This window comes from Sebastes umbrosus, chromosome 9, assembly GCF_015220745.1.
Source record: "Sebastes umbrosus isolate fSebUmb1 chromosome 9, fSebUmb1.pri, whole genome shotgun sequence".
NCBI lineage: Eukaryota > Metazoa > Chordata > Actinopteri > Perciformes > Sebastidae > Sebastes > Sebastes umbrosus.
Genome location: NC_051277.1, coordinates 24,409,758 through 24,642,498, shown reverse-complemented (window position 1 = coordinate 24,642,498; position 232,741 = coordinate 24,409,758). Strand labels below are relative to the sequence as shown.

General features: G+C 40.8%; 2 long non-coding RNA genes across 2 annotated transcripts; both read left to right on the top strand.

The window, feature by feature from the left end:
- The first annotated feature begins 1,882 nt into the window (after positions 1 to 1,882).
- On the top strand, positions 1,883 to 134,969 carry LOC119493794. The gene is made up of 2 exons (XR_005208021.1): positions 1,883 to 2,495; positions 134,397 to 134,969. It is a non-coding gene; the product is annotated as an uncharacterized LOC119493794 (long non-coding RNA).
- Positions 134,970 to 168,831: 33,862 nt separating this feature from the next.
- Positions 168,832 to 198,929, top strand: LOC119494592. The gene is made up of 3 exons (XR_005208248.1): positions 168,832 to 168,958; positions 185,588 to 185,591; positions 198,918 to 198,929. It is a non-coding gene; the product is annotated as an uncharacterized LOC119494592 (long non-coding RNA).
- The last annotated feature ends 33,812 nt before the right edge of the window (positions 198,930 to 232,741 follow it).

Genomic DNA, 232,741 nt, shown 5'->3' with positions numbered 1-232,741 from the left:
CTTCCATATTTTTTTTTTTTAAATGTCTCTTTTTATATCAGAGTTTAACACAAGTCTTACAAGATGCATATTAGTATGCATGCCTAAGTATAAAGAGAATGTATGCATTTATGTGAAATAATATGGCCATGTATTATGCATCTCAAGCACGCATGTAGAAATACACACAGGATGCCACATGTGTTCGGAGCTAAAAGTTCCAATGGGATTCTTCACAACCACTTGTTTGAAAATGAAAATGGTTGTGTTTCTCTCCGAATGCCCCCCGTTGGTTTCATGGAGAAGAAGAGAAACGTTTGAGCGGACCCCCTCCTGTTTTACTTACGGCCCCTTTCACTCCACGCACTCTTTTCTAGCATTTCCAGGGAAATCACAGGCCGCCGCAGACAGCTGCCTGACTCTCACTCATGTATGGTATGTGTGAGTGTCTTTGTGCTCTGGTATGTGTGACAAGGGTGTACAATTTTGTGACAATGTTTGACGCTGTCTCCAGTGTGAGTGTGTGTTTATGAGGGAGAGTGTGTGTATGTGTGTCTTGTCAGCATGGAACAAACACAGCTCTATGAAGCTCAGCTCAACTAAGACTCTCAACAAACCTGCTTAACACCACTTTGAAGTTCTGCCTGTCGCTTCGCTGTACTACTACTGTTGGGAAATATACTGTAAGTTACAGCAGCATCAAGTAAGCAGGAAGCAACGGCTTTATGGATGCAATATAATAAAGCACGGTGTCTTTATTGCAGCGGTGGACAGCGATGCGCAATCAGGATAGACGGTGCCTCATCAAAGCTAGAAAGAAATGTTGAGATTATATGATAGTTTAAAAATGTATTGATCATTTCTTTATATACATAATTCATAATGTAATGAATCTAGGGCTGACAATTGATTATAATATTGAATTGTTATTAATCGCATAATGGTCCATAGTGCACGATTAATCGCAAATGAATCACACATTTTTTTATTTGTTCAAAATGTACTGAAAGGGAGATATGTCAAGTTAATACCCTTATCAACATGGGAGAGGGCAAATATGCTTGCTTTATGCAAATGCATGTATATATTTATTATTGGAAATTAATTAACAATACAAACAATCAAAAATATTTAGCCTCCTCCTGACAAAGTCTTACTTATGTTTTATAATTTAAAATGATGCCTATATCATCTTTCTAGATTTTTAAGAGGTTAAAAACAAATGTAAAGTTGCGTTAATGCGTTAAAGAAATGAATGGCGTTAAAACGAATTTCTGTTAACGCATCATTATCGCGTTAACTTTGACAGAATTAAATATATTTAATATTTAACTTTACATTTTCATTAATCATAATTTGTCTCAGGATTACACATACTTCACTAAAACTCCAATTGCTCTTAAAAATACCATTCCTGAATGCAGGAATTTCAAGGCCATGTGCGCTGCATGGCGCTGAGGCAGATGCCGGGCCTGCATGGATGTATAAAGAAAGCACTTGTATTTGTTAAGTCCTGTCAATGTAATGTCTATATTGTTGGGTGTCTGTATGAGTTGATTTGGTGGCAACTGATTTTCCCCTTTATGGATTAATAAAGCTTTTTAATCAAATCATCAAATTGCTCATTGGCCAATGTTTATGTAGATTTGCACATGCTTAGAGGGTTCTCACAATGTGCTCATGTTTTGTCTTCATCCTGTTGTTTTTTAACTGTCTATAGAATCTGTTTGTATTTCTGTTATTTTTTTATTTTCTTTTAATACTTTATTTCAAAAGCATGTACAGATTTTTCATTACAATTCTGCAAAAAATGTATACAAATAATATAAAAGTAAATTATAAATGATACAACAAATAAAATGGAAGGAAAGGAAAAGACAAAGTAACATTTTTTTTTATTTTTGTTCTGAACACGTGTTTAATAAAGAAAGTAAAAAAAAACAAAAAACAAAAAAAAGCCTCATGTCACATGACATCCACTCCCTCGCTCTGCAGCGGGGCGCCACGCGCTAGCACCTGGCAAAGCTAATTGATGTGACGTGTTACCTTGCAAGCAAGAGCTAGCATTTAGCTCTCCATGCTCTCATGGAAGTGATGTTGAGCTGTTGCATGTATTGGCAGAAAAAGCTCCTCAGCTGTGATTTGGTGGATTATACTGTTCACAAACAGTCCAGGGAATGACGTCTGTAGAGCTGCTGACTTGTTTGACTGACAGCGACCTGCAGGAGTCTGTACTTAAGGCCGCAAAACCTTTTTAAAAAGTTGGTCTTCACTAAAGTTCCCACCGCATCCGTGGAGAGGACCTTTTCAGTTAAAGACCTACAGCCAACAGAATGGACCAGGCTTTCCTCCTTGGTTCATACTTCTACTGAAAAGGAAAGACTTATGAAACTTTGGAATACACCTACAAGGAAGACTTCTATACAACTTGACACCTTCGTCCAGGGGGATAGACGCATGGATCTTCATCTACTGACAAAGGAAGTGCCTCCTTAACCTCAATAGAAGCTTCCAATGTAAGTATGTAATATAATAATAATAATAGTAATATAATTTCTTTATTTTTTTGCTCTTTAAAACTAATTCAAAGGCTTTTATTGTCTTTTATTGGCTTTGTGTATGATGTCTGATGTTTTGCTGCTGGTGCGCCGTCACCAAACTCTGATTGTGTGGTTGGTCATCTGTGCGCTTTTGCGCATTTAGGAGTGAATCAGCTGTTCTCTACTGGTGCCAGGATCTTTCTCTTTTTTTTCTTAACCTTGGTGCGCCATCACCAGATGTTCATTGTGTGTGGTTATTGGTGCGCTTGTTTTTTTCTTCTTTTTGGAGTGACTAAGCTGTTTTCTACGGGTGACAAGATTTCTCCCTTTTTTCGTTATCCTGTTCCGCTGTCGCCAGACGAGACGCTCATTGTGTGTGGTTATTGGTGCGCTTTTACGCATTTTGTAGGAGTGAATAAACTGTTGGTGGCTCACACCAGTATCTCTCTCTCTCTCTCTCTCTCTCTCTCTCTCTCTCTCTCTTTTCCTTGCACAGTTGACAGAAACGGTCCTCTTTGGAGCTATTTGGCTCTTTTGAGATATTTTACATGCGTAATGTACATATCCATATGCCATATCTACATTGATAGGTCGCTGCATACCCAGGCAAAGATTTAACTGCACGTTACTGGTGGTGGAAGAAGCACTCAGAGCCTTTTCCTTATGTAGAAATACCATAGTCAAAAAATACTCAATTCCAAGTAAAAGTCCTGAATCAAAATGTTACTCAAGTAAAAGTACATAGGTATTATCAGCAAAATGTAGAGAAAATATCAAAAGTAAAATTACTCATTGTGCAGAATTGCTCCTTTCACAGTGTTGAGTTATTCTAAAATATTATATTATTCTGTTTTTGTCATTAATGTAAGAGCATTTTAATGTTTGTCAGTGCAGAGCCAATTATAGATACTTTGTATACTACTGGGTAGATTAGTAATGTAGTACTGCATCAAATCATAGAATGTAAAAAGTAACTACTAACCATAAGTGTTTTAATATACTATAATAAGTGGAATAGAAGTATAAAGTAACGCAGAATGGAAATAAGATTGTACTTAGGTATAGTACTTGACTAAATGTAATTAGTTACATTCCACCTAGGGGTGTCAATCAGAAGTTTCATCACGATATGGTGTTATATAATTTTTTTTGGACAACGATATGATATTTGCTGATACCACCAAGTCTGCCATGATAAGATTGTGATACGATTCATTTCAGGGGCCTGTGATTGATATGACATGATATCATATTTCATATATATTTACAAATCAGTTACATTTATATTAACTCACGGAAAGCAATTCAATTTTTAATTGACAATTTTATATCTGGGCTCTTCCAGACATTTTAATGAAAAATGAAATTTAAAGAATTTAAATGAGAAGATCTATTTAAAATAATAATAATAATAATATAAATAGACCTCCTGTTGTTCACTATAAAGTGCCACATTTCTCATGTTTAAGTGCAAATGTTTTTTTTATCAGGTAAGAATTTCAAAATAAAGGCGTATCTTAAAGATGACGATATGTATCTATGTTTGCACTATGCATCGAAATATTGGATCGTTGATCATTGCATCAATATATCCATCCAGATTGATTTATCGTTACACCTCTAATTCCACCACTGCTTTATTGTGTAAATAGGTGAGAATGAAAACGGGTTGTAAGATGCTGTAAAAGAGCATTTTTCAGCACACATTGTGCATTTAAAGTAGATAACTACAAAATAAACACTAAATTTGTACTGTGACACCAATTAGCAGTGCTGTAAAAACTATTTTGTTTATGATCACAATAATTTATTATGGTAGCCTCTGTCTCTTTGAATCATCTAGCTAATTTCCACCTGTGTATCAATAGCAAACCTGCTCACCCAGTGTGACTGTGCCATGCAGCTAAGAGTCTTTCTCAATACATCTATTAAACATCCTGCTGCATTGTCCACCTCCTGACATGTGATCCAGTCAGCAGACATTTAAATCGGTACTTCAGAAGTCTTACTTTGGTGTCATTTTTTTGTAATTCTAACTAACTTCTATGATTAGAAAAGTAAAATATTCAAATTACTTTACTGGATACCTTTTGCTGCGACGAGGTGTCAAGACCACAAATCATACAGTTTAAAGAGGCTCATTAGCAACTTCACAGATCTCAAGGTGTTGCAGCATCACGATCATCCAAGAAATCAGCCAATAAGCTGCCAAACAAGCATTGACGGCTGCATTCAAACAACTGTCAGTCAAACTGCCATTAATGGACGTTCACTGTTCTAAACCTTTACCGCTCTGGGCTTTGGCAAAAACAATGGCCACCTGGATTCATTTTGCACAAAAGTGGCTGCAGTAACTGGGAAAATCATCTTCTGAATAAATGGCCTGCAGCTGCCACCATTTTCCCTTTACAAACATAACCTGTAGTAAACCAAAGAAAAAATAGTGTAAAAAAACATTGATGGCACACTCATTTTTCTTTCTAACTAAGATACTGGGATGAACTATGAGTTCCTCTTTCACAAACAACACAACTTTCTCCATGTTTTTCAGACAGCTTCTACAGTGAGGCAATGACTGTTGTTTACAACTGGCTTCATACAGTACTGGGCTAAATCTCATCAAATCCAAATCTCTTGACAACTCTTGTTAGTGCTAAAGCTAACTTTTAAAACACTTATATGCCTCTCTTGGCAAGTAGTAAGAAAGCCATAACTCTAAAGTGGATGCAGACTGATCCTCCAACATTAGACCAATGGCGGGGTATTGTAAATGAAATACATTGTATGGGAAGACTCACATTTATTTTAAGGCTTAAATTGGAAAAAAGTATTGAGTACTGGGGAAAAATGGATTGTGTATTTACACCGTTGATTGAAGTGTGACATTGTATATTAAGATGTATTTACAAAAATGTACTGTGATCTGACATTGCAACACTCATGATGACCTTGTGTTCTTTGTTCTCAAATAAAAAAAGAGTTAAAAAAAACAAACACTTATATGCCTCTATTATGGCCCTTCTTTTATAAGATAAGTTGATTCACTTTTTAGTTATGCTTTTGGTATTTTTTCAGCTTGACACAGCTTTATTATGTCTTTAACTTTATAGCAACAACATAACATATAATGACACCAGCATCTTATTACAGCTGAAGAAGCCTAAACGCAGCTTAACACACAAACTAAACACATCGCTGAAACACAGATAACAAATAATTAAAGATTATTAAACTGCATGAGACATCACCAGCAAATATAAAGTTTCTTAATAAGCTCACTGGAATGACTGGAAACTACTTGTCTACTACTTGGTCTGTGGTGGGAGGGATTATACATCTTGTCCCACCCAAAATGTAGCCACAACAGTGAGCTGGTTAATGGTAACCGGTCTGGTTACACCCAAGTAGCGTGACTCTGTGTTGTGTTCTGGCATCGTTGTAATGAAGAGGCAGGAAGCAGTACTGGGTTTCTGGTTCTTCACAATCTCTGTGATGATACAAATGCACAACAAAGTCATCCGCTGAGCGTGTGTGTGTGTGTGTGAAAGAACTGACTCCCCTCACGTCAGTTAAAAAAAAAAGCCTTTTTAACCACAACACAATTCCACATCTTACAACACACTAAAGTTCGATTGCACAGGTTATACATTATATAAATACTAAATATAACCAGTTATATTTAAACATCTGAAAACCCATATTTCATTGCTTTAAGCAATATAAAAATAGAAAGTCACAATAAGAAACACAGTATCAATTAATATGAACATCTCAAGGCGGGAGATTCAGACCCAAAAAGGGAAAACATAGTGAAAGGGGATGCGTTGGTGAAATTCATATAGTATATTTATATTCCCCTCTTACATCTACAGCAAGGTGAGTATGTTTTCCCAATCCCAAGCAGTTGCTAGGCAGAAGAGAATCACCTGACCAATCACCTTTGTGTATGTGTGTGTCGTGTGTATTTCTTGCTGCGCTGCGAGGCAAAGGAGCAAAAAAAAAAAAAAGAAATAGCACGAACATTTCAACTGTTTTTGTCTCTGTGGCTCGCTATTACTACAAAATGGTAACCTGATATTCAAACTCATTTAATTCTATTCAACATTATTTATTCTGACTTTCTTCTTAAGTACCTCTCCTAACATTTCACCTCTCATCCAATACTACTTTGCTCCATGTGCGACACACAAGACACCTCTGACTGGGCTGCCAGGAGTAATATCTTCTAGCTTTTCCATCATCTCCTTTGTCCGTAATGTGCAGAGGGATAGGTTTCCTGCTCCCCGATCAGGTCACAGCTCCAGGGATGATGCTGGCAGCCTCTACATTGCCGAGTGACGGGCTGCATTTGAGTGTCAGTTTTCCCATTCACGCACCCGTTGCAAACATACCTGGGGGGAATGATGACAACCTCTCTACTGAAGTTCACCTGATGCATGGCAAAGGTAGAACTGCAGACTTCACTACCACTGAAATCCTGTCTCAACTATAGAAGGAGCAGGCACAAAACATATGGCTCCATGACTCAGCACAACAGCATGCAGAACAGCATCATGTCATCCTTATTGTCTGAGAGGTGAGAGGCTCCAAACAGCCACTGCTACACACTCTGCCTCGCTGCCCTCACTGCAGCTGAGCTCCACAGGGGGAGAAAAACACTAGAAGTAGTCCAGCTATTGCTGGCGTCTCTTAGTGGACCGGACTTGGCAGTAAGGAAAGTCCAGCAGGTCATGTCATGAATGCTGGCAGGAAGATGGTCAGCAATGAGACACGGGAGGCAACTGAGCCTGGAAAGGAAGGGTAGAGTCAGAGGAAAACATCTATAGTGAAGCTGCTTTTTAAGTGTAAGCCCTTATTGGATTGGTGCAATCAAGATGCACAAAAGATGCACAAATAGTGTGATAATTGTCCCTTCCTAAGTCCCGTTCCTTTTCGCTCTGTACTCAAATAACAGTTGAGCAAGCTCGAAACCCGGCAGAACCTCGGCCAACTTTCCCCTTTGCTATTGTGTCATACCGGGGTTATACTTAGATATGCTACATCTGTTCCAAGGTAACATTGCTATGTAAGTCACGTTACATTTTTGTCACAATGTTCACAGTCACAACTTTGAGAGCCATTGTTGTTGTTGCTAACTGCTGGGCTAACACCAAGCCCTCAGGAAGTGCGCTGGGCTTTGAAACTAATTTTCGTAGTGGCCAAACGGCGATACTACAACTCCTGTGTCCGTCACGTGATGCCATTGGTCCCAAAAATACTTTTTCCCACAGACTTACATTGGGAAAGAGACTTCTGTAACTCGGCCGATCATTTTTTTAGGTAAATCAACGTCCCAGTATGAACACTTGAATAGCCCTTATTGAAATCATTAGGTCCTAAATGTTGTAAAATGCACTAATAGCCGAATCCAGATTTATTTCCCTTCCTTCGTTCATGTGAATGAGACCCGGACCGAGGGCTTGGAGGCGGAATTAAAGGAAACGCTTCTGTGCCTGCTCTATTGGCCCAATGAATGCGGAAGATCTGGATACTTAATCACTCGGCAGTCGAGCCGTTTTGGCTTCATGTGCGACTGAGCAACTCTCATAGGAATGAATGGACGCCCGCCTCCAACGCTGTATCCAGTTCTCTTTATACATCCATGGGCTAACACCCTTAATCTGCAGGTGACGAGCAAGACACGGGAACTAGCGTTAATTAACTGACAGCCTAAACTGTACACACTGCACAGCTATAACGTTTACTGTTAACCTCATACTCATCATCCGTCAGACACTCGCTCTCTCTCTCTCTCCGGCATACTCTCTTACGTTACTGGTCACCTGGCTGACGGAAACCTGTCTCGTCACCCCAAAAAAACACAAGAACTTCCTAGTCTCTCTCTCTTCTCTCTCTCTTTTGACCGCACACACCGACACTCACTAACGTTAAGCACACAACCTACACACTGAGTTATTCCTTGAAGGATTTTACTACTTGTATAACACATTGTAGTTTAAAAAACATCTCAAAAATACATAATTCCCGATGATTAGGTGCGGCGGGGAGTTAACTTAGGCCTAGCGGGACGCCAGGCTCGCAATATACAGGCAGAAACTCTGATGGAGCACTTTTGGACAATTTCTCCTCAAAGGCATTCCAGGTGTTGCACTTAGTTTTACACATAAATAGTGGAAGTAGTTGTGTGAACAGTGGAAAAGGCAGCTTGAGAGAGTAGGTAAAAATCCTATATACTTTTTTTACCTGGCTGATTGTTACAAGAAGTGGGTGTGCTGTAAAAATTTGTCGGTTTTGAAAGTGACAGAAAGGATCAATGGGAGGAAATGGGTTTCCGACTCTGTTTGACCATTTGACAAGCACTTTGTTTGAAGCATACTGAGGGCTTAAAGCCTTGGAAATATAAAAACATGTAGGCATTCTTTTCCTCCTTACTCCTTGTCGGTTGTCTCAGGCCTTTACATTCTTACAAACACAAGTATTCATCTTTATTTTCACCTCTTGCTTCAGTTATTCAAAGATCGAACCTGTAGGTGTCTTGTTTTATTGTTTACATTTGTATGACACCAAGGTTTCATCTGCTTTAGACCTCGCATGCTGCTGCCGATGCAGTCGTAGTTTGTGTAAGAGAAGGAGAGTCAGATAAAAGAGAGAGAAATAGAGACAGAAAGAGAAAGTATGTGTAAGACAAAGAGGATGGAGATGGAGAGACGGAGGGAGAGAGGGAGGAGAGGTGTAATGGCAAAGCTGTCTCTCTCAGCTCTGGGGCCGGGTCATGTCAGTCTGATCTCATTATCCAGCACTTAGTCCTAGAACAAACAGCCAGTGGCCTCCTTCCTTCCCTCCATCGCTCCATCTCCCTCTCCCTCCATCCCCTCCTAACGACTAGCACCGCTCATGTCCTAACAACTCGCTTGGCTCACTTACTGTCTAATGACTGCCACTCCTTATAGCCTGTGCTTCAAATCCCATTTATCTCCACTATTGGAGGCTCACATTCAGACCATTCTGTTTCTAATGCCCTGGGAGAGCACAGAGGGGAGAGAGAGAGAGGGAGAGAGAGAGGGTGAGGGTGAGGGCGAGGGCGAGGGTGGGACGGTTGGGTGAATAAGTGGGAGGGTTGGAGAAAGAAAGGTATCAGGAAGGGAGAGACAGAACTTCCTTCTCACATAAGTCACGGTGGTAATGCAGCTTTTAGGTGTTTCCATCAATCTCGACCTCAAAATAGTCAGGTGCTCGTTTCCTGCCTTTCCTTTCTCACTTCATTTTATGTCTGGGCCTCAAGTGGCAGGATATGTTTTGAGGATGATGATCTCCTCCCCTCCTTAAGTTTGATGTCATCCGCTCCCTTCCTTCCCTCTGTCCCCCCTTTCCTCTCTGTCTTTGTCCTGAGTGTTAATGTGTTAGATGGAGGTCTTTCACCCGGCAAGCACCATTACAGTAATTTCCTCTGTAATATGAATGACAGCGATCCATTATTTATCTCAGACTTGCTCATTACTCCCCAGCCCATTGCATATACCCTCCCAGACAAGGCTCTCACAGCCACTCCAGACATTACTTTATTAAGAGGGCGAGGCTGCAGCCGGCTGTCATGAACAATGCTGTAATAATGCAGGTGTGGCGCATGCAACGGTTAGGTTCATCGTCAAGAGAAGATGGAGCAGGATGTTGTCTAAAAGTAAAAATTACCATATTATCTGCCGGCAAGGAAAGGTCAGGATACAGCAGGTCAACTATATAGAGAATGTCTTAACAGTTTCTGTAGCAGGGAGCCGGGGAGTGCAACTTATACTGAGTATTTGCTATTCAGCAGACACGGAAGGCATGTGTCTTGACAACATGACAACTTAGCTTTAAGTGTCAATTTTTAACATGAAGTGCGACCTTCGGCACAACACCTTGGATGCACACAACACCAATTCCTCTCTTCAGTGCTTTATGTAGGATAAAATACTGAACACTCACAAATGTACTCATATCAAGGCTTCCAGTGACTCCCCTAATGTATATTCAGGCTAAAGTCGCAATGAAATGTGTAAGGGAATATAAACTATCATGATACTGTGCATTTTTTTTCCACAGCATCTAAGCTTAAAAACTCTTGGTAGGTTTTTCCCATGGCAGCAGTTGACTGAGTTTTTTAGAGCCAGCTTTGTTAGCTGTTAGCCGTTGCTCCAGTTAAGTTACTGCTCAGTTTGTATTCCTCTCGGAAAATGGAAGCTAGCTAGTTAGGCTAACTATCTTCCACTTGGAAAGTTTGAAAGTACAAGGTAGTCAGCCTAACTAACATTGGCTCTGTTTCTGTTGAGACTTAACGGCGTCTAAAATCTGAAAGGACGCAGTAAACTCTGCTAAACTCCGTTAACGTTAGCTATAGCAGCCGGTGTGCAGCAAAGTCCTGTGGAGCTAACGGCTAATGTTAACCCTTAAGTTTACGTGATGCGTTCGAGCTCTATTCAGTAAGAAATAGTAATAATATCATGTGTTCAAATCAGTGGGCAACCTCTGGGTCTGAGAAGTGAAGCCAATGCTGAAATGCCTTAAACTTGCATTCTTTCTAATAGCCAGCAGGGGGCGACTCCTCTGGTTGCAAAAAGAAGTCTGTTTTTATAGAAGTCTATGAGAAAATGAGCCTACTTCTCACTTGATTTATTACCTCAGTAAACATTGTAAACATGAGTTTATGGTCTCAATCGCTAGTTTCAAGTCTTCTTCAATATAGCATGATGTTCATTTAGTAAAGTATGGTCCAATTCAGAGTAAAATAGACCTTAAAGCAGGGTATGATTTAGGGCGTGGCTACCTTATGATTGACCGATTGCTACCGTTGATGTATATATCGATAATATAGTCGATGTATCGCGGCTTGTCCCACGCGCGGTGTATAAAATGACTATATTGCGAACATCGATTACAAATTGTCATGTAATGTTTTTAAGCCACCCCGCCGGCATGAGACTCGCTTTGGTATTTCCTTCTCTCCCTCTCTCCTACGGCCTACGGCTCCCTCTCACAGACACACACACATACGTCACAGGTTCCGCGTCCATCTAGACCACTCTCCTGGGTGAGTGTGTGTGTGTGTGTGTGAGACGTATTCGGCCGGGGTGTTTTTGTATTTGGAGGGAAGCAGAGGAGAGAGAAAACCCGGAGCCCGGAGAAAGCGGAAGACGAGAATATGACCAAAGCAACCAGAACCAGCCCAGAAACAAATGACTCTGGCTTCCTCGCTTTCCAAAGCAATCCCATGTGACAAAAAAAGTGCAAAATGGAAAGAAATCTGCTGTACACAACTACATTGCAACGCCGGTTAGCGTAGTTGAAAAGCCCGGATTTAAAAGATTCATTAAGACACGCAATTTTTTTGCAGAGAAAGCTCTACCGGAGTTATACATTTCAGTGAGAGAAAAGTTGTTCAACCAGCTAACAGAGGTGACCCACTTTTCCACAACTACCGATCTGAACGTCCAGCTAACATAACCAAAGCTGTGAGTCTGAATAAGTGGACAAGACTGCAGTGCTTTGGCCATAGGCTACACCTCGCGATTGGTGAGTCTTTCCACACTAGTGGGAAAATAATATTTTTTATTATCAGCAATGTTATAACAGCTTACTGGTAAACATAACAATAAGTTACTTTACACTTATTACATGCCATTAAAAACTGTGTGTGTGTGTGTTATGTATTTATCAAAATATATAAAGCATGTATTACCAGAAAACTATTTGGTTAAAGTGAATACTGTTGGATACTGTTTTGTTAAAATTAACTTGTGATTTCCCCCTTTTTGCATGCAAGATTAAAATTGTTTCAATAGAAACCACTAATGAATATAAACAAGAAGGTTTTGATGCAGACATATTCTGCAGGGACTACAAGAATCATCATATTGGTGTGATTGTATGCATCAAAGGGTTAAATTGAGCATTTATGAAGTGCTTAGAAGATATTTGAAAATATCGCGATAAATATCGTGTATCGGGATATTGCCTGAAAATATTGCGATATTATTTTTAGGCCCATCCCTACTTATAGGAGATTCACTGTAAATAAGGACCAGTCTTATTTTGATAGGAAATCTAAAATCTCTGAATATATAAATGATCTCTACCTCAAAATTGATCAATATAGTCGTGATTATGATTTTGAAGCCCTACTCCATACCGCATCACTGTCGCACCGTGATTCGAATAATGGCACGGAGTAGCCTATAGTGTATGGAGTTCGTAAGGACTGCTCAAATTATAGATGGAGCTGATAGTAATGGCTAACAACACCAGCTAAGAGCACAAATATAGAGGTTAGCCAAGCCTAAGTACAAAAAGACAAGTAAGAATGAAATGTTATGGTAATTACAGCTTTGACCAAATAAGTACTCAGGTCAAAACACACAACAAAGATATGATTCCTTATCAAAAATGTATTTTAATTTCAATTTGACTTGAATAGATCTACATCTTTAGATCTCTATCTCCATAGTAGCTGCCGTATAAATAGGGATTTGCCTTGCTGTATCTATGTCAAACAACGTTGCTGTCTTCTAAGATAGTTTTCCCCTCCGTAAACATGAAGGCCAACATCATCTATAGAAACCAGTTGCATTAAGTGAACATCTATATGGCGTGTTAATGTAAACAGACAACCGAATCTATTGAGGGAATGCAAATTGAAAAATGAGCACGAGAAGAAGGTTAAAGAAGCATCTGTGTTATTATTAATGCAGTCACATCTGATGAAACCATTTCCCCCCCCCTCTCTTCAGAACATAGATAAATGAACTGCAAATCAGGCTAGTGTAGAGACAGTGTCATTAATCTCAGGCTTTACCTAAGGTTTATGGAACGGTGCTTAATAAAGCCTCACACATACAGAATGTTCTTTGCTATAACTGGTAATGATTATAGGATATTAATGTCTGCTGAAACTAATGAATCTGCAGCACGCACATGACCTCTTTTGGCACTGAGCTGCATTGCAATGATAACTCAACACGAAGGCGGACTATTTCTCTATTTCTCTATCTCCTTTCACTTATTCTCACCCTGATATCATGCACACATTCCTCCCCGTATCGCTCCCTCTGTGTCTCCCCGTTCTCACAGGGCTACATTCACACCTCCTCCTCCTCCTCCTCCTCCTCCTCTATCGCGAACCTCCCCTTTTTTTCCCCCGCAGCCTGTGACATCAAGTGCAGCCGGAGACGTGAGGGATCCAGCGAGTAAGGCTCCGACTCCGCTGTCAGACAGGCCTCAGTCACAGTCTCTACCCCTGTCTGGCGCTGAGGTATACACATATGGCAAATTAATCCCTACGCCCTGTCTGCCGCACACAGCGCTCATGTCAAAAGCAGTACGCCGCGCCGAGACTGGGGTGACAGTTTTTCGAAAGACAGACGCACCGTGGGAAGCCATTACACTAGGAAACAACGAGAGGAAGCGGTGGAGAGCGGCGGGCCTAATGAAAGTACAGATTTGGAGGAAAAAGGAGAAAGAAGGAGGATTAAACAGGCAGGCTAATGAAGGGTAAACGAAGGGACACAAATAAAGCGGCTAATGAGACAGATGCATCAACCTGCTATGACCTTTTCCTCTTTATCTAATCATGCATGCCTTATTATGGTCTTTTTATTCACTGTTTACCATTAATAATAGTTGTTGCTGTCTCTTAGGCCCCCATGCAACACTCGCACAGATTACAGCTTCAAATCAAAACCATTTGTTTTACTAACTCCCATTTGTTTCGCTTACTCTATTATCTATTGATTGCATTCATCCCCGCTCTGACATTCATACAGCGCAATAACAAGGATAAGAAATAGATGATATAAAGGTTTTTTTTTAAGCTGGTGGGAGAGAGAAATGTGCTGAAGGTGAGCCTGGTGACTCATTCAGGTCATATAAATATAAAAAAAAGGTTTGGAAGCAGCTGACCTGCAGGTTAACTCAGGTACAGCATCAAATCTCAGCAGCTCAGTAGTCAATACTGGCCAGGGAGCGGAACTACGTGCCAGTATTTCTTGCTGTTGTCATGCTGGTGAGATCAGGGAAAGCAAATGCCCTTTTTCATTTGCCAGGTGGCAGAGAACGCTTTCTTTTTCCACACAGCTGACGGATGCCCCGGCTACAAGTTAACCTCTTCATGTACCCCTTTGATACAGCAGTTTAAACTTACATTTCCAGCTTCTTTTTTTTTTTTTTTAGCTGCGTACGCGTGCAAACGGAAGAGTCGAATCCGCAGCTTTTTCCCCTCGCCGATTTGCTAGAGCCTTCACCAGATGTTCCACCGCAGCTGGATCTGTGCTGTCAGGTGCTTCAAATTGACCATACTCGATTTAATTGCTCGGTTACTTTGTTATCTTCATCCAAATGTAGTTTCTGAAATCATTTTACAAGCTAACTAAATCAAGCCGCCATATGCCTCGGTGTGTTTTTCGCCAGCTTGGAATGAATGGAGCTCTTAAACAACAACAACTGCTGCTCTGCCCCCCTTGAGAACCCGGGCCGAGGCTGGGAGCACGCAGCTTTTTTTTTTCTTCATTTTTTTTTTATACAGCATAATGCTTTCCCGTCAAAGATGGAGGGGGCTCGACCAAAATGACTAATGGCATTTTTTACACAAAAGCACAATTATTTGTTTTTATCTCTCAGCGGCAGGGAAGACAAAAAAAGGCACGGCAATATAGATAGAAAGAACATGTTCCCGCCATGTTTCTCTGGCAGTTCTCAAAGAAAACAAGTCCCTGGGGAACTATTTGAAAGGTCCACGCTGGAGAATGAAATTAAATGCCGGATTGTTTGATCTTTGAAGCAAGGTCTGTTCTTTCTCACGAGATGCCTCAGCACCAATCACTGCTCTGAATCCTGAACAAGTAGACACTCAGATGAACCAAAAAACTCTTTTCGGTTTCATTATCTGATTGTGTGAGGGTATTTTAGGGCTTAAAAAAAACTCTTTTATTAACATTACACCTGTCTCATTCAATCCTGTGAATATGATGTATTGCATTTGAGAGAGAAAGGTATGGTGCTTCATGAAGCCATTGCTCACTGTATTAAAAGGTTGCAGTAGGGCAAGGCTATTTGGGTGATATTTTCAAAGCAAATTTCGGCATCTCTTTTTATGCTTTCCTTAGTCTTCATTTGCTTTCTCCGTTACATCTCACCTGAGAATTACTCTTTCAAGACAGCCCTGCCAACATAGGAAATGGTCTCCGCGTATACGCCACAAAAACCGAAGAAATGGCAAATCCTATTAATGCTTCCGAATGTGCCGGAGTCAGATACAATGCTAACATATCCAAGTGTATTTATGTCACAGCACAGGAGCTGCTCTGTTTTGTTTTTTGTGTGGAAAGTGCAGATCCATGTAGGTTGAGAAAATAACAGCGCTCGGTTCAAGGGGAAGGGAGGGAAGTGGCAGGACTACAGGGATCAGAGATCAAACCAATCGCCTGCAGAGAGAGGAGAAAGACGAGAAGGAGGGAAAGGAGGAGGAAGAGGAGGAGGAGAGCTTGATGGAGAGAGTTACAGAAAAGTGCTCTCATACACAGCCTACGGGACTCTCAGGTGTGAGGGAGGAAAAAGGACGAGTGTCTATTTTCCGATCTCATTCTTGTCGAGATCCCACTCTCCATCCACGCTATTGGGGTTGTGCGTGTGAGGCGTGCGTGTGAGGCGTGTGTGTGATGGTATCTTCCAGCTTGCCTGGAGACATGGCACTGTGTTTCACAGCTAGATCAGCAGTAACAACCACTTCCACCACCAGAGCTGTCACATGCCGCCGCTAACAAAGCTACAGCTCCCACTGCTAACACAGGTCACATTTAACAAGGAGAACAGCATGGATTGCACACATACTGTGCTTAATGCTGGTTTCACATCAAAACTCTATATCTAATTTCACACAGACTGTGTGTACAGTAATCACACACACACACTTGCTTTGTACCCACACTTTTATGTATCCATTTTTTCTAATTAAAGCTATTTCAAAAGTAGTGTGACAAAATAACTGAAAGGGACAGTGTGTAGGATTTGGTGGCATTTAGTGGTGTGGTTGGAGATTGAAACCAACTGAGTACCCCTCCTTTTACTGTTTCCTTTCCAAGACTGTGTTAACGTGTAGAGTTAACAGTTTGATATCCTTTTTAATTGACTTTTTTTGCAAATTACTTCATTTATCCAGATTTAAATGCTATATAAATAAGCTTTATTTTTAAGTTATTATTATGTATATTGTTGCTTTTTAAAACTATTTAAATAGAACACAGGAGGGCAACGAGGCGCAGCGTCTTTTCAGCTGAGACACTTTGGTTGCGTCTGGTTGCCATGATACCTAATATCAGCACAAGAGTAGAGTATTTGCTCTGGATGAGGGGAAGGCTGAAGAACGTAGGGAGAGAAGACGGACCCGCTGGTCTATGTGAGTTAATTTCTCCTCCATTGTTGTTGTTATTCAGCACTTGTACCCTACATTTAGGATGTGACTGTTGGCCTTAGTGGTATTTTTCCTTTCCCTCCCCTCCTTCATTGTGATTGGACGGCTAGGTAAAAAGTGAAAGTGATGAGCAAAGCTTTTTACCCAAAGTTGAACTTTTTTCAACGCTTGGCGACCAGAAAAAAACACCATATGTACAACGCTCAGTGCAGAATTGACGCTCAGCGCCTCGTCTCGCTGCTGCTGTTTGTAGCATAATGTGAATATGCGGCGCTCACATTGCAAAGAATTCAAAAAAGATAAAATGTGAACATAGTGGTTGTGATGGTTGCTTGCCATCCTCTGCGGTTGGCTTGTCAATAGCACGTTATTGCAATATTGTAGTTATTGCGACAGCCCTACCGCCAAGTGCAAAACAGCGGTAACACCGTTTGCTTCACTCGGAGGCCATCCTTACCATAACACACCTTCTTTAGGAGCAACGGAAGTCAGATGGTTTTGCACTCTGCGGCTCACGTTACCGCAGTTTCACAAGCGTGTCGGAAAACTACGGTGGCCTTCAGGTAACGTAAACATTTTTAAGGCCCTTGTTAGAGCCAGTGTTTGGTTTGTCCGTTCTGGGCTGCTGTAGAAACATTGACGAGCAACATGGTGGACTCCGTGAAGAGGACCCGCTCCCTGTGTAGATACGAAGGGCTCATTCTAAGCTAACGAAGACACAATGATTCTTAGTTTCAGGTAATTATACACTAATGAAAACATAGTTATGAATATTATATTCGATTTCTGCTAATAGATCCCCCGAAATGTTATACACTGTTCCTTTGATATCTAGGGAAGAAAACATTGAAACGAAGAAGAAGAAGAGGTTATTGAATAAATTAAGGGATGAATTAGAATCAATAGCGATGATAGCAGAAAGATGATATAAAAAAAACCCCATTTTGTTCTTGTAAAATTTGTATTGACTTTTAATCATTAAAGTGAAATGACGATAGTTGGTCGCACTTGTTTGGTTTCCACCTCGCCACTTTAGGCTAATCCTTAAATGGCTGAAAATTAAGTGGGGAATTGAAAGCCATTATGTGGAAAGAAGTGTTTCTTAGCCAGCTCAGCGTCTCTACGCAAATCTTCACCATTGTGTAAAACAAAAAACAAAAAAACAATTAAACATGCAGCTAGTTTAGAGGCGAGGTGGGGAGTAATATTACCTTGATGAAACGACTGAACACAATGCACACTTAATAGATGCCGCGCCATTCTCCTGCTCATATATCTCTTTTCTCTTCGCCTCTCATTATTTGCAATGTAAGCAGCGGGGAAAAAAGAAAAAAGGATTTTTCATCCACCGCCACCAGAGACACAATATAATGGAAATGAAGATGAAAACAAGGAGAAGATGTAAAGGACATAGATAGATACATAGTGTATATAGATAGATAGATGGAGAGGGAGGAAGAGAAGGACGTGCCGGCACGTCCCGAGGGAGGCGCTGGCCTTAATTATGCTAGTGTGGCTCATCAGTCTCCAGGCTGGCCTATGGCCTCCACATCCTTTTTCCTCGTGGACTGGGAATTATACATCGCTGCACTGTTTGTCCATAGAATTAGTCTGACAGATTAACAGCTAAACACCCACAGATCACACCGGGAGCCCACAGGGACTCTGCTGCCTGGGGAGCCCTGCCCAGACAAAGAGAAAGATAGATGTAGAGAGAGAGAGAAAAAGTAGGAGAAGGAACGAGGAGGAATAGGGCTTTTGGTTTCTCATTCTCCGAGGCGGCAGAGAGAACTTTACCTGCCTGGTTATTTCTGTCTGAAAATCTCGAAGCCCCAAAGGCAGCAAGGAGGCTAAAGTTTTGGGAATAAAAAGAGAGAGAGCAAGAGAGAGGAAGAAATTGGGTATAATGGGGATAGATGGGGCAATGTAAAGGGTTGCATAGAAGGGATGAGAGGAGAAGCCAGCAAGTCATGCAGGGACTCGCTAATTGGAACAACAGCAGCAGTACTCTATTCCTGAGTGACTAATTCTACGCCAGGAAGTATTGTTAGTGACATCTTCCACTCAGCGTAGTGCTTGCCAGCTACAAATGTTAAGAATGGTGAAAAAAAAAAACCCAGGAGAGGAAGCATTTTATTACTTTATAATGGCTCGATAGAATGTGCACTCAACGGGAAAGGGAAATGTAGATTTTGGGAATGAAAAAGTGAAATAACGTATGAGTTTTAAGAGGCAAACCCAGTGTACAATTATTCAGACATTTGTTTTTTTATTGTTTAAAAGTGAGCATGAAAAGCACTAACTCCAAAGCATCAACGCCTGCTTGATTAGGTCTTTGAGAAAAGAAAGAAAGAAAGAAAGAAAGGGACTTTTCAGATGTGACGGCATCTAGGGTGATTTTACAGAGCGTATGGTATTTTTCTGTCAATACTTTCTGATACAACAGCACAGTGTAGGTGTATTTGACTGTAAAAGCTAAAAAAAAAAAAGAACCTCATGTCAAGTCAGCGCCTTCATGTTTTTTCCGTTGGTGAAATTAAAGAGCTTCAAAAGGGCTTTCAAAAATGCTTCAAATAAATGACAGTATTTCAATTTGGGTTGTAGAAAATAGAGAAACAGATGTATTAATGACATGCAGTGCATGTTTAAAGATGTACAAGATGCAAACATGTTGAAAAGACATCAACTGATGTTTTTGTTGATGTTCTTGGTTGTAACTCTTAAAGTAAATCAGCTGTTTTTCCTATATGATAAAGTAAATACTATTATTTATTATAATTTAGTGCAAAATGACCATGTATTCATGGATATGTGAATTAAAAATAAATAATTGAGTTCAGGGATGTACGCTAATATTTTTAAGCACTGGCCCCACTGGCCACCAAGCCCCTATATTTGGTGGCCATAGTACATTTTTGGTGGCCCAAATGTAAACATATGTGAAAACAATACAGAAAAGGCAATTTAACGCAACTTAACACAGCCTTCCTGAACTGTGACATTAACAGAATGAAAATATGTTATTATATATAATTACATTATATATAATTATAATTATAAATTGAAAACTCAAGTTCTTTGTTCTCACATTCTCTCAGTGCACACACTACAAAAGATAGTCTATCTTTTTTTCACATAAAATCACAATTCAAATGATTAGGAAATACAGTGGAAACCGCTTATAGTAATCATGTCTGTCTGGGTCAAATTGATCACTATTAGCGGATGATTATTATAACAGAATATGTGTTGTTGTGCATAATTTCTCATGCAGATTACCATCTAATTGACATTTGTATATTTTATTACCTTCGCTATTTACTGGCTCGCTTCTTCTGCCTTTTCCCTCACCGAGGGTGAGTCATTGACATTTTTACCACTACATCTGGAGCAACCTACAAGGGATTTTTGGTGGCCACAGAGTAACTCTTTGTGGCCATGGGCCATTGGGCCATGGTTGTCGAACCCTGAATTTCAAATGCAGAGATGCAGTCTTCCAAATGCAGTATCGACGAGGGCGAGGCCTAACAAGGAACAATTGTGCAAAAGCGTAATGAATAACTGTAAAAGTTGTCACCATAAATAAGCTTTGAACACCACGAAAGACACTATGCGCTAAAATATACTGTCACTTGATCAAAAGGCCCTTATGCATGTGTCAACTTTCATATCGCTCGCAGACAATATCGCTGAGAGAGAGAGAGAGAGAACACTTCCAGCATGTGGCTTCTTCTTCTTGGCTTGAAATGACTGTGTTGTGCAGCTGCGGCGCACAGACTCCAGAGTGCCCGTGGAGTAAATGAAATGCTGTTTATGTTTATTCTCATTCTATGAAACAACCACTCCAGTGAGCTGCGAGCATAAACACCAAGTTCCCTCTGATCTATTCATTGCCTTCCTGTTTTGATCACGACAGTATGACAGACAAATGCAAAGTGGTTGCAATGAGAGAGGCGGCGTTATTCTGGAGGACGGGCCTCTCTCTCTCTCCACTTAACTCCGGTGACAAAGATATGATACGGCATTATCTCTGCATACAGGAGGAAGGGCAGCTATACCTGTTCTCTTGACAAAGGCCAGCTTTTTTGTGTAGGAGGGCTGGAGGAGCTCTGATGTAATTGAGTATTAATGAAGGTGGCGAGGAGGGGGATGCCTGGTGTCTGATCTGTTAGCAGTGGCAGGGCCTCTGTGGTGCAGCCAGCTAGTGTCTCTATGTTTTAGAGGATTTGGTTATCTATTATGTATGAAGGATTAGTCTCCTCCTGCTCCTTCCACCGGCGGGATATCAGCTCCTCGATAGCCTTGACTGCCAGGCTCCACACTTGTTTGCGGATTTAGAGCCCCCACCGCTCTACACCGCCCCGCCCTCAGAGTCCTGTTTAACCTTGAAGACCGAGAGCCAGAAGTCCTGCTAACGATCAAATCCTGGTGGGAAAACACCACTCGTGGTCTCCGGTACATAACTGGTGGCTCAGGTGGCCTGGGACCACGCAGGGTAAAACGGTTAGCGCCAACCTGGAACACACACACATACACACGTACTGCACGGCATACACACACATGCTGTATATTCACAGATGCACAACGGCCACACACACCGCTTCCCTGCATAGATATATATACACAGTGGGGCCGCGGGGTTCAGCTGCTCACCGACAGCTTAGAATTGGCTTGTTTCATATGCATATAAATATTAATAAAAGATCCTCGACGGGCCACAGTCCGGCTATGCTCCTGTAATCTCTTACAATTGAAAGCCAAGGCTCATGAGATGAGAATGAGTGGAGGCAGAGAAAGAGGGAGATGGAGAGAGAGAGGGAGAGACAGGAAAAAGAGAAAGAAAGAGGGGGTATAAAAGGCCTTTGTGATTTATCATTCTGAAAATGTCTGAGATGTGGAGAAGGTCTGTAATCCATCAAGATCTCTTTTCTTATTAAATTCTTCAGGATACACTTTCCACTCCCTAAATGTGGTTCACTGTCCCTTTTGATTTGATGCATAAATAGATAAAGGACCAACAACTAAGTGAAACACCCATGCCTTGGGAGACAAAGTAAGGTTTATGAAATTACATTTGCGCTACATGTACAATACAGCACTAATGCCATGCCTCTGATGATATAGTAGGGATGAGTAAAAAGCCATATGGCCTTCTTACTTGTCTGTATCAGTACTGATAAAGTATATTTTATATATTTTTTTATCTAGTAAAATGCAGAATATGACATGGTTTATGAGCTTTAGAAAAAATATTTCCCATGCGTGCAAATCCAGGAAACTGCTGTCAATGGTGCATTTTCTCTAAAACATTATTCAAAGAGCACTTTCAAGGAGACTCGATCAGGACACAGTGCACACAATAGTTTGTACTCTTTGTTCAATTTGAAGTTACTGTATATACTAGCTGTGATCCCCAGATGATTTTGTCCTTGATCTGAGTACAATGCAGAATTACCAGCTCTATGATGCTACACCATAGACAGCTCTGTTTGATTTACAATGTGATAAAATTAGGGCTGTCAAAGTTAACACGATAATAACGTGTTAATTTGTTTGTTTATTTTTTTATTTATTTTGCACAATTTAAGACTATACAACATAACAAAAAAATAAAGTCATAATATACAGTGCAGGAAGAGGCAAAAAAAAACACTGGGCTTATCTGAAGCCTCCACCCAGAGACAAGATTAATATAAAGAAATAATATGACTACATAATAGTGATAACAAACAATTAGGACAAGATATATATATAATAACAACAATAACAATACAGTAAATATATAAAAAAAAGACAAGTGTGTGGGTTGCGTGGAATTGTATGGTTAGTGTTTGTGAGGAGGATATTGATTTAAATATCTATAAAGACTTATGGGTAATCGTATCTAAACAACATTGTGAGTGGGAAAAAATAAAAAAAACATAAAAACAGATACATGGACAACATGGGGGGAAAAGCAATTTGAGATGAATCATGATTAAATATTTGAATGGATTGACAACCCTAATAATAAAAGATTGATTCTTGTCGTCCATGTATCGATACAATATTGCCACGCAAAATATCGCAATAGTATGCTGTATCGATTTTTTTTTTCCACCACCCCTACGCTGTAATGTTACACCATAGACAGACCTGTTTGATTTACAATGTTGATGTGAATGTGATAAACCTTATTCTTATATCTCTTTTTTCAACCTGCGTTTGTTTGCTTTTGAGGGCAGCAATCATAACCTGTCTTGTGTGAAGCTGTAGCCATTGTAGTTTCTTTAAAGCCCCCTTGTAGAGGATTTGAAAATATTTGATTTTGGCGACTACTAGTAGGACTGCACAATTAATCGAATATTAATCAAGATCACAATTTTGGCTTCCCACAATTTGGCTACCCTACTCCGGGTAGGGAATGAGTCCTTACGCCAAGTGAAAGAGTTCAAGTACCTCGGGGTCTTGTTCGCGAGTGAGGGGACTATGGAACGTGAGATTGGCCGGAGAATCAGAGCAGCGGGGGAGGTATTACATTCGCTTTACCGTACCGTTGTGACGAAAAAGAGAGCTGAGCTGGAAGGCAAAGCTCTCGATCTACCAGTCAACTTTCGTTCCTACTCTCACCTACGGTCATGAGGGCTGGGTCATGACCGAAAGAACTAGATTGCGGGTACAAGCAGCCAAAATGGGTTTTCTCAGGAGGGTGGATGGCGTCTCCCTTAGAGATAAAGGTGAGAAGCTCAGTCATCCGTGGGGGACTCGGAGTAGAGTCGCTACTCCTTTGCATTGAAAGGAGCCAGCTGAGGTGGTTCGGGCATCTGGTAAGGATGCCCCTTGGGCGCCTCCCTAGGGAGGTGTTCCAGTTACGAACAGCTGGGAGGAGGCCACGGGGAAGACCCAGGACTAGGTGGAGAGATTATATCTCCATACTGGCCTGGGAACGCCTCGGGATCCCCCAGTCAGAGCTGGTTAATGTGGCGGGGAAAGGGAAGTTTGGGGTCCCCTGCTGGAGCTGTTGGCCCCGCGACCCAACTACGGATAAGCGGTTGAAGATGAGATGAGATTACAATTGAATGAACATGATCGACTGCCACTTTGACGTTTAAAATCTGTGCTCCACTTATGGAAAACTCTGCTGCATATCAAATCAAGGGCTTCCTAAAGTATCAGCCAGACACCAGGGGGCGATCGAGATGTTTTGGCTTCACTTTTGGGGAGCTTACATGCCGCTGCACGTGCACCCTACAGTTTGTGTCTAGAAGGTAACCCGAAAACTTGCAAAAACTCTTGCGAGACTCGCTGCCCGACGGTCTATCCTAACCTTAACTATTCAAAGCCAGTGCCTAAGCACCTTGGGAGAGTTTCGCAATTTGCGTGTTACCTTCTAGACACAACCCACCCTGCAGCGACAGCCTGTGAAAAACTTTCCTGAATGCTGCAGCTGTAGTCCACAACAGAGAACAGACGGGCAAAACAAAAATGCATTGAATACAGGTGAAGACTAACCTTATTTTAAGTCTCATTTTGATGCCAAGATTTGCACAATAGCATGAATGTAGCACAACATGGAAGTGAAAGCTGTGCCCTGTTTATGTGCAACAAAAATATTTTGTCCTCTAAAATCAATGAATAATCGTGATCTCAATATTGATCAAAAATAGTTGTGATTATCATTTTGGCCACGATTTTGTGCAGTGGTGGGATGGATAAAGATACTCTGGCAGACAGCAACGCACATCGCCATCAGATCTTCCCCCGTGTCCTTGTCACGCTAATGCAGCGGTTCTATTGTAGTGACAGGGACATGATCCCTCACTGGCTTCCCACCACCATCAATTCTATTAGTTGTTGAAATAATGCATTTACAGGTCATGAAGACAGATATTCTATACTTTTTCTGATGCTTTTATCATCACTACCATCGTGCTTGATATACATTGCTAGTGTAATATCCATCCCAAATCCGTCAAGAAGATCCTAGTTTAAAATGAAAAACAACACATCAATCTTGAATTGAAAGGCGCAGAAAAAAAAGCTGTTGTTTGGTGAACAGTTGCTACAATGTTTTGAATTGATAATGAGAAGCAGGTTATGTCAGGTAAGGTAACCATGGTTTTGTTCATGCAAAGGATGATTAGAATGCATTTCATGTGGTTTTCATTTTCTATTTCAAATAAGTGGCCTCAGTAGTTATTATTTATCACTACTTGTAACAACCCTATTTGTAGTAAAATTCAATTGGTTATAATTATGGAGAAAGAAAAAAAAAAACAAAAAACAGACACAAAGGCAGAATGAAAGAGACAAAGAAGGAAAGTGCATGGGCACTGGCCACCACCAGTGGCTTTCTAATGATGAAGTAGTTGCCATGGTGACAAGGCTTTATGAGACTCTACTAAAGATGAGGCCTTGCCCTGTACCAGTGTGGTGTGTTTGTGTGTCTGTGTGTGTGTGCTTGTGCCCTTAGCGCAGCCATGCTAAGCCTGCCTCGCCATGTCCTCAGGCAGGCTCGGAGGCTGTGAGTCAGACTGGAGAAGCCAGGCTGTGATAAGATGTTACCAGCAGCCTTCAGTCCAGATCTGTGCCCTTTCTCCGAGGCCCGGCTATGGCGTTCCTCCTCCCACCCCTTGGCTTCCTCACTTGCTTGATTTGACCAACCAAGCAGACCACAAGCCGTAGCCTCTGTCTCTGTGTGTTGTCCCCATTTGCCACAGTATTGAGTGGAAAATCAGGCAGGGGACCTCTGCCTAATGCTTCCCGATTGCTGTTAATTCAATAAGTGAGCGGCCTTGCCTTGATTTGCCCTTGTGGGGAAAGTAAATGGACAGAGAAATACATGAATAAAATAGTGAGTAGAGAGCAGAGAAAGAGAGACGGCAGAGGAACACAATGCCAGAGAGGGTATCCTGTCTCATTTTCTCATATCAAACTTCGAAGAGTATTAATGAGGCTGGATTTATCCTTCTATATCCTCGTCATTCCTATATCCAACTAATTAGTTAGTGAGGAGCTTGTCCACAGTATGGAAAATTGCCGTCATCTTCACCAGTGCCTACTGTTCTTGACACCAGAACCTACAGGGGGCTCAAGCTCTGGAGGCAGGGCTGGAGTTGGACAAAAATAAGCCCTGGTACTAGGGCTGTCAATCGATTGTTCGTGATTAAATGGCAAATTAATCACACATTTTGTATCTGTTCAATATGTACCTTAAGGGGAGATTTGTCATGTATTTAATACTCTTATCAACATGGGAGTGGGCAAATATGCTTGCTTTATGCAAATGTATGTATATATTTATATTGGAAATCAATTAACAACACAAAAAAATTACAAATATTGTCCAGAAACCCTCACAGGTACTGCATTTAGCATAAAAAATATGCTCAAATCATAACATGGCAAACTGCAGCCCAACAGGCAACAACAGCTGTCAGTGTGTCAGTGTGCTGACTTGACTATGACTTGCCCCAAACTGCATGTGATTATCATAAAGTGTGCATATCTGTAAAGGGGAGACTCGTGGGTACCCATAGAACCCATTTACATTCACATATCTTGAGGTCAGAGGTCAAGGGACCCCTTTGAAAATGGCCATGACAGTTTTTCCTCGCCAAAATTTAGTGCAAGTATGGAGCGTTATTTAACCTCCTTCGTATCCTTACTCTAGCTTTAAAACTGAGCCCAGTACAACCTCCGGAAGATCGACTGGGGGGACTTTCAGTGGACTTTTTAATGCTTACCGCACAATCGTCAAGTTGCTGTTTTCCGAAGTAGCCCGTTTAATGAGGTTGTCCCCTGTCTGTGCAATCAATGCAATTCTTAATGTGTTTTGTCATCAATTATTTTGCTAATATTTGTCAAACACTGAAGATGACTCTTCCCTTTCTACTTGGCAGGACACAACCTCTCAGCTGAGCGCTCACACACACACACACACACACACACACATATATATACTGTATATATATACCAAAACAATGACCTGAAAGACACTAAAAGGCTCTGTGTAGCTGAGGGAAAACTGCAGAGTTGGGTTATAGAAGGAAGGAAGCGTAGTGTCGAGTGTGAAGTTGTTTGTATGAGCGGTTCTCGAGAAAGCTGAAAGCAGCAACACCACAGGCCAAGCATTCAGCCTGTTCTGAACACATGTTTTGAACGGGCACTGCACTAGTGTATCTAAATCCATATCACTGCTACAAGTACAGTAGCTGGTGAGTCACTGTGTGTTTCTGAGCAAGTTCTTCTATATTAAAATACTGAGGGACCAGGTGCACGATTTAGTTTGGGAACTGTACATTACATACACTGCAGCAGGTGGAAACAATAGTTTTTTTTCCTCCTTAAGATGTCTGAGCTCTCTTCCCAAAACCCTATACAGAAAAACGCGTGGGCGTCTGCCCCTTGATATTTCACTGGTGTCTCCGTCTAGCTGTGTGACAAGCTTTTTTACTCAGACGGCTGCTGCTGGCGCTGTTCTGAGAGGCAGAAGATCGGCGTGTCATACAGGGGGGGTTCACAAACAAGTCGTCTCTGAAATCCTGCAGACAAGCACTCATCAATTAGCCTGGTCCTCGATGATAACGTCGCTGTTTTCACTTGCTGTTACATCACACTCCATTTCATTTACAAGAGGCGGCGCACGCTGTCTCTGTGAAAACAGTATAATGAAAGCAACAAGGATTCATCCTGTCAGTGTGTCATATTATTATAGCTATTACCATAGTAGACCTTTAAATATTAATAAAAACTTATATAAGCATGTGCGCTACTGTACATCCATGAGAACTCATTTACAGCCATCTCTCTGCATGCACTTAGTGAATTCCCTGGCCTTTAAGGAAACACGGCGGTTTGAAGAGCCCTTAAACAGAATGAAGATATGCAATTCTAACTCGCAGCCTCAGAGCCGGTTGTGAGTTTTAACCCGACGGGAAAAGGGGAGGTTCTGAGATCTACTTATACGAGACTTGAACGTTCTAAGATCAAATTCCTCCGAGCCATGCAGGGCTTGTGAAGGGAATACTGAGATGGGCTCTGAGGCATCTTCTTTCCCCTTCCACAGGACTAGGAGTGTGGGATTCCTCTTCTCCTCCACACAAACAGATCCATCTGACATGACAGACCTTAACCCCTGAGGGCCCACTTAACTCACTGCCACATTAATTGAATCTGGCCCTTGTGAAAGCACTAGAGAAACCCTACACCATGAAATCCAGTATAGAAAAAACAAGCGGATTTGGAGCAAAAGGGAACGCACGTCACGGGTTTGAGATTTGATGTGTTTTGAAGCCGATGAAGCGGAAGACTGTGATGTGTGCTGCTCAGATCATTAGGTTGAATCAGCTGAGATTCATCTGAAAACGCTGCTTTATGGGGCAATTCTCACAGCTAGCTGGTTACATCTCATTGTCTCTCCGTCTCTGCTGTCTACGTCCTCCCTCGGAGGCTGCTGCAGGTAACGGAGAGGTATTCTGAGTATATTTCTTGTTCCTTCAGGGATCTCCATGGAGATAAAGTTGACCCCCTTGGTATGTAATCATCCTCCTCCACTTCGCAGGTGAGGGAGGTAGGATCTTGGAGAACATGGCGAGAGCATGTAAGCTTTACCGATACACACAGAGATGGAATAAGACACACACAACTCTCCGCAAACACATTCCTTCCGTTCACCTCAATATAACCCCAGTGTTTACTCCCGAGAACAACATTTTCACTCTGTCTCACTCCCCGTCTGAGGATTAATTCACTGGATAGAGGCTGATAATATAGACCTACAGAAATCTGGGGCTCCTCCTTTTATAAATGTCAGATAAAGTCATCATCATCATTTTATTACACAAAGCCGATTACTCCTCCAGCCAGGCGCGTATGGGGATAAAAGTGGGGATCGGGTGGAGAGCCCTGACACAAATTGGATTTCCGCTCTCCTATATCCTTAAATATAGATTTATTATCCATTAACACACCAGTATCCTCAGCTAGTTGCAACACGGGGATTTACTCTAATGAATAGAAATCATGCAGTGTATAAAAATGTATTATTTACTTTCTGTGGCTTTATTGAATTTGGAGCAGAAAAAAATGCAAATGTGTAGAAAAGGAGCAGGAAAAGTAGTTTGTTTTTTCCACTCAGTGTAATTTTGTCACAATCTGCTGTAGTATGGAAATCCAAATGTAGCATGACATGTTTTTATTCACAACAGTAGAAGAATTGTTGTTAATGTTGACTGATTGACAGATACCATTACATTCATGTTATAAAGCAGGGCTGTACAGTACGACATATATGCACTGGTCTGTGCGATGAATTAAATTGTTCTACTTTGTAGTTGTAGGCAATCGAGCGATTAAAATGCATGTCCCCGCTTGTGTAGAGTCTAGAAAAATAGCAGTTACTGGATGTTACTTCAGTTTTATAAATACGAAAAATTGCAAGGAGAGGAAGAGGGAGCGAGACGGCGCCCGGACGCGGGCGAGAGATGTGACACGAGACCTGATTATCTTTTTATTTTATAAAAATGCAGCACAGTGACGAAACAGCCATTTCATACATCAGAAGTAATATATCGCCGACCTACTGATGTGCATTCAGCCCTTCGCTGGTTCATGTGAGCCGGCCGTCACTCGGTTTGTCACACTACAGAATCCAGTCTGCAGTGTAGTTCATACACTTCACTGAAAAATCGGATAATTGTAGAATAACATTGGGCTTCATGATCAAGGACAGTCTTTTTATCACATCTACTCTTCAGTCCATATACTCTCTCTCTCTCTCTCTCTCTTTCTCTCTCTCTTTCTTTCCCTCTCTCTCTCTCTCTAGTCCAGTCTCTGCCAAACCTCCAAAATTTAGTGTAAGCTCTAGTTGCCAGATCAATTTTATGATCAATAGCTATAACCAAATCACACATTGTATTGTACAAATTGCCTACAAGTGTTAGTGAGCACCGGCAGTAATCGCAGTTACCTTATGTACTCTATAGCTGACTAGATTGCAGCCTATACTCTCTCCAGGGGTCTATCTGACTGTCCGTTACTTTTACGATTCAGCGGCAAACTTCCTCTAAAACACCTCAATGTTGTCATGCACGATAGAGTCCACATCACAAAGAATAATGAACTAATACATGTGATAAGAAACAGATAAGAAACAAAGAAAATCCTCTTTACCACCACAAATACTTGTGTACTACACATATAGTTGGTATCCCAGTAAGGAAAGGGAAACACTGTAGTTTTAAAACTAAGTTTAAACTTTTTTTTTTTATCAATTGACATGTTTTTATAATACCTTGTTTTAGGAGATGCTGCAGTACCCTCAGTGACCCTACTTCCCGCATCCATGCTATGTGCACAGCAGGGTTTCCCCCAGTGTATTGCAAGCTGAGTGGCCGACCGGGACCTAAGCTTCGGGGAATTTTTAAAAAAAAAAGTCTTTTAAAGATGTTTTTTTTTTTAAACTACAGCTGCAGTGGGGCGGCTCGGTTGGAAATATAGATCTAATGATTGGGAAAGCTCACCAGTGACATATGTTGGTGCATGTCAAAGGATACTTGCCACTGGGCCTAACAATTTTTCTGGGAGAAAACCTGCATAAATAAGTATGATAAATAAATACATAGCTCTATATTTAAAACAATGTATGTATGGAAAATGACTTTTTTTTCCCACAGTATTCTTACTTGATATTTTTATACTCGTGTTACAATTTTGCGGCCTGTGCTACAAAACTTTCTACCTCTATAGTACCAGTGCTATGTGCAAAAAAGTGAACATACAGCCCAGTATACGTATAGTGTAATTTATTCCCTCATTTTTTTAATGCTATTATTTTTTAATACAAAACCATGTAATGCTCAAATGAGTCAGAGCTTTGCAGTATGCATGTGTTGCATGCATAAGTGCATGTTCCTGCTATACATACTGTATATGTAAGTGTGTTTTGCGTGTGTGTGCATATCACAGCGCCTTCCCGTGGGCCTATTCCCATGTCTCGGCGAGAGTGCGCCTGTATTGAGGGTCAGAGTTTGTTTCTATCCCTGGCTGGTTGCTGTTGGCAGGATTAGCAACAGGACAAGATGTTCAGTAAAAGCCCTCAGTTAGCCGCGCCAAACATTGCATAATGCTCCATTTAGCACAGCACAAATTTGAGGATTTACTCTCGGACCTCTGACCTATCTGTAGGCCCTTTTTTGGATGGATCAACCTTCGATGCGTTTTTAGCAGATGGATAATGTTTGTGGTGATTTTCCTTGGCTTAGTGGCTAAAATATGTTTTTGTTTCTGTTTGTATCACAGATAACAGGCGAATCAGTAGCTGCTTGTTCTAGCTTATACATTTACAACTGCCGCTATGTGACTTATGCAGTATGCATACTTTACCCGGCGCTGCATAGACACGCCAGGGCTGCCTCATAACAGCGTGGCGCGGTACGTATATGTACAACCTTTTGACTCCTACCTCGGAGAAAAATCTACCATTTGCCACTCGTCATTAAACATGAATCACAGATGCGAGAGGAGCGAGATGGAGAGGCAGACTCCTCGCTCTCAATCACCTGATAGTGGAAAACTAATGTCTGACTTCTCCATGTCTCTGCAGCGCTGAGCAAAGTGATAGGCAGAGGGAAAAAGTCTAGTCGAGCAATAATTCAAAAGTGTAACCTCGGGCTATCCGAGGACTGTGCAAACACAAGGGCCTATCAGGCTCAGTAGAGTCAACACCGAAGTATGTTGGAGGAAAAAGGCGATTTTCTGTATTTCCTGGCAGAGGATAGATGTGCGATTCTCACATAAAGAGGCTTTTTTGGAATGTGAAAACGTCTCATTGTGCTGTAGGAGCAGTGTGTTTTTTGAGTCAAGGATACTGGCCTTTCCATTCTCCCCAACATGATTTGCTTTTACTGTACATCGCCGCGCCTCGTCCTCTCTTCACTTACTGTACTCTCTCATCTCTTTCGCCCATCCTCGTCTTTCCTTTCCCTGTGTCTTAGAACCGCATTTGTGTTTATCACTCCTGTTTCCTGCCCTGCCAAATTCTCCTCTCTACACTTTATTCTATCCCCGGGTACCTGGCTTTCTCTCCTCTCTCTCTCTACCTCCCTCCCTCCGTGAGATGACTCTAAGTCATCTTCACATAGAACTACTCTCATCTCCTCTCTCTCTCCATTCCAACCATCTCTTTATTGACTTCTACTTGTCCTCCCATCCATCCTTTCCATCTCTCCAGGCTTTTAGAGTGAATGATACAGATAGATGCTCTCTGCAGCCTTTCTCAAAGCTCTCACACACAATCAACAGCTCCTGCACTCAGCAGTCTACCTCTCATCTCATCCCTCTCTCTGCCTCGCACACACACACACACACACACACACACACACACACACACACACACACACACACACACACACACACGCTGAAAGACTGCGCAGGTCTCTTTACACCTGGTCTTTCCTGGATCGGAGAGGTGCAGGTTGATACAATGGGGGCAGCAAAACACTTCACTTGTTTTCATGCTGGCTATAGGGGACAGAGCTTTACCACCATTCCCTTGATAGATATATCAGGCCATTCTGCACTGAAGTACAGGATGCTGCTATAGGGGGGAGAAACACATTTTCTTTTTGTTATTGTTCATGATTTCGGTAATGCTGATGAATGTTTATTATGTTATGCAGTGGTGGAAGAAGTTTTCAGATATTTTTACTAAAAGTAATAGTAGCCATTAGGGCTGACTTGAATACCACTTTTTTGGGCTCCGGAGCTTCGATTGCAATCAACAGCGAATATTCAAAACTTCGGCCCTGGAGTGCAGACACGCCTTTGTCTGCGCTCAGCATTTCCTCTCCTCATCCCTGTACAGTATGTGCGAGTGTCTCCGTGCATTCTGGCAGAGCCCAGCTCGCAATGCAGCCGGCGGCTTCCTCTCGGCCCTTTCGGCCAGAGCCCCGCATGGGTTGCGTTCTGCGACATAAGCAACGGCAATGAGGCAATCTGGCGTTGGCTCGTCTCCATGACATGACTCAGGAAGGATTCAGCCACACATTTCTCCATTCTCGGCTGAGATCGACAGCATAACGCTGCAACATGTGTCTTTAGGGTTAATTAGAGGCATTCATATGTAAGGATTCTGTTATTCTACACTATTGTTGTCTGTAATTTAATTTTTTATTGAATAAGAACCATTTTCCAAAATGTTTGGTGTGTTTATGTATGTTTATAATCTTGAGAAGATAAAAAAACTAAAAATGAATATTCAAATCTCAAAATTGAAAAGCGAATACCTAATGAATTAATGAATAACCTAATAGTCGATTAATAAGGACCAGCCCCAGTAGCCATACCACTGTTAACATACTTCATTACTATATAAGTATTATCAGCAAAGTGTACTTAATATATCAAAAGTTGTTATTATGCAGCAGGATGGCTCCTGTCAGCATTCAATCCTTATAGTAAACTGGATTATTATTACGGAGGCATTAATATACTGTATAAGCAGCTTGGTGGCTTGGTCAAGGGTCAGCGGATTTTAATTGCAAGGATTACCAACTGGGCAAAGAGGGCAACTCTCTGAAACCTTCACAGGCCCTAAAGACCCCTGGTTAACTCTGTGGCAAAACCTTTGTAGTGATTTGATTCATCACACATTCATTTGGTCATGTTTAGTCTATTAAAAAGTCCTTAAATGGTGAAAAATATCGATCTGTGTTTCCCAAATCCCCAAGATGACGTCCTCAAATGTCTTGTTTTGTCCACAACTCAAAGATATTCAGTTTACTGTCATAGAGGTGTAAAGAAACCAGAAAATATTCACATTTAAGAAACTGGAATCAGAGAAGTTTGACTTATTTTTTTCTTAAAAATGTACTCAAACCAATTAATCAAGTATCAAAATAGTTGGTTATTATTTTATATAGTTGAAAACTAATCAATTAATCGATTAATCGTTCCAGCTTTGCATGATGTCAAACTAGAACCATACTAACTAAAATACTTCTCTGTGAAATGTAGTGAATAAGAAGTATAAAATAGTATAAAATAGAACAACAACAATACTTAAGCAAATGTACTTAGTTGCTTTACACCACTGATCTTATGATTCTCACACTATGTTTGCACAACACTGCCCTTACACACACTTAAACCTCCCTGTTACCTTCATATATATATACCTTATATATACCTTTATATATACTGTACAGGTGTTTTTCAGTGTATTCACCGTAACCCATCAAATCCTCTCTATAACACTGATTCTGTGTCACGGTTATGGTCATTTGTCTAATGAGATTGTGTCTTGCACTTCAGCTGTCATTTGGCATTGTGTCATTGTGTCATGATGTAGCGTATCCCTGCTCCAGTTTCACCTGGTTTCTTAACAGCATTTACAGCGAATGATCACAGTGTGATTCTCTTTGTATTGATCGTCTTTAGGATCCTGAAGCAAGACGTGAAATGACATTATCCTGATTAAGCTAGGTCTGCCTTGGATTCATGTTTCCCAGACAGCTGAGCCTGCAGGAGGTTAAATTAACATGTCACTCTGCTAAAACAGCAGATTATTACATGTACTGTAAAATAGATATACCTCCCCTTCTCTCTCCCTCTGTCTTCCTACACACACACACACACACACACACACACACACACACACACACACACACACTTCCTGCTTTACACCGTAAGCTCCTGCGGTACACATCAGGCTGCGATGATAAACGAGCCCTCTGTCTTTTACAGTGTGATAAAGCCCCCTGTCTGGGCTTAGATAGGAAGGTTATTGTTGGAACGCCATAACCTTTTATTTCATCTGCTGTAAAAAGAAATCAATTAAGAGCTAGGTAGGATCCTGCCTTGCTTTTAGCACAACTAATCACATTTTGCTCACCCACACTTGAGTTTTTTTTTTTTTTTTTTCTCAGTGCATTTTTTTCTTCTAAATCCATCTTTTCATGTCTTTACCATTCCTTTCTGCTCTCACTCTCTCTCTCCCTTTTCTGTTTAATTTGTGACAGCAGGAGCAGTCAGTGCTCCCATTTAACCCAAGCCTGCAGCTTTAATAGCTTTAATCACTGCCTTCACCATGGCAACCTGTCCGGACAACCAGTCAAATCCCACCTGTGGTATTTTTTGTATACATAAGCCCGCCTCCAATTGCTAGAGATTCCACGGAAAAAAGCAGATTTCATTCAAATGAAAGGTACAAAGACTGATGTAAATAATGAAGGATTTGAGCGGGAGAATTGTATTGAGAACATATTTAACTGATGAAACATCTCCAAGGACAATCAGTTTCTGACAAATCCTCCACAATAATGCAAATTTCACACCACTTCACATGTCGCACCTGCAGAAGATAATCCACAGGAAAAGCCTCGGGAGGATAACTGAAGCACAAACTCCAATTAAAAGCTACAGTAGTACAGTTGTAGACAGAATCGTCGCATGAGCTGTGTCGCGCCTCCAAGGCCTCGCGCCCGGCCTGCAATCCTGCAGGTTTTTTTTTAATAGGCTATATCATTTTTTTATGACTGTTCGTGATCCAACATGCTTTTAAAATGAAATCCCTTTTGTGTCAATTCTGCATAGTCAAGCTCTCTCTCTCTCTCCCTCCCAATTCAATTTTCAATTTCAATATGCTTTATTGACATGAATGTCATTTGAACAATATTGCCAAATCGTCGTCAAATCCCGATGGGGATGGAATTATGGCCGAAAGTTACAACCATGAAAAGCAAGCAGGTCATGAAACTGAACTAAGTGATGTGTTCTGTCTGTTTATTGCACGGCGTCGTTGAATACTCAATTTTGGTTAATCACGGCGTTCTGTGGTCTGTTATTTCTCTATAGCAGACCGTTGCTATGTGAAGCAGACCGTTGCTATGGGCGCAGTTCTGATGTTGGACTCTGGTGCCCTGTTTTTGTGTCAAATTATTGATATGTTAAGTAAGTAGCCGTGTAATAAGCGGGATAATGTACAGTAATCCCCGACGCCCTGTCAGGGATTCTTTCACAACAATGACCGGCTCGCTGTACATTATCCCCCCTGTCTATCAATATCCTCTGCTCTGTTTCAGTACTACAGACAGCGCCATATCTCCACACTCACCACTGGCCTTTACACACAACAACCAGCGCTGTCCATGGTTCTGAAACAGCAGCTCAGAACTAGTCACATGTATCTCAGCCAATCATTTTGTTGTTTTTGCTATTTTCTATAAATACGTAAAGCTTAAACTGACGGGGACAAAAAACACAGCTGAGGGGGCTAAGCCCTCTTAAGACCCCTCGTTGCACTGGGCCCCAGTAAAACTAGAATGGCTCCGTGTGTGTGACCGTGATTCATGCTCATGCATGTCAATGAGCAGGGCCTAGCAACCAACCCTGCAACCCCCCTGGATTCCCAGTAGTGTATGATCAGTTGCAGTATTTCAGGACGGTGCACCAAATTGTGCATTCATCCTGTATCTACTCCATTAGTGCTGTAGCTGCCATCTTCAAAATAAGTGGTCTACTACTCTCAAAATACACTCTTTCTTCTTTCAAGCAAAATATCATATGGTTGGACCAAGAAACATAAATGCAGAAATGTTTTTTCGAAATTCCGTGTTTTTTAGAGAAACAAAGCACAACTTTTTTTGAATGAAAATAGTTTAAATTGTCATACAATTTGTGTCAAATCAATATTACCGAATATAAGGTTTACCGTTTTTAAACACACAATAAGGAGTAACCTTGACAACATGAATTTTAAAAGAATAATTCAACATTATGGGATTTATTCTCTTTTTTTTTGAGGAGAGTTAGATGAAAAGGTTAATAGAGTGGTATCTATGTAAAGCAATTTTAATTTCTCAAGCAATTGACTTACACAAAATCGTTCTCCTCTCGTGACATCCATAAACATAACATTTTGTAATATAGTGTCTAGTTAGAACACACTAGATGAGGATGTGACGAACAAACCTTGTGTGCAGAATTATTCAGAATTACTACGGTGACTCCTCGGTGTTGTTCTAATTAGCACGTACCTGTAAGACTTCTCACTTTTTTTCCTTCATTTTCTTCCCTGCACCTCTGCACCTCACGCCATCTCTGCACAATGCACTCTGTAACCTTTTCCTTTTCCTCTGTGTTTGCACAGACTTAGAGTCCATATGCTGCCCTTCGGTCTGATAAGGAAAAAAAAAAACAAGCAAGTTCTCTCTATTTTTATGTGAATAAGCAACTAAAATCTGAGAAATAATATCTCCTTCTGTGTTGTCTCCTCACCACACCCCACAATCTTTTTTCAATTCTCCGCCACGACAAAGAAACTGAGAGTACTTGTGAATGAGCCGAGCTGGCGTGGTGCCTGACCCCTTCTCTGCAGAGCACCGCATTTCTGTTTATCATTCACTCTTGTTTTGCGCCTGCAAAAAATATCTCCTATCCTCCACCTTAATTCTCCATTCTTTCCCTGTGCCTGGCCTCTGTCTCTGTCACTGGTGCGCTCGCCTATTCCCCCCCCCTTCTTCTTCCTCTCCCTACCTCGCCATCTCTGTCACTACATTCCTCTGCCCGTGTCTCCCGGAGGGCAGGAAGGAAAGAGAGGTTTTAATTAGGTGAACACATCGTAGCTCCAGGGGAAGCAGAGATGGCGCGCCAACACGCGGCCCGCTACTTAAGGCACCCTGACCCAGCCGAGGAGTGTGGCGATCGGGGCGGAGAGCCTCATCTCACCCATTCCCCGGAGGCCCTGGCACCGCGGCCTCGGCATGGTTCCCAGATCTCTCCATCTTGTTTGTGTCAGTGTTACAATACAGATTCCCATCAGCAGCAGTAATGGTTGTCTAATAGGGCACTCCAGTCCTGCCTGTGGACGGTAATGAGGACGGCTGCCAGCGCGGCACAATCGCCCTTGCTTTTCCGCTGCACGCGCGTGCGCCTGCCTGTCTTTGGCGCTTTCATCAGGGAGGGGCGCAGTCCTTCCCTTCACACAACCCTCTTCTCTTTTTTTTTTGCTCTCAATTCCTATCTTACACAAAAAACAGTCCTAGACTAATTCCATCAGTCACCCTGAGATTGTATTACATAAGCAGAGTCAAAGACTCAGTGGGAGTTTGGCCTTGGGGTAAGTCTGTTTGCTCTACCTTAGATACCCTATAGTGATAGTCAGGGGGGGAACAATTACATTCTAACCTGCAGCGCTGTAGAAGAGTACTTATATTTCCCCTTTCATCTTTCCCTTCTCTGTCTTTCTCTCGCTCTTGCTCTGTCTCTATCCGTCTTCATTAGCATCACAGTATGGCTGTATTTATCGTTCTTGGAGAGGATCAGTGGCCTGCCTAGGGGCTGGTGTGATCAAGTTAAAAACTCACAAACACACACACACACAAATCCTGTCAGGTCCTGTACGTGACACGACTCTATACATACACACAAAAGACCCTAAGGGTATTGAATCTAATGAGGACACTGGTCTAGAGCGGGGTTACCATAACAAGCTTAGCTCAGTGTGTGCGTTCAGGCTACACACGGCTCTTCCACGCCGTCCTTATCAAGTGAAAAGGGCCCTTTGAAGCAGTAAAGATACCATTAGCTGGCCTGCAATCTGCTGGTGAGGAAAAGATGGCGAAAGAAGGACGAGGTGAGCGAGATCAAGAGATGTATAAGCAGCGCTTTCATCTCTGGGTTTTTCAGGTATCTTCTACATTCTGTTCACGTCAAAGGCAGAGGCCTTTATGCACACACCAACTCGCCGGCCCAATTATGAAACCCAAACATCAAAACTGAGGGGTTTTCTTTCCTCGACAGCTGACTTAAAATGCTACAAAGCAATCTCCCGTGTCCTGATTGGAAAAGGTACGGGCTCCTGATTTGAATGGAAAGATATGTATGGCGTTCTTTTTAGTTAGCCACTTGTATCGCTTTGTTTTAGAGTGTGGAGAAACTACGGCCGCACACTTAATCGATTATTAATCACGACTTTGGCTTCCCACAATTATATGAACATGATCGACTGCGATATTGACGTGTATCTATGCATCGCTCATAGAAAACTCTGCTGTATATTAAGGATGTGCATTCCAAGCAAAAATACTATTCGTAAACCTCGCCGCAGCAGCAGCAGCAGCAGCAGCAGCAGCAGCAGCAGCAGCAGCAGCAGCAGCAGCAGCAGTTACACGTGGAGAGAGAGACACTGTGGGGGAAAACGACATGTAGGGTCGGCGCATTTTCCCATCCAACGCTATGGATTAAGAGTTTATTTCAACCATATTGTTGGAACAGTGGAAGAGGCCGGTGGAGTAGACAAACAAGACGGTTTTGGTGAGTTTTATTTTGTTTCTGTCAGGTTTGAATGACGATATGTTCCGCTGCTCGAACAGCTAATCTACCTGCTTAAACTACTTGGGGCGCGGCACCGCTTGTTCGCACACACCCAAGCTGACAGAAAAGCGTCGAACTGAATGTGTAACACACGTTTTACCGGTAGTAACATTACTACCAGCGCCTGCAGCGGTTAAAACAAGGGAAAATATATATTTTTTAAGACAGGACGAATAAACTTTTCAATTTTTTTTATAATTTACCGACTATTCGAAAAATTAAAAAATCATGACCCATCCCTACTGTATATTAGAGATGCACCGATTGATCAGCTTTCTGATTTTTTGCCGGTTACATTTACACCCCTGTGTAGCGACTACATAATAGTTTTACCTCAGCATTCAGCAGCACAGACAGTAAGGTCGCAGCCTCGCACACGCATGCGCACGCGCGCACACACACACAGGCACACAAACATCGGTGTAAAAGTCCCTCAGCTGAGTAAAGAAGACATAAACCTGCAATTTGTCCCAACTGCAAGTCTAAAATAAGCCGTGGAGGAACAACATTAAAACGTTTGGAACAACTAACTTAATCAGACACTTATTATATTGTAATTCATTCCCATGATGCTGCTCAGAGTAATCACAGTGACCTGCTCCTCTGCCGACGGCACGGAGCTAATGTAGTTAATGTAGGTTCCATTGAGTTACATTATGGTGCGTTCAAGCTCTACTGAGTAAATAAGAGCAATGGGCGATGGTAAATTATAACGCCATCCTGATGTGTGCAAATTAAATCTTGTGAAATGTAGTTTTTGACAAGAAACTTGAATAAATCCAGTTGTTTGACCGGGATGTTTTCACAGCAATGTAAAATAGATATTAGAGAGGGAATTATGACCTGGTTAACTTCCTAACACTACCTCTAATGCCAAGGCTTTTTTAATCAAATCAAACATTTAAATAAAAATTCAATAATTTATTTCCTAATCAATTCAGTTGTGTGTTTTTATGCAAATAACCACTGAGGATAACTCAGATGAAGAGGAACCTTATTTTAAGTCATATTTTGATCCAAAGATTTCATCAGCATGAATGTAGCACAACATGGAAATGAAAGCAGCGCTCTGTTTATTTAAATGTGAAAGTGCAATCAAAATATGTTGTCCCAAAATATCAATGAATAATCCTGATAAATAATCGTGATCTCAATATTAATCAAAAGAATCGTGATCATCATTTTGGCCATAATCTAGGAGAGACGCACTAATCAACAATATGGATTTCTAGCAGGATGATTTACAAATTCACCACCTCCACTCACTGACATCTAAAAAGCCAAAGCCAAAGCCCTTTAGTCACTTTACTCTACGTAAACTCTCCCCTCTGCTTCATCATTCTTTAATTGGGGCTGTTAATTGCTTCTTTAATGGCTTCTCCTGGACCCAGAACTGGCACCGTGGGAGACAAGAGGCCAAGAATGGCTTATGTCACCCCCACTTGGAAGACACAGAGCCGGACAGGGAAACGCGACCCCATTGACCTGGCAGCTGGAGGCTGAACAACATCATCAGCCTTCAGGGTCAGCTCACTCTGGCAGCGAGCAGAATGTATGCATTAAGTAAAACAAATGGTAATTTCCTCCATAGTCTGCTGAGTACTAACAGTCATTAGTGTGGAGATGAACTTAAAGATCCCTCTGGAATGTGATCATTATCGCGGAGGCAAAGTGAAATGCATGTGTTTGGGCTTACTGTATACTGTCCATCCTGACCTTTAGGTGAAAGCAAGTTGGCTGCAGGCAAAACAACTTCTCTCTTTACCCAAAGCACTCATAAAGCAGTACACTTCTGCTATTAGCATGACCACTTTTTCTCTGGAAGTGTCTTTTGGGGGCATTTGCTCAAGTTATGACTGATCTCTAAAACTGAGAAATAAAGTTTCAATGTTTGCTCATTAAATCTGCCACCTGGAATGTTTGAGCGCCTTGATCAAGTCGTTTCCTCTTACCCAGTGATTAAAATGCAGCGCACGAATCTTTGGCCAGAAATGTCAAAGTGCTTGTTGCGTTCCCACTCCATAACCACCGTGTCATATCTGACCTTTTCCCTCCATCACTGTCACCGCCACTCACCGTCTCGGTATCAAGCCGACGTTATACACCTGGAGGACCGACTGACTTAACAGCAAGACGACGTGTTGACAAACTGAGGGGAAACAACCTTTTGAATGAAGATCAAACTGCCATTCTCTGTTGTCGAAGCTGATTTATCAACGCCCTGTTAGCGGAAACTGACAAGTGCAAGACACGCTGCTACCTGGAAATTGTTGATGCTGATTTGAGATACAAACAAAAGCAAGGTCCTGATGAAAAAGTCCAGAAAAATGCTTTAAAGGGCCAGCATTACATCTCTACTACTGGGTCCATACAATCTAAAAAAAAAACAACTACTAACTAACAGCAGAGCTAGGATACGCTCAATTCGACCAAACTGCTGAAACTAGATAACACTGCTATCATATAATCTTCACGTGTGGTGTCGGCCTATATTGGGCCCTATTTTACACCCGGCGCAAAGCGGCGCACAGCGCAACTGTCATTGCTAGTCTCAGACCAACCAGACCATTTGCTCATATGCAGTCAAATGGAGTTGTTGATGGGACAGAGGATTGGGAGACGGCAGGGGCAGAAGGTCCACCGGCCAAGCACCACATACATCTGCTCGCACACTTTCACTTCACGCACGAGCAGATACGTTTCCTTATCAGAAAACGGCTCGCTTTTCCAATTTTGTTTGATTCCTGTTACGGCTAAAACACAGCTGTGATTAATTAAGAGACTAAATACAACCCCTTTTCCCCTTGAGCCTTACTTTGTGCCCAGATTATATGCCGTTTAACTAGCAAAAGTGGAGATGGACAGATCCTAGATGCACTTGCACCGTGCATTTTAGACCATGCGCTATAGATCGTTAAAATAAGGCCCATTGTGTTTACTGTGCCACTTACTGGGGGTTGTACGGTCTGTGTATGTTTTGATAGTTTATTTATTGGATTAAATCCAAAGTGGCAGAAATAAGAAAATGACTTGTATTTTCGTTTTTTCCTCCCCACCATCAGAAAGCTACTTTACCAGATGGAGAGTTCCGGGAGACAGACCTTCATTTAGTGGAGCTGTAGAAACCAGCGCAAACCCCAGTACCGGGGGTCTGATACAGGGGGACTTCCCGCCGGATCAGCAAACTTCCTGTTGCAGCCTTTATAGACCCAGCGCTCCAAAAGCACCCGCTGTGACTCCCTGCGCTGGGATTTGCACTGGCTGAATGCTAGTTGCAACAGATAACCACTAACTGAAGATCTGTCTCCCGGAGCTGCAGACTGTCCTCCTCCTTGCCAAAGTGGTGTCCTAGTGGCGGCAATGACGAAACGAAAATATGAGTTGTTTTCTTGTTTCTGCCACTTTAGATTTCATCCAATAAACAAACTATCAAACCGTACACAGACCCTGTTCAACTAGGGATTATGTTAGCGAACATATGGCGGATTTTTGCCGGTATCACGTGTAGTTGTCCTGCAGATCAAATTATCAACGGCCAAAATGTCCGTTGGGAAATCCAGAGACGCGGAGGGGCCACTGCGCTCGCTGTGAGTATGTATATGTGTGAGAGACGTGGAGGGGGGAAGAGAAGGTGGACTATTGCACACAATGTTTCGGTAAGACATTAATAACAATTTGAATGTCAACATTATGAACGACAGCCCTTCGAGCCACACAACACTATTCTGAATTTGACAAATGTGGAATTCGGACCAACCAGCCTATTATTTAATTTCTTAGACCGCTTCTTCATTTAAGTTATTTTCAAGGAATGGCAAATCTAAGCTGTTTAGCTATATATAGTTTGGCTATTTAAAAACATAAATCAAGTAGTTGAGTGGTACTACAAGACAGGACAGGCCGGGGCTAGCTGGTTAGCATGCTCATTTTCAGTAGATATCTCTGTAGACGTCTTTAACATAACGTCAACACTAGAGCCTCTTCACATTCTGTTGATAATGTTTGTTCATTTTTCTAACGTTTTAAACTAAAATTATGGCCATATCTCACACATTGCACATTTTAATGATGCTATATATCATTTAGAGAGCCCAGGCTATAAGTAGAAATCACAGCTTTTACAAGCATGTAAATGCTGCCTCCAACACCAGATGTAATCCACACACAGCTGTCTTAAGTTTGCTCTAAATACATTTTAGTGTAACACATTTTTTTTTTTTGCATGTAGAACAACTCTCACATCTGTTGAAGAAAGAAAAAGATGCAGTTTCAACAAATGAGCGGTTTAAATGGAGCGCAAAGCAGAGAATACAATCGGAGACTCCCGCTCTGCGTGCTGCATGCATCAGCTTTGATTTCATTTGATCATAGAAAGCAATCAATAGCCCATCACAATGTTCCCCTATTAATCTCAGATCCAAATCAATTCAGTTTGTATTCCCATACAAACTCAGGTAACAAGATTCTCCACACAATGGTAGGCACACACTAACTGCACAATTACCCATTCAGCACTGGGCACTCACTCACAGATATAAACGAGCTGTCAGAAAGCCACAAGAAAACTAATTGGATTGAGAAAAAAATGAACAAGCATTTTGTCGTTTGGTCAATACTAACAGCATGGATTGGGAGTTTTACATAAAATCTACTTAGACTTTGACAATAGCCAATTGACGCGGCCTTTGGGGGGTAAATACAATCTCTGTTGTTTTGTTTTCTCTCTTGGCTTGGTTTTAAGTAAACATATTTTCAAGTGCAGGCCTGGAAAAAAATAAAAGGAAAGAGGTCCCGTGGGCAGAAAGCAGATGTGATCAGTACAGTCTTAACCCATGAATTAAACACACACACACACACATACACACTCAGGATTGTTCAGGACAAAGTTAATCAACTCTCAAAGTCGAATGCTGCTGTACAAAAGGATCAAATTGTAGGAAAGTTAAAGAGAATAACAATCTGACCTCTGGAGGACAAGAGAGAGAGAGAGAGAGAGAGAGGCGGAGGATGGAGATATTGAACATCTAGCATAAACATAAACAAGCAGACAATTAGCACAATGATTCAATTTGTGTCAGCACCAGTTTTTTCCAATGTCCAATTTCTTCTTCTGGTGGCAATCATTGTTTCTATTGTCCAAAGATCCTTTGAGGTTGGATCTCAAATGGCGGCAGTTTCAGCTTCAGTCTTTATTATGTAGGCTACATCACAATGGAGCCATGCAGTCATTATTTGTCTTTTGCCAGACACACACAACAGTTAGGTCTTGACTCACAAAATGCATTTTTAAGTCAGAGTTTCAAATCTCTTAAGGATTAGTCCAGTTTAGTGTCTGCAAGGGATCAACAAGATGGCTGTAAAACTGCCTTAATATATTTTGTGGCCACTGGGGGCAGTGCAACAAGCTATGTCACTGACACATTATCACCCTATAAAGTTGTTAGGTTGAAGATTTTAGCAAACAGTTGCTTATTTATAACATCTAGCAGACATGGAACAACATTAGTGTTTATTTGTTGTGTTTGTGTCCACCTGATGAATGTAAATCCAATATTTACAATTTTTTGCTTCGGTTTGGTCTCCACCAACTCCTGAAAACAATATCTGGCTCTTTAGCGCTCCACTTGTCGAGCACTCCACAGAGCTGAGATGAACTGCAGAGTTAGGCCTGTGGGTTCGTTACTAAAGCCGTATTTCCGCCAAATACTCTCTGGACTTTTAGTCCCTGGAACTACTTTTCAAGGAACTAAAAGGTTCCTTCAGCCCACTGTTGTCTGCGTTTCCACTGTGGAGATCAGGCAAATTAGTTTGCCGACGTATGAAAAAGCAACATGACGTGGGACGAGGTTTGCTGGTGGTCACAGGGGTAAACACACTCTGCAGCCTGCGGTTCAGTGTGCCAGTCTGTTTCATCTAAAAAGAACATGCTGAAAAAAAACCCTGTTAGATTTGTCTCACTGCGATGACATTTACTGTTGCATAGTATTTACTGATGCACGTTGGATGTAATGAATGAAATGCAGAGGTGGAAAATGAAACTAAGAGCCAATCAGAAAATAACTTTTCTTCCTCTCATTCACAGCACCGCCCTCTTCCAATGTTACTGCTCGCCCTCGCAATTCCTCTCTGTCTTTTTTCTCTGTCTTTTTTTTTTTAATGAGTTGGGAGCCAGACAGCAGAGCCTAACTTTAGTTTCAATGTTATCAAACAAAGAGAAATGTTCTTCCCTCATCTTAAAATGGTCCTAAATCAATACTAGAGTACTTCCTTGTTTAATAATGAAGCGGTACACGAGTTGAAGCCGTTGAAGCAGTGGCAATGTGTGTGTGTGTGTGTGTGTGTGTGTGTGTGTGTGTGTTTTACCAATCAGCACGGTCAATTTCGCATACTCCACCCGGAATGTTCCGATTCTTTTGGAAAGTACTAACCCCGACCAGGGCTTTTTTTGAGTGGTAAAAAGTCCCCGTAAAATGTCCCCGGAATTTCATTTAGACCCTGGTCCCTGCGGTCGAAACGCAATAAGTTCCTCAAAAGGGGAAATCCAGGGGAAAGTTCCTGTGGTGGAAAAGGGGCTTATAATTGCCATCTTTCACATTACACATGCTGTAGTTATTTGATCCACTGTTAACATAAAATATAGATTAAATGCCGCTTTAAAAGAAGAGATGTCTGTTTCAAAATAAGCACTATCTTTAAGTAACTTTACATTGGAGATGAACAAAAGTTTAAAGCTGCTTAGCTTCTTTCACACTTACAAGACGGCAATGAAATATAGATAAAAGCACAGTGTCATCAGTCTCACTGCAATATGCAGCGTAAGTAAGTAGGCCAGTGAACAGTTTTAATATTTATTGCAAACTAACCTATCTTAAAATCTTTGAAAGGAGGATTTATTGCCATGAAGTCAAACAGCTTTAGAAATGGTCAAATTATTCCGAAGCACCAGTCCAAAGAAGTTTAACGAGCCCGAAGCTGGCATTGGCTCAAGACTGACGCTAACATTAGCTAAAATGCCAAACTGACTGGATGTATTCCGGGGCCTTATAGAGTTATAAAAAGTTGATGGGGTGTTTTTCACAGTCTGTAACAATCCTGGATCCAGCGCCTGACGCTGCCGGCTGCGGTTTGATTCACTCATCTGTTCCATTTGACGTCAAACCCCTTCGGCTTGACAGATGCGAGCGACGAAGGAGGTCTGTTGGAGGGTTAAATCAAAACATCTCCACTCCTGTGGAGAGGTTCTCAGTGCCTTAGCGATTGCTCAAAGCCTCCCAAAAGAAAAAGACCCTTGTTCCAAGTCATTATTAACTAGTCAGAGTTCAATCTGATGTCAGCAACAGAGGCGTTACAAGACTAAAGCCTATTCAGTGCAACTCATATTAGTCACCGTTAACCTTGGCTATACACATAACTGATATACGCACGGTATATGCAATGACTATTATATAGACATAAACACAAAAAAACAATCCACACACTCACACACATAGTAGCAGGTGCTCTCTGTTGGATGTGGATGAAGACAGATGAGCGGTGATCATTCTCATTAGAGCAGTGATGAGCTCCCGTGAAGACATACACCTGGACCAGTGCACACCTGGGGAGACAAAAAGAACGTGTATGTGTGTGTGTGTGTGTGTGTGTGTGTGTATATATGCGCCTAAGTGAGAAGAAGAGACGAAAAGATTAGAGAGGCAAAAGAGATAGAAATGAAAGAGAGCGTGCGAGAGAAAGGATTACTGGGGATCCACCCAGCGCATAGACACGTACAGCAGGAGATAAAGAAGAGTCTCTATCGAATGGCATTTATAGGAGAGGCCGTTACGCTGATGGGCCAGTCAGTCCAATTCATTTTTCTCACTATTACAAGATATATTTCTTATCAGTATCGCTACATATACTTTCATCCTACAAACCTGCAGACCGTCTCTCCGCGGGAAGGCAGACGCGCACACACGCTCGCTTTATCTCTGATGAACCTGTCTCTGAATGACTCCGGCCGCACCAATGTGTTGCGAACCCTATTTAATGTACCTCATTGAAGCCGGCGTCTGCGGTATAATGGTCACAGTGTGCGCGGAGGTTTGTTTTTCAGAGATACGCCGTAGGAGGAAAATGTGTTTAGTGACACCATCTGAGGCAATCCTGAGCCTTACATTGAAACATAACGTCAAAGCTTGGGCATGGCATAAATATATAATCTACAATAACAACACATATCTGAACTTGTAGGCCCACAATGCTTTTTCTTTTCTCTGTTGGAGGTGTCATCCAACATGCACATTGTTATAGCAGCCGTATCAGTAGATGTAGCTTGCAGGAGGCAGATTTAACATCCCGCTTCCTGCTTACATCCTATTTCCGTGTGCGAGATTGATAAGAGTGGGCGGGACAAGGTCGGATAGGGAGACCTAAATCATTTGTTGATTGACGGATGCTGTCATCCAATTCCATTAGCTTTGTTCCTACACACCTTGGCGTTTGCTAATTTAATCTAGGCTCTGATAGAATGTAATTTGGTTAAAACGGAGCCCTTATTAATATTTCCTGAATCATTTTCAGCCACTGATGGGCAGAGGAACTTTCATTACAGGGAGAAATTACAAAGGCAAGGTGGCGTGGAAATGGGGAGACGGTGGATGGGGCTGGACAGAGATGTATGGGGGCATGGATGCAATAGCTGACATCGTTAGCTTCAATCAGTAGCCTGCATGCAGGAAAAGAGACACACACACACACGCACACACACACGCACACACACACGCACACACACACTGACCTACATGTGCAAGAAGGGTTATACAGTGCAGGGGTGGAAAGCTACTAAGTACATTTACTCGAGTTCTGTACTCAGGTTCAGTTTTGATACTTGAGTATTTAATACACTTCGGCAGCTGTGGCTAAGGGGGTTGATCGGGTCGTCCTTTAATCATAAGCTTGGTGGTTCGATCCCCGGCTCCTCCTGTCCGCTTGTCGAAGTGCCCTTGAGCCCCAAGTTGCTCCCCGGGCGCTTCACAGCAGCACACCTCTCCTAATGCTTAAAATGGATTAAATACAGAGGTCACATTTCATGTATGTAGCCTATGTATGTAACGACAAAAATATAAGTTTACACTTTTTTTTTACCCTACATTTCAGAGGGAAATATTGTACTTTTACAGCTGTAATTTCTAATTACTCTTCTGATTAAGATTTTATTTAAAAACCATATTATAAGCTTATGAAATACAGGTTTTGAAGACCCATTTGTGCAATGATTATATTTAGTGTGATAAGGAAATGCCACAGCATTTGTTCTGACTGGCCTCAAGTAGGGACGCTAATTTTGAAAAATGTTCTTAACCGATAATCGGCCCTCGTTAACCAATTATTAACCGTTAACCAACAAGATTTCTGCCTTACGTGCAGCGGTGCACCAGCTGCAGTGTAGGAACACAACAGACAACTGAGTCCCCAGTTCACCCGTCCGGAAGCGTTAACTCAGCAGCCACGGTGTTACGTGTAGTGTCACGGACATGCAGCCACTTTCCCAGTAAAAGTCTCCACTGCACATTTAGTTTAGTTTAGCAGGTTGTCAGCTGTGTGTCTGCCCGGCATAACTTTAACGAGTGTCCGACAAACAGTGTGTGCATTCGTGCTACGTTAGCAGCTGTAGAAGATAGATACCAAACATTTGATAATGCTCCTTGTAGTTTCTAATATACAGCTGTTTTCTTATCATACTATATCTAGTCTTTGGGCACACTATTGTTTTTAACTAAAATATAATGGAGTATATCGCAAAAATAGTAGTCCCATGTGCCCAAACACTAGATATAGTATGATAAGAAACAATTTTCAGTCAAACAGTTTGACCGATTTTGTTCTTCTTAGTAAATGGTAAATGGACTTGCATTGATATAGCGCAGACCACTTCCGACCTCTCAAAGCGCTTTACACTACATATCAGCATTCACCCAGTCACGCAGGGGAGACTCCTGGGTACCCATAGAACCCATTTTCATTCACATATCTTGAGGTCAGAGGTCAAGGGACCCCACTAGCCATGCCAGTTTTTCCTCGCCAAAATGTAGCCTCCTTTGTGACAAGCTAGTATGACATGTCTGGTACCAATGGATTCATTAGGTTTTGTAGTTTCATATAATGCCCGTATCTTCACTCTAACAACCTAAAAAATCGCAAGTTTCATTAATGCATTAAAGAAATTGGTGGTGTTAAAACAAATTTACGTTAGCTCATTATTATTGCATTAACTTTGACAGGCCTAATTTACATGTTAACTTATAAGAGCTGGATACTTCTTCCACCTCTGACACAAACACCAATTCCCTTATATAAAGTTGCAATCTAGAGGCCGGAGGATGTCTGACAACCATCTGGCTGTCAACAAACATAATAACCACCATAACAACAGAACATAATCCAAAAGGCTTAGGCTTCCCAAGAGAGAAAAATATCACCCTCTTCGCTCTGAGAGGACTATTCTCCTCTTCTCTCCTTCTATAGGTCCGAGCTATTACTGCTCTCCCCTTCGCCTCCTCTCTTTGTCTCTCCGCTTACTGCCGACAAAAAGGCGGAAAGGCCATTTAACGCCTAACATGTCTCACATCTATAGATAGCATACATACATACGTACATAACACACCACTACTGTGTATCATGCTGCATCCGGGGCCAGCTAGCAGAAAGTCTCCTGTGTGTCATGGTGTGTGTTGTTTTTGCTTATAGCGCGGTATTCAAAGGAAACGGCAGTAAGGGGAGTAATATTCTGCAAGCTCAGTCGCACTTGTGGTGCATCCCTGCCCCTCGACAGTCTTTGTATTCATTCTTCAATCTCCTTTTCTTCCGCTCCAATACTGACTTTGACTTAAGAAGAATGAATGTGTAGCAGGTAATCACTCTGGAAAAGATTAAATTTAAGAAAGTCTCAAGTCTGGTTTGTAACTTTGTAACTTTTGCTTTAATTTTCCTGCTGTAGAACTTGTATTCACTCATGCGCCTCGCATCTGTGCCCTCCTGCCTCCTTCCTAACCTCAGGCTATATCCCAACCCTTCCTCTCCGCTCATCTCCCCGTCCCACCTTGTTCCTCTGCTCCCGACCGCCACCTCACCTCCATGCCCTTTCCACACCTCTGCTCCCTACCCACCTCCTGTTTTTCCTTCATCCCTCCCTCTGCTTCCCTCTCTTCCTCCCTGCCCCAGGCCACCCCTCTTCTCCAGTCTCATCCAGCCTTTCGGGGATAAAGAGAATACAGAGGATCAGTTCTGCTCAGTGACCTTTGGAGGTGGCCTTCAATCTAAAGGTATGGCAGGGGAGGCAGAGCTTAGAGAGATTTACTGGGGTTGCCTACGGGAGAGAGAAGAAATTTCTCCCCCCGCCAATCCTCTGGAGGCGAAGAGAGGTGAGGCGGAGAAGAAGAAGAAGAGGAGAGAAGTGAAGAGAAGAGAAATTAAGTGTCTTTTCTGAAATAGAGACAGGCTGAACGCCGGGGCAGATGAGAGTAGATAAGAGGAAAAGAATGGCGAGGAGAGAAGAGAAGAAGTGCCCGCTGGTCACAGTGGGACTGCGGTCATTTGTAGCACAACTGGAGGCTCTGACTGACCACTGAGAGGAGAGGACAGATGCATAGTACAGTATAGGATTAGAGGGATACATGTGGAGTGAGAGCATATCATGAAAGGAATGGGAAAAAAAGGTATATCCTTTTAAAAGACACGGTGCAAAGGGCGGCGCGGAAAGCTGAAACTAATACTTTTTTCTTTGTTCGTGTCTGTATGATCGTAGCTTTATACATTTTACACCCACACCCTTTCAACTACAGTAGATTTGTTCTATAGGAGTGGGAACAGACATGCTAAAAACCTACCATTGGGACAGTTGAAGGTTAAAGCTGAAGAAATCCTACTGTGTGTGTGGGTATGTGTGTGTACAAAACTGTCCCACGAGGGGTCCCCTTGCAGGTGGCTTTTAATTTTGGTCCAATTTGCATATATCCAATCAGGTAGAGTAATTGGGAGTGTGTGCGATAGCGTGGGGAGACCGCACACACACACACGCACACACACACACAGGCACGCAGAGGGCGTCAGTCTGTCCCGGGATGCAACAAAAAAATTCGCCGCAGACGAGCTGATGACACTGATAATTGTGACACTGAGTGATGGCTCTAATCAGCAAAAGTATCTTCCTAATCAATTGACCTTCCCCCACCTTCCCCCTGTCTCCGTCTCCCAGGCTTCAAAACAACTCCTTGTCCCCGCATGAAAGGTGTCCACATTGGAAATGAGCATGAATAGCCTGAATTACAATTATTGACCTTGACAGGCGGCGGGAGACAAAGCCCAGCGATAAGAACCACACGGGGAGAAACGAATTCTCAACATGAAGCCGGATGAATAGGCGATGTCTGTCAGCTGATTTCAGCTTTGTCTAAAGATGCAAAATTGCAGTCTTTGTGGATTTCGTGGTGCAACATTTTTTCAGAATATTTTTGCACAAAACTCAGCGTCATTGAAATTTGACTTTTGGTTAAAAATGTGAGGAAAAACCTTTTTTTTTTTTTATATTCTCCTAAAAGTAGCAGCGCAAAACAAAATCAGTTTCAGTGCTTCCGTTGTCCCACACTGCAACCATACTGCATACCAGCATGTCAGTTACAGTACATAGTGTTACGGTCACTTGTAGATTTTACATTTTTTAGATAAAGTGAAGATTTTTGTGCCCCTTCTCTTAAAAGTCGCAACACAAAACAAAATCCGTTTCACATCCATCGTTGTCACACACTGTTACTACATTTTTCTACATCTGCAACCATGGTGCATACCAGCATGACAGTTACATAGCGGTTGAATTTTTAAGATAAATTGAGGAATTTTGTATTCCTGTATGGGTTAAGAAAATTCTCATTCATCCATCCATCCATTATCAGTAACCGCTTATCCCATTCGGGGTCGCGGGGGGCTGGAGCCGATCCCAGCTGATGTTTGGGCGAAGCATGGTGCACCCCGGACCGGTCACCAGACTATCACAGGGCTGACACATAGCTCACATTCACACCGACCGGCAATTTAGAGTCAACAATTAACCTAACCTGCATGTCTTTGGACTGTGGGAGGAAACCGGAGTACCCGGAGAAAACCCACGCTAACACGGAGAGAACATGCAAACTCCACACAGAAGGGCCCCAAGCCGCGTTTGAACCTGCGATCCTCTTGCTGTGAGGTGACCACCATGTTGCCCCAAAAGTCTCATTCATTAAAAAAAAACTAGTGCAGTGCCCGTTCGGAGCGGGCAGATTGCCTGGCTCTCGGGAGTGGTGCTTGCAGCGTTGTCGAGAACCGCTTATTGCTCTTTGACTCCGGGGAAGTGAAGAAGAGTCTGATTGTCACGTTAGCATATCCAGCATCCAACAGCAAAAGTGAACGGTTCGCTGCAGACGACATGCTGTCATCCTTGACGCTGGGCCCTGAAGCCCCGCCCCTGCTGTTGCACAGAGTGCTGTTCGCTTGTGTTTTCAAATTTTATTGATATCACTTATCCAAATTGCACTAAATTCGACAAAGCACTCCATGGGGTCCCAAATAATACACCCATCAAGTGTGATGTCGATTGGATGAGCGGTTCTCGAGATATACGAAGGACAGACAGACAGACAGACAGACAGACAGAAATTCTTCGCTTTATAGTTAGATGAATAACCACAAAGCTGACAAAACAATTTTTTGTAAAAAATTGGCAGATACATGGTTTTCATAGGACAGCGAAAATAGTGTTATATTTACTTTAATTAATTATTCTAGATCAGATTTAATGGAACTTTAATGGTACTTAACTATTGCAGCAAGAATGAACACGTTATAAATCAATGGTGTTTTCATAAACAAAACAAAAAACAAATCAAACAACACTGATGTAAAATATGTGGCATAATTCGAACATCAATTTTTAGTTGAATTATTATATTATATTATTATTATATTGTCTTATTTGCAATCGCTCAGAAAAATAAGTCAGCAGTTTAAGGATATGTTGCTGTAAAGATTCGCAGTAAATACTGATCTTAAATTAAACAATAGATAAAAAACTATTAATATGCTATTGTTAGATGGATTTCTTTTTTTCTTTTCAAAAATACATTTTAGCATTTTAAGGACAAAAAACACACATGACATCATTATCCATTGACTAATTTTGCTGTGTAGTTGTATTAGTTTCTTTAAGAATTCGGCATCAGATTTTCTGCAGATGAGGCATTGTGGCATATTTAATACTTGTTTTAATATGCTTTCAATGTTTATTGCTTGTGTCTTTCATTTTGGCGCTTGATAATATATTCCGAAAATGTATCTAATGTACACTTTGCCTCATTTTTATATGGTGAAATGTTATTAAAAATGTACTGTCAGAAAAAAAGTAAATCTAGCAGCAGCACCTTTGGCTCCTGAAAGCACCCAGTGTGCCATGGCTCCCACTTTGGAATTGATATAAGGGACATAATATAACAATGAATTTAGAAAGAAGGGATGCATTGAGGGAAATGTAATAAAGATATTATTATGAACAAATATACAGTATATGGTTTCAATTCTAATTTAATCCTCAGCCTATTTGCACTAAAACTCAAGACTCCTTCATATGCTGCCTGTGAAAGACATAGAGGATTATACTAGCATATTCAGCGTAAGGATGCTTTGGCCAGGTAAACAAATTAACTGCTTGTTTCCAATGTGTAACTGCATAAATCAGAAAGACAAAAGACATGACCAAATTTCCAGAAACATCTAAAGTGTATCAGCAAAACTTTCCGGAATATTTACATAAACAGGAATGCTCGTTGTATTCTTTCCAGCTCTGCAGTTCAACTGCGGTTTCTTTCTCTGGAGGCATGATGAAAAATGCATATGGTTGGAATGACAGCTAATTTCGGGGAGAGTGACAGAGTGTGTGGATTGTAATACTCTGGAGAAGCCTAATCAAAAGGAGAAGGGCCGGCTTGAGAAGAGAGAAACACTGAGAAAACCCATAATTACCAACAGCCAAGCAAATGGGCCATCTAGGCACACAACCACTTAATTGGTAGTTAGGATTTTCTGTGGAAAGGCACAAAAGCACCAGAGATAATTTCTTAATGGGGGCCTATTAAGTCTGAGGATCTGGCATTTAGGGCTCACATAGAGGCAAACACAAATATACGCACCGCACACACTAAAAACCCACACTGACAGACGCACACACACTTGCACTAAGCTCACTAAGACACACTCTGGCTGTCCACTGTCCACTCACACTCACACACTCACAGACCTCTCATCGCGGAAAACAAGGTCGGTAGGTACAGTATCTCTGCGTCTTTAAAAAGCCTTCACTAGCACAGTTAACTGTTTTCAAAAGAAGCGTGTAATAGCATGCACAGTAATTTCCTGCCTTCAAGTAGCTTGATTATAAGTATTAACAGGTAGAGGGGCAGATAATGTACAAAGTGTATTCTTACGCTGCTGTCTCTACACTTTTGAACTGTGAAGTCACGTTTCTTTCCACACCGCAACCTTCCCCGCAGTCCGTGTAATTTGCATCTGCACTATTTCTCTATCTGTTCTTCAGAGTTGGAAACATTTTCAAGCAAAACTGACCATCCAACCTCAGTAAGTTTAGCCGAATATGTATTTAACACGTTACCCTGTACTGCATTCAAATTCCAATTAAAGTAAAAGTGCACAAGTATGATCACCAAAATTTAAGTAGCAAATGTACTGGTTCTGCAGTAAAGTAAAAGTGACTGATAAATGATTATGACAGCATTGGATTGTTAATACTGATGCATCAATATGCAAGTCACAACTCATTAATGAAAGAAGAAGTTCTGCTCCACAAATGATTTTGGACTTTTCTTCAATCACTGCTTTTTTGTGTAATATTGGATATTGTTAATGTCTTTATTATTGGAATATTGGACAGTATTTACGTCTTAAGTTATTGGAATATTGGAAAATGTTTACATCTTTAGTTATTGGAATATTGGACGATGTTTACGTCTTCAGTTATTGGAATATTGGACCATGTTTACGTTTTTAGTTATTGGAATAATGGTTGATGTTTACGTCTTTAGTTATTGGAAAATATTTACATCTTTAGTTTTTTGAAGAAAATCGTCTGAGAAGTTTAGAAACAAGACTCGATCAAAACCGAGTATATGGCTGGACCGTATATGGTCAGTATGTGAATTTGTGGCTAAATATTTACACAAATAGTCAGTGGTCATGTCTATAATGTTTTGTGAACAGATTTTTCCACTTATATCTTAATGTTTGATTGAAAGACAACTTATAATGAAGCAAGACATTCAGTAATAGTAAATGGTAACATTTACTAGTCAGTATATTATACATTTTATACAAGGTGAAAAGGTATTAGCATGACATACAGTATGCAAGGTTAAAAGTATTTCAGTTTTTTTATTAAACCATGTGTATCAAAAGCATCAAAAGCATTCATCATATAAGTGGTGTGTAACAATATATACGTCGCTAAAGTTTATCAGCATTGAGATTCTCCCACTGTCATCACTGATGTTGCTGCTGTATTTATTCCTAGATGGAGTGTTAATGGAGCAGCTACAATGTTAGCATAGCCTGGCAGTGATTGACTCCATTCAGAAAACAAGCATTTTAAAAGTTGTTTGTCTTCTTGCAGCAAACCTGACAAAGCATAAATTCAGAATTTTTTCTAATCAGCATCATTATGTAGTTATTCCGGCATCATTTGATCCGTTTATTGCAATTAAATCACAGCACAGTCTGTTTATTTAGGGTTCATACCGCAGTAGCGACGTGTGGCTTGCTAGATACAGTCACTGCAATGACACTGTATGTGAATAGACCTCACCGCCGGGTGACATTATTGAACCCAGACACGACAGCGTTTGGTTTTCTCACATATCTGGGACTTCCACAACATGTACAAAGCAGCAACAGTGGTTATTTGTTCCATAGTTTTGCGTTTGTAGGGCTGGCCCTCTGTGGTCCAGCCAAAAATGTAGCGTCAAAAGTACAATTTCTCTTAAGGAAAATGTACTGGAGTAGAAATGTAAACATAGCCTAAAATGGCAAGAACCTAAAAATTGTACTTGTACACATTCCACCCATGCTGGGTTAAAATGGGTCACATTGGCTGCTGGTCTCTACAGTAAGAACATGTGGCCCTGAACAGATATGGACCATTGGCAGGAAACAATCGAGTCACACGCAGTAATGCTCTTTTCTGCCCGTTTCTACTGAAAGGTATTACAGAGTATTATAGGTGGCTATAATGGAGCTTTGGTCTCAACACATGCTACTGTCCAGTGTAGCAGCTGCGCTTGGTCAGTGCAGCAGGCAGGCTCTGTAAAATTACACTTGAGGACATAATCTTGACACGGCACTGCGTTATCTCCGGCCACCATGATGTTGATTCAGCAAAAGAAACAGCCAAGACAGATGTGGGAGGAAATTAAGTGTGATGGACCTCTGCTATACATCAGTGTATGTGGAAATGTAGAGAGAGAAAAAAAAACATCCTCATCTGTCACATTATTTGTTTCTGCCCTTAATTTATTTTGGCAGAAAAGCACAGTCTAAACTGAAAGACAACATAGGACATTTTTTAGATTAGGTTTGGAAAAACAACAGATTTGGGCTCAGGATAAAAACAGGGATAAACAGTTTTTTGTTGAATGTTTGAAGACCTAAAGTGACATTTGTATGCCTCCGAGTTCACTCCTCCTTGTCTTCTCACTTGTACTCCATCAGCAATCATTTCAATTGTGACAAATTCCTGCAGATGAGGATGCCTGATCTCACCCACAGACGATATATTTCTTCAGGAGCTCTCTAAGCCAGCCTAGCTAACTTCTCTGCTATGCACCAGCACGGGGTAATCTCTTGCGAAAACATTTATCTTTGAGGAATCTTGCTTAATCATCTCCATGGTGTTGTGCAGCTCAAGCATTTGAGGAGTTAGGTGGTTTGGATTAGGCCCTCCTGCTGTGTTGGAGTCTTATCACAGCCTCCACACTATATCCAGCTACAAGTCGATGGTCTTAGCCCAAGAATCCTCTCTCGGAGCGAGCCCCGAGTTCAACTCATTGCTTTTTTTTGTCAAGTGACAATATCTGTGTGTGGCTTTGAGCAGCGGCAACACATCACTCGATACATCAATCTCATACGGTCTTAATCTCGATTGCCTCTTTTTACCTCCCCTCTTTTGAAGCAGTTTTATTCATTGACATGCCTATTGATGCACATTTAAAGGGTAATTTGTAAAGCCGCGTGAAAGTAAGCGACCTGTCCTCTATCTCCGGCACCTTATCGCTCGTCCTCATCACGGTTTATATATAGGCTGCGGCTCTCGGGGTGGAGAGAAAATGGCCGCCGCGGGGAGCGGACGTGTCGCGGAGTCTTGCGGAGAGGTTAATGATGGGCTGGCTGTCATTCCCGAGGCGGAGACAGAGATAGGTCATACACATATATACGTGTTGACCACACGCGCACGGTGCACACACGCAGAGACGGATGTCAGGGAAGTGAGTGATGCATGTTACCCTGAGTGTTTCTGACAAGCCTGAGCGGTCAGGGAAAACAAGGCCGAGCTGCATGATTACTAACTGACACATGAATATGTGCGGCTAGCTGCCTCCAGTACGCCGATGACTACTCGGTGTTAGTGTGTGACAAAACACCTACACCACCTGGCTCGGCGTATCCCCACACATTCCCCAAAGGCACTCGACCCTGTGCTTCAGGCTTCTCCGGCGTGCGTCCCAATAATTGCCCTTTCATCGCTCTTCAAAGTGTATATCAGAGGGAAGGCGCGTTTAAATATGCGCATGTATATCGCTGTGGCCTGCTGCTGCACATGTGTCGAAGGGATAATTATCCTTTCGTATGTCCTGTCCACAGCACGCTGCCCACTCAGGATCTCCTCTCTCCTGACTCCTACCCTCAAGTTTATTTTTCTTTACGTGTCCACTTTTATGTTCGCATCTACGTTTATCAATCAATCTCTCTTCCAACAGTATCTCCTCATCAATCTGTGAAATACCTGCTTCTCCTTCACCCTCCCTTCTACCCCACCACCTCTCCTCCTCCCCCTTCACTCCCACTCCTTCATCTCTGTGCTGCTGTTAGGCTGCTGTGTGTGTGTGTGTGGGTGTGTGTGTGTGTGGTTGTCCGCATGTCTGCAGAGTGGATGGAGCCCAGCTGTCGGAGCTGTCAATCACTTTGCCAGGAGATGAAATCAGGATGTTCAGAGGACACACAGCACCTATCTGGCACTCTGCAGATATGAGCGCTGCAAGCAGGGGTGTGTGTGTGTGTGTATGTGTTTGTCTATCTATCTGTGTGTGAGTGCATGAGGAGGCTATGTTGGAGGTTGGAGGTGTGTGTGGTATAGTATAGGTGAGGGGTATTGATGAGTGTGTGGGTCTATACCCAGAGTGGTAATATGATAAATAAATCAAGTCTGGGATAGAAGTTGAGCTCACCTAAACTGAATAGGACAGGTAAGATTGGACTTTTTGCTCATTTGCATTCTCCTGTTGTTTATAAATCACTTAATATTGTTTACTTGTGGTTTTGTCACATTATGACGTTGTATTTATCATATGATGTATTACCTGTAAATAAGAGGGCAGCAGTTCTTGCTTGCGTTTGATAACCTTTATTTCATTTTCACTTTTGAGCTAAAAAAGATGTAAAAAATTAGGGATGCATCGATCTGACTTTTTCAGTCCCGATAGCGATACCGATAGCGAAAAACTACTGACAGTATGTTGTGTGGATTATACAAAGTAACACATACTATTGCTAGAAAGACGTAGTACTGTTCATTGTTTTTAGATATATATATATATTTTTAATGCTGTGAGCACCACAAACTCAATTCCAGTCACCTCCAAGTAAAAACCATATGTTTTTTGTAATTTATATTTACCAGCCCAGGTTGCTCACAGTAATAATATTTTTATTCTTATAGCACCTTTAAAAACAGAGTTTACAAGGTGCTTTGACAGACAAAAAAAAAGCAAAAGCAGGATACAAGGCAATATGATAAAAGAAAGCCAAACAGTGAGGCCAAACAAAAGCAAGACAAGGTAAAACTTAAACACAGATAAAACAGTACAATAGATACAAACAATAAAAAAACACATCAGTTAAATAAACAAATGAAAAGAAAAAAGCAATAAAAAGTAGATGTATTCCTTTTCCCACATTCAGTGTGTCTTTGCGTTTCTCTGCTTCTTAATGTAAGCGTCACTTATTATTGTCCCGATCAGTACCAACATGTTTAATTTACGCATGATAATTCATAAATTGAGTGGGAAATAAAGGTTTTGTCGAAGAACATTGGATAATGCTACTCATTGATTTTAAATTAGGCCTGTCAATCGATCAAAATGTTTAATGTTTATTTTTTATCTGTTCAAAATATACCTTAAAGGGAGATTTGTCAAGTATTTAATACTCTTATCAACATGGGAGTGGGGAAATATGCTTGCTTTATGCAAATGTATGCATATATTAATTATTGGAAATCAATTAACAACACAAAACACTGACAAATAATGTCCCGAAACCCTCACATTATAACATGGCAAACTGCAGCCCAACAGGCAACAACAGCTGTCAGTGTGTCAGTGTGCTGACTTGACTATAACTTGCTCAAAACTGCATGTGATTATCATAAAGTGGGAATGTCTGTAAAGGGGAGACTCGTGGGTACCCAGAGAACCCATTTTCATTCACATATCTTGAGGTCAGAGGTCAAGGGAACCCTTTGAAAATGGCCATGCCAGTTTTTCCTAGCCAAACTTTAGCACAAGTTTGGAGCGATCTTTAGCCTCCTTTGCTCCTTTTTTATATGAAAGTTGCATTAATGAGTTAAAGAAATTAGTGGCGTTAAAACAAATTTGCATTAATGCATTATTATCACTTTAACTTTGACAGCCCTACTTTAAATACATTTTTAGTCATAAGACTCAACAAACTAAAGCTCAACTCTATCTTAATAATTGCTTGGATTAAAAGGGAGAAAATGAGCCAATATGTCTGTTCTGTAATAATCTGATTAAAGTAAATTAACTGATATGTACCGTATCATCTGAAATAATGAAGGTCTTAAAGCAAGACAGAGCCTCAAAACCCAGGACTCTTATCACGTCAGTAAATAAGGTTCTTTAGTTTTCATTTTCCCATATTTTCAAACAAAGTTATAATTAATCATATTACCTCAAGTCCATTGCCGTACATTGCCCCTGGGGCTTTTTTGTGGCCCCTTGGGTTCTGGGACCAGTTGCCTGGTTGGCAATCCAGCCTCGGTGAGATATGATAGCAGATTATTTATAAAAGCACCTCATCACCAATCAGCTCTCATTATATGTAATCAAAATGTAATTTGATCGGGCTCATAATGAGTGATTAGCGTCTTCGTCTACTGAGAGGTGCTCAGAAGTTGCACAGCGTTTTGTGAATCTCTTTAGGAACACTCTTCTGACCAAAACTGTTCCACAAAATGTCCTGCAAATCCATTTCATGCAGCAGTAGGCAGAATATGTTTTGGCATCATTGGGCAAAAAATCCATAATAACCTTTCAGCATCTTGTAATTCAAGTGTTCTGAGAGAAAACTAGACTTCTGCACCTCCTCATGGCTCTGTTTTCAGGCTTTAAAAAATCTAGCCCGTGACAGGAGACTTCGGCCAATCAGAGGTCATTTCAGAGAGAGAGCTCTGCCTAGTTTGAACGTTTGATCAGAGTTTACGAGTGATTGACAGCTGCTCAGAGACGTCAAGGCTCCAGCTTGGCTCTGATTGGTTGTTTTTCCTCCGGTCTGTGAAATCTTGCAGATGCCACGAGAGGCACACTATTTTTTCTTTACAGATTATCTGTTTCATGCACTACTGTCAGGATATAGTGACCGTTTTATAAAAATAACTTTTTTTAAAATCCTATTTGCTCCAACTTGCCTACTTCAGCTTTAATCACTTTTCTGCATTTGGGTGCACTTATAGACAAACGAGCCAACAGAAGGACGGGGCAGAAACATAACCAGTGTCTGGCTGACATTGAAGCAGTGGGAGATGTTAAAAACCACCTTGGAATTGTCCTTTAACGCCTACAGTACAGGATGCAGTTGACTCACGTTTTTGAGGTGACACGATTTATTCTAAATTCACACCTCAAAGTGATGAAAGTCACACGGCGGTGTGTCTGTGGGCTTTATATTTAGAGCAACACTGCCTCACTGAGTCATGCCGGCTGCAGTTAGTAAACTGTAGCTGCGAAGGAGTTCACAGGCATCTTTAATGTCGGATAATCGCATTGCCACTTCAGTGCCAAACATGTCAGCAATCACAATAAACTTGAAATATAATACATATTGGTATTACTTCAGAGAGAGCTTAACTCAAACCCAGATGTGACCTTAGCCTTCACTCGAAACCTATGTGTGTGCGTGCGCTTCCATTCATACAATATGCGTGTGTAATGTCAATCCGCTCTAGTCATCCTACACTTATCCTTCATCCTCTCTGCACCCAGATTTAACTGTCGCCCTCCTGTCCTCCTCCTCCTCTCACACTTTCTAAACCCCAGCACTTAGTCACCCCCCTGGATCACAGACACAATATTTTATCTTTCCAATATGCCTGGGACTTTTTTTCCCCCTCACTGTCTCCAGCTTGCTTAACATTGCCAAACGGAGCCAAATTTAACCAACTTAAAAGAACGGATGAGATCTTTTGAAGAGAAGCATGACATAAACATAGCTGAAGATGAGAGAGAGGCGGAGGGGTGTACATGCGCCCCCCCCTCTCCCTTCACTTGTCCAATCCCCGCATGTGCATAATTCTGTCTCAGAGGAAGCACCGCTGCTCTTAGATGTTGTGATTTGCATGAATTTGAAGAGGAGATGGGGTGGATTTCCAGGACACTCATGACTGAATGTGACCATAGAGGCATGCTGGATTAAAAAGGGCTGGGTCTTTGATAAGGAGATGAAGGGGAGAGCAAGGGAGAAAATGAGAAGAAAGGTGATTAGAGGCCGAGGGCTGACAGTGGCTGTAAAGATGGCACATTTCTGAAGGGTGATTTACGGCTCAGGCGTCTCGGGATGCAGAGATGTGGGGAATGATGTTGTTCAGGCAGAGTGATATGTGGAGGTATGAATCAACATGATGTATATTGTTTGATGAAAAACCAGATGAGTATACGTTTGGTGAATGTGGGTGTACAAGAAAATCAAAGTTTGCTTTATCAAATGCCATGAATATAACTGAAGGTCGCCAGCTCAGATACACAGCCACATCCCATGAACAGCACACATAATGCTGGCTATCATTTGAAAAATGTCAATACCAGCAGCTATAAGATGCCTGAGTTGAAGTATCAATACAAAAAAGACACATTTTCCAATTACAATGCATAGGTTGGGGAATTAATTTGTTTTCTATTTAAAATTTTTCATTCAACAAAATATGTCAAACCCGTCAATGCTGTGTTCAAAAAATTGCCGACATTTTGCGAAATGCGCTTATTCGCTTTCTTGTCCAGAGATAAGGAGATCGATGCCACTCTCATATCTGTCTGGGGAAGGTTACCACCATAGACAGTGTATGAGAAGTGGACGTAGTCAACGTGACGTCACCCATTGGTTTGTGGACTGTCGTTTTGAAGCCTTGAGTCCGCAATTTTGGCCGCCGCCATCTTGGTTTTTTGCAACCAGCAGTGACACAAAAGGGTGGAGCTAAGTACAACCAAATGCTGACATTTTTAGGTGACCAAAATGTTACAATTAACTTTCATGAACTGAAAACACACTGTGGAAGGGTTAAAGTTGTAAGACAAAAACACGGACAACTCCGAGACTGGACAACACCGTGGTAGCGACCTGTCAATCACAAGGTAGCCACGCCCTAAAGCATCCCCTGCTTTATGGTCTATTTGACTCTAAATGGGACCATAATTTACTAAATGAACATCATGCTGTATTGAAGAAAACTTGAAACTAGTGATTGAGAACATAAACTCATGTTTACAATGTTTACTGAGGTAATAAATCAAGTGAGAAGTAGGGTCATTTTCTCATAGACTTTTATGCACTCAGACTTCTATTTGCAAACAGAGGAGTCGCCCCCTGCTGGCTATTAGAGAGAGTGCAAGTTTAAGGCACTTCCGTCTTTAAGGCACTTTTCAGACCCAGAGGTAACTCACTGGTTACCACCAGCAGCTGGTTAGCTTAGTTAAGCACCAAAGGTAATAGAATAATCCGGCACATAACCGCCAACAAAACCGCAACTTTTTCAAACTTCGCTTTTGTGCAGATTTAACAGTCAAGATTTAACGTTCTAGTTAGCGAGCTTTGAGCTGCTGGTAGGCAGATTTTGTTTTAATCTTTTGACAGTGGCAGGCTAGCTGTTTCCCCCTGGTCCCAGTCTTTGTGCTAAGCTGACTGGCTTCTGACTGATACCGGCTTGATATTTACCAGGCAGATATGTCAGTGGTATCCATCTTCTCATCTAACTGTTAACAAGTTCCCCACAACGTTGAACTTGCCCTAAGCCAACATAACCAGTCATATTCACACACAAAAAAAAAATCATAAATGGACAAAAAAAACCCACTCTTGAACACCTTTACAAACACGCACATAAAAAGAAAATACAAAGCTCATAGACAGTCGAAGCAGCTGGAAACAGAAGGTCAGCTGAATGAAACTGCAGCCTTGATAAATCAATGTCAGATGTTCTGAATGGATTTATTTCGTTCAAAGACAGAGATTCTTGCCTTTAAGATGTGAGTGAATGAATAGCCCCCCTGACCAATGCTGAATTGAGTCATAATCACTTTGTCAGGAATAGGCACGCACTGTATGAAGGCTGCGTCCATGAACCATTATTTCTGCACAAATGCCTGTATTCCTGCTCGACTCTTTAATCAATGTTTATCACAGAGAAGAGATCAGAAATTTGACCTTGAAGGGGTGTGAGTAATGCATGTATGAACTTAGTTGGCATGGAATAAAAGAGACGTGACACATTTAGTATTAATCGGAGAATGTGTGCTTCATTCGGTCTGTTTCTTTCTTCACGTTGTAGCTCTCTGAGTCAATCCCCTTTGATTCTCTTTCCTCGCTACTTCCATCGCTAAAACTCCTTTCGTCAGCTCCCCACCGCCACCTTCCCTCGCTCGTCCCGCTCCTCCGGCCCCCTCTATTTGGTTTCAGTCTTGGTGGCCTCCCCAGAGTGTGGTGTGTCTAACCAAGCTGTCCGTGGCTGTCCGTCAGTCACACATCAACTCTCAGCCTTGGGGGAGAAACAGAGTAGGATGGAGGAAAGAGATGCTTACTGTGCGATGGACGTCTGAGTGGCGTGCACACATTTCTGCTCACATATATTGATCTATACAATGTATACATGTATATGGGTGTTTCTGCAACTATGGGCATTTTGAAGTCCCAGCAATGAAATGTTGGATTTTTGTTCAAATTTGCATCGCAATGCTTGATGAAAATATATTATTACCCTTCTTGACATTAAAAAAATACTAAATAATGATATTAAATACAATTTATGGGGCATTATGAAGCAACTGTTGTCTCAAAAACCTATTCAAATTATTTATATGATTTTTTTCATCTAAATGTGCCTGTCATGCGAGTCCTTACTGAGAAACTGAACAAATACCATAGTGAAATATAAAAATTCCAAGCCAAACAAATCTAGTTTCCATGGAAACAGAAGTTAACAAGAGAGCACATGGAAGACAGGTTGGGCCACCCACACAGGTGACCCTCAAGATCAAGAAAAACAAGGTTAAGATCACCTTTTCTGAAGTATTCATTCTTTGTCCTTACCATGCAGCTTACTAATTGTGTATTTTGAATTACATTTAAAAAAATGATTTAATATAACTGTTGAATTCATGTATTGGTGCCTTCAAATGAAACTCGTGAGCTCGCGTTTACAACATGGGATGTCGTTAACACAATATGCTTGGCGTTCAAGTATTTAAGTCGTGAGAACAGTGCTGCTAAGCAACGGCAATATTAACGTTACTTAAAAGCCACAGAGGCTAAAGATTTAGCAAGCTACGATAGCAAGTGGGTAGCATAATGCAGGAAATGCAAAGTCATAATGACAGAGGGAAATATCTACATTTTCCTCAGACATATTATAAAATTACAAAGAAAACAATATGCGATTAAAATTACAAAATATTAACTTATTATGCTCCGAAAACATTAACTTCCAAGGCGTCTGCCATTTCTGACAACGTCAACAAACACGTCACAACTCGTGAACTCTGAGCTTTCAGAAACTTTCCACTTACGAGGTTCATATGGACTTTTCTCGTGAACGCGGTTAACACGGCCTCTTTTGAAGGCACCATATATTAGAAGCTAAGAGTCCAAGCTAACATAGCAGACCTTGCTTTAGCTGCCATTTATCTGCAATATTATCAAAAATGTAATTTCTGCAACATGTCCTTATCTCAACAGCTGTAGCTGTTGTGGTGAGGACACAACATATTTGATATGTTTTATACATGAAGACTGACATCTATGGCTACTGTCTACATTTTTCAGGGTGTAGAGAAAATCATGAAATCACGTATTTTTAGAAAATGTTTTTATATCAATATTAACAATGATGCACAAAGCTTGATGAAAGTGAATTTAAATGTCTTAAAAATATTATAGAAAATTAAAAAAGCAAAATGTATAAAATTAATGTTATTGTAATGTTGCGGAAATGACATCTAGTATAAGAACGAGTGAGGAAAACCATAACAAAAAACATGTTACAGATTAAACGACGCAGATGCAGCAACACCCATATATGTATTGCAACTCTAGTCTGTGTGCGTTCGAGACTTCGAAAAGGAAACAAAAAAACCAAGCACTTCTTTTACTAATCTGTCTGTTCTTCACCAAACCACCACTTCGCCTCTCACACTCCTATTTCATTTTATTTTTCCCTGTCGGCTCCCTCTCACAATTTATTGAGTCCCTGCTCCCTGTGTCGTCACCCTCCCTGCCTCCCTGTTCAAATGACAGGCTCCCCTCTTAGCCCCTGTCACCATGGCTGCCACCTTGGCAGCAAGTGATAGCGTGAAGCTGTGTGGGAGTTCTCTGTGGCGCCGAAGATGTTTCGGGCTATTTTCTTTTCCACCGGCGAGGTTTATAGATCCGGATTACGAAAGTAAATGTCAAATTAAGTGTCTCGGAAACACCTGAACGCTCCTAAACTTGACCTCAAATGCCACAATCTGCATACTAAGTGAGGACAAAACGCAAAAGTCTGATGAAAAAATCCACTAAAGATTTAGTAAAATACATTTTCAGAGCCAGTCACAAGCTTTCTCCCTCACCTACCTTTAGGATCCACATTATCTTTTAACCCGTGGTAAGGTGAAGAGGGGGATGAAAGGGAAGCCTGGTATATCTATCATTACCCGGCCCCCTGCCCGCACAATCTCCTTTAGAAGGACCGCCCACAGTGACACACTCAAATTATTCATGGGAATTGCAGACCGCCTTGCACCTAGCAGGAATATCACTCATCCATCCTCAGATACATGGACACTTTAATTTGATAGTGTGAAATTGGAGCGCCTCTGAGGAACCTCCCCAAAATCCTATTTCCTCTTTCTTCACTGTCACTGTAATTCCAAAAAAACTTATAATTTGCTTTTTGTATGATATTCACAGGACTATGATCTCTCTCTTTCACTCCCTTTTCCCCCAAAAAACTTTTATTAAACTGTAGCTAAGTCTTTCAATAAACCTACTTTGGTGCATGTACATTGTCTCTCAATAGTATTCCACCTCATAGTAAAATCCTTTTCTACCTTTTGTTGCTAAATTACAACAATGGAAGCAGAGAGCTGGTTGGCGTCTGATATGAGATTCTTACACCCACTATACTTTACTGTAATTACACAATAAGAATAGCTCAATTAGCCGGTGTTTTTTGTTCTTTTGATAAAATACAATCAGCAACTTAAGTAGCAGTTTCGCTGCTATTGATTTATATTCTGCGGTAATTTGCAGAATTAGAGAGTGTTTTCATCTTCAAAATCTGGTGTCAGACGTCGGACAGAATGAGACAATTGTTCCAAAGCGCTCTAAATGTGAGTGGAGTAAAGCTTTCCAATAATGAGCTTATAGCTTTATGAGAATACGCATATTTTAAGAGACTGTACTTACTGTATATATACCATGAAAGGAATTCTCTGCTTCTGGGCCAGCAGGAATACGGATGTGTTTCGTGGTGTTGGAGGGGTTTCATACTGCGCTGCCTTGGGCTATGGATCTGGCTGAGTGTTTCCTGATAGATGTGCCTCTCTATTCCACTTCAGCGCAAAGACTTCAGAGTGGGATAGGCTAAGAACACATTTACTCCCAGTTGCACATACTGCCCTACTTTAGTCCGACACCACTGTAGCTCCCAGTCTTTCTTTTGACAGATGTTCGCAGGGCTGAAAAGGATATATATATTCGGAGTGGAAATGGACTACAACAGCTTTCATGTCTTCTCATGTCCGGTGCAAAAGAATCTTATCAAGTTGGAGTGGTTCACAATCTTTATAAAAACAGAATTCACCGTGGTAATTGCGAACCTTCCTTAAACCTTCTCCCAGGTTGTTTTCTCTTTCTCCCTTTTTTATATATTCTCTTCTTTGTGGGCTGTACAACAAAACAGTTATATCCACTTGAAAGTTTAATAAAAGAAGAGAAATGAATGGACTTTTACCCTTCAGGAGGTCAGTTAATCAAAATCAATAGATATACCTGCAGATCAGAAAGCCTCAACGAATGTGTGCCAGTCGAGTTTCTTGTTTTTGTCTCAAAAAATCCAGAAATGCTTCAGTGTTGGCAACAGGGTTTCCCGACTGACTGTAATTCTACTTGATCATGCAAATACAGGGAGTGGATACAATAATATGGACATGTGTACAGTCTAAAGGTGTGTTAACACAAACAAACCCAAACAGCCAATATGATATGAAAAAAAAATAGCAGCTTATGTTCACCTTAAAAATGTAGTAAATGAATCGTCTGTAATGTATTTCAAACTCTATTATAAGGTTAAATGATCATACAGTCATAATTAACAATTCTTAATTTCCAGATAAATCCAAGATTTCTTTCTAAACAAATGATTCATGTTAGAAAATAAGTGCTGAAATCATGTGAAAAGACTGTGAACTATCTAGTACTGAATTGTTGAGTTGGACCATTAAACTGTTATTATTTCATAATTAGATCTTGATAGGCCTTGTGAATGCTGACATTTAGTTTAAAGCGCTTTGAGACTAGGAAGGAGTTATATAAATACAAGTCCATTTACCATCCATTTACCATAACCCCTCCCCTAACACTATATAAAAAGTAGAGCACTTAGCATCAGTGGTTCTCCCACTCAATCCCCAGTTACAACGCTGCCGTGGCCATTCAGCACGGCGGGACAAATCCCAGTGGGCTAACACGACGCGGGACAGGTGAACCGTCAACAAAAAAAAAAATTATAGAGTTTTTCCGGCCGTCCGGTCCTGTCTGTCTCTGGCCCTCTCTGGTTGCGCATGGGAACGCGATGCTGGTGTGATCCAAGACTGGGCTCACTGGCCAATCACAACCAGGTTAGTTAGACATGTGCTCACGTCATAGTCTCCACCGTAGCCTACTCCGTCGCTGCGGTTGTGGTTTTATAATGGTGGATAAATTGTTTTGAGCGTCACTAACCCCGGCAAAATGACTCGCTTTCCTATCAGAAATTGATCAATTAGGTCCGATAACATTTGGAAAGTCTAAAAGCGTCGCGCGATTGAATCATTTTTTCCGCTTTCAAGTTAGCAAAGTCTCTGTTGCGCATGCTCTGCCCAAAGAACATACACGTTAACATTCTGCAAAAATAACTTGCAGTAGTGAGATGGCCAATATGACGTATATACTGTAACTGTACATATGTCAACCATATCAACCATCACCCGCGATTGGGCGTGGTTTCATTGTGATTGGCCGTGGTTTCATCGCCTTCAGCATTTCAGAGCAGAGAATACTGCTTATTTTTCACGATTTTGAAACTAATAATTTATATACTTGGTGATTTTTTTTTTTTAATCATTCAAATGTGGTTGGGTGGTTCATAATACATTTTTCTGTGGTGTGACAAACTCACACGCTTATTCATATTTGCTTTACCTTGACTTTAAGTCATCTGCAACTTCAGTATTTTGTTTAAAAGATGTGAAAATGTATTATATGATCAATCGGGTTAAGTGCATAAAAGTCAGTCATTTCTAATTCTTTGTTTGATTACTTGTGATTCGATTTGTAAATGAGGATTTTATCCTCAAGTTGAATCATTTTCAACTCTCACGGACGTGTCTTTGCCTAAAGACTCAATGAAATAGAAACATTTTCTAAGTTCTGTTCCTGCATTAATCGTTCAACTTTATCTTATTATATGCTGCATATATGTATTTTTACATCAAAATCCTTCTGTTTTTCTGTAAAACTTTATTAACGTCATTCTGAACTCGGGTGCTTAATAGATAAATCAATCCAATCAAATGGGATTTGGGGCGGCTAGCTAAAACCGCGATGAGCTAATCCTAGAAAACTGCAGTGAAATTTGATAAAAATCCCTCTCATAACCACATCCCACCCACATATTCTATTTTCCGGTGTAATGCGTCACATTAACAACGATAGTGATGCTCTACTTTCTGTTTCTTTATCTTCTTACCTTGCATGACTTTAATATTTGCCCTGAGCGAATATACATACTGTATACATCAAAGAAAACTTAACCATTAGAAGCTGCATAAAGTTAATATTCATTGGAGAGCCATAACCTGATCTGAAGTGCATCCTGTGCATTATATATTTGATTACATTTTTATTTTGCAGCAAATAAAATGTTAGAAATATTATCTTGTATCATATTATAATACATTATATAACATATTTTTTAATTGGACTTGCTGTCAGTGACACATAGCTGTATATCTTGAATATGACTATTTCTTCAGATGGCACTGCAAAGCCAAAACCTCACAGGAATGTGTTCTGTGTGTGTGTGTCTGTGTGTGAATTATCAGAGAGGGAACAAAAGGCTAAAGGAAACCGAGGACCTGATAAGACCGCACCAGTAAGGAATCCAAAAGAAACTTCTGCCCACAACTTGCCAGTCTCTATAGCAACAGCTGCCGAGGCTCCGTGCAGAAGTAAGCGCTCCTCTGATTTTCCAGAGGCTCTGTTGAACACTCGATTGAGATTGGTCGGACGCTGACAATGTGCTGTATTTTGTCACCAGTCATTTCAAAGATGTGTGATGCTAAGGATGGAAGGACTTTTTACTTTGACATCATGATCAAATACCAAGAATTACAGACTGATTAACTTCACTTAACTTCAATATGTTTCATAAATATGAAGGCTGTCAATCGAAATGTTTAATTGCGATTAATTGTATGATGGTCCATAGTTAATGGACAATTATTCAATACTCGTATCAACATGGGAGTGGACCAAATGTGCTTTCTTTATGCAAACGTATGTGTATATTTATTATTAGAATTCAATTAACAACACAAAACAATGACACATATTGTCCATATTGACCCTCACAGGTACTGCATTTATTGTAAAAAATATGCTCAAATCATAACATGGCAAACTCAAGCCCAACAGGCAACAACAGCTGTCAGTGCGTTAAAACAAATTTACATTAACGCGTTAACTTTACCAGCCCCACTAAGAATGGAAGGACTTTTTTTACTTTTATATCATGAGCAAATACCAAGACTTACAGATATTACAAACTGATTAACTTCACTTGATTTAAATATATTTAATATATACTGTATATAAGTCAGTTCAAGGTTTTCTTAAAATATAGAATTAATTATATTTTGATATATTGTCATCTATTTTTTTAAACCATGAATGCTTCCTGTATATTTAATTCATGTTTCTGACTCCCTCACTCACCTCCCACACAACACATCCCACAATGACGCACAACTATATAAAGCCAATGTCTGGCTATTGTTGCACTCTGACTTGCCAAAAGCTTAGCTGTCCTTTAGTCACTGCAAAAACGAATAAAACTAATGAGCATTTTATTCCGGAAGTCTATTGTTAAAATTCCAAAATGAACAGTCTCAGCCTACCTTCTCCTGTAACTGGAGGTCCTCTGTACCTCTCTTCCTAAGAATCCTTTTGACTTTGTATTCAATAAGATAAAAACAGAGACAGTAAAATAGAAGAGGCCAGAAAGAAAAAAAAAAGAAAAGAAAAAAGTCTGAGATAGCCTTTCCATTTTGAACGTTCACATCTCTCACAAAGTGCATGCACCGAGGAATATGCTTATTAAGTTGATTATAGGCTTTGGCTGGTCCGCTGAGCATTATGTGGGAGAGGAATACAAGGGTGAGGCAAATTGTTGAGCCGAGAAAGAACCGCTATTCGGAAGTTTATGCAAAAGTGTGGAGATGCAGAAATACATGCAGCAACTTACAGAACGAGAACAACAAGCGCTGCACTATGGAAGATTGCTTTATCCCTTCACTATTCCACAAATGTTAGTTATTATATGCCATTACAAATGCAACATGTCGTGACGTGACAGTACTTTGTGTCTCTGTGTTGACTCTAATGCTTCGTCGTGACAGAGAGAAGTGAAGTGAAGCATGCACAGATGGTGTCTGGAAAGCTCTGCTGTAGCTTTTGTATGTTTGTCCGCAAGAGGTTATCAAGAAAAACTTTTGCTGGCTGGTGCCCCGGCTGCGTGAAAACGAATCAAAGGCGGGCGACACACTTTCTGGGTACCCCGGGGGCAGGGACCATCCACGGCGCAGCTGGGCTTGCTGAGAGCCTCGAGGCGAGAGGGCACCCCTCTGGTGCCTCCAGGGCAGACCACACCCCGCTGCTGCCCTACAGGCCACAAGATGTCTGGCAAGGGCAGGGCACAGATGGAGGAGTGTGTGTGTCAATGCTGATTCTCGGATATGTCAAGTGCGAGTGCAAGGTGCGGAAATGTTTCAATGAGGGAGAGGACGTTGGACATGTTTGCTTCTGTTTCTCATACGCAGATTGCCCTCTAAGGACAGTTAATTAAATGAACAGTGTACTCGCTAAGATATAATTACTCTACACGTCTCTTTAGTTAATTATTAGTGTGTTAACAGGGATATTCCCTGCTGTCCAGTGTAAACCATGTATCTCTATGTTTGGTGATGCTTCTTTATAGGTAGGGGAAACTGTATTTCCCTGCTCTATACCCTCACCTGATTATCAGAATCAGGTGTTGCTCAGCCAATCTAGAGGGAATCAGGTGTAGCAGGGCTCTAGACTATGACCAAAATGGTTGCATGTGCGATCATTTTTTGTGAGTGTGCGAAATAGAATTCCATGTGGTCGCATTTATATGAGTGCATGATGATCATTATCATCAGCCGCTGTCTATTCCATCCCCGCCTCCATAGTCTCAAAAGTCAACTTGTTGAGCAATTGCCAGTGCGTAGGGAGGGTTGAGCTTGTAATGTTCGTAGCAGCAGAAAACTATAGGAAAAGGGCGAGACAATGAGAGGTTCTGACTCACTCTCCACTGATGATGAAAGTGTTGGCAGGGAGAAATCGACTGAGCCTCTGCCATTGATTAATACCAGTCTTGGAAGTAGGGGTGTAAGAAAATATCGACACACATGAGGACCTGGCCGCTATTTGATCTTTCGGCGGTTGTAGGGATTCAGCTACACTGAAGCTACTGGCATTATGTGAAACTACAAACCCCAAGGAATCCATTGGTACCAACCATGTCATACTGGCATGTTGCAAAAGAGGCCAAATAACACTCCAAAGTAAATGTTGGTGAGGAAATACCCTTGACCTCTTACCTCAATATATGTGAATGAAAATGTGTTCAATATAAGTACTACCCATGAATCTCCCATTTACAGACATGCCCACTTGCCATGCTAATTCCATGCAGTTTTGGGGAAAAAAAAACATGCAGTTTTTAGCATGCACTATATATGTGTTATTTTCACCTATTCTAAAATTGTGTTTGAATATTTCTGCATATTGGGGTCCCTAAACAGTTTTAGAATTGCATAAATTGGGTATGACTGGAAAGTTGAGACTCTTGTGGATCCAATGTGTCTAATTGTATTCATGTGTGATGATGTTAGTTCCCATAGTAGCCACTTCACATAGTGACTTTTTTTACTCGGTTATTATTATACATATGGGGGTGTCTTTATACTATGACAGTTTTCCTCAAATGATATTTGAAAGAATTGCAATGTATTGAATCGTTACCCCCGTATCATGATATGTATCGTATTGCCAGATTCTTGCCAATGCACAGCCCTACGTGGAAGAAGTACTAAGATCTTTGACTCAAGTAAAAGTATCCAACTAAAACCACAATTTATGCATTCAAAATCTTACTAAGTAAAAAAATATATATATATGTATATATATATGTATATATATATATGTAATAAATAGTATATAATCAAGCAAATGTAAAAGTACTCACTATGCAGCCAAATGGGCTCTTTAGTGTCATTATTATATATTATAATATTAGATTATTATTATTGATGTAGTAATGTGTAAGATGCATTTTAATGTTGTAGCTGGCTGCAATAGAGCTGATTCTATTCACTTTCTATACTGTTGGGTGGTTAAATTTACTGTATAACAGTGCATTGTAGCCTATTTAATATACTTATTATATAGGTAGTGAAGTATAAAGTACATTTCCCTTTGAAATGTAGTGGAGTATAAGTAATAAGGACTTTACTATATTTATTTAGTTACTTTCCACCACTGATTTATACCATGCTGTACCAAAAAAAAGGGTGTGACCTAATCAACAAGAGTAAAAGTCTACAGCCGTGCTAGTGGCATCATTTAAATGCCAAAAATATGCATCATCATCATTAATCTTACAAAAAAGGCTGTTTAGAATTCATTAACAATTGACTTTTTTGAGATATATGCTTTTTTCAGACATATAAATTTAATTAAAATTAATTAAAACAAACTATAAAATAAAGAAAAAGCAGCAAACCCTTACACATACAGTACATGGTATACAATATAGCTGTTCTTCCTGCATGGTGTGTTGTCTCTGTGAAGAATGGGATTACCGTTTCAGTCATCTCTAGAAATGAAAAAGTTCTGATTCAAATGTAACTGCAGATATTAATAAAATGCTAAAGAAATAAGTCTCCTGACTCCACGTTGGTATTTTTGGGTCAACAAGTGGTGCAGGAAAATGCAATTTAGTGTTCTATGCAGTCTACAAGAAACCCTGCCTCCAGGAGTAATGGAAGTGTTCATTATCTAATCGCTGGCATGCAACCATATTTAATGGTCTGAGTGAGAACGAAATAAAGTTTAAATGAGTTAAAAAAAAAACAATAATGGCAGTCCTCTATCTCTCCTTCCTCTACCTTTCTCTCACAATTCTGCCCGAAAAGAAAAGCTCTCTGATCGTGCAGTTCAGACTGTAAAAACGGGGGGAAAGGGAGATGAAAAGGCTAAAGAATGAGAGAGAGAGAGAAAGAGAGAAAGGGAGAGATCGCTTTGATGTTCCCAGCTACAACACATCACAAAGTCAACTCAAAGGGGTTTGTTAAAAATGCATGACATGCACACAACTAGAAAATAAGTAATGAACTTAAAGAAATAAAGATCAAGTGATTTCATACATGCCGACTTCAAAGAATGAACTTGACTCGAGGGGAGCAAAATAGAGGGAGAAAAATACATAGCAGTGATTTCTCCTCTCTGAGATTGCAGACTAATTACCCTCCCGCACCACAGAGTGGGCCGGACAACGCTGGAGCTGAACCAATGAACGCACTGAACGGAAAGCTATTTAGATAAGTTTAGGATAAGTTCAGGTCAATATGTCCTGAGTCGAGTACTGAACCTGCCATGCCGATGGGAGTGCGGTAGACACAATCTGACTTTGCATTACAGCGATGGAACACCAGTTCGAGGCAAGGAAGCACATAATTGCTACATAATTACATGCAACAGCAGCCATTAGAATATCCGATAAAAAAAAAAAAAAAAACACAATTATGAGAGGACGGTAATGAGGATTCAATCGACGGGGACGACGTTGCCAGCACCAGAGAGACCTCTGTTCTCTCCCAGTTTGACTCACATATGCTGGCCCACATTCCACCATCTGGCAGCGGACACGAGTGCTGAAATGACCAGACACTACGCAACATAATGACTTTGGCTATACTCACTTTTTTTGATTTTAATGGCACACCTTTTATCCATTTACACCAAAGCGGCGGAATGCGACTTTGTATTCAGCCCGCCTTTGTGTGAAATTTGATACCCCGAGCATTTTCTATCAAACTACACCTGATGCCGGATCAAAGCTCGGGGATAAAGGGCAGGGAAATGACAGATATGGGTAGCTTCTAATCAAATTTATGCCAGCTATTCACATGCTTAAATATAGCCAACAGCAAGGTAATATCCACTCATCAACCTGGCTATTGCGATCAGTTTGGTTTGCCGTGAAGCCTATTTTCACAAGGCCGTATTAGCGAGCCATTTTTCCTCTCCAACTCGCCGCCCATTTGTCTCTTTATTCAATATTCGCAAATGTAATCCACTGAATTCCAAATCATTTCCAGCTGAAGTCAATGAATGCAACCATAAGCCCGTGGTGGCTAAACCTCAGGAGCATATGAATAAATCAGCAAAGGGTGGGGGGGGGGGGGAAAAAAGGAGGGGAAATGCAAAGGGAGAAGTGGAACAAAACTGGATCCTTTTACCCCTCAGGTCTCCCTGCTCCCCGAAAATGTAATCGGCTTAACCCGTGGTGTTGCTGTGGGTTCTCTAGCGTGAGCCAGACTGTGCCAAACCAGATCCCACCACCAAGACCAGAGAGAAGCAAACATCAATGGCACACACCCCTCTGACTAATGAGATTTCCTCTGTTGTGTTGTGTGTGTCAAGACAGGGGCGTGGGCAATGTGTGTATATCTGTACTGTACGCCCTTGTGTGTGTGTTTGTGCATATTTGGTGAAGAGGGTGGTGGGTGGTAAACGCCTGACATTTTCTCACAGCTGGGGGCATCTTGGGCATGCTCCGGGCTAGAAAATAATGCGTACGTGCCGAGGGGAGGGGATGGAGGAGAGGGTGCCGTGAAAAAGGGGGTGCGAGTGGGAGCCGGGAGAGAGAAACGGAGAGAAAGAAAAGCCTGGGGCTCCCGACTGCGGTGGCATTGCGGAGAGGTGTTATTGGAAGGGGGTAGTCCTCTCTCGTCTCTCTCTTTTTTGCAGGGTTTTGTGTTCTCTGTAGCAAGAGCGGAGATGAATTATTAAGCTGGATCTAGAGAAAGGAAGAAGATGGGAGGTGCTAAACGGGAGCGGTGAGAATGGGCGGTGTGGGAATAAGCAATATTGAGAGAGTGAGAGGAGGAAGTACAGAGGACCAAGACGTGTAGACACAGGAGGAGCAAGGTCTCTATGGCCGTGTTGTAAAATATATCGGAGCCCCAGACATGCCTCCCCTCTCCTCCACTTGGCCCTTTTAACTTCACTTTTGGAAGCACTGACTGGCTGAGATACACCTGCAGGAGTTGGAATTACCTTTCAATTACTGCTGATAAATCTGCGTAAGGCTTTGGGGAGATTCCACTTTTAAGCCGGCTAACGAGACTAATTAACTAACGAGGCCTGGGGGGTTGTGAGGAGGGGTTCGCACCATTTTGGATACCCTCTTTTTTTTCAGACTGTATCTCTTTATCTGAAACCCATCTTTGATATCATAATCTTTTTTGTCTTTTAAGTTAAACAAAAGTCAGAAAGTACAGTCAGGGTAAAACATCCCTAGAATCTAGTGTAGGGATGTAAGTAATTAACCGTTAACCGACAATAAGAATTTTAACCAATTAACGCTATTTGTTAAACGGTTAAAAGTATTAATAATTAATTAAAAAGCTGAGCAAAACTCAGGGGAGCGGCTTGTCACTTAAAGAACAATAGCTGGCCCACCTTAAGAAAGTCTGAGCCAGTATTGTTGCTAATGCCGGGGCATTGATAATTCTTTTATATCAACTGGGATAAAAAAGTTCAGAAACTTGTGTTTGGTGGATTATTTCTCTGTTGTTACAATACTAATTGGCATTGTATTTTACATCGCTGGAAAGCTTGTTTACTTACCTTCACAATGATGTCCAACTTGTAAGGATCATGCATTTGTGGGATGAGCAGCACAGCTGATTATGTGGGTAGCGCCCAAGAAAAATTTGCCAAAATGCTCTGCCAACAGTAAACAGTGTATTCTCCTGTTGGTATTGACTCTTGTTTTGAGTTGTTTGGGGATTGGATGATTGAACGCTCTATCAGTAACAAGGAACAAACAAGACATATTGGCTATTTTACACTTTATTCATTTAATACACCATCAGGAGGCTCAGTAGCGGTGGAAGATCCATACGCAGCCACAACAGCCTGGCACCTCCTCCTCATGCTGGTCACCAACCTGGTCACACGTTGCTGTGGGATGGCGTTCCATTCCTCAACCAGGATTCATTGCAGGTCAGCCAGCGTGGTTGTGTTGGTCACTCTAACATGTACAGTATAATTATATATAGTATATAAACATAGAATTAAATTGAATAGATCGGCTCCATTGTCACCGATATCCGATCCAGCTATATGAGTCAATATCAGCCCGATATCCGATCCAGTATCGGTGCATCCCTACTATTAACTCTGAATGGATCACGTTACATTTACATTATGGGGCATGCTACTCCTCCCAAAACACACGTCGGCCTATACCTCATTATCAATCTTATTTGGAGCCAATAAACACATCTGTTTTTTTTAAAAAACATCTCCTTACATTGCCAATAGAAAGAAAAGAGTTAGAATCACGTTTTGAGTGGAGTATCCCTTTTCATTTTGTTATACCAAAAAAAAAAGAAAAAATACCGTGATATACATTTTAGGTCATGTCGCCTACCCCTATCATGAATTCTGATGAATCTCACATGTTGTTTTGTGACTCTAAGTTCGTACACGCAGTGCTTCGAGTGCCGTGCGACCGGTGTTATAAAAAGAAAGCCTCGGCGGTGAGTCTAATGCAACATATCATGAATAACTAAAGACGGTCTGCCATTTTCAACATGGGGGCTCCGGAGGAGGCCTTGTAATGGTTTAGCTGTGCTAAGCTGCAAGGTCTCACCCCTGGAGAACCGACGAGCATTACCCTGCCTGAGACAGCCTGCAGCTGGGTAATAGCACGCATATACACAACTGCAGGAGCCACTCAAATATTTACACCCTTAAATGTAGAGAGAATTCCTTGAGCACTGTCTATCACACTCTTCCTCTCTCTCTGCTAAAATAATACGCTGTACTTTGCCTCCTTCATATCCCAGTAGTAGCAGCAGTTTGCGTGCAAGTGTATCTCTATATGGGATGTATGCATGCATATATGCATGTCCATCCCTGTGTTCAATGCGTTCACACCCCTGAATGAATGGGTATCTTTGGGGATGATTGAGGGAGCATGTGGTGTAAATAAAGACTAGAATAATGATGATACTAAAACAGTGGTTTGGACTCCGTCAATGCAGGGGGGGGGGGGCCTTGCACATTCCCCCATCTCCTGCTGGGCTGACTGCAGCTTTCAAAGCAACACTGGAGATGACAGGGGAAAAAGTGCTGTGCCAATTAGGGTGCCGAGAGAGGAAGAGAAAAGGTGGCGGGTGTGGGCGGAGAGAGGGAGGGTATAAAAAAAAAGAGCGGCACGGGGTGAGAAGAGAGGGTGCAAGTGAGAGAGGAAAAATAATGGCCTTACACTGTCAGGGTGGACGCTGAGCCAAACAGAGGGAGAGGAGGAGGTAAACACCAGTGGGACAAACAAGTCAGCAGGGACAAGAGAGAGAGGGAGAGAGGAAGAGGGAAAGAGAGACGGAGTGATAGAGGGAGGGTTAAATTGGCCTCTTTCCCCTCAGGCTCGGCGGCTTCACAATGGCGCCTCACTGGGAAAGAAAGTAACGCGCCAAACAGGACCCACAGGGGACACAGGTGTGTGTGTGTGAGAGAGAGAGAGAGTAAGTGCATGTCAGAAAGAGAAAAGAAAATGACAGTCATAGATAGTCAGGCAGGTAGAAAAGAAAATGCGTATGTGTGTGAGAGAGAGCAATACTCTGTGGGATCTGTGGGGAAGCTTGTCACCACTGGTCAGACCGACAGAGCTGGGTGGATTTGGACTACAATTACACTGTGTTCCACAAACTGAAGGCACAGCGAGAGAGACGGTTTGAATCAATTAACTCCCTTTTTTGTATTATTTTTAGAATAAGATGTATTGTATTCCACACAAAAAGCATTTGTTTCGACCAAAGATCAGCAGAAATTAAACAATTTTTGCAAGCACAACATTCTAATAGCTTTAGTTGTGAAAGAATTCAAGGGATGAACTCACTGCATAACTGATTTTAAGATAAGACATAAATGGTTTTGCTTTACTGTACTATATACTATAATGTACAGCTAGCGGGTCATTGCTGTGAAATAAATCCCTTCGGGGCGATGCAAAACCCGTCGGGGTCCACCCGCATCGCCCTGTCAGGGTTTATTTCACAACAATGACCGGCTCGCTGTACATTATCCCTTACATATGTATTCATGGATTTGCACTAGAAAAAGCATTGAAGAAAAATACATGAAACAAATGTAACAGGTGGGGTCAAGAAGCTGTGGAACCACATGGTGGACCACTCCCTGCCCCCTTCCCAAAAAAACAAAGACATTGAATAAGTCATAAATCCAAAGAATAACAAGAGACATATACAAATGTATTATTATTTTCTAGTGGTGGGGGGGGAAAGAAATGACACAGCATAGTATCATGATATTTTGCGTGGCAATATCGCATTGATACACGGACATCAAATATGGATCTTTTATCATATAAACTATTAACCTCTAAACAATCTGGCAGTTATTCTGTCTTCCAGAGGTTGTAGCGGGCTGCAAAATTAGAAAACCTAAAGAATCTATTGGTACCAACCATGTTATGTTAGTTTGTCAGGAATAACGCTTAACAACGCTCCAAAGTTACGCAAAATTGTGTTGAGGAAAGGGGGCACCTTGACCTCTGACCTTAAGACATGTGAATGAAAACTCTGAGATGAACAGAGTGAAAACTGTATCTTATTAGATAAAACAGATGTTGACAAACTCCATGATTTGCAGTTGAAAAGATATATCGCAACATATCTTATCACAATACTCAGCATATCGCAAATTGTTTAAAATCGCGATAAAATCGTATCGTGATAATATTGCATCTTGGGGCCTCTGGTGAGTCTCACTCCTGTTATTTTGGTCTTAAAATTGTTTAATTTTAAAGGGGTATTCCAGCAATAGTCTTGTCTTGTCCTTAGAAACCTCCAGAAACACTGGATCCTACATTTTCAATAATGCAACCAATAGCATCACTTCCTTTAGACCCTCCCTGCCTGGTAAATGCACATCACTTTCAAACTCCATGCCATGCATTAGTAATGTGTTGTCTCCAAGCTCAAACTTTTATATAGCCCTGGTGACATCACTATGACATCACCAGGGGTTTATTTTCTCCGACTTGACACATCTCCTCCAGAGACGCATACAACATCGTACTGTCTTCACAGGCTGAATAGGAAGTAAAGTGGCCTTTGTGTATAAAATCAGTTATAAAATCGTTTCTCTTTAATCTTACTTGCTACACCTGGACCCACCTGGATTCACAGTATAACACTTGGTCAGCCAATGTTGAATTTAGATTGAAAAAGAGTCCTGGAAATTCTTATCTTTTCTTTTCCACTGGCTTTGAAGTGGCCACAGCAGTCTTCCAGGCACAGAGCTGTGGGACAGAAAACACCCCGCTGACTCTTCCTCGGCTGGCCGGTCCTTGCATCTCCCCTTAGGAGCAGCTGGTCGGCCCACCAAAACAGTCCACTACAGCGCAACATCACACTGAGTCGCCAAACCTCAGTGCCCAAGTTTGATTTTCATAACGGGGGTGACTGGATGGTGGCATTCTCTATTTTTCTTTATTTCACTACATGTGTTACTTTCTCTGCTGTAATTAAGAGTAGTTTTAGAGCCCCTGCTGTTCTTGTTTATCATGTTGTCTGTTACTAAAGAATAGTGTTCTGTTTGTGTTTATGTGATCATCAGTGTTTGTCCTTTATCTAACACTGTGTTTACTGTCCTACACTGTATAGCAATGGCTGTGTAGCAGATAGTTTTCTCGTAGTTATGAGATGCTCATCTTGTAAACAAACATAGGACTGCTGTTCGTGTCCCATGTGAAACCAAGTCAACTTTGATTTATCTTATCGTAGTTTTGTTACACAACTTCCGTAATTTGCTACGGAACAAATGTAGTTATTTTACATAAGAAATGTACTTATTTAAACCTAAACCACAATCTTTTCCTAAGCCTAACCAAGTAGTGTTGTTGTGTAAAGTAAGCCTAAAAACATAGTAAATGTAGGCTATATTGGAAGTTTAATTTGAAAAGCGACTATATGCATGTAACGAGCAGAAACTAACCAAACTGACACGCCGTCCCTGACACATCCAAACCTGACGCTAGAGGGGTCCCTAGAGCGTCATAGTTCAGGGCTCAACAATAAGGATTGTCCGCTTCCACGGGAAAAGTACAATTCCACGTTGAGCTAGTAAATATGGAGCTGATGATGGAAGTAGCTAAGGAGTGAACCATCTCGCTTCTTTCTCATCTCTGTTGAGAGTTGCACATGTGCTGTACCGATCTGACATTGGTGAGAAAATGGCAGCAGGTCGATTCGCCATCTAATATTGTAAAACTGTAAACATTCTCACCTCAAAAACTTTCAGAGGTGAATTTAGTGATGAAATAGCTACGAAAAATGTAAAAAACGAGCCGTTTTTGGCTGCTGCTGTTGTTGTAACCGTAGCCTGTAGCGGTCCAGCGCTTTGCATTATGGGATACAGTAGGTGAGGTAGACTGGTCTGATGCATACTGGAGATTTTTTCCGAATCAGTACGACATCCGGGTACTTTTGTTGATATTGGAGATTTGCAGCTGCAGAAAATGCTTTTGTTCGCATACTGCATACATGCTACATTTTGGCCAAATCAGTACGTACTACTAGTATAGTATGCGGTTTCGAATACAACCAAAGTTTATGAGCTGAAGCGCAAGCGAACCTTTCAATTGTCCTTGAAACAGGAGTTTACGTGGGTGGTGTTAGAGCAGGGGTGGGCAATTATTTTTCCTGGAGGGGCCACATGAGATACCCAGACTGATGCTCGGGGCCAAACAAATTCTGTTAATATATTATCACTAGATTAAATTATAGAAAACATACTCTGCACTTATTTTTCTGCATTTATTATATTGAAAACCACTCCACACAAAGAAAATCACATTAATTCAAAGCAAGGTTGAAAAATAAAGCCAAACAAACCTGATGGAAAAAAAAAAATCCAAACCAATACACCTCCTGACCTGTACACACATGCACACATTTTTTCCTCAAATTATGAGAAAACAACAACAACAACAACAACAACAACAACAGTGGATTGTCAATGGCCAAATAAAAAAAGAAGAAGTCGGAAAATAAACTTAAAATAATGTTTTATACACGGAACATTCAAACATGTGATACACAGATGCTTTCATGGACACAACCCATCCTATATTACTGTTTGTCATAATAACCAATGCACTTTGAGGTAACTTGTCAAAGATACAGTCTTTAAGACCAGTGGTTCTCAACCTTTTCGTGTCAAGGACCCCTACATTTATACACATTAGGTCAGGGACCTTATTCTGAAAAGACTTTGGTTGTTACTAACAACTTGTTAGATATGATTAAGACCATAATTCTATAATTGTCAACTAAAGTTGAGGAGATAACCGTGGAGGAAGTGAAACCTATGATCAGAATAGTCACTCACATGGAGGCAGTATAATGCCCAGGTCTGCGTTACAGTCTGGTCTTTGTTGTTATTTGATAACCGCTAATAAATAAAACAATTTGTATAGGTGAAAGTAAAAAATTGACTCTGGGCAAGTACATTTCTGACCCACCAGTGAGAACAATTTACATTAACGTTGACCTTGTAGTTTATTGACGAGGTAGGAGTGACAATGTGTTGGCGTGGTTGATATGTGGGACGTGAAATGTCCTGTGCGTCATTACTGGAGAGTTTACTGTATGTGTTTGACAGTAAGAGTCACAACACGATAAATATAACAATACGTATGTACAACATTAAATTTAGATCATTGCACAATTGTCTTTAGTGTTTAAGAGGCCAAATGACTAAGTAGAAGACAGTGATGGAGCTAGTTGAAATGTTACAGTGATGTCTTGTAACTGCGGCTGCTGCTGAATGCTGGTGTTCCAAACAGAAAGTCAGGAAAGGCTGGAGCAGCTATTCTGTCTGAGAGTGAGAGTGAGAAGGAAATTGGACACATTGTGCAGCTCAGATGCCCTACAAATACAGGAGTATGAATGTGCCGCTATCTGACTCGTATACTTGTACAATGTTTACCAGCATGAGAGTCCGGATGCATTACACCGTCCTTTTGAAGCTCCTCACTGTTGGGTTGAAAAGAAGCAGGTCAGGCCATTCGGGAGACACATGACTGTGAACACAATCTCCAGGCTGACAGAGGCAGTGAGCAGTTCAAGGGGATTAGGCCATTCCAAATAGGAGGAAAACAGACAAAAACACATGAAAACTACATAGTAAAACATACTGATATGGGGGGTTAAATTCTTGCACACGTGCCATATAAAAAGTGATGATTTGGCTTACTGGAACAAAATAAAGCAAAAACCTTTGAAAAAAATGGACATTTTATCTCGTAATTATGACTTCCTATCTCATAATTACTCATTATTACGAGATGTGGATCTCATAATTATGAGAATTATTTACATGACCCACTGGATTTTGTGACCCGATAGGAGTTTCAGCTACATTGCCACGGCAAATGTTTAGATGCAATCCCAAATTGTGATAGCTTGGACGCATTTCTGATGTACGATGCGTCCATGAATGCATCCCAACAAGGTTTAAGCATTCCTTTGCCCCCGCTGCTATTAAAGCAGCAGTAGGCGAGATTGGAGCAAATATGATTTAAAAAAAAAAAGTTATTTTTATAAAACGGTCACTATATCCTGACAGTAGTGCATGAGACAGGTAATCTGAAAAAAAATCATGTGCCTCTGTGTCCTCCGGTGTCTTCCGGTGCTCCTAATGGCATCTACAAGATTTCACAGGCTGGAGGAAAACAACCAATAAGAGCCGAGCTGGAGCCTTTCCGTCTCTGAACAGCTGTCAATCACTCGTGAACTCCGATCAAACGGTCAAACTAGGCAGCGCTGATCAAATATGAATCAATATTCTGTTACTGTAATGTCTATTTCTCTCCTCAAATGTTTTCAGAAACATCTTGTAGTATAATGTTTAGCTGTGAAATGAGAGTTTGTGACCTGGCTGACATGATGAGATCAGTTGAGGAAATACCAAGCTCCACCCACCAGCCGGAGCAAACTTTCTCATTTTACAGCTAAACAGTACACTGCAAGATGATTCTGAAAACATTTGAGGTGAGAAAAAAGGCATTACAGTAACAGAATATTTATTCATATTTGATCAGTGTTCCCTAGTTTGACCGTTTGATCGGAGTTTGCGGGTGATCGACAGCTGCCTCCGTTGAATGAACAGCCAATAGGAACGCTCTCTCTCTGAAATGACCTGTGATTGGCCAAAGTCTCCCGTAACAGGCTAGATTTTTTTTAAAGCCCTGAAAACAGAACCATGAGGAGGTGCAGAAGTCTAGTTTTCTCTCAGAACACTTGAATTACAATATGCTGAAAGGTTATTATGGAATTTTTGCCCAATGATGCCTGAAATATTTTGCCTACCCGCACTTTAATGTGTTAGGCAGCTGGCACTAAATCTGTGCCATGTGTGATGATGGTATTACTTATTACTGTCATATGTTTTACTGTCACATATTTAATTTATTCATATATTACAGATTTTGTTTACACTACTTGGGTATGTGAGAATGTGTGTGTGTGTGTTGTTGATGTGTCTTGGTTTGGGCATGGTAGAAAACAAGGTAATACTTATTAAAGAACCATATGGTACCTTTAAATGCAGCTTTCTCACAAACAAACATGTTTACATTCAGAGTTTCTCACCAAAACACATTGTATGTGTTTGTCTGTGTTTGTGTCCTTTAGGTCCAACAAACCAGCAAAATACATTACAGATTCTTTTTGATATGTAAATATATTTTAAAACCTGATTTGTTTACATCTGTATTTACCATATAGCTGCTATATTTTTGGGAGGCCACAAAATCATAGTATGAGTATAAACGTATCAAGTAAGTCCACTGTAGTTTGAGTCTGAAGCATACAAAAATACAGTTTAAAATGTAGTTTTCCATGACCTTTAAAGGAATATAGTCCTGAACAAATGCAGACATTGTTTTAAATATAGCCAGGTGTATTTATTTATTTATTATTATTACTATTATTATTATTATTATTAATGCATACAGCATGGGTCCAGAAAGTAGGTGTGCTGAGGGTGATTTAGCACCTCCTAAAACCAGGTATTATAAGAACTGTCAATGTATAAAACAACTTTACAACATAAACATACGTTTTAACCTAGTGTTTCCCCTTTCTTACTGGGATACAGGCTGTGTAGTACACAAGTATTTGTAATGGTAAAGAGGATTTTCTTTGTTTTTTATCTGTTTAATATCATATGTATTAGTCCATTATTAGATTCCTTGTGATGGAGACTCTATCGCGCATTGGTGAAAACATTGGTAAAAACATACAGTAAAAAAAAAGTAAAACACTAAACCCCATGTACTTCAACATACGCTCCTTTATTACCATTCTTACTACTGTAATTTCCAATTAATGAATTCAAACTTAAAATTCAAACTGCAGAGAGAGAGAGGAGGCAATGTGACCAAAGATGGAAGGGTAGAAAGGAAAACTTTCTGATTTCCTTTCCAGGGGCTTCTGCTTTGTCCCTCTTGTGCTTTTTACCACTTGAAATAACAGTGATGCTAAGGCTGTCATCATGTCCCCATTTTGGGCGCCACAATGTGAGGACCAGAGTGGGGCACGGGTACTTCAATGTTACATTTGTGCTCCAAGCGTGACATACTGTGACCTGACATAGTTGGTGCTTTGAAAATCCTGAGTGGTGTATACGGAGTAGAGGGGAACGGTTTTCTCAAACTTTTCAAAGCTGAAATACAAAGTTGGCTGTAATGACAAAAGATCAAAAATCAATGAGAAAAACATTACATTGACAACACTCTAGACTAATTTTTTTTTGCCATCTCTCAAATGTAAGTCCAGCATTTGTTGGTGTTTTATTCCTGGTTTGATGCCAGTGTCTGAGACAACAACTTGGTCTTGGCTAGGGATGTTACGAGAACCGATACTTCGGTACCAAGTCAATGCCAAAATTCTGAAAACGTGCCGATACTCGCTTTTACTGTACTCTAGGTAGCGTCAGGCCTCGAGACAAACGGCGTCTCATTGACGATAGAAAATGCATTTGGGTGCAGTAAAGTTAATATCGACAACTCCAGGGGATGCACCCTATTTTTCCCCTAAGGCTAAATTGTGATAAACAAATCTGTGTTGAAATCGGCAGGACGAGAGTAAGTTAACGTTAGCTGTTAGCAGCCGGTAAGCAACACAGTCCTGCACGGAGCTATCAGCTAACGTTAACCGGAATGCCATTGATTTATACTGTGATGCTTTTAGGCTCTATTTAGTAAAAATGAGTATTGGGCGAGGGTACATTTCAATGTTATCATGATGTGTTCTACTGTGATAAGTGTAATTTTTTTGGCAGAAACTTCAGCAATATAAAATTATATTAGAGAGGGAATTATGACCTGTTTAACTTCTTAACAACAACCTGTATGCAAATGGTAATAAAGGAACATGGGATTATTGTTTAGCTTTTACCGTGGTATTGAATTGGTATCAAGAATTGTAGAATTTCATGAATGTCTGTATCAGATTTCATCCCAATTTATCCAGGGAAGTATTTCAGTCTGGGCCAAAAGTGGTGGACCAACAAACTGACAGCTCTAGTCGTGCATCCCACTGGGCGATTTTAAAGCTTTCTTATCTGATGTTTTTCTTCATTCTTGTAACTGTTTTTGGTTCCTTGTTATTGTGTAGTAATGTTGTTTCTGTTTTGCTGTTTGTGAATGTTTCTTGTTTTCAGGTCTCTCTTGTAAAAGAGATCTTAATCTCAATGAGACTGCCTGACAAAATAAAGATTAAATACAAATAAAAAATAAAAGTGTCAGTTGCCAAAAATGCATAGAAAAACCTTACTTCAGACAGGTCAGCCCAGACTGATACTGCGTGTTTATCGCAGGATTAATGAGAAGTCTGTCAGGCTCTGAGATCAGCGTTTTACTGGTCGATATTTGGATGTCAAGCCGTGTATAGTTGCAGTGAAAGACCTGGTGGCAGCTGGCTGTTAGTCATAATTCAAGTTTGACAGAAGTGAAAAACATATGGTTTATCTATCCATTTAGAGCGAATCTCATACTGCTGTTGGGAGATCTGTTCTGCTGCCTCATCTTTTGGTGATATTTTACAGTATGTTTTCGTGTATTTTACAAAGTATATCACGTTAGGGATGTAATGGGTACCGGTTTCACAATAAACCACAGTCAAATTCCCGGCGGTTAGTATTACCGTTTCAAATTTTAGTTATTATTAAAACTGTGTTTGAAGCCCGGCTTGAAGTGTGATGTAGCAGTTCAGTGTGTGTACAGTTTAGGCTGTCCTGTTCAAGTTCCTGTGTCTTGCTTGCCACCTGCTGATTAAAGTGAAGGGGGGTTAGCTCCGTGGACTGTATATAAGAAGTGGACGTAAGTCACCGTGACGTCACTCATTTGTTTGTGGACTGCCGTTTTGAAGCCTCAAGTTTGGCTTTTTGCCCGTTGCCATCTTGTTTTTTTGCAACCAGAAGTGACACAAGAGGATGGAGCTAAGTGCAACTAAACTTAGCTGAGTGAGACATTTTTAGGTGACCAAAATGTTACAAATTACTTTCATGAATTGAAAAAAACATTGGGAAAGGGTTAAAGTTCTGAGAAAAAAACACGGACAATACCCAGACTGAACAACGCTGTGGTAGCGACTTGTCAATCACAAGGTAGCCACTTCCTAAAGCATACCTTACTTTATTGTCTATTTGACTCTAAATGGGACCATCATTTACTAAATGAACATCATGCTGTATTGAAGAAAACTTAAAACAAGCAATTGAGACCATAAACTCATGTTTACAATGTTTACTGAGGTAATAAATCAAGAGTGAAGTAGGCTCATTTTCTCATAGACTTCTATACAGCCAGACCCCTTTTTGCAACCAGAGGAGTTGCCCCCAGCTGGTTATTTAATGCAAAACAGTAGATTGACTGTGTGTGAATGAGAGAATAATAATAATAATGATAATAACGCTAATAATAATAATAACGCTAATAATAATAATATATGATATGATAATAATACTGATGTAACTGTTGAACATTTCCAGCACATTAACCACTGATAACCGTGATCATTTTGGTCACTATAATCATGATATATGACATTTTCATACCGTTTCATCTCCATCGCATCCTAAACTGTTGTGATACTTTTAAAACCCACAACCACAGAAAGTTATTGCAGGGTCTTGTTTCTTTTGGCACTGGTTGTTTTCCTCAGTTTATCTTTTGAAGAAAGAAGCCCATTATTTCAACCCTCTTTGTCACATACATAGGCAGTCCCTCTGCGCTGCTGTCTAAATCAGAATCAGTCAGTCCACAACAGTCCTCAGTGAAATCACGGCAGCGTAATTGCTCTGTTCTGGTGGTTACAAAAGTTGGCTCCCCTCGGCAAAGTCTTTATCGTCCCTATAGCTGTGTGGCAGAATGCTGGGTCTTTGTTTATTATTCAAGCTAGCGGGGCTTGCTCACACAAAAAATAGATAAACTGGTGATTTGTTGTACTCTGGACCCGCTGTGGTGAAACAACCGCTGACCCGTGTTTCACTCGCTGCCTGGGCCTCTTCTTGCAATTTCTCAAATTGTTGTGCATCTGCCCAATATGCTGCCTCCACCACCTCTTCACCAGTCTACAGCTAATTGGCTGCAGCCAATTCTTCAGCCTTCTATTCTTGTTGCTCCGACTGGAACATGCAAGGATTGATTTTAGAGCCTACTGTGTAATTTCTTCCGGGAAGCCATCTAGCAAATAGTTGGTTTTTCAGCAGGAGTTGCAGCCACTGGTGTGTACAAAAAGTATTTCTTAAAACTTCCACATATGACTGACTCTTCAATGTCAGTGTTAGTTTTTGTAGCATAGAGGTTATTACTCGTGTTGGGAGCAGCTAGCTCAAAAATTCATAACTATCTAAGATGAAGTTTGGGTTGGTTTGTCTTCGCTTTTCTGAGTAAAAGCCTATTCAAGACCAAATCAGATAAGTGACATTAATTCTTCACACCTTCTACAGCAGTGGTTCTCAACCTTTTTTTGTGTAAAAAAGACCCTGAAATTGATACGAATTGATAAGATTTTGCTTCAGGGACCTCCATCTGGTTAGATATGATTAAGATCAGAATTCTATAGTTGTCAACTACAGTTGAGAGGATACACATGAAGGAATTGAAACAATCTGAATAGTCACTCTTATGATCACATTGGGCTCACTTCTATAGTGAAATACATAATGAAAATAATCTATTCTTCATTTTTCTGGGGAGCCCCTGGAACTCCCTCAAGAACCCATGGGGGTCCCCGGTCTGTCCTAGAACTTTAAGGGTTAATACTTTACAAACACTTCAGAAATATTGGGCGATTAACGCTATATAAAACTTCTGTCATATACTGTGTAGTACTCCCAAAGATGAGGAAACTAATTTTGATGTCTGCAGCTGACACAGTTCTCCCCTTTAAAGGATAGGTTCCTATTTATTTCATCTTAATGCAACACTCACATGCCATATGTTTGTTTAAAGAGTTGTTGGTTGCTGTAATCATCCCCTCTCTTCATACTTGCCATGGAACAATCCCTTACTAGCAACTACACTGTAGGGTTGGGCAGGGTACAAAATGAACAACTGCCAAGCGCCATGCCAAATCTTCTTTTTTATTTTTTTACCAAATGCTTCTTTTTACACATAAAACACATTTAAATGTAACTTAGCTGCATTGTTAACATCACAATCAAAACAAACATGCAAATTAATTATTGATTAAGTTCTCTTAATTTTGTATTCAACATAATACCTTATTAACTCAATGACATGTATTGAAACAAATGTATATGTGACACAAAAAGGCAATTTAATAGTTTGGCTGGTAAAAAATGTGCTTGACCGGCGAGTCAAAAAGCTAATTTTGAACACTAGTGTTTGGCGATATGTTGAAATTCAACCGGCGATTGCTTATATATTTGTGCAGGTGTGTGTGTGCATGGCGCACCTCCCCCCCCCTTCCCCGGCTGCCGTAGTTTCACTGGGAGAACAACTCTAGCAGTGGAGCATCTTAAAAAACACACAATTCAACAGAAACTAAAGAAAACTACAAAAAAACATATTTTTTAGTCTTTCCAACAAATACCAACTCTGGTTTGGTTGAAATAAACTCTTATTTTCACAGTTAGATGTGGATATGATCGTTCTTCGGTGGCAGACCATTAAATTAGCTAAATAAAATGACAAACAAACGTCAACCCCCCCCCAAAAAAAAACGATAGACGATACATTGGTCTAATCGCCCAACTCTACTGCACTGTAAAAGAATCCACAGTCCTATGAAAAACATGCATTCTTAAAAAAGTTCCCTGTGGACTTTTATTTGCCACTAAATCATCCTCCTGTTGGCTTCATGCTATCCTGCTGAACAACACTTGGCAGTGGCAAAGAAATGTTGTAATGCCAACTACGGCATTGAAGAAGAATACTGCTACCAAGAAAACATGAATTTAGATAATGCATAATTTACAATATTTAAAACTTGGTTTTGCACATATTTTATAAAGGAAAAAAAACACTCAATTCATTTATGAGACCTCAAGGATACAACGCCTTTTGGTGAGACTTCAAGTTTAGCCATAGCTAATAGTAATAGACCTCTCCATTGCTTTTTTGTCTCAGCAAAAACATGTAATTTGTACTGAAAAGACAACTTCACATCAGCCTTGGCTAAACAAAGACTGTGGATTTTGTCCCTTATTTCTTACAGTGCAGCCACAGCTGAAAGGGAATGGAATTATTACAGCGACCAATAGCTCTCTCCATGTACATATAACGAATGACCATTGTAATAACTGTTCTGTATTTTCTAAAGCTAAGCACAGCAAAAATAAAAGTGTGAAGAGAAAGAAATGACTTCTTATTATATCAAACCGCGCATTGCCCCAAACCACATCTTCAGCAGAGCTTAACTATATTGAGAAATGTCAGAAAAGCCTTCTAGTATATTCATAAAAGTCAATAGCTATTTTGTTAGTTACTCCCGACGCACATTCTTAATAGCAAATCTTTCAAAACCCACAGCAGAGCATAACTAACAAAAGACGAATGCCTGGGAACAAAAAGAATTGATCGCAAAAGTCCCCTCCGTAACCATCCGAACACAAAAAAACTCTTACTCATTCCCCTCCCCTCCTTCAGTCTCACACACACACATGCATGCCGCAACACACACACACACACACACACACACACACACACACACACTTCCCATACCATCACAGTCGAGTGGTTTGGCAGAGCGACAGCAGCAGCAGCAGCAGTGGTGTGGAGCTGTCTGCTGTTCTCTGTGCACTCACCTTTCACCTCCTGCCATTTTAGCCTCAGTGATTCCATTAGTGCACCTGAATACAGATGCCGAGCTCAGTCCTCTGCTTTGTTCTCACCTGGCACACGAGGACACCGGCGCAACCAACGTAACAGGCAAAGTATAACGGGCAGGAAAAGGGGAAACACAACAACAATAAAAATCAGATACGAGGCCATATGACAGCCGGAGAGACCGGTACGCCGGTGTTGTTTGCTGCGTCTTGACATAATTCATTTTCCACCTGTTTCACCTCCTGTCACTTTGCTGTTTCTTCCCTTTGTTCACCTCTCAGTCCTATTTCCCGTCTGTGTCCATTTTCATTTTTCAGCTGCTCTTTTAGAGGCTACTACAACTACATTTGTACTCGTGATATGTGAACCGAAATATGGACAACTGAAGATGTTTATACTGAACACTGCAACAAAGAGTTCATATCTTATGAATGCATTCATAAGATATGAACAGATGAAAGGCAACTGAATTATTGCAATCATATTTTTTCCCCCTCCCCAACCTATTGACCCAATCGCCCAATTTACCACCAGTATTATTCTCAGAGGTATAATACATTAAAATCAAAGACGTCACACACACTGCTTAACCTCTCATAAGTTCAACAGCCCGCCGGCGGCTCCGGCCACTATTTTGTCTTTCAGAAGTTTTTGCGCAACTAAAAACACCCTAAGGAATCCATTGGTTCCAACCATGTCATGCTAGCTTGTCGGGAAGATCCCTAAATAACGCTACAAAGTTGAGCTAAATTTTGGCGAGGAAAAACTGGCATGGCCGTTTTCAAAGGGGTCTCTTGACATCTGACCTTAAGATATGTTGATGAAAATGGGTTCTGTGGGTACCCACGAGTCTCCCCTTTACAGACATGCCTACTTTAAGATAATCACATGCAGTTTGGCGCCAAAAACATGTAGTTTTTTTAATGCAGTATAAAACTGATATTCGCCTACACTAAAATGGTTTATTTGAATATTTCTGCATACTGGGGTCATAAATTGGGTATCACTGTAAAGCTGAGACTCTTGTGGCTCCAATGAACCTAATTTTATTCGTGTGTGATGATGTAAATCCCCATAGTAGCCATTTCATTGAGACCATTTTTTGAAATTTGACCTCACTGTATAAAATGACCTGTTGTGGTTCTCCAGGATAATCACATGCTACCCTTGGCGTGGCGCACCGCTTGAAATTGCCACCGAGCACTGCTCTCGAAGTTCAAATTATTTCAACTTTGACCTTTGACCTGTCGCTGACCTTTCAAAGTGCAAACAAGGAGAACAGCTGCAACTGTTGTCGTTGCCTTGAAACAATGAATGGTGTTCCTCGCGCTCTTTTTGGTGCAAATTTCTTATCATGTGAAGGCAGCTTTATTCTTTACAGTGGTGGCAGGATTTCAGATGTCCATCTGACATCTAAAAGAAAAAAAAGGCACTCATAACTTTAGATCTTGGCTTGTAACTGTCAGATTCAGATGTTTTCCTCGACATCAAAAGTAATCCAGGTGATTGTTGTCTGTACAGTGTGAACGGAAACTGCAAGTAGCCAAAGCCATTTCATGGTTTGACTTATTTTTCAGGGTTGCTATTTTAACCATGCCAGTGGCATAGCTCTAGGGATGGCAATGTCAGTCTGTCTGTTGGTCGGTCCACCACTTTTGTTTTGACTGAAGTATTGCTAATGGGTATTTCCATGAAACTTATTGACATTTGTGGTTCCTTGAGCATGGATCCTATTGACTTTGGTGATCCCCAGACTTTTTTATAGCGCCACCAGCAGTTTAAAGTTTTGACTTATCCTGTAAAATATGTCAGCATCTACCAGATGGATTGGCATGGAATTCGGTCCGGACAATCATGGTTCCCAGTGGATTAATACTATTGACTTTGGTGATCTCCACCATGAGGTTGTTAGGTTCTTAGGGAAATGTCTCAACAATGTTTCCTTCCTCCATTTCCTCCATCAGGATGAATTATAATCACCTTGATGATTCCTTCACTTCTCATCTATCGTCATCATCAGGTCAAATTCTAATTTATCCAACACTTTGGTTTTTAACCAAATACCTGCAAAACTGATGACATTCCTATCAACCAAAGCTGTACAGTACTTTGTGTTTTGTGCTATTTAGCAACTGTTAACTATCTAACAGTGGAACAGTTTTTATTTTATATATACTATATATATATATTTCTTTTTTACAGTAGGTTGAAGGTCGGGTTCAAGTACAACGTATGGCTTTATTATTTATACATTATTATATTTATTAATATACAGTATAATTACAATACATATCATTATTATATTTGTATATATAATATACACACAGATACCTACAAGAAGTGAAAATGTCAGTAGAAAAAAAAATTTAACACAGAAAATGAAATAGTCTAGATGATTTCTAACAAGTTCCGACTGAGTCCTGTCAACTTTTGAACACAGATACAGAGACTAATACATGTATTTTTGATTATAATTTTTGAACTTCAAATCTATGTGTGAAGTAAAAATGTCTCACACTCCTTGCCACGATGCAAAAAAGATTTAATATTTTACCAACTAACGACTATTTTACAAACTCCTCCGTGGTCAGCACCTCTCCAACTCTGGTGTGCGTTCCTCCTCCTCTCTCCTCCTGAAAGTTCAAATCTACAACATTCATGATAAACCAAACATTTTGGTATGGATATACAGAATATATTGATATTTAAAGAGAACGACAAACTCTTATTTTGAACGTAATGTATGTTTTCTTCCTCCCACTCCCCTCTCAATCTCTCTCTATTTCTGTCTGTCTGTCTCTCCCTAAAAAAAGACGATTGGTATTCCTCCTTACCTCCTCACCAACAGCAAACATCACTTTCATCAAAGGCCCTCGTCTTTGATCAGGTCTTCAAAGAAGCGTGTCATCAAAGTCTATCAGGTTAGATATGAACTGGGAGAAGAGAGAGAGAGAGAGAGTAGAGGGAGATATTGCAGCTAACGCCTCTAGGTTACAGCACAAATGCATGCAGTAACGGGTCACTAATTACTGCCGTGACTCACGCCAACGCAGGAGCTGCCGTTCGACGCCGGCGAGTAGACGCAAACGAGATCTCGCGGAGCCCTTTAACTCCATCAACATTATACATAATACAGCTGGAGAATGCCAGGGAGAAATGGAGATGACGGCAGCAATGGCAGAGAGCTGTCCTCTCTGTTGGGGCAACATCTACTCTTTAAAATCCAACATCCGTGGTGGAGTGACATCTGTAACATGTACCGACATTACATATCACAACACAGACAGACAGATATTGAAACCGAGCGTGAGGAAGAAGAGGAGGAGGAGGTTTTGGTTAGAGAATAATAAGAGGACAGAGAAGAGAAATTATCTCCACAGATAAATGCCTCTCCGACTTTGCTCGCTTTAAAAGAGACAAATTCTCATGTAATGTATCCATAGCAGCACATTGCATTACTCCTGTTCCCCAGTGCTGAAATATGAGTGCTATGTCACCTAAGGCTGCCAAGCTAACCGCTTGCTTAATATAGGGGGGAGCGACGCAGCAAAAGAATGAGAGAGGGAGCACTAAATGGCTTGATGGGGAGAGAGAGAGAGAGTGAGAGCGATAGGGGCTCCCGAGGAATACTGCCATCTGCATGTGAATGAGTCTCACCCGGGGAGATCTCTTTTGGAGAAATTAATGATCTCAGGAAAGCAGAACAGAGACCGCGTGCTCCGTGGAAAAAGGAACGAGTCTCCCGTCAACCTGGTCGCTTTTTCCTTCGCTCTTTGTACTCAGCTAGATATTAAACGTCCCTGGGCCTCCTCTGGCAATCCTATGCATATCCGCCTGTTTAAATATCATTATTTCAGGGGGACCGGGAGGCATTTGGTGAAAAGGGCCATAATCAGAGAACAAGAAAGAGGGATTATATTAAAAGGGGGGAGGAAGTGAGTTTGAGACAAGGGACAAATAAAGAAAGAAAAGAAATAAATAAAAAGAGAGTGCACGGCTGGCTGAACTCAATGGCGTTGACACGCAGCTGAGGGCTGCGTATACCTGGGTGGTAGGATGTGAGAGTGAAAAGAGCAGGAACAGGCTAATAAAGGATAATCAGCCTTACTTTGTGGAGACCTCTATTTCTTACTCCGTCCCTCATTATTTCCTTTGTAGACGTGTCAATGTATTCGAGGCAAAACTATGTCAGAACAGTGGCTCGGCGCTGAGCACCTTTCTCAAATGAGAGCTTTATACTTTTCTCACTTGGAAGTTCGAGAAACCTTTATTTTGAAAATGCCATTGCTAATGGACACACTATAATGCAGTTGGAATTAGAGCTGCAACGATTAATCTATTAGTTGTCAACTATTAAATTAATCGCCAACTGTTTTGTTAATCGATTAATCGGTTTGAGTATTTTTTTTAAATAAAAAAAGTGTAAAATGTAAAAAAAAAAAAAAAAAGTAAATGTGAATATTTTCTGGTTTCTTTACCCCTCTATGACAGTAAACTGAATATCTTTGAGTTGAGGACGTCCTCTTGGGATTTGGGAAACACTGATTGACATTGTTCATCATTTTCTGACATTTTTATAGACCAAACATTTAACCATGAAAATAATCAACAGATTAATCCACAATGAAAATAATTGTTATTTGCAGCCCTAGTTGTAATCAGGTAGGACTGAGCACTTTGGAGTGTTAATTAATGCGTGTTATCAATGACTTTAACAAATATGAAACATGTCTATCACGTGAGAATTCAAAATGCACACAGTATATTATAGGGGTGTAAGAAAATATCAAAAATATCCAGTATCGCAATATTACGTTTCGTGATGGTGTATGGATTCTCAAAAACACTATAGATTTTTAATTAAAGGTGACCTATCATGCGTTTGTGCTTTTTCCCTTTCCTTTAGCGTGGAGCCGATCCCAGCTGACATTGGGCAAAGGCGGGGTACACCCTGGACAGGTCGCCAGTCTATCACAGGGCTGACACACATAGAGGGAGACAACCATTCACGCTCACATTCACACAACCGGGATAACGGTATAAAAATATAAAAAAATCGCAATATATCTCCTTGTTTACAGTATCGCAATATATCGCGATATATTGAATCGTAACCCCTGTATCATGATACGTATCGTATCGCCAGATTCTTGCCATTACACAGCCCTAGTATATTAAAGCTCAAGTCATACAGTATCTAATGATGACTGCACATGTAAACAAATGATAAGTTATACTTGTTGAGAAACACACTTAAACACCTAAATTCCCAATTTATTTGACTTTAACTGCTTATAATTGATAAATAGGTGGATTTAAATTAAAGGGCCTCCAACTTTGACACGCTACGTGAAATACAGTAGTAGCCCGTACAGTCTCGAGCTTCTTGAAGCCTTCCCCTGACCATGTATGTTCCTCCAATAGCCCTACCATTCACTTTAGTCTTTGATTTCTTGTAAGTCCCTTTTATTACAACAGTAGTTTTGTATGGAATTGCTCCCAGCCTTGGCTAACTGGCTGAGGCAGCCTGCCTGACAGTAGCTCTTACAGTTTAGCGCTCACATTTGGCTGTTTACAAAGTCTAATAAGCGTGTCCCTGAGGCAGGCGATGCAGCTGCAGAGGAGGAGATTGCATTTTAGCTCCATTGTGAAGCTCGTGGTCCCCTCATCAGATCTGACAGGCAGTATGACAAGTCCTATCTGCCAGCTAGCTGATAAGTGCAGCTCGAGCTGCGCTTAGGTCTGCCTCAATCCAATCATCCCAGTGAATGGCGTTCACTCGCCGCAGCCGGGCAGGACTATCCTGGCTCAGTCGCTAATGCTGTAACACGCTAAGCCACGGGTGGAAAGCTAGCCATGCAGAATTGTAGTGTATTGTGTTAGATATGCTGCATCGGCTTGAGTTGTGCTGGAGTTGATTTGTGTTAGTGTTTGGTTTATCTGATCGTGTCTGCAACACAGTACATGGAGCACTGGAGGAGGGCTTGTATGTCTTGTGTGTTTGTTTTCCTGTTATACATATATTGTTTGAGAAAGGAAACGGTTGATGTGAAAACCTTACAGATTAGTCCGCTGAAAACATATTCCAGCACTTTATTTTTACTTTTTAAATGGACTCAGTCAAAGATCAGCAATTTGTTATATTAGTTATAGTATAGTATAGTTATTTTACTGTTAAACAACAGAATTATAATTAATAATGTTTACTAATTATTAGTAATGTTATAATGTATGTTATTCCAACAGTTTATTGTTGCACACAACTTTAAAGAAACTGTTTGTGAAACATCTATAAATATTACATAGATAGATATTTGTAACACTTTGTGAATGGTTAATAATTGGTTTGTAAACAGTATTTGGATGGCTATTTTAAAATTGCAACTGATGATTATAATACTTGTTAAATGGTTAATAGAAACTTTGTAAAGCAAACATTATAAACATTATGTAGATATATAATTAATACTTCATCCATCATTAATAATTGGATGCTGGCCCATCTATCTATGTAATGTTTATGCATGTTTTACAAACAATTTCTTAAAGGTTTACAAATCATTTGGTATTCACTAATACATACTTAATATAGTATATAAAATGTTATAATGTGTGCAACAATAAACTGATAATAAATAGTTTACTAATGTAATCAAATTGTAATTGTTATCGTCTCTTATCAGCTATGATACAATATACAGTCAAATGTATAAACTTTTTTTCATATTACACAAGCTAATGATTAAATGATATAAATTATAGCATTATTGATAAGTAGTAAACATTATTAATTATCATTTCATTGTTTAACAGCAAAATAACTATTAATTAGGTTAAACTAACTATCAATTTACCATTTATAAATGATGGTTATTACCAGCAATTTTATAAATGCAATACAGTTCATTTAATATCAAAAACTATCCTGTAGAGAAAATACAGAACTTTCATTAGTGATGTTTCCTCAAACACCCACTCTTTAAAGCTCAAAAGAACACTACTCTACATTTCTCGATGTCCTTGACTGAACTGCTATTATTAAACCGCCTCTGATCCAATAGAAACTTCAAAGTGAAAGCAGTTTTCCTGCACTTGTAGATCACTCTGACTCTTTCATGCTAGACACTAATCCAGTTGTAGCCCGCATACAAACATTTTCACTTTTAAATTCTGTGCATATAGCTGAAGCATGGCTGTGGAAAAACAAATGCTGTGATTTTGGTTACATTTTTTTTTTTTTTTTTAATTGACGTAATCTCCATTAAAGGCATACATTGGTTACACACAATGTGTTCAGTTAGTGTGTGTGTGTATGTTAATATGGTGCAATTCTGGCCCAGTAATCCTCAGTCAGTCATGCTGACAATACGGCTTCATAGAGAATCAAGCCAAGTCCAATTAACAAGCCCTGTTACCATCTTCTGTTGAAAGGAGCCACATACTGGGCTTTCATTTGGGACTATAACAGCAGAGATGTAATGTGCGCCGACAAATGGTGTTTTTCGACATCCCCTCTGTTTTGGAAAGACAGGGAGGTGACAGAAAAAAAAAAAGAACTGGCAAATTCTACTGTGGCATTAGTGTCCACATTTCACTCTGAATTTATTCGCCACACAACACGTGCCACACTTCTACTGAGGAGCTTTTTGGAAAATCTTCTTTCAGCAACATTTTCTTACACAAAACCTTAAAAGATAGAAAACTTTTCTCAGTACACAACTGGAAAAAAAATGTTAAATGACTGAAAAAAATGATGCCCAATTGCCAATCCAGTTTAAGGTAACAATAAGCCATTGTTGAGACATCAACAGTCAACATTTGAGGCAGTCAATGGTCATTCTTAGTTATACAAAACAGCCCAATTTAAGGTACACCTATCTGCCCTTTCTGGAGCTTTCAACTGTATGACATGGGCTGTGTCCGAAATCATTCACTCATTCACTATTACCTACTCACTATCCAGGGAGCTCTATGTAGAAGTCTATATTGAGGACTATATAGTGAACTCATTGGCAAAATGAAAAACCCTTTCGGACACTACTTGGATCTTTTTCTCTGCGCCTTTAATTACATCTTTGCTGTCGCACAAATAAAAGGTGCCAGATCAATGTCTGCTGGTCATGCAGCTTGTCGACCATCCATGATAAATACTGACTTGTATTTTTGTGTGTGATAAATACAATAAATACATATGTAAGCTGTTTTGTTGAGTTGTTCTTAACGAAATGCTCTGAGTGAATCTGAGTGAATTTAACTTTTCCCCTGGTAAGCAGTAATGCAGCATATACGTCTAGGGCTTTTATTGTGAAAGGTAAGAATTAACGGCCGTCGTGAATATGGGGGCAATAAGCGTATTTTTCTCAAATTGATAAATACAAAGTACTTTGTGGCCGTTTGTGTTGTGATGCAGCTCACATTAAATAATTATGTTTGCGCCACAACTCATGGATTTGTCTCAATAAAATCGCGCTGCTCTCTTTCCTCTCGTCCGTCTGCCCTTTTTCCTTCAGCGCAATGCATGATGGTATATAATGCTCGGTGCGTGACCATCGTTGTCCACAACCTTTCACGATGCATTGTAGGATACTTTGAGTCCACTATATAGGGTATGATAATTCTCATTGTACATTTGGACAGCACTACAAAATTGTGAACTGACTATATAGATAGATGTAGACATGCAAGCTCAGATTTCATCCATAGCACTTTAAGGACTTCTTGTACACGTTGACTTAGTTAGACATGACCTTTGAACTGAGCAAACTCCATCTGCTGATGAAGATTGTGTGCGATACGACTGAAAGCTCCGGAAAATGCTAGTAAGTGGACTTTAACTCTGCATTGTTTTGTCAAACTATTATTTTCAAAGGTCAAGAATGAATTTTTATGCTTCACATAAAGTAAATTAGTTTGATTAAAAAAAAAAATCCTGGTCAACTTAATGTACTAGCTTTTTCTGTAGCTTTCAACCCCCCAATGAAGCCCATGAGATCATGGGCTTCATTAGCAGATAGTTTGCTCAGAATTTAAATGTCTTTACTAATCTTAATAATGTAGGCTTTCTGTACTGTAGATCATGTTCCCAAATGGCATCCAGTCTGAAAATAATAACTTAGTATTTATTAATAATGTACAAATTACTTGTTCATAATTACTTGTAAGATAGGAGTCATTTGTATCAACAAATAATTAATGTAAATATGAATACATGATCGTTTGTTTTGGATCATTCATAATGCATGGATGACAGGATTGTGATAACTAATAATTTATTAGTTATTTATTTAAAAAACGTATTAATTATTATCCCATCATTGACTAACAGCTTGTGGATGACTGATTTTAGAATGGTAGCACAAAATATCTAAATGTCACCTAACCATCTGTTTGGATCCTCGTGTTCCTCATGAGACCAGTCTAAAATTAAAAAAAATTAGTCTGTAGCCAATCTATAGAAATAGCTGAATATGTTTGTTGTTTTTCTTTGTGAAAGCTTATGGTCAGTTGGAAAATTGCAATAGTGAAGGCAGTGGGCTCGTGTTCTGTGTGGTTTGGCAGCCAATCATTCATATGCCTCCTCAGAGTTTAGCAGTTTAACACCAAGCCTGTTAAAATGCCCCAGCAGCTGTCAATCTGGCTGCTATCCTGGCCTTGTTAGAACCCAGATAGCGAGAAGGGAGGATTGCAGCCTCTGATACATAACATACCCCCTGTATGCTGACAAGTAGACAGTGTGCGATGCATTGCAGTCGGAATAACACCACTCTAATGAGAGGCATGCTGCATAGCACGTGCATCACTGTGAAGGCAGATTGACAAACAAGCGAAGCAGTCAATTGGTCGAAGGGTTAAGTGCGGATAAATGAAGAAGGCCATAGAGAGATTACTTGGTATTCATGTCAGGGAGGCTGAAACACAGGAGACTCGGAGGGAAATACTCTTGGCTTTTGGTGGGAGCTCGCTGCAGGCTTTCTAATAAAGATAGCAGCCGATGGAACCCTCCCAGGTCAAAATGCCATGTGGATCAATCAAAGGCACACGGATCATGCTCCCCCTGGCAAGTCCACAGGTGGCAAAAACTAGGAAACACAGTGTAAAAGTCAGAATCGCAGAGCCAAGGACTCCCTACAAATCCCCTTTAATCCTTGCCCTGGCTAGGCTAACAGCAGTATCTGTGCTTGAAGGGCAGGGCAGACGCTTTTCTCGCAGGGGTCAAACTTCCTGCTGCCTGCCCTCAGAGCATCCACATGAAAAGGATCCTTTGCAGAGACGGGGAGGGTTTCCCACCTTCATATCCTCCTCACAGCTGGGTGGCAGAAACCTTACTGCTGTTGTCTTCATGTAACTCAACTCTTAAAGCTGGGCATATACACTGTATGAATTTAGAAATGTTGTTGTGTAATTCCTACTGTTCTCGAGTAGATCGTTTGCGATGTAAAGCCAAAGCTCACGATTTATGTGCTCACACCGTACGGTCCGATCGTCAGCCACGACCTGAGTGCTCACACTGTAGGTGTGCCCCTGTGCACCGTTCTGGCTGTTTGACAGTTGTCAATAAAGATTGAAAGCTCCGAGGCAGGTAAAGTTTAATTGCTAGCAGAGGTCTGTACGGGTCACAATGCTAACAAGGCAGAATCGTGCTGCCTTGATCATCTCTGCCATCCTGTCTGCTGAAACATCTAAAGAAAAGAGGTGCCGGCGTATATGGACTCGCAGGTGGCTGGGAAGACGTGGACAGTATGGCTTGTCCATTTTGCAGAGAGAATTGGAGGTAAGCAAGCTATGTTTTACTATATCTATTGTTAAAAAAAAAAAGTAGAAAAAAGGTTCTGACATTGGGGAATCGACTTGTGTTTTTTGCTTAAACTGTGCGAGAGCCTGTGGACGTCCGACCAAAATTGCTGACATGTCAGAAATTCATCCGACTGTCTCGATGGCCGGTTGGGAGGAGTTATTCGGCCCCTCGGTCCCCCCTGTACACTGCACATCAAACGATGCCCGACAAAGCCGAAATGCAGTTTGACTCTAAAAATGAGTTGTGCGGCTCAAAATTTGGGCTAGAAAGGGACTCAAATCGTACAGTGTATGCCCAGCTTAAGTGGACATATCACAAGAGTGTTTGCGAGTTTTACCTCCATCTATGCTAATGTCATCTTTAAAAAGATTGTTTATGCATAATCACATATCGTATAAGGGTTTAGTGACTTTACAGTGACCTCAATGTGTTTTAAGTTCTTTGTGACATCAAGAGGATACTTAAAATTATCTCTATACCACATTATATTACGGCTACTGAACAGTGTGTCTATGGTGTTTTCTCATATTGTATCAGTATAATATTCTGGAGATGGTTTGAACAGTTCAATCTGTGTGTCCCGTCCAGAGGTTGTCCAAATAAAAGGAAAGAGATTTTCAGTTGACTGTTACATGTGTTAATACTCCAATCGAAGATGAACACCATCAGCAGATTATTAAAGGGTGACTTGGGTATTTTTCAACCTGGCCTCTATTTTCCAATGTTTTTTTTTGTCTAACTGACTAATAGGGACAACACTTTCTGAAACTGGTCCAGTATTGAGGGGGAGCGCTGTAGGTGGCAGCTGCTCACAGGCTGCAATGTAATCCTATTGGGGCAAGCTGGCACCGTCTTTTACGTCCACTAGCTGTGCTTGTTTTTGCCATGACAGGCTCTGATTGTTATACATGTCTGGAAAGAGTCTTGCTCAAGGAGAAGTCTGGTTGTGAAATCTGGTGAGGTGACGTGTTGCCGGAAGAAAACGATGGAAACACAAGTGCCAGCCGGCTAGAGTTTGTTGTGTTGGAGAACAGAAAGCATTTTTCTCATCATATGCAATATTACTTCCTTTTCTTTTTAAATTGAGTGATGTTACTACTCAGCAGGCATGAGTAGTCATGGGTGAATTTTCAAGAAGAGAGTTTTATTTACCCAAAAATGAACTTGACCTCTTCTCATTAACAGAGCAAGAGGGCAGCTCAGCCCAATTTAGAACAGAAGCAAAAGAGCATGTGTAGGGGCCACCCTTATTAAAACTATCAGGACTCCGTTTTCTCCACACAAGTAAGTAATTAAATGTCTGCAACATCAGTTTGAAACGTCCAATCTAACTCTGTAAAAAATATCTAATTTAGAAGTTCTAATTGATGTGCTAACTCGCAGATAAACTGCCTTATCCTTTATATGGATGAGCTAATTTTATGTAGACCTATAAGAACAACCCCAAAATCTATATTTTGTCCGGAGAGTGACTAATCCACTTGCAAGAGGGCATATTTTGCATGTTCATCTGTGTTGCCCTAACAGAGACATGTGTTTTCTGTATCTATATTTAGATATTCACATTAGCATAACCGTTGAGATCTTTATCCCTATTAACTATATTTTTCTTCTTTGTTATATAGGGCATTTCATCTAAGCTCTTGGGGTACAAAGTGCTGCTGATTGCATTCTTTTTCAAGCACTAACAAACGAGTATAACTGAGATCTAGTGTATAGATGGATGTTTTTTTGCTTTGCCCTGTTGTACATGGTAATCTGTTTGTATTGCTTTGTTTTATTAGAACCCGTTCTAATGTGCTATTTTGACACAGGGCTTATTGGACACTTATCAAGACTGCACACGTAATTTGCATTTAATCACCGTGGAGTTGTGAGTTCATGCTCCTAAAGGGGTATTCATGCAAGCCTGAAAAACAAAATGGCCATTCATTAATAATATTCATTAATACTAGTAAGTCAGTAATGATAAAGTTGCGCATTATAATCAAGTAAGTAGGGCATTCTTTGATGAAATATTTATATTAACAACATAAGCATGCTATATTTACACTTCTTATAATGAACATATGGAACAAGCATCAAAACCACGGATACCCTAGTGAACACTCGCAATCCAATGTTTTTATGTCTGTTTTCAACAAAAGAGATACAAAAGTTAAGATTTGCTTGACTGGAATTTGAGTTAACGAATTTCTGATGATCAAAAATAAATCATTTATATTTAGCCCCTTACAATTATGCCCTTTTTTTTTTAGATGGGTAGGGGTGGGGGACAGGGGATGTTCAGGGGTAGATAAATAGTCAGCAGTATCACGGTGTGTCATCGCAGTGTCACATAGAAGTGGTGTACATCATCTGAAAGCTGGGAGCCTGAAGATTAATTTGAGATGCAGCTCAGCACTGTTTGTCAAGTTGTTCTAGTCATTATTGAGAAATAGAAAATGAATTGATAAATGAAATAATCAATTAAAATAAATTGTGAAAGTGTATAAGAGCAAGGACATTATTATAAAAAAGTATATGATGGTTATTTCCCATGCGGTTGTATGTCTCATAAGTTGTTGCAGCAACTTTTGGGTTAATACTATTTGTTACACAGATTTGATGCTAAATTTAACCATTTTTTACCACTCGAGAATTGATAAAAATGATCAATAATCCCTCCAAAATACCACATTAAGACACCAAGACCTTGAGGAACACCATATAAAAATCCATGCTGTGATTTGGGATCAAAATCTTTTGACATTTGGAGATTTCTGCAAGACTTGCATTTATCAGCGATTGAATAGCGAGCACCTCTGTTCTGGAAATTGCTCAGAAACCCCTTTATTGTCAATCTACCTAGGCCATCCATCCTCTGAATGCTCTCGGTCTTTAGATTGTGATTTTAAAGTTTCACGAGGCTGTGATTATCCTAGAGGTCACCAGAGGTCATTTTATATAATGAGGTCAAGTTTAGAAAAATTGTCTCACTACAATGAAATGGCTTCTATTGAGATTAACATCATCACACATGAAAGCAATTGGGCTCATTTGATCCACAATAGTCTTACAGCTTTACAGTCATACCCAATTTAAGTAAATCCAAGACTGTTTAGGGACCCCAGTATGCAGAAATATTCAGATATACCATTTTAGTATAGGCGAAAATAAAATAAAAACTACATGGTAGTGGTAGTTTCATATGATACCTAAAAGACAGAATAGCAGCCGGGCTGTCAGAGTTTTAAGGGGTTAATCTTGGTATGGATCACAGATATTCAAGACGTCATCTAATTGACGCTAAATGATCAAATAAAAAGGGGAAAACAAAATCCTGGGCACAATGTCATTTAAGAGCATTAGTTTTAGAGTCCAGCATGGTGTAGTGCAGTCAGTGTTTGGTAGTGAAATGTGACATTTACGTGTATGCTGCCTAGAAACGAAGGTCTCTCTCTACAGCAAAGAGAGCAGGCTAGAGGCTCGGGTCTCCACAGAGAGAGTAAGCACTGACTCTGTTCTACTTGGAGACAATTCCTATTTTTCTCTGCACCCTCCCCCCCCCTTGATACTTCATTTCAATCCTCCCTTCAACTCTATGCAGTGATTAAGTAAAAGCAATCAGATCCTCCTCAGTACTGAGACATGTCAGCCAGATCAATAAAAATGATAAACTCTTAATGAACGCCACTCTTCATCCCCTCTAATTCCGCCACTCCTGCCAGTGTCAAAGCCTCCGTGCACAATAATGCCATTTAATATTTATTTACACCCTTTGAAAATCAATAAATAGATCCCAAATAGAGCTGGAAGACACCCGTTTGCCCTTTATCACTCTTTTTAATGAAGGCTTTAGTCCCTTTGGAGATGGGAGGGGAATTTTTAAATGAAATGCACTTCAGGCATTTTGGGGTGAAAAGAGAGTGGATTGAACAAGCGTGTGTGTGTATGTGTGTGTGTGCGTGTGATTGAACACGTGCACGCAGCTTTAGCTGACACTGTTTGCGGCTACGCGGAGAAGGAGAGAAAGTCTGAATCAGGGCTTTCAGTAATCAGTGTCACATTGTCAGGGAGGCTGCCTTTGACTAATGAGAGGTGCTGACAGCCTGGCTGCATACTCCCTTGGCTCTGCTGAGTGGGACGGATCTGTTGCAGGGCCTTTGTCAGGTTCATTCTCCCTCTGCTCCTCTCCCTCTCTCCCTCTGCCTCTCTGTTTCCTTCTTTTTCTCTCTCCGAGTGTCAGGGAGAGCAATGACCAGTGGTCAGCCCCAAGGACGCCTCCTGGCATTCCACATGGTGACAAATTGACCATGGGGGACAAGGTGCCTCAAAATTGCCTCGGAGATGAAGAGGTTTTGAATGTTCCATTCCCCCCCTAGGACCGGAAACTGCAGATCTCGTCGGAATGGCGAAGACAGGAAAGAGAGGGGGAATGTCACCATGTCAGAAAAATAAGCTAAATAGGAAGGGAAAGGTAGGCAGGGCCAATATCAGAGCCGAGTGAGTCGAGGATTGATAGAAAAAGAAAAAGGCTGTATTGAACAGCGGAGGTGACATAGTCACCCATTCAGCATGTTGTGTATCAAAGGCCAAAGGATGAATTCCTCCATGACATTGTGTGTAGCTCAGCTAAAATGCAGCACAGATTACCTCTATGGGGTGTGGATTAACTAAAAATCACAAAACCACCAACTGGGTGCAACTTAAGCATTTCCTAAACACAGATATTTTCTGTGAATCACTGGTTCTACAGAGAAAATCTGTATGGAAACGGCAAAAGTCGATAAAACTTCCTCAAAAGAGTGGTGCAGGGATGACGTATTTTATATCGTAGAACAAAACGTTAAAATCTTTTCAGCTTGTGTTAATCACAGACCTTATGTCAGGCATCTAACTAAAAACCCATTCAAAAATCCCACTGACTTCCAGACGAGGGAACCATAATCGTTATTGCTAAAATGCTATCTCATTTCTGGGTCTTTGGACTCGTTCCTACACCACTCTATGCGGAAAAACGTTTTTACTTTGGGAATGCCTGTCTTCATCTCTGGACTGCATGAAATATGACATGAAAGAACAATTAAAACTTGTTCAATTCAAACAAATTCCTGAAGACCTCTCTGCATTTTGCTCTCGTAGATGGTTAGATGGCCAAGCCGACTTGTTTTGTTTCCGGTTCGCAACCTCTACTTCTTTTTCTACTCTGTTTACTGGCGGATTACAGCCATGCAGACTATAGCATCAACTTCTGACAAAACTACGCTGTAACTGAGTTTATTTGCTCCCAATCTCTGAACCGATCAGTCTGACGACGAATAAGCCTCTGGGGGTAAGGGGCTATATTTCTGGGGTTCCGGTGTAGACAGCGGATATCATGGCCAATACTTCCTTTTACATGCGCTGCTCATTGTTTACTGTCTGATTAGCAACTTGAGACGTGATACTGGAGTTGGAGTTGAGAGAGGTCGCGTACGACTGGATTATTTCACCAGTAACCAGTTTACAAGCTAATTTTAAACCAATAAAAACCCTTGTCGATGGCATTTCGGCCAATTTGTTATGCCATTTTTTGCTCTCTGCCCGGACTGTTTACCTGCATTCAACCAAAGCCTGCTCGAACGTGATTGGTCAGTGCTACTCAAACTACAAGCGGAAACCAGAATGCTTCCGATACCAAGATCTTGTCCGTTGCCTACAGATTATATTATGTGAATGCAGAATCTGTTTATAGAGATTAATTCGCTCCAAACCAGTTGATGGAGAGGTGCCTATTTTCTATTTTTTGCCTCATTTCAAAAGCTCGCTTACAATTTGCTTGACAATTGAATGGAAACACAACTATAAATGTCACCCTGTAAGCAGTGTTTTTCTTCTGCAGTCCTAGAGAGCTCAAGAGTTTAAACTCTGCGAGTGTATGATAACAGAAAGATTGAACATTGTCTTCAAAGAGATTCAATGTTGGAGGCTCAAGTCAGATCAATACTGCAGGTATTAACTGATCATTCTTGTTTACAGTCAAGTGGAACCCATCTAGGTGTTCCTGAAGCACATGGGATCGATGGAAATACAGTTAGCGTGCCTTAAACATTCCTGGACTCCCCACCTGGAGATGTCACTCATGGAGGTGATTTGTTGGAGTACCATGTCGCCCACTTTTTAGGTTATATTGCTGGCTATAAGGTCCGTAAAATGCAGTTAACCATCCACAGCACATTTGTCAAGTCTGCTCCCAGTGCTAATCTGACACACACATTTGTTTGTGTGTGTCCCTCTGTTAAAAAATTCCAAGTTTAAAACGGCCCTGACACCAATCAAAATGCCAAAAGCAAAGAGGGTAATACACACAGGTGCACTGTCAAGTGGTGTGTGTTCACATTATGGGAGATTTTCTCACTCTTAGCTGGCTGTCTCCAGTCAGGCCTACCTTGGAGCTAATCAGGCCGTCTCAGTTCCTTAGATGCCCCCCCTGGGACAGCACAGCCACCGGCACACTTAATTGGTTCATTTGTTCCGTCATGTTTTGCTGAGCAGAGACAGAACGAGAGGAAATGCTGCAGTGGAACCATTGTCTCCACGCTCGTCTCCAAGGATAAGAGAAAGTGACACATGAATGCTCCCCCAGATAGATAAATAGAAGAATGGAAGTTAGATAAAGTGTCTAATGAAAGGATGACGGCAATTCATTTTCTAGCCGCAGAGCGAAGGTCCTGTTTGATTTAATGTATGTCCATCGACTGAGATAAGTTGAACATGGAGAATTGAACAGTAGGAAAGATATACTCACTATGCTGGCGAGATTAAATCGCTCCGTCTTTGTCTCACATTGTCTTTGTCTCTCTTCACCACGCATGCAAATACAAATACACATGCAGAAGTACCTTTACCCCAGGGGGTACTTCCGCGCTGTCTGTCACTAGAAGGCACGAATATAATAACTCTACTCATCTGAAAAAATATAAATTACGATTTGATTGAAAATATATCCTCATATAGAGTCAGCTGTAACACCTGCACATTACGTGTTATGAGAGTGTGTGAAAACTAGTTAGCAAGCAAGCTGAGAAGTCTGAAACATTTATCTAAAAGTAATGGATACATGGAGGAAATAAATGTATGAAATCAAAATTCAAATAGTTGATAAAAGTAATGGATAAGTGGTTTGAAATAGCTTAAAGCAATGTATAAATGGTTAGCTAAAAATACACAATACATAATTGAAATGGTTAACTACAAGTAAACAATACACAGTTGAAATGTTCAGCTTAAAGTAAAGGATACACAATTGAAATGTTAGCTTTAAGGTAAGTATAACAATTTCAAAAGGTTCACTAAATGTAAACAATACACAATTTAAAAGGGTTATCTAAACGTAAACGAGACACAATTGAAATGGTTAGCTAAAAGTAAAGAATACACACTTGAAATGTCTGCTAAAAGTAAAGTATACACACTTGAAATGTCTGCTAAAAGTAAAGTATACACACTTGAAAGGGTTAGCTAAAAGTAAAGTATACACAATTGAAATGGTTAGCTTAAAGTAAAGTATATACACTTGAAATGTTTGCTAAAAGTAAAGGATACACACTTGAAATGATTAGCTAAAAGTAAAGGATACACACTTGAAATGATTAGCTAAAAGTAAAGGATAAATGGTTGAAAAGTGATGCCACTTCAAGTGGTAGCAGTACAAATGTAAACTAGATCAAACTGATTGAACCACTTACAGTATATGTACATTTTTGGTAATTGTTGTAACAATATCAGTTCTATATTATTAATAGTGCCAAATAACATCCAGTTTAACACTAATTCAAATGAACACATTTGGAACATGGTAGGTTGTGTTGATGGCGGGTTACTTGAGGTCATCTGACAGGGCTGTGGGGGTACGTGATACAAAACGGGACCACAGCTGTATAGTATTTATATATATTTTTTATATTTGCTTGTCCATCATGCATGCTTCTGTCCTACATTGACCTCTGCCGTTGTTTACCTGTATGCAGTGAAACACACATGTAGAAGATGCTAAAAATGTTACAGTCAAGGTGGCGACATATATGAGACCGTTACCGCAATACAACACAGTCGCATGGAGAGCTTAGCTGACACAGTGCCTCTGCATGTGCTCCCCAAGCTTATCACTTCCATCTGATGAATGGGGTAGATTGGATTGGGAGGCAGGCATGGGGAGAGAAAAGGGTAGAGGGGCGGGTGGGGGGGGACCAACCAAGGCACCACGCAGCTTAATTCTCCCATGCCTGTTCCTAAGATTATCTGCCACGATTTTCCAACATAAAATAAAGGTAGATAAATAAAACCCAGAACCATACTGAATGAATAACAATGAAAAACCATAAAGGCTTCTGGGCGTCTCCGAGTAATTTATTCACCATTTGCCGGAAGACCTGGAGCGAGAACAATTCGGTGGAATTGAAAGATGAAAAAGAAATAGAATATTATGCTGTCGTTGATGGGTATAAAATTACATCTGCCATTAACTCTAAGGATAATACTACCATGGTAATCAAATGATGCCTCATCAGTATTGATGATTATGTGTTGGACGGGGGGGAAAAATGGCACCTGCATAGTGATAGTGGCGCATGATACTTAAGAGTCTTGTTTTTGATATACAAACTGAGTTTTGCTTAAGGCTGGCCCACACTAAAAGATTTTTCAAATCTTAACAGATTTTGAAAATATGAGACCCCACACATAACGACATGCTATGATAAATGTAACAGTTTTGTTCCTATAGTGTGTGATGAGAAACGACTTGGCCAAAACAGCCACCACACACTAACAAATCCATTCATGGACAACAAGAGTCATGGAGTCATGGAGACACATTAAATAAACACACGCGTTGTTGCCACAAATTAACAAGTTGGTCGTCCATTTCTGAGGTCCATCTTACTACTATTTTATGCTTTGCGTTTTGCATTAGCTTGTGCAGTAGCCGCAGCCATAATGACAGCGATGGTTGTCCTTCCGCTTCAGTTGGCTTGGTTCTCAATTGGCTATTGTACTTTCTAACGTGGCTGTGTCATCGGCCGTCCTTGGGGTTCCCCACAGACAACAGGATATCCGATCATAAATATTGAACATGTTTAATAATTACGATTCGAGATCGGTGCGGCCAGGATGATCTTGGGATGTAAAAACACTCTTAACATACCTCACACCAAAGGAATATCTGGCAAGATAATCTTTAGAACCATCCAAAAATCAGGGCTTTTCTGATGATTGTTGGGAGGGGGAATCAGACCCACAATCGGCTTGATTCTTGTGTAATGTGTACCCGGCAGTAGATCAGATTGACAACAGATTTGCAGTACTAAAACTACTATAAGTTTTCTGTAAATGCCACCTGCTCACATCTCCACAGAAATAGTACAGTCCTTGAAGCCTGTCATATATAATGATGATAATTGAGGGTCACACACACACGCAATGTTGAAGAGTCTGTCCTGTGAGATGAGGATGCTGTTCAAAGGTTAATATCCGCTGCAATCTATAGGCTTCTTATATAAAACATTTCAAATTTGCTTCACATTCAGTTCACAGCAATACAGACAGATGAAACCCTAACTGAGATTACCTTAGGATCAACCTGTCAACCAGCTCTGCTCTGCTTGTTTCTTCATCTCTAATACTAATCAGGTTCATTTGAGGGAAACTGAAACTCAAAATAAGACACAAAAAAAAAAAAAACTGAGAGAAGAAACCACATCTCCACCTTTATCTTCTCACGCGTCTTTCCTTGTCTTATCTGCACGACACTGAATTCAAACCTGAAGTTTAGTGCTGTCAGTGAAGAGATGACACAGTCGGCGCGGCGCAGGGCTGCAGAGCATGATGATAGCTACCACACTCACACAGTGACAGATGGATCAGTACTAACCAGCAGACACCATTAAATTGAACCTTGTGGTGTTGAGTGGAGTAGCTAGTGCAACGAACAGGACACCTCCACCACTACTCATAGAGGAAAGCGCTGTCAGCTGGCTCTTTAATGACCACTTACAGCAGAGGGATGGGCAGAGTCCAGCTCGCACTCTCCCACCTCCAGCAGGAGTTATATGAAGATAGAGCCAGTCTTGGCTTGTTGCCCTTGCCGTCACAGTCTCTGAGTCCGCTTTGCAAAGTCCCACGTCTGGGCTGGAGGGATGGCGAGGGCTGGGCCTGGTGTCTGGAGGCTCGGCGGGGTCTGGAGAAGAGTTATACTCCAGAGGAGCTCTGGAGGTCTCCTGGACATCTGTTTTTTGTGAGTGGGGAAAGAGAGAGAAATTAGTAAGAAGCAAGGCAGGTTCAAATGCTTTTTTTTTTGCATATAAGCGAGTAAATGGTTGCCTTACAGTATCTCGCACACACTCACAGATCTCTCACTCGCACATCTTGTTACAAACCGCTTCGGAATACAAACTACTTCATGCAAATTAGGGGCACTGAGTGCAGAGCCACACATTCTACAGCGTCGCCACCTTTAGCATCTTGCAACCAATCTGCGTCATGCTGACAGACCATATCTTTCTCTGTGCCCTCACTAAAACCAGGAGAATGTCACAGCGCTCACATTACTCTCACAAAAGATGGATGATGCAGCAGCAACATTGCACGGGCTGCAGCTCAATGACTTTGTTAACCTTTTACACCAAACCTGGCCTGCAGCTAGTCGACACAATGCTTATCTTAGCAAGTATTGCAGAGCAGATAACTAGGGCTCTCAGAACCTATTTGTGCACATGTACCCTGAGGACTGTTCAATCTGTCAGAAACACTTTAGATGGACTGCAGCCACTGCATGAAGTGTTTTGTTTTATGTTTGCATGATGTGGGCAAAAAATGATAGTGCTTGTTGAGATTAAAATATTAATGACTTCTTATTTTATAATAAGTACTACTCTGGTTTATTTGGGACTGATGTTTTTTTTTTTTTTTCATGTATAAGCACTAGAGCTGTCAAAGTTAAAGCTATAATAAAGCATTAACGCAAATTTGTTTTAACGCCTCTAATTTCTTTAACTCATTAATGCAATCGACCTTCCGGAAGTTGTACCCGGCTCAGTTACAAAGCTAAAGTGAAGATACTTGTATCATATAAAACTAGAAACGCTAAGGAATCCATTGGTATCCAACCACTAGCTCGTCAAGAAGGAGGTTAAATAACGCTCCAAACTTATTCTAAATTTTGGCGAAGAAATACTGTCGTGGACATTTTCAAAGGGGTCCCTTGACCTCTGACCTCAAGATATGTGAATGAAAATGGGTTCTATGGGTACCCACGAGTCTCCCCTTTACAGACATACCCACTTTATAATGATCACATGCAGTTTTGGGCAAGTCAGCACACTGACAGCTGTTGTTGTCTGTTGGGCTTGAGTTTGCCATGTTATGATTTGAGCATTTTTTTAATGCTAAATGCAGTACCTGTGAGGGTTTCTGGACAATATTTGTCATTGTTTTGTGTTGTTAATTGATTTCCAATAATAAATATATTCATTAATTTGCATAAACCAGCATATTTACCCACCCCCATGTTGATATGAGTATAAAATACTTGACAAATCTCCCCTTAAGGTACATTTTGAACAGATAAAAAATGTGTGATTAATTTGCAATTAATTGCGATTAATCATGACAATCATGCGATTAATCGTGATTAAATATTTTAATCGATTGACAGCCCTAGTAAGCAAAATTGGCTTCACTCACATGCAGAGGGACTAAAGGATAACAGACAAATATTTAAGGATTTCCGATGAAAGAAGTGATCCGTGGTAGCCTAGTTAGGGATTGAGTCCATGAGGGAGTGTTGCTGCAGTGACACTGACAGATTTGTACTTTTGTGTCTTTGAGACACACACACACACACACACACAAGCACCACGTACAGTTTGACAGAGAGTCAGAGACCCTGCGGTCGGGGAAAAATAGACAGGAGGGAGATGAAACAGCAAGGTCTCGCTGGAATATAGTGTTCAATAGATCTGCGACAGCAGTTTGAGGCTTAAATCAAAACAAAAGTCCCTATATATTTCTGCTCTACAGTGACAAGTGACATTCATATTGGATGTACAGTATGGGCAATGCATGTGGGAATAGCGGAACGAGAATCGACTGTGGAAAAGCGGAGCACATGACGATGTATTACAGTCTTCCAATCACTATGTTGGTTACATCAGATCAGACAGGGAATATATACGATCTTGTAAGACTGCTGAACATGACTGATTGAAAGGAGAAGTGATACATTTTAATTTTTAAATCCTCTTCAAGTCAGCTCTCTTTGAGTTGACAACTTTAAATTATAAATAGAATGAATGTGAATTTAAGTAGAGTTGTTCTGATACTGCTACCAGCATTGGAAATGCGGCAGACACTGTCAAAAATGTGGGACTGGGTATCGGTGAATACGGCATTCTATGGACCTATCCAATACCATACTTTATTAGCCCAGAAAAACATCAACTTGTTTCAACCGGAAATGAATTCTTCCTCTTTATTTGTTCATGTTTTACAAAAGGTTTAACCTGAGCCAAGCCATACAACAAAGATAGTAGTCATATCACATCCATTCATGGTCAGTAGCAAACAGCTGTTTCATAATAATAATCGGTATCGGGAAGGAAAAAATGGTTGATACATCTCTAAATTGAAGTAGCTTGGTCTTGGGGAATTATATCACATTTCAGCATTTAGCGTGCAGAATGCGTAAGAATACCTTTCTTGCGTTTGGTGTGTCATTTGTACACCATGTAGTCTGTACTGACTGCAGTGTAAACACATTTGCGTAGACATGCTATGCTCAGAGCTAGTGACGTACAATAAAAAGTGAGAAAGACTGCTTTTGGCGGGCGGATGAATGACCAACAAATACACGACTTTTAACCAGGACACTGGTGTTCGAGAACGATGTTTTGTTTTGCAAGTAACGTTAATAACGTTTGTCACGTGTTTTTAGTGCCGTTTTCCGTACTCATGTCACGTTGGTTCCGTATGTATTTTACTCAGTTTACATACTTATTTCAAGCCCAACCATGACGTTTTTCCTAAACCTAACTAAGTAGTTTTGTTGCCTCAACCTAACTGTGGACATTACCGTTGGTTTGTTCCGTGGCGTACAAATGACACGCGAAAAGCCTAAAATGCGTCCACATGACATGCAGAATGTCCGTATAATGTTGTGCTGTTTATACACCTTCCTGTGAGACCGGATTGCATATTTAGTAGTTTAAGCCCCTATTGCTGCCTTATTTTGTTTCCTGCAGTGATAAAGACCCCCGTCTGCTTATGATAAGGAACCTGAATGCAAAGAAAAGCTAGTAAATTGGCTTATTACGCTTTGCGGAGGAGCTATCCTGTTCTTGAGTATGTGGACTTAAACCAAGTGTTATCACTGGGTACGGCAGGGGATAGTCCTGATCCATCCCCTGCCTCGAGACCCTATCTCTCGGCAAAGCCACACAGACTTGGCCTTTCGCTGGAAGCCACGTGATACAGAGCCGGCAGGACTAGCTCCTTTTTAAAAGGAAAATCTTCTATAGGCAAATTCCTTCACAAAGCTGTGTTTCCCTGAGAAAGAAAACGCTTTGCTGCTCTTTACCCATGGTGTCGCTGGCTAAATCTTACCTCCAATGACTAACAACAGGAGATAGATATGGGTTAGTTTTGAATTGGCACAGGTGAGGCAACTCAGGTCATGATGTTCATGAGTCTGCAGTATTGAAGTCATCAACAAGCCACAGCATTTTGATATAAACACAGATGCCTTTCATTCCCTACAAAGCTGTGGGACAGGATATCACACTTTTAGCAATTTTTGTAGACAGGTAAAAAAAAAAAATCAAACAGCCTCCTTTGAACAAGTCCTTGGAGTGTGAATTTCGCTTCACATCCACATAAGGTTCACTCAGGGTCTACACAAATGAGGCTGTCTCTGGGGAAGGTGATTGGCTGGAGATTGCAGTGGCAAGGGTCCCCACTGAGGGACGAATGTACAATGGGGCCCTGAGGGGCCTGCTGGAGAAGGGCGTTTAGCCTCCAAGTGGCCCCCTGTGGTAACTCTATCTCAGAGGTGGTGGGGGGCCCTCAGCTGGGGCTAAGTGGAGGTGTGTAAGTCAGTGTTCCTCCCCTCCGGCTGTACCACCTCCCCGAGCTGGGAAATAGAATTAGTGACTGATGGTTTTGGTTCTTTTCCTTGCTTCCTCTCTTTGCCGGGTGAGAGCACTTTGTGTCGCACGTTTGAGATAACCTTGAAGAGCAATGCGACAGATAAAAGTGGCACCTGGGTGGGAATTTTATCACTCAGTGGGGAGGCCTTTGCAATCTTTGCACAAGCTTACATGCTTCTCAAACATAAAGTATTTCACAATTTTCAGGGCACTTAAATCATTAGTATTGTTCTTGCTATTTTTTTTTTAAATTTAAGAGGACCTGCATAGAATAGAAACATGCAGAGTTCATTTATTTTGCTGTTTGTGTCACAAAAGCTATCCATAGTGCTGATTCTGGAGCTGTCCAGGGTACTCAGCACCAACATAATACCCAGCCTGCTGCTGGGGTCTGTAGGCCAATACTTTGCCTTTACTGACTGCTCCTGTCATTTCTATCACCTATTAATGTCACTATACCCTCAGTTTGGAGTTTATTAGGTACACCTAGCTAAAACTAATGCAGTCTAATAAATATAAATAAACAGCCCTGCTATAAATCATGAAGGTTAAGATTAAGGGAACACTTAATCAGTCATACACTGTCATACCAAATATCTGCTGTTACCATTATAGATGATAATTCGTACAGTCTTTAATGCACATTTTTTTGTAATATGTACATATCATCTGTCACTTTATGTACATATTGTAACATGTACATACCCGTCACTGTAAATATAAATCCTACTCACTGTACATACAGTATATAGACATCTCCACATTTACATACTGTACATAATCATCCAGTCCATGATTATCCATCCAGTATTTATTTGTTTGCACTATTTGTATTGATACAACTTCCGAACACTTCACTATAGACATTTTTACATTTTTCTAATTTTTGTTATTGTGTTCTTTTATTTTGTTATTTCTATTCTGTGTAAGTACATTGAGAGAGCTGCATAAAACCGGAGTCAAATTCCTTGTATGTATATACTATACACCTGATTCTGATAATGTTCAGTTTTCGTTGAAACTCTTTAGAGGGATGCAGTATGTGGTGCTGCTGGCATGTATTGCATAATGCAGGGAATTGTTTTTGTTATTCGACATACCCTCAATTATAGAAATGTGCAGCACACATTTGGCAAGAGGCAGATTCAAGAGGAAGCGTTCACCCTCACATTCACACCTAGAGGCAAAATATCGTACAGTTTCGGATTCACCCAAACAGCCGCTCTTTGAACTTTACGAGGAAACCCAAGCTCCCATTCTCTCTCTGACATTGGTCAGTATAGCCGTTTCGTAAGTCTGAATTGAGTCAAAATGCACTATTTCATTGAAATATATGGATAACAATTTTTTGTGTGACCACAACATGAAGGGACAGTTCACTGAAAATGGAGGCAGAGTCATTTAAGGATTCCCCCTACTGTTATACTGGTCACCGAAGAATCAGCAGGTGAGGATTGGTGTGACGAGCAGTTCCCCCAGAGGCTCTTGTGGACTGCTTATGCACATTTTCTTTGGGCACAGACATCCAGATGAGAAGCCAAACCTATACAGATCCACCTGTGATCACAACGCGTGTATCTCTCGACCTATGTGGCGATGCATTTGCCTCACAGTAAACAGGGTTTGACACTGTTGCTAAACTAATGTTTCATCAGGCACTGGATCCCACCGGGAGAGTGAGGGTTTCACTAATGCACTTTGACATTGCTATATAGGAACATCACGCTTCATCTCCTGCTTACAATAATATATGTGAACTCATGAACATTGCAGATTCACAATTTATTTGCATCACTGCAGTGACTATGGATACAGGGGGCAATCTACATGACATATATACCAAGTACAGTGTGAGCGTAGGAAAGGATTGCACAGCTGAGAAAAGAATGCCACAGAGTGTACTTTGTGAAACCAGTGTGACACTAATGAGATGTAGGCTTTTTTTCTTCATACTCAAAATATCCACTCATTTCATAAAAATATGCAAATGCAATATAGAGATGTCACGAGAACCAATGTTTTGATGGTGCTCGTTTTTCTACGGTACCACAGGTACAGTAGCTAAATAACGGAGATAACAGCTAAAGTAAACGGAGGTTCCATTATTATATATTACATTATGATGCGTGCAAGCTCTATTCAGTAAAAATGAGGTGAAGGTAAATTTTAACGTTATCATGATGTGTTCATATGTTATCTTGTAAAATTAAGTTTTTGGCAAGAAATTCGAATAAATACAGCTGTTTGAAGGAGATGTTTTCACAGCAATGCAAAATAGATATTAGAGAGGGAATTATGACCCGTTTAACTTCCTAACACTAGCTCTAAACAGATTATAATACATTATTCAAACTACTTATGCCTACTACTACTAAAGATTTTTTCACCAATCAAATATTTAAATAAAAATACAATCAATAATAATAAATTTGCGAAAAACAGTATACAAACGGTGCCATCAAACTTTTCCGACAAAAGAAGGTGACACTTTCAACTTAGCGAAGGACCTCAAAGACAGACAACCCGATTTATTCAAATTCAAGTTGATCGGGTTTCAATTCATGTTAATGTTGTATTAACAACATATCCAAAGTGTTTATTGTTTTGTTTTTGGCCGTAGTGTTTAGAATCGTGGAATTTCACTGGTATTGGTATCGAGAACTAAATTTCTGATATTGTGACATCCCTAATGAAATATGTATCTTCTTTCAAAGTCAAAACATTTGCGCTGCTGTAATTCTGTGTGGTCTTGCACACACAAGTCTAGAGAGAAATGAGATCATATTCTGAGCTAGCAGTTGATTAGCTGGATTGATTTCCTGTTAAGACTCTGCTCCCTAATGACCTTATGAAGTACAACACACTACAAACTAATAAACAAGCCAGTGTCGTTATTTGATTCTGTCTGTGGCGGCGTGCGTTGGCAAGAGGGCGAAGTTCTGGAAACCCTGATACATTTGATACTTCCTGTCAGACGCGTAGATAAGTCTAAAACCGAGTGGGATGAAGATAACAAGGTAAGGCAATGGACTGGCATCGCGCCACTTCATCTTTCACTCTCTGTCTTTTTCCAATCTCTCTCTGTCTTTACTGTATCATTCTCTTTCCCCCTCTTATCTCTTCATCTATCTTTTTGTCAGCATTATCACTTTTTTTTTTACAATGCGGACACATCTGTTCAGTCCTTTCACTGCCACTTTTGTGCAGTGAGCGATGTTGCCTTAAGCCCTGAAACATCAGAGGAGCCAAAAAAAAGCAGGACAATAAAAGAGAATACATTCTTAGGCGCGTTCCAGAGGTTCTTAGCCACTGCCCACAGATAGCTGTTAACATCATTGCTCATTGTTGGAAACATTTCCCCTACAAGGAGAAGTCTAACTTCGTAAAGCACATAAGTGATAAACCCCTCAAACTTCACTTTTCTCAGGCATTGACTGATTTACAGTAATTCACCTTATTGTAGTTGTGCTGAGCATTCTGAATTGGGTTACAATGGCAGTGAAGGTTATTTTCAACTTTAGGAAACAGCACTTTCACAATCAACCTCAGTTCAACAGTGTTATGAAATAAGAATGATGGGGAAGGTTTCAGGTCATTCAATTGATGTGCAAGGGACCACTTAACAGCATAATTCAGCCTTGTTGAAGAAGCGCCTCTTCTTTCTTTCCATGATGAAAAGCGATTAGGCAATACGACACCTTTGCCATTCCTTAATGCAAATCCTCCATTCAGCCCAATTAGCCTTTCTTCCAGAGTGCACACTTCTATTCAAGCTGTCAGTTGGCGGAGCATTAGCCTTCATAACCTGTGTTTGTGCTCGAGGCCCAAAAAGGATGTGACTCTCTCAGCCCTGGCTATTGACTGTCAGACAAGCATGAAGGATTTCAAAATGATGAGAAGTGCCTCTCTGCAATCTGGAACTGAAGAGAGACAAATGTGACAAAAACGAAAATGGCACAAAGTAATGCTTGGGGGTATCGAAGTTTCAAAAGTTAATGGCAGCACATTCAGTGTTATGTTATTTGTAGCTAAGTGTATGATTTTACTTATATAAAATAACATAAAAACTGTGGGATATAACCATAGACTGTATATCAGAAGTGGACGTAGTCATCGTGACGTTAACCATTGGTTTTTGGTCTGTCATTTTGAAGCCTCAAATTCAGCATTTTGGGGCCGTGTCTAGAGGGGAGCCTTCAAACTGCAAAATCTGATCTGAATTCTCCAAAAACCAGCGACTTATCCTCACCTTAACTATTCAAGGTCTATGCCTAACCTTAATCGGTCAAGGTCTATGCCTAACCTTAACCGTCCAAGGTCAATGCTTAACATTAACTATTCAAGGTCAATGCCTAACCTTAACTATTCAAGGTCAATACCTAACCTTAACAGTTTGAGGTCAATACCTAACCTTAACCGTTCAAGGTCAATGCCTAACCTTAACTATTCAAGGTCAATACCTAACCTTAACAGTTTGAGGTCAATACCTAACCTTAACCGTTCAAGGTCAATGCCTAACCTTAACAATCTCGTAAGAGTTTCCCAAGTTTTCTGGTTCCCTTCTAGTCACTACCGCATTTTGGCCGTTGCCACCTTGGTTTTTTTGCATCCAGAAGTGACCCGAGAGGGTGGAGCTAAGTACAATCAAATGCTGAATAAGACATTTTTGGCAACCAACATGATACAATTAACTTTCATGAACTGAAAACACGCTGTGATAGGATTAATGTTGTAAGACGAAAACCGGGACAACACCCATATTCTGCTTTATGGTCTATTTAACTCTAAATGGGACCATAATTTACTAAATGAACGTCATGCTGTATTGAAGAAGACTTGAAACTAGCGATTGAGACCACAAACTCATGTTTACAATGTTTACTGAGGTAATAAATCAAGTGAGAAGTAGGCTCATTTTCTCATAGACTTCTATACAATCAGACTTCTTTTAGCAACCAGAGGAGTCGCCCCCTGCTGGCTATTAGAAATAATGCAAGTTTAAGGCACTTCCTCATTGGCTTCACTTTTCAGACCCGGAGCTTGCCCAGTGGATATAACACAAGACTTATTAACTCTTTATAGTACTGTGATTAGTTTTGTCAATAGCAAGTAGTGTAAGGGGTTCTAATATTAATTGTTAATCGCATATGGTGAGGTTTGGGGAAGCTGCATCTCCTAGAAATTCCAAAATTTAGAGTACAGTTTGCAAGTTCTCAATAACCATCCTGGTAGCATAACAGTAACAGTATGATTTCAGATTCAGCATGCATTTGTTCTGTTTAGTTAGAATCAAATTGACGATTAAGCCACACAGTGTGTGCTGTAGATCCTGGATTTGAGCCGGCGTCTTCCCTTAAAGCCGGTGTTTCCATCACGAGTGCTTTTTCCTGGCTGTGACCTTGTCAGCGCCTTGTCTGTCTGTCAGCTAGCTGCACTAAAAAGGCTAAAGCAATCTGGCAGCCTCCCCCGGATAAAAGGGAGGGGGTGGCAGGAGAAACAAGGGTGGAGGAGGGATGAGGGAGATGTGACCTTTCTACTTCCAGAGAATTGTTTTTAGGGTAAACAGCCTTTCAGAAATGAGCCAAACGACAGGTTGGCACGCACTGTACCACAGACGGAGAGTGTATGCCTGATTTCATTCATCAGTATTCTCCAGACTTCTTATCCATATATCCAGTTTTTTGTTCTGAAATATTTCATGTGCGTAATATAAAATTTCATATTGAATATTGAATATGACAGTGTTGCTCCATAATATGATGAAGAATATTACAAACCAAGCCTTTACTTCAAATATAAAGTCCACATTTTCGGTACATGATGTTTCCACGCTTTCACGCCTCTTTTTTTCTCCAAAGAATAAAGCTGAAAAGCAACGCAGGTATGTGAAAAGAATGAACTTGAAAGCAAAGGCTATAAGGATGAAATCTTTTATTTATTTATTCAAGTCTTTGTAAGTAACTTGTGATTTCACTCATTTACTACCTCGCCAGAATATTGCGGTGTGTCCTCTTGAGTGAGACACAATGCATACTGATGATGTCCTGGCTCGCCAAGGTCAACGCCGCAGCACTGGCGGTGCTAATGCCACAGCTTTTGCAATGTAAAGGCAGGGTCTTTAAAGATGCACCGAGGTCTCCGTGTGCGAGTGGCGGGGGGTAATGAGAAAAAGGCTCAGGAGAGGTCACGTATATGCACGGCATCAGCAGTGATGACTTCATTGAGACACTCTAGTGGAGACAAAAACACACAATCGTCCCCCCCCTTTCTCTCTCCCTCCCGCGCCCACACACACACCAACAGGACGGGCGCTCCCTCAACCAGAAAGGAGACTGAGATTGGAAATAAAGACCATCCTCTGTGTCTGAGGACTGTGAATGGGAGCAGTAATGTTTTCAATTTGAGCCCTGAGAGCAATAATGGAGCTCATTCTACACCACCTAGATATTGTAGTACTGTTCACCTTAAAGCTTTAGGATTCTATCATCCTTCACTCTCTCAATTCTTCTACTTTTTTTCCTCCCTATGTGTGCCATTCATGAAGGGATTAATTTGTGGGATAAGAAGACGGGGGTCTTGTTGAGAAAAAAAAAAAAAGGAAGAAGAATTGAAGAGAGTAGAGAAAAAGGATAAATGGATGAAGAGATGAATATGCCTGTGTTTGACTCGGGGTGTTATTTCAAACGCTGGCCCCTTGCATTTTGAATGACACCTGCTTGAAGCTGCTTCATTCATTCACGCAGTATAAGAATTCAATTTCACAGCAGAGATTGAGTCTCGGGGTTGAGGGGGGCTAGATGTCCTGCATCTCTCAGCGTTAACATGCTAAGAAGCGCTTGGAAACGAAAGGGTAAATTCATTTGTGTCACAAAATGTAATCCAGGTTATTGTCTCAGCCTCCGAGCCTCCATGAGTATCCTTTAAAAGACTTTTAAACACTCACCGGGGAAATAATGTTGCGAGATCTAACTGCTGAGCTAAAGGCAATTGTGAAATATCCAGATCTGAAAAAAAAAAAAAACATGATTACCTTTGTTGACTTGAATATATTGATATTAGAACAGCTGGTTTACCCTTGAAAGACCGCTTTGTCAGTGCTCGGTAAAGAAGGAATTCATAAAGCGCAGAAGTGGTGCCAAAGGTGTCATATAACCTGATCTGAGAGAGAAAACTTACTGTAAGATGAAGCCTCGAATGTCATCGAATAAAAGTCCCAAGGACGTCACGGGAGAGCACTTTTTTTTTAGAACAACAAAGCTGTCACAATGTCACGGCCACAATGCCTTTTCTTTCACGGCTATACATCTGACGAAAGTGCATGCAAGAAGTACAGGGACGCGGTAGTCCGCCTGACCTTTAAGAAAAATGGATTCAAGAGGACAAAAGTGTGAAAAGAGGATGAGAGTGAGGAGAAAGGAGGAGAAGCAAGATGAAATTCTTTTTAAATGAATATACAATGGCAGCCTCCTCACTCAAAACGCTGTTAAATCCGCATGTCTGAATTTCTTGCTCCATCAATCAGAAACAAAAGCCCAAGTCTGTGTAGACAAATTTAACCGCTGATGCTTTTCAGTTTTGCCCTTTATGTCCATTTCTCACCGAACAAAGAGGCATCGGGGCATCATCAAGAATCGCGTATGTGTTTTTTTCGTGCCCATCAAATAACAAAGGACTACTTGTCTGCATCCCTTCGTGCCTATCATTATGTCGCCAACAAGTTAATCCATTTGGCTGCAAAACCCAGCATGTTTTATACTAAAAAAAACACTGTATTTTTATTGACACATTACTTATTGTCTTTATGTCACGAACACATATGAATGTCATCTTTTCAAAAGCGCAGCAGGCAACCACTTTACTCTAAGGCTTTAAACTAAAAAAGCCACGATCAAAGAGCAACACTGAGCGGTTCAGATGATGCCGGTTGATGAGGCACTGATGTCCTTGTGTCGTGTCCGATAAACATGTAGGTGCACTTCACCTCCAGTTTTAATAGTATTTTCCGATATTGGAAAGATTTCAGCATTCATTTTTAAAGGATGGCTGATCCTAAGCGACTATCCATCACTGGACTGTGACCGACATATAAGGTTCAGTTTGATTGGACTGCAAGGACACAGCACAGAGGAGCCACGGCCCCTACGTGTGAGAGATCCAGTGTGTAGGTACTGTACAGTACGGTTTATCATCAATCAGTTCAAACAGAGACACCTCTCTTTGATGAGATTATCATGAGCTAATTAGGGAGGTACTTTATTATTAGTCACTTTAGGGACTGTATAAAAATGATTAGGAGGGCGGAAAAAAGCAAAGGTTTTGTCAGTTTTCTCTAGGGGTGCACCGATACCGGATCGGATATTGGGCCTATACTGACTCAAATAGCTGGATTGGGTATCGGTGACAATGGGGCCGATCTAATAAATTCAATTCTATGTTTATATACTATACATTATATACTGGAATTTCAATTCTTTCTAACTTTACCCAAAGTAGGGATGCACCGATACAACTTTTTCAGTCCCGATACCGATATCGATGGGCTTTGGGTAATGGCCAATACTGAGTGCCGATCCTGGGATTATCATTTGTGTGTAAGGCAACATCAGACTTGACTTAAACACTGCTTGCTAACTTTGTAAAACAACATGTAACAAATAAACAAAGATATACATTTACTGAATTGTTATTTATTATTAAAATAATAAATCAACTTGGTAAAAATCGTCAAAATTAACAGGAATTACAGTTCAAGTGTAAACCTTAGTAGGAAGGTTCTATTGCTCAGTTGCAGATTTCTATTCATTTTGAAGTATAAGAAGTCAATATAGTTACATCAAAGCACTTATTATAGATGGAGCATCATCTTTCAAAAGGGTGTGAAACAACTTCATTCTCCGTCAACATAGAAAGCAGAAGTAGAAGAAATGTGTCATGCCTATAATGCATCGGCAACCTTTTCGCGTAATAGGTGAAATTAAATGAAACATGTTTGACAGTTTGGAACATTATTCAGTTCATTAATGCCTACGTGTGTCCTTCAGTCCGTTGGCAACGAGCCACATTGTCCGTGTGAAAAACCAAAGGTTATTGGCGAGCAGTGTACTTTAACCGTTTGCTGACTTATAGCTTATGTTTTGATATATGTATTATTTTTATTGTATGCATTTAAATTACATATATATGACTATATATAACCTCATCTTAATATAATTTATCTTTATTTTTATTATTAAGATTTCTCTTCAGCAGCTTTAGAGATGGTGCCTTTGTCCGTTTCATTCAAATGTTCATTAAAGTGGGCGCACCATTTTGTTGCAATTTGTCTATTAATTATTTTTCCATTAATATGGCATCGATTTAAATATATATAAAAAAATATGAGTACGTCATTTGAAATCATTTAGTCATTTATGGTGAAAAATTGTATCAATTCAGAACAGTTTTTTTTTATTTTTGAGATATTGGAAGGAGGGTGTTGAGATGTTTCCTTCATTAAGCAGAGAGCCCAAAGCAAATATTTCGCTGACGGTCTTGTTGTTTTATGAAGTGAAACATAATGTTCAGCCCCTCCTCCCCACTCTAGTAATTTACAAACAGTCCCTTAAAGGTGCTAAAAGCAAGATTGGGAGTATTTCTATTGCCTCCGCACGGCTCTCAACATGGCAACGGCTCGTTGCTAACGGTGCTAACTGGATAATGTATAGAGAACCTTTAGTTATTCCCATCAATGTGTTTTAAACTACACCCAGTTGTCAACATGTAAAAGTGAATGACTGTATTTCGTGATTGACATTTGTGATAACAAAAAACTCCTCAAGTGAGCATGTAATACATATATTCACCCTCATCACACCCATGAAAATCGTATTTACCCCCAACTTGACAGCTCCGGTTACCATTGCAGAGAGTGATGGCAGCTGGTTATGGATAAAGGTGATTTGCAAAAAAGAAAAAGCAACAAACAGATGCACCTCGTAAGTGCTAAAAAGGGGAGCAGTAATGAAAGCTCGTGTTCGGTTAGGCCTCCTGTCTTTTTCCAGTGGGGACAAGACAGGACGGCTTCATCAGGCTTTTCTTTTTTTTTCTTACGGGTCCAGGAGCAGGATGTGTGTGCCAACGCTGTGATGGCCGGCAGGTTTATCTAAGCTGACAGAGATGAATCTCCCAGCAGAGGGCTGGGCCTGTTCAGCTGTCCTGCTGAGGGGAGCCCACACCAGGGCTGACATTAAATTATTTCAGGAGGTAATTAGTCTTCTGTTTTTCACCACGTTGCCAAACACCCTCGATCTCATGCTCTCGTGCACACACCCATGTCGCCTGTGTCAGATAGACCTGCAGTATACAGTAGATAGAGAGGGACGGACAGGTATTCAGAAAATACTTAACTTATCTTGAAGGGGTGGGAATCACCAGAAGCCCCAAGATATGATATCATCACGATACTTAAGTCATGATACATTATATTGATTTTAAACATTTTTGTGATATGTATTGTGATCCTATTGTATGTAGAATTGCGATAAGATATATTGTGATATAATGCGGTTTATTACCTTTTTTTCAAACGCAAATTATGCAGTTTGTCAACATCTGTTTTATCTAATAAGACACAGTTTTCACTCTGTTCAGCTCAGAGTTTTCATTCACATATCTTGAGGTCAGAGGTCAAGGGGACCCCTTTGAAAATGGCCACGGCAGTTTTTCCTTACCAAAATTTAGCCTAATTTTGGAGCGTTATTTAGCATTTTTCCTGACAAGCTAACATGACATGGGTGTAATGGTACACAAAATGTATAGTTCACTATGTACCTCGGTTTTTGGGTCGCGATTCGGTACATTTTCGGTACAATAGAGAAAATAATTAAAAAGGCAGAAAATAACTTTTAGTTTTTTTTATATATTATGAAAATGTTAATATTTTACAGTTGCTCATTGGCCATAATTCTTACTTTAGCAGTTTGATTAAAAAATATATTTTTATAAAACGGTCACTATATCCTGACAGTAGTGCATGAGACAAGTAATCTGATGAAAATAATGTGCTTCTGTGTCCTCCAGTAGATTTTTTAAAGACTGAAAACAGAGCCATGAGGAGGTGCAGAAGTCTAGTTTTCTCTCAGAACACTTGAATTACAATATGCTGAAAGGTTATTATTGAATTTTTGCCCAATGATGCCAAAAACAATCTGCCTAATGCCACTTTAAGACTGAGCCTGCTATATCCTCTGAAAGAAAGAATAGCAGCCATTGTTAAGAGGTTAATACTTTATATAATAAAAGATCGATACTTGACGTCCGTGTATCGATAACATTTTGCCACGCAAAATATTGCGATACTATGCTGTATCGATTTTTTTTCTCCCACCCCTATTACCCTGTATGTATAAAATGTCAAAGAAGATGTAGTTTTTGATGTAGACTTAATACCTGAATGAACAGTTAACAGGTGTTAATTTCTAACAAAAATTATCACTGTATATGAAATGCTAAGGGAACCACAGTTATCCTTCAGAATAAAAGAATCCCATCACCCACAATTAAATTCTCAGTTTCTAATTCGGTTAATGACACTAAACGAAAGACTGCACTGCCTGACTTGATGGCAACAGACATTAACTAACCTCAGATCTTCAATCAGCAGACCTTCAGAGAGAAGTATTAAGAATATGATCACAAGTCAAGAGAGGTGTTAGGCTGTATTTTTCTCTGTTATCCCTCTCTCTTCCTGGTGCTCCATCCACAACTGGGGCCTTTTTCTTCACCCTGCATCCGAAGTGAAATTAATGTTGATGCCCTATCAAGGAAAATATGATTTGGCTGTCACATTAGGAATATTGTTGCCTTTATGGACTATATTATGCAAAGTCATGCAAATTAGATACGCAGCTATCAGAGAAAACAACCCTTAATTTTGTCCTTCTGCTTTTCTTGTGTTTAGCGTGTAATGTGGTTATGTGTGCTGCCAGCAAATGAAAAGTCACTTTCATGGCATATTATTTTCTCATGTCGCTCGCTGATCAAGTGGTGCATCCATTACCACCGCGTCATCCCAAGACAAACAAACAGAAAGCCTTTTTGCACGTAAACTTTGTAGTGTGTGTTGCGACAAAGAATTTAGAGATAACTTTCCTAAAACACACAGCCCTGAACCATAACTGTACTGTTTTTGTTTGTTTGTAAATGAAGTTGTTGAAGTGAAGAACGCCTTTAAAAATAATCTCATCTCTCTGTCTGTCTCTCTCATGTCGGCTGGTGAAAAACACACAGCACGGCACAGTAGTTTACAGTTACTTAGATCAGCCTGTGGTGCCGTTCTCTCATTCAGTGGGTCATTTGAGGGGTAAAGAGTAATTTACCATGAAAATCCAATTGCTTTAATCTAATTTCCTTTGATATAATTCACAATAGGCTTACAGCCACAAAGCGTTTACCTAGCTGAAACAGTGGAAATGCCCCTGGGGAACAATTAGAGTCCAGCTACAGGTAGGTGCTTGTCTCACAATACATTAAATAACCAGCATCCTCTGCCATTGGATTCACAGTGGAATGAAGAAGATCAAAAGAAAGTAGGAAAAAAGCAAAGATGCAAAAAGGTGAAGTTAAAAATTCTGGTTTCATTTTTGCTAGTTTCACTTCAGCGTAGGAGTGTAACTGAAAGCCTGACCATTTCACAAACAAAATGATTTTGTTTATACCCTACAGGGTCATTAGGCAACCATTATTTTGCAATCCTTTCGATATTTGTGTTATTTCACCATCGCCTGTAATTCCATACACCTGTTAGAAAATAACGAGAATAAAAAAGGTTTTTCAGGACGGAACTCCTACATTAAATAAACACATATTAATACTAGGGCTGTCGATCCATTAAAACATTTGATCGCATGATTGTCCATGATTAATCGCAAATTAATCACACATTTTTTATCTTTTCAAAATGTACCTTAAAGGGAGATTTGTCAAGTATTTAATACTCTTATCAACATGGGAGTGGGCAAAAATGCTGCTTTATGCAAATGTATGTATATATTTATTATTGGAAATCAACTAACAACACAAAACAATGACAAATATTCTCCAGAAACCCTCACAGGTACTGCATTTAACATAAAACATATGCTCAAATCATAACATGGCAAACTCAAGCCCAACAGGCAACAACAGCTGTCAGTGTGTCAGTGTGCTGACTTGACTATGACTTGCTCCAAACTGCATGTGATTATCATAAAGTGGGCATGTCTGTAAAGGGGAGACTCGTGGGTACCCATAGAACTCATTTTCATTCACATATCTTGAGTTCAGAGTTCAAGGAACCCTTTTGAAAATGGCCATGCCAGTTTTTTCTCGCCAAAATTTAACGCAAGTTTGACATTGTTGGTACCAATGGATTCCTTAGGTTTTCTAGTCTCATGATATCAGTATTTTCACTCTAGTTTCAACACTGAGCCCGGTACAACCTCCGGAAGATTGATTGCATTAATGTGTTAAAGAAATCAGTGGTGTTAACTTTGCCAGCCCTTGTTAATACTCATTTGTAACACAACAGAATAGACATGACGACATTTTGGAGCTGCAATTACTTTTTTATTTCCTGAGTAGCATAACAACTTTGTGACTGACTCTATACTGAGAGCCCACATTCCCAATAACCCCTGCTGCTCCAAAAATTGCAGAGGACACACTGATTAATCTGTTGCACTCTTGCTGGAGACAGACAGAAAACAGCACAAATTCTAATAGTAAAGCACTTACTGTTCCATTTCCACATGGCACACCAGATGGTAATTTCTTGACCAAAAGCAGTGTTGTGTGCAGGAGGGCGACTTAATAGAAATACGGTACAGGTCTAGTAGAGGCCTGTGGTAACTTCTCTCATCCCTGTTATGAGCAGTTTGTTCTCCGTCTCGTAAACAAGCCATGACATTAATTTCATTTTGGGGAAGGACACTCTGAACTCCCTCAGGACAAAAACAATATTACTGGCGAGGTGAGTTGCACAGCATCATTATTTAACACCATAAATATGCCACCAAGAGTCGATGGTGCCGCTTCCCAAGTTTATTTCATGTTTGCAGAGATGTTGAAGACCCACTCACCATGTTTTCTGTTAAATGATTTCTACATAGCACCTAAAGGTTTATTTTCAAAGACGATGGGCCTCATGCAGAAACATTCTCTAAAATTTCTCTCATATTTTCTCTTAATTTACTGTTAAGAGAAGTCATCTCCAGATGCAACAAACGTTCTTAACCATCCAAATCTCCTCTTACCTGCGCTGAATGATGAATCCCATTTGATCATAAATTAGAGGCATATGGCCGATTGTTTATTATTAGCATAGGTAACGCCCCTTAAACACTATTAAGGGCAGCTGTTGTGCCCTCTGCATATACACACATGCCCAAGAATTGGAGAAATGTAACCAAAAAAGGCTGTAGGAAGAAGAAGAACTTAAGCTGTAGTGAAATTGAAGTACTGTTAAATAAACTTAAACAAAGTAAACGTGATTTTCCAGAGCGCCAGTATTGGTGTTATAGGAAAATCAAAAAGCATCAAAGAGCAGTATGTAAGCCATTCACTAGCTGAACACTTAATTAGACCAAAAGTATTTCTTTAGCCCACAAATGTCATAATCCAATCTGCTACAATGCATATTTGCACCTCCGCCTCCAGTGTTTGTACCTCCAACAACAATGGCACCAAAATGCCCGTATGTGTGAAAGAATATTTTTAAAAGTCATATCACATGATAATAATGTAAACACACAAGGGCAAAAGGTGACACTTATTCATGCTAAACTTGCACACATTAAAACTTTTTATTAAAAAGTTTTTAGTATCTCTCAACTCTGTGACTTCAAGAATCACAAGTTCAAGTTATACAAAAAATAAAATTCTGCCTGTTATATAAATAAAATTGGTTGCTGCCTTTTTATTTCTGAGAAACTTTACAATTTCAAAAATAAATTGTTGGCAGAATAACCCTGTAAAACTGGTATTTTATGTGATTTTTATCACATGCATTGTGTCCATGACACCGTGTCCTAACTGGCCGCAAGCGACATAGCACTGCGCAGCGCCGTTTTGAGCTGAACTTTCGTCTGACGCCCTGTTTCTATTCATTACGGTCGCTCACTTTGAAAGTGCTGCAACGGATTAGGAACAGCTGATTCATGAAGTCGAAATGAGGATTTATCTTTACGATACCTCCCCCTCCTAAATAAGCTGGCAGCTGGCTGGAATGAGATCACCTGAAAATGTCCTACTGCTGTTGGCTATATTGTAAGTAATTTCCAGTAAATATCACCATATTAAAAGTGTGTTTTCTATTTAAAAAGTACAGACGTCAGAAGATAGCAAGTAGCATTCACCCATCTTTTAAGTGGTTACATGTCCAGTCTGATCTGGAGCTCACAGCCGATAGGTATGTGGTTTGTTAACATGATGTTATGTATAGCTGGCTGTTAGGACACAGTGTCACTCTCTCTGTGACTGAGTTCTCTCCATTATTACGGCTGTTGTTAAATTATTCCTCGTGCAGCTTGACCTAACGTTACATTTCATTTTCAGTTAATGAAAGTGACGTTGTGTGACTCCCATCATGTGGTGCATTGATGGTTGATTGATTTTTGGACGTTGTGAATCGATCAGATTCTTACATGAATGGATCCCGCCCCTAAAATGACACCTGCTAATAACTCTGTTTACATGACTGAGGCATTTATTTTGTACATATTTTGGATGCCCACAGCAAGTTGCGGATCATCTGGCTTAAAAAATATCTTCCTGAAAATGAATGTATCCTGCTTAATTTACAATTGAGGCGAATATGAAGCTAATTTGAGTGTTTTTTCAACCTGCGTTTATCTGCCATAAGCAGCCGAATGCATCACCTGTACAAATGTTATCTGTAGCCAGGTAGCAACACAATGTATGTGTGGCAGGTGAGAAGCAAATGTGCCTGAAACCGACAGTTTATTGTCCCCAAAGCCTGTGTGCTCATTCTGTTCCAGCACGACAAGAAAAAAAAATCAATCTGGCTCGTCCTCGATGATGCGGTCCTCTGAGTCTCCTTCTTGATTTTAACCAGAGCGAGAGGACATGCAGGGACCATGTGACCTACATGCAAAGTCCATGTGACCTCATGCTTCCAGAGGAGCGTGCCATGTATGCGAGGGGTCTCCTTCCCTGCGGTTAAAGGGCCTGTCCATGTGACACGTGATGCCAAGCGGTCACACGTCAAGCTGATTGCACATCGGATGCGTGAAAAACCGCAGGAGGAGTAAAGAAATGGCAAAGGTGTGTCGCGCTCTCCCCTGCGGCCCTGACACCATCACTTTGGGCTTGTCCTACCGATGAACCAAACCATTTCAGGAAAAACAGGCGGAGGGTATTGATTGTACATTCAGACTGCTTCTGTATCCCTTTGTGGACAGAACCCAGACAGAGGGATTTAGAGAAGCCTGTGTTTGAAGTGTGTTTGCATGGTAAATCACAGCTTTAGCATCCTTTACTTATTATATTTCACAGGTCTGTTAGCCGCTTCACAGCTAGGCTAACTTCCCTCCACTCAGCGCAGATGACCCGCACTGGCTGAGAGCCACACACACACATAATATGCGCACACATTTCCCAAGCGGTTTATCATTCCTCAATGTCATTTTTAATGAATGTGAGAACACATCAAGTCACATCCGTCTCAAATCATAAACCTCCATAATAAGTTGGAATAGATGGTTCATGGTAGTAGGGCTTTGCTCTGCCTGTTACCAGCTCTGTAATTGTAATATATTGGACAATCCATCTGGATTATATGCTTCACCCCCTGCCCAGTAACAGCTGAATATTTTTTTGTCCTTTTGTGAAGCACAGTAAACATATACAGCCCTAAAAGTCTAAAGTGGTCGGCTAAAAACACTTTTAACTGTTCTGTTGTTCAAATGTGATCACTGATGAATTGCTACTTTGACATGTTTATTTAATATAATAGCCTGTTTTGAAGGTGAAAGCAAAAAGCAACAATGGGGAGAAGGGAGATTACAATGAATAACAACTCTATTATGTCCCTTGTCCTCTATCTCGGGTTTTCCTTCCTCTCTCTAATCTCATTTCACAGGGGACCACGGCGAGAGGGAAGGAAGTTTTCCCGTGGTATCACACAAGAGACTAGTCTTCCACGGGAGGAAAAATGAAGCGAATAAATAAAGAGAAAATCGAATTCCTTCAGCCGTTGCGGGAGTGCCAGCCAATGAATCAGCAGAATAAATTCTCTCCAGAGATAAACAAACATGATATTTCAGCTGGGAGCTACGGGGACGGAGGGGCCCGCTGTCGCTCTCGTAAAGTTCAGGGCGCTCCGGACCGTAAAAAGGAGCCGCCTTCTCAATCAGGAAAGCCTCTGGCAGGGAGGCCTTTACAGCTGGAGCTGTGTGATGAAAACGCACAGGAAGCCTCGCGCACACATGCCCTCGAGCAGGACTTTAACACCGCAGATATATAGCCTCATATAGAAAGCCATTAAAGTGGGATTTTGGAGCACAAGTGTCTCCCAACACACTGTCAACACACTAAGTGCTCATGGGCTTGATTTACACGACTGTGTGCGACACTGTACCTCAATGCTGTAACAATAAAACATTGCTACCTGATTGGAGGGACATGCAAAATAAACCTTGAACTATGAACCTTTTACCGCCTTAATTTCTGAATTTCTCACATGCAAGCATCCTTTTATGAATATATTATAAGCTCGATGCCCTTTGGTGATCAAACCCATACATCAGTGAGACGTTTGTGGTTTCCGTGTTGTGGCTCGGAGATGATAACAAGACAACAGTGACAGCCAGAGTCAACATTTATGCTGTTGACTTTAAAGGTCAAAGTCTTGTGCATGTTCCCCTTGCCTTTTTCACACCTTCAAGCAGGAGGCAGGAGGCAGGAGGTGCGGATGTGAGAGAGCCACTCATGTGAAGTGAGACTTGAAAAGAGAAAGCTGGAGGCTGTGTGGAATAAGCATTTGAGGACTCTTTGGGGGAGAAAACAAACATGTCTATTTATGTGGCATGCTAATTCAAAAGACATCCAAAAAGGTTTGAAAAATTCAATTTGGGCCGGTGTTTGAATGTCTGGAAAAGACAGAAAATTCAACATGGCATATGACACGAGGACCATTTTGTTTGTTTAGCAAAAGATGTCCGAGTCAAACTTCTTGGCTGAGGTTTTGTCTCCTCTCCTTAATTTATTGGATTGTTTCCAAACACACACCAAACTCTTGCCTCGACAGGTTAAATGGTTCCCGTAACACGGAGACACATTACTTTGGCACGGAGAGAGTATTTTGGAGGAACAGCATGGCGAACCGCAGAGCTGCTAGTCTTCTTGTCTTGCTTCAAGGAAACAACACATAATTGGCCTCGGCACTTGTACTGTTAGCGCTGTATAACACTTGTGTGGGGATGTCAGCTATCTTTGGAGATAAATGGATTCCTGTGGAAATAGAAAGGGCAGAACAGTTAGATTTTCTTTTTTTCTCTCCGTGTAATTACAATCATGACATTTTTAAAGCATGTAGCAGCAAAATGGGACTTTAAACAGCTTCTTCTTCTTCTTGTTTCTTGCTCACGTGTGCATTTCCATTTTCCAGTATTTAAAGCTGCAGTAGGCAGAATGATTTTGGCATCATTTGGCAGAATTTCCATGATAACCTTTCAGTAGGGCTGTGTATTGGCAAGAATTTGGCAATACGTATCAAGACACAGGGGTTCCGATTTAATATATTGTGATATATTGCGATACTGTAAGCAAGGCGATATATTGCGATTTTTCTAAATCTAGGAAAACTGTCATAGTATAAAGAACATACCACCATATTCAAAGAATCTGAGTAAAATAAGTTTACTTTTTTATGCAATTAGAACAGTGAGATGTCGATTTATAACAGTCCCTGTCACCACCAACATCATAGCTCTACTTTGAAAGAGCACATACACTCAGATGATGCATCTCTTTGCAAATGAAATGAGGTATTGACTCAGTTCATCTATCGATGTAAACTATTAATTAAAAATCAATATAGTGTTTTTTGAGAATTGATACAGTATCACAAAACAAAAAATCGCAATACTCAATATTTTCGATATTTTCTCACACCTACCTTTCAGCATATTGTAATTCAAGTGTTCTGAGAGAAAACTAGACTTCTGCACCTCCTCATGGCTCTGTTTTCAGGCTTTGGAAAATCAGCCAATCACAGGTCATTTCAGAGAGAGAGAGAGTGTGTTCCTGTTGGCTGTTCATTCAACGGAGGCAGCTGTCAATCACTCACAAACTTCGATCAAATGGTCAAACTAGGCAGCGCTGATCAAATATTAATCAATATTCTGTTACTGTAAAAGCCTAAAAATGTTTTCAGAAACATCTTGTAGTGTACTGTTTAGCTGTAAAATGAGAAAGTTTCTCAACTTTCTCATTTTACAGCTAAACAGTACACTACAAGATGTTTCTGAAAAAATATTATGCAAGAAATAGGTATTACAGTAACAGAATAGTGATTCATATTTGATCAGCGCTGCCTAGTTTGACCGTTTGATCGAAGTTTGTGAGTGATTGACAGCTGCTCAGAGACGGCAAGGCTCCATCTCGGCTCTGATTGGTTGTTTTCCTCCGGTCTATGAAATTTTGCAGATAGCATTAGGGGCACTGGAAGACGCATGATTTTGTTCAGATTACCTGTCTCATGCACTACTGTCAGGATATAGTGACCGTTTTATAAAAATAACTTTTTTAAAATCGTATTTGCTCCAATTTTACCTACTGCTGCTTTAAGGCCAGAAAGATGAAAGCTCCATCCCGCCAGAGCATCTCACTCAAAAATCGATAAGAGCCACCGACATTGTGAATGACTGAGCTATCATCCTTCACTATTTATAGCGTGTGATGCTCCGTGAACCGTGAAATTAATAAATAGCATGCTCAGTAATTGCCTGGAAACCAAGCGCTGTGGCAAAGTGAGGTATAAAATCAGTGGCATCAGATGGGGTTTCTAATAAGTTGTCACATTATTGTCAATGACCTTCAAGCAATTAAAACAGTAGAGGAGTAAAAGAGAGAGACTGAGAGAGGAGGAGGAGGGGGGATGTGGGGAAGAGTAGAATAAGGAGGAGGGGTTAAGAGCAGTTGAATTGATGGGAGTGCAGGAGAACTCTATTAGGATAGGAGGATCTTCATTAAAAGGTACTGACTGAGAGAGGGAGAGCAGCAGGTTTGCCAACAGCTCAGTTTAAGCAATATTTTGCTTAATCTGATGCCGGTGACACTGAGGGCCTTGTAAAATCAAAAGCTGCTCCATTCAACCAAACGTCAGGGGGGTTAAGAGGGAAGCAGTTTGCTCGATGAGCTCAACGAGCACCGCTGGTGGTTCACTTTTTTTTTATTAACAGCGCTCCGGTAGAGCTAGGCTGCAAAAAGAAAACTGTACTCGTGCACATAAATGGAAAGATTTTACACCGCATACATTCCTGCTACCAACACTTGGCTGATTTTACAAGCGCATATTATCAGCAAGCAGACAGCAGAAGTAGCCTGATAAAACATAAAATGCATATACTGTGCGTTCACACTACACTAACAAGGAGGTCACACACTCGTCTCCAAAATGTGATTTGGGTGAAAGGATTTTCACTGCGTTCCGGGCATGTTTGCACCCTTTATTTTTTGCCGTCTGGTTGTTATTAGATCACCTGAAATGTTTTTTTTAAGTGTCTGAGGGGGGTCATACTGACATGAACACAGCAGCAGCACTGTAAACCACAACCACACACTGTCTTCTATGGAATCAACTGTTCCAGCTCAGCACACTTCCCAGGCTGCTCATTAGTACATCATGTTAAGCCTGGCAATAAACTTTAAACATCCTCTAATGCCAACAGCTTTCAGGATGAAATCCAGCAGAACAGCCACGGTAATAGCGACTTTCATGACATAGCAATCAACAGTTTGTAAGCAAATTAGGCTCTAAATGACAAAATGGCAAAAGTTTGCACTGACACCTTGGCATTGTGGGTAACAGTTTGGGCACCAAGTGAAAAATGTAACATCAAATAGACAGCAAAAAATAAGTAAAAGACTGCATAATTCCCAAATATTGTTCTTTGTCATTAGTATCAGAGTGATATTTTAACAACTAATTTTTCTTTGTGCATGAGTTTCATAAGAATATACATTCATACACTTCCAAATATACGTATATTACTAGGGCTAGGATGATACACCTATCTCCCGATTCGATACAATCACAATACTTGGGTGCCAATCTGATATGTATTGCGATTTCTAAGTATTGCGATTCAATATTACTGTTTATTGCGATTTTTGTTATCTTTTTTAACACTAGACCATGGGGAGAGTTGAACCATACACTTCTAGGGACTTTTACTTTGGAAAATACCTAAATTGATACAGTAAAAATGTTTGATTTTCAGCATAAATGTAGTCAGAGATGTCCTAAAGTCAAATATAACAGTCATTGTCAGGCATTATTTATAACCCAAAAATGAAAGAATTAAGACATGTCCCTCTCTAATTAGTGGTATTTTCTTTTTAATGTATTTATATGAAATGTTTTATACTTCTGTTGAATCCAATCCAGTCAATCTATTGTCTAATGTATATGTATTTTGTATATACAGTTCCTTATGTTAACACCTTACTTTGAAAATCGGACGTAGTCACATGTGTATATTTCCTCTAACTTTGCCAAGTCCGTCGCTAGCTTTTCAGTTAGCTCCGTTCTCTTTATACATCCATGGTCAGCTCCATCGGGGCCGTTTGAATGCATTTAACATAAATGTCAGTATATGGGTGCTCTACAGGGGCCGCCGCAGTAAAGTCCATGTGTGGGAAACACTGCTTATGTTTCACAAAATGAATATTGTTGTTGGGCCATGTGAGTACTGAAACATTCTTCTCATTGAGTAGGTAGTAGTACAGCAGCTGAAAAGGCTTCTGAAGCAGTTATTTAAAAAAGATTTTTTTTCATGTGAAAGAAGGTTTTATTAAAGGTCACATTTCAAACACAGAGGTAATTAAAAGGGCTTTACTGTACATATGCCTGGAAATGCACAATAATGACATTCAAAAACAATAAGCAATAAAAAAAAGAGCATACAATCAATTAAAATGAAATGTATAAAGCAGCAGCACTTTAAAATCTAACGTAAAGATATAAGAACAGGAGTAATGTGCTCATTTCTCTTGGTTCCTGTTAGAACTCTGGCAGCAGCGTTTTGAACGAGATGAAGTTGTCTAACGGTCTTTTTGGGAGGACCAGACAAGAGACTGTGCATGAATGAGTTTCCCTAAATGATTGTCTTGATGTGGCTGCTGATGCTCAGATCTGAGTCTATTAAAAAACCAAGACTTCTAAGATATCTAGCACAGCTTGATTCTAACGGAATAAAGCAATAACTTTCATTCTTTCTTTCATATGAAACTAGAAATTGGTACCAACCACGTCATACTAGCTTTTTGGGAAGGAGGCTAACAAACGCTCCAAACTTGCGCTAAATTTGGGCGAGGAAAAACTGGCATGGCCATTTTCAGAGGAGTCCCTTGACCTCTGACCTCAAGATATGTGAATGAAAATGGGTTCTGTGGGTACCCACGGTTCCCCCCTTTACAGACATGCCCACTTTATGATAATCACATGCAGTTTGGGGCAAGTCAGTCAAGTCAGCACACTGACACACTGACAGCTGTTGTTGCCTGTTGGGCTTGAGTTTGCCATGTTATGATTTGAGCATATCTTTTATGCTAAATGCAGTACCTGTGAGGGTTTCTGGACAATATTTGTCATTGTTTGAGTTGTTAATTGATTTCCAATAATAAATATATACATATAGTTGTATAATAGATTTGCATATTTGCCCACTCCCATGTTGATAAGAGTATTAAATACTTGACAAATCTCCCTTTAAGGTACATTTTTAACAGATAAAAAAATGTGTGATTAATCGTGATTAAATATTCTAATGGATTGACAGCCCTAGTTATTGAAGGAAATTTAATTGCATTCATCTATTTACTTGCTCTAAGCATTGATAGTCTAAGGGGGCATAGTCACTTGGTGAAAGAGTTAAATACATCTGAGTGTTGTCTGCATAGCCGTGATAAGCTATTGTCATGTATGATTTGACCTTGAGGGAGCAAGTACAGGTTGAATAATAGCGGCCCAAGAATCGAACCCTGGGGCACTCCACATGCCACGGTTATGCACCCAGGTTTATGATCACCCATGGCAACATAGCCCCTGTCTTGGAGATATGATCTGAACCAACTGGGGATTGCGCCAGATAATCCTACTTTTCCCAGACTGTCAATAAGTATTTTCATGGTCCACAGTACCAAAGCCTGCACTAAGATCAAGCAGAACCAATACTGATGTTTTACCTGAATCAGTCTTCAGACAAATGTCATTTAACATGTTATCAGCACAGTCTCAGTGCTGTGATGTGGTCTAAAGTCGGTTTGAAATTTGTCCAAAAGGCCGTGTACATTTAAAAAGTTATTGAGTTGAATCAAAACAGCTTTCTCAATATTTTCCCAATGAAAATGGAAGATTAGAGATTGGTCTGTAATGATTTAATATTGAAGGATCCCGGTTGGCTTTCTTTAGAAGGGGTTTAACTACTGCAGTTTTCAGTGATTTTGGAAAAATGCCCGATAGGAGTGAGCCATTGACAATTTTAAGCACATCCCTCTCCAAGCAACTGAAAACATTTTTGCAAAAGCTGGTTAGTAGGGTGTCAAAACAGCAGGTGGATGAATCAAGATGCTTCAATAAATCCTCCAGAATTTTAGTATTGATAGCATTGTGTGTTGGCAATCTTGCTAAATTGTGTCTGTGCGGTTGCAGCAGTGGTCATTACACTTATTGAGAGATAGGAAGTCAGGAGGTAACTATGTTGGGGGATTTGTCTGCTACTCAATAGTGGTAAACAAGGCACGAGATGATGTTCCTGCTGATGATGTTTGAGGAAAAAGGCTTGCTTATTTATGTCCGAATTTTAATCACAAAGCCTCTCTTTATAGATGTTGTAGTGAATCTTGAGATTACGTTTTCTCATTTTGCACTCAGCTTTCATTTATTCTCTCGTTTCTGCTTTCTGCTTGCCAGAGATGGTTTTTACCTTTTTCAGGTGCGTTGGCACTTGTCAATAATTTTCTGAATTTTACAGTCAAAATTAGAAGAGCGAATCAACAGAGTCTGATGCTAAAGGGATAGTTTGGGTGTTTCGAAGTGGGGTTGCATGAGGTCAGGGGTGAAATGCCGATCCGGTCCAGTCTGGTACTCCGTACCACTAAAAGATTCAGTACCGGGAAGAAGGGACAGCAGCTGCCTGCTAAAACCCACATACAACCCGTCATCATCGCATTTCCAACAAGAAAACACATCAGCTAACATTAGGTCAACATACTGTATAGTGAATTGCCTCCGCCAAGGAGGTTGTATTTTTGGCTCAGTTTGTCTGTATGTGTGTTTGTACACGTGCTATGTTTCTGTTTCATTTAACATTGTGACATAGGGCACTTGTGCTGCATTCAGTTGGTGTCGGAATAATCTGAAAAATTAGTTCCCAACTGAGAAAATTCATGTGAACGCCCCCCTTTCTTCAGTTTACTACCTCTATACACAGTTCATAACAGCCCCGATAACTTTGTTTTGTACCGCTGATAGCGGTGGCAGCCAACAGTCTATGCATTGTTTGATTTTAGACCAACGGCTGACGGTTAGGGTTAGACACCAAGGAACCACAGACAGCTCCGATGTCGTTTCAAGATGGATTTATTTGCTTACTGTACAAGCACTTCGGGACACACATTCACCTGGGAGATATAAGCCCAGTGTCTTAGACTATACATTATACATAGACTATATATTAATATTTACAGATTAAAATTTACACACAAACACACATTCACCTGGGAGATACAAGCCCAGTCTGACTTGTTCCCCCAGTGATGAGATTTTATAGCTCCATCATTACCTTGGAGACTATAGTATTAAATATAAAATATAAAATAACCGCATAAAAATATGAAAATGATACAAATATGTACACCTAACAACTATCAAATAAAAGTAAAATTACTGATGAAATGAATAGTAATAATAGCAACAGTTTGTTAAGGCTGAAATTGTGTATCTAATGTAACATGCAAGAGGCATATGTTCCACATGTTGTTTCCACATTATGATTTAAAGTTCATGAACACACCGAAGGAGGAAGAACGGCCTCCAAACTTGGAAAATGGGACCATCCGAGGAGCACATGAATGCACCATTGTCTGCGCTCTTCTATATTTCTTATAAATTGCTATAAATTGCAGGTCAAACAAGGTGCGACTTCTGTAACTCTGTTGCATAACGGTGTGTGTGCGTACAGTATCTTTACTTCCTAAACACACGCTGTGCTTGTAAATTAATTTTGTTGGAATTTACAACTACGTTAAAACAAAACATATTGTTATGACTCACAAATCATATGACAAAGTATTCTGTGGCACTTACAGCATTTAAATATATAATTTTCAAAAAATGAATGTGTGTGTTCAGGGATGCATTGAGCTAGGGGTGGGAGGAGAATATATGAAGTGATGAAGGTTGGGGCAGTAGTACCAGCAACCTTGCTATTAATCAAATCCAGTGTGTGTCCTTGGTTGTGTTTGGTCCCTTTCACATGCTGAACAGATCAAAAATTCCAATTAAACTACATCAGTCCTCTTGCAGTTTTGTCTTTGAGATTATCAATGTGAATGTGAAAATTGCCAGTTATGCCAAAATAGTCAAAAGCAGCTCAGTGAAATTATCAGCAAAATGTGTAGAGGACCCTGGGGGTCCGTAAAAGAGATTTTTGATCTCAATGGGACTTGCTGGTAAAATAAAGGTAAAATAAAAATGTTAACAGCAGGATTTTTGGTGTGCCTTTCGCATACAGCGCAGAGATATTCAAAGGAGAAAAAAAATCACCGCATGTTAAGTGCTCGCATTGAAATGAGTCTTTCCTTTCAGGTTGAGAAACTATGATAAAATTAAAGTTTGGAAGTGCTGAGTCAACGAGAATTGTACACAGCTACTATTTTCTAGCCAGGTTTCAGTTAAAAGCAAGAGGAAAAATATGGTCCGTTGTCCTTGGAACGTTTGTGAGTGCCATCGTGAATTCACCTACCTGAGGAAAAACACCACAGAGAGAAGAAATCTGCTTTACTCGAGTTCATTGCTGGAGCACATCCTTCTGTCTGGAATGAACAAGCAACCGCTCACTCATTAATTAGTCAACCTCCCTACCTGTGGGCCAGCCTGTCGTACTCCGCTGTGATTGATGGAACAAGAACAAAGGAAAGCGACCGTGATTACTGATGAGGATTATAAATACATTTCAATTAATAAAACCTCCCATTGGTAATTGTCGTACAGGTTTTTGCAGGTAGTGTGGGTGTGTCGCTGGTGAATATTGGGATTTCTGTGCGACGCAGTGAGATAGCAGCAGCGCTGGTACGGGAATAGAACAACAGCAATCTCCAGTGCTATTCTAGGTGAATGAACAGAGAAAATAGAGAAATTGAGGGAGGAAGAGGCAGTAACAAAGTGAGCGAGGGCGGATGGAGAGAGAAAGAAAGACGAGGGTGGATATCGCCCAGTGCTCTTTAATAACCAGGGCAGCGGAGGTTCAAGAACCAGACATGAGCAACCCAGTGGACACTAGAAGAAGGGCAATGGGGTCACACGGCACAGAGGGGGAAGACATACAGCATCGCACCCACAGGAGATTGATGTGTTTCCCAGCAATCTACAAGCCCATAAAAAAGGGCACGGTCTGTGGGCAAGCTTAAAAACCAACCAGGGAATTGGTGGACAAAAGTTCATCTGGCACTGTCATAACACTGCAGCATGACAACATAACCCAATAACATCAACAGCTTTGCAGGTAGGGCAGCTTTTTTCTACTCCGAGTGCAACATATGAAAGCTAAAATGTTTATTTGATTCACAGTGGGTGTAAACAGATGTGCATTTGCGACATAAACTCACTCCCGCTGAAAAACGACATGTTGTTCTCTGTTGTATTCAAAGCTGCCCTCTGTGGACATGCTGTCAAAAGAAATAAAAATCCTTTACACATTGTGGCCTTGATGTGTTAAACCCTGAATTGGTTTGTGCACTTGAATTTCCTGCTCTGCTATTGGTCACACATTGGTCCTGGCTCAGTCATTGGCTAGCTTAACAAACTATGTCTCCATCTCATTTGTCGGGTGAATTCCTAGTATATTGAATGGCTCAGCAGTTCCTTTCTAAAAAATGAAATAGCCCAGGCTTTATTGCCACTTGAGGAATTTTGTTTACCTCTTTTTATCAAACATCTATTCAGCCATACTCATTTTGTTTAAAGGAAATACAGTGTAATGCAACCCACTGTGGCTTGGGTCACTCTAATGTGTCCAAACCACAGTCGTGGTAGAAGTATTTAGATTCTCTACTTAAAGGGTAATTTAGGTATTTTTCAAACTGGACCCTAATGGGGAAAGGCTTGGACGATAAAAGGCGTGGACTTGTCCACGATAATAGAACGATTTTCAACTAACACCTGTGATGAATTTTGCGCTATATTCAGCATCTCTCTTTCTGTTTTTCTTTTGCTTTCTTTATGCTTCACAGCATTTTTGTAGCATATCAAAAAAGTGACAATATGCTAGCATACGTCTGATTTTGTGTTATTGTGGTTGTATAAATGTAATTTATGGTGCTGTTAATACAGGTGCATGTGGGAGAGTAAAGTTTTTGACACAGTGAAAATGCAGTTTTTGAAAGGCTGAACGACTACAAATATGGATTGAAGCAGAAATACAGAAATGAAGACACAGCGCCGTCGCTCGCTGTGTGTGTGTGTGTGTGTGTGTATGTGTTTGAGAGAGAGAGGTAAAGAGAAGGTGGAAGACAGTAAACTATTCCACGCAATGTTTCTGTAAGTTATTAATAATAATAATAATTTTAATGTCAACGCTATGAATGAAGCTTCGAACTATTCGGTACAGCCCTAGGTGGCCTTAACTCCAGCAGGAAAGATGTCAAGAATGCAAATGCGCCTATTTGGCGCTACTTTAGTTTCAAACCAAACGAAAAAGGAGAGCCAGAGAAAGTGAATAAAGTGATTTGTAACTCTCTCTCACATTTTTTTTGTTGACGATAATTTCATATATTATTTTTCTTTAAGCAATAGCGTCGATAGGGGAATTTCAATATTGCTCAACCCTAAATGTGAAGAACATTTTTTAAATATGGCCAGTATTGAGCTGTAATGTAATCACTAGGGGCAATTCATCACTGTCAATGTGCATCCACTAAAAGTGCTTGTTTTTTTCCACTGACAGGCTCAGATTGTTATCATAAGTGTCTGACAACATAAAAAGTACTACATTTGCCACTGAAATGAAGTAGAGTAAAAGCATAAAGTAGCAACAAAAAAAAAAAAAAAAGATATAAGTACAACTTCCTCAAAATGTTGCTAAAGTGGAATACTGGAGCCAATTTAAACCGTTACTTTCCACCACTGCCACAGCTAACATGATTTATGTTCGGATTTAAATGGAAGTAGCTCATTTTGGTCAAATTTGCCAAAACATGTATTGAGTATTTGGATATTTACATGGCGTGCAAAACTGCTGCCAAAGGTGGTCAGCATTGGAAAACCATTGTAACCACAGTGAATCCAAGCTGACCGTACCCTTGCTTCTCCCAAAAGCAAATCACAAACTTATTACAGCCAAATTTCAAGAGTGAAGGTGTTTCATACTCAAAAGACTTCATCTTCAAAGAGCTCTGGCTGACTCTTTGACACCTACCTGTGTGTAGAATGTTGCAAAACCCAAGGCAATTTTCAGTATTTCAAAGCGGCATTTCTGACGACACCCTGAGTACATACTATAACCTCCCCAAGGACACCGCATTCGCATACAGGTCTCTGACTCTGAATACTCTGCGGTAAAAAGCTTTATTATGACTCAAGCATCTTTATTTTTTAAGGGCCAACGTGTCTCCCACCGGGTCTGTGTGCGGTCCTCTTCACATAGCCACTGTATTGTCTGTTAGAGTTGCATTGGGAGATCAAAGAGCAGTTTGAACGGTGGCACCTTGTGTCAAAGCGGTGAGGGTGCTTGCATGAGCATCTTCAAAGGAGGACAAGTTTAATTAGTCAACAAGGCAACCATGTTGAGACCAGTTGAGGAAATATCAAGCACTTCCCACCAGCTGGAGCAAAATTTCTCATTTTACAGCTAAACAGTACACTAAAAGACGTTTGTGAAAAATCTTAGGTGAGAAATAGGCATTACAGTAACAGAATATTGATTAATATTTGATCAGCGCTGCCTAGTTTGACCGTTTGAATCTGAGTTTGCGAGTGATTGACAGCTGCCTCCGTTGAATGAACAGCCAATAGGAACGCTCTCTCTCTCTGAAATGTCCTGTGATTGGCCGAAATCTCCCGTCACAGGCTAGATTTATTAAAGCCTGAAAACAGAGCCATGAGGAGGTGCAGAAGTCTAGTTTTCTCGCTGAGCACTTGAATTACAATATGCTGAAAGATTATAATGGAATTGTTTGTCCAGTGATGCCAAAAACATTCTGCCTACTGCCGCTTTAAAGCTTAATAGTGATGAGTGAAACATCGGCTCTCAACCTTTGATTATGCAATGTTTACAAGAAAATATGTAAACCTCCTAAAAAAGGTTATAACCCCCAAATGTTTTAGGTGAATGAAAGGCATTCAATTCCTATTAAATAAGACTGAGGCAGCAACAGCTCTCTTCTTTGTGTTCTTATATGAAGAGATTTTATTCTTTAGCGCAGATGCACCTGTCTCCACTCAAAAAGAGCGCATCCTCAACCCATTCTCTGCTGCAGTGTTATTCCCATGATGCTTTTTTCATGCTCCAACTGCTGTGACAACCTGGCTGGAGCTGGATGAACAATCTTTCATGCAACACTGCCTCTAGTGGACTGAGTCGGTTTCTCCACAGATGCCATAAACACCTGCAGTACAGATGCTGCAGTGAAGAAAATGTTCATTATCTATATCTCCCCAATGCTCACGGATGGCCATATTGAGCTGCTCTCATACAGGAGAGTTCAACTCTTATCCGGGCAACGTGGTTAATCAATTACAAGTCCTCGTCCCCTGAGGGTATTCACATTAACTTGAGTATAGGTTTTCACTTAGAGTGGATCAGTGATCTCTGCAGTGGCTTCCCCCCTCCAGACTTCTTTCATTATCTAAAATGAGAGCATATTGAAGGGGGGGCAACCAAGGTGGAGCAGGTTGGCGGCGTGGCGGGGGAGATTTGTGTGAGTGCAGGTCACATTCACGTCTCCTGCCACACCTCAGCGCCGAGGTCTCTGCATATCCATCAAATGATATTATCCATCACCATCAGCTCTCGGCTGATAAAGAGAAATGACACGAGCTGCATTTGGAGAATATTAAAAAAAAAAGTGACTCAGACAACTATAGTGTTCAGTCAGTGTCAGAAAAAAATCAAATCATTGCGGCTCCCCGATCCTCCCCCACTGCAGTCTTGGTTTAGAGGAATCTATTCAAAACCTCACATAATTCCCCGCATTCAGTCTCATCCATACAAATCTGTTCATTCTCTCTCTAGCACATAATTCTAGTCAGTGTTTCCCTTTGCCTGCCTGGCCTCGCTCTCTGTCTCGGGTCTGTTGCAGTCATCCTTTACAGGACACCTCCTCCTCCTGTTCCCTTTCAGCCAGATGTTGTTCTCAGTTCAATTCTCTGTTTTCACAACATCTGATAAAAAATAGGCTTCGAATAAATAAAGCACAACACAGACAAAAAAAGACAGGTTCAAGGAAGATCAGGAGACCTCATCAATCATGTTTCGATTATGACAGGGGATGTCAGGGAACTGGTTACAGCACACCAAGAATATTGTAGAAGTGCAGATACTGTTGACAGTAGGTGAGGAAAACACAAAATAGCACATTGGAAAAAAAAAAAAAAAATACTTGTATTTGCATAATAATACGTTCACAGTGGTGCCTCCATCTGGAGTTTTTTTTAATGAAGTTGATTCTTTTTTTTCACAGCACACCTCTGCAGGGTCGAGATGTTAATTTCAACATGTTGCATTAATACTCCGAGGCCATAGTGTTCACATGATTTGTTTTATATTTAGTAGATTTGTATTTCACTGAATACTGTATGTTTTAATGACATTAACCCTTAAATGCACTAGCTGCATCCTGTATATCTTGAGTCTTTAGCAACCTGGTGCTTATACTACTCAGATTAAAGGCCCCTACACACGGGGGCTATGACAAATAAACAACACGAAAATAAAAAATACTTGCCTGTGAATATTTTATGTGTTATTATTGTGAAAGGTAAGAACAGAAGGAGTGGATCTGGTCTGTGCTACTTTTGTCAAGGTTGAAAGGAGTAATAAAGGTTCCACACAACGTGATTGCCGCGTCTTATTCGCGTTTTGTGTGAAAGTAAATGACAAATACAACAGAATTGTTTTTTTAATAGTAATAGTGTACTTGTGTATAACGGCCTATAGCCAAAAAATTAAAATGATATTGCTAGTAAACTTCCAGAACATATTATTATTATTATTATTATTATTATGAACAAAAAAATAAAAAAATGTTTTACCATTTCTTTTACAATCGTAAAAAAATATGTATATGTCTGTTTATGTTTCTTCTCAGAATTCATTCATATATTTTAGTGTAGCTATATTTCATTTTTCTAAAGTGCTGTCTTACACATACAGTACATGTAGGCTACCCTAACTTCTCACAGACTGACACCAACCAAACCCAAACTAGTCAGCATGGTAATCACAAATCACAGTCACTTGCTTGTGGTCATTGCAACAGGAATGTGTGCTCTACTCCACTGTTTTGCGGTTGTGTGTGGATGGACAGATTTGGCATCCCCAGCATTTTAGACAGGACACCTTATATATAGGCTTATCGCACACGGAGATGTGTCCAAATCCCGTATGTATGTCTTCTTCTTCTTCTTTGGATTCGGCATACTAGAAGCTGCATGGCGTATTGCTGCCCTCCATGAGGCCGTCCTTGATATCGTTGCCATTGTTATATGGTACCAATGTGCTCTGCTCCACTCTTTTGTGGTCGAGTGTGGGTGGACAGATGTGGCATTTTTGTGGCAGTTCCTCAGCTGAAGCGCTTCTGTTTCTAGAGAAACCAAAGACTTTCAGAGCGTCCATCAGCTTTTGGAAGTTGTGACACCTCTTTCCTTTTCTCCAGCTGTGGCAAAGTTCTTTTGGCACCTATATGAGTCCTTCATCAGTCCTAACATCCGTTACTTGAACGGTGTCTTGGCCTTTCCAAATGAGGGTGGAAGTTTTTCCTGTAGGAACACAAGGTGCGGAGGGATTGCATTCGCCAGTATGTTCACTGCACATGTCACAGTGTTCCATGTTCTCCACACGTTACTGCCCCCACCTGCTTTTGGTCTCTTCTGGCAAGAACCTTCTCCAGATCCTGGACAGTCCTGTCACTCCTGTCTCATCCATATTCCAGATATCCTTGGCAGTGAAATGGAATTACCTCTCCCATATTGGTGAAAAACTTTTTCACGTTTGTTTTAGTAAAGCTTGTTGCCCTAGCTGAGCTCGTGGCTTGTGGCCATCTAACCAGTCAGCCCCCACCACTCCATGCTCGACCCATAACTCGGGATGCTTGCAGTTGTGAGACTTTGCCAGCTCATGTGCAAATGTGTGATCCAATATGACAGCATTTCTGTAAATTAAAACATTTAAACACATATAGGTTACAGTAAGTCAGCATAAACTAAAATAAACTGTTCATTCTACACAATATATAATGAATTCATCAATCTATATGTTACCTCTTTGAACCGTAATATAAGTCAGCAGCCCTGAGGAGGTACTCTGACGTGTTCTGCTGCTCTGCTGTGAACACATTACTGGCAGACTGCTATCGTGTGCTCACAGTAGGTGTGCCCTCACTCACTGTCAACCTCTCCTTCTTCTAAATAAAGCCATATAAAGTCACATGAAAGACGCCATGTGACTTTGCTGCTGTCCTCATTGACTCTCCCTGTGGAACTTAACCTGAGCACTCTCAAACAGTGATTGTAGCTGCAGTGCTGTATCCATCTTCCTGAGCCTGAATCTAGGCATACTGTAAAGAAAAACACTTTCCTCACGTTCTCTGTTCTAACTTCATAAAATTATTTTGCTGGATCTTATACAATTAAACCACTTTAAATCCACTATACAGACAAACTTTTATAGACATATATAATATTTACACTTTCTGTAAATATCTAATAGTTTTTGAAGACATATAAAACACATTATTTTATACAAAAACAGTAGGCCTTTGTTTAGTGATGAGCTGCTATACTAGAACAAACACATTTACTTGAATACATAGAGTGAAATATGTTCATTTTCTAATAGCAAAGTATGTCAACGGATAAACAAAGTGCTTACATTGGGCCACTGATCTTGCAGCCATGATAAAATCTCATATGCTTGCTAACAACATCTATATTAGCATAGGTTGTTCATGTTCATTTTTAACCAATAACCTAGAGAGAACATTGATGAAAGTTTAAATCTGCAGTCATCTAAACTTTAGACAGCAAAAGAAAAATATTGTACATTCAAAAAGTGACGTTCATACCTCCATAATCTGTTTTTTTGTAGAAAACCTCTACCGAGGTGAAATGATCCGGCTCCTTTTCTGCAGGCAGAGAGAAAATCCTACTGAGCATGTGCAGAGTCATCACGCTTGTTTCTGACAGAGGAATTGAGTGTGTTACAATTGCCCCCTATTACAATCCCTATTTCCCTCTGAAATGTAGAAATGTGGAAATACTCAAGTAAAATATAAAAACTCAAATTTGTACTTACAGCAGCGTAACATAATTGTGATTGGCCCCGGTGCAAATTCTTTTAATGGGCCCTCGCCCCAAACACAAGCGTGCACATGTGTGCATACACGCACGTACATACACAACCACTCCAGACAATTGCAAAGCAGACAATTACTATACCACCATGGAGAGGCTCACCATGCAACTCCCATACTGCAAACCAGCCTTAGATCAGCACCACGGACAGCAGCCGGAGTGAATGCTAAGTTAACAGCCTGCCCTGTACTCAGCAGCCCAATGTTATCATAGACACACATTACAGCAGGTGCACATTTTCCAACATATAACACGTAACAATTACAGTGCTACAGATTAAAATCCCCGATCCCACTCCATAATAACAATCAGAAACCAGCACTCACCTATTAGAAGTTTATCATACAGGTCTTGTGCTCCACAAACTCATTAACAACACTGCTTAAGAACCATGTCCTTTTTTTATTGGAAGGTCCCGGCCGTGAGCGATGCGGCGCAATGTGGCACGCCGTTTTGAGCTGAACTTTTGTCAGACGCCCAGCTGTTTCTATTTATTCCTGTCGCTCGCCTTGAAATCGCCTCAATGGACCAGAAGCGGCTGATTGCCAGGGAGCTGAAAGTTTCCTACTGCTGTTGTTGGCTATATTGTATGTCATTTTCAGTAAATATCACAATATTAGATGTGTTTTCTGTTTAAAAAGAACAAACGAAGGAATATAAGTGGTTACATCTCCAGTCAGATATCAAGCTCACAGCTGATAGGTAGCCTATACTTGTTTTTTTTAACACGACGTAACAGAAGTGCATATAATAGATTCAGTGTGGACACGGTGTAGGCAGGTGATTTTTGGGCCCTGACAGCTTCTGGGCTCCGGTGCGCCGCACAGGTTGCACCGTCGATATTTACACCACTGTGTGGTTATGTACAGTAATTGAGTAAATCTACTTAGTTTCCACAAAGTGTAAAAGCAGGGGGAAACAGCTAGCCTGGCTCTGTTCAACAAAATCTGCCTACCAGCACCACCAAAGCTCAGTACTGTATCTTGTTTGTCTAATCTATGCAAAAACCAAAGTATAAAAACATCAATCCATCGTTTTATGGGGGATTCTATACCAGACCGTTTATTTATGCTGAGCTAAGTTAGTCTTGGCAAGAAAGTAAATACACTTATATCCCAAAAATGTCAATTTTTTTCCTTAAAAGGGATAGTCGGGTAATGTGCTTATTTGTTTTTTTGCCGAGTGTTAGATCAGAAGGTCGATATCTCTCTCATATTTGTCTGTTAACCATAGAGCTAGAGCCCCGTTAAGCAAACAGTCCTGGCTCCAGCTTCCTTTTTAGCATATTATTATGAAAGTGGTCAATCTTCTCATCTAAGTCTTGGCAAGAAAGTTAGAAAGTTCTAAGCATATTATATGCATTCTAAAATGTCAAACTATTCAACATTTAGTGTATAGAGAGTTTAAAAGGCTGAGCATCTGTAATGGTAGGTGAAACACCCATAACCCTCTATCTACCCAAGGATATTTGGTGGTACATCAGATCCTGTGTATTTGTAAAAGGGATGAAACAATAGAGAACAAAGAAAAGTGCCCAACTGTTCACTTCCTTGCCTCCCCGCTGCCGGAATCTCATCCGTTCTCCAGCCTCCGTCCTCCGATCCCCTTTCCATCACCGGCTCTCTGTACCAGTCTGTTCCCCTTCCAACACTCCATCACAGCAGCATGGAGCCCTGGAGATGTCTCCCTGCTAAGGAGTGATGTAGTGGGCTACGCTAACAGACCCTCTCGGCCACTATTATTAACCAGGCCCAGCCCTCATTTCTCACGGCCTACAGAAACACACACTCACACATATACAGGAGCACAAACACAAAAAAGTCCAGAAAAAAACACACACCCGGCACTTCATTCAATTCTTCTTCACCGGAGATAAGCAGACATAGCATGTTTGCTTATCTCAGAATTAATGTAGCAACAACTACATTTGATTCAACTTTAATTTGGTAGTTGAATTAACAAATTAGCAGCGGTGCGTTGCAGTGATGACAAGGCTATTTTTCCCCAGTCCCACAACTCCAGTGGCCGATGATAAAAGCAGTATTATTACCACAGTATGCAATATTCAAACAAGAGATTTGTCATCTAATGGAGAGAATTACATTTCAGACTGCATGTATAATTTATTGCCATCAAACTTAATCCAGTGCTGCAGACGCAGACTGCAAATGAAGAGCACGAACACACAAGGGCTTTATCTGAATCAATAAACTACTATGGATTAAATACCCAATCAATCTGATAGATTTTGGGGCATTTGTGAGGATACATGTGCTGCTACCAGTCAGGGTCTGAAATTATCACTCGTCCCCCGCCAAATACGGGTAAATTGTTGGCAGTAGCGGATAAAATCGTCAGGCCATCAGCCACTTTGGCAGGAAGGGAAAACGCTAGTGATGGGAGTAGAGAACCGGTTCTGAAACTGTCCGATTCCTTGGCTTTCCGACAGTTACACATGCACAATGAGGCATACGCACACTGTATCATGTTTTAGTTTGTTTGGGACCGAAGACGGAGAGGAAAAAAGCGTTCAAAAGCATGGCATTACTAAACTTGATGGGATGCACCCTATTTTTTCTCTGATAAAGCTACACTGTGAACAACGAATCCGTGCTGAAATCAACAGGAGGAGAGTTAGTGACGTTACTTGTTAGCAGCCGGTGGGCAGCACAGTCCTGCTTGGCTAAATAACGGAGCTACTAACGTTAACAGAGGTGCCATTGAGTTATATTATGATTCGTTCAAGCTCTGCTCAGTAAAAATGAGTATTGAGCGAAAGCAAATTACAGCGTTATAATGATGTGTTCAAATGTAATCTGGTAAAATTGAGTTTTTGGCAAAAAACTTGAATAAATCCAGTTATTTGAAGGAGATGTTTTCCCTGCAATATAAAATACATATTAGTAAGTTAAAGAGATCATAATCCCCTCTCTAACACTAGCTCTAAGCAGCTTATAATACATCATTAAAACTACTAATGCCAAGATTTTTTTAATCAAAGTAAATATTTAAATAATCATAATCATTTGAATTGTGTGTTTTTATGCAAATAACCACTATAGATGACAATAGCAAAGTACAGTGCTGTGTACAGTACCCTCCCTCCCCCCGAAAAATAGGGCTCTCCCAGAAGCTACGGTGTAACTCGAACACTGTAATTTACCATACATATACGTTTTTTTGTGTAAAATATATTGAACATTGAATGAAATCAGATCTGAAATGTTATTCCTTCAATTAGCGCATAGATTTAAAAAATGGCAGATAACATTTCTGAGTGGCAGACAATAAATAAATACTTGCCTGCCACAGTGGCAGGCAGTGAAAAAAGTTCATTTCAGACCCCGCTACCAGTATCTGATAATGGTGTGTGTGTTTTCTTATTCCTACTTGTATGTATACAACTCAGTTTTTCTGACTTCTCCTCCCGTGGTGCATGACAGAAATCAGTTTTATTTTCTGTTGATGTGTTACAGAGTGCGTTTTCTTGCTTGACTGGCCTGGTATTCCTTCATTAGTCTATTGCTTTCAGCAGAACTGCCATTTCTGTATGTGAGTGAAAAAAAACCTTCGCCTTCCAGTGGTGTGTATCGAATTCCTTTACCCCCTAGTACAACTAGTGCTGCTAGCTAGGAAACAGGGTAAATATAACTGCTCCCTCTCTCACCCACCAAGGCATTGATTTATACATAGCCTGCTGCAGCTGGGAGCTACAAATCTGAGGGGAAGTCAGCTTATTCATAGAACAAAAATATAGTTGTTTCATACACACATCTCAGAGGATTTGATTCAGTATAGATGAGGGCTGTCAGAGTGGGGTGGGTTCCAAACAATGCCAGTTGATGGCATTCTCCAAGTGTGTGTGCGTGTATCGTACCGCCTTTAGAGTTTTGCCAGAGGAAGGGTGATGCTCTGCACAGATTCCTACATTCACATTTTGCCTTTTTAAAAATGCTGATTCCCCATAAAGGTAATGCGCTTGTCTGCGTGTGTCGCAGTAATGCTGCACACAGCAGGAGTCCCACCTTCTCACTCACAGAACAATTAAGAAAAGAGATGCAGAGAGCAAGAGAGGGGATGACTGCAGACTTTCCTCACACTGAACGAATGGCAGGAAGAAACAACAAGCAAGTGTTTGGAAATGCAAAGAATGAGAGTAAACCTCGAGAGGGACAGATGGGAGAAAAAGAGGAACCAACAGATGGGAAAGATTGAAACAGACAGAGACGGGGAGGAGGGAGGAGAGGGGGAGAAAAAGAAGACAGGAAAAGTATAAAAGGCCCAGGTCGGGAGTACATTCCTCTGTTGTGAGAGGAACCTTGTTGAGTGAGCCAGTGGCTGTGGTGTCTGGCACAGCATCAGTCCATGTGATCAGACAACGGGCGTCTGGCTCATCACCCAGTCACTTTGTTCCCCCTCTGACAGCCTGGAGGCCTGACTGCCTGACTGACTGTTGGTGAGAGAGAGAGAGAGAAACAGAGAGGACACCTACCGCCTCCGTTCATTGTCAGCGAAGAGGAAATTAGCAATGTGAGGCAATTAAAACCACTGCGAAACACCGGCTAAAATTAGCTTTCCCCGGGGTCAGCCAGGCAAAAGTCGATAGTTCAAAGGATGACTTCTCTTTCTTCCTCTCTGTCACACAAAAACATACAGACGTGCACGTACACACACACCAGCAAGATGTATAATGGCTGTCCTGTCCACTGCCCTGCAGGCCGTGATCCCATTGCCCAGATAGAATTCCTAATTGATGTGACAAAGTGCCTGGGAGTGTCCCGTTTCTCCGGAGTGGTTTTCTAAAATGCCGTCCCGACCTCTTTCTCCCCTCTCTCTGTCCTTTTGTATGCTATTCCTTTCACGACCAAGTGCGGTTTAAATGGGGTAAAAAAAAAAAAAAGTATCTTGACATCCGACGGCCGGATATTATTATGATCGCCGAATATTGACCGTGGCCACACGGCGGGCAGGAACGAGAGGACAAATCAAACATCAAAAAGCTCAGCTATAAAGCGACGGCCTTTGCAGAAATGAAAAGCATAGCGACGCGTCAGCTTTCATCTTGTAAGATAATAGCCCCGTTGTCGCAGTTTAAGAAGACATGGCTTTAGAGTGCAAAAGGAGAAGGGTTTTGCCTGTGGAAGCTTTTAGGAGCTGTCACTCCGAGAAACATGACAGCGTCGCTAAAAATAATGCCTGCTTATAAACTCAATGTCAGCAGCTCGGGGCGTGTTAGGTGTCTACTTAAGAGATCGCAGTCTGGAAAAACAACATTTGAGAGCACGCCCGTGCACGCGCAAACACTATCAATCTCAGTGTTACATTTCACTGTCAGCGGGCAGCAAACGCAGAATGACACGAGCCGACCCATTCTTTGTTTTCTCGTATCTAGATGGATGTTCTTGTTGTGTTTTGTTTCCCATTAATTAAGTGTGGGGGTGTTGGTGTCAGTCACTATTAATTTGGAAGTGGTGATGCGCCCGGCTTTGTTTGACAGTCTTCCTTTATTACACCACACTATTGTCAGTGAAAATCATGATTAATTTGTTGAATTTAATGATGTATAATTTGGCAACTCCATTTTTTTTTAAATAGCTGTCAACTTGACAAGAGTGGAAAGATGTATTTGGAGGTGGGCTTTAGAGGGAGACTGGGTTTGGGCTTACTAATTGTAATTTGGTCGCTGAAATTGTTTTTTAACAATTCAATTATTGCAAACAAGCTATTGACAGATAGAATTTTTGTTTTGTCTAGAGTTTTTTCGCTGCATATCTCTGCATGCAGGTGTATGTGTTCACTTGGTTTTGTGAGTGTCTGTGCGCCTATTTTCGGAGCCAAAGCCTGAACACGACTGCAGCTCAGACTGGCTTACAACCATGTTGTGAAAAAATTGTGAAACACAAGCGGATGTCCTCACAAATTACCCATCATGCCGCAACTGGAAACACACGAGAGCTCAGAATCTGTCTGGAAATGCTGTTCTGCATGATCTTTAAATGTCCTTGTTATGACCTTTACTGCATGCATTTTTGTACTTTAGGCCTAAAAGACGTCGAGAGACAAAGAGGTGTTCACTGACCTGTGCAATGAGATCACGCAGTAATGCTTCTATCAAAGCCCGGCTGATTGTGTGTCCATTTATACCGTGTGCGTGCGTGTGCATGCATGTATGCCAGCCCAGAAATGTGTATCTGTGTGTGCGTCTATATATATGCAAACGTGTGGGCAGGTGTTACCGTGTGCCCTTGTCGCTGTGTGTTAGAATTCAAACCTGTTTACCCCTCAAAAGTCTCGATACGGGCCATTTACATCCTGGAATGAGAAACAGATTCAGATTCAGGGACAGTTTCCAAGCCCCATTATTTGCCGTCACTTTCAAATCAAAATCAATTTCCCCAGCCCCTGTTGTTCTCCTCCTGGGCTAAAATATTTTCTCTCCGAGTGTGTCTGATGAAAGGTTTTCTCCGCACAGCCCCAGAGAGGCGGCGTGCTGAGGGGGGAGGCAGCTCTCTGCATTAGTGTGTGTGTGTGTGTGTGTGTCATTGGAACACATAGGGAATGTGAGATGGAAGAGAGCAGTCGACGCTGACCTAAGTTGCCCCGCACGGCTGTGTTTGCTGAGAACAGAAAGTGAGTGCTTCATACTAAAGACAGATAACATCACCAGCAGTAAACACACACACAAACAGGCAGCCCAAAAGCGCTTCTCTGTTGTGGTGCATGTTTGCTTGTGATGTGTGTTTTCTGAAGCGCTGTTTGTTCTCCTATCCCATGCTTGATCAGGTTGGATGAAATCTCCTTCTCCCCGCCGATGGCAGCGACACAGTTGCGGAGGGGGGATACTGATCTGTCAGCGCACCATACAGACGGCACTTAAGAGACTCAGGGTAATGGCTGTTGGTGGGCCCCGTTAAAAACCCTCCCCTGTTGCTGAGGCTTAGTGTCACTTAGGAGGAGGGTGTGAAAGATGCAGCACAAACTGTAGGGACTCTAACTAGATACCTGCCGACTGTAGAGACAAGAAATAACAAGATTCCAAGGGTCATATCAACCTCCAACAGGTTAAAATATTACACTCATGTATTAGATTTCATACCATAGACTGTGTATAAGAAGTGGACGTAGTCACCGCAATGTCACCGCAACGTCTCGCAACGTCACCACAACGTCATCGCAACGTCACCCATTGGTTTGTGGACTGCCGTTTTGAAGCCTTGAGTTTGGTGTTTTGGCCGTCGCCGTCTTGTTTTTTTTGCAACCAGAGGTGACACTAGAGGGTGGAGCTAAGTACAACCGAACACTGGATAAGACATTTTTAGGCGATCAAAAATGTTAGAATTAACTTTCATGAACTGAAAACGCACTGTGAAAGGGTTAAAGTTCTACGACTAAAACACAGACAACTCCCAGACCGGACAACGCTGTGGTAGTGACCTGTCAATCACAAGGTAGCCACGCCCTAAAGCATCCCCTGCTTTATGGTCTATTTGACTCTAAATGGGACCATAATTTACTAAATGAACATCATGCTGTATTGAAGAAGACTTGAAACTAGCGATTGAGACCATAAACTCATGTTTACTATGTTTACTGAGGTAATAACTCAAGTGAGAAGTAGGCTCATTTTCTCATAGACTTCTATACAATCGGACTTCTTTTTGCAACCAGAGGAGTCGCCGCCTGCTGGCTGTTAGAAAGAATACAAGTTTAAGGCACTCAGGACCAGATGTTGTCCACTGTTTCATACTAAAATGAAAAAATAGTTTTTTTTGTTGACTTGCAAAATGACTCATATGAGCCTCTTTTGACTCTACCGCCACTATCCACGGGACAACATCACTGTATGACTGTTACAAAAATTTGTAGGAGTGTTTCACTCATTTCTATGGTGGTCTGGCAAATGTTAAGCAACTAGTAGCCTACTTGGTTGACTGACATTGCCTTCCCTACCAGCATGGCTAAAAAAGAAACACTGAGTGTTGGTAGGAGAGGGGACGTACATCTGCCTTTGCTTCAGAGACTGGACATATATTATTTGCATGACCACAAGAGTTCACTTGCCAGGAAATGTTAACATAGATGTGTTTTAACCAATGACAGATGCTGTTATTCTAGTAAGCACAGTCACCAAATTCTGATTCTGATCTTCAACTCTTATTGATCCACAGAACCCCAAACCAGGTGGCTCTAACGTCGGCAGAGTATATTGTGTTCATGGGAGACTCCATTGCTTACAATAAAAAGATCTTAATATACTATCAAGATTTTAACAAACTCCATCTGCTGATGAAGACGGCATGAAACAAGCAAGTACAGTAAGTGGCCCTCGAGATTGTTTTGTCAACTGGCGTCTCCGAGGCCAAGAATGAAATGTCAAGCTCAACCCTTTAGCTCACATGGAAAGGAAGAGGTGTTAGAATCATGTAAAGATGGAGCGGTTGTTTTGTCAACTGCTGTTCCAACGTCAAGAATGAATTATCGAATCTAATTTTAACTTACAAAAGCCCTCAAACACACACACACACACACACACACACTCAGCCTTTGTGGACTTTATTTCCATAGTGATGTAAAATTGGATGAATATGTAATACAGTACCACAAACAACACAGCACACACCTCTGCTTGCTTATTGGTCAAAGGGCGATATCTTATAGATTGAGTAGACACGCACAAGACATAGAGTTGGCCATTATTCTGCTGCAACTGTGGGGCTTCATAACTCAATAAGAACATGGTGATTTATGCGGCGGACCACGGCGGTCCGTACATAAATCACAGAGAGCTCACCTATCGCTTTCACTTATTCATGCTAGCTATTATTTATAACGCCATCGTCTGGCCCTGTGTGATCAATATCCTTAATTCTAATTACATCTCAAGCACTCGCCACTCTGTGTTGTTGGTACAACACGCATTTGCGTCGAAAATGTTAATCAGTGGGGTCGGCGTCGAGGCACAGGAGGGGATGGAAATCACTGAACGAGGGAGAGTGGTAGAGCGAGAGGCGGTGTGATTAAGGTAGAGTGCAGAGAGGAGAATACGAGCTTTATGCTCCAGCGGCAGGATGATGTTGACCTGAAATACCTGCGAGATCAGACATAATCTGCTGTGCTCAGCCGAGGGTCCAAAATGGTGTAGGAGAAAGGCCAAGACCAGATGAATGGTGAGGGGATCAGCCTCGTCAAACAAACAGAGCTTTTATCCGGAGCCGAGTGGCCTGTTGACACTCCCCATAGTTGGCTATCTCCGCTCCCATCGCCTGTTGACTCTGCCGCTCAGTGGATTTGAGACAAGGATCAGACCATGGCTCAAGTCAAAGTCTTGTGTTCATGATGCCCAGTATGCTAGCGGACACTGTGGGACGCTCTGCGCGATAAGGCCACGTTCGCGGCCGCAGTCCCCGTTGGTCAACCTGCTGTTTAACTTCACAAACAGCTGCGATGACAGTGATGGTAAAGAACACATACTTTTGTTTCTCTCCGCGGTGGTTATATGATTGGGGCCTTTGTGATTGCATCACATCGGCACAGCTTGCAGTGAAGCTGTGAATGTGTTGTTTGCTTTTGATCAAAGCTGATGTGAGCAGGGATGATGGATCTAATCTGCCCGGCAGGACACAGAGAGGGGGCAACATCTTGACCCTCTGCACACTGGCTTTACTATATATAGACACCAACAGGGCATGGATGAAATACAATGAATGCATGCAGAGTATCACCACAAAACTAGCCTCAAAAAATAGCATGAAGCTGAATATGCGATCGTGCAGGTAAATAAATTGTCCCGGTGCAGAAAGTGACAGGAGTCGCCTTCATCTGCTGTTTGCCCGCCGAAGATTACTCACACTGATAGATGTGTGTTTGTGCGTGAGCATCTGTGCCTCCGTGTGCTGTTTACTGTAGGGATGAGGAGTCTCCATAATCCAGAGCGCTGCTGTGGCAACACGGAAACAGAGGTAGAGTGACGTTAATCCCATGGGAAATAAGGAGAGGTGAAAGGAAAAGGTCACCGACAAGGAGGTGAAAGATACAAAACAGAGAATCATCCAAAGTCACAAAAATGTTTTCTAGGAATCTTTTTTGGAGGCCATCCAAGGCTTAGAACTGGCAACAATGCTGCTGGTGCTTCCTGTGTATGCTTGTTAACCCTCTGAGACCCCATCCCGAACAACTTTACTCTTTCACAGGCAGTAGCAGGTTCAGTGTTAGAGCTAGAGTGAAGGTACTGATATCATATGAAATTTAGGAATCCACTGGTACCAACGATATCATGCTGGTTTGTTGGAACGGAGGCTAAATAACGCTTCAAAATTGGGCATGGCCATTTTCAAAGGGGTCCCTTGACCTCTAACCTCAAGATATGTGAATGAAAATGGGTTCTATGGGTAACCACGAGTCTCCCCTTTACAGACACACCCACTTTATGATAATCACATGCAGTTTTGCAATAGCAAAACACCATGCAATTTTTTGCATGCAGTATAAATGTGTTATATCCACCTATGCCAAAAGGATGTATTCAAATATTTCTGCATACTGGGTACCCTAAACAGTCTTGGAATTACATAAATTGGGTATCACTGTAAAGCTGAGACTCTTGTAGATCCAATGAATCCAATTGTATTAATGTGTGAGGAAGTTAGACCGCATAGTAGCCATTTCATTGTATTGAGACCGTTATTTGACTTCTGTTTAAAATGACCTGTGGTGACCTCTAAGATAATCACAGCCTCATGAAACTTTACAACCACAAACTAAAGACCTAGAGCATTTAGAGGATCGATGGCTTTCCTAGCTAGAATGACAATAAGAGGGTTTCTGAGCAGTTTCCAGAACAGAAGTGCTCACCATCTAATTGCCGAAAAATGCAATACTTGCAGAAATCTCCAAATGACAAAAGTTTTTGATGACTTTTTCTATGGTGTTTTTCAAGGTCTTGGTGTCATAATGTAATATTTTGGAGGGATTATTGATAATTTTTATCAATTCTTGAGTCATAAAAAATGGTTAAATTTGGCACCAAATCTGCATAACAAATGCTATCATCCCCAATATTGCTGCAACAACTTATAAGACATAATAGAGCACCATCATATACTGTGATCATAATGTTTTAAACCCTTACACACTTTCAAAATGTATTTTAAATAATTAGTTAATTCTTTTTTTATTTCTGATATATGACTAGAACAACTTGACACACAGTGCTGAGCTGCATCTCAAATTAATCGTCAGGTTCTCAGCTTTCAGATGATGTACACCACCTCTATTTGACATCTACTGTTTATCTGCTATCTCTCCCCCTGTACACCCCTAAAAAAAGACAAAAACAGGTCTATTGTGGGTCTCAGTGTGTTAACAATGTAACAATGCATTTTTTTTTCCATTTAGGAAAAGGTGAATCTATAGCAACAGAATAACCAAACTGCAAAATACTTTTTAGGTTTTGCTCCTGAATCTTATAAAAAGATGTGTTCCTAGATGTGAATTCAGAAAACTGTGAACCCCGAGAGCATATTTTTATATTTTTGTTTTGTGCGTGTCAGTGTCTGAGTGTGCAGCTAACGAAACATCTCCCAGTGGATAAGTTTCACATGCCCTGACATAAACTTTTGTCAAACAAGATTTGTCTCGCACTTGTTAAACTAATTGGCCTTCATACTAAACTCGAAACAAATCATGTCATGCATTCCATTATAAATCTACCCCAGTGGAGGTTCCTGTCAATAGCGGGAGAGAAAAAAGAGGAGTGTGTGTGTGTGTGTGTGTGTGTGTGTGTGTGGAGAAACCTGGTGGTGTGGTCGCGGGGGCACAGAGCAGAAACACATCATAGTTGTTGTTTAATTTGATGATGTCTCCAGCGAGAGCGATGTGGGCGTGCTGCTGGCTCAGATCTATCTTCCCCTCTCTGTTTGTGAATGTGTTTTTAACCACTAGATCATTGTAGCAATACACTGGTGGCAGCGTTCTGGCATTACCCTGCCTGCAGCATCGATCCTCACAGCTTCATTTACAACAGTATGGATTTCTGCATCAGAGGGGAGGAGTGAGAGACAAAGAGAGACAGTGAGTGAGACGGAGAGCGAGCAAAATGGAATTTTTAGAGGCAATTTCAATGCACGGGTAGAGTGAATGTCCTAAAACTAAATAGAAATACATGGACTGTTTTGAAGTTAACACGTTCAAAAGGCTGAGATCGGTTGTTATGTTGTTTTTTAAGCTATAGAAAATTTAAAGGGGTATTCAAAGGATTTTAATGTTGTATGTCTATAAAGTTGGTGGACTCGCAAGACACATATAAAATTAATAGTTAAATAAAAATAAAAAATAAAATCTAAATCAAAGCAGTAGATGCCAAAAAATTCCAACTTTTAAACCCTACTATGGATCAATCTCCAAAATCCCTGGATCTACACTTTCCATACTACAACTCATCTTTCACCTTACTTCACTTTAATGACCATGTGACCAGGGTCAGTGAAATTTGTTTTCTTTACAGCATGGAAAAAAAACCTTAGTAAACAGAAGCCAGGGTTCCATCCAAATGTAATGCAGATCTTAGCCAAATTTTCCAAAAATCTGCAAAATAAAATGCAAATGATCAGTTTCCATCCGCTGCCGTTATGCGAATATTAGGAGTTGAGCACATCGGTGCCGCTAATTCTCCAGTTGTGCCATTAAACTATTGCAGAAGAAGAGGGCACAACGAGCTGACTTAATAACGGAGGAAAACTAGATAGAAAACATGATGGAAATATGGCATTTATGTTTGTTTCATGAATTCATGTAAGGAATGTTAGTCTCCTCATCGGCCCACACAGATCTGATGTTTTGTCGCTATTTTATGTCGCTTCAGAGGAGTTAAAGTCACATTCTTCATGTATGACATATCTGCACTCGGTCTGTTTCCATATGCACTTTGTCGTATTTTGCTGTTAGTACTCCCTCATGACTAGTGTCTCTTTAAAGCTGCGCTACTCAATATTTTTGATATTAATAATGGATCACATGACTATTTGTAGATAAAAGAAATGTTATTCACTTCAGCTCCACAGAGCATTTTGGGGTGCTTTCACAAGCCAACATTTAGTCTGTTTTAATCAAACTCTGGTGCGGTTCATTTTGGGCCGTTGTAAACGCAGTAATTGAACTCTGGTGCTGACCAAAACAACCGGTCCAAGATCGCTTGCGAGAGATGGACTGTTTCCAAGTGAACCAAAATGGGCATTTGTTGAGATGGACGCAGGTAAATGACAGGTTAGCATGAGTGAGAGAGGACTGACTTGGACTTCTGCAGAAGTCTGATGTTTGCTTGACATCTGGGCCGAAGAGAACATACAGAATATGATAAATATAGTCCACAAAAATAGTGACATTTCTAAAGTCATTGGAGATAAACTGAATGAAAAGGAAGTCATGTACACAGTAGATCAGTGCCGAGTCAAAGTGAAAAGACTTCGACAGCAATATATCAAAGTCTGCAATTCCTTGCATAGAAGTGGCAGCTCACGAGACAACAAAGATACATTTGCTCCTTCGTACATGCTCCTCAACAAATAATTTATTTTATTTTGTCCGCTTTAATTTGTGCGCTGTGAAACTGAACCAGACTAAATAGAAAACGAACCAAAAGTATGAATTTCACTCTGAGTCGGACTAGCGAAACGGACTATTGCTTGTGAAAGTGCTCTTCATGTGTTTTAGCAATTTTAGCCCACAACTTTACTGTTTTGGTTCACCCTCACCTCTCTACACAGACATGTTTCAAGCAGCCGCAGGCAGATGTTTTCAGTGAAAAGGCTCTGATAAAGTGACTGTATGCTTTATGCCCAGCACCAAACAGGAGACAGGCAAAGTTAGCAACCAGCTGCCAGTGAACATAGTGGAGCATTTAGTAGTTAAAGAGCCCCATTTTTTCTCTAGCGTAGTTGGAGAAAACAAAAGCTAGAAGAGAGTTAAAGGGGCTATTGATAACATTGATAACATTCAGCTACTAGATGTCACATTCTCCCTCCCCTGTTCCATTGCATTTACTTCACAACAAGTTGTTGAAAGGCACTTAATGTCAATCTCAGCCATTTATCTGTTTTTTCACCCAAACTGATGACACAGAGACACAACGTGATACCAACGTCAATATATTATTGGCTCACAAGCCTTGTTAGACAGGGAAGCAAACTTCAGATATCTTCTGCAGAGATAAACAAAACATACATTTTGGACCCGCCAACATTTTTGAAATGATTAAATCACAATCGTAATATTTTTTTTCAGGAAAATATATTTTTAATGGGCACCTTTCTAAAGGATGTATCATTTTATAAAAATATTTGTCTACATAAAAATGTTTTCAATAAGACCTTTAATGTTGGACTTACATTTAACTTGTGGCTAAAAACAAGACTACAACTAATTCTCACATTGCTCCATGTCTGCTGGGTGTGTAAATTAGTAACTGTTTGCTAGCCAGCACATTAGTCTTATCCAGTGTATGACGTGGTAATATGTCAATGTTGTATTTACAGTTTTTTCTGCTGCCCCCAAGTGGCTAAAAAAAGTCTGATCCCACGAACCCGGCCTGTCGAAACAATCCTAAGATTACGTAACACTGCTTGCTGCATGACATTATTATTATTATGCTGCATGATATTACTCATTCATGACTGATATTGCTGAGGTAATGACATCACATTAATAATTGATAGGCATTTACAAATGCAGAAAGTGTATATTGATGTAATTTGAGTCCTGGCATATGAAGTGGGTCTAGTTAATGTATCCTGGGGGATTTAAAATTCATTAATTCTCTGTAGCTCCGATGGTTGAGGCTTAGTATTGAGGATGTGCCAGGAGAGAGCGAGAGAGGGAGAGAGGAGGACAGTGAGCAGGGAGTCAAAGGTCAATCCACTGAGGTATAATATAACATGCACAAATGAATGAGCTCACTGCCTCTCTTGCTCTCGCTCTCTCTGGTTTTCAGAAGCTGGGAGGGATTTCTTTAATCAGGGGGATCAGAGGGACTTATGAATGTCCACTACTTTACATGGCCACGTACAGTGTGTGTGTGCAGAGGTGATTGGTCTTTGGCTCGGATTGTAGGGATGTGTGTGTGTGTGATTTCATCCAATTAAATGACACAATGTCAGTTATAGATTAAGATTAATTTAAAGTATCCGCAGCCGTATTAGGTGCATATTAGATGGCCAAAAGTATGTAGACATCCAAGTCCATATACTTATGTGTATTTTTGACTGAGGTAAGCCTCTTAGGTCCAATTAAGGGAAAGATTAATGCACACTTGCCAATCCTCCCAATTTTCCCGAGAGACTCCTGGTTTCATTGCCCTCTCCCAGTTTCCTCCAGTGGTCACAATTCTCCCATATTTCTCCCGATTTATGAAAAATCTTCACACCCTTTTTTCCTTCTCAATAACAAAACATGTTTCTGACACTGTACATTATGTATAAGTCCTACTGTTTCCACCTGGACAACAATACAGCTAAACCAAATGTAATTTCCTGGCATGCTGGGTTACTGGTACTGGTTATATCCAGTGGGCAACCTCTGGGTCTGAGAAGTGAAGCCAATGCTGAAGAACCTTAAACTTGCATTCTTTCTAATAGCCAGAAGGGGGCGACTCCTTTGGTTGCTAAAATAAGTCTGATTGTATAGAAGTCTATGAGAAAATGATCCTACTTCTCACTTGATTTATTACCTCAGTAAACATTGTAAACATGAGTTTTTGGTCTCAATCGCTAGTTTCAAGTCTTCTTCAATACAGCATGATGTTCATTTAGTAAATTATGGTCCCATTTAGAATAAAACAGACCATAAAGCAGGGTATGCTTTAGGGCGTGGCTACCTTGTGATAGACAGGTTGCTACCACGGTGTTGTCCGGTCTGGGAGTTGTCTGTGTTTTTGTCTCATAACTTTAATCCTTCCACAGTTTGTTTTCAGTTCATGAAAGTTAATTGTAACATTTCGGTCACCTAAAAATGTCTTATTCAGTGTTCAGTTGTACTTAGTTCCACCGTCTCATATATCTTCTGTCGAGATGGCGACTGTCAAAAACCAAGATGGTCACAGCAAAAATGCCGAACCCGAGGCTTCAAAACGCCAGTCCGCAAACCAATGGGTGACGTTGACGTCGCGGTGACGTCGCGGTAACTACGTCCACTTCTTATATACAGTCTATGCGCTTGCTGCTGGGTTCAGCGCACATCACAGCGCGCAGCACCCAAAGTTGGGCTTTGCTCGATACAGCAAAAAGCTGTCGTGGGGTGGAGCAAGCCATTGGAAATAATGGGTTTCAGAGCGCAGTGGTACAGTTGTTGCATTGTGTCTGAAAAGGCCTTTGGTGCGTAAGAGACAGAGAGAGAAATTAAGTAATAAGAGAAAGAAAAACTCAAGTGGAGGCAAAAAGAAATAACAAATGAATGAATGCAAGTTCACATCAGAGGGGTAAATGATTCTGTTCTTTTGAAGAATTAAAATTGAAATGAAAAGTATTCAACATAAAAATGTTGTTGTAGTGTAAGCTACTCATTATTTTGTTATTTTCATTCTTTAAAAGACCAGAATGCAGGAAACAAAGTTTCTGAACCTCAAATTTTCTGTGGGAGGAACCCCAGATCCCCCGCTTTGGTTTAGAAATCCTTGTTTTATTTTTAGGTTTCAAGGTTGGCAAATATTATTGTTACTGCACACAATGATATTTTAGATAATAGCGTGCTTCCATCTTTCCATCTTTTTGGTAAGAGGTTGGTGAAGGCCAGGGGCTTGTGTTTCTACCTGAAATCGTATTGGCCACTACAGGATAACCCATTATCCTAAACTATCCCCGGTGAAGGCCCTTTCCTTTTTCAACATGGTGATGCCCTTGTACACACAGCAAGGTCCATGAAGAAATGTTTTTCCCAGTTCGGAGTGGAAGAGTTTTACTAACCTGCACAGAGCCCTGACCTCAACCCTACCCACAGCTTTGGGATGGATTGGAAGGTCTAATCTCCAACATGAGTGGCCGACCGCAATAACGCTCCTGTGGCTGAATGGAAGCAATTAACACCCAGAATCCCTAGGAATTTAATCCATATTGGACCAATCTGCCTCTCACGGTTTACGTCCAATGCCAACATTCAGAGACAAAGTAGGAAGTAGAGTGTCCTATATGCAGAAAGGCAGAGAGATACAATGTGTGGAGGTCAGAGCTGGTTTGCCTTTTTATTAACCATAGCCACCATCTTTACATAACCTTAAAGCTGGGGTTGGTAATCTACTTAGAAAACATTTTTTTGTTATATTAGTTGACATTTTCATTACTTCCTGACAGTAATCAATAAATCAAATGCTTTGACAAAAAAAGAAAAAAAACATCTGGTATCTGTGGCTGTCGCAGGACTGTAATAAGCTGGTCCAATCATTTCATTCGGCCCCGTCTTCCTGTCTGTCTACCTATGTGCCTACCTGCGTCCGCGCACTCTGCCTGTGCACTCATTGGGCATCACCAGTCTTCCAAAAGCTGCTAGTTTGACAGCGATGAGTACTAACAATAGCCATGTTCGCTGTTTACGTCCATAATGAACATTTTGGGGGAGTGGCTTTGGAGGCCTGAAGCGACAGACTGCCAGTGTTGCCGACTTGGTGACTTTCTCGCTAGATTTAGCAACTTTTGGAGCTAGTGCCGCTAGTAGCTACTTTCATCGGAAAACAGTCGGTAACACTGCTGGGTTTTTCGGTTGGAGAGTTTTTATAATCTGGCGTACTCTTGCTAGTTTTTTAAGATTACCAATCCTAGCTTTAAAGGAGCAGTGCGTAGGATTTAGTGGCATCTACCCTCCGCTCATCCCTCCCTTTCCAAGCGTGTCAGAGGACCTAAGATCAACGTAAAAGCGTGAAAGGCTCTCTCTAGAGATCAGTGTTTGGTTTGTCCGTTCTGGGCTACTGTAGAAACATGGTGGTGCAACATGGCGGACTCTGTGAAGAGGACCCACTCCCTACGCAGATATGAAGGGCTCATTCTAAGCTAACGAAAACACAACCATTCTTAGTTGCAGGTGATTAACATAGCTATGAATATTATATTCCATTTCTGCTAATAGGTCCCCCTAAATCCTACACACCGGACCTTTAACCAAGAGTTTCCAAATTCAATCTCTTGTGAAAAGCTTTCCCGGAAGAGTAGCAGCACATCACATAAGGGCCTATTATTTAAGTGTCCACATACTTTGGGACATGCAGTCGAATCTCTGGATTTAGAGAGAGCAGTCAAATTTAAATCATATTTGAATGTTTTAAAATTGGACTATGCTGAGTCCATTTTTTGTTAACTTCAGCGGTGAAGAGCTCATGTACGGAATATCGCAACAGGTACTTAGGTGATGTAATCAGGTCAGGGCCTCAATGTTCGATATCCATTTTTGGAAGAATGGTCCTTGTTGGAAAAGAGTGTGAGGATAGAGATATCCCTAGAGCTCTTATCAGTTCCACTTCTAGCTGACACACACTGACACACTTGCAGGCACACACACACACATACACACATTATCCAGAAGAAATGCTTTGGGTGAGATAAAAAAAAAGGCTTCTCGCTGCCTAGTCCACTGTTGCCACATCATCTGACACACACTGGATTTGGGTTCAAGTACCCCCACACACACACACTCATACATAAATACAGATAGACACTACATGAATACATATACGCACACACACACTCACAGGTTTGTGTTCACCATGATGCAACTTGCGGGTGTAAAAGTGAAAGAAAGGAGGTAAGTGTAGAGCTGTCACCGACCGGATGACACTTTTTCAAATCCACTTTTCTTAAAGTCAGAGAAAGCTTTATTTACCAACTTGCACTGTGCAGCTGATATGTAACAATGGCTATTTTCCCATTTCTTTCTCTACCCATAACTTTTTGTTTAACTATGTAAAACTTTTTCTTTGTTTCACTGTCCCTTAGTTTGTTTGGCTGACAAAGTAGGACTGCATTTGTCCCTAGAAACACAGCATCCTTCTGTGGACACCTACATGATTCCTCATGATTATTCCACACTGTACCGTTGCTCGGAAGACCCTGTTATTAACTCGGGGTGAAAAAAATTCACCTATGTATTGCAATTTTATATTTTTTTTACGATTTTGAAATAGACTTTTGTCTGTCTGTGTGTAGGTAGAAGGAAGTTACTGCTTTTATTGTTGTAGTCTGAGTAACGTGATGTCATATCCGTTTCAAAAACCAAAACAAAGCCGCAGCAAGCCAAAGCACTAAATGGTGGAGGGTCTGCGTGGATACGACCTGCACCCTCATATTTGAAATCCAAAGTGGTAAACACTACACATACAGTAAAGTATGGAAACACTTTGGGTTTCACTCATTGCAGGAAAAGCAGAGCTAGATATCATGGCTAAAGCTGCTTTCTAACTCTGTCATGGACAGGAAATGTTATCGTACTGCGGTAACTTGCGGTCAAGCCAGCCGTCACTCTCATCTCTGTGGTCAAATCGGCCAGTGCTTACAACTGTAGAGCACCCATATACTGATATTTATGTTAAATGCATTCAAACAGCCCCGATGAAGCTGACTATGGATGTTTAAAGAGAACGGAGCTGACAACAGAGCTAGCGACAGACTTGACGAAGTTAGCGGAAGTATACACGTGTGACTATGCCGGTTTTCAAACTAAGGTGTTAACAAAGGGAACTGTATATACAAAATACATATATGGAAATAAGATTGATTGGATAATATTCACCAGAAGTATAAAACATTACACATCCCTTATAAATTAAAAAGAAAATACCACCACATTGTTTGGGAAATGTCTTTATTTTTTATTTTTAGGTTGCGGGAAAAAATTAAAAATTCCTGACAATGACTGATATATTTGACTTCAGGACGTCTCTGACTACATTCATGGTAAAAATCGAAAATTTTTACTGCATCAATTTAGAGATTTTGTGTATGATTCAACTTTTCCTCATGGTCTAGTATTAAAACAAGTTAACAAAAAACGCAATAAATCGTACAGCAGCTCACAGATCACAGTATTGTTATGCAAATCTGTATTCCTCAACTTCTTCTAATCAAAATACTTTCCGTCTAACGACTTCTAGGTTCAAAGGTGTATTCCACCCAAATACTACTTTCTAGAAGTCTATTCCACATTTATGCTTTAAGATTTCTGTATTTTCAGCAATGCTTTGCAATTCAGTTCAGCCAGGGCTGGACTGGCCATCTGGCATACCGAGCGTTTTCCCGGTGAGCCGACGTCCTTTTGGGCCCACGTATGTCTTTTTTTTTACCCATAAAACAGGTAAATCGGCCCATTTCTTTTCCTTAATTGACACTGGGCTGGCCCAATCGCTCTGTGCCGGGCGGCCACAGTGAGAAGGAGAGGGAGGGAGTGTAGAGTTTGTGGTAAGCAGTTATGGGCTAGCTGCCTTGTTCAACAAATGTCATTAGAGATGAGCAGTGCTTGAAGTGGGCCGGTACGTAGCGATACGCAGTATTTTACTCATTTTACTCATTATGGCGTACCGGGACTTTTTCATGCGTACCGGAGCTTCTCACAAGCTGCCGGTACTCTCTCCTCTGCCCTCTCCATATCAGGTTCTCTGCGAGATTCATAATGGTGATACATAACGGCGCAGAGCCAGCGTATTTGCGCCGCGTGCGTTCTCGTAGTGAACGGAAGCGCCGCGCTATTAATTTCTGCACGAGCTGAAGCCTGGCTGTTCACATCAGAAGCGCATTTCTCTGCTTCTTCTGATCCTCTGCTGTTTACTATCCGTCTCTCTCTGTGTCTCTCTGTGTTTCTGTCAAAGTGGGGGCCGGGGCTGGCACTGGCCACCCCAAAGTGCCAACCCCGTCAGAGTCTGAATGTGATAGGTCCGATAAGACTCAACAAACATTAATGATGATCTAATGTATTACTGATATACTGTATGAGACCCATCTGAAGTTCACAACATTTTTTTATAAGGAATTCAGCATCATTGCTATTGTGACTTACTGCACAGTAAGATATGAATTAACAACCATGTATCACTCATAGTTTTATAACTGAATCCCTTCCCTCCCAGACAAAGCCCAGTATCTGGCAGATGGGCCAAAACAGCATACTTGCCAAGCCTCCCGATTTTCCTGGGAGACTTCCGTTTTTCATTGCCCTCTCCCGGTTCCCTCTCTGGGTCACAATTCGTATTTCACCCAATTTATGTCAAATTTACTTTTTTTTAACCTGTTTCTGGCACTGCACAGCATGTATAATCCCAAACAAGGGACAGCAGGGGCAAAAAATGAATGAAAAATGAAAATGAAAAATGAAAATGAATTTCAGCTGATGAATATTAGTTCATGCTAGATATTCACACGCAAAGTTTATGCCAGAGGGGCGAATTATTCAGTCTTCTTTCCTGAGATTTAAAGGTAAAATTAGAAGTTTAACATAAAAATGCTGTTGCAGTGTACTTATTATTTTGTTATTTTCATTGTTCTAAAGTCACCAGAATTCAGGAAACAAAGTTTCCGAAACTCAAATTTTTTGGGGGGATTTTTTGTCCCAGTCCAGCCCTGATTTCAGCTCTCAGCATTCACACACATTTTCTGCCGGAAATGCAATCATCTAATATCAAATTACAATACTTGTAGAATCGCAATACTAAAAGATCACAATACATATCGAATCGGCACCCAAGTATCGTGATAGTATTGAATCAGGAGATAGGCGTATTGTCCCAGCCCTAGTGATAACCCAGAGATTGAATGACATATAGAAAGAAGGAATATCAGAGTCAGACAAGGTTTAAGGAAAGAGAAGAAAGCAGATAAATTCTGGACCAAACGCTGCTGTGAGACTGCAGAGCAGCCAGAGAATGAGAAGAAAGTAGAAACCCTATTTGATATTTAATTGGAATTGATCCTGTGGAGCAGCTGAAAATTTTAACACTGGGCAAATCCATACATTTCAGGCGTTCACACCTGTGTGTGTGTTCTGGGGCTCAGATACAGAGAACTCGCCACAAAAAAAACACAAAAAGAGAGTAAAAACCTTGTGAGTCACGCATCAGAGGAAGAGAGGCGAGCGGAGTAAAGTAGGGACGCGAAAACGAGAAATAAAAAGGATGAATGAGAGTAAAAGGAAGAGGGAACACGGGAACAGAGAGCAGGAGGTGGGGAAAACAACAGACAAGTTTTAATATTTCTTCAGAGATTATTTATTTATCTACCTTATGGCAACACCACCCGTCTGGGACAAACACACCAACCAGATCCTCAATAATGGAGGCAGGGGAGATGTTTAGTTTGAGCTCATAGATGTATGTGTTGCAAAATCAACCACCTGTTTGTCGTACAATATAGACTGTATTTATGGCTTCCTCTTGGTTAGCTGTATTAAAAACAGCCGCATATATTCAGAATATTACCATATGGAAGACTTTTTCTGACTTAATGCATCCGTTTCAATCAATAAATCATATTTTACTATTAATGCGATATGTATAAGAATGTGTGTGTGCGCATGCAGCATTGTAACAGAATAACCGTCCGTTCTGTATCCACTTGCTCCTCTGAAGACGGCGGTAATGAACCCAGATCAGAGACACACATGTAAAGGATGAGAGACACCGTGTGTGAGGATTGTGAAACATGCGTGACGTCCGGTTCCTTCCCACCTCTATCTTTGTCTACGCGCTCGCATGTGGGTATATATATATGCACCTGCGTGCACAAACGCTTTCACACACATGCCTACACAAACACAGAGGCCGCACAAACAAAAACACAGAAAGCCAATGCCTAAAGACAAAAGCTGCGCCGCGGAACAAAAGACGACCAAAAAAAGCCATCAAGACACCCGCAGCAGGCACCCATTGTGATTAATGAAAACAAATATTGGGAGAGAGTGGGGCACAGGCGCAGAGAAACAGCACAAACAATGGAGCAGACAGCATAATGCATTCAGGGTTCGCTGACGGCCCTCTAGTGCAGAATGAGAATAATAGGAGGAGAGAGGAAGTGGGATAGAGGGGCGAGAGGGAGAAGGAGGGGAGGAAGAGGAAACAAGGGCACTAATGCGAAATCCATTCTGCCTAAAAACATCAGCACACACACACACACACACAGCCTCACCGAGCCAGCTTTCAGACCCACGGTGCTGTCAGCGCGTCTGTGTTTACACCTGCTGCATCGAGCAGTGCAACTGTCTTTTCTGCCAACCTGAAAGAGTGTGTATGATGCTCGCACACACACGCATAGTATCTCTTAGCTACGTTGGAATGTATTTGAGAGCTTAAGTGGGTTAAATATCGCTATGGCGTGTGGTTTTGAGTGTTGGATTCTCAATGTCATGGCATATTGCGATGTGAAACCTGTCATTGCAAAGTAATGACAGCTATAGGCTGCACCAAAATTGCGTGAAGCATCTGGTTTGACAGGCAGCCTATGATTTCTGCTCCTTTTACAGTGTAATGGGTCAGGTCAGAGTTTATCAGTCTGCAGGTTGGTATCTTTAGTTGGTACCACACACCCATGGTCTTCGTCAGCAGATTTAGCCGGCTCAGTTGTCACAGAGCTGTTGATCTTGAAGCTTTCCATTATTTAGAGCACTTTTAAGACTTGCAAGCTTAAAAGTTGAGTTTTTTTATTCGAAAGCTCTGCAACAAGTGAGTAAGGCCCTGTTCAGACCTGGCATTAACATTCGTCCTGAGTGATCCATTCACAAATGGACAGCTCTAAGTACAGGTGTGAATGCACTCAAAAGGCATTGAGGACGCATTGAGGTCCGAATGCTCAGACCACATTCGGAGGTGTTCTGGGCCGCATATGGCCACGTTCTTTTAGCAGTGGCTAAGGATCACCTACTCAACTGACGTCCTCGCTTGGATCCGCGAGATCTCACTGTGCTCCTCAGGTGAATACACAGGCAGACGTTTGTCTTCTGTGCTTCTGTGCTCCACTGTATCCTGTCGGCACAACAGTATTTTCTTTATAAGCTAAAGCAATATATCAAAATTAGGGCTGTTAATCGATTAAAATGTTTCATCACGATTAATCGCATGATTTTCCTTAGTTAATCATAATTAATCGCAAATTAATTGCACATTTTTTATCTGTTCAAAATGTACCTTTAGTCAATCCGATCCGATCAAAAGTGGTCACTCAAGTGGCATGTGGAGAGGCATGTTAATGCCAGGTCTAAACAGGGCCTAAGTGGACATTTAGTTGAGATTGTTTTGTCAACTCCTCTTTCCAAGGTTAAGAATTAACCGTCAAGCCTTGAAGTTTATCATAACATCTCCATAATCCATTTAGATCTTGCTCTTGAAAGCATTTTTGGGGGGGGTTTAAAATCCACAATAAGTGCTACTTGTTTGAAGCACTTCATGCTTTAGCTCCTAGTTATAATATGGACTCCCCGACCAGCCAGAGCACAGCTTCAGATCTTCAGGCAAGCAGGGCCCTTCTGGCAGTTCCCGAGTCCCTCCAGACTAAAGTGACCAGGCTTTAGCTGTCAGAGACCCTCAGCTTTAAAACTCCCCGCCTGAAGAGCTCAGACTTTCAGAATCAGTAACATCTTTCAAATCACTTCTGAAAACTTTTCTCTCTGAAAATGCCTTTTATTAATGTCAGCCCAAAGTTTTATTTGTCCAGTCTCACTATGTTTTATTTGTTTATTTCCCTGTTTTTATCTCATTTTATTGAAGAGTGTTTCATTCTATTCTATTCACTTTACTTGTATTTGCTGGATCTTTATTTAATGGCGGTGCGGATTTTTTTTATTTGAGTTTTTCCTCTGTAAAGCATTTTTTAACATTGTTTTGAAAGGCGCTATATAAATAACGTTTATTATCATTATTATTATTATAAAAACTAGACATCTCAAACATTTCCTGGATCAGTAGAATTTAGGGAGCCGGCAAACAAAATCACTGGATAGTAAACGTTGATCCTTAGGTTTTAATGCTCAATTTAGATTCAAATTGATAATCATTTGTAAGCAGTAAAGGCCACTGACTTGCATTAATACAAAATTATATAAATGAGATCTCAACGCACATAAAGTAGTTGCCAGTGAGCTTTGATCATCACACAGAGTTCTCAACCTTTTGTAACTCACTTTTGATTCTGACGACCACCTTCCCAAATAAATGAGAGAAAAAAACCTAACATGACAAAAAAAGGAGAAAAAGTAAACTGGTCTGTAAGTATGTGTTATGCCACTGTCAGCTGTAATGACCAGAATAAATATCCTGCTTACCCTCACCCATCACTGCCTGTCATTATGAATCCAAATTGAATGTATTCAGGGTCATATTTCCTCCTCCGCCCCGGCGAGGTGGTTGAGAAGAGCTGCTGTATGGCGGTGGTTCCCACAAGATGGGATGATTAAAGAAAAAATAAACAAGTTTGTAGCAAAAAAATCCAAATGAAATATGAAATATCATTCTTTGGTTGAATTGCTCATAAATCATGTCCACACGAAAGCCATAACCGGAAATTAGGGGTCACAAGTTGACTTTGTTTCAATTTTAAGGTGTCGCGACCCAAAGGGTTTGGAAACCACAAACACCAAGGTGTTACACTTTTTGAATGTTCAGCAATTTTCTTATTAAAGACTAGGGCTTGGACGATTCACCTATCTCCGAATTCGATACTAGAAGTATTACGATTCTACAAGTATTGCGGTTCGATATTGCGATTTATTGTGACTTTTTTTTTTTTACTTTTTTAACACTAGACCATGGGAAAAAGTTGAATCATACACTTCTAGGGACTTTTTCTTTGGAAAATATCTAAATTAATACAGTAAAAATGCTTGATTTTCAGCATGTATGTAGTCAGAGTTGCCCTGAAGTCAAATGAATGAGTTATTGTCAGGCATTATTTATTTATTTATTTTCCAGCAACCCCAAAAAAAAAAGAACAGAGACATTTTTGCTCACAAATTAGTGGTATTTTCTTTTTATTTTATAGGAGACATATACAGTTTTATGCTTCTGGTTGATATAATCCAATCAGTCTTATTTCCATATATGTATTTTGTGTATACAGTTCCTTTTGTTAACACGTTATTTTGAAGACCAGACGTAGTCACATGTGTATACTTCTGTTAACTTTGCCAAGTCCGTTGCTAGCTCTCCCGTAAGCTCTGTTCTCTTTATACATCCATGGTCAGCTCCATCGGGGCCGTTTGAATGCATTTAACATAAATGTCAGTGTATGGGTGTTCTACAGTTGTAGCGTTGGCTGATTTGACCACGGAGATGAGAGTGACGGATGGCTTGACCGCAAGTTACCGCAATACGATCACGTTTCCTGTCCATGACAGAGTTAGCATGCAGCTTTAACCATCATGTCTAGCTCTGCTTTTCCTGACAATGTGTGAAACCCAAAGTGTTTCCATACTTTACTGTATGTGTCGTGTTTACCACGTTAGATTTAAAATGTGAGGGTGTAGGTCGTATCCATGCAGACCCTTCCGACATTTTGTACTTTATCGTTTTGGCTCGGAACAGACATGACGTCACGTTACTCAGACTACAACAATGAAAGCAGTAACTTCCTTCTACCTCCGCATAGACTCAAATGAAGCTAATATATCAATTCTGGCATTAAAAAAATCGATTTCAAAATCGTGTGTTGAAAGGTAAAAACTTTTTTTCCCCATCCCCTATTAAAGACACTGCAGCTTTGTCAAAATAAAAGACACCCTGGGAAACGTGTGTGATGACACTAACAATAGAAAGTAAAATCCAGAAGACACCTCTCCTCATTAGGCTGCAGCTAATTAGACCTCTGCTGATTAAATCCTCTTCTTCAACTTTCTGTTCCTCAAAGGGAATGAATGACATCCAGTGATCCTGAATGTCGTCTATTAGCCTGAGATGATGTAAAGCTAACTGATGTCAGACTGAATCATTTAGCTCTGGAAGTCCACATTTAAATTCCCAGCTTGAAGCTGTCCGAGTGATAACACAAACACGGAGCTTCCAGTCGGGCTCGACTGCCCGCTGGGAATCGCTGCAACTTATTTTCCTTCATCGGCAGTCCCTAAACAAACAGAGCCAGCAGGACGGGGATGAAGGAGCAAATTTATGTTGTGAGACAAAGGGTAGCCGAGGGAGGAGGGATGGAAGCGGCCGTTTCTGGCCGAAGGCTTCCTTTGGTGGTCTGTGTTATTCCCATCCGGCTTCATTACAGTCTTATCTCTAGGCGAGCCATACAGCCAGCGAGAAGAGGACAGAGAAGCTCGGCGAGGTTGTGGACACAGCACACCTGCCACCTCAGATAAAATAAACATCAGAATTAGGCGGCAATTTTGGCTCCTGCTTCTCAACGTTTTACAGTCGCTATGCTCTCTCTCATCCGCCTTCCTTGTTGATTAATCCCTCTCTTCTCTCTCTCTCTCCCTCTGTCCTTTTGTCCCTCCCCTCTCCCATTCCCCCCCAGTCCTTCCTGACAGGGCTGTGATAATGGGACGGTAAATTAGGGCCATCCCGTTTCCCACCTATCATCCTCCCAGCGGTTGATGTGATCTCTCACCTATAAGGTCAAAGGCTAATCGGTGTAAAGCAGTCAATGCCACGGTCAGAATAATCAATCACGCTGCGCTGCGATATCACAGGCGCCACGAAATGCCGCAAACACCGCTTTGAAATCCTCCCTCCTCCCACAAACACACCTGATGCCTTGACGTGCATTTCGAGGAAAAAAAACACGCACAAAAGCAGGTTTCACTTACTGACAAAGATTGAATCACAGCCATATTTAATGTCATTAGCAGGCATTTGTTTCGCAAACCTGTTTCAAGATCAGCCGCAGTCACCACTCTGCCAAATATTTGTCATTTCATAGTCAAAAAATGCTCCTTCTGCAAATGCTGCTGGCATAATAGCAAGTGTATACATGGTTTTTTAACCTTTCACGTTCTTCCCTTTGCCGGGAAATCTAATCACTCTCGCAGGTTTCACTTAATCATATGAAAAACAAAACCTGAACTATTCAGTCTCTTTAATCCACTTTGTGAATACATATTGGAGAACACAGCTTTCAAATTCCAAAAGGGATTAGTTCTAAACGGCAGAGACAGAGAGGCCTTTGAGGGGAGCTAAAATTACAGGTGGAGTGATCCCTTCTAAAATTATCCAACTCTTTTATATTGCGCCTCTGAAGAATTCATGCTCATGTTTAATTCCCGAGCTCTGATAACGAATGTCTCCTCCAAGCACCTGAAGATTAATAGACTTTTACCAGGTGCTCTCTGTCTTTTTATAACACACTCCAGCTATTTAAACGCTCAGCTGTCTGGCTGTCAGCTTACAGCGTGAGGTCATTTAGAGGAAGTCTTAGCCCATAGATATACTTACAGAGAGGTATGGCAAATAGCATCTGACTCAAGTAGAAGGAAATGTAAACTCAGAAATAAAAAAGAATTGGTTGCAAAAATAGCTTTGATTTTAAATAAAACCAAGCTAGCGGCCCTATGACGCTATACTTAGGCACAGTGATGCTCGGAGCCTAATACTAACATCAGCATGTTAATATGCTCACAATGACAATGCTAACATGCTGATATTTAGCAGGTATAATGTTTACCTTCTTAGGTTAACGTGTTAACACGATAACATTTACTAATTAAGGCCTTTACACACTGAGGGCATTTTCTTTTATTTATTTATTTATTTTGATTTAAGGTTAAAGGAATACATACAGATACTTTTAAAGGGACATACAGACAGCAGCAACAACATATATAAATAAACAAAAAGAAACATATGAAAAAGAAAAGAAAGAAAGAAAAAAAAGTACTACCCGTTGTAATAGTGCAATGTCAAGAGATAAGTTCATATTCATCTACATACATATTCATACAACCAACCTCATATATAGATATATATATATACATACAGTATATACACATGTCTATATCTAAACGCGCATTCATATACATATCCAATTAGACACATTCACTTACACAATTATCTATTCTATTATACAGACATCCCTTTTAGTTGATCTTTATAGACATTATTTATGTATTAATTTTGTTTAATTCCAATCCTCACCCTGACTCAAAGTATCCCACCCACGCTCAAAAATGATATTCTGTTCTTTATTTCTTTTTATAGCTTTAAATATAAATGCTTTCCCCATCATAATGATGATGTTGTTCAGGTCTTTTCATTTTTCATCTTCCCTTAAATCACCAAACATAATAAATAAAGGACAACTACAGAAATTTGATTCGTAGACTGAGATCCACTTTTCAACTTTAATCCAAAATAATGCAACTCCCTTACAATACCAAAATAAATGAATGGGGGCGTTTTTTTCGTGCAATTAATTTGAACGTCAATATAATTTTTCACACTGTTGTTTTTGTCATGAGTACTTTCACACAGAACATGAATATCACACACCAAAAAAGCAATGTCATTTTTTTCCTGAATGAGACTGCCATTTCTGTGCTTTTGCATCAAGAATAACAGCATCAACCAATCACGTTGTGTGGAGCGGGGTTGAGTTGCACCTATATTTATGAAACAACAACACGGAGGCACCGTAGTCCAAACCAAGACGGAACACTTTATTACTCCTTTCAACCTTGACGAAGGCAGAGCAGATCCACTCCTTCCGTTCTTACCTTTCACAATAAAAGCCCTAGATGTATAATATTCGCAGGCGAGTATTTCGCATTTTCGTGTCGTTTCTTCGTCACGCCCCCGGTGTGTAACGGTTGTGCAAATCAAGTAGGCTAGACATGTTTCACAGGACAAGTGAAAACGTTGGCCTGTTTCCAGGACATCAAAAGTCAGGGGATCACTAAAGTCATTGGGATTCATCATCTGGAGACCATGAATGCCTGTACAAAATGTCATGGCATTCCATCCCGTAGTTGTTGATATATTTCACACACAAAAAAAGTCAACCTCATGATAGTTTTAGGGGATTTTATTTTATTTTACTAATGATCCCCATTAGTTGGTGCTATAGCAACCAGCTAATCTTCCTGGGGTCCACATTAAGTGCATACAAACACATTAAAATACCATACAAAACTCAAAATACAAGAATAAGAACCTTTGAAATAACTAGTTACAGATAAAACTTACAAATAGGCCACCTGAGATAGCATACCAAACTAAACAAACATACAGACACCACCAACACAGCAAACAAATTACAGTCTTAGATTTTGAGAAATTTTAGTTTAGTCGTGAACGCTGATTTACTAACAATGCAGCAGAGACTTTGAGGCAAATTATTCCAAAGAGAAATCGATCTATAAATAAAAGATCATAGTAATGCATTAGTTCTAGGACGAGGCAGTACAAGCTGAACATTTCTGGACCCTCTGGGATTATGGTCTTGCACAGTATTACTATAAACAAATTGATTCAACAAGTGCATTGACGGAAAAGTCAGAGGATCACCAAAGTCAGTGGGATTCATCCTCTGATGACTACAAATGTCTGTACAAAGTTGAAGGGCAATCCATCACATAACGTCAGTCTGAAACCAAAGTGGCAGACCAACCGAACCATTTAAAAAAGGCTGACATTATGCCACCCCTAAAAGACACAGAAAACCACTTGCAAAGACGAGGTCGATTCTGAATGTTTTGATTTAAATAAAATCTGAAAAAAGCACCCAAGAGTTCAAACTCTGCAACACCACGACTAAGAGCACAAATTCAGACCAACTACACATCATAAAAACCAAACACTCTGCTGTTGCCCACGCGCGTCCTTGCACCAACACAAGCCAAACTTTGAGTGATGAAAAAGCATATTCAGATTTCACACTCCAATAACAACAAGTAATCAAAGCCGGTGGTGGAGCCGCGCCGACGGAGGCAGCAGACCGAGGCGGAGTGACGCTGCCGCAGCCCTCAGTCACACTCTAAACACCTGTCTTCAAATGGACACATCAATCCCTATTTCACAGCTCGCCTGGCCTCCTACACTGACACACATACGCACACGTGTGGTATGCAATATATATAGATGCACACACGGAGACTATGCAGACGTTTCCACATATCTAGCAGATGTTTTAAAAGAAAAAAAATAAAGTGGGAAAAGACTTTTTGGCAAAGTATTTATCTACAAAGCTAGAAGAGGAGACACCAAAAGGATGGGGGGGAAAGAAGATGGAAAGCGAGAGAGTAGAAATCAATCCGTTGCAATGCAGCATACGGTAATCTCACTCTTCTGCAGGACGGACTGATTCAGGATCGGTGCGGCATGTGAGAAAATGGTCCTGGACCAAAAAGAGGGTAGTGAGAAGCACTTAGCACCCGGTCTGGGATAATACCCATTTTCTCTCTCTCTCTTTCTCTCTCTCTCTCTCTCTCTTTCTCTCTCTCTCTCTCTCTCTCTCTTTCTCTCTCTCTCTCCCTCACACACACACACACACACACACACACACACACAAGCACTTTGCCTAATAGAGTAGCAGCAGTAGTCAGCGTTTCCCATGGCAGGCTCTAATCGCATGGCTGGACTCAGTGATGGATTTTGGGTTAGAGGCAGCATCAGCACCACTGCAATAAACACGCACACACGCACACACACGTTCACATATGCATACACTTAGGTGTTTGCACAAAAGGTTCTGTGTACAAAAGGATTAACGTTGATATGTGAAAGTTAAATGGAAGAGGCATATGAGGGATAATGGTTGTTTTTTTTCCTTCCACACAATACAGTAACATTTCTTTACAGTGACAATAATCAAAACTGTCAGAAAATGTACATTTACTGCGTGTAGATACAGGATCCTTAACACTGCAGGGGGTTGTAATCTACCTTTTTCACACATTTAAAAAATAAGTACCTATGCATTATTTATAATCCTGCAATTTCTTTGAAAGGCAGTCCTTCATTAAACCTGATCAACAAGTAGCCCCAGTTTGTGCCGCACATGTTTTACCGGTAGATTTTATTCACACAGCTAAACTTTAATTCGTCCAAAAATAAATAGCTTGTGATCTTTGAAAAACCCAGAAGCTCATTTAAGCACTTATACTGCTGCTGCGAAGGTATTTCAAGACTCTTCAAAGACCCTTTTAACCATCTGGATGGAAAAAAGAAATTCCTCTGCCACCTAATATACAGAAAAACTGTGGACTAATGGGATTTCCTAAATTGCAACGTTTCCTAATCCCAACAAAGATACTAACTGGAAATAGCATATGTCCATGCTCAATTTATACAAACATTTTAATCAGTCATATCCAAGTCATGTTTAAATCTTAACAGCTGTTGAAAATGTTACATTTTATGATAATTTTAACAGTTTTGTTCCTATAGTGTGGGGAGACAACACAGTCTCACAGCAATAGTGATAATAATGATAATAGTAATAGTACATAGACACAAATTTCCCCTTTTTTCGACTTTCAACGACATATTTTTAGTACGTTTTCCTACGAATATCCAGCAACATGTGACGCACGTGTGAATTTCCACTCCAGGCTTTTCAAAATAAAACTAATTAGGGTTTAGGAAAAGATGGGAACAGATTGGTTAGGTTTAGGCAACAAAACTACTTATTTAAGTTTATTAAAAGGTCGCGTTTTGGGTTTAAATAACAACGGAAGTGGCGTAACTTAAGTACGGAAGTTACGTGACGAAAACTGACCCACCCATCCACCCTGACCTCCTCCTCTTTATACTTCCCGGTTTACAATTTCGTGGATTACACATGAATTGATTTCATGTTGACCATCCCAAAAAAAAAATTTAATTTGTGTCTATGTACACGAATCATTACATTAAATTTCATGACTATTTCACAAACTGCTGTGCAACTGGGCTGGTGGATTTGGCCTAAACAGCACACCCCCACACTAACAGATTCCATTCATGAACAGTCCTGACTCTCAAAACTGGAAATCTTGCAAAATCTCTCATGATCAAATGGGACTTTAGTGTAAACAAACATGGTGGACCACAGGCAAGAAGAATTAGCATTGTTAATTTTTGCACTACTTTGTACTGAAACTCACGAAGAAAAAAGAAAAAGTATGGATGAAGTCATGGAGACATGTTAAACACTTATGCTGTTGCCACAAATCAACAAATTGGTCCTCCATTACTGAGGTCCATCTCACTACTACTTTATGCTTCGATGTATGCATTAGCCACGTCTGCCATGACTGCGGTTGTTGTCCTTTATTCTTCAGTCAGCTTGGTTCATAATTGGCTTTGGCAACTTGTTTTCTATTTCTAAGCATGTTAAAAACAGAAGATCAGACGTGTGGGTGTGGAGGTTTCGGAGTTGTTTAAGGACAATATTGTAACCGACAACTGTTTGAGTGATTAGAAAAGTTTCTTTTTCAATGAGAAACATCTAATGATGTTTCAAGTAGCTCGCCGCACAACGCTGGTTATATTTGTCTATATTGATATCACTAACATCCATCATAATATTGTACTTTCATACAAAACAAAGCTTTTCTATGCATTTTCATTTTTATATAGATTGTCATTTCATGGCTACCTTGATAAGAAATACACTCTAATATATTTTTCATCATGCAGTGTACTGAATATATTGAAGACTCTGGAAATACCTTCAGAACAGCGATAAGTGTCGTTTAACAGCTTTCTTGATTTGCCAAAGATTGTCTGTCATTATTCTTTTTTTCAAACCTGATGTTTAGCGCTGTGACTCGAATGTAATGGGAATACATGAGAGGCACAAGCTGCGGCTAATCAACAAGTTAGTGTTTATCAGTTGATGTAAGAGCCCGTAAAGGCTGATTTCGAGGTGAAGAAAACACGGAGCGGTGATTAGGATCGTAGATTTACACCGTCTGGTTTCAGGTGTAGTGAGGGGTGAGATAAAGCATGTTTGCTTAGAGAGATCTATGGCCGGAGAAGGCTTACAGACAGCTAAATTATTCACAAGCCACAGCACACACAGGATTCCACAGCTCTCAAAAACACATGTAGACTTTGAGTGAATGTGAGTATGTGTGCAAGCTGTACACAAACTTACAGATAGGTGTGCCTGCTCGCACACACGTAGACAATCAATATAGCTATAAATGAATGAGAACGTGCTGAGGGCACCACCAACTGTGAGCAGATGAATGGTTTTCAGGGATCCAGCAGCATTCTTCCAACTGTCTCCCTCAACTCCTTGAGTATTGCATTGGTCCATAAATACCGGGCGAGGGTGATGATGTGAAAACTGGTTGCGATAAAAAAAAAAAAGAGAGGTCATAAAAACGACAAACAGAACAGTCATCTCCATCTTATTCAGCCTCGCTTCCATTAGTGTGACAATTTCATTAAACAAACATAATGTAGAAAATCATTTCCTCGACTTGGCTGGCTCCGAGAAATTAACGGCAACATGGAAGTCATGCATAATGAATGTGAACATTTGCCATCTACAAGTCTCCCACAGTCAAACATTAATTCAACCTCGCGCAGGGTGCGGAGAGGGAGGAGGAGGAGGGCGAACGGAGCGGAGGGAAGAGGAAGGACTTCGGAGAGTGAAAATGAAACCTTTGGAGGTGGTCCGAGAGATGCACTGCTGCGCTTAAAGCTCTCCGATTGTGGATTGATTGTGTTGGAGTCTGGGTAACAATATGAATGATAAGAGGGTATAAAGTGGTTTACAAATCTTGCATCAAAATGATTTAGTTTATGCCTTAAAAAGGCCGGCCCTTAAAAATTATACTGCAGACACTGATGGGGATGATAACTTTTCCCATTTCTGAAGACAGGAGAAAACAGTTTCTTGTCAGAGCCATTAGACTGTGTAATGCTCGGTCCAAAGTGCGTCAGCAAGACAAATATAGCCGTTCGTATAACTTAAAAAAAGACAAATATCATTTAATTAAATTTAGCTTGACAGGGAGTTAAAAGTACACGTCAAGTCGGATGAAGTCAACTTGCTGCTCTTTTCTCATTGATCAAAAACAGGAGAGTTTGACACGACTCTCACGACCGTGTCAGAAACACTTGGCATCATCTAATTCTCTTTGCATAAATCTTACAATCATTTTACAACACAACAAAATGCTAATGGTAACATTTTAGGGAGGGGAGCAGGGGAAAAAAACAAAAACGCTCATCCTTCACGAGGGGTGATTTATTACCCGGTACGGCAGGGTCATACATTAATTTTGCTCTTTATATAAAAGGCCTGTTATTTCTGCATGCATAAATAAAACACTCAGACAGACGTGCACACACAAACACATGAACGCGGGCAGCCTTCACACTCAGCTTGCGTCGGGGGAAAATGTCACAGTGTCGAGAGGATGTTTATCTGGCGGGGACAGATTTGATGGCTTGACGGGGCCGGTGCAGCTCCGTTGCCTTTTTTTTCCGTGATGCAATGTGTGTCTGCGCGCGTGTACTTTTTGATTGTGATGTGTGTTGTCTTTGAGTGACGCGGGACTATGGGAGATGCCAGCGTTGCCGCGCGGCGCTCAACCAGACGCACATCGGATCTGACACTGCTGAGCCAGCGGTATGACAGGCATGTGACAGGGCAGAGCTGGTCCTAAATGACTTCTTAGGCTCCATTACCCTGCCAAAACACTGGACACGCCATCTCCCATTTCCCATTTCCCCTTCATGGTCACAGAGCCCCTTTGCTATTCCCAAATGGAGCGCTGATTGCACCCTACCTTTCGCTCAGTATAGATTAATCACACATAGATGCAAGCTTGCTCGCGCACAGATAAGACAACCCCCCTCGCCCTCCCATGCTGCAAATCAAAGGCAGAAGCTGAGCGGGGCGCTGAGTGCCAGGAGCAGGCCAGCAGCAGTGGTGATTATCCTGGAGGAAGCATCAGTTGTTGGTATTTACACTGCCACTCTACCCTCTGATGTTTTGACACCGGAGGCCTCGAGAAAGCGAGAGCATTTGTCAAGAACTGCTTTGAGAGGCAGCGTGTTGAAGGTGACCGAAGATGAATGTGTCATTAGCCGAGACACAAATCAGGATGGGGGGAGTAGAGAGGGGGACGGCGGAGGGGGGAAAAAAAAAGACAGCTGAAGCTGTGGGACAGGAAACTGACAAAGGAATACTGCTATAGTGCCAAAAAATCAGAAGTCAAGGGACACTTTGCAGCCAGAGCTGTTATTTGTAGTATAAAGGGCAGCGACCCATAACCTTAAAAGTAGCAGTGAGTGCAACTTGCTCTGTGGTGAGGATAAAAACCTGAAAGAATGTGTGATCTTTCCTGCGATGACGGGGAGAAAAATATACGACCCTTGCGCATACACACCGTTTGATGATATGGTCATGAGGGTTTATGATCTGACGCGCCGCCACCTGTGCCCGCTTCCCGTATTGCAAGGGGTTTTTGATGTCTCGCCAATTTGCCGAGACGAACGTCCGCATTAGCCTCTCCTAATGAGGACGGTGATGTGTACGTTAAACCCTGATGCCTGTTAGTCAGTTTGTCTGACAGGGAGAGCGCTTGTCATCGTTTAGCCAGTTTAGCTCAGTCGAGTGTGGTGACATTTCTGCTGTTTCCTCCCTGGCTAGTATGCACGCTGGTAATTGCGGTCTTACATAAAGAGCACATTTAAAGTGTGGGGGGGGGGAGAACAAGTAAACAAGGATATGAATTCCGCCATCAGATGCATAAAAAAAACATGAATCATTTATGGGGCAAAATGTTTGCAGACATGTGTCGAGGGCAGATAGGATCTTTGCGAGGTTGTTGACAGAACAGGCCTCTTTTTTCTCGATTAGCGGATGATGTGTGATAACTAGCGAGCGCGGGCTATGAGAGGGGAATTGATATGAGAGGTGAAGACGAAGATAAAAAAGGCAAGGCAGATGGGCAGAGGGAAAGAAAGCGGCGGCGGTAACAGTTCTTTTGGGTGATTCTCGGAGGCCGTTGTAGCAGAGCTCCTGGCGCATTGTTTTTGAATGAACTCTGGCTGGTATGAATGAAAATGAGATTTCACTGTATCCTGTCCGCTTAACACCGCGTGAGTCTCAATAAACACTAAAGCTCTTCTCATTTCATGCTTCCCAATGTGTGGCGGCAGACAGCAGCACCACAGCAAGCAATCACAAATTCAAATGAAAAGGGAGAGGGAGGAATTTCTCCTTCACGGCCTTGTTTAATTTGCCGCCTCCTGGGCAATTGAAACGTGCCTCTGCTGTGCTGTTGTCTGAAGGTGTGTATGGTTCAGAGAAGATGCCTTACATGTATTCGGGACTGGGGAGCTGGGGGGGGTGAGAAGGAGGCCAGGAAAGAGAGAGAGGAATAAAAAGCGAGAAGCAGAGCCAAATAAAAAAGACAAATTGAATAAACTTGATATGTTCGTACCTGGAGCGTCGTGCTGAAGTTGAAACGCACGCCCACGCGCGCGGACCCACACAAACCTGAGACGGAGCGGTGTGCGTTTTTAATGCCTGGAGCTCTCCAGCCGTGCAGCCGCCTCATGGGAGGCATCCCGATAACGCAAACTAACTCCTAGCTTGAGGTCCCAGCGGACAGACAAACAAAAGACAAGGTTTTATCTGCTTTTATCTCATTAAACACTCTATAACTTGCCTAATTGTTTACGGAGGGATTTAGAAGAATATCCCACCCAAGGTTTATGACTTTGGTGTGTGTGTGTGTCTGTGTTCACGCCAACCCACACATGTTGCATTTGTGATTCATTGTTGCCGAGACTTAAGGTTTTAATTAGGTTGTGTATGAGGGTGCAGCCCATTAAGAGATAGCATGCGATAGGGAGACAAAGGGTTGCGTTTTAAGTCTTCTTTAGTCCATCAATCGCTCCATCTTTGGAGTCCTCGCCGGATTGTAAACTAGAGATGGCTCGATTGTACCACTTTTCAATGTCCGATACCGATACCACAACCTTGAGTATCTTCCGAAACAGATAACAATCCGATACCGTCTTTTTCCCTCTCTTAACCTCGGTACCGGGTTCGGCAGAGCTGTGTGTTAAAACGCTGCCTTTAAAAGTTTCATAAAATGCTGTGGTGGTCTTTTATCCAAATTGTTTCTAAAAGACGAGGCCTTAATGCTACTAAAACAACACTCCAAGTGTATTTTGTCCAAACAATGTTTGTTTGGCAGTAATTTCAATATTTTAGATACAAAATCAACGTACGAGAAATTTTATTTTTAATAACTTATTTTTATATTGAATGTACATACTTGACTTTCTTTTTATCTTATTTACACTGTTATTGATCTTATTTTTTATTATCTAGGTTTTACTTGATATTTCATTATTATAATAAAACTACTCCATTTTGAGTCAAAATTATACAATTTAGTTGTTTTTTATTGATTTTATACTGTGCACAATGGTAGAATCTGATGATGCACATGGTAAATGTCATAGCCAAAGGATCCATTGTGTGCACATCGCCTCCTGTATTGGATATCAGTCGTATTTTATAGCCAGATTCCCTTTCAAGAGGTAGAAAACCCATTTGGCACACTTTGGGTATCCATGTGGCCAAATGGAGAGTCCGCCTGGTCCTATCCTTACTAAAACCTTTGTAGAATGTGCAGTATGTGCTCAGTATTTATTTATTCTTTGGTACAATTGTAGTCAAAGAGTTGCTGAATGAATTCACTGGCATCTCTGTGCGTGGCATCATTGCTATAATGGTGTTATCCACTGTCTAATCTAGAAAACATTTTAGGCGAGGATAAAAATGTAGAATTTTTCATTTGGTTCATCGCAATTTACTCAGGCATAGTAGCAGTCACAATGTTACTCACACTGGGGATGAATTATCTGAGGTCTTACCTATCCATAGAGACCAAGATCATGCATATAGACCTGGTAGTTGTGGAGCTATTCTTGATTTATTTTGGTTATGTCTGTCTAGGAGAACCATCCTTCCAGCACCCTAGGGCTCAAGAGGTAAACAACTAAGTTTAATAAATGTAATAACTTTAGTTATTTTGCAGATTCAGGTTATTAATACTAAATGTAATGAACTTATAAATGATGATGTATTATTATAGATTAAACTACCCAGCAGTATATAAAGTCATTAAAATGACCTCCATATTTACCAGCTGCAACATTAAAGTGATGAACACTTTAATGCATCAATAATTAGAATACAATCATATAATATATATTATTCTGCATAATGAGTTCTTTTGGTACTTTAAGTATATGTTGACGCTAATACTGTACTTTTACTTGAGTAGCCTAATATTTTGAATGCAGGCCTTCTACTTGTAGCTAGTATTTTACACTGTAGTATAACTACTCTTACTTAAGTAGAGATCTGAGTTTTTCTTCCATCTCTGTATGTTAATATTAGTTTATTGAAATATTAAAAGGGTTTCCTTTCACTCACATGCACACAATGTTCAGTGTAGTACCTGCACTGCCTACCTCTCCACCATCTACTGCTGCTGTCTGTCTGTCTTTCTGTCTCCTCCTAGAGTTTTCGCCTCTAGTAGAATGAGTGGTTTACCGTTTTAGTTCATTTTAGAGTGATGCCAAAACGTAATGTTTTGCAACATGAGGTTTGTAAAATAAAATAAAATGGCAGCTACAATTATGAAGAAGACAAAACGCTCTGCCATTTCTCCTCTCCTTTCCCCGCTATAATGGTACATATATCCGTCCTTTCCATGCATCTCATTCATTGTCTATGTGGCAGCACAATTAGAGTGACGGACCGTGACGTCGCCCGCTCCTCGTTTGCAAGTTGAGGTCCAGCCTACTTTATTCCAATCACAGGCGTCCAAAGCGATATGTCGCCTCTGGAAACTCCCTAGAAACTTTTAAACTAACCGTTGTTGATCCAAAATAAAAACAGATTCAGTGACGGCATGGCTTATGGCTTATTTCTCGCACAAAATATTTTCAGAAAGACATTTCAGTGAGCTATTTTCGTGATATAAGAAAAGAAATTTTACTAACGAGCCACCACGTTGGTTCCAGTTTGAAAGCTGGGAGCAGCAGCCCACAAGGGAAAGCCTTCGTCCAATCAGGTGCCGAGTGCCTTGTGTCTAGTAGCAGCCCATCAAGCGTCCAATGCTGGGAAGCGAGGTGATCCCTCACGATAAAAAACTCCCCTGTGGACATGTACCATAAGTCACTCAACGCTGACCATCAGCACACACAGTTGGTTTAGAGACCTGCATTTACGTTGACAGTCGGTTCTATAACAAACGCTATCGCACATTCACACACATTACATTTTCTGTCGGGGCTACACTCAGAACATTCAGGGTTTTAGCACCAGCAAATGACCTGGCAACGCCGACTAAGAAGAGCGTATGTGCTGGACTGAGCCCCGGACAGCCGCGGCACAGACGCCAACATAGAAGAGCGTATGTGACGGAAATGGATCGGATTATACTTTTTTTTCCCCTCCGTTATCCGATCCAGTGATTTTGGCCAGTATCGGGCCAATACCGATACTGAGTATGGGATCGACGCATCCCTATTGTAAACAGTGTTAAAATTGTAAAGGTTGGGCACACACATCTGGCCTCTAAAACCTCTCATAATTCAAAGATGATGTTTTCCCTTTTGCAGCCAATTCAAGTCAACCTCCTCCCTGGCCTCCTCTCCTTCCTGCCTTTTTTCCTGCTTGTTAGATATTCAGCCAGCAGCACCCTCCTCTTCCTCCCCCGACCCCATGCTTTTCAATCTGTCCATCGTAACACTTGAGCTTTGATCTTCTCACCCAGGCCTACTCATCCCGGCCCTCCAGCATCTCATGCTCCCCTCCCTCTAACTCTACTCATCTTTAATACCTCCCGTATCCATCTCCATCCCTCTTATCCCTCGCTCTATCCCCCCCCCCTCCACTCTTCCTCCATCATCTCTCCATCTTCCCCTTTCTCTCCCGTGCTTTGACCGCGCATGCGGACTGGCTATCGCTCCCAGGGTGCTTATTAGCGCAGTGCTTTTAATTACACTTTGCACATCGATCAATTGTTGCATTTGCTAGTTGGTCCCCGTCGTCCGGTTAGCGCGGTTGATAGATCACCTGGAGGTATCCACCGCCGTGGTCATCTGTGACACTCACTCGGATGCAGATCGCTCAAGCCCCGAGGCGAGCCGGACCACCCCATCCGTGATGTTGACGTCGTAGGTATTAATGAAAAGGTGCATTAAAAAGTTCCAAGAGTGTGAAGAAGAGTGAGAAAAAAGAAACGAGAGGGTGAGTGAAAGCCAAGCTATCCACTCCACAACAATCTCTGTCGCTGCATTCATATATTTCACTTCATTTCAAACGCACTGATTTGCATTAATGAAAGATAATCTGGATGCCTTTGAAGTTTCATTCTGTCCTCTGGGAACAGAAGAGAAGCTTACCCCACACACACACACACACACACGCACACACGCACGCACGCACGCACGCACACACACACACACACACACACACACATATATCAGCATGCAGAATAAGTGCTCCTGCACCTGTATCTCCCTGCCCCCCCTCTAATCCTGCTATAGTCTGACCCCCCACGAGATTAGTATCCCCTACTTGGTGAAACACATTCAAACACATCAACACCCTCCCATACACGCACACACACACTCCCGGCATTCGGAATATGTTTACCATACTTGTGATTCATGTGAAATAGTTTTCTCTAACCCTCCCTGCATGTAAGCATGTACACAAACATATACATCCATGCACACACACACACACACATTAACCAGAGGGGGGAGCACGCAGTCAGATCAAACACAGTCCAGGTGCTGATGTGTGATGAAAAGGCAGATCCTGGTTAACAGCTGCGGTATGATTATTCTAGTGGTCTGATGGTAGCAACCTTCTCCTCCAATAAGACGCGGAGACAGTGATCTTTGGCAGAGCAAACAGAGCGGTTTAATTAGTCTTGTTCAGGATTAAAACAAGGATGCCATTTTTTCGCTCCCCTCTCATCTAAATTAGTTATTCTGACTCACCCTATTCTCACTCGCCGCACAGACACACACAAGGGCACCGACATAAAAAAAAAAAAACCTGCACACATGCATGCCCATCTTGAAAGACTCGGGGAAAAAAAAAAAAAAAAAGAAGCAGTGAGCTGTCTGTCCTGAGCCTACCCCTGCCAAAATAAGAACCAACGGGGATTATTGCGGAGTTCATTAACATGCAGAAAAGAGCCAAAGAGTCTGATGCATAGAGAGACTGAGACAGTGCAACTTCAAGAGTCACTTGAAGACGGGGGCTGAGGGGAAGTTATAACAACACATCAAAGTAACAGCCGGCCCGATCCTCTCTTCAATTGAGACGAGTCAAGAAAGTGCCACAGGTAACTAGCAGCCGCTTTCAGAGCGAGGCGTGATGTGACAGGGCTCGTGCGTTTTGTGCTCAGCCAAACTCATTTGAATGCCCTTCCAAAAAGCTTACAAAGGCAGAGTAGAGGAGGCTGGCCCCTTCCACCCTCTGCTAACTTAACTGCATGCAGTGCTGTAGTCTGTGTGTAATCTCATTACCCGTCTTGTTGTCTAACCTAGCCCATAGTGCCGTGATGGGTTGGCATTACTCTGATTAAAGCAGGGAGGGAGAGGGAGGAGAAGGTGTGTGGGCAGAGGTAACGCAAATGTGTGTGTATGTGTGTGTCAGAGGGGGCAGGAATGACATAAGCACTTATTGGTATTAAAGGGTAAACTTTCAAAGGCATCCATCTCGAGTGTAGAGCAAACTTTGCAGTCAAAGTTATTCCGGTCCCTGACTTTGATGTGCCAGTGACAAATGATCAGCAGGAAAAATGACTTGCGTTGTTTTTTTTTTCACAGAAGGAAAAAAAAAAATGCCCCTTTGGCTTGAACCTGAGGTCATTAAGAAGCAAATAAATAAACACAGAAAGTTTGCATATCGGAAAGCTGTCAGCTTCAGGCCAGCGTCTGCTCACTTCCAGCTTGATGGAGAGCCTTCTTTCCCGGGCAAGCCCCCAGACTCGGGGCCGATGAATCAGCCCGATTGGACACATTGGCAGTTGTCATGTAATGATATTGCCTGAGTGTCGCACGAACAGATGCTGACATACTGTAGAGGCACACAGAGGGTACACACTGGTGTTTCTAGGAGAGTTTCTATGTGGGGCTGAAAACCGGCACTGATCTGGCTGCACACAAACTGAATTGGACATTAAAGAGGACTTATTATGCTTGTGTGCTTTTTTCCTTTTCCTTTAGTGTGTTATATAGTTTTATGTACATGTAAAAGGTCTGCAATGTTACAAAGCCCAAAGTCCACGCCAAAGGGAGTTACTCTCCTACACAGAAACACTTCTTCTGAACTGCTTGAAACGCCTCGTTTGAAGTCTTGCCCTTTCTTCTGCAACGTGGTGATGTCACCAAGTAACGCACTTTGCCTAGCTTGGCTTTTCGGGAGAGGGTGAGGGGGGGGTAGGAGCTCAAACAAAGCATTTCAGACAGAGGGTGAAAAGAGGTGCTGCAGCACAGCCGGTATGAGAAACATAAAGCATTTTGTGAACATCAAAGCATTGAAACATGTTATATGCACCTGGAAATAAGCATAATAAGTCCTCGATGTATTTACATTATGCAATTACCTTTCTATGTTGTACTTTCCGCCATTCCCGTGCTGGATTAACATTTTCTCATTGATGTCAACTTCATTGTTGACTGTTCACTGTCTTTACGCTGTATCAGAACTGTATTAAGTTACTGCTAATGCAATCCAACATTTCCTACTGCTGCTTCACATTAAAGGCATTCAAATGGCAAAGCACAAAGTGGCTTTTGTTGTGAAGCAGTCACAGGAAACACAATGTATTTGTCATGAGGTTAGTGATTATCATTCACTCAGATTGCATCTACATAACAATGGCCATTTTTGCACAGCAGATATATGTTGAAGATTAGTGCAGATGCAACTAATATTAACCAGCTTGTACAGGGAGAGTTTGTTTGGTTGCACTGTAAACAAGCACACCAGTTCCTCATCTGTTGTATTTCTGACAGAGTAGCTGCTAAAGGAGTGTTAGCTGTTGTATTAAACCACACTTACTGTTACCACCTATAAGCACAGGTGTCACCAAATCAACCAGGACGGAAATCTTGCGGTATACATATTTAAATAACGTGTATGCAATGACTGTCTTTTAAACACATGTGCCTGTTCCCAATACATGCTAAGCCAGTAGGGTTGTGTATTGGCAAGAATCTGGCAATACAATACGTACCATGATACAGTGGTTGCGTTCAGTATATGGCGATATATTGCAATACTGTTAGTAAGCAGATATATTGCATTTTTTTAAATTTAATTTTAGGAAAACGGTTGAATAAAGAACAAACCCCATATACATAAAATCTGAGTAAAAAAGTGTACTTTTTATCTCCATTTGCCTTTATCACAGTCCCTTTAACATCCAGCATCATAGTACTACTTTGAGGGCACATATCTTTGCAAATGAAATAAAGTATTATAATATATACATATATATACAGTATATATATACGTATATATATATATATATATATAAATATATATATATATATACACTGCTCTCAAAAGTTAATCTTTGCATGTAAACTATTGATTTAAAATTGTGTGTTTTTGAGGATTGATACATTATGACAAAACGTAATATTGCGATACTCAATATTTTCTTACACCCCTAGTCATCAGTATCTGTAAGCCTTAAGAAGCCTTAAGCAGTGTTTATGTGTAACTGCATGTACTACATAACACGTTTCCATTTCAATGCTGTTTAGCAGCATGCAAATTTCATTTATTACTGTTTGTAACACTTGGTTAAAAACTACAAACCTCAGACTGAGAGCAAATATTAGTGTACTTCAGTGGAATGCAAAACTGTAACATGAAGGAGCTGTAATATTCTTGCCTTAACATACCTATCAGCATTGCAAATCCAGTGAGGCAGGCAATTTGTGTCTGGCTAGACATAAAATTGAATGCAATTTTGCAGAATTCTGTAACATTTTGCTAAAGGTGATCTCAACTCCATCTATTTCCTGTCCTCACCTTGCCTGATCCCATACAATTACAAACCGTCACTGAGTACCTTCTATAAAGTGGTTTAGTCTGACAAAGCAAAGATGGTGCAGCCACATGCATTAAGTTCTTTTGGAAAAATGGCATGGTCGGATGCACGCACACACACACACACACACACACACACACACACATACGGAGGAGTTATCTGTCCCCTCCTGTTAAGTCTTGTCTTGAGTTGTCGTGACGACCAGTTTCTGACGTGCATCACATCCAATATAATTCCACTTCTTTGACAGGATGCATTATAAATGAGTACACAGAGACACACACACACATGCAGACACTCTTTCTCTCTCCCTCTTTCTAAGGTCAGTCTATTGGATTTATTGGCTTTTTGTATATGAAAAGAGGACAAGTAAGAAAGACAGGAAACCATATGTCATACAAGACTGCATACTGGAAGGGGTGCAGTTTGGCAGGAGGCCCTTAATGATTTAGGGGTCCCAGAGATGAGCAGGAGCCCTGGATCTGGGCAATATATTGACTCTGTCTGGAGCCCATATACTTTTTATTCTAATCATAATACTAGACATACAGTAATGACATTTTCTGTTTCAATCTCTGCCCAAAGTGATGGCGGTAGAAATATCAGATTCTCCAACTCTGGTTTATCACATCTTGGGTCTTATTTTCATAGCTCTGACCATCGTTTCTGTTCTAATATTGTACTCACAAAGGTATAGTAATTGCTGAGATATAAGAGCACTGTGACATCGCTAAAACAAAGTCCAGCGGAGGAAAAACACAGTTATTCAGATGATCTTACAGGTTGTAGACAAGGCAATAGTTTAGGCAACTTATGCAAAACAAGGTCAAAACAGAAGTGAGGGCTCCGGAAAATGAATGCTCTTGTTGGTCTGTAAACTGTGATAAATGTTGGTCTTGATGAGGTTACATGTGAAGATCAATACCGCTCTCATATGTGTCTGTTCAATATGAAGCCATGGCCAGCAGCAAATTAGTTTAGTTTAGCACAAGAACTGATAACAGGGGGGAACAGAGAGCCGCGCTCCATAGGTAACAACATTTGTAACTTGTGTTTACGTTTCGTTTTTTGAGAAGATTAAGCTAAGACGTTGTATCGTGTTAAATAGTGAGCTTTACAGGTGCTGCAAGGTGGTGGTTTGTTGCCTTTTGACAGAGCCAGGCTAACTGTTTCTCCGTTTTTCTAGTCTTTATGCAAAGCTAAGCGAACCGATTGCTGGCTGTAGCTTCAGATTTACCATACAGACATGAGAGGGGATATCAATCTTCTCATCTAACTCTCGGCAAGAAAGTGAACAAGCGTTTTTTTTTTTTGTTTGTTTGTTTTTTCCCCAAAATGTCAAACTATTCCTTAAAGTTCAATGTCATTCTAAGTGATAGAAGATGATAAAAACCTACAAAAATAAGATCTGAGTTGTAATACACCAGAAATGCCATTTAGTAAAAGAGGCAATTCCGTAAGATGAAAATACTGTGTTATAAGTAAAAGTCCTGCATTTCAAATGTTACAGTAAAAGTCTATTAATACACAAAATCTACTTAAGGGAACAGCGTGTAGCATTTAGGGGGATCTATTGGCAGAAATGTAACATCATATTAATAAGTATGTATTATTTGTGTGTATAATCACTTGAAAATACAAATCGTTGTGTTTCCGTTACCTTAGAATGAGCCGTTTATATCTGCACACGGAGCTGGCCGCCATAGTTCTACAGTAGTTCTCCTACACGCTTGGCACGGGAGAAGTTTCAGTTGTTTCAATTCAATTCAATTTAATTTATTTTTATATAGCATCAAATCAAAACAGAAGTTATCTTAAGATGCTTTTCATATAGAGCAGGTCTAGACCGTACTCTATAATTTAGAGACCCAACAAGAGATCCCCCATGAGCACTGGTAGCAACCTTGGGCAGAACCAGGCTCTGGGTGGGTAGCCATCTGCCTCAACCGGTTGGGTTGAGAGAGACAGAGAGAGAGACAGAGAGAGCGATGCACAGCAACCACAATAATAGCACAGCAGCTATAAGTAGTAATAACAATAGGACTAATAACAATAATCAATAGCAGTGGATGCAATATATCAATAATAATAATAGTAGTAATAATAATAGAAATATGACTACTCCTACTAATAATAGCAGTAATAATAAAAGAAATATGACTACTACTAATAATAAACAGGCTGATAATGATGATAGTAGTAGTGGGTGTCAAGCAGGAGCAACCACAATCCAGGCGTAACCCAGATCCATGGATACCTGGTTGCAATCTGCAACCTCTCCGCTAGATGTCGCCAGATCCTACACACTGCACCTTTAAGAATCAAAAATAAAACAACCCTCTTTTCGGTGTTAGCCTATGTGCACTGTGTATTTTACTGTGGTACTTGGTTACTTTCCACTACTGCTCCAAAGACAAGTGCAATGGAGGAATGAGCACCATTATAATGATTGCAGATATACAGCAAGTGCAAACTGGTAGACTCATTAACAAGCCTCAATGGCCTTCAAGTGACAAGACTAAGCAGTGATGGTAAAATATACACTGGGTACTGAGCTTGCAGAATTACTAGTAAAAGCATTATTTTTTTAAGCTTTCTCATTCATTGATTTAAATAAACATGCAGAAGTGGCAGCTGTTTGATGTGCAACCCTCAAGTATCTGCAGGTATATTGCAGGTAAACCGAGAAGGAATTGACCGAGCTGCTTTAACAGTCAACTCAGGTTTGATGGAGTGCAGTGAATTTAAAATTAGTTCAATGTGAGTAAAGAGCTTAATGCCTTTAAAAACCCTGCACAAGGATATATGGCTGAGCCATCTATCATGTGTGGGTGTCTGTATGTATGCATTTGTGTATATGTGTGTTTGCGACGGAGAGAAAGTATATGCGTGTTACAGAGACAGAGAGATAGAGAGAGTTCATGAAAATGCGTTAACCTACAGTATGAGTGCATGCACACTCACACACACACACACAGGCACACGCATTCCTTCATCGGGCCAATATATCATTGCACTCACAGACCAAATGAGGCAATCGCTCAAAATTATTTGCATATAAACTAATGAAATATTACTGGGTGAAACTCAGTTGAATGTTAATTACAAAGGTAATGCACTATTTGCTGATTAATGGATCGTCTCTCTTTTGGGCAGGAGATGGTACGAGCAAGTGGATGATCAGTGTGGGGACAAAAAAAGGTGATTCCAGTGAATGGAGGTAAGCAGGTGTATAGAAAATGTATTGCTAGGATTAGAAAATCCATGCAGGAGGGGGGAACGATGAGAGGAGAGGAGAGGAGAGGAGAGGGGGAAACAGGAGAGGAGGTAACGAGAGGAGAGGAAAGGAGAGGAGGAAACCAGAGAGAAGAGGAGGAAACAGGAGAGTAGGTAACGAAAGGAGAGGAGAGGAGAAAACTGGAGGAGAGGAGAGGAGAGGAGATGGGGAAACAGGAGAGTAGGTAACAAGAGGAGAGAAGAAAGGAGAGGAGGAAACCAGAGAGAAGAGGAGGAAACAGGAGAGTAGGTAACGAAAGGAGAGGAGAGGAGAAAACTGGAGGAGAGGAGAGGAGAGGAGATGGGGAAACAGGAGAGTAGGTAACAAGAGGAGAGAAGAAAGGAGAGGAGATGAGAAAACAGTGGAGGAGAGGAGAGGAGAGGAGAGGAGAGGAGAGGAGGAAAGGAGAGAGAAGAGGAGGAAACAGGAGAGTAGGTAACGAAAGGAGAGGAGAGGAGAAAACTGGAGGAGAGGAGAGGAGAGGAGATGGGGAAACAGGAGAGTAGGTAACAAGAGGAGAGAAGAAAGGAGAGGAGATGAGAAAACAGTGGAGGAGAGGAGAGGAGAGGAGAGGAGAGGAGGAAAGGAGAGAGGAGAGGAGGAAAGGAGAGAGGAGAGGATCCATTGTTGGGAAGCAAACAGTTTTGTTAACTTCAGTGGACATGGTCACACGCCACAAATTCTTGTTTTACTGGAGTGGGTGAAATGAAAATGCATTATTCATTTATAGATCATTAATTATGAATCCACCAAAAGCAGGATGGGGGGCCGAGGTGTGAAGTGTGCAAGTCAAAGCATTTTTTTGCTGAGGATACACACTACATATTTCATCTCGCTGTTTGACCTCAGAGTTTGTAACAAGCTCCTTGTGATTCCAAAGAGTTGAGACAGTCAGAACAAAGAACATAATAAGTGCAGGACTACATTCACTCTTTAAATATGTACCACATTCATCTCTAAAGAGTGAATCGACTGACACTGGAATAACCCTTTTGGAACAGTCTTGAGAAATAACAGCATTGTCTTTTTTTTTCGGAATCACACTTTAGTGTTGGTGTTAATGTGTAATTTTCCAACCACTCACTGCACTGTTTATGTCTCTGTAAGGATGAAATGCTGGAGCAATTATCCTCCACATGAATGAATCTCAGACACACACACACAAACCTTTACTCCTGTATTTGTGAAGACAGTGTATTGCCTTAATTCCCTGAAAGTTTGCACTAAACACTAATCATAATTGCTGATCCAATGAGAAGACCAAAACCAGCCAACATGTTAGTCTCTCAATACTTTTTGCTCCAACCATATGTTCCCACAAATATATTGCTTTATTTGTAAAAAGTGTTAAGCAATTTCCCTGGGCACTGTAGATTTTAGTAAACATTACTTAAACAGGAGTAAATACTGCATTTGATTGGGAATATTTTCAGCTTAATACACACTAATGCCTGTTTGCAACAGACCAATTGATTGGCATCCGGTAGCAGTGGGCGATACCACAAAGTTTGGTTTTGATCTGATACCAAGTAATAAAGGGCCAGAACTGCTGATGCCGATACCGATACGACATGGTTACCGATACTTTTTAGAATTAAAAGCGGCTTATGTACTTTCATGTTGCTTTCGGGAAACATGTTTTTTATTAATGTAAATTGGATAAACAATGTATGTTTTAAAATGTTTTTAGTGCAAATAACAAACACTAGCACAAACTACCCTCAACTATTATTCAGAGCCGTGAAATACACAAGAGCAGCAGTGAGAAGCAAACAGTTCAACGGAACGTTGTTTTCTACTCTTTGATGAAATACAAATGAGTGTAGAAGAGAGAAACCGATCCCTTTTTTTTGTATCGATCCTATTAAAGCTAAAATCGATATTGAAAATGAGACGTAGGTATCTGTAGAATCGATATTTTCCAATCGATCCGCCAACCCCTAGCCTCCGGTATTGCTGCTTGCAGCTTTCTCGAGCACCGATCACCCAAACAACTTCACGCTCAACACTGCGCTTCCTTAGGTCCTGAACAATACACCCGCCAAGTGTGAATTGGATCGGATGAACGATCGAAATGTTCTCTTGATCTCTGGTCTCTCCAGTCTCTATTTCTTTATCTGTTCTTGAATGTACTGTAGGAAGCGACGGAGAGCGAGCTGTACCCAGCATGCCATTCGGTGGCGTAAAGCTATGTTCATGCGACAGAGCAACAGTCTACAAGTCATTTTCAATGGAAGCCGCTGACATGACGCTACAAATCAAAGTTGAAGTGGCTTCAACGTTTTTCCAATCCCCTTTTCTCTCTCCCCACAATGGAAGAAAAATGTATTCTTGCTGTTAGCCAGTTCCCAGTGTAATTTAACAGCATAACTACGTCAACGAGCGCTTGAGAAACACTTCAACAATGGCTCGGCGACAATGTAGCTGCACACACCTGGCTGTTTTGCAGCTTTTGATGTTCATAGTGTCAACATAGTATAACAGTTAATATTTTAGCAAGCGGCGGAAAGTGAGCTGTACCCAGCACGCCATTCAGAGGTGTTACAGTTAATAGGCGTCCCTTCTCAATACACTACAAAAGTGTATACATAACACAATACTAATAAATATGCCCCATAGAGCTCAAGAGCTCGCACTACCTTGGGTCCTCACAATACGCCCGCCAAGTGTGAAGTGGATTCTTGAGAAAATCGAAGGACAAACACACAAACAGAGACCAAAGATTAGTTACGGCAGCAGAATTGATTGTTTGTGGAATTGAATCAAAATAAACTACAGTGATCCTGTTCATGGTAATAAAGACACATGTCAGCCAGTGCAACAGTGTGGCTCATTGGTGGGTTTTTAATCGTTTTTGGACAACAATGGAGGTCAATGACCCAGTAAGCTATATCAGGCTTTCGATACACTGCCAATATTTGTTTGTAAGATCAATTCATAGTTTATTTTGGCCTTTTCGTAGGATTTGTTGACATTAAGAAAAATATAGAAAGTCACCTGACTTATCTTTCAGATGATGACAAACGATTAGTTGAGTGTCCCCACTACGTGATGAATACATAAAACACACACACACACACACACACAATTCTTGAGATAAGTGTGCCCTTCAGTAAAAAAAAAATGTCAAAATGAATAAAATTAGTGATTTACCGATTGTGAAATTCTGGGCCAATACTGATGTTTTTGTTTATTTTGCCTTTGCCTTTATTTATCCACCTTTTGTGCAAGGGAAACAAAGATTTCTTCATTATTTAATAATAACTGAGCTGTTTTAAAGTCACTCAGCAAGTCTTTGAATGAGCATAAATTCAAATATATATATTTATGAAGCAACCTTTAATATAACCTTCTTTCACATGGAAAAGATTTCTTTTGTTTTTTAAATAACTGCTTCAAAAGCCTTTTCAGCTACTACACATCTTCCTACTCAATGATAAGAATGTTTCAGTACTTACATAGCCCTACAAAAACATTTATTTCATGAAACATTACATAATTACAATTAAATGTAAATGTAAAAGCGATTGGAAACATGCAGTGTTTCTCACACATAGACTTTGGCGGGCCACCCATATATTAATGGACGCCCAACTATATTTGCCGACCCATTTAAGCATTTTTTATTTTTGTATCCGTCCGAAAGAACAACGCCATCCGCGAACAACAAAACCACACATGCAAACGGTAGGCTACCCGCCGTCATGCCAGAGTCGTGTCCAGTCAGTGGCTTCTTCTCTGAATCAGCAGCTGGTTACTGTTGTCTGAGACCAACCGCAAATAGCTAACACAGAATTTAGTTAACACAAAATTGATGCAACACAACTGGTAAACATCGGCCACTGCCATCGGCGAATGTCATCTTATTTGCCGATAGGCCGATGGCAGTCAACAAGGCAAATATTGGACGAACATCAGTATCATCCCTAAAATGAATACAAACAATGCAACTAATAAGCTAATTTTATTCTATTTTTTTCTGTGGAAGACATTTGCTTATAAACGTATTAAGTTTTTCAAACATTGAACCTCAATAAATATATCACTCACATAAAAAAACAGTGAGGAAAACAAGCACACAACAGGTAGAAGTTGTCCAGCTACCAAATCAAGGGTGACGGGTATCAGTCTGGACAGAGAAGCAGAGAGCAAATCACCTGATGGTCTGCTGTCAGGAAGTCAAGATAGCCGCTAGTCACTCCATCAGAGCTAAACTCACTCATGCAGCTGGTGCCTCGCAGTTAGCTTTGCCAGAACTTAACGCTTCATAAGCGTACAAAAGGTGCTTTCGAGCTCTACACAAACATATGCATGTGAAATGAGCAGTTTGCCTTCTTTTCAGACTAACAGACTATGCATAATGCATGCCCCCAATGGCAGCCCTGCTGGAGTGACTGAGAGATTGATAGATTGATTGATTGATGATGGCAGTTATGACTAATTCATTAAAAATCTAAAGCTGGTCGTGCATGTCACTCATCGGAGGGTTGAGGGAGTCCACTGGACATATTGAGCCTGGGTAAGGCGTGTGTGTGTGTGTATTTGTGTTTCATGCTGACCACTCCTGACAGAAAGTGCTATACACACATACATACACACCACTCAAGTTGCACCCAGAATCAGTGGTAATTATACAGACTAAAAAAAAAGTCACAAATGTATGCAGTTGCCATGAATATGCAGCCAAGTGTGGTTTTACTCTGTGGGGCTCAACAAAGCTCTAAACTATGTTTGCACAGCAACAACAAAACCACAAGCAGTGTTAATGTGTTCACCCGTTAGTGCATCTCTGTAGTTTATACGCACAGAGACATATTTGAGCGTGACAGTATGTTTGCATATATGCATCATTATACACAACTCTGTTGGGGGGCAGTGTGTATAAAGGAGAACCGCACAGTAGCTGCACGGAACAGCTGTAAGCAAACATTGCATCAGACTTTGCAACTAAAAATCAGGGTCCCTGTCATGTTTTATTCCGATTTGCACTTCATACCAATAAATGCATAGCAACACAATGTAAAGAGGAGTGTGAAACAATGTTGAACATTGTCCAATTCCATAATTCATGTGTCAACAGGATCCTTTGGAGCTGAACAGATCAGAGGATTTTGTGAACAAATTATGCAATAAAAGCAAAGACAGAGAGTGACAGGGGAAATGGGGGGGAATTGTAAAAGGAAAGGCAAAAAGACGTAAAAGTCGGGAGAAAGTTTCAAAACAAACTGAAGAGATCAATGAGAGAAAGAGATCAAATGAATAATTTGCCGTTATATATGCAACCCCTGTCTCCTAGAAGTTACTTTCTATACAACTAATTTATTTTGCCAGTTATGTTTTGAAGGAAATGTAATTTCTACTTGAATTTTCTCAAGAAACGTAATGCTACATTCTTGTACCAAATAGAATGAGTAGGGAGGTGGTGTACAAATCAGACCAGTCCAAGGTTTGCATCAGAGTACCTCATGAGGTTAGATTTAGGCAAAAAAAGCCATTTGTTTAAGAAAATAGTCACAGAATTTGGGAAATACACTTATTAATTTTCTTGCCCAGAGTTAGATGAGATTGATAGCACTCTCACAAAAACAAAAAACAATCACAAAATCATCCAACCAGGACCTCTAAAAGTATTTTACTACTTGCTATTTTACGTTAGTTAACTGTATGTGCCAGGCTATTTCTTGGCTGGAACCAGTATCTTCCTGGAGTCTTTGCTGGTTGCCTGGTCTCTGGTCCCAGCCAAAAAATAGTCCCCCTGTTTCCAGTCTTTGTGCAAGAGTTGTCAATTCTGCGTTTTACTGGGAGTTATGTTATCTGACCAGTGACTTCCTCAAGTCTCTTCTGGTTGCCTGGTTTCCCCCATTTCAAGTCTACATGCTAAAGTAAGCTAGCTGGCTGCTGGTGGTATAACTTCATACTTTGGGTTCAAAAATGTGAGTGACATCATCTTCTCATCTAACTCTTGCCAAGAAGGCAGAAAAGCGTATTTCCCAAAATGTCAAACTTTTGCTTAAAGGTTATGAAAGATTGTGGGTTTGGTTAAATGTCAAACTATCATGTCAAGTCTCATGATTTCAGTCTCTGTTGACTTGTTCAATGCTTAACCCAGACAGCCATCTTTCCTTTTTAGCTCTGAGTGCCTCCAGAAACCCTCACAGGTACTGCATTTAGCAGAAAAAATATGCTCAAATCATAACATGGTAAACTGCAGCCCAACAGGCAACAACAGCTGTCAGTGTGTCAGTGTGCTGACTTGACTATGACTTGTCCCAAACTGCATGTGATTATCATAAAGTGGGCATGTCTGTAAAGGGGAGACTCGTGGGTACCCATAGAACCCATTTTCATTCACATATCTTGAGGTCAGAGGTCAAGGGACCTCTTTGAAAATGGCCATGCCAGTTTTCCCTAGCCAAATCTTTGCGTATCTTGGAGCGTTATTTAGTCTCCTTCGCGACAAGCTATGATGTTGACTTGGTTGGTACCAATGGATTCATTAGGTTTTATAGTTTCGTATGATGCCAGTATCTTCACTCTAGCTTTAAAACTGAGCACGCTACAAAAAAATTAAGTTGCGTGAATGCGTTAAAGAAATTAGTGCCATTAAAACAAATTTGCGTTAATGCGTTATCGCGTTAACTTTGATAGCCCTAATCAAAATGTATTTGTTGTTGCAAATCAGTAATATAGAAGCATATTTTCTTGGAGACAGGGTTAATATATAACTACTCAGTGAAGCCACTTTGAACTGTTGCAAATTAGATATGAGACCAAAAGCCAAAAACATCTTTGACAGTTTCTCTGTGTGGGATAAACCAGTCACACACACACAGTATTCATCCCTTTATTCATATTCACACATACACACACACAAACTCTGTCCATGTCTGCAGACCGCTAACTAGCTCAACTGTTTGCCAATAAATCAAAGTGTGTCTTTGTCAGTTGGATGGTTAGACACTAAACACACACACACACACCATGAAAAAAAAAAAGTTGGCAGCTTCACATACAATTAGGAAGCAGGCAACGGTCTCCCTTCGGGTTAAAAGCATCAACTGGCCCCCCGCGTATGGCGCTATTTGGAATTCTCTTTAAACCCAAAAACATCTGCATGAAAGTGGGAGCTTGTTTTTGTTTGTTTGCACGCACTTGCACATTTGCATGGAAAGGTTTCTTCTGTCTTCAAAGGAGGAAATGCAGCAGAGCCGAGCATACCTAGAGGGAGCAAAAGAGCTGCAGTGTACCAGCCCTTCAAGCCTGCTCTGCATGCTTTATGTGTCCGACGGTAACAATATGTATGCATTTCCACTTTCAAAGAGAACAGTGAATATTTGAATAAATTGCAAACTGACAGGGCATGCTTTAGAGAATCAGAATGAATAATGTGCGAGGGATTTCTCTCTTGATAAGTCCAGCTAGTTCTATACCATTATTCTGTAAAATGAGGAGATAGAGAAGGAAGTAAAACATGGAGGAGGAAAAAATAAAATAAGAAACATAACTGAACGGTGAATTAAAAGTAAGGGAAGAAACATAATAAACATGCAAATAGTGTCTTCCTCTTCTATGTAGAGCCTGACACAAAAGTGTTTAAAGCGATGGTAGGCAGAATATTTTTGGCATCATTGGGCAAACATTCCATAATAACCTTTCAGCATTTTGTAATTCAAGTGTTCTGAGAGATAACTAGACTTCTACACCTCCTCATGGCTCTGTTTTCAGGCTTTAAACAATCTAGCCCGTGAGAGTAGACTTTGGCCAATCACAGGTCATTTCAGAGAGAGAGTGTTCCTATTGGCTGTTCATTCAACGGAGGCAGCTGTCAGTCACTCATGAACTCCGATCAAAAGGGAGCGCTGATCAATTATGAAATAATATTCTGTTACTGTAATGCCTATTTCTTGCCTCAAATGTTTTCAGAAACATCTTGTAGTGTACTGTTTAGCTGTAAAATGAGGAAGTTTGCTCTGGCTGGTGCTTGGTATTTCCTCAACTGATCTCAACATGGCTTCCGGGGTCACAGACTTTTTCATTTTACAGCTAAACAGTAAACTACAAGATGTTTCTGAAAACATTTGAGGTGAGAAATAGGCATTACAGTAACAGAATATTGATTCATATTTGATCAGCGCTGCCTAGTTTGACCGTTTGATCGGAGTTCGCGAGTGATTGATAGATGCTTAGAGATGGAAAGGCTCCAGATCGGCTCTGATTGGTTGTTTTCCTCCGATCTGTGAAATCTTGCAGATGCCATTAGGAGCACCGGAAGACAAGGAGGCACATGATTTTCTCAGATTACCTGTCTCATGCACTACTGTCAGGATATAGTGACCGTATTATAAAAATAACTTATTTGCTTCAATTCTACCTACTGCAGCTTTAACCAAAGCCTCGGTCAAATTTCTACTAAAGCTTAAATATTAGGAGAAATATAACAGGGTCTGGCTGTGTTTGCCAAGTTAAATATGCAGTGATGCATTAGTATCACAGACAGCTTGTCTGCTTGATAGCAGAAGACATATCAGTGAAACCTTGCCTCCAGCTAGACGGAGAGTGAGCAGAATCTAACCATCCGATCTGCTGAGCCTCTCCAGGTGAGCTGAGCTCTGGAAGCCTGGCTCACTGTTGTCTGAGTCACCGGCTGCTACGTTAGCACACCGCCCAATCTATCCGACACAGAACCGCTGCCTGCTGCTTCAAAGACCTTCTTCAAAATATTCCCCTCTGCCTCTCCATCTCCACCCGATCTCTCTTCGCCACTTTGTACCTGCAACAGTAGGCTGAAAGCTCTCCCCCTGCCTTGTCAAACGAATAGAATGGGCTTTGAGATGCTATCTTGCTGAAACGCAGCGTATTCCGAACAGATGTAACTCACAAAGGATGGAATATATAGAACAAGACAATTGGAGGAGTTTTGTTACTTAGACAGGGGTGAAATTCAAGGCATTAATATGCGTGAGTGCATCTGCACGTGCATGTGGTCTCGCGCATACATATTGTGTCTTGCTGTACAGATGATGATTGGGAACAATGACATTTAGTTTGGTAAATGCCAGAGCCTAATGGGCAGAGTTAAGAACAGTTAATGATGTCTGGTGTGAGGCTCTGCTGACTTAGTGTGAAGACATTAGAAAGACAGAGGGACCTGTTCTCTTTAACAGTCAGAGCTCCGGTTCAGGTGCAACGGAAAGGATGCGTCCTCACATTTAAAGACCTCTAATGTTCGCCACCTACTGTTTCCTTTTTTGCCTCCATTCCTCTCTAATTCCTATGAGTTTACTATTTGTGGCCTTCTTTTTTTGAAAAGCTGACTCCCCACCATCAACTTCCTTGGTCTCCCATTTCCTCCCATTCGGACTCGCCTTCCCTCCCCCCGTCCAATCATTTCCTCCCCCAGTCGTACTCCGGCATAAATCACCTCTCCGCGATAGTTTTAATGGCTTTTTAATGAGCCTAATGTTTTCTGTTTTAATGAACTTCTTACGTCAGCCTTAATCATTTTAGGGGGATGAAAAATGATTGAGAAATGGCCTACATTAATTTAATTTACTGTTCAATCTGCACAGCCCTCTTTACAACCCTGGGAAGGCCGGGGCAAGTAGGAAAAAGGGGTAGTGGGGGGGAGGAATGGAAGGAGGAGTGGAGGATGGTCCTGTGACAGAGAGGGATAAGAGAAAAGGATTTTTAAAAAGGAATACGCAGGAAAGTTGAGGCAAAAAGCAATGAATGCTTGGAGGAAAAGAGAGGAGGGGTTGTATAAAAAGAGAAGAGGAATGGACTGGGCGGCGTAGGAGCTGTAATTTATGAGACCATGCTATAGGCTTGTTGTTCAGGCTTATCTCCAATTAGGCTACATTGTTGAGGCCTGCCAATGCTAGTTTCTACCACTCTGTGAGACCAGCAGATTTACATAGCCATTAACACAGCAGGCCCTGAATAAATGAGCACAATATTCAGCATCTGTTGCTACGTCTGAGTTTTCTGTCTAGCTTTTGTTGATTCTTGCTCATTCTCGCTCTAACTTTTTTTTTTTTTTTTTACTTTCTCCATCGGTCTTTCTCCTGAGTGACACTTAGAGTTGTCATTTTGCCAACTTTAAATTAACGGAGCCATAAACCAGCTGGTGAGGCCTTACAATCTAGGAGCGGAATACCATCTCTTCCTGTCTGCAGTTTGTACGTCAGTTTACCCAAGGACACCTTACCTTGCCAGCGCGCTGGGAGAGTCAGCCCCCCGTTTCCCTGTGTTGATAGTAAAAGGCTGCGAATATGCCAAGGCTGGCTGCCAAGATTGCTTTGCACTACCTGAGCTAAGTTGTCCTTTACGGTTTGTGTGTGCGAACGAGTGTACGCCTTGGCTGTCCTCAAGGCTGGAAGCATTGCCATGCGCCACTGATTATATGAAAAATCACATCTGTGGCTGGTTACTATAAGTGCTGATGTGTTTAATGATCCATTCCTGGATTTGTGTGAGGGGTGGACACAGGTCTTGGTAGGAATGAGAACGTTAATGTTGAAAGGAAACCAAACACATATATTATTCTATCAAAAACAGATTGCTGTCTGTCACCTGTGACATTTTTCATATAGCTCATCTCCAGTTGTGTATGTTTTTACGTGCGTGTGTGACGGATGTGCTTGTCCCCTAACAGACGGACATGTTGACCCCGGCTCCGCCCTTACGCTGACTGAAAGATGAGATCCAGATAGGGGACACAGTGCTGCCCCGCCCCTCGGAGGTAGAGACTGACTGATATGTCTTCCTGTCTGCTTAAGATACCTGACATGCAGATCCTCCACAGCCCGCTGCCTTCACACCATTTCTGTATTAGTATCCACCTGTCTCAGCTCAGCAATCACTTCACTATTTTTTCATTCTCTGTTAATGTCCAGCCGTCAATCTTTTCTCCTCTGTCCCTCAATCACTTTCGCTTATATTCTACTTTGCCAGTCCGTTCCATACAACCAATTTTAGACCTGTTATTGTTAGGCATCCATTCAAAATCAAGAATAAAACAGCATTTCAGCTGCATGCTATCATTGTCAGGAAATCTGTGCTATTTTGAGTTGTCGAGGCGTTTGACAAAGTCAATTTCTTGTTAAAAAAAATCTCAAATCTAACCACCGCAGTGAGGTTTTGTTTTCTTCTTTTGTGACGTTTTTTTTTTCCAGCACGGTTTGGAATGATGTGATTTGAAAGCAAGCGGTATTGTTTGAGATACAATCAGATTTGTTTCAAAGTCGATAAGAGATACTTGTCAAGATGCTTGATATTTCGTGTGTTGTGGCTCGGAACATATTGAGGGAGCTGTTGTGAATACGCTCTTGATCGTTTGAGCATTGTAGCGAGGTGCATTCTGAAGGTTGTGTTTGTAATTGGTTGCAATTGTCTAGTAGTGGGATATGATTTCATGAGTTATTTACTATGCAACAGGTGGCCAATGGCGAAGACAGGCACTCAGTGCATAGCCACTTGAAAATGATGCTATTTAGATGTCTGAGCAGGGGTGTACACATTAGTGCTGAAAGAAACCAAGGGCATTACCACACCGTTTTAACACCTTTTTAAACACACTTACACATTTCACAGCTGCCTGAGGCTGGCCTCAACTGATTTATCCAGGTCACCAGGCTTCACATGGAACGTGAGGCCATAGGCACGGGCGTTGCCAGACTGTTAGCACCGCTAGGCCCCGGGCTCTTGAATCACACCTTTGTTTTACTGCTGCAAAGAATCATTGTGCTGTCACTGTGCTAAATCGCTCTGCAATCTTAGTAAACACTTTATTACATTTTTAATGTGAGCCAGCCATATGCACACTAAATATACTGCAAATACTAAAGCTTAAAACACAGAGTGCATTCATCCACATAAAATTGGAAGCAACAGCACATTATTGTCATTGACTTGTGCAAATTAAGCTTATTCATTTTCTAGGGATGGAATTATTGTTCTATCAGTCGGCCAGTCCACCATTTTGGCCCACTTTGGCTGAAATATATATAAAAATAACATTTCCATTAGTCTCAATATATTATGTATATTATGCTTAGTGCTAATTAGCAAATGTCAGCATGCTAACGCGCTAAACTAAGATTGTGAGCGTGGTAAACATGGGTGGGCAACTTTGGGGTCTAATGTGAAGCCAAAGTAGAAGTGCCTTAAACTTGTATTCTTTCTAACAGCCAGCAGGGGGCGACTCCTCTGGTTGCAAAAAGAAGTCTTATGTATAGAAGTCTATGAGAAAATGAGTCTACTTCTCACTTGATTTATTACCTCAGTAAACATTGTAAACATGAGTTTATGGTCTCAATCACAAGTCTTCTTCAATACAGCATGATGTTCATTTGGTAAATTATGGTCCCGTTAAGAGTAAAATAGACAATGAAGCAGGGTATGATTTAGGGCGTGGCTACCTCGGGATTGTTAGGTCGCTACCACGGCGTTGTCCGGTGTTGGGAGTTGTCCATGTTTTCATTTAGAACTTTAACCCTTTCACAGTGTCTTTTCAGTTCGTCAAAGTTAATTATAGCCTTTTTATGTCATCTAGAAATGTCTTATTCAGCATTCAGTCGTACTTAGCTCCACCCTCTTGTGTCACTTCTGGTTGCAAAAAAACAAGATGGCGACGGCCAAAACCAAGATGGTGATGGCCAAAATGCTGAACTCGAGGCTTAAAAACAGCAGTCCACAAACCAATAGGTGATGTCACGGTGACTACGTCCACTTCTTAAATACAGTCTATTGGTAAACATTATATCTGCTAGATATCAGCAGTTAGCATTATCATTTTTAGCTTGTTAGCATGCTGTCATTAGCATTTAGCTCAAAGCACCGCTGTGTACGCTACAGCCTCAGAGCCGCTACCTTGGCCGACTCTTGCACCGAATTCACACTCAGGCGAAGTACAGCTCGCCGCAATAATTAGCCAACATTTTTCTGCGGCTGGGAGTCCGCATGTTGAAGTGTCTTTGGGCAAGATACTGAAGCCCAAATTGCTCCCGAAGGCTGTGCCATCGCTGTGTGAATGAGTAGTTAGATTAGATCCTGATGGATAGGTCGGCACCTTGCATGGCAGCCTCTGCCATCATTGTATGTGTGTGTGAATGAGTGAATGTTGTAGTGTAAAGCGCTTTGAGAGGTCGGAAGACTAGAAAGGTGCTATATAAATGCAGTCCATTCACCATTTGTGTTTCAGGAGGGAACTTTGTAACATAAGTCAACATGTCAAAGGATTGGCGGGATCTGTTTAGTGATTGGCTGCGGCTACTCTCTGGCCACACTTCGCAACTAAAAGTTAAACTTTTCCCAAATTTTAAGTTTGGCCGCAGAATCGCTGAGCCCGGGAGCGAACGCTGCAGCTTTTCATAGACATTGCATGACAGCTCACCGCAGGCCGCGCTCCGCCGCTGCTCTGAAGTGACCTACCTACCTAACCTAGCTCTGATCTCGCATAGCCAGCAGCTGTTATGTGAGCTGAGAAGCCACAGCAGGTGCAGGAACCTACGTGTCTGCTCAAAATGTTGATAGATTTGTCACAAGGCTTTTTTTGGAAATATAGTTGCTGATGGATGCTCCACATCTTCCATGCAAACCCTGTTGTTGCAGTTGGACTTACAGAAGAATCTAGCACCAGAAGCTAACTAATAGCATCTTTTCTTAATTTTTTTGTGGCAGCAACATGACCTACCTCAAAGTCTCTGAAATCAAATGTCTGACTATTTGAATTTAGTGGCTGTTATACTGTGATAAAGTACATTGTGTGGGAAAATGTGCAAAAACAGTGCTTTGTAGGTGTTGAGATTTCCTTTCTTTTGTTTAACAATAGAACCACAGACAATCTTTATCTGGGCTGAGGACCTTCTTATCATATGCAGCAGGAGATGGATTGATAAATGGATGGGCGCAGAGGTGAAGAGCAGCGCAAGTATGATATGCCATCAAAAAGTGTGCAAGGAACGCCATTCACTGTTTCTAGGTAACAACAACAGTTGCAGCTGTTATCATATTGGTTGCTCTTTGAAAAGTCAGCAGCAACCAAGATCAAAGTTTAAAGGTCTCATATTATGCTCATTTCCAGGTTCATAGATTTATTTTAATGTTGCACTAGAACATGTTTACATGCTGCAATGTTCAAAAAAAACTTTATTCTTCTCATACTGTCAGCCTGAATATGCCTGCTTAGAGGCTCTGTTTGACAGATCCTGATTCACAGCCTGTCTCCTCCCACTCTGCTCTGATTGGTCAGCGTTTCTGTCAATCAAACGTCCTCAACAACACAGCGTCACTTCTTGCAGACTAATAGTAGGAGCTACTTTGGTCAAAGTTCGGGCGCGGGGTACAGAGAGTGACTCGCTGTTGGGCGGGGTCAGCTAGCTTGACTTCTCTCTGGTTCCACCAGGAAACCCTTACATGGCTTGCAATTCTCTAATGACGTCACAAGAGAAGGAAAAGCTGCTCAGTGATTTTCCACACTCATTTCCGGACAAACGGAGCAGGAGAAAAAGAGAGAAGATGGTCTTTTATGATACTATGGTTTGTGGCAATTTCGAGCGCCAAGGGTAGCGCTTCCTCCTAGCAGTGCGGCAACGTTCTCCCTATAGCAAAACAATGGCACAGCCAGCGCAGCACGATTTTACCGCTGATCATATGTGGGCGGCTTAAGAATTACAGCATTGTTTCTGTTTTGTCCCAAAAATATCTTTAATGACAAGTTGAATGTGAGTCCCAGCTCAAAAAATATGATGACATTTGTTTCTTTTGCTTCATCCTCGCTGATGGTGAAGCAAAAGAAAACAAATTGAGTGTAAGTTGCCTTATTGCCCATAGTGTGTCAGCTCCATGTGCCGTGTATACTAGGGGTGGAACGGTTCACAAAATTCACGGTTCGGTTTATATCACGGTTTTGGGGTCACGGTTATCGGTTCGGTTCGGTTCGGTACATTTATGTTACAGCGAGGAGGTCATGTTCTGACTTCAACATGCTTTTCAGTTATTTGGCAAAAATAAGTTAACAAATGTTTGCCTTAACAAAAGTATGGCTTACATAAACGCTTCTTCATTGTCAAATCTTAATTGAAAGAATAAGTCTTCTGCAGTAATTAGTGCAAACAAAAATGGAGCTTTGTTATTTTCATATAAATATGATGTAATTATAGACTAAGGCCATCAACATAAATTGAAGCATAAGCTCAACCAGAACTACACAAAAACAACAACAGTATAACATACAGTATGTCTCAACTCCCTGATTATCAGCTCTTAATTGAAATATTAGTTTTTCCACTCAAATAGTGCAGTATTTGGAAAGGAATATGGTTGGATTTCTGTGCCACTGTGTAATAAAAATAATTAATAAATATAAAACACATTACAGGGATTGTGCTGCTGGAATTACTGTGTTGCTTAGGTGTATAGCGCGGCTCAAGTAACGTTACGTTGATCATATGCTGAAGTCCAGCATCCTCAACGACTGCGCAGGGCTGCAAATCTTTCACTATAGAGCTCCCCAATGCTTTAGTTGTGTGTTTTGCCCTGTCTGAATCTGCATGTAGAGGCTGTTTAAATGCTGCGGGGAGAAGGCACCGCTGCTCTTTCCTACCCGAAGTGTTGCCGTTAGCATAAACCACACGTGTTGCACAGTGCTTACACACAGTCGCCGTTTTATCCACCACAGCAAAACGATGCTGGTGGATCCTCTAACTGTACTTTATCGTGTCTACTCGCCATTTCCTTAACTGACTGACAGCCGCACTCTGCACTTCATCCATGAAAGGGGCTGGGTCACGCTTCATCAACACATGCGCAGTAAAATTTGGTCTGCTCTTGCCGAAATTGAGCCAATAGCAACGCACGACCGCAGCTTCAGTTACACTGTGCATGTGTTAAACCCCGTACCTCAAGACCCACGTCCGCCCCTGTCCCAGCATCCTTCCATAGGCCTTGATTTCTAGTGTGATAAAAAAATACACAATCGGCCTCATAACTTATTTCGAATGAACCAAACAATTCATACACGACCCGAACCTTGACTAGCGAACCGAACGGTTCGGATTTTTTACCTGAACCATTCCATCCCTAGCGTATACCGTATTACCATAGTTGTATAAAACTTATCTTGCCCTCTAACTTATTATTCATTCAGCCTTCACTTTTTTGGCCTTCTCATTTTACATTTTCAAACCTGTTCGTGTCTTCACACACACCCATCAGCCATCAGCCAATCTCCAGACCTTCAAACTGACTCGTTATGTAACCATCTCCACATAGACAGGTGGACTGGACATGTCACAGTCAATCTACTCCCCCAAGACTTTAACAAGCCAAAGTGGATGGACAGGCCATTTCACCGGCTTACCCTCCACCAAAAAGAAACTAGTTCTGGACGAGCCCTTGCTCAAATGCATGTGTGTGTGTGTGTGTGTGTGTGTGTGTGTGTGTGTGTGTGTGTGTGTGTGCACATACTGTATGTGCAAACACAGTGAGATTCTGCCCCCTTTCGCCTAAGGACACTTACATAAGACTGTCAGAGCGAGACAGGAAGGAGCGAGACAGAGAGCAAGGTGAAAGACTTAGAGACAGTGTGTGTGTGTGTGTGTGTGTGTGTGTGTGTGTGTGTGTGTGTGTGTGCGTATGAGTGTGTGTGTGTCTGTCTTTCTGCCTGTCTGTCTGGGTATGTGGGTAGGTTGGTTGCTGGAGGGTAATTAAATGTAATTTTGTCAGCTAACCAGCTCCGGCTCCCTTTTCAGACATGGGAATCCACAGAAGTAGAAAGGAACCAGATGGGTCATGGCCAACAGGGGTGTTTGTGTGTGTGGATTTATGTGCAGGTGGGTGGGTGAGAGAGAATGAGACAGCTTTAATTCCCAGACACCACCCCTTGGGGGCTGGAGGTGGAATTGAACATAGTCTGGAAGGGACAGCTTTGACAGCTTCCCTAAATACGCCCAGTAATGTTTTCACTCACACTGGACTGAGGGAGATGTAATCTTAGCCTGGATGCACATTACTGGTGCGAAAAGCCCTCACACAGTCTTTGTGATTATCCACACTGAGAATGCCAGGGTGGCAGTTTTTCTCAAGCTGTCCTGGGTAGAGCAAACTTCTGAGGAACATGTGCACAGAGAATGCTAATTTACATTTTGAGAAAGGCTGTCTCTGTTGAAGTCTCATGATCTGGATGATTTGGATGCACAAGTCTTTGTTTTCCCACCTTGTACAGTCAGCACAATTTTATAGTCTACCTAAAGCACTCTCTAGACGTGATGCATCACCCTCATGACGAGCCCTGGAGCTCCTCATTCATCCTCATCTGTGAGTAAACTTCAAGGTTTATAATTCACCTTCTGTCCTTGCGTTGCTTTGTTTTGAGATTGTATTATGGCCATTAGGTACTTCATCAAATCAGTCGTGGAGGGCCCGAGAACATATTTTCAGAAAGACACACAGTCTCTGAGATACATACCATGGGAAATTGCTGAAGCTCAGGCAATTTCAATATATCAAGAAACTAGGTTCAGCACAGCATTTCTCTACCCAACTATACAGCATTATGGCTCTGTCGCGCTTGAAGGACTGTTGTCCTTCAATGACATTTTTTGTCTTGAGTGTGTAGTAATTTACATATTAATCAAAAGTTATCAGTAAATCAGTCCATGCTCCATCAAAGTTTACTTTAAACAACTCCATATCCTCCACACCTTCACGTTACATCTTCTGTATTTAAACGTGTAGAAATAGAAAACAAGAAATTGTAGTTCACAAAGAAGCCGGATTAGAAAGTAGTTCCCAACACTAGGGGGAGATGAAAGAGGTGAAAGGATATAAGTTATTGATCCTTTTTATTTTTGCCTTTCCATGGTTACAAAGGGTACTTGTTCTGAGGCACAGTATTTGTTAAAGGCAAAATGTGTCAAAATACCATTTTAATTTAATTATTGTGGTGCTGCAGAGATGTGCTGGCCAACACATAATAATATACAGAATTAAGAAAACATCTTTCTTTGGTACAGATCCCCGCAAAAATCACATTATAATCATTTTAATATTTTTCAATGAAAATGAGAATATCCATCCATCCATCCATTTTCTTCCACTCATCCAGGGCCGGGTCGCGGCGGCAGCAGGATAAGCAGGGATTCCAGACATCCCTCTCCCCGGCAACGTTTTCCAGCTTTTCCTGGAGGACCCCGAGGCGTTCCCAGGCCAGACGAGATATACAATCTCGCCAGCGTGTTCTGGGTCTACCCCGGGGCCTCTTACCAGTTGGCCGTGCCCGGAAAACCTCCAAAGGGAGGCGTCCAGGAGGCATCCTGATCTTTGCGGATGATGTGGTTCTATTGGCTTCATCAGACCGTGACTTTCAGCACGCACTGGGGCGGTTTGCAGCCGAGTGTGAAGCGGTCAGGATGAGAGTCAGTTCCTCCAAGTCTGAGGCCATGGTTCTCTGCCGGAAAAAGGTGGACTGAGCCCTCCGGGTTGGGAGTGAGTCACTGCCCCAAGCGAGGGAGTTCAAGCATCTAGGGGTCTTTTTTTCATGAGTGAGGGTAAAAGGGAGCAGTTTGCATTTGCAATATCAGTCAAAAATAATACTACTACTTTGCATCAGAAATAAACATTTTTACAGCCTGGTACAAAAGACAGTGTTGGTCTCTATTGCTAATTTCCCCATTCATGACAACTGTTGACATTTTTTATATAACTTATCCATTTAAATTATATTAAGGCTTAAAGCTAGGCATAATTGAGGGCGTGGCCGCTTTGAGTAACAGGTGGGTGCTTTATCAGGTTGCTAGCTGCTAGCTGTCTGCTCTTCTAGGTCACCCGGACTGCCTCAGCTCCACCAACGATCCACTTCTTTGCCCCTTTTTGGGATTAGTCGGGAGTTAGACTGGGTCGTCACTGCCAAGATGGCGACGGCCGGAGCCACCCACTTTGAGCTTCACAACAGCTCTTCAGAAACTCGCGGGTGACGTCGTGAAGACTATGTCCATATTTTATACAGTCTGTGATTGTGCCGCATTCTGTTGTCTGTCTGTTGCAATACGGGAACTTCAGTATTCGCTTGTGCGCAAGGCAGACTGGTTAAACCAGACAATTTACGTTAGTATATGAGACAGTGTTGAATGTACATGTGTTTGTGCGCTTTACTTAACCTGCAATGTGACAAAGGATTGTGGCAGAGGCTTTATTGGATTTCATTTAATGCATTCTCAGAGAGAAAGCTGTTCATGTGAGAGTGCATTGATGTTCATCATCCTTGTCCTGTTGTATACTGGGACTGCAGATCAATCAATAAAACACTGAAGGAGAGCTGTGTGTCCTGTTGGTTCCATATCAAGCCACTGCTGTACCGCTGGCAACACCATCACTAATGCTTGTTGTTGGAGGCACACTAATTAGGGATGTTAAGAGCAAACTTATAAATGTGCCAAGCATCATAGTTTGTGTCTCATCCCAGAAAATTATACTGAACCATCTGGGCGTCAAAGAGATCATCATTAATGTGGGAACTAATGACATTTTAGTCAGTTTGTTGCCTCTGATGTGGAGGCTGGAATCATGTTCTCTTAGTGATCAGCTGCGGATAAGAAACTTCACCTCAGCACCTTCTCACAGAGCGCAGATAAAATATGACATTGGTCATTGTGAACTGCTAGTTAGAGGTGCAGTGTGTAAGATATGGTGGCATCTAGTGGTGAGGTTGCAGATTGCAACCAACTGAAATTTCTCCCGTGTGCCAAGTGTGTAGAAGAACTACGGTGGTCGACGTGGAAACGTGAAAATGTGAATGGCCCCATCTAGAGCCCGTGTTTGGTTTGCCCGTTCTGGGCTACTGTAGAGACATGGCGGCCGGCTCCGTGAAGAGGACCTCCTCTGTATGTAGATATAAACGGCTCATATTTTCAGGTAATTATACACTAAAGAAAACAAACGTATTAATACTATATTCCATTTCTGTCAACAGATCCCCCTAAATGCTACACAATGTTCCTTTAAATTAACTCTAGTGGAGTGATGCTTGATGGACACCCTCTAATGACAGTCAGCAGTAGCAAAACAGCGGCAACCTAAACATCCCTGCACCACTTTCTGGTTAGTGGAGTCACTGGGATATCAAGCACCAGGTAAAAAAACACTTACATTTTGATCCTTAAGATTTTCCTATTCATCAAACCCTATTTCTTTTAGATTTTTATGGACATTTTTTGGGCAAAATCCAGTCAAAAAATTGGTATTCTTGAATTGCCTGTCTATATGGTAGTTTTCACTAATACTACTGGCCATACGGTATTCATATTGCATATAGGTACAAAGGATCCATGCATGCACGGACTGGACATGATGCAGAAGCTGCTGCTGCTTCATGTGCACATTTCACATAATGCGGAAGACAACATTTGATCACGAGTATCATTTTGATTATTCCAGTCGACATTATTGACAGTTTGCTTTAGTCTTCTTTGTTGAAAGCGTGACACAACGAAATCCTCTCAGCACACAGTTTGTTTGGGTTCATCAAAAGCTGATACTCAAGTTGCTCTTCTTCTAGCAATGCACCTGCAATGCTATTGCTTTCTCTAGTGATTGATACATGTCATTTTAAAATGAGTGAATTTGAAAATGAGGTCCATCTTTTTGGCATTATTTATGCAATAACCCTTTTTCTTTGTCCCCAGACTTTTCAAAGAAGTCAGACACAGATCATTTCAATACAAAGCTCCTTTTGATTGAAATAATCTTCCTCTTTCTCTGAGATCTATTACCTCTTTCCACTATTCCAGGACTTCTTTATTTTCTCATCTTAAATCAGCCTGTTCATGCTTTTAAATGTGTGCATTCTTTCAATCAAACCTACTGCTTCAGTTGTTTTTTATGCTGATGTTATTCATTTATTATGCGGGTCATTGTTTTCTTGAACAATAGCTGAAGGCAGAGTGTGGGTGGGAGAGGGTGAGTGAGCTGTATCTGTGTATTTGTATGTTATGTTATGTTGTGTTATGTTATGTTATGTGATGTTATGTTATGTTATGTTATGTCGTGCTGTTTTTATCTGTCTGTGTTTTATAATTTTGTATTTGTGTCTATATGACCCCCTTGACAATGAGGTGCTACATCTCAAGGGGCTATCCTGTCAAATAAATTGTAATATTTCCTTCCCCAAATCCATAAATCTGAGTAACCAGAACACAAATTCATCAACAGCAGCACAGTTTTAACCCTGCCCTGTCTGCTGAACGGTGTGGTTGTTAGTGCTCATTACAATATCTTGTGCTGAATAAGCAGAGTGCTTCGCAGCCACGCAGTTGGGATTGAGTTTAAAAGGTTTCTCTTTATGCCATGGTCTCCTTATTTTCTTCACAAGCATTTTTGTGCCAGAAGACTCAGATTTCTTAGTAATTATTTGCTCTATTCTCTCCCCTCATGCATTTTGCATTATGAATGCATTCAGATTGGGTTTTTTTCGCAATGACGTATATAGCTGCTCTATCCGTATGACAGAAAATCCCGTCCTAAAAATCTACCACTCTGCTATGTATAATATCTATAGTAGACCTGCATTATTCAGCACCCAATCTGACATCCACCTGTGTGTGCATGTGTGTGTGACACACACTGGCCGCTGGCTCTGTAGCTCTGCCTCAAAGAGGGGCATTTACTGTTTAAAGTATCCGTGAAAAGAGAATATTGATTTCAGCACCAATAGTCTGAGGCCCTTCTACTGTCATGTTGTGCTGAATAAATTTACACCATAAAGCGCCTCTTCCAGTCTCCTTCTTAGATATAAGACTGAACCTTCTTACTGGAAGCTACATTCAGCAGGTGCCAAAGAATAGTTTCACCTTAAAACTAGCAAGATCCATTCTGCAATTTTAGGTCTTATTCCACAAATGTGCCGCACTAACATTTGATTTTCACATCACATTGGCTTTCTACGTGCAACTCGGTGATGGAGAAAAGACAGTAATAACACTGAAACCTTGAACCACGAGCAGAATCTGTCAGGAATTCATGCATGACATAAGTCTTTTTTTACCCCTATTCACCTATTAATGTCCTGTTGTCTAGGCTGTGAATTGTTTCTGGGCGGTGTACGACCACAGATGGATCCGCTGTGGGGTTCTGCTGGTGATTCATATTAATGGACCTGACCCCAATCCCTCCTTCCCTTTTTCTTCTTCCAATCTTTCTCCCCCCATGTCCCTCCCACTGCTCACTGTCTTTCTCATCCCTTCCAAACACCCAGGAGACAGATGGACCAACACTCAACTTCACACCATTTAGCTTTTCAAGGCTGCTAAAATAGTGTGTGTGAAGAGGTGGAGTGAGCGAGTTGGGAAACAAGGACTGTGTGTGTGTAGCTTTGTGCGTGTGTAGTAGAGAGAGAGAGAGAATGAGCAGACGCACTGCCTGCGTAAAACATTTCTGTGTGCTTGCACGTCGTGTTTAGTGCGTGTAGTCATGTGTTTGGGTGTGTGTTTGTGTGCACACGAGGGCACTGGTGTGAGGTTGGCAGGCAGGGGAATGTGGGGAGTAAATGAAGGACTTAGTGCTCTACACGACTGACTGGTCAAATCTATGATGCTACCTTGAGCTTCCCTGGCTCCAGTCAGACACTCCTGCTCTTCCAGTAATAGAGACTGAGTGCTGCTCTGTACCGAGTCAAAGACCTGCACTGCGCCGGCTGCAAAACAGTATACATAGTGAATTTATTGTATAAAATTCTACTATTATACAATAGTTTGAAGCAGGACTCATTGGTAACCATTGCTTATTATCATTATTGGCAATAAATAATATTATACTGTGGATTAGATAAAGCCGGTGTGTTATAGTTTTTTGATGAGTACACGGCAGCACGTACACCACTCGCTTTGTCTCCCTTGTGGTGGAGGGAATCAATTCTCCCTAATTTCAAAGGAAAAAAGGCAATTCCCGCATACACTTATCACCTCTGCATTGATTTATTTAAAATGATTCGACGTTTCGGTCGCAGGGACCTTTCTCAAGACATCATAAACTATCATAAATTGACACAGTGCTTAAGACATAAGTAGACAATTGTGAATTACTTTAAATTCATCCATGCAAATGTGCAAAATATTTATAGGCCTACACCAAAAAAACATAAAAAACAATCAAAAATACACATTTTTGGGAGGACAGGCACCCCCAAGGAGAAAATCTTGGGCTGTCAAAGTTAACCTGATAATAACACGTTAACGCAAATGAGGTTTAACGTCACTAATTTGTTAACGCATTAACGCAACTTGCGATTTTTAGTGGGCTCAGTTTTAAAGCTAGAGTGAAGATACTGGCATCATATGAAACTAGAAAACCTAGGGTGCATTGGTACCAATCATGTCATACTAGCTTGTCGGGAAGGAGGTTAAATAACGCTCCAAACCTGCACTAAATTTAGTTGAGGAAAACTTGCCATTACATAGCCATTTTCAAAGGGGTCCCTTGACCTCTGAACTCAAGATATGTGAATGTAAATGGGTTCTATGGATACCCACGAGTCTCCCCTTTACAGACATGCCCACTTTATGATAATCACATGCAGTTTGTGGCAAGTCATAGTCAAGTCAGCACACTGACACACTGACAGCTGTTGTTGCCTGTTGGGCTGCAGTTTGCCATGTTATGATTTGAGCATACATTTTTAATGCTAAATGCAGTACCTGTGAGGGTTTTTTGGACAATATTTGTCATTGATTTCCAATAATAAATACAGTATATACATGTATTTGCATAAAGCAGCATAATTGACCACACCCATGATGATAAGAGTATTAAATACTTGACAAATCTCCCTTTAAGGTACATTTGAACAGATAAAAAAATGTGTGATTAATTTGCAAGTAATCGTGATTAATCTAATCATGGACACTCATGCGATTAATCGTGACAAGACTTTGATTAAACAGCTATTATGATCATAGTATTTCATTAAACATGCAAAGATAACAGTAGAATCAACAGTTAAACTGTCCTCCTGTAAATATAGGCTCACAGAGGTACAGACTCAAATCAAACAAAATATAACAGAAGAGAAAAGTGGCAGGACCAATTCTTTAAAATCCTACAAAAACAACAAGAGGATGAAGAAATCCATCTCTGTTGTAAAATAGTTTATATCATGGTAGAAAAAAACTTTTAATAGAACATGCAGGTTAATTATGAAAAATCCATTTAGAGATTTGGCAGCTGATTGAGTTTGTTTCACAGGACATCTTACAGAAAGACCCTGAGATCAGGTCCTCATTCATTCCCAAAGGTGTGAGAATCTCTAATTCAGTAATCCAATATTCCTCACGTCTCAGGAGGGCTTCCTTCAAGTTGCCTCCGCGTCTGGAAATTTGAACTGCATTTCTGATAGCAGAACGATGGTCGTCCATTCTAGTCTTCAAAGATCTGGTTGTCATGCCGATGTAGACTTTACCTCAAGGACACTTGATGAGGTATATGACTCCACTTGTTATACAGGAAATTGTGCCCTGGATGTTGTACTCTTTTCCTGTTACGGGACGGAAGAAGGAAATGCACTTAGTTGCATGTTGCCATTGTGTCCATCGACCACATTTGAAATTACCTTCTGGTGAGGGTGAGAGGAGTTGAGTTGGTCTGGTGCAGGAATGAGTCCTAAAACCCGATAATGAGTTGGCACTTCCGGATTTAGCGGACTTGTTAATTAAGTTTTTCCGTGTTGGGCGGTTGCTAACAAGTGGTTAAATGAGACTATAAAACGGCATCACGCAAACTCGTCCGCCGCTACAGCCTCATGCTCATGCGACAGTGATGTAGTTTGTTTATAGGTTAACGTTAACTTTTCTGGCGATTGCAATTACGCTTCAAAAATCATAAAGTGAGTCATTTGTGGAGATTATTTTACAAAACAAAACGTGCAAGTATCATAAACATTTGTTTGCCACAGAGCTTATTTTCTGCAATAATCCAAATCCCATCGGCTTTTTGTCGAGGGAACCCATATGATTCTAACTTCCGGGTTGGTCTACAAAAATACGTCATCCCTGCACCACTCTATAGAGGCAATCTGAGTGCATCAATTCTTTTTAGGCCAAAGGACGGGGCAGAACGAAAGATGCAGAGAAAGTCCAGGCAGGGCAAGAAACGACACAGACAAATTTACCGATGAGGTGGCACCTTGAAAGAAGCCCTCCTGAGACGTGAGGCATACATGTATATTGGATTACTGAATTAGAGACTCTCACACCTTTGGGAATGAATGAGGATCTGGATCTCAGGGTCTTTCTGTAAAATGTCCTGTGAAACAAAGTCAAGCAGCTGCCAAATCCCTAAATAGATTTTTCATAATTGACCTGTACGTTCTATAAATATATATATATGTATATATATATTTTCTACCATGATGTAATCTATTGTACAATAGAGATGGACTTCTTCAGCCCCTTGTTGTTTTTGTAGGGTTTTAAAGAATTGGTCTATATCCTGCCACTTTTCTGTTCTATTGTATTTTGTTCGATTTGAGCCTGTACCTCTGTGAGCCTATATTATTTACAGGAGGGTAGTGTGGTGGAAACTTGAACTGGGTGTATCTTATTTTGTGTGTGATCATGGACACATTTCCAACACACCTGTGGACTATCATGCAATTATGAGCTGTCTGTAAGCACTGTGTCACTTTATGATAGTTTATAATGTCTTGAGAAAGGTCCCTGTGACCGAAACGTCGACTCATTTCAAAGAAATCAATGCAGGGGAGATAAGTATGTGCAGGAATGGCCTTTTTTCTTTGAAAGTGTTTTTTGTCATTCAATTTCATGTAAGTACTTTTTAGTATAGTACTTTTAGTATTTAGTCGTATTAGACATCTTTTCAGACTTTGTGGTTTCTATCCTTTCCTATCCTACCCTGACCTAAACCAAAAAGATACAGAACTCAATTCAAAAGTTTACTTAGTGTTCAACTTTATTAGGCCAAACAACCACAAAATGGCATAACATTCCATCATTTCTTTGGGATAAGCATTTTTCACATCAGATGTTTCGACTTGTCATCCTAGGAAAAGCACAGGTGCACTGTTTTTTTTCAAGTGTCCCAGTAAGCCATGACAGTGTGGCAGTAACTCAGCATGCACAATACAAGGACCTTGAAACTGAAGCAGCTTAATGGAATTCAGCCATCATTCATTTTATCATTTACACCTGTGCTTTTCCTACTGTGACTAGTCAAAATGTCTTGTGTGAAAAAAGACCTTTTACATGTACTCTCATGTTTTAATTTTGTATGGAATTTGGATTATATAACTCAACATGAAATTCTTTCATTTCCCTTTTATACCTCTAAAGACCATTTTGCATAATTTCAGGACACAATATCAAGCAATGTCAGGCTTTTTAAATCATGCCTTCACCCTTAAACACCATTCAGTAGCTGAATAGACCTTGTGGTGAGAATCAAAATGTGTTTTATATCTCAACTTTTAAGGCAACAAGGATGAGATGTCCTCAGGGTGGTCCGAAACATGGACATTTGAACATCTACAATTCCATCACAACTGGGCAAGCTCCATCTCCTGAGGAAGATCATGTGATACGATCAACAGCTACTCATTTGACCTTGTGGGGAGATTGTTTTGTCAAGTATTTATCCGTTGTCTATGCAGTTGCAATCATTTTTTTAATGTTGAGATAAAGACGGAAGCTGCTCTTGTGTTCACACTCTCACAGATACACATGAAAACATCCCAGTGCAGTCACATTCTGACCAGCTTATAGCGGCTGTAGGTTCAATTTGCTTATTTTTTGTCAGTGTCTTCTAGCAGTTCTACATACATTCCCTTTCACTGTGTGAGAGTCTTTCTCTGCTTACCTTTAACTTTAAGGTGTGTGACAACATTGAACCCTTTGACTCATGTAAGATAAAGGCAGAGGATCCCCTGAGCCCATCTAACTTCAGTGAAACCAAACCCAAAGCCTTTGCCCAATTGTAACAGGATGTCTCCCTCTTTGTGGGGATGATGCTCTGTTCTTTGATATCTGAAACCATGATTCTCTCCTTGAAATAGATGATGAAATTGACTGTCATTTTGGTGCAAGGGCCACAGTAATGCAGCTGCTGTATTGGACCACCGCGCCAAAGGGAGAGCAGAGCCACAAGGCCAAACTCTCATTTCCCCACTCAATTCTTTGTTCTGACCCTCACCTGTGTTCAAAAGTTTTGACAGTAACTGAAAGAATAAGGTCCGAGACATAGGTAGCCAAAATGAATTTTATCCGCAGGTCGATTGGCCTCAACCTCCATGACAGCTTGTGGATCAGAGAGGGGCCTCAGGGTCAGCCTGTGGATCAGGGACCGGTAAAGACAACTCCTGGGACTACTGCTATGAGGTTGGACAGGTCATGGCCGACTGCTGGGAAGAACCAGGACACGCTGGAGGGACTACAACTTCCAGCTGGTGTAAGAGGGTGTGGGGACTCCCAGGGACCAGCTGAAAGATGATCATACTCTGTTGTCTGCTTGACACTAATGAGGATGAGACAGTAGATGGATCAATGGAGGATTTCACTGCCGCTACTTATCTCAAGATATTAAGATCATAGAGTTATTCACAGATTATTTTTAATGTGTCAGGTTTTTTTTGCAAGTCACAGAGGGATTATGTGTACGTGTGCGTGCGTGCGTGCGTGCGTGCGTGCGTGCGTGCGTGCGTGCGTGCGTGCGTGCGTGTGTATGAGAGAGAGAGTGTCACGCTTGACTGGGGCCTACAGGAGTGTGCCTCAGTGATACTCTGCTTATCTGCTTTGTCCACCGTTTGCTAGCACATGAGAGACTCCCTATCTAGCTCCAGAGAATTAAAGCTGCAAGTGAAAAGGCCCAAATAGCTTGAACATACACTTTCTTTTTTTTCTAATATTGCAAAAGATTTTGGATCCAATGACACTGGACTGCTCAAAACTTTTGATATACAGAGTTTGTGCACTTGTATCCCAACGAGATTCTGCTGACCTTGACTGAGATCATTCTGATCTTGACTGAAAACATTCCCACAACACTTGGCACATCCTACAAAGTGATCCTTCTTTCCGAAACCCCTCTAATTTCATTGAGAAGAGCACGTAACTTAAAAGACCATTTCGTCCATTCATATCTTTCCAAATCTCTGTTGTCCGCTCGTATACCATCTCCCACTTTTATCGGTGTGGTCAGGTCACCTTGCTCACTGCTCTTACTCCACTGATACAAAGGAGTTTGTGTACCAATGCTCAGGGAAGAAATTCAAAATTCAGAACTGCACTAGCAACCCACTATTAATATACTAATATCCCTGCGGTCTGGATTATGTTTGCTACAAACCATACAGATAAAATGAGGATATTCATTTATTAATAATAATAATAACAAATAAAAATAATTAACGATAAGATAATTTTTCAGTGCAAATATCCACTTTTATTTCATACATACAAGGTTGGTATGATTGTGTGAAACATGGTTCAACTTGAAATTAATACAACTCAAAATTCTGATGACTTTATTTTCAACCATCTAAACTTTAGACGGTTGCAGGTGGACTGGTGTTTACATGGTCCATGGGAACTATGGAAGAGTCTTCAGGTTTGTCCAAATCCTGTTATTTTTGTCAATTTTATTCATTATCATTAGAAAATTTCTCCACTTTCCAGTGTCCACTTCTTCCTCGTTTTTTGACGGATTGAAATGCCAACTCTTAGGTATGTAGAGTATGTACAGGATCTAGTTTACATTAGTCTGTAATACACTTTCCAGTGTCAATGCTGACTATAAATATACATTATATAAAAGTGTATTATTGTTGTATGATTTTTACATAACTCTCAGTTGTGTTGCATGTTAAGACAGGTGATTGTGTTCAATTTTGTTAGATATTGAAAGCATACAACATATTTTAAATTCAGTGGCCTCCTTCATTATGAACTTCTTAAAAATTCATGAAATTATAGGATATGGTCTGTAATAGACATGGAAATTCAGACATCATTCAGTGTGATTTACACTCCTCGAGAATATCATTGTCTCTGATGTCCACAACTTCAGAATAAATCAAGCTGAAATTACAGCCCGTTTAAGGAGCTCATTTGTCTTCTTTGTTGGTTCTCAGAGAAAAGACTCAAAGTGTTAGGAGGAGCAGCAGACTGGATGGAGACGAGGACATCAAGGTGAGGAAGGGTGGACCTAAAACACACTACCGTCTGTACACCAGGGCTGTCCAGAATACCAATTTTTGTTATTTTTTATATTTTAATATTCAAAGGTATTCAAAGCTTCAGGGTGCAACGCGGCACGACGCAACAGGCTGACATGTTTTTCTGTCTGTCTCCATCTCCCCCGTTTCAGTGACCGGGACAGTGACGCTGCTGCACTACTGTAAACACACGCACCTCTACACATAACAAACAGTGATATGCATCTGAGAATAACTAATAATAATTCATGTTGAATGTGAATAATTAATAATATTGTGGGATTATTTCTTATTTCATGGGCTATTTGGGGATATGTACATAATTATTACATACTTATATATTTATTTTAAAAAACCAAAGCATTCAAATACTGTTTTCACAGTTGATTACCATGGTAACCATTGAAGCTTCAAAGCGTTGAAGCATTGGGGTCAGCCCAACCGTACACAGCTGGAAACTGCAACAGTCAAATGACATGATTTGTTAATTTGAATGTGTGTCTGTAATGTGTTTTTTTGTGTCTCTGTCCTTGAAAAACACTGGACATGCAGCTGCAGAACCACAGGGAGGCTAGCCAGAAGCAGCTCAGCCGCCTGAGATCGATGCTGGACCAAGTTACTGAGTAAGTAAAAACCAGTAAAGTTCTCTTGTTGCTTTAACTATTGTTTTAGATTTTTTTGTTTTAAAGATATTTAACCAGCATTTTAGACTTTTTTATTGTTAGTAGATTGTGTAGAATGGAACCAGGGCAATAATATAGTCATACAAAAGTCATAGTATAGCATGTCGAAAAAAGTCATGGTATAATATGTCCAAAAAAGTCAGAAAAAGTCATAGAAAAGTTGTAGTATAGTATGTTGAAAAACATCATAGTATAGTATGCCCAAAAAAGGCATAAAAAAATCATAGAATAGTATGTTGAAAAAAGTCATAGTATATTATGAGTTATCACACGGCTGTGTTGAATACTCAATTCTGATTGGTCAATCACGGCGTTCTGCAGTCTGTCATTTCTGTATAACAGGCCGTTGCTATGTATAGCAGACAGTTGCTATGGGCGCAGTTCTGATGTCGGACTCTGGTGAACCGTTTTTATATCAAAATATTGATTTCTTCAGTAAGTAGCCGTGTAATAAGCGGGATAATGTACAGCTAACGGGTCAATGTTGTGAAAGAATCCCCTTCAGGGCGATGAGAGACCCCTCCGCTGCGTGTCGGGGTGCAGCATTGCCCTGTCGGGGATTCTTTCACAACAATGACTAGCTCGCTGTACATTATCCCTTACATAAGATATTCCTTTATTAGTCCCACAGTGGGGAAATTTGCAGTGTACAGCAGCAAAGGGGATAGTGCAGAACCAAGACGCATCAGTAAAAACAAAAAGGCAAGATACAACACAGTGAAAAAATGAAAAAAAAAGTAAACAGACATAAAATATGAGCAATTTAAATACAAGGTAATATAAAAATAGGAACAATATAAACAATGGGAAATATTAAAAAATATAAACAACATATACAGTATTGGCAATGAACAGACTATTAAAGGGACTATTTGTAACTTTGTACGCGCATAAATGTAGCGGGTCGTCACACATGCACGCTCGCATATGCGCGTTCGCGTGTAGCCGCTGTACCCTCCTCCTCTGCCTGCTCGCCTTCACTCAGACAGCTCAGCTCGCTCCACCTCTAGACGTGAACGCGCGCTCACTACACACTGCAGAAGAGTTAGTTTAGCTCTGAGAATATCTAGTAAATGTACAGTGGACGTTTGTGCAGAAATAACTGCTGCAGCTCCTCCAGACCAACAGAGGTTTTCCGTGTCTTGTGAAGTGACGGAGCTCTACAGAAATTTACGTTGTCTTCTCGTTACCGACCGGGTGCCGGTGTCTCCTCTGCTCTCTCCGGCTGCGGGCGGAGAGAGCAGGGAGACACGCTGGAGAGCCCCGCTGCCTCAGCCTGCACTTAGGCAGGAAAAGCCAACACTAGGATCAGATCAGTTCGTCTGGTCAGCTAACATTACTGCCAAGCAGCTGAAATATAGAGTGATATTGTGGTTTTAGCTGACTTGTGTCGCCTCACTGTTTTGAGTGATGCTCGTTCAGGTATATTGAGAGCGAGCAAGCGCGAGTCCGACGCTGACTTTCATTGATTTCACGGCCACAGGTGTCGCTGTTAAGAAGCATTTCTGAAAGTTACAAATAGTCCCTTTAACACAATTGCACAAGTCGAAAATTGATATTGCACAGTGATTGGAATGACATTTCACCTGAAAGTATTGCACAGTATGAACTAAAATTTCACCTGAGTATTACTAATATTGCACAATCGGTGTACAGTATAGTATAGCATGTTGAAAAAGTCATAGTAGAATGAGTCGAAAAAAGTCATAGTAGTCACAATAGTAAAAAAAAATTCAAAGTATAGTATTGCAAAAGTCATAGTATAATATGTTAAAAAGAAGTAATAAAAAAGTGATAGTATCATACGTCGGAAAAAGTTTTAAAGTCACAATATTGTACATTGAAAAGAATAAAAGAAAGTATTAGTATACCTTGTCAGGAAGTCATACAAAATTCATAGTGTAGTATGTTGAAAAAAATCCTAAAAATGTCATAGTGTAGTATGTCATAAAAAAGACATAAAAAAGTCATATTAAAGTATGTTGAAAAAAGTTATAAAAAAGTCGGAGTATAATATATAAAAAAATGTGATAGTATAGTGTGTCAAAAAAGTCATAGTATAGTGTGTCTAAAAAAATACATAGTATACAGTAATATGTCGATAAAATACCGAAAAAATAATAGTAAAGTATGTCAAAAAATAGTCATACTATAATATGCTGACAAAATAAAAAAGTATATTCAAAGAAAAGTTATAGTATAGTATGTTAAAAACATAAAGAAGTCTTAGTATAGTATGTCAAAAAATATTCATAGTATAGTTATTTTGGGGAAAAAAAGTCATAGTATAGTAAGTCGAAATAAAAAGTTATAGTATAGTATGTCGACAAAATAAAAAGTCTTAGTAAAGTATGTCAAAAAAAGTCATAGTATAGTATGTTGAGAAAAAAATTTCATAATATAATATGTCGAAAAAAATGCAAAGATAGTAAAGTATGTTGAAAAAAAATCATGGTATAGTATGTTGAAAAAAAACTGTCATAGTATAACATGTCGAGAAAAGTCATACTATCGTATGCCTAAAAAATGTTAAGTTATAGTAAAGTACTTTGAAAAAAAATCATAGTATAGTGTGTTGAAAAAATAAAAGTCATAGTATAGTATGATGAAATTTTTAAAAAAAGTCATAGTAAAGTATGTCAAAAAAAAAATCATAGTATAGTATGTTTAAAAAAGTCATACTATAATATGTTGACAAAATAAAAAAGTCATAGTATGGTATGTCGAAAAAATAAAAGGATCAGGATCAAGGAAGTTTTATTTGTCATTCCAGAACATGTTTATACATGAAAAGGAACGAAATGTAGTATTCCGGTCCTGGAATAAGAAAGCACTAATATACAATAATTTAAAAAGCAATACAAATCAACTATTACAAATAAAATACATAATAAATAGTCGAAAATTCGTAATAAATAGTTAAAAATAGTAAAAAGTGTCGTAAGTTTGAGGGGAGAACATTTAGCCAAATGGCGTCAATTGCACCTGCCCGATGCACAGTAAGCAGCATTGTGCCTTAAGTGGCAGCATAAAAATAACAGTAAAGCACTAGCACATTGATGCAGAGTTCAACAGTCTCACAGCTTCTGGAAAGAAGCTGTTTTTTAACCTAGTGATTCTGGTGTAACTTCCCCTCTTAAAATCCACAATCATCTCATTAGTTTTCTTCACATTGATTCAGCGGTTGTTAGCTCTGCACCAAGCCTCCTGTTGTTCCTCCTCCTGCCTGTACTCTGACTCATCA